This window comes from Panicum virgatum, chromosome 5K (assembly GCF_016808335.1).
Source record: "Panicum virgatum strain AP13 chromosome 5K, P.virgatum_v5, whole genome shotgun sequence".
Lineage (NCBI taxonomy): Eukaryota > Viridiplantae > Streptophyta > Magnoliopsida > Poales > Poaceae > Panicum > Panicum virgatum.
The window spans coordinates 51,344,611-51,598,912 of record NC_053140.1 but is presented as its reverse complement, the minus strand read 5'-3'; the positions used below and the strand labels follow the sequence as shown (position 1 = coordinate 51,598,912).

The window sequence follows — 254,302 nt, the reverse complement described above, 5'->3', positions numbered from 1 at the left end:
CGGTACTAGCCCTAGGGAGGTAGAGCATGCAGGCTTAGGGTACGGAACCAGGCTAAGCGGCTACACGGCTCCGAACCTCCCCGGAGGGTGAGTACGCTTCCCTGAACCTGGTTCGCAGAGGTCCGGACCCCTCCACGGGGGAGGCTCACCGGACTGGACCACACGGAAGTACTACCAAGTTACAAAGGAAAATGTTTTATTCCCTGCTTGGCCTCTAAGGGTAGGACTTACAGAGATGTAGAGTCGGGGGTGCGACCGGAGTCGGCTTTCCGCCGAAAAGAGCCACCAGAGTCGGCTTAGTGCGACCGGAGTGGGCTTTCCGCCGAAGCGGGCTCGGTGCGACCGGAGTCGGCTTTCCGCCGGAGCGGGCTCGGTGCGACCGGAGTCGGCTTTCCGCCGGAGCGGGCTCGGTGCGACCGGAGTCGGCTTTTCGCCGGAGCGGGCTCGGTGCGACCGGAGTCGGCTTTCCGCCGGAGCGGGCTCGGTGCGACCGGAGTCGGCTTTCCGCCGGAGCGGGCTCGGTGCGACCGGAGTCGGCTTTCCGCCGGAGCGGGCTCGGTGCGACCGGAGTCGGCTTTCCGCCAGAGCTGGCTTCCTCACATGAGTGAGGTATGCTGCGAGCTGGAATTTGTCACTCTGCCGCTCGCAGCTTGTGAGGGGGCCCTTGACGGGCGCCCTGACTCTTGCTGAAGGGCAACGCGCGCCGCTGCCGACGGTGGCTGCTCCACGGGCACGGTTGCCCCTGGCGTAGGAAGGCGAGAGGCGTGTGGCGCGGATGACGTCACACCCTCCGTCATATCCACATCGTCGTCGTGGTGGGAGTGCTCAACCACCCGAGCCATGGAGATGGGCAAGAGATGAGCTAAAACTAGCTAAAACCGGCCCCTACCTGGCACGGCAAATGTCGTGGTGTGCAAACCCACAGCCGGGTGGCGTAGTGCACCCGCCTAAACCCAGAGGGTGAGTACTCGGGGGTTAGCTAGGATTAGCCCAATCTCAGAGGAAGAACACGATGAACACAACTGGTTTAGAGTGGTTCGGGCCGCCGGAGCATAATACCCTACGTCCACTGTGTGTTGTGTTGCTTGCGCTCTCCAGCTGAGTCACGAGAGAGTCTCAGGATCCGTGTTCTAGCGAGCGTGCTCTCCCTTTTATATGTCCAAGGGGAGCACGTACACTGAGCGGGGCCCCGACATGTGGACCCGGTGATGTATTCTAAACTACACTTTGGCCTTCAATGACTCAGATCCGGAGATCTTGTCGTCGGCTTCCGTGCGTAACTTCTGACCAGGGATGGTCTTGAGCTGTCCTGTCAGAGTAGAGTCTAGCCTCTGCAGCTGCGTGTCGAGGTCATGATGAAGCGCCGAACTACTGACTCAGTCCACTGTAGCAGCGTGCACTGTTGCTCCAATCAGTAGCTGGTCATCATGACTCGTCACCCATGCGCACGGCGCTGAGTCTTTAATGCTTGTCTTGGTAACTGACGAGCCGCCTCGGTAACTGGCGATCCACAGTGTGAACTGACATAAGCTGCCCCGTGCCCAGAGGCAGCAGAGCCCGCCTCAACCACTCGCACTTAATGCGGGTGGGTGAGGGAGCTTCGAGCGGAAGGCTTGCGCTCGCGCCCGCGTCTGTGTGACATGTGGCGGCTCCGGACCCCTCCCGAGCAGCTAGCTGAGCCAAGAGCTCACGGGGGTCCGGATAGGCACGTGGAGGTCCCGCACCCATCTGCGGGAGTCCGGATGGCACGTGGAGATCCCGGACCCACCTGCGGGGGTCCGGGTCCGCGGTCACAGGTGCTGAGCATTTCCACCTCTGGGACACGTGGTGACGCCGGACCCGTCCCCGAGCGGGAAGCGGGTCCGGGACCGTTGGCCTGGTGAGATGGAGTCGGACCCCAGGGGTCCGGCTGCTCTGCTCCTTAGGGCGTAGTTACGGACAACTACGCGAGTCTTGGCACAGTAGGAGTGGGTACCCCAGCTGCAGGTACCGACAATTTATATTCCGTAGCAATACACGGGCAATATACAAGTATATTAAAAATATAACATTTGATGAGATTATAAAATATCATTAAAGGCATATTTACACATTAATTTTTCCACATTTTGCAACCGAGTAAATTGTTATCAGCAGGACTACTGTTATCCCCACGGACCACGGTTTGAATGAGTGTGTTTTTACTCACGGTTTGAATGGTTGCGTTTTCACTCACGTTTTGTATGCGTTTGGCTTTGGATCATAGGAATGAGAGAGAGAGAGAGAGAGAGAGAGAGAGAGAGAGAGAGAGAGAGAGAGAGAGAGAGAGAGAGAGAGAGAGTTGATGTGGGCCAAAGTAGATGGGCCTCATGCTCAGCCCAGGCCTACCCGATCGTTCACCCCGGCCGGACAGGCTCTCTCCCTCTCCATTGAAACGTGGAAGAGCAACAGCCCACTCAAACCAGCGGAAGCCCGAAAATGCTCACCCTTCGCAAAACCCTCCTCCATGGCCGCCTCCCTGCGCCGCCGGCCGCCGCCGGGGCCGCCCCGTCTCGAATCTCCTCCATCCTCCGCTTCTTCTCCTCCTCCTCTACCGGGGGCAGCGGAGGTGGGGACGAATGGGGCGCCTCCTCCTTGCCCAGCGGGGGCGGGGGTGGGGACGATTGGGGCTCCACCTGGTCCACCGGCCTCACCAAGGACCACTTCGACGGGTCCTCGCCCTCCGTCGGCCATCCGGTCCCGCCCCCCTCCGCCCCCGTCTCCCGTGAGCTGGCGGCCGTCCGCGCCATGGACGAGGAGGACAAAATGATCCGGGACCTGGAGCGGGACAACCGCGAGTCCAAGGCGTACGTGGATTCGTGGGGCGACCGGATGCGGGAGACCTGCGCGCTCCTGAAGCAGGTGCGGGAGCCGGGCGCCCGGGGCTCGTACCTCAAGGACTCGGAGAAGCAGGAGATGTACCGGCTGCACAAGGAGGATCCCGCGACGTACACCGTGGAGCGGCTCGCCAAGGACTTCCGCGTCATGCGGCAGCGCGTGCACGCCATCCTGTGGCTCAAGGAGATGGAGGAAGAGGAGGAGCGGAAGAGGGGCCAGCCACTCGACGACTCCATCGAGATCCTGCTGGACAGCTGCCCAGAGTATGTGAAAGTACTCGTTTGCTCCTTTTTAATGTTGATGATATGCATAGATCAGGTTCCCATAGTTTAGGCATGTTCAACTTCAGGAACAACTGAAAGTTTCAAATAAGCGAGAAACAGAGACTGCTGAGTAGATAGCATCAATTTGTTAGAAATACCAGCTGAATAAGGACCCTCGGTCGTTGCTCCAAGCAAACTCAACCTGGATAGAATTGTCAGGTGCTCCGACCCACAACCGCGCTTCCAACGTGTATACATGCTCTGGAAACAGAAACCTGAAACCTGTGCCTTTGTCTAAGTGGGTGTGGTGTAGTTCGGATTTCATGTTTTGACTGTGATTAGATATATCAGGAGTGATCTACAATTTCTTGTTCAGGATATGAGGACGCGCTGATTAGATACTTGACATAAGAAAAACTTGATGAGTTCAATCCTGTCAGACTAATTCTTGAACATGTCTCCATATATCTTTATTGATTAGCTCAACTGCTAAAATGTTACATGTCTAATTGTCTTGCAGAATGATTAGTGGATATACATTTCAACACATTATAGACATCGACATCTCTGGTGCAATTTTTTTCTATATTTCTCTCACTAGAAGGGTCAGCACATCCTTGTAAGATAATATCTGTATTTTTTTAACCCATAGTAATTTGAAATACTAATAATGTGTCGAACTGCATGCAATTGATGTGTCCTGCATCTTCTTTGTAATATTTTTTTTCTTTCAAAATGATAAACAATCTGCAACATCTGCAATTGCAGTGCCATGCACTTGTCATTATAACATTTTTTGTCAGTAATCAATGGTATGCACTTCTGTCTCGCAGATTCTTCCATTCCCATGACAGGGAATTTCATGTAGCATCCCTTCCATATAAACCTGACTTCAAAGTGATGCCTGAGGGCTGGGATGGCACAACAAGAGATCCTGACGAGGTTCTATATGAAATTTCAATGAAGGAAGATAAGATGTTGTATGAAGAATTTGTTCAGCGCTTGGAATTCAACAAGAAGAAGGTAAGGGCTTTCATTGGTCATCATCTACTGGACCTGCCTTACATTTCCATTGAGCAATCCGATGACTTCAGTGCTTATACGTGTGTTATTTTTATACTTTTAAAAACCTGTCTTTTGTCTATGGCATGGCTACAAAAATATTACAGCTGAAACTGTATAACTGTTCCTGTTAATTGCGTGTATGATGTGCTGCATAATTTTTAATGGTAAACTGAGACCGATGGTATATTGGACTGCAGGTGGCAGGGGAGGTTAAGTGCCACAAGTACAGCAGACGTAGACCAGATGATGGATGGACCTACATGGTCGAGAAGCTTGGGCCGCAGGGAAAGCGCGGTGCAGGAGGGGGCTGGAAGTTCATAAGCTTACCAGATGGATCTAGCCGTGCACTAAATGATATGGAGAAGATGTATGTGAAGAGGGAGACTCCAAAACGGCGAAGGAGGATAATTGCGCCATACAAGTGATGGGGACAACTGTTTGTTCAGCGCAAATTTTTTCTCAACTGTCTTTAGACATTCCTCCAGGGTGGCTGATGAAGCAGAAACTGTGAAGTAGACCGGAGCTGCCAGTATCTGTCCTGTGTTTTCGCAGCACAGTAGGTGGTTTGATGTATTTGTCTTTTGTAACGAAGATTCATTTCCCACATCTAGGCAGCTGAATAATCATATTGCAATCCATCGGCGTGCCTCCATCTTGAATTGTTCATACAATTGCCTAGCAACTCATTTCCTAGGCACATTTTTAGGATCCTGGATTGTGAGGCTACACATTTTGTAGTTAATAGCCATCCTACCTTTTACATCTTGGCACTTGTCATTCGTGGAGACTTGAATTCTTTTTAATATTTAATGTGCACTCGTTACTCAGCTCGTGTTAAATTGATATGTTGTGTTGTTTCAGCTCTGAAGCGCGTTCTCATGTGGAAACCAACTTTATGATTCGGTTAGCCCAACTGTTCAATATTGTGATTCAGTTAGCATATTCTCAAACTGGAAACCAGCTTTGTGATTCAGTTAGCATAACTGTTAACCAACTTTGTGATTCATTTAGCGTAACTGTTAACAACCTTTGGACTACCCTTTGTGATCCAATGCCTCTAGTGATCAGTTGCAGATTTGCGTGCATCTCTCGTGTACTGGCTTGCACTATCGACTAGACGACTACCCTTGGAACTCGGCGGTGGCGGCTCTCAGCAAATTTGTTTTCTTTTTATTGAAAGAAGCTCTGCAAGTTTGTCGCTCTCAGAAAATCTGTCCTGTCAAACACGGTTGGTGGATAAGCATTGGCCATGGTTACTGACATTTTTAAGTTCATGGGCCCTGACCATATCATCCCCAAACTCCTACCGGTACCTTCCCAGGCTGAAAGTTGTGTGTGAAAAGGGGTGCTTGATTCCGTGCAAGTTTCACCTTTTGTTGGAGCATTGTTTACACTTTACACTCGTGAATTTTGTACAGTGAAAAACCTTTTCTGTTGAATTAGGGAAAAATGGACTAAACACTTGCAGAAGCATCCGTTTCCTTTTTCCTTTTTTCTTTTTTTTGCGGGTAGAAGCACCCGTTTCCTGTGACTGTGAGGTTGTGACGTGATGGCCACACGCCCGCCGAGCGCGCCCGTGCGTGCCCGCGGGCGCGCCTTCGGACTGCGCCGATCTGCCGCCGGTGCCACGCCACCGCACCAGCGGCCGCCGTCACCATCCACGATCGATCCCTCCAAACCCTCGAGCCGGTCTACTCCACCCGCCCCCATCCGTCCGGCCGGCCGCCCACCAACTTTACCTGCCACCTCGCCCCCGTACCGGCGCCGTAAACGCAAATCACATCACCACCGCGCCTCGCTTTCGCCCCGGCCTACCGGCCAGGGTCACTGTTCGGCCTCGTGCGTGCGAGAGCCGACGACCGACGTGTACCCGCGCACCAACCCAACTGGCAGTGGCAGCCGCGCTCCAGCTCCAGCTCCAGCTCCAGAGGCGCGGCCGGGCCGGCACCCGCCTCGGACTCTCCGGCCGGCAGCGCTTTGTTTCCGCCACCTCGCCGCGATCCGGCGGCCAAACCCACCCGGATTCGCGCCGGCCCGCCGAGGGGGTTGCTGTCCGAAAGGTAAGCCGTCCGTTTCCTTCTCCCCCCCCCCCCCCCCCCCCCCCCCCCGGTTAGTTATAGCTTGCGTCGCGTCGCGTCGCGAAATCCAGCCCCGCCCGTCTCTCCTCTCTTCCCCACGAACGAGCCGAGCCGGCGGGCGGGCTATGTAGCTTGCGCACCTGCGCTTGCCCTCGTTGTTGCCCGCGGCGAGACGCGAGAGGAGGAGGAGGCAAAGGCAATGGGGGGAGCGGAGGGGCCGGGCCACCCGAACGGCCACGCGAGCGGGGCCGTGGTGGCGGAGAAGCTGGACGAGCTGCGGCGGCAGCTGGGGAAGGCGGACGGGGACCCGCTCCGGATCGTCGGCGTCGGGGCGGGGGCCTGGGGCAGCGTCTTCTGCGCGCTGCTGCAGGACGCGTACGGCCACCTCCGCGACAGGGCGCAGGTCCGCATCTGGCGCCGCCCCGGCCGCGCCGTCGACCGCGCCACCGCCGAGCACCTCTTCGAGGTCATCAACGCGCGCGAGGACGTCCTGCGCCGCCTCATCCGCCGCTGCGCCTACCTCAAGTACGTCGAGGCGCGCCTGGGGGACCGCACGCTCTACGCCGACGAGATACTCAGGGACGGCTTCTGCCTCAACATGATCGACACGCCGCTCTGCCCGCTCAAGGTCGTCACCAACCTGCAGGAGGCCGTCTGGGACGCCGACATTGTCGTCAACGGCCTGCCCTCCACCGACACCAGGGAGGTCTTCGGGGAGATTGGGAGGTACTGGAAGGAGAGGATTACTGCCCCTATCATCATCTCGCTGGCCAAGGGGATAGAGGCCTCCCTGGATCCACTGCCACGGATCATAACTCCCACGCAGATGATTAGCAATGCAAGTGAGGTTCCCCTCTTCCTTAATAATCCATTCAATTGTGCTATTTCCTTATTATTGTATTCAAGCTGCGCTCTGTTTTTAGTGCTGGCTCTCCTCGGTTATATCGAACTTGGAGCTCTGGCCTCGAACTTGATCTTCAGGTTTCATACCTGTAATAGCGATTGCTATTGTCCATCTTTGTTAGGATTTCTTTTCGTGAATTCAAGATGAGATTTCTTAGTCCAGCTCTGTTGTAGAAGATACTTAGTTCACATTTGAATGAATGTCATGCCTCTTTAATCAGAGTTCCCGATAATACAACTTCAGATAATCAGATATGGTTTTGCTAGAACTTGCAGTGTGCCTCTATTACCTTAGAATAATCTAGACAGCTGTAGTCATGTATGTCTAGACTTCGTATGACCATTCAATAGGTCTATTTAAGTAATTACTCATGTTTCTAGTATGGCTTAGCAATCCTTCAATCATCACAGAGTTTATATTTATATCTCTTAGACTTGTGCTTGTGATTTATGGACTATATTAATGCAGCTGGGGTTCCTCTGGAGAACATTCTATATCTTGGTGGCCCAAATATCGCCTCTGAAATTTACAACAAAGAATATGCAAATGCGCGTATTTGTGGAGCTGACAAATGGAGGAAACCTCTTGCGAAGTTCCTGAGACAACCTCATTTTATTGTGTGGGATAATAGTGACCTCATCACTCACGAGGTTATGGGAGGCTTAAAAAATGTATATGCTATTGGTGCTGGTAATCACTTTCTGCTTGTCTCACTGGTTTTCTTATGTTCTGTTTCCACTTAAGCATACGATTTTGTGTGCACATGCCCCATTATTCGAAATTCAGAAATTTAGAACTGCCATCCAACATGAATTAATGTCAGCACCTTGCTTGCCCTCCTTTAGCATTTTCTCACGCTCTTATTCCTACAAAATTTGATGTCTTAAAATAAAATCAAACAAATAAGCTATAGTATATTTAATGCTGCTATTATCCGCAAGAACGATTCAATTGTCAAGATGTGATGACAAATGCATGCTTCAGTGAACTTTTAATTCAAAGATGCTCGACTATCTTTTCAGAACATTCTGTTATCTTGCAGGTATGGTAGCAGCACTAACCAATGAGAGTGCAACGAGCAAATCTGTTTACTTTGCACTTTGCACATCTGAGATGATCTACATCACGCACCTCCTGGAAGAAGAACCTGAAAAACTTGCCGGACCATTATTAGCAGACACTTATGTCACATTGTTGAAAGGTCGTAATGCCTGGTATGGGCAGAAGTTAGCTAAAGGGGAATTGACATTAGAAATGGGTGACAGCATAAAAGGCAAAGGGACCATTCAGGTATGGCCTTTTATTTTAATTGCCATCTAAACTGCCAATAACTGCAAGAATATGCCTAGATGGTTCGTGTAATGAATTGTCATGTTGCTGTCATTTCATTTCAGGGTGTCTCTGCAGTTGATGCATTTTATGAGCTTCTTAGTCAGGATAGCTTAAGTGTGATGCATCCAGAAGCCAACAGATCTGTTGCGCCGGTTGAGATGTGCCCAATTTTAAAAGCGCTACATAGAATTTTGATCAAGAGGTTAGACTACTTCTTCTTTTTTTCCTAATTCAACAAACACCGTTTTTAAAAACTGTATTTCGGCCGAGGCCACTGGCCACATGCTCTTCACCAAATTTTTTTTTACTGAATTACCTGTGTATGGTGTTGGGTGCTAGTATTCTACTTTTTAAAAGTTTGGAGATACTTCAGTGAATTAAACTTTTGCTAAATTCAACTGAGTTGACCTGTTCATATATGTACAGGGACCGTCCTGCTGACTCGATTCTTCAGGCTATAAGAGATGAGACAATGTATGATCCACGTGAAAGAATTGAGATGGCACAAGGTCACTCACTTTACCGACCATCTCTTCTTGGTCAACCAAAAGGAGATGTAAAAGCCTAGAATTATTTTCCCCACTTTGTCTTATTGGTTAGAATTTAGATGATCTTCTAAGATATCTATGTGGCTATGTGCTCTTACGCACGCCGTACCTGTTGTTGTAACATTAGTGAAAATCTGAGAGGATATTTATTGAGCTCGTTAAGTACTCGGATTGATGTGTTCCAAGCCTCCCTCGTGTATATAACATGTCTGGTGATTCAATGGCAATAAGATTTGTGTTTCACAAGGGGACACGGACGCATTTTACTTCTGCTTGGTCCAAGATGTCTCTATTGTAGCTGTTGTGAGTGATGATTCATTGATTTGTACTCCCAAGTTTTTTAGTTTCAACACGGTTGGTATGTACTCGAACTAAATATCATAATGCTGCATTTTAAATTTTAGCAATGCCGAAATTCACTTCAAGTTACTTTTTTTTTTTGGAGACCTGACGAGTTCGTCGTCGCAGTCGTGTCGGAGCTCGTCCTTTGACGGGCCGCGCTTACTGGGCCAGACGGAACGAGCCATTTTGTGTGCGAGCGAAATTGGGGTTCTCATACTTTCACGCACATCCTGTGGGATACAATAAGGACGAGAATAAGGTACTACGCTTTCTAAACTCATACTAGGAGCAGCAGTATTTTTTTTCCCAAACTTAGCCTAATTTTTTTAGAAAGAAAACTTAGCCTAAATTGGAAGGTTCCTTTCAGCAGATCGCATCCCAAATCATTGCCCATGAGCCATGGCCATAAATGGAGCAAGTTTTCCTTCGAAGCAAGCAAGCAAGCAACCGAACCTGCTGAATGTGGAGGCAGGGCACACGCACGGAAAGTCTACGCGGTAGCCGAGCACTTTCCCCGCCGGCGGACGTGCAGTTTCCATCGAGGCCATCATCCGCAGCGCGCGGCTCCCGTGAGGCCGTGACTCGTGCCGCTGCGACTGCGAGCTTCAGGGGTAATCGTCTGGGTCGAGATGATGAGTGCTCTGTGGATTGCTGCCTGCGGCTTCCTGCTCCTGTCGTCGTCCCCAGGTGAGCTAATCTTCGGTGTTCTTTTACTGATCGCTGCTAGCTAATGGTGAAATTCCTACACTATGTATCTTCTGTTTATCTTGTTGCCATGATGATCGGTGTGATTGTACCTACTGTTTGCGCTGCGTGGCGTCTTCGAGATCGTTAGTCTGCTGACAATCCTTCAGAGAAACCTGAGCAGGACAATGGTTGTTACTTAGTAGGCTAGATCTTTTCCAAGTTTACTGATTGATAGATGTCCAGTGTGCCAGGTATTCTTATTGTTTCCTTTTTTTTGCCCCCCTATGAACCGAAGGAGCAAGAGTTCTGCCGATGCATTGAAAATTACTGTTTGCTTTATCTAGACTTTTTGTTTCACGGGAGCTGCGGCTCTGTCGTTATACTTTTCCTGTCTATTTCCGTTCTGCATATCTCTCTGTTTCATCTTCAAGTTAATGCATAGTGGGCTGTCTTCTTGACAATGGTCTTCACGGGCCATGTCAGCTGGACATGATTGGTTTCTTGTTGCCATCTCCGTTTATTTCTTGGTCAGTCTGCAGGTGGAGTTCGGTACTGTTTCAAATTTGATGATAGTGAAGCTTCATCCAAGTATAGTACCTCTCATGAAGAGGCAACCTAATGTTAGGTTATATAACACAGTGCACGCCTTAAGTGGCGATAGTTACTTAAAAGCGACCAAAATCTTAACACAGTAGAATTTTATCCCCCTTTCAACGGCAAATTGAAAGAAATCTCTCTCTCCCTCTCTCTCGTCAGGTCGGTATTAGCTGGTCCAACGAGGTAAAAACACGATCAGAGCTAGAGTACTATGAATCTCTATTGCTTTTTTTTGGGTCTTTTTAGTTAACCTTTGAGAATCACAATCGCAACTATCCATTATCCAACACTGATTACTGCATGCGTTACCCAAGATGACCCTCTGCTTACTGTTGGAACGTGGCTGGTCTTTCTACTTGCAGGAGTCGAAGGCATCGGCGTGAACTATGGCATGATCGCCGACAACCTCCCGTCCCCGGACAAAGTGATCGCGCTGTGCAGGGCCAGGAACATCACGGACGTGCGCCTCTTCCACCCGGACACCGCCGTCCTCGCCGCGCTGCGGGGCTCGGGCCTCGGCGTCGTCCTCGGCACGCTGAACGAGGACCTCGCCCGCCTGGCCTCCGACGCCTCGTTCGCCGCGTCGTGGGTCCAGTCCTAAGTGCAGCCCTTCGCCGGCGGCGGCGCCGTCCGCTTCCGCTACGTGACCGCGGGCAACGAGGTCATCCCGGGCGACCTCGCCGCGCTCGTGCTCCCCGCGATTCGGAACCTCGAGTCGGCGCTCCGCGGCGCGGGGCTCGGCGGCGTGGCCGTCACGACGGCCGTGTCGACGGCCGTGCTGGGTTCCTCGTACCCGCCGTCGCAGGGCGCCTTCTCCGAGGCGGCGCTGCCGTGGGTCGGGCCGATCGCGTCGTTCCTGGCGTCGAGGTCCACGCCACTGCTCGTGAACGTGTACCCCTACTTCGCCTACGCGGCCGACCCGTCGTCGGTGCTGCTCGACTACGCGCTGCTGCGGTCGGCCTCCGCGGCGTCGGTGACGGACGGCGGCGTGGCGTACACGAACATGTTCGACGCCATCGTGGACGCCGTGCACGCGGCGCTGGGGAGGGTGGCGGCGTCAGGCGGCGGTGCGGTGGACGTGGTGGTGTCGGAGACCGGGTGGCCGTCGGGCGGCGCCGGCGCCGGCGCCAGCGTGGAGAACGCGGCGGCGTACGTGAACAACGTGGTGCGGCACGTCGGGAGCGGGCGCGGCACGCCGCGGCGGCCCGGCAAGGCCGTGGAGGCGTTCGTGTTCGCCATGTTCAACGAGAACCAGAAGCCCGAGGGCGTGGAGCGGCACTTCGGGCTGTTCGAGCCGGACATGACCGAGGTGTACCACGTCGACTTCACGGCGGCGGGATCGCCTGCGTAGACTTGATCGCGACGGCCGAAGCAGCGTGGTCTAAGGATGGGTCGTCATTACAGTATTTTGCGTGAGTTATTAGGCGGAGAGGTTAATTTTGTGGCAGTTACTACCATTAGACAATAGTGCATGGAATGATTGGTACCAGTCACTATGCATCTCCAATTCTTTTTAATTTAAATATTATATAGTAACTTTTTTAAAATTAAGACTTTATTTCTAAAAAATAGCATAAAATTTTATGATCTTCAGGTTACCAAATCGCACTCTACGTTTGAGCATCTGGCCGCGGGCGCATGTCCCAAGCGCTCTGAGGGGTTGTTTGTTTCCTTGAACTTTTTTAAAGTCTTTGTCACATCGAAAAGAAATTTACTATTTTGAAGTATCAAATAAAATTTATTTATAATTTTTTTTAATAGCTAAGTGCTAATTCGCGAGACGACTCTAATGAGTCTAATTAATTCATAATTTGTCAAGTGATGCTACAGTAATCATCTGTTAATCATGAATTAATATATCTCATTAGATTCATCTCGCAGTTTAACACCAGAATTCTGCAGTTAGTTTTATAAGTAATTTTTATTTAATATTTTTAAATACTAATATAGACTAAAGTTTAAGTTTAGTCCCTAAAACTAAACAACCTCTAAATCGCGTGATTCTCCGCGTGCCAGCGTGTAATGCCTTTGCACGACCGGCCTTCGCCGATCCATGAATTCCTCCGTGGAGCTTCACCGTTGCGTTGCTCGCTTCGCCTCATCCTTGCGTTGCTCGCTTCGTATTGTTATTTGTGCTGCATGCTGCCTACTGACGTCGGACGGGTCCAGTCCACTGCCATGGATAGGCCACTTTCCGGTCTTGGGCAGGAGTAGGGCGAAACGGGCAAAAGCATCGGCGGCGAATGGGCGGCGGACAACGTCGCCGGCTTTATCGGGAGTCGCGCACGCGAGCGAGCACGGCAGTAGGCCCCGAGTCCGGTCGGGATCAGGGACTCGGGCCCTGCTTTTCCTTCTCTGATCAAGCCTCAAGGCCTCGGGTCACGACTCGCTACAGCAGCGCAGGCCTATTACGGGCTTTGGGTTGGGTCATTGGGTGACTACTACTACGAGTGTGTTTAGATCCATAAAATAGTGGTAAAAAAGGCAACATCGAACACTGTGACACACTGTAGCATTTTTTGTTTATTTGTGCTAATTGTTGTCCTACCATGACCTAACTAGGCTTAAAAGATTCGTCTCGTCGTGTACATCAAAACTATACGATTAGTTTTTTTATTTATCTATATTTAATGATTCATACATGAGGTAAAAGATTTGATGTGATAGGTGAATAGTAAAGTTTGGCGGGAGAAATTTTGGAAGTGAACACAGTGTACTACTGGAGGTCTGCAGCGTCCAGTTTCATGTCATGTCGTCACACACCAGTTTGGAACGTGAGAATTTCAGCGTCCAGTTTCATGTCATGTCACGCTGGCCGGTGCTCAAGCCCTGCGGGCTGCGGCCATTTGTTTTGGAGGGGCTAATTGATGACACTGTGCTCCAGATGGTTCTGAACCAAGAGTCAAGAGAGATCTCTTTCCAGACCTGCAGACGGCTATACGATGTGTACAGTAGTTCTCAACAGGTCAACAAACCTGTTCCTGAGAGCAAGATTTATAAGATTTATAAGCGCATCGGCAGAGTGGCGGGCCCGCTGCAGCAACACTGCTCAACCAATTATAGTCCGCGCAGCGCGTCTTCGCTGAAGCCGGCGTTTTGTGAGCAGCCCGCTGCCTTCTCTCTATCTCCCACGTCGGACGGCCACTATACCTGCTCTTCACTGTGTTCAGCAGGCGTTCAGCAGGCTGGAGGCTGGAGCTGAAATAGTGTGAGATAAAAATACTGTTGGGGTGGCTGGAGCTGGAGCTGGTGGCTGGAGTGGTATGAGAGAAAAATATTATTAGACTAAAGTTAGAACTGGAGCTGGCTGCCGAATGGAGCTGGCTGCCGAACGGAAGAAAATACCCCAGGAGTACTAGTACACTGCACTGGACACGGAGCTGGGACCCAACCTATGATGCAGACCCACACACACGGACCGGGTAGAAATGTTGGCTGGACAACACACACGGAACAGCGAACCCATAGCCACTGTATATTTGTGGCGCCTCTGATGCTTACATACGTGCGTGTGTGGTAGGAAACATGCCCAACCTATAGCTCGGCTTCGGCTGGTCCAACCGCCATCCGGGAGGAAAAGAAGCAGAGCCAACCAGCTAGGTAGACACAGGTTTTCAAAAAAAAAAGGAAAGTAGACACAGGGCACCCGAGATAGCAGGAGAGCACAGGACACCCGAGATAGCAGGAGATGTATTACTGTCGCGTCATATCTAGTCTGTCAGAAATGACATTAGAGCAAGTATTATAATACCAACGAGACGGGCGAAAGGAGGAACACGTCAATTCCATCCTACATGGAAGACAGAGAAAGCTGGAGAGAGAAAACAGCGGGCGACTCGCTCGTCGCCGACTGGAAGCGGGCGTATGCACTGTTCGGCAGCTCCAGCCTCTTCTCCGCCTCCACGTTGCTTCTAAATTCTGGAGAATATTGATTGCTGCGTGGGCTCCGCCACCACCACTCTGTGCTTGCGTGTGACCTGGCATCCTCTCAGCCAACAGCCGGCGTTTCTATAATTCTTGTTCTTAGGGCACCGCCGAGAGAGCACGAGATTGGAGAAAATTGTGGACTTTATTTTTTCCTTTCTACATTCATAATTAAGGAAATTGTTTGATTGTTATACTAATGAGTTTGAATTCAGCCAATGAAATTAGTTGCATTTGACCGCCAAACGATACTAGCTCCTTTCCCCAAAAAAATACGGTTCTTTTAGAAGTTTTCAAATACATTACTGATTGTGAGAAATAACCTTATTTGTCTCGAAGTAGTTAAATAGTTGCGATTGAACCTCGGTATATATTTGATTCTCAAAAATATTAATAAATGTATATATATTAGAACTAGAAAAATAACGTCTATTAAGCATTTAATTGGTTTTACATGCTTCTCTGTATAATTCTTTTAGTATTTTCAGCGTGAGAGGAACCCTCTGTTACAGTACGTACTGTATGTCATAAGCAACCTCCACAGAAAACTCTGGATTTTTTTTGAACAAGGGAAACTCTGGATTTTCAGCGTGTGAAAAACAACAGGCGACAAGGTCAAAGGCCCAAACAATAAACGGAGGCGGACAGAAGGAGCACACAGAGTCGGAGACGCCTGGGGACTGCCTGCTCCCGGGCGCGTCTGGGCATCGCTTCAGGCGATGAAATCGGCACCCATCGCCTGAAGCAAATCTGCCGGCGCCTATCGTCTTCCTCCCAGCGCCTGGCACCCACCGTCCGCCACCCGCCGTCGCCCAGCCCCTCCCCCACCCCACCGGCGCGGCGGGCTAGGGTCCGGCAGGAGCTCCGCACCGGCCGGCCGGCGCAAAGCTCCGGCCAGACCCTAGTCCGCCCGCCCGTGCCGGCCGCCCTCCTACCACTGCTGCCGCCGCTGTCGTCGCCGTCGACTACCCCGCCCTGGCGCCGGCCCAACCGCCGTCTCCCATCGCCCGGCCGGCGGCGCCCCCGCCACTGGCCTCGCCGCCCCGCGCCCGCCTCCTCCGCCGGGCAGGCCTGCCGCCGCCGGCCCTCCCTCTATGGCCAGTGGTGAGCAGCAGCCCCAAAACCCTAACCTAGCACAGCGAGACGGCATCACCTCCAGACCCTACCATGGCGGACGACAGCTCAAGGAGGAAGAACAGGGGCGAAGCTGCGCTTTGACGTTGGGGTCGCCGGACCCCGACGAAATCCGTCAAATCAAAGGGAAAAATACTGTTTAGCACTGTTCATACACGTGTTTGACCCCCGGTATTTAACAGAGCCGACCCCGGTGGTTCCAGGTTCTGGCTTTGCCCCTGAGGAAGAAGGTGAGTGTTGGGCCGTCGTGGGCCGCGAGAGGAAGTGGAAGGAGAAAACAGCCCAATTATCTTCGGGCGATGGATCCATCAAATGTAACGCGCGTGATATATAATCTCCCCGCCTGCTCCCGCAGAAACGTGCCAACGCACGATAAAAAAAAATCCCTGCTTTTTCCGGGCCTTTTTTTAATCCCCACTCTTCCGCTCCTCGGCGCCGGCCGCGCGGGCGAAACCAACGGCGCCACCGAAACCGGCGAACCGCCTCCTCCTCTCCTCTCCTCTCCCCGGCCCCCGCCCGCCTCGCCGCCTCCCTCTCTCCTCCGCGTAGGCCGTGCCGTGCTCGCGTCCCTTTCGCCGCTCGCCCCCGACTCGTTCCCGCTCCCGCTTCCCGCCGCTTCTGCCGCCGACTCAGCCGGGCGCGCCGTTTCGGGGGTGCGGCAACCCGCGCCTTTCGGGGCCCTCCGCGGGTCCCGTTCGCGCCCCGGCCCCTCTCGTCGTGGAGCGCGAGTCCTGTTGCGGGGAGCGGGCGCCCGTGTTCCCGCGCGTTCCGGAGGTGGGGGCTGAGGGGTGGGGAGAGGCCCCCGGCGGCCCGTCCATGGCGGAGAGGCGGCCGATCTGCAGGGAGCCCGGCAAGCCCCGGAGGCCGCCGCGCTCTCACGGCGGTGCGTTCCTCGATCGCTCTCCGTCCTGTTTACAGCCTTGGTATCCACGCGTTGCCTGCTTGTTTGGTTGGTTGGTTTTGGTTGGGTCGCGGCTGCTTCTCGGGTCCGGATTTCCTGGAGTGGATTCCTGTGTTGGAATTTCACGGTAATATAAATTGTGTCCCGAATTCCGAACTCGGCAGTGAATCCCCCGTCTTTACCTGATCTGTGTGTCCCTGGCAATGCTGGCACTCGGCAGCACTTCGTGCAAATTTGGCTCTCGTGGCAGTAAGTCATGCCGTTTCTAGTGTTGGGCGTGCCAGTGCGGGGTAGGTACATTCTCTATTTCTCAAAGGAGGATGCAGCTCTGCTACGAAAATGACGTGCGATGGTAAAAATCATTCTCAGGGCACTCGGCATTGAATTGATAGAGACAGTTGGAGAAATTTCACGGGAGTCATTTATGTGTGCCACCACCTCTACTGCATTCCATTCAGAAAATCTAACCTGTGGTGGTTTATTTGCATGAGGGTTTATTATCTTTTTTTTAAAGCTCTGGTAGTAATTTTATCAGCTAGTTGATGAGTTTATTTTATATCCTTGATCATTACATCTTATAGGCCATACCCTTATGGTAAAGCTACTCCATTTTTGCGAGAATGTCAACATAGTAATGCATTTGCTGAATTAGTATACTATTTGGTACAAATATTATATGGCATTAGGGCATTTTGGTGACCATCTTATCTGAACAGTTGTCAACGTTCATCTTCTGATGTGCACTGCTGGCATAGCTTGAATAGGATTCAAATCTGAGGTGACGGTTTCATCTTTAGAAAGCTGGGAACTTGTTAGTTACTGCTTTCACGCTAAAACATAATGGGACTTGGCACTTTTCAAGCCAAATCAATCGGTGAAAAATTCTCCACTTACTTTGATCTCTCTGACTGACCAAGCTGAACCTGTACTATGTTTTTCGTGGAACCTCTGATCCCTACTCAGTTTTGGAGATGCTTTACAGTTTTATAGGCACTATATATTTGTTTTATGATCTAGTTTTATTATTTGGTATCTTATATTTTTATGCACTCTCGATATGTTGTTAGTAATGGAAGAAAGTAACCCCCCCCCACCCACCCCACCCCGTGTAATTACCTCCAGCTCATTTGCTGGCTACCTGCCTATTCTGTTCGGTTATCCGTTGCTGCCCTATTTCCACTGTAGCTTTTCTTCTGATCAGTATTCTCAATGCAGTGTTTGGTCTGATTAGTATCCTTATATTTTTCTGTGCTCTTGATATGTTTCTAGTAATGGAAGAAAGTACCCCCAGGTTGGTTTCTGTTTATCTGCATAATTACCGCCAGCCCTTTGGCTGACCACCTGCTTATTCTGTTCGGTTATTTGTTGCTGCCCTATTTCCATTGTAGCATTTCTTCTGATCAGTATTCTTGATGCAGTGTTTGGTCTGATTATTATTCTTATTTAGCAAGCCTAGTACCAGGGCGCTGTAACTCTAGGAACAAAATGAGGTTTTGTTTCCTCTGCATAGATTAAGCACGGTTTATGTGTGTTTTCAGGTGGGGGAAATTTCTCAGTTCCACTGTGGGAGAAGAAATTTTGCACTGATGCATGTGCCATCCCCTGGGGTAAACTGTGTGAGACCAAGAGATTGATGTCTCTGTACAAAAATGTTGTGGATTGGGAAGACTCAGCTGCATTAGAAGCCTTCAATGATGCAAAGGCGCGCTTCTGTGCTGTATATCATGGTCAACATTGTGATATCCCTTTGCCTGACCCAGACATGTATATTGATATAGTTAACCCAGATGAACATGTTGATCCTGAATTGGTGGCTGATCTGGAGAAGTCGCGCCGTCGTGTGCCCAGAAAAGATAACGGTATTCCTGATGTCTGGGACTCCTTTATTTTCTCAGACAAGCCAGTTCCGGTTACAGGATGGGGTGACACGGAGACAAGCAATACTGCTGGCCAGCAACATTCTGTAAACTGGGACAGTCATTATGAACAGCCTGAGGAAGCAAATTGTAAGCAAATCTCGGGAAATTGGGACTCTTATGTTGAGCAGCCCGCTCAAACATTTCTTCAGCAAAGCACCGGCAATTGGGATGTGTATGAGGAACAGCAAGATCAAACCAGCAGCTGGAGGGAGCAGACCAATCCCTGCATCGCCAACTGGAACATGAGAGAGGACTCCCAGGATACATGGAAACACGGCTGGGGTTCTGCAGCCACTCAGACCGATCCATGGGACAACCATCAAGACAGCTATGGTGTACCTGACAGCCAGGGTGTGTCATATGGACACTGGACTCACTGGAGAAGGCGGAATAATGAGTCAGGCAGAAGGACCAGCAAGAATAGAGATAGAGGAGGGCCCATCAGTGCTAAGCCAATGAAATCAAAGTACCAGGCGGATGAGCACAGTGGTGTGAATAATAGCTGGAGGCACTGCCGAGTAAGAAATGACATGCATTATTACTCCTATGAGCAAGCTGGTTATGCTAAGCAGTCACTAGCTATGTAATTAAGAAGCTACTGTGGGCTGTAGCTGTTGAGAGAAGATACACTGATTTCCTCTCTGCCGGGCACTTCTGTCTTTGGAGGTGTCATTTGTTTTGCACCAGCAGTAGTAATTGTGGTCATCTTTGGATAAGGTAGAGTAGAGATAGCAGATCATCCTGTAGGTTACGTCCCCTCCTTGAAGCTGCCGTAGATAGTACTGACTACGAGCCTAGTGACAATTTTGTCGAGCCATTCATTGGCGTCCGTCGTGTGTGTATATGTCGACTGTCGAGCTCCCTAGCTTATGTTTACTAGCTGTATTGCAGCTTCAGCGTTACTGTAATAAGAAATGAGGATGGTTCCTGTTTAATTTATGTCTTCCGAGGAGGTATGAACAAATGTCTTGACTGATTTGTAAGCCGGGATGCTCTGTTCCTAATGGCAGGAATAAAAGCTTAATATCCTGTCATGCGCTACTGTGATTTCCCTAGTTATTCTCATTTACTCATTTCCTGTGCTCAGCTGTCGTAAAAAGGAACAGACATTTTTCTGGGTCAGGAACAACGCCTGCAGCTCTTCAGCTTTAGGGTGCTAGGAACAACGCCTGCAGCTCGTAATTCAGCTCTAGGGTGCTAGTCCTATGTGGTGATATTGTAGCAAATGATTCAGGCATTGTTTCCTTCCAAAAAAAAAAGCGTTTTTAGATGATGCTATATTCCTTAGGTGCAGCTCCCAGGATAGATGGAAACATGTATTCGTGCTATGCTTGCTTTTGATGCCCATTGCTTTGCAAGAGCAGAGTTGTACATCGTGTCAGGTTTCGAAACTTCTCCTGAACCTACATTACCAGATTCGTGCTCTGTTTGACCAGCCGTTCAATTCGTAATACGAAAAGGCAAGTCTCGAATAGGAATAGCAACGTCACAGGATGCTAGGAGGGCTAAGCATGCGCATAGCCTGATCATGAATTTCGCGATCAATGCATGCATGGGTAACCAGCACGTAGAAATACCATGTGTAGCAAGGATACTCAAGACAAGTAAAACATGTATATCAATGAAGATCCATTAAGTAATAAAGCTGCAGACACGTAAACGCCATTTGCGTTCGGTGGAATGCTCCACGAGGTATCGCGAAAAGATAGGCAAATCGCTATGTATGTAGACAATCAAAATTTAGGAACACGGAGCGAACCAGAACGTCCACAGGTGACCGCGCAAAGTACCATCACCTGGCGTCGACTAGTTTCCAGCCTGAACAAGCAAATTTTGTACAAGTCTTCTATCGAGGACGACGCTATGTTATTTAGTCTTCAAAGTTGAAAGACGCATCAGTGCCTATAGCTTCAGAACAAGGCCAATTGGACTATGATCGCTGAACGATACATCAGGTAGAATGTACGAATCATGGACCTTGTCGGCGATAGATTCTGACGCAAGAAAGTAGTCCAGTCTCCAGCCTGTTAAATGAAGAACAAAAAGATGAGTACAGGTCATTCTACACTTCCAACAATGAATAAAACAAACATAGGTTGCTCGCCGCTCGCCAATCACCAATACAGCACCGTACCTTTGTTGCTAATGCGCTGGTTTTCACCCCAGAAGGTGTAGGCCACAGCATTAGGGTGTTGTTTCCGGAAAGTATCAATAAAGCCTTTGCTAGAGAAGTTCTTCTCAAATGACTCCCTCTCTTCAATTGTGAAACCTGCAGCCTCAGTTTTTGCCTGAAAAAACAGCATTCAAATAAGTTATCATCCACCTAAAGGCTGCAGCGTGTAACAAGAAAGCAAACCGAAGTCGAAGGGAACTCTGAAATAATATTAACAGTTTGGGCTCAGATATTATCCTAATGGCAAATACTTTTTTTTTAAAAAAATGGTGGTAGTGCATATTTAATATTAAGCGGTGGAGAACTGACAGTTCAAGGCTATGTTTTAATCTCAGGTTGCTGACACAACAAAGCAAATGTGAGCATTCAAAAAAAGTATTTCAGCGCTTTCTGTTATGTTTCTCTTGCTCAGGGACTATCTCAAAGCATTTTAGAGTACATATAGAATTAATGGTCTCATCTGATTCCAAACAAGGTGAGATATATGTTTTATTTTCTCCATAATTTTCTCATTAATGTCGAAAATGATCAAAAGGGCTTCATGAGGTATTCATTTCGTATCTAACTGCAGTGCTAGTGCTAGTCTGCTAGAGAACCACAAGTAGGCAGGGTAGAACAGCCTAAACAAAAACTTGCTTCTGACTTAACAGCATATAGCTGCCTATATATATATATATCCGAATTTTCTCTGGAGGGTAGAACAATTGTTATGCGAAAATGCGTACTAAAGACAGGTGGCATTTCCTCTCAAAAAAGAAAAAAAAGGTATATGTAGCAAAAAGATGGCATTATTTTTTCTTAAAAAGGAAAAATATAGGTGGCATCTAACAATGCACATATATCCTGTCATTAATAAGGACCACATAACAAGAACAGTAGTGTGCTCAAAAGATTTGGAATATGACCTTAATGAAAGGTTGTGCAAACAAACTTACTGGATTGTGAATGTCAATACTTTGGCGAGCACAGTTGAGATCACCAGCAACAATTACTGGTTTGGAACATTCCAGTTTCTGCAGACCAAAAGACATACCTCAGTTGCACATTGCAAAGTAATATTTTGACAAACATATTTTAAGTTCAAACATGAGAAGTGAACAACAGGCCATACTAGTGTGGATCTCTACACATGTTTCTAGGAGTCAAATGGACAATGTCGAAAGCTAAGTGGATGCACCTTTATGAAGTCACTGAAGCATAAATCCCAATCATTAACCCTGTAATTCTGAAGGCCAAGAAGCAAGAAAAAATTAGATATGCTGTAGCATTAGCATCAGTACCCAGTACAGCATAAACCAACAACAATAATATAAAAGAAGACCGGTTTTTCGATTTTTACCAATCTCTTTAAACCACGGCCAGAATTTGGCACGTAAGCATTGACCAAGTAAAAATCATCAAATTCCAAAGTAATAACCCTGCCTTCCTGATCATGTTCTGGTATGCCAAGTTCATATTGGACAGAGATTGGTTTTACCTGTTAATGCAACAGAAGAAGAAAAGTGATGTTAGGCTATTGAGATGCAGAGCATATATAAAAGGAGGTGATGAGCATTAAACGCATCAAGAATATACCCGTGAAATCACTGCAGTTCCTGAGTAATTAAGCCTTGCGACACTGCATGACCAATAGCTGTTACTGAAGTCTTGTATTTGCATCAGATTCTTAAAGACATTGACATTGCGCTCCTGAAAATAGAATGAAAACATGGTCATGACACTGACATGTGCATCATAATGAAAACCCACTGTATCATGATATATTGGATCACAAAGAAATCCTGTGTTCACAATGAAGCAACCCACAACCCATTAGAAAAAACAGGAAGTTGTACATATGAAGGGAATAGAAGCAACAAAACTTGCCTGCAAGTGTCTCTTGAAGACATAGAACGTCAAAGTTCTCCCTACCAGCCAGTTGTTCAGCAGAAAATCCTGAATCTACAGCAGCTTGCAGTCCATTAACATTCCAGGACAGAATCTTCATAGAATTGGCATCACTGCTAAGTGGTGGAGGCCTCATAGTCCTTGGATTATACGCAAACCATCCCGGCTTCCTCTCTTTATGGGTAAGGCGAGTCCAGGGCTCATTGCTCCGGGCATGATATCCACGCTGAGAACCTGCCTTGCTCATGTTCTCCACGATGCGCTTGATTCCAGGAGTCAGGCAGTCGCGACTGCAGAAACAAGAGTTCAGGAGCTAAATATTTAGCTAAATTGTCATACGAAGTTAACTTGTTTGCCAAATCCACAAACAGATAATAAAAATAACCTGACCTTAATGACTAGAGAGCTGTTTCTAAGGAGTTGACAAGGGAAGTTTGAGTTAAAATTGTTGCTAGGACCTAAATCCACCAGTTCAACTACCAGTGTGATGTACGCAAGGAGGTTCTCAGAAGAAAATTCCATCGATGCAAACAGCAAACATAATGATAGCTCATGGCAAAGATGCATTGTGTATTTGTGTATCTTGAAGTGACAAACGTTAACGTGCAGATAAACTAAAAATCCATGTGAGAGGGATCAGAGAACATTGCTATTGATCCGAAACCAAGCAATTCTACGCAGAAGAATCCTGTGGCTAAGGGCAAATTCATACTCAGAACATCTTACGCAGGTCTCGGAGAATTTTGAATGACAGCAGCATTGATGATCGAATAAAACAACTACTCAGAGACACTTCGACAAAAGGTGCGCATCCGCTACCAGTCCCTAAACAAGAGCACGACCTCCGATCGGCATCAAGCGGCGGAGGGGTTTCATCACAATACCCTGCCCCAATCCAAAATCCGCAGGGTCTCAAAAGCTCGCGGACGAACGAAACCACTTCTACTTCAGAGGGAAGGCGCTCAAGACTGGCTACGTGAGGCTACCAACAAAATCCGCCAGCATCGTTTTCCCTTCCAGAATTCACGGAGAAGTCTGATCACAAAACCCTTTCCTAATCCAAAATTCACACGGTTTCCCACCCTCACGCAGCGAGAAAGTAAGAAATCAATTCCACTTTTAGGTAGGCAGTCAAGACAGATTCAGAGAAAATCCAGCGCCGTCGTTTCCCATCCAGCATTCACGGAATATCCAAAAACAAGGCAAGCAATCAGAGAGAGAGAGAGAGAGAGAGAGAGAGACGCACAGCCGGAGATTGGCGCGCACCCCCGCCGTCTTGCCGATGATACCGCCGCCGACGCCGCGCAAGTGATTTTAACCTAGTTCTGGTTAAACCCGCAGGGCTTAACCTGTCGATATTTGTAGGCCTCGAACCGACTCTGAGATCGATGAGCTGTTGAGGTGTTCTCGCCTTCCTGGCTACGTCACACTGCAATGTCGGTTGCCGTGTTTTTCTTCTCACTGCTAGGTGGACCCGTGTTACCAAAAATACATGAAAACAGCCAGGTTATTACTTGTATTTTTGGTAAGGGATCCCTTTTGGTAAATAACAGCATACTTTCAGTTATAAGTATGGTGCTCAGGCAAAACGTGCACGATTTTGTAGGGTCCATCGGCTAAACCACCAATACACAATGATTGTGAGATTGAGCAAGTTTTTACCCACTGCATATTTTCAGTTATATAAGTTTCATAACAGGACAAATAAGCTCCCGGTACCGACCAAAAGAACTGAGACCGAAGATGCAATCTATCCATCGGCCAACATATTTACATCAGAAAATGCAGCATCAGTATCAGCTGGTGTCTTTTCACTAGTGGCCGGATGCAAAATCGCCGACTCTGCCACAGGTCCACGCAAACCAAAACCCTGAAGAATAAGCATTGCTGTGGAAACTTAAGGCCCCAGTTTCAGACCGAGTGCTTGGCATGGCCAGTGATGCATCCTAGAGCTTTAGTACGAGGCCAAGGGGGCTGTGATCACTAGCAGAGATGTCCGGAAGAATATATGAATCGTGCACCTTTTCCGCGATAGACTCCGACACAAGAAAGTAATCCAGGCGCCAACCTTCGATCCAACAAGCAGACAGAAAAAAAAAGTGAAATAGTGAGCATCATCTTCAGTTATGTTGAAACAACGAATGAATATACAATTTTTGACATAGAGATTGTGCATGAAGGATGTAAGAGAATGCCCAACAACCATGCAAAACAGTATGATAACAAATAACAATAACTATGGTAAATTACAGAAGCCTCCAGGCATCGTGGCATAAAATGCGTAAGTTTGTAAGCGGCAGTTGCTTACACATTTCATAAACACACAATGCCTGGTGGCAAAGCCCATGTCAACGAGTACATGGTACATACCTTTATTTGTTTTACGGCCATTATGCCTGTAACCCCAATAACTATATGCAACAACGTTGGGATGCTGTTTCCGAAACGTGTCAACAAATCCTTTGGACAAAAAGTTAGTCTCGAATGATTCTCTTTCTTCGTTTGTGAAACCAGCACTTCTACGATTGCCCTGGACAAAAATGTGTTAAACATCAGTGAAGACCACCTAGAGAGAGTTTGAAGAAGCTTAAGACGAACTGATATTGTCTCTACACAACCTGATTTTGCTCACCAGGCACATATGTATGTATGAGCACCAGGGTGTACAACTACAGGTAGCTCAAATACAACTGATAATGCAATATTGCAATGTAGGTTTAACTACCTCACAACTTGGGCAAACTTTACTCTTCAAACTTTCTACAAATTTGAGTGGATGAAAACTCTCTTGTCTAACAAAGATAATCTAAAAATCTAAAATAACAGTTCTTTCTATATTTTAAAATAAGCATTTCTCCATAATTCTACTTCGACTTTCTTATAAGGATGGTAATGTTTGTAGCATAAAACAAATAGCCAAGTATAGCATACAGTTAACTGTAAGATTGCCAAAATCTAAATTCATTCCAAATAAAACAATTCAATCTGATGGTTACTCACAGCAGGGTCATGGATATCAATCTCCTGATGGGCACAGTTAAGATCACCGGTAAGTATGACAGGCTTCGATTTTTCCAACTCCTTAACGATCATAAGATATACTTAGGGTTATGTAAGAACATAGAAGCATGCCTTTTTAAAAAAAGAATGTATTAGCAGCTGCTTGCTACTGAAACCTATAGATTCAGGACGTGGAATTATGTTTGAAAAAACATGCATATCAGACTAGCTGTGGAGAAAGTAAAGGAAGCCTAAGGTTTAGAAACATAGATGGTTATTCCACTGGAAAAAAAAATCATGTTCAAGATATGCTAGCTTGATTGGTAAAGAAATAGGAAGAGATTCAGAGATGATAGCCAACAAAAGAAAGAGGATGAGAACTAAATGATGCCCAAAATTATTGTATTAATTTTTTTATATCCGACACTCTAATTAAATTTGGACATTTTGATGCATATTTTTATGGACCTGCCCAGTAATTGCAGCCTAGTTCACATATGCCCTAAATCCTATATGTTTGGAATTTTTTAATCCAATTTCCCTTATCAAAATTGGCACTAAGTAGCACAAAGAAACATATATTCCTTGGAGGAACATGTCCTGTGAACAGTAAGGACTGAAGAATAGGAAGGAAAAGAAAAGAATCAATGCAGTGAGAAAATGACATAAAGGTAAACGGGACAGATAGTTTTGTTTCAGTAAAGGTGTACTTTAAAAAAGAAAAGGATAAGTAGCATAAGAAAATACTTCGAAATAATCAGAATAAAAAAAGACATACTTTCATGTAGTTACCAAGGGATGGATCCCATTCTGTGACCCTGTAAGTCTGCACAAATAACTCATGGATTTCAGATTTTAACCTCAAGTGGCTTATACTATAAAGGAAAATACCAATGATTTACCAATCTTCTTAGACCATCACCCGAATTTGGCACATAAGCAGTTAGCAAGTAGAAGTCATCAAATTCCACAGTCACAACCCTCCCTTCAGTATCATGGTCTGGTACACCAAGCCCATACTTGATTGAGAGGGGTTTCACCTATAGGAAACCCAGGAAAAATGATTAATAGAAAATAAAATGAATATAACAATAGTCTTGGCATTGTATTTGTTGAGGCAGAAGTTTATGCTTAAGGAGACTTTGTAATCAATTGGAGCATAAACAAGTTAACTAATGATCATGCCAGTATCAGAATACGAGATATCTATTTGTCTAGTTTTAACCTAAAAAACAGATACATTGACCCATGACTAAACGGGAAAAACCATACCAGTATAACCCACAAGGGAAGAAGAAACCATCAACTCTGAAGGTATTTTGAGCTAGATATTTCAGACATTTTATTCCTATTAAAGTAAATCTCTAGCTGACTTATGTTTCAGAAATGGAGACATCCTCAAGGCTGAGGATTGAAGAGAAATAAGTGTGATTATCCCCAAGTTAGGGAGCATATCCTGGCTGTTCCTTCTTTCCATTTTTTTGTAAAGATTCTGTGAAGTTGGTTCAAAGGCAGTAAAACAGAACAAACAAATAGGTCTCCAAGGGGTGCTCTATTTCTACTAGTTATATGCATGAAGCGTTAGGCAGGTGATGCATACTCGTGAAATTATTGCTGTTCCTGAATAGCCAAGCTTTGACACACTGCATGTCCAGAAACTATTTGTGTAGCCATCAAGCAGAGTATCCTTAATAACTTCAACATCCTTCTCCTGCACAACAAAAGCAAAGATAGTGAATGTATCACCAGGAAACAATTCAGAGAGTATAAAAGGTGCCATGTCAAAAAACTATCTTGTTATTACTACTTTTGCAGCATAACTACAAGTGAACATTACGAACATAACTCAAATCTTGCCTGCATTTTTGTCTCTTGTAGGCATAGCACATCAAAGTCCTCCCTCTCTGCTAACTGCTGCACAGAGAAGCCTCTTGATTTGAGCAATGCTTTTAATCCATTGACATTCCATGACAGAATCTTCAGAGCCCGTGTATCCTTAGTTAGAGGTGGAGGCCTCATAGTCTTAGGGTTGTAAGGAATCCACCCGGCTTGTGGTTTCTTATGTACAAGTACAGTCCAAGGTTCTGAATTATCATTATGACTTAATCCTGCCTTAGGAACGGCCCCTTTGACTGTAGTAGCATAATCAGCAGTTGGCCAAGAGGAAAAAATAATTTTCCAACAAAAAGGAAGTTCAAGTAAAGACAAGTGAAAAAAAAATGTGCTGTGTACCAACAAGTGTTTCCTTCTGGACTGAAGTCTTATTAATCTTGACATTACTCACAGAATTCTCCTCGAGAGTGGTGGCCTTGATTGATTTCTGTTTTGTTCTACTTCTTTTCTTGCTAGGAGTTTCAGATATAACCTCAGAACTTTCTAGTTTTTGTTCAACCACGACTGAAGCATCACTTTTTCTTTTTAAAGATTCTTCCGAGAGGCTAACCAGCTCAGAAGATGACTTCCCCCCTTTACCTGTGGAGAGGAAACACACTTCCAGCTAAAATGCTTCATAATAATATTGTACTTAAAAAGGACAGCATATGAAAGCATGGCTGTTAAAGATGCATTCATGCCCCTGCCTTTCCTCCGTCATAATACCTTGCGGTGCTGATATTGCAAAGCCACAAGAGTTTCAAAAGAACTCATGAAAGAAACAGACATGTTTGGTTCACTATTTCACTTGCTACCTACAGTGTAATTTCAAGCAGCCAATCTGACCATTATACTATCTTATTGGTGAGAGAGTATAACTGAAACTAACGAGTTCTAATGAAGAAAACAATGACTTAGTTCAAATCTACTGCTACAAATCTGAAGTATCCATACCATTTACTTCCACCCCCAGAGAATCCATCAGTGCTGATACTAAATCTTTCTTGGTGCCTTTCCCAGAAACACCCATCCTCCTTCAAGATTTAGTTCACAAAAAGATAGGACAAATCAACTATCAACAATAGGAAATAAGGGCAGAATTGGGAGAATTTGAACCTTGTAAGCTCCCTTAGCTCTTTCACTGTCATTAATTGGAGCTGGCTAGGGTCACTCCTCACTCGCTCCATCTCCAAATCACTTCCAGCAGCATCTTCCTAGAGTCCAAACAGAAAGGTATAAAATGGCAGTAGGAGAATGTCAGCACGAAGTGGAAAAGACCAACCTCCTCTACGACTGACTTCTCATCATTCTTGATATCAGTTTTCTTAGAGACAGCTCTGCGGGAATATGTAGCCCGCATTCCGTCCCTTGTGAAGTTCAGATTTGTCAGAACGGGCTTTCTGGAACTAAAATTCGCACCTCGGAGCCCACAGCTACACCAGTGAAAAAGAAAAGTCAAGTCTCACCATCTACTGATGAACCCTTCCAAGTTCCAAGTTAAAAGTGATTCTTATGACAATGAATTCAGGTAAGAGATAACTGTGGGCAAACATCCTCAAAGCATTGTTGGAGATTTCTAGATCGATGTAGGGTTTCACGCTATCTGCAGATGAGGTTGAGGCCAAGCAATTTCATAAAATAAAACCTGAAGCCCACCAGCCCCATGACCGGAGCCACATGTTTCATAATCATATTTCTTGACTAAATTTCGTAATCAACCTCAAGGACGCTGTTGACATTTGAAAGCATACGAGAAAATCAAATAGGGATTTCCACTGGCGGCCAAACCCTCGCCCCCCAATTGAGCTGCTGCTCCTCAGATGGCCGAAGAACCGAATCGACTGAGACCGCACGGGCTATACCGACCCGAAGGTAGCCAATGCGCCATAGGAGAGGAGAAGGGGAGAAGGAGGGGGGGATAGGCACCGTACTGGTAGATGCGGAGGAGGGAGGCGCCGCGCAGCAGCAGTGGCATCGGTCGGCGAGCGAGTGCGCGGAGGCGCCGCGACGTAAAGCCGTCAAGGAAGGAAGTGGGGGTGCGCTCGGCTCGGCTCGGCGTGGCGAAGTGGGCTGTGGGCGGCGCGTTTTGGCATATTATGCCCGTTCTGGTGGGCTGCACACTCTGCACTCTAATCCCGGCCTGCCTGGCAAAACCAGCGGGATCTTTTCCTCCCTAGTTACAGTTAGGCCCTAGTTACAGTCATTGTGCCATTGGCATATGATTAAGGATGCAATTCGTAAATATCATCATCGTAATTGATCACGTGATCGAGAAAACTTCATTAGATATCCACCTGGATCCCTCAGTATACGTAATACGAAACTAACACGTGACAGTCAGCAGACATTGGATCAGTCGAAATTGCTGGATCCTCGAACTTTTTTTTTCCCTTGGCGATTGGATTTGCATTGGAATTTGAAATGCGTTATCCAAAACACAAGCGAAGAAACTTGCTCATATGCACAATCACCACAGGAGCATATGTACAATCCACAAGATTATTCCATTGAACGGGAAAAAAACCAACAGATGAAAGCAACTCCAGTGGTGTGGCTAAATGGACTTCCATATGAAAATTTAGTCGGTGGACATTAAAAATAAATCTCCAACAGAAGGAGCAAATGAGCTTCTATTTTTGGTAGGCTTTCCAAATTTTTTCCCTCACTCCAATTTAGTTGTTTTCTATTTGGACTGCCAACTATGAGACCCACCTATTTCTCTTTTTTTTTTCATTTTTTCAACCCGATCCCCCTTCGGCCCCCGCCCCCGCCTCGAGCCTCGCCAACCTCGACGCACTCCTCATCGCGCTCGCCGAGCTCCTCCTCCTCCCCGAGCAGCGTGCCGCGTTCCGAGCCGGCGTCGCCACCGCCGACTGCCTCCTCGACGGCTTCCTCCTCCTCGCCGACGCGCACGGCGACTTCCAGGAGGCCGTCCTCGACCTCCGCCGCCACGCCGCCGACGCCCAGGCCGCGCTCCGCAGGCGCGACCACATCAAACGCCTTCTGTGATCGCCGTGGAGGCGGGCCTGTGCGTGGACACCGAGTAGCTCTCCGGCGCCGGCACCCAGTCGGAGAAGACGAAGTTCTTGGGCTGCTGCTGCGCCTGGTGATGGAACGGCTGCTGGGCCAGGGGCGCAGGGCCTGACAGGCCGTTGCTGTTGATGTTGGCGTCTTGGTCGTGCGACGTCGTGGTGCTGCCGCTGCTGTTCTTGGCGTGGTGGTGGTGGTGCATGGACATGGACATGGCCGGCTCGGTGGTGCTCATGGAGGTGAGCTCGGCTGGGCTCTTGGGGTTGGAGCCGCCCTGGGCCTGCATCACCCTCTTCTTCAGGTACGAGTTCCAGTAGTTCTTCACCTCGTTGTCCGTCATCCCGGGCAGATGCATCGCAATCTGCGACCACATGAGATCCCAATTCATCAGCAATATGTGCATGGTATGAAATGTGAATTGTTGTTGTTTTTCTTCAACAGTAAAATTTCTATGGTGATGCAGGAATTTGAACAAAGCAAAATTTGCGCTTGCTGATTGCAGTCTTGCAGACGAGGTTAGAATTCAGCGTCAGCGGCAGCCTGCTGGAGTGCATGAATGCAGCAATATGTGCATGGTATGAAGGTCTGGAGTTTGCCTTTTTGTTGGTGATCATCCTCATCAAGTTTTGAACCTGAGAAGCATAGCTCAGTAGATTAGCGAACAGCTTAGTAGATTACTGTTTGTTGCTATGGGTCGTTGCATTGTAATAATGATAGCTTTCATTAAGCAGATATGGTACTCCACTAGCAAAAAAATATTTTTGTAATATGGAGCACTAGTTTGGTTGTTTTTTCTTGATCATTATTAACTGTTGTTTTTTCTTCCAATTTATTAAATGTTTTTTTCTGTTACACTCTAGGCAAAATAGCATTTCTAGCACAACCATAGGCCGGTTTAACTTATACATTCTTTTATTTAGCAGTGAGGATGAATTGAAGTGAAGGGGGGCATGCTCAAAGGCATCAAGCCAAGGGTTGTGCATCTTCTACTGTTTCTGAACCTCATGTTTCAAGTGCCAAAGCATGGGTCGGGGCACTGAACCTTATTTGTACTTGTTTCTGAACCTCATGTGGTTGTGAGACATGACTGTACCTGCTTACTTGATGACTTGTAATCGGTGCTGCAACGAACATAACCTCATGTTTTTGATGACTTGTAATCGTTTTCAGAGGATGTTTCAGAGCAAATCTACTGCCACCATAAATAAATTTCTGTTGCCTTTTATTTTGACAACTACTGTTGATCGTACAATGTTGGAGAACTCTTAGCAATTCTGTCGCTTCAACTGCTTAGCTCAACTGTCGCTTCAGCTAGCAGAATTGCAGTGAACTAGCTGTCATTTGGAGAAAAGGTGCACCCAACCTGTCATTTTGTAGTGATCGTGTGGCTTTCATGAGGTGGCTTTCATGCCCAATCTCCAACAGCATTGCGCACAGGTGAAAGTGAAAGTGATTTTTTTAAACAAAAATGCAAATATAATGATGCAAATTTGGTCATGATTAAGCTTCCAGTCAGTAATTTTTTAACCATCATGAACTGAAGTAGCTGGACTGAACTAGCCACAAGCTAGCAGAATATAAACTAGCCACAAGCTAGCGTGACCATGTTCTGTAGCACTGAATGAACACATTTGCCAAAATGAACACATCAGCTGGGCGCCTGGCAGCAGCAGCTGCATCTTTCAGGTTCAGAGTTGGCCATTATATCCTTGTTTCATAAAAGGAATGGTTCATACAGAGTTGGCCATTATATGGCCATTATATTTTGTAGGATAATAATTATTTACAACATAATTCAAAATTCACTGAAATAGATGTCTTCATGTGGGGGCACAGCAAGCCATTTGATATCTTCATCTGACTTCATGTGCCTGAAACAGATGTCTTCGATGAGCACACTTGCAGATGTGCCTGAAACAGAACAGTAACACTTTAAGACCAAAATTCCAAAACCATACATACAACTGGGCTAAGAATGTTAAGGTAATCAAATGTCAGTCTGTCATCAATGCTGGTATATTGCTGGTAACATAAGTCAGCTACAGAAATAAATATATAGTCAACTCAGTGAGTTTGCAAATTCCAGCAGTGAGTTTGCAAATAAGTCAAAAACAGATTGACAGTAGTAAATGGCTTATATAGCTCCCTCTCAGATTTTCTTAGTTCTAATGACAGATAGATGTAATATCTTATCGCTCAAATTAAGTATGTAATACGCAGATGATACAAAAATTAATTAACTTACCACAGCTCCAATGCACAGAATGGCATCAAATTTTCCACACTTCCCAAGCTTTTGTGCCGTGATGGGAACTTCAAAGCTTCCAGGAACACTAACAACCTAACAAGTATTTGAATCAGAGTACAACTTGTGAGTTTCAAAAGTTTCTGGGGCCTTTTGGATTCATACACAACTACACAGATCAGTACAAAGGTTGTTTCAAACCATGGTGCATACAAGTCTAAATTTATACATCATGCAGTTTTATACATGCCATTTCTAATAGCAGGCAAAGGCTTTATATGAAAAGCAGAATTCCTATTCAAATGCATACCTATGCTCTACATTTCAAGAGCATTCTTTATACAGAAATTTCAAGAGCAGAATTCCTATTCAAATGCATACCTCTGAATCACATGCTAAAGAATCAATATAATTTGTATCGCAAATTAACAAGAATTTCAGGTAGTAAAGCATGCTATAATACAGGAGGCATTGCATTGGACAGATCAAAAAATCAATTTTTGTGCTAATGAGGGTCGCTGGAACAGGAATGTGAGTGTGCGCGTGTGTACCTGGAAGATGGCGGGCTTGAGCGGGAGGAAGCACACGCCGCCGGTACCTCCGCCTGCGGCCGTGCCAGGGAGGCAGAGGCAGCGACGGCGGCAGGTCGCCCCTGCTGGCGGCGGCCGCTGCGTGCGCCGCCAAGAGGCACCAGCACCAGCAGCAGTTCATGGCGGGGGCGCGCGACGACGAGTACGCCTCCTCGCCGCGGATGCTGACGTGGGGGCAGTCGCTGGCGCGGCGGATGAGGCTTCTGCGGCGGGGCGGCGGCGGGAGGGAGGACCGGTTGCTGGAGGACGCGGCGGCGGAGGCCACCACGCCCAAGGGGCAGGTGGGAACGGCGACGTCGGCGGTGGACGGAGCGTGGCCGGGAAGGAGCGGCGGCGCGGATGGCGGCCGGGGGCAAAGCGATGTCGGGGACGGGGAGGGAGCAGATCGGGGATGACGACGGGGGCGGAGCGGCGGCGGGGACGGGGGCGGAGCAGATCGAACGAGATGTGAGGGGGGGCGGGGACGGAGAATGACAGGTGGAGGCCAGCGGTCAGTTGAAAAAAAATGAGAGTCCAATTTACTCAGCCTACTGGGGGTGAAGGTCATATATCTGAGTGAGCTTACTCACTCAATTTAGCAAAATTTAGCAGGAGTTGCTCTGAGAGTTCAGTTTGCTGCACTACATATTGTACTCGGGATCGGATCATCGGAGCTCGGTTTCGACCGTGCACGAGATCACCGAAGGAAGACGTGCATTTTTACAGGAGGAAATGCTGCAGATATCTGAGCCCCTCGTCGGCGCTCACGTACCGGCAGTCGCACATCACTCCGAGCCTCACCTTCTCGACCACCCTCTCCTCCCCGGCCAGCTCCACGACCACCTCCGCCTCCAGCCTCTCGCCGCCGCAGCCCGGCGCGGGCAGCCTCGCCGCGACCCCGGCCTCCCCTCTGCCGCCGAAGCCGACGGCGCCCGCCGCCCTCGCCGCCGGCACCTTGGCGTCCATCATCAAGACCGCCGCGGGCGCGCCGCCGCCCCAACGGCTACCCGTCCGCACCGCCGTCCACCGGACGCGCCACTCGCCCGGCCCGATCGCCGCGTTCCGGTCGCTCACGTCGACCCCGAACAGGAACAGCCCCGCGGCGTTCTTGACGCCACCGGCCTCGGCGGCGGCGACCGCGAAGGAGACGATGCTCTCGCCCCCGGCCGCGGAGACGTCGACGGCGAAGGCGACGTCGGCGAGGGCGAGGCGCGGGGCCGGGAGCGCGCGGCAGCGGTCGGACGCGAACCGGAACAGAGCGAAGAGGCGGCGGTGCGGGGAGGAGGAGCGCTGCTGCCGGCCGCCGGCCTCGGGGAGGTGGCGGAGGAGGGCGAGCGCGGAGGGGTAGTGCTGCGCGCAGAGCTGCGCCCAGAGGTAGTCGGCCGCGAAGGCGGCGTGCCACGACGTGGAGACGCAGGAGGCCGCCGCGAGCGACGCGGCGTCGAGGAACGGCGCGACGAGGGGCAGCGCCTCCCATGGGGGAGGGGGCGGCGGCGCCCGCCGCGCCGTCGGCACTGCCGGCGCCTCGCCCTCACGCATCTCAGGTTGTTGCTTGCCGGGCTCGTAGCAGCTTGATTGGTGGTGTGACTGGTAGGAGTCTCGGGCGTGCGCGTCGGCCGGCGGGTGCCGTGCGCTTATATCACCGGTGGCGCGTACGCTCGTCGAAGTACGGCCGGCAAGGGTTGCGGGGAAGGAACGGCTAGCGGTGGGAGGAGGCTGGGCAGTGGGCTGGTGTGGGCGCGCGGGTGGCGCACGCGTGGTCTGGGAGGATGGCGTTGGCGCGGCGCGCGCACGGCGCGTGGCGCGCGGGGAGACGCCGTCGAAGGGAGCGTGCCGAGATGGTGGGCCACGGTGCCATGCCAGCTTCCAGACGGGACGGGCACGAGACCTTCCTTCAACATCCATGTTCGTTCGTCGGGACCGATCCGGGCTCGAGAGTGGGTGTGTGGTCATGCACAACACACGGACATGCGCACAGCGCGTCAGCACTTTAGGCTTCTCACATACAGATACAGAGGTGACGAAAATTGCTTGATACTTTGTATAAGTTTATTCTCTATACAGGGCCTCACATATTGCAGATAGTAAGATGCAAATTTAGTAAAAAAAATAATATAGATCTCAATCAGGCTCGGCACTGGATCCAACAATCCCCCTGCTGCTAGTTGCAGAACATCTTCCATCCAGTCATTGGACCTTGGGAGGAACGGTGTAGCCTGCAAAACAATCCAAAAATCAATCGAAAGCGTGCCTCCAGAAACAATCGATTCATATACATACATAAACCGCACACAAACAAACACATCGTGGATGCATTGCTGAAAGCCGCGAAGAAATTAAACCCAAACAAGCATCACGCCGCTCACTTCCGCACTTGGTGCCCGGCGCGAACGGCCTCTTGCAGTAGCCGGCGACGTACGCGACCTTGGGCATGATCTCCTCGGTTCGCCCTTGCCGTGTGTCTACTTCGCCGGGCTCTTGTCAGTGTTTTGAGTGGAATTGGACGGATGGTTGGTTGAGTTTAAGCTTTGTTGTGGGGAAGAAATATTAGGTATTAGAATTCAAAGAAATGAGTTTCTGAACTCCTAATTAGTAAGATATACAAATATCTTTGAGCACGGATTCGGTTAGGACTATTTATTGTTATGGATATGCATATGCCTTAGTATAAATATTTTTACAGAAATTAATTGGTGTGTTTTTACCATCTCCTAACCTCCCACCGCCACCAACCTCATAACCATTCACAGGTTGCCTCATCCGACGTCAGATTTTAAGGAGGGGAACGTATCTAGTGCAAACCACAACCTCCGTGAAAACTCGTACAAACCACGGCAAAAAATTTATCTAAATTCATCAAAAAAATCACACATGTAGATGATATGATGATATACAACCTTGTAAAATATCTTATCCAAACTCGACTTCGTCTGTGAGATATAAAAATAACAAATTTCTAACAAATTATCTGGACAGCTTTCTGGCTTGAAATTTGTTATTTTTATATCTCACAAACGAAGTCAAATTTCGACAAGATATTTTACAAGATTGTGCATCATCATATCATCTACATGTGTGATTTTTTGGTGAATTTAGACAATTTTTTTGCTATAGTTTGCACGGGTTTTCACAAAATTGTGGTTTCCACCAGATATATTCCCTTTAAGGAGGGGGGGGGGGCGTTGAGAAGGGGACTGACCAAGCAAAAAAAAAATGAAAGAGACAAAAATACATATGCAACCACTCTTAACTAATTATAATCTCCACATTATAATAATATGGTGTCTTTGGACAAATCTTGCTAAGCCACCTCTTTTTCTCTCGTTTAATGAGGCAATTCATAAAATTTCCTTTTTCTTCCTCGTACGTTTTAACTTTAGTTATTGCAATACCCAGAACATACTTATGTCTCTCTATTTTTTCGTTCCTATTTCGAGAAATATGGATCACAAATAAATTCACGATGAACACAATCAGGAAATTTGAGAAGCCTTTATTAGCCCACAATATTTTCGATCACGAATGGATCTGTCTCAAGCCTTACAGTAGTCTCAACACAACCTCATATTGCACATTTATCAGAAGGTAGATTGGCTAGGCAGTTGAGATCTAAGGACTACATCCAGCACTTCCCATCTTGTGGTCTGTTCATTTTGCTGGAACTGTGTAGCCTGAAAAAAAATTAACTCAGGTCAGAACAATTACATACCATGGATACTTCAAAATTAGTGCATATTTGTAGTTCAAAGTCTACAAAATATTTGTGAAAAGATCCACATGGAACACTTACTTCCGCACTTGAAGCCATGGGTAAATGGCCTCTTGCATTTGTCGGCAACATACACAACCTTCTCCATGCACACCACCTTCTCAATCTCCTTGGTCACCTTGGAGCACAGGCATGGAACATTCACCTTTTGGACCACAGCACAGCAGCCATCTGAAGGAGGCATCTTTGGGTTTGCGGGGAACATCACATATTGTTTGCATTGGCTCACCAGGCTTGAGAGGTCTTGTTCGCAGTCCTCAGCCTGGCTGCCCACTATGGACATGGCTACTACAAAAGCAAGGATTGAGAACAAACTCACGAGTTTCGCCATGGCTATTATATCTACCAGTAGTGGGGCTTCTCTTGGATGCTAACACAAGAACTATGTGATTTTGTTGTGTTTGAGAAGAGTACTCGGGTTTATATAGAAGCCTTGAGGGAAGGTCCACTACATCTGTCCATGTTAGCCACCGGATACACAATGAATGGCTAGGATCGATGTTGAGGCAAGCTATATGGGCAAGTGTCATTATTAGTGTTGCATGTTAGACAAGTGTCAAATATTAGTGTTGCATGCTAGACAAGTGTCAAACATTAGTGTTGCATGCTAGACAGATGTAAAAAAAAATGATGCCAATACACACACAAGTGGCACAATTGATTCTAATAGATATACAAGTGACAAATGTCCAAATTGATGTTACCATACCAAGAGGTGTCAAAATTGGTACCGACTATACTAACGTGTGTCAAGATCGGTGCTACTGCATTTATGACAATTAGTAGCACTGCATGGGCAACTTTCCCCAGTCTTATTAATAGCATCTTGGTTGGCATATCATATAAGGATACGCATACCGCGGTATTTATACCGGAGATAATATAATCAAATATATATTCGTTATGAGGGTATATCTATCCTACAATATAAATTTAGCTTTCATTCAGACAAGATATTTTTAGTATATAATTTCGAAAAAAAATATTTTTTTAGGAAAAGCAAAACAAATAAAGCCAGGAATATTCGAACATATAGACCACATCAGCAATAGAGTAGATGGTGGGATCACCCGTAAAAACGTTCAGTACATGTCATGAAAACAAACTTATTCAGGGGAGCTGGGCTGCTGGGGAGGGGACAATCTGACGGCATCTATCGTCGCGGACAGACGAACAGAACAGAAGGGTGTATACACAGTACATAAGGTAGGGAGGAAATGGCATCTCGTTCATTCTTCGTCACACGTGCATCAAGGGAGCGAGCCACCAGGAACGTGATAGCCTGCAAAAAGGGCATTCAAACACGACAGTTGATAAGTCATGGCTGCCATCCGATCCAGCATAAGTTTCTGGTTGTGCATACGGTATACTTGTGGTAGTGAATCGAACTTACTTCCACAGTTGGAGCCTGGGCGGAGGGGCCTCTTGCAGTAGCTGGCGACGTAGACGACCTTGTCCATGCAGATGAGTGTCTCCACGGTCGGGGTGACCTTGGAGCAGAGGCACGGTATGTTGGCCCTCTGGATCACGCCGCAGCAGGCCGACGACGGCGGGATCTTGGGGTCGGCCGGGAACTTGACGTAGTCCTGGCAGTTGGCGATCAGGTTCTGCAGGTCCTGGTCGCAGTTTCCCGTCGGCGCGTCGACGTCGGCGGTCGTCGTCGCCGGCCTCGCCGCCACCGCGGCCACTGCTACGCTGAGCAGAACCATGCACGCGAGGAACAGCTTTGTCGCCATGGTACCTGGTCGCTACGGGGCCAAGTACAGCTGCTGCTGCTAGTCTACGCAACTGTGGTGGCCTGCTACTTTTCTAGCTTGGGAGTGTGGTTTGCTGAATGGGATGTCTGGGTTTATGTAGGATCATGGTCCCTATAACAAGACAAAGTACAGTAGGTGTGCATGGCAGATACCTTGGTTTCGCCGTACGTTTTCTTCAGCCGTCCAGCCACGGCAAAACACAGCAGACCGGAGTCACCGGAGCATTTTATTACAAGAATCGTCACAATCGACGTCGATCAATCTGGACGCAGATGTCTCATCGGCGCTTTGATATCTCCGATCCCCCCATGGTAGTACCATGCACGCATGAACAAATCAATTTCAGATTTCAGTAGTAATAGAATATAGCGGTTCTTCTATTTGATTTCTCAGGAAGTGAAGAGCACCGTCGTCTGCCAAATCAAATTTCTGAAGTTGACACTAACGTGTCGTTGCAACTACTAACTCTGTACTTAAAACACTAATCAAGGGCGAGGCTGAAAAATGTGCCGTCCAAATGACGGAGGCGTCATCTGCTATATTTACAAGGCGTCCATACATTCATGATTCATCATGCCATCATGGGATTATTTAGTTAACCAGGAGACAGGATGTCGCTTTCGCTTTTTCCTTTTCTTTTTTGTTCTCTCAGCTGGCCGATCCAGCTGCATTTTTGTAAAACTTGCAGTTCTTAGATGTTCCCGTACTCGTTTACCATTCCTCATGTCGAAACAAACTTCAGTCCACTAATTTCAATGACTTGACTCTGCTGTAAGTGTGGCAGGGTGACGATTCATTCATGAATTGTGTCCCCTAACATGACAGAGGGTCTGTCGGCCGGCTGGTCTAAACCCACCCTTTACCTACCCCAACCCAATGCTTATAGAAATCAAATGGCCACCCCAACTCAAAAGCTCAACTAAATAACTCACCCCATCCTGCTCCATTTGATGCTTAAACCCATAGATTGGCTAGACCTACTAATTAAAACCCTCCAACCCATATTTAACTATACGTAAAAATTTAGTGGCTTTGGCGTGAGGCCCACGTGTTCTAGCCACACTACTTTACATAAATTAGATGCTAGTCATACTAAGTCATCTCCAATAAATTTCAGTCAATTTCGATAAAATTTTATAGTTTGAATGGGATATTTTATTTGCAATGTCCGACTTTTGACGTGAGTCTACGTGTAGTTCTAACCATATTACTTTTCAGAGGGTAGCTGCCAGTCATGCTAAATCATCTCCAACAAAATCTCAATCAATTTCGATAAAATTTTATGGTGTGAATGTGAGATTTTATTTCTAGAGTCCGTCTCTTGACATGGGGCCGCCCATGTATAGGTCTATAGCCATACTATATCTCAATCAATTTCGATAAAATTTTATGGTGTGAATGTGAGATTTTATTTTTAGAGTCCGTCTCTTGACATGGGGCCGCCCATGTATAGGTCTATAGCCATACTGTTTTGTAGGTCTATAGCCATACTGTTTTGTACAGAGTAATCGCTAGTCATGCTGAATCATCTCCAACAAATTTCAGACAATTTCGATAAAATTTTATGGTGTTAACACATGGTTTTTAATTTCGAGGTCTGACTCTTAATGCAGAATCCAAATTTATATATAGTCATACTGTTTTGCACAAAGTATCCATTACACCCACCCCAACCCGTCCCAACCTACATTTACGTACAACCCGCTCCGCCCCACCCCATCACCTAATACAAGCCATTTTGATAGTTTGATACATATAAACACACGCCATATCAAAATCCACCCCATAAAACCTATTTGAACCCACTCCCCTAGGATCGGTTAGTTAGTTGATCATTCTGTTTAACTTGTGGTACCTCTGCTTGGTTTCGTGGACGATATATCCAGAGGGTTAGCCTCGTGACCAGGGCAACTCTGTAGCGGCATACGGCAGAGACAAGGAAGGTTTTGGCTGTAGTATTGAAATTCAGAACTAGCAAAAGTGTCCATGAGACTTTCAGAGTTCAGAAGCTTGCTGGTGGTGCTACAGAATGCCACGGAAGGCAACAAGAAAATGGAGTCAAAACATTTCGCACAAATACGTGTACTATTGATGTATAGATTTATAATACAAGCAACTGTTGAATACAGGCTGTGCGCTGATGTATAATGCAGCGCCAACTTATGTCATATCAAAAATAAAAAAGAAGTTACTCCTCAGCTTCGTAGCTCTCCGCTTCCTTGCTGGAGCTCACTTCACAATTCTAAAATGGTCCCGTACTTCCATTGTACCTGAGTTTACAAACTGAAGAAAACAGAGTAACAGTTGTTCAGACAAACACCATATATATGGTGGATACTTTTTTTGTCACATATTTGGAATTAGTTATGTTACAAGTCGTTTTGGTAATGTAGTTTTCCACTTCCAATCTCTGAATTCAGACACGTTTTTTTTTTAACGGATGGCAAGAGATTTGCCGAATTTTTATTAGAAGAGGAAAAAAACGAGAGAGCGAAAAGCCCCCCATACAAAACAACAATCAACAACCCAAAGAAGAAAACAGAGAAGAACTTAGGTGGGGGTGGGGTGAAGGAAAGACAGAACTCACCTGAACCAAAACATCAGTTCTTGTAGCATGCACCCTGGCATACCCAAACTCCGAAACCCTTGATAAGCTCCACTTGTTCAACTGAATATTTGGAAATCAAGGTAAGATTGTTATCAGAGAGTGTATCGTACATCAGTTGCCCCACTACTTCAAGACTGTACACTGCCTGCTTTGGAGAGCATAGAAAAGATTTGTTACTACTCTTACCACAATCTTAGGGAACTTGTCCAAGTTGAACCCTCCTGCTCCAACAATGGCATGAACTGGCGCGGTATAGTTGCTGTTGTCATAAGTATCAATTCCATTTGAATCCTTCTTTGGCATGCCTTTGCAATTGTTCTTATATAATGCACAAGTCCTCTCGTAGTTGTGTACATGGCCGAAGAAAACCAAATCCACCTGCGCACCGCAAAACCGAAACATGTTAGTACGGTCAGAGTATTCCGATCCCATTTCTTTTCACAGCAGTGTGGCTCAGTCAACTTCAGTTTTGAACTTTTGATGTGTGATTTCTTACCTGGTACTTCAGCAATAGTGGCTCGACAGAGGTTACAAAAATCAGATCCACATTGACTGGTATGCCGATATGGGAGGAATACATCGGTCTGTGCCTGCAATTTTCATTGAAGTAGCTGCTCATTTCATTTCTTGTATCTGAACGGCGCATATTTCAGAATCAAGAGAAACATAGTAATGGAAAATCCCGGGTAGCAACTTTTTTCGATCCACACAAACTGTCTGTAACCAAGGTATTTTCATAACAAACATGAGTATGTAATGTAACTCACCCAATGAAAATTACCCATGGTGTCCTCGATCTATTTACTGACGACAGATCTTGATTCATCCACTTGTACTACTCAAACAACACACTTTTCAGATAAACAATACATAGATTTCAAAGACTGAAAAGCAAAATGAAAGGTTGCAGTTGATTATATACGTGCTCCGACTTCTCTGACCAGTCATGCTCAGTCGACATCACAACAAAGTGAACACTCCCTTGCTCAATTGAATACCATGGTTTATCCTTACTGACAACAGGCATGCGGAAGTAGGATTCATACGCGACTCCGCATTCTCCACCTGAATCTGGGGTCACATACACAGATCCAGATTGTGCATAATCCCTGAGGAAGACACCACAAGTTCATGGCCAATGATTGGGCATTTTCGCAATGCAAACCCACTATTCAGATTGCACTGGCAGGTATAAGATTCTGAAAGCAGCAGTTACCTTTCATGATTACCAATAGCGGTCATGTATGAGATTTGAGAAGCTAGTGGCTTGATGAGGTGAAGGAAGAAGTCCCATTCAACCAGGAAGCCTGTAGCATAGCTGATGTCGCCTATATGGAAGATCGAATCGACCTTTCCTATTTTGATTTCTTTAGCAACAGCCTTGGCCACAGAAATCGATCCAGGCTGCAAATGTGTGCCGTGACCAGAACCATGAGCATTACTATTGACATCGGTATGTAATTTTCAGAATTAATGCATCAGAGCATCTCATATGGAAAGATACAAATTTCATACAAAGGATCTGGCACTATGCAATTTTTGCACTACCTGAATGTAGTGTTCCACCGATGGATCCAGCGGTGCCTTCCCCATATCACCATAGATCACGAAAGATGTCTCGTCTGAACCTGCGGTTGGTGGAGTTCTGAATTTGTTTGTGTCACTCCAACCCACGGAATCACTGCACAAGCACAAACTCAAAAGCTGTGAGCACTTAGTCGTTAGAATGTTTCTAACATCCATGGTATTTTATAATCCTCTGCTGATCAAATGTTTGCAAGGAAACTAGTCACAGGAGAACTTTACCTTCCGTAACGGTAGGTGTAGGATTGAGAAGGCTGGAGGCCGGTCATGATGGCCGAGTGGATGTAGCCAGGGTCATGCCACCCGAAATCCTTGGCAGGGCTTGGTAAACCGGGGACACCTGCTCGAGGACAAGTAATAAGTTTGCCGAACGAATCCCCAGAATCAAATATGCTCACATTTCGGCCAACAGCGTCCTCCCAGTGATGAACATCAGCAGAAGATCAGTACTCACCGCACATATCCTTCTACGTGAACGTTGCGACCTGAGAAGCAGCGGACTTGCCGGCACCGTACTGAACCTGCTGCGGCCTCCCGTCGCCGCTCACCCACGTAAGCCTCATCTGACACCACCACACACCCATCGCTCAGGCACGAACTGAGCTAGCGCCGTACAGTTCTGCGCCTGAAGGAAGGAAGCAAGGAAGGCGCGGCGGAAACGGCAGGATCGCTCACCGATGTGGCCGTGGAGTCGGTGCTGGAGAGGTGGCCGTAGAGCGGGCTGGCCGGGTTCGCGAACCGGAGCGCGCCGGAGCGCTTGAGGACGCAGGGCGTCCCGAAGCCGCCGGAGAAGAGCACGAACTCGACATCGGAGCGGAAGTTGACGACGTGGAAGGCGAGCGTGGCGGCGCAGGTGCGGACGCGGCAGGCGCCCGACGCGCCGCCGCGCTTCTGGCACGCCGCGTTATTGCAGCCCAGGTAGCCGGGGTCGGTCGTCAGGTACTGGGCCTGCGCAACCACGTGTGGGCCCGCGTCAAATAGCCCAAGCTGAGATGGGCCCGGAACAAGATGGGCCGTGTGTTGGCCCAAAAAGCCCTAGCGATCATGCTGTGCGATTCGTGTCATTAAGCTAACAGAGAGGATACACCAAACTTTCTAAGCTGTGCCTACACAGCTTGCCCGCTTAAAACATGCAGCGCACGCCACGCATGTGATGGTCATAAGTGTGGTCGACGTTTGCACGCTAGCTTGGGCTTGCTTCATTCATGGATGGCCATTCTTGCGAGCGAGGCTGCGCGAGCAATGAGCTAGACATGTGGCATTGGGTACCAGACTATGTCGTTACGAGATGCTTCAACGAGCAGTGCCTTTTCGTAAACTCAGCAAACTCTTAATGAAAGCAAAATCTTGAACATGACAGAAACAAGTTCACGTAGCACAATTCATGGCAACTACCGTTATTACGCACTAGGCATTAGGCAAATGATAAACCAGCGAAAAGAAGAAAAAAAAGGTTATTAGTTATTACCTTCACCATTTTTTTTAAAAAAAAAGAGAAAATGGTTACCTTCACAGGGTAGTGGCACAGGAGCGGGAGACGCGCTAGATCACCAGTCTGGGCGTAGTTCGAACCGCCGAAAGGGCACCCGGAGACACTGCATGCGCATGCGGCCGCCGTTCACGGGAGATCACCACCGTCGTCAAGCCGGCCGATCGATCGAAACAGCCATTAGATCAAGTAATGCATGGATTGCTACCCGCTCTCATTTCTGAATTTACCTGGAGTTGGAAGGCGTGATCATGGCGACCCAGTCGCCGCGGTCGGGCCTGAGGACGCCAGCGACGGTCACCTTGACGAACGCCTCGTCGGGGAGCGCCGCCGCCGCCCCGCCGGTGCTGACGCTGATAGCCAGGTACGGACCCGGGTTCAGGCACGGCCCCAGCAACTTCCGGTTCACCGTCCTGAACTCCGACTTCCCCGCGAAGCTCTCGCGCAGCATCTCCGGCGGCGGCAAGGGCGGCGCCGTCGTCGAGCACAACACGGCGGCGCAGAGGCCGAGGAGCACGAGCAGCGCGACGCCGGAACCGGAGAGACCCATGGCAACTGCCCCCGCGCGCGCGTGTGGCTACGTGCGGCCGCGAACAAAATGTGCCCAAGCTAAGCTTTTATAAGCAGCGAGATGAGGCGCGCGCGTAGAGATGACAGCAGATCGGCTTCGGTGTGGGTATCCGCGGGTTTCGGTTTTTCGGGTTTCGGGTTTGGTGTTGGTTTTTCGCCCACGGTTTTCAAGTTCGAGTTTGGGTTCGGTTTCGGGTTTTGGTTTCCACCCGTGGATATCCAATGGATATCCGAAATAAATTATTTGGAATTAAAACTCATGTTTTATAATATGTTAATGATAATTTGTTTACTTAGACTATTAAATTTATTGAAAGTTGAGTCATGAAAATATTTATTATTTGTTGCCTCTTGTTTATACATGTGAATATGTGTATATTTATCCGCGAGTTTCGGGTATCCATTCGGGTTTCGGGTATCCGCGGGTTTGGTTTTGGTGATGGATTTCCACCCGAATCGGTTTCGGGTTTCAGTTTTGGGTGCACGGAGACTCCACACGATCCGAACCCGACCCGTTGCCATTCTTACGCGCGCGCGGGGCTCTGTCGCCCGTTCTTACGCGCGCGCGGGGCTCTGTCGCCCGTTTGGGGACTATATCGACACATAACCTTTTTTCAAAAACTAGATTCGTGCCCGTGCGTTGCTACGGGAGCAAAAGATTTTGAGTCCAATTACAATTAGAATCATCAACTTTTTTTATGTAACCAGAATTTTATTCAAGCAATATAAATAGAAAAAATCACAGTTTATCCGAATACATTATTAAAGAAGGTTAATTTGACAACCTAATTGAACTTCATCCAAACACCACCACCATGCTTCATATTGTTTTCAGATGTTTCGTGGTGTCTTGTACCTCCTCAGCCCGCCTGAAATAAGATAAATGACCAAAATAAATTACAATTGAACACATGATATATTAATGTCATAGACTTCTAATAAAATCAAAATAATATGCTATCTTTGAAGGAAATAATAAGAGGCAAGCTGAATTGTGTTCTGGAAAGCAACGTGATTTAGATGCGTGAGTGCTTTCCTCATGTATTACGATCCATCATCAACTTATCTAAGCATATTTACACAAGGTGGGGAAAAAAAGAGAATGGATCCAACCTTGGTTTAATCCAGTATCCTGTATTCATGTCCGACATGCTAACAATCACATGGAAAAAATAGAGGACATCAAATCCGGAGCACAAGTCTCGTGATTCTGACAATAATATCACAGGGGGAAAAATAGCGGATACTCCAGGTTCTAATTTGTGTCATATAAAATAATAGGATAGGCTAGAATAAACATTGAGGTTGATTGCAATAATATTGTTTGCTCAATCAGCTTTTTAAAATAACGGATCACAAATTACAGACCAGTCAGTAGTATAACTATATTTGTAAATTAATTGTTTGACAAAGTACATATTCTTTTCTCAGATTGTGATTGTGGTTCTGTAGCTCTGCTTTGCCATGATAACTCAGAATATTGCCTTCACTTGTAAGGACTCACCTTAAAACAGCCGTTACAACAGAAAACATGCGGAGCGATTCAGAATAAATTATACGAGACAAGAAGGATTGCAAATAAATGAAACATTTCAGAGTAGTACCAAAAGGGCCAAATTGATGGAAACTCTTTCACCCGCATATCTCATAATCAGGTGAACTGCAAGAGGTGGTCTCTCCCAACATGTCTCCCAGCCTCACCATTGATTTAGCAATGGCAAGTTCACGCCGTTACTTAAGTCTGAACCCAACAGCTTCATGTAAATGCTCAATGCATTCTTAGGCTGTCACCTGAATCAGAATATTTGTCTAAAAATTGAAGACATGAACCCAAATTCTGCAATCCTTTGGAAGCATCAATTTTCTTTTGCGGTCACCACAGAAATAGATTGTAAATGCTTTTTTTTTATGTTAACGCGCTATAAAAAGATATAATAAGTTACTCGAATTTTAAAACCTTCATTTAAGCAGTGATACATACCTTCAGAATCAACAGACCAGCACTTCATATGGGACTATGGGCCCTTCAGATCTTGTATATCTTGATATTGTAATAAACAGAGAAATAAACACAGAACTATAGATTCATGAGATCCTGAAGGCATTGTTTTGCTACTGAACTTCCAAATGAATCGTAGGGAGCAGTGTGACATCCACAGTTGACAAGACACAAAATAGTATTGTCCTAATTGTTTATTCATTCATCTGCTTATATTTGTACCTAAGATAAAAAAAGCATTATCATATATATTGAGTGAAAACAGCCTGAAGGCAACTGGAAGATGCATGTTAAAAGCTTTTGTACCTTACTGACTGATGCTAAAGCAAGCATTATTGTTTGCAGTTCATTTAGAGAGGCTGCAGCTGTTGGCATTATCTACAAAATGGGTCATGGAAACAAACTTTTCTCAAACTCTGACCAACCTGCTCACAAAAAACAGTAGTGGTCATCTCAAAAACATCAGAGTTAAGGCAAACTGAAAATGTCCATACTATTCCTAAGAAGAAGTGGCCAAGATAGTGTCAGGTAGAACCACAATTTAAGAACTCTAAATCCGTCCTTGTATTCATGAACGCTCTGGTGATATTCATGAATCAAGATGATGAGTAGCATCCAACAACATTTCCTCTCTTCTCTATTCATGAACGCTCTGCCATATTCTTAGTCCCCACCAACTGAAGCATAGCAAGGACATCAGAGAGAGTGCATGTTCAGTTATTCCAGTGAACTGAGCAGCTAGACAAAAGAGAGGAAAGATGTATCGCCTAATGTTTTGTGGAGGCTGAGGGTTGCTTGCGGCTAGGCAGCTAGCAACTAACTCTACCTGATTGGTGATGACCCATCTATGCTATTTTCAGAGCCTCCATGATCCCATCCGAGGTCAAGACTGCACAAGCGATCAACACATGTAAGCATTTTAACAAACACATGGTGCCCAGACCAATGGTCGGTAAAACAATTTGCATTAGATATCAGAGCCACCTTATGGGGAAGCTTGGGGGCGTGAATGATCCGCCGCCGGGACGGATAGGGCGCCGAGATGGGGGCATCAACAGGATGACGGCCGCCATGTCCTCTTCGTAAGACTGTCCAGCCCTATCCTCTCCGTGCCGCTGCGTTGCGCTGCGAGGAGCTGCTGCAGCACACCAATAGTGAGGCTTGGACGTTCTGGTGGAGGAGGGGCACCGGCGCGGATGGGTGGGCGTGGAGGAAATCGCCACCGGTCGTATGGCCGCCGCTTGAACCGGAGGAAGAGGCCGGAGAGGGTGACGGACGGTTCCTCGTGCTTGCGACCAACGAGGTGGAGGAGGTCGGGTCACGGGCAATGTGGCATGGCGGCGCCGCCTGGAGCGCAAGTGGTGGTGGTGGTGCCGGCGCCTGCGTCTGGATCTGGGGCGCGGGGGCGGAGGAGGCTAGGGAGCGAGCGGCTGCAGCGCTTGGAGTTGGAGCGCGGCGGCGGTGGAGGCAGAGGTGCAAGCATCGTGAGGAAGCGGAGGAGGAGGGGCCGTGGAGGCAGGGGCGCGAACCGGACGACGAGATGGGGTGCTCGCGCTCCTCCGGCAGTCGTCACGTGGGATGGGGGAGTCGCGACGGGGCGGCGGCACCGCGGGAATCGCCGGGGAGGGAGGAGTTGCGGCGCGCGCTCGGGGACGGATGATCCGTAGCGGGGAGGCAAGGTGGACGGCAGCAACGCGGCGGGCAGCGGCACGGGCCGCGGGAGTCGCGGCGAGGAAAGGGGGAGTTGCGGCGCGTGGGGGCTGGAGTCGCGAGGCGTAGCGGCGAGAGTGCCGGGGGCCGGGGCTGCGGGGGGTGGGAGACGTGGATCGTAGGGGGACATGATCGGACGGCTGAAGTTTGTTGTTGGCAGAGCCACGCCAGGGTCGCACGAAGATTCTTTCTGTCAATCGTTCTTTTTAGCAGTATAGAATTGATAGAATAGATAGATATAAATATAGATATAGATAGATATAGAAAAATAGATAGATAGATAGACATAGATATAAATATAGATATAGATATAGATATAGATATAGAAGATAAAATAAAAAATATCAACCTTCCGTGTATATAATGGCATCTCCAGCACCCCATCGGTCATAAATGTTAGTGGTATCGAGATGGATAGGATAGATAATCTGCTGGGACTTTGGGGTTCATTTTGGTCACTGAAGCGTGAGGCCGGACCCACGTGTTAGCGACCCGAACCCAAGTCAGAGAGGACACGTGCTCTCCGGCCCTTGAATTAGCACGATATCCCGCGCAAATAGCATGGCAGCTAGTTTTATTATTTATATTTTTTAAAAAATAATATTATTGCTGTTGTTTTGTCTAAATTGTTCAGATTGAGGTGTGGTCTTTTTTTCTTGTCGCCACATTATGTGTTGTGCAATATGAATTCATGCTAAAAGAGAAAACAAAGAAACATCTTGTAATTTTAATTTTAATCAGATAGTCTTAGTCGTGGTGTTAAATTATGCTTAGATCTTAAGAAGAAGATATGGCCGAATTAACAATTTTTATATTACATGTTTTATTGCTGAGAGGAGTTGGCATATCAAAGCATTTAGTGAAAATAATTAAATTATTTATAAATAGAAGATACAATGGTTGCAATTTGAATTACTAACTAAAATTTATAGTCTTATTGTGGAAAGATGGACCTGGCCATCGAAATTCCAAGTCCATAAGCCGTTAGCTTCCATTGTAATGACCACTCCATATCTAAAGTCTTGCTTCTTCCGAATCTTATACTTACGACCTCTTTAATTTACCCTATGGCCGCAACAGGAAACTATATCCAATCATATATAATGATCAGCAGGGTGTTCTCTCTCCTCTAATGCGCAGTTTCTTTTTGAAGCGTGAAGGACAACAATTGTGTCCCTGTTGCCTTCATGCATATTTTTGCACGATATATTCCCCTAGGTGGCTGGTGGCATGAATTGATATGGCGTCTACGCAAACTCCGTTTTCATGGCAACAACCACGGTTGCCCAGCCACACTATCTTTTTGTTTTTACTGGTCAGCTGATGTTCTAATAGGCGTCTAGACAGCATGTATGAACCCCACGAAGCCACCTGCCAGGGTCTGCAGTGAGATCTTCATAAACGTGAGATGAAAACAAATCAAAGTTACAACGAAGCCTTTTTTTTTCTGGTCAGATGAGATTTGAGACTTCTACTTAGTTTATCACAAATCTATTCTTGTCCTTACTCACTGATTAATTTATTTGCTCTTGACCTTCCAAAGTCTGCTTTGATCTACTCAGAATGTCAAATGGATCGTTCCTGTTGCTTGCTCTCGCTCTGGCCACAAAATATGTCCCTGAATTACTTGTGGACATTCCTATGTCTAGGATGCCAAAATTAAAGCTACCAGTATGACGACGGCCGCAAAGATGCCATCCTAGCTTGTCAAAGCACCGAGCAAGTAACCATTCGAGTTTTCTGTTGCAAGCTTGACGATGATCAAAATAAAAGGCGTGTCACTAATATCTGAGCGTGAGTGCTATCACCACCAGTCAAGCACCATACATGCTGCAGCAGTCGTGTACATCTCTTGTTCTAGCATGTCAGTTTGGTATTGGCATAGTACATTTATCACAAAATATTGACCGACGCATATGACCAGCTCGGATGCGTTGAACTCCACCAGCTCAATCTGACAATCTCGCTCCCTCTCCTTGTATCTTATCCCGTTATAATTTTATAATTTTTAAATTCTGAAATTAGATATTTATTAATTATACTTGATATGAACTTTTTGGCCAACTATTAATTACCTTATTTTTTATTCTGAATTTAACTATTTAGTAATTGTATTGAGCATGGACTCTTCGATCATGTTATAATTTCCTTATTTTAAATTTTGAAATTAGCTATTTATTAATTATATTTGATAAGGACTCTTTGCCCGACTATTAATTTCCTTAGTTTTTCTATTTTCGAATTTAACTATTTAGTAATTGCATTGTGCATGGACTCTTCTGTCATGTTCTAATTTCCTTATTTTTAAATTCCGAAATTAGCTATTTATTAATTATATTTGATAAGAACTCTTGAGTTTTTTAGACCAGATCTTCATAAAATCTAATAGTGCAAACCCTTCTCTTTTTTAGATTAATGTGGGAATTTCTAGGTCCTCTCGGCGAACGTGGTGACTTCTTTTAACACTATTGTATATTAAGATAATAGATAGATGGCAGTTTCTTGGGTATTAGAGTAGAGATTAGTAATTCGTTGGTGATGCTCTAAACATCGAGAGGGCTTTTGAGAACTAAGTCGAAGTCGTAGGACTGCATCATGTTGGCTGCAAAGGTTTGAGTAAAAGGGGCTTGTTGAGCGCCGGTCCGCGGTCCGGATGCTATGCTAATGGACTGGAGCAAGTCCCTTGAATTCTAAAAACCAATCGATAGGAAAATTGATGTGGGAATAATATGTTTTCAGAGATTTTAACAGAAAAATCTGTGACGGGCCAAATGGTAGTTTCTTCTTTTGTGCGTTGTACCAATGCAAATAAATATGGTTGTCCAACCGTATGCTTCTGTATATATGGACTAGAGGATCTGATTTTTTTTTAATACAGAGCTGAGCTTATTGCATTTTGTACACCTATATCTTTAACTATATATATATAGGCGCAGTTCTGTTTAGTATAGAAAAAATATCAGATCCTCTTGTCCAAGATATACTGCAGCACAATTTGTGCAAGGCTATTGACTGTTTCAACATAACAATAAGGAACTAATATGAAAAGGGACGTCTATTGTCATTGTACACGTGTATATGTAGAATAATATACACTAGCGTAGTAATGTGTGATTCAGCAACTATTTACAGTATAAAAAAAAATAAACAAGTTTTCTTTGCTGCAGCTATTGTTGAATTATCAGGCTCGGGGTCTTCTTTGCTGAAGATCCCTTCACAATCCTAAATTGGTCCCGGACTTCCATCGTACTTGAGTTTACAAACTGAATAAAACATGGTAGCAGTTGTTCAGACTTCAATGGCAAATGCAAAACAAGTTAGAAGCAGGAGGCTTTCCCACATTTTCTGGGAGTTTGTTGCATCAACCACTTTAAACTTTTGATGAAATGTTTTGAACATTAAGGGAAAGATAACACACCTGAACAAGCATGTCGGCTCTTGTGGCATGAACCCTGGCATAGCCGAACTCTGAAACCCTCGATAAGCTCCAGGTCTCCCCCTAAATATTTGAACATTGAGGGGGGGGGGGATGTTAACAACCGTATATCAACCTTAGTTCAGGATTATCAATTCCTAAAGCTAATTGGATCATTGTTAATGACCAATAACTTAAAGATTAAGTGTTGACTGCTTTGAAGAACGTATATGACTTGTCATGATAACTCTTACATTGTTAGGGAAGTTATCCAAGCTGAACCCTCCTGCTCCAACAATAGCATGAACTGGTGCGGTATAGTTGCTGTTGTCATAGACGTCAATTCCGTTTGCATCCTTTGTTGGAATGCCATTGCAGTTTCCCTGGTATACTGCACAGGTCCTCTCATAGTTGTGTACATGTCCGAAGAAAACCAAATCCACCTACTCCCCACATAACCAAAACATGTCACCATAGATAGCACATTGTGATCAGACAACTATTATTTCAGGAATAATGTGGTGCAATGTATTCTGTACTTCGTGATTCTTTACCTGGTAGTTGAGCAGGAGTGGCTCAACAGACGCAACAAAGTTGGAATCCACATTGGGCAGTATACCGCCATGGGAGGAATACATCGGTCTATGCCTGCAATGGCCAGTGAAATGCCAGATGTTATTTATTGTATCTCACAAGCACAGGACAGATTCCAGATTCCAGAATACAAAATAAATCAAGAAAAAAAGGCCAATATGATGCTGCAGCCTTGTTTCCCTGCCCGATCAATCTTTAGCTAGGCTATTGCCAGAAGAAAATTTAAGCACTCACCCAATGAAGATTACCCATGGTGTTCTTGATCTATCAATCGATGACAAATCTTCGTCCATCCAATTGTACTAATCATTAATCAAACAATGAAGTTGTCAGAGGAGATTCTATGTTTCCAAGACTTGAAACAGAAGAAGATAAGGTACAGAATTATATACCTGCTCTGACTTCTCTGACCACTCATGCTCGGTAGACATCACAATGAAGTGAACGCTCCCTTGTTTGATCGAATACCATGGCTTGTCCTTACTGACAGCAGGCATGGGGAAGTATGACTCGTAGGCGACTCCACATTCACCACCTGAATCAGGAGTCACATACACAGATGCAGAGTTCGCGTAATCCCTGAATCATGATAACAATTGCTCATTATATCACCATGTAAACCCACTATTACTCAAATTTCAGTATTTCATTGAAGGTGCAAGAATGCAAATCTGCAGAAGTCACCTTTCGTGATTGCCAATGGCGGTCATGTAGGAAACTTGAGAAGCAAGTGGCGTGATTAGGTGAAGGAAGAAGTCCCATTCCACCAGGAAACCCGTAGCATAGCTGATGTCTCCTATATGGAAGATGGAGTCGACCTTTCCTGTTTGGATCTCTTTAGCCACTGCCTTGGCCACAGAAATCGATCCAGGCTGCAAATGTGTGGCATATAAATAAACAGTGCAAAAAAAAATTCAGACTGAAGCATCTCTTGCTTCGAGGCAACAATTTCACCTACCTGAATGTAGTGTTCCACAGATGGATCCAGCGGAGCCTTTCCCATATCACCATAGATCACAAAGGATAGCTCATCTGAACCTGCAGCTGGTGGAGTTCTGAATTTGATCGTGTCACTCCAACCCACAGAATCACTGCACAAACAAGAAGCCACAAATTGCTGATCAATTTTTTTCCCTTTTGTAAAGATCTGGCTGCAGGAGAACTCAAACTCTACTACCTTCCATAGCGGTAGGTGTAGGATTGAGAGGGCTGGAGCCCAGTCATGATGACCGAATGGATGTAGCCGGGGTCATGCCACCCGAAATCCTTGGCAGGGCTCGGCAACACGGAGATACCTGAACGCGGCCGAATTTCCCCCCAAAAAACTCGAAAATCAAACACGGTGGCATATCCTTTTACAGTATAATTCTCCATTTTGCAAAATCCCCAATAATATGTGGATTACTCACTGCACATATCATCCTGCGTGAAGGTTGCAACTTCAGAAGTAGAGGACTTCCCGTCTCCGTACTGAACTTGCTGCGGATTCCCGTCTCCGCTCACCCATGTAAGCCTCATCTGATACAGACCGAGTCTCCAGCGCTCAGATTATCCGAGTCAGAAGATACGAGCGCCGCCCGCGCCTGCATTTGCAGAGAGGGCGAGGTGGGACAGGAAGGAATAATGACTGTTGCTCACCGAGGTGGCCTTGGAGTCGGTGCTGGAGAGGTGGCCGTAGAGCGGGCTGGCGGGGTTGGCGAACCGGAGCGCGCCGGAGCGCTTGAGGAGGCACGGCGTCTTGAAGCCGCCGGAGAAGAGCACGAACTCGACGTCGGTGCGGAAGTTGACGACGTGGAAGGTGAGCGTGGCGGCGCAGGTCCGGGCCTTGCAGGCGCCGGCCACGCTGCGCTTCCCGCAGCCGGCGTTCTTGCAGCCCATGTAGCCGGGGTCGCTTGTCAGGTACTGGGCCTGCATGTGCTAGTTCTGCTGGATCAGAGATGGGCTTGTTAAGCCCATGTATGCTCGGCCCATTATAGGGGAACGGCCCTAACTAGATCTTGATTCCTCTAAAAAAACTAGATCTTGATTAGCCTTGCTCATTAAAGGGAGGCAAATGCATGGACATGCTGCACTGGATAGAGGACTACTATGTCTTTGTCAATACTTAATTAAGCCAGTTTGAAAAAAAAATAATCCAGCACTGTCTTGTGTCTTCTCATAAATTCAGCAACCTCTCTCTCAATTCAGGAAAACTCGACACATGACAGCAACAATCCCAACAAGTCCATAGAGCAGCAATTCTACTAGTAGCTTGTTAAGGAACAGCCAGCGCGTACAAAAACTGAAAGCTGGAGAACAAGCTGACCTTGACAGGGTAGTGGCACAGAAGCGGGAGATTCGCCAGGTCACCGGTCTCCACGTAGTTCACGCCACTCAGAGGACACCCAGAGACGCTGCGCGTGCACGCATCAGTGAACCTTCTTCGCGGTGAGATGAGATGAGAACGACCGGAAACGAGACTCGGATTGAAGCGGTGTTAGTGTACGCATGCACCTGGAGTTGGAAGGCGTGATCATGGCGACCCAGTCGGAGGCGTCGGGCCTGAGGACACCGGCGACGGTGACCTTGACGAAGGCCTCGTCGGGGAGCGGCGCCCCGCCGGTGCTGACATTGATCGCCAGGTACGGGCTCGGGTTGAGGCACGACTGGAGCTCCTTCCGGTTCACCGTCCTGAACTCCGACTTGCCCGCGTAGCTCCCGTGCAGCATCTCCGGCGGCGGCGAGGACGAGACCGCGCCGCCGCACAGCAGGCCGAGGAGCACGAGCAGCGGCGGGACGACGCTGGAGCTGAAGAAACCCATCGCAGCTACGCGTGCGGCTGTATCGCGCGCGCGAACTGTGTGCCTGGAGGGGCAGCCTAACTAAGGTTATTATATGCGGGGCCCCGACCCCGACGGCCGCAGCAACGCCAACGGCACGCCTCCCCCGCCGCGCCCGTGTGGACGGCGATTAGCGAGGCGTCGCCGCGACGGACGCATCTCGCAGTCGCAGTCGCGGTCGCAGGCAGAGGGCAGCGGAGGCACTGAGAGACGGAGAGGGAAGCGTCCAGCTGCCTCCTGCGTCCACGAGAGGAGCGGCCGCGCGGCGCTGTGCGCTGTACGTGGCGCCGAGCGAGCGCGGTGGGAACGGGCGGAGCTGCCGATCTGCCGATCCCCTCTCGCTTGTCTGTGCGACCGTCGCCATCACCATCCGAGAGGCCTTAATGAACCCAGCCGATTAATTACCGCCAGCCTTGCGGCTCCCCCGTACGTTGCCAGTTGATGGATCATCCGTCCATCGTACGGCGACGGCGAGCGACATAAATGGCGGCCGGTGAGGCGACGGGAAAGAGGGGATCGCGCACGGCCAGCGTTAACTGTGTCGTTTGATCAGAGCTAGCTGCTGCAACCGTGCGGCTCCGGCCGGCTTTGCGATGCCTCAACCGAACGCGTGGGCGGAACACGTGCACGCCCGGTGCGCCGCCACAGCCAGCGTCCGGCGAGACGGGCCGGGAGGGGCGCATTGATGGGTCGTCGCGACGGGCGGCAGTTTTCAGACGGGTGGAGACGGTTACTGGAGGCGGAGTTTTCATTGGCTGGTGAGGCTGCTGCCCCGCGTCCGCACGGCTTCGCCGATCCCCGCGGAATATGCCTCCGCTTCTCCATCGGAGCAGCAGGAGCCGCACAATTTGTTGGATATATATGCTTGGATGTTTATTACTTATTAGTACAATCTCAAGCATGACGCTGAAAACAACCTGCAGATAATTGCCTTTCTGGACCGGAATTGAAAACATGACTTGCCGTGGACGCTGCTCCGCCGGTACAAGCCTAGCACAGCACCAGGGCGTCACGCCATCGCGCACGGCGAGCCAGCCACTATGGTTATTTAGCCAGAGATAGTGTGTGACTGAAAGGTCAGATCGGTATCAATATGAACGAGATCAGAGAGAACTGGCCAGGCCGCGTTCCCGTGGTGAACGAGATCATTAGAGGGCTGCCGCTGCACGGTATCCTGTTGGGTAGACGTCCAGTTTCAGGTTTAGGGCATGGGGGTGAACTCTCATAACATTTCTACCGGTATCCGCGCCCTACTAGCAGCCTCTTCGAAGTTTGAACATTACGCACAGAAGCTAGCTATGATTCTGAACGAACAAAAAAAAAAGAAATCCTGAGATTTATATCTGCAGCAATATTGACGTTTCACATGCAAACGCTTTTGATACAGATACAGCAACTAAAATATACAAAAGAGAGCTTGAGGTCATCCGTCAGTAATTTCCGATAGGCACATATGAGTATCTTCAAACGTAGCGCACAAAAAATAAATATAGTAACCTACCCCTATTGTTCAGAAGACAGAGTAGCAGATATGGCACTTGGATGGACAGTTATTGACACCGGAGCTGGAAACTGTTAGCAACAAAATCACCTGAAACCCAAATAGTGGGAGCTGAAACCCAAATGTTAACTTCCTTTCAGACTCTTTGAAAGGCCATATCAGCAAAAGTTCATGAAAATCACAAGCAGCAACTAAATGAAATTTCCTCATCTAACATCTGCAGTCTAGTAAGAAGAGTAAAGCCCAGGATCACATAACTACGAGTGCAGAAATGCATTCACATTCATCCAAAAGCCAAGGAATTCAGCAATGAGTATGGCTTGCTTAAATAAACTCTTGATCTTGTATTCATATATGCACACAAATCGTCTATATAACCTACAGTAGATACTTCTTCCAATGTTTCAGTGTGCCATGCCATCCCACTGGACCATACCAACTACAATCCATTACCTCAAAGATGTGAGTGGCAATTTGTATTTATCTGGTGATTTTCTCTTTTGGATTACATCAGACAACAAGTAAACCTATCCTCTAAATACTTCCACGATGAGACGAACCAAAGAATCTAGCGTCCACCATTCCGCCAAAAAATTTGGAGGCACAAAACCAAGCCAAGAATCAACTGACAGCAGCAGATGGTAAATCGTCCGCCTTAATAGAACTCAAACCTCTGTCCTTCCGCACATTACGCTCATCCATCAACCTCCTAACCTTCATCATATCATCCCACCGCCCACCCATAGCATAAAGGTCAGATATCAACATATATAATCCAGCGTTTTCATCAGATATCTCCAGGGCTAATGCTTTCTCCATTCCCTCGATGGCAATCTCAACATTCTTTAACTTCTTGCATGCTGCCAGAAATGATGTCCAGATGACGACATTTGGTTCAACTTTCATGGTTTTTATAACATCATAAGCATCCTCCAATAGCCCCGCCTTCCCATAGAGATCAACCATGCACCCATAGTGATGTATATTTGGCTCAAGGCAATACCTGTCAACCATAAGCTTAAAGAACTCCCTCCCTTTCTCCACCAGCCCAGCATTCACACATGCGCTGAGCACAGCTGTAAATGTCATCTCATTTGGTTGCACTCTTCTTTGACACATTTCCTCAAATAGCTGAACAGCCTCCTTGTTGCGCAAATGTGAAGCCATACCACAGATCATAGCTGTCCAGTGCATAATATTCCTATTAGGCACCTGATAAAACACACGGGTGGCATAGTCAAGGCGGCCGGCCTTGGCATAGCAATCAATGAGCGCTGTCCCGAGGTGCATACTGGCAGGCAGCGCGCAGCGTACAACATAACCGTGAATGGATCTGCAGAACGGCGGCAGCAAGCCAGCTGAAGTGCAGGCTGTGAGGAGGGTAGTGAGCATGATACAATCCACCACAGCAGTATCGGTGCTAAATGCCACCGAATGGAAGAGAGCAAACCCGTCGGCGAGGCGACCACGCGAGAAATAGCAAGCGAGCATGGTCGAGCAAGACACGGCGTCCTTGTCGGGGATATCATCGAAGAATGCGCGCGCGGAATCGAGGTCGGAGGAGCGGCACAGTGACGCGAGCATGATGTTGTGGACGTAGATGTTGCATGTGGCGGGGGGTATTTGATCGAACAGTTGGTGGGCGGCGGACGGGGAGAGGAGCGAGTAGGAGCGGAGGAGCGAGGAGGCGACGTGGGGGTAGGCAACGAGGTTGGACCTGAGTAGGTGCCCATGGAAGTGGGAGAGGAGCGGGAGTGAGGAGGCGGCGGAGAGCGGCTTGAGAGTGAGCACGGCGGCGCGCCAGGCGAAGTAGGATGGGTCCGAGGGGCGGAGACGGAGGCGGAGGAGGGAGTAGAGATGGAGCGCCGAGGACGGGCAGGCGGCCCTGCGGAGGGCGTTGAGGTCGCCGGCGAGCAGGTGATGAGTAAGGGACATGGGGCTGGGAGCAGGGTGTGCGACAGCGGCGACACGGTGCCGGCGCCGGCGCCGCCGCGGCGGGTTCGGATGAATCAGGGGGCGGGGAGCGATGGGCCGTGGCGCGCGGTGGGCCGGTGGCCTGGCCTAGCGTTGGCATTGTTTTGGGTCGGGCAGGTTGAGCCTCGTTGTGGGCCGTTTAGTCCTCCGGATGCTGATTTGATATCGATCGAATTCCGGTCTCCGAGTCGAGTAGAAATACGGGTCCTTGCTGTACAAGTTTGACAAATTCAGATAGATGCATTTGAATTAGAACTGTAATCTGTTATGATCTGTTACTGTATGTGGGATTGTGGATAGGTCATGAACTCAGGATCTGCACAACATAACCTGGTCCCCATGTATGGGGGAGAAAGAAATATATGGTGGTTGACATCAGAATATCAGATCCAAACAAAAAGGGCCATGTCAAAGGAAACTAACTTTCTTGGTCAAGTTTTCATCATGTGCTGGACTTGGACTCTGCTTGGCCCATCAGATTCTTGAAGATAGGCTTCTATATTTAGGCTTCAATCAAAGATACTAATTACTCTTGGTATAGGACTCTCATTGGTCCAACAAATCTACAAGAGGTAGTTCCCTATAAAAAAGCAAATCTTGGGATGGTTTCCAGGCCTATAAATATGCAAGTTTGGATTTCATGATACCTTCCTTAAAATTATAGATAGATTTGGAGGTGCTAGGGTTTTGCAATTGTTATCAAGGTGATCAAGGGTCAAAAGGAATTGGCATTGAAGGATCTTGAACTGATCATATCAAGTGTTTGATCTGATCCATATCAAAATTGAGGCCTGCAGTTGAAAGGCAACAAGGGAAAAGATCTGATCACATCAAGAAGCCTTCAAAGACTTGGAGGTGTTTTGATCTGATCTATATCAACCTGCAGTTGGAAGCCAACAAGGAAAAAAAACAAGACTGAATTGCTATTCATGAGGTAAGTTAATAGAGTTCATTGCCGTTTTAATCTCTATTATCCTTGAGACATAGTATGGTCTGGATGTGTTCCTTCTTCACGGGTGATATCTGTTTTCTTTCTATCTCTCTGTTTCGTTTTGTTTTCTACAAATCGACTCTGTCTTTCCTCTTGCCCAATCATCTTTTTTTTTTTGAAGCAAATGCCCAATCATCTTTTCAAGTAGACTCATCCCACGTGAGCAGAAAGCACGTATGCATTGACCGTCTGTCCCCTCCCGTGCACAATGGCTTGCAAAACAGAATGGTATAGCCAGATGGGTATTAGTCCTTCATTTCTAGATTAGATGCGGGAACTAGTTCTCAAATGGGGACACCGGCTAGCTAGTATATACTCCTTCCGTTCAAAATTGTAGGTCATTATAACTTTTTTGGAAAGTCAAAACATTTCAAGTTTAACCAATTTTATATAATAAAGTACTAACATTTATGATACCAAATAAGTATATTAGATTCTTCATTGAATATACTTTCAAAGTATATCTTTTTGGTGCTATAAATCTTTGTAATCTTTTCTATAATTTTAATCAAACATAAAAATAGTTTGACTCTCCAAGAAAGTTGGAATGACATACAGTTTGAAATGGAGGGAGTATCATATACTAGTTCTTTTGATAGAACTTGACACACTTTATTGATCTCTTAGCCCATAATTCTTATTGGTGATACATGTAATGAACTACTTTGATTCTAGATTAGATGCGGGTATACTTAATAAACTATCTCTTAAATTATAGCTTAGGTCTTGGCTTATCAGCAGCCATTTGTTTCATTTGATTACAACCACATACCTCTTATATAGTATATTTATAAGAACTAACAAAACACTACAAAGTTTAGTAATTACAATTTTTATCTTTGGTCGTGCTAGGTTGGGTGAACTGAGTATGTAAAAATTCTCAAATTATTTGGTTGGCAAATCTCAATCTAATCCAATCTAACCGATGAGATAAAAGTAGTGTTTTAAAGGCGCCGCCTAGACATCCAGGCGGATCCAGCTCGCCTTGGATTACAGTGCCGCCTTGTCGCCTAGGCGTCGCCTAGGTGTCCAGGTGAACCCAGCTCGCTTTGCCTTGCCTTACCGCCTTTAAAAATATTGTAAAATGCATTACCGAGTTGTCTCCTCTAAACCTCCTTCCCAACCCTTTTCCACTCTTCCCTCCCTCCACGCCGCCCCACTATCAGCCCCTCCTTATTAGATCCTCCTTATTAGATCCCCCACGCCTGTTTGTTTTATTCCCCGACTTGAGCGAGATGTGATTTCGTGTTCCATCTTTGGCTACTTCCGAGTCCATCTTCGATCGCTTTCTGTCCACTTCTTCGACTCTGGTGAGATTCAATCCCATCTTCGATCGTTGTTGACTCCATCTTCGGGCTCCAAAAGGTTAGTGTTCAAAGTTAGGGTTTGTTATTAGGTTTAGAGCTCAGGTTTACCTTACCTCTAGGTTTAAAGAGAATAGCGTCGAAGTAAGTCCATCTAACAGTGGTATGGCAATGGGCAAGGCGGTGCCACGACAGGGGGCTCGTGGGGTAGGTTGGAAAGGACATCCATAGGTGGTTGAGCCCGATGCTGGTTCTGCGGTCGACCGTGAGCAGCCTTCCTCACGGTCGACGACCGCACGTGGGTGACCCCAATAATTCACCAGTCTTCCTCATTCATTCCTCCCGTGCTCTTTGCCTTCTTTCTCCTCATATGTTTCTTCCTCCCGGTCCCTTTCCATTTCCTCTCTTCTGAGCGCCGCCGCCTCCCCGCCGCCACAGCCGCGCGCCGTCGCCTCCCCGCCGCCGCAGCCGCGCGCCGCCGCCTCTCCCTTCCTCCTTTGAAGCCGCGCTCCCTCCCCTACTGAGCGCCGCCGCCACCGGATCCGACCTCCCCGCCGCCGCGCGCCGCTGGATCTGCCGCTGCCGCCGGATCCGCGCTCCACCGCCGCGCGTGCCGCCGGATCCGCGCTCCACCGCCGCGCGTGCCGCCGGATCCGCGCTCCGGCACCGCCTCCCTGGATGCGGCGGCCGCCGCTTCCCTGGGCCGCGCGCTCCCCTACCGGTGAGGAGGACGACGGGACGACTTTTTTTTTCATTTTTTACCTGAGATTTTTTATTTTTTATGTAATTTTTTTCTCTTTTGTAATTTTTTCTCTTGATTTTTTTGAATTTATTTCGTACAATTTTTTTGAATTTTTTTTCTGCTCTTCATTTTTTCTTTGATTTTCTTCTAAATTTTTTTTCTCTCTCCATTTTTTTTTGAAAATTTTGCTGCTGCTCCAAATTTTTTCTTTAATTTTTTCCCTAAAATTTTTCGTTAGAAAATGACAAAAAACTTACTATAAATGTCAAAAACAATAATGTCTGAAAATCGATCGACCGTACGGAGTACGGAGAGGCTCCGTACGGTCGACCGTAAATTAGCGACCCCCGTGGTTGAGCCTGTGGATGACTAGTGAATTTGGCGGCCGGAAAACATATAGTAGAGAGTTTGATAACGGAAGCAAATTCTACACTTGGAACGACATATAGTAGTAAATTCGATGATGGAAATGAAGAGATTGAGAAGAAGTTCGACTTGTTGGATCCTGATCTGGAGGCTAAAACAATGTCAATTTGCAACAAACCAATTTACAAATTTCTGGCAAGCTGTTATAAAATTGGTATTCATTTGGTCGGTAGCTAATGATTTCTAGAACTTTGCAAGCCGTAAGTCTATTCCTATATACGATTTCTTGTTAAAATTTTAGTCGTACACCCGAATTTTGGGTAGCCAAACAAAACGCGCCCCGGCAAGTCGGCTCCTCACCACGCCTAGGGGTGGTAATGGTCTATGACCCTGCTGGCCCCTTCATAGTCCAATAAAGCTCTTAAAATTTTTAGTTTAAAATTATATAAAATTAGAGTCCGACTCTTTTAGAATCCGACTCTTAAATTTTCTAATTCAAAATCTTGTGCCCTTTACCACCCTAGCCACGCCGCGCCGCTCCTTCCCCGCCGCCGCCGGCGATACACTTTGTGTTCGCCTCCACCCGCCGCCACTTGCATTCGCTCCGCCTCCACCTGTAGGTGCGTTTGCTCGAGAGCGCCGCCGCTTGCAATTCACCTGTGCTGACCCGGCTGTATACATAGCCGCCACCTGAAGTGGTAGACGATGTCGGGCACGCTGTCACTGGTGAGGCCGTCTTCCCAAGCTCAGGATCACGCGTCGGGTGCCTGTGCCTTAGGACTTGTTTAGTTAGAGGATTTTTTTAAGCCACTGTCACATCAAAAAGAATATAACCATTTTATAGTATTAAATAAAATCTATTTATAAATATTTTTTAACAGCTGAGTGTTAATTCGCGAGACGAATCTAATAAGTCTAATTAATTCATAATTTGCTACAGTGATACTACCGTAACCATCCGCTAATCATAAATTAATATATCTCATTAGATTCGTCTCGCAGTTTAGCTCTAGAGTTCTATAATTAATTTTATTAATTAATTTTATTTAATACTTTTAAATACTAAAATTTTACATGGTCTAAACTTTAGTTCTTGAAACCAAACAACTGCTTAGCCTGCCAACACCATGTCTGAGTTGCCATCGACAACTACTGCTTCACGAGTCGCTGACACCGAGCAGGCCTCAGAACATCCTGGCATCGCACCGTGGCTCTGGTCGCGGTGACAGCGCGGTTGCCGCCGGGAAGTTCGTGCCGCGTTGCGAGCCCACACAAGGGTCGTCGTGGCAGTGTTCGAGTTGACGGGCAAACCAAGAAAGTCACGCACACAACCTGTTCGACGAGAGGCTTGAGCGGCGAGGCGTTTTCCGTTTTCGTGATTTGCTTCAATTCTTTTTCTTCACTTCCAGCGAATTTTCCTTTGACAAAATACTCTTGTAAATGTTTTCATTCAGTTCATTGAAATTTTTGTTTTTAAAGAAAAAGAAAAAGCTTGCTGTTGTCTTTTTCGAAGCGTCGATGTTGTGTCCCATGTGTCGGCATTCTCACCATCGTCCCCACTAACCGCTCCCTCCGCTCTGGAATATGAACAGCAACCGCCCCACCGACGTGACGACGGACGCCATGGACGCGGAGAGGGACATCAAGCCCTTCTTGTCCCCGACAACCGCCACCCCTATCCAGCGGGGCGTCCACGGGCCTGGCACCTTTCAGGCGGCGGCGCGGCAATTGGAGAGCGGCGGCGCTCGAGTGCTAACCGGGGTGCAACCGCAAACTCTGGCGGAAGCGGCGTGCGCCCTCAACCGGGCAGCTTCGGAGCTGTCGGGTGGCACCGGCGATCGGACCAGCTGCGCCAACGAGGCATTCGAGGGCACATCGGTTCGTCGTCCTTGCCCTGCACCACGGTTCAGCAGGAAGTTCTGGGGCGCCGGCGATTACGATGCGGGGGCCGGGAGCTCTGCGCCACAGCCGAGTATGCCGCAATGCTGAAGTATTTCGTGCAAAATTTGGAACTTCTTCGTACTGTGCCTAACGCTCGACGTTGCCCACTTTGCTCTGTTGCAGGTGTGCAGAATCGCATGTGTGTTCACCCTGAATTTCTCCACTCCAACGCGACTTCGCATAAATGGCCATTTGGGGGTAATATTTTGTGTGCATGCTTTTTTCCAGACTACAATCTTACAGTTACTTTTCCTCAAATAAACAAAAAAAAACAATCTTAGAGTTACATTGTGTATTTACACTCGGTTTGCCTTGTTACAGCCGTGGCAGAGTTATTGGACAACGCGGTAGATGAGGTAATAAAACAGCTTCATTGTTCCGTTTCATGCTTCGATTATTCATGGTTGAATATGTGATTGGATTATGTTCTGTTAAACAGGTTGAAACTGGTGGTGCTACAAAAGTAATAGTGGACAAAGTCATCAACAACCGGAACGGATCACCAGCTTTGCTAGTTCAAGGTTCTGATAATTACCATGTTATATTCTTGTTTGCTTCACTTAATCTTACAACATTTCGAAGTACTGAGTTGCATGCAGCAACTAATCAACTCAAAAGCTTAAGCTGATGGGAAAATATGGGCAATTCACTTATACTCCCTCCATGTTGGTAAAGAATGTCATTTAGGACATCAACACGGTCTTCAAAATGCAACTTTGACTACTACTTTTTGCTATAAAGTATTTTTAAAATACAACCAAAGTATACTTTTTATGAAAACAATGTTTGGAGATGAATCCACTTGTACCATTTTCACATCTCACAACTCCACACACAAAAATTTATTTGTAGTCAAAGTTTGAAATGATTGACTTAGGACAAACTCAAAACGGCTTTCTTTACCAACCTGGAGGGAGTACTTCAACACTCCCTCTGACATGCAGGCTTCCTCAGGCCACAAACGTGGAAAATAGGAGTCGGCAACAATTATTTTATTTAATTGTGCTTGTCAGGATTCGAACTCGAGACCTCTGGCCCTGATACCATATTGAGTTGCATACACCTATCAATTCAACCCAAAAGCTATAACTTCAACATGAAGTGGCATTTGATCTGGATAATAAAGAACTAAAACATGAACTAGCAAAGTCACCTGATCCTGTTTTTATGGAATTTGTATGAACTAGAGAGTATGGTCAATGCTAGCACCGTAGTGAAATTGCATTTGAAAATCTCGGTACGAATGCCATGTGTCTAATTTGAAACTGATGGAATGCATATTTTCTGGTTAGAATACAGATGATGGTGGAGGCATGGATCCTGATTCCTTGAGGCGTTGCATGAGCTTTGGATTTTCAGAGAAACAATCAGGATCTTCGATTGGACAATGTATGCCTACCAACTCCGTTTTATAATCGGCTAGTTATCTCCCAAAAACTAGATGTCTAACATTTTGGCACTTGCCACTCTGATCAGATGGAAATGGATTTAAGACTAGCACAATGCGGCTCGGGGAAGATGTTATTGTTTTCAGCCGTTGCACAAAGAGCGGGTACAAATTTCACTCATATTTCTTTCCTTCTGCAAACTACTTTTCTTTCTCAGTTGAAATAATGCCAAGTTATTGGTTGGTTTCAGTGGGCCTACTCAATCCATTGGTCTCCTCTCTTACACTTTCTTGGTGGAAACTGGCCAGACAGATGTTATAGTTCCTGTGGTATGCTGTGTGATTTTGTTTTTATTCGCACAAGGCAATGCGTAGGCACCACTTTCTTTGTTTCTGATATATGTCTTCTCTTTTTAGGTGGATTACAAATGCAATCTACTAAGAGGACAAACTACACGATTGGAGCGACATGGTTCAGAGCACTTCTCCTCAAATTTGTCAGTGTTGTTGAAATGGTCCCCTTTTGCAACAGAAGAAGAGTTATTGCAGAATGTATGATCATTCATTCCATGTCTAGAGATACAATATTTAATTTGCTCCAAGAAAACATGACGTTGTTAAATTGACTAACTTAGACCTTAATGAAGCCACAAGTTGGACACATTCCTTTCTATTTGGAAATGCATTTTAGCTGCAACTAGTACAATCTCATCTAGTATTTATTAGTAATGCAGACCCTATCCAAAATGCTAATGGTTTTTTTAATTTGTGGTTGATGAACAGTTCAGCAACATTGGCCCACATGGCACCAAGATTATAGTGTTCAATTTGTGGTCCAACGATGATGGTAATTTGGAGCTTGACTTTGACACAAATCCAGAGGTAACCATCAGTTATCTCACTTGAATGATTTATCATAATTATTGTGTTAAAGTAACATCCTTAACTCTGAATTTATAATTGACTTCTGTTGGACAGCTGTTAACATTAGTCTAAAACTAGCCTTAAACTTTGCTTGGTGTTACATTGCTTTCTTCTTGGTGTTCATTTGTATTTCAGGATATTATGATTAGCGGTGCGCCAAAACCAGAAGAGATTAGTAACGCTGTGAAAAGGACTAATGAGAATCATTTGGCTAATCGACTGCGCTATTCTCTTAGGGTGAGTGTCATATGGTTGGCCAATCCTGCAGTCCTGCACAATACACGTGAGTTGGGTTGCTGATATATCATTCTACAGGTGTACACTTCTGTCTTGTATCTGGAGCTACCAGATTATTTCAGGATCATACTTCGAGGGCAAGAAGTTAAGCGTCATTACATTGCTACCGACATTATATATCCTGAATGCATCAGTTATAAACCCCAAATTTGCGGAAAACAAGAGGTTTGTCCGGAAATAAGAACAACCTTTTGTTATCTTCACAACATTGCTCGCTCGCTTACTCATACATATGTAGTTTTAATACTCTTGTTCTCATTTCTCCTTTTTGCACTTGCTTTGGTTGATTCAGGCTGAGGTTATTACGACCATTGGATTCCTAAATGGCGCTCCAACAATTAGCGTGCATGGATTTAATATTTATCATAAGAATCGCCTTATTTTGGTGAGCTTCTGATTGATTACATTCATTCACTTTGGCCGATGATGCATAAACATAAAAATAATGTTCACATAATCTGACAATTTTTTCCAAAAAAAAAAACTCTGTATTGCAGCCGTTTCATCGAGCTCTGAGTTCTGCAAGCAGTAAAGGTAGAGGCGTCGCTGGAGTACTTGAGGTAGACTTCATCAAGCCGACTCACGACAAACAGGACTTTGAGAAGACACAGCTGTTTCAGAGGCTGATGAACCGCTTGAGAGACATGACTACCGAGTACTGGTACGTTACAGGTTCTGTCTCCATGCATGATAGTTGTTTCTTCCAAATCTAGTGTGCACCAAAGCTTGCTTCGGCCCAATGATCACCATGCAATGTTTCGGTTCCTCAGGGATATTTATTGTCACAAGATTGGATATGGGAAAACGCCACGCGTGCGTGCGGCTCCAATCCCTCCTCCTCCAGCAATGCTCCCAATGGAGAATGGTGCTGCTGAACCATTAGAGGGGACTGCACCTGCACCTGCAGTTTCAGTGCCACCCTTGAGAGCCCAGGGTACCTACGTGAATGCAGTTCCAATTGCTTTTGCACCCCCTAGTTTTGGCTCAGCCCCTGCCGGAACAGCTGGTGTTGCACCAAGAGCTCCTACTGGTTACTCCCCGTCAGACACAGAGATCATGCAAGTCAACCAGAGGACCTCATCTTCCTCGGCTCCTGGTTCTGATTTGGCAGGAAATAGAAAACGGAGGGATGACGAGATCACGCACTTCAACCAGAGGATCTCATCTTCCCTGGCTCCTGGCACTGATGTGGTAGGCAAAAGAAAACGGAGCGATGACGATGCTGCTCTGACGGTTTCATCTAGAAAGCACGCCACGCATGATTTGGTCGGCAGCAGCTCCGCTGGTGACCAGGTTAGTAAGTACAGAGAATCATGCTGTTCGTCCATGCTGCTCTGTTTCTGCACTCTGCCACCCTAATCAAACTATGCAATGCAATGTCCGTTTTATGGAAAGCTAATGCCTCCAGATGGCACAGGTATGCCACTACACGAGAGATCGAGAGCTGAGGGAATTCTCCTTCTTGAAGATGGAGAATCGGATGCTCTGTGAAGAGTGAGTCCGACATCGGTCTTTCTTCCATTTCACCCTACAGTGATCTTAGCAAAGATGTAATCGTTTTTTTTTTTGCATTATGTGGTGTAGGTGCTCACATTTTGAGATGCAAGAGAAGGAGCTACTGCTCAAGGTAATTTCTTCTCCGCCCACCCTGCGTGGTTGTCACTCGTTAGCAGTTACGAGCGCAGAACTGGGCGTCCGAACCGCGATTTGCACCGTGCTGACGAACCTGACGAACTTTGATCTGATGTGCTTGTGCCGAACAGGAACAGGAGCTGCAGATCCAGATTGAGCAGGCGAAGGAGCAGTACACCAGCCTGCTGAACGAGTACGTCTCGGCGGCGGAGGCTCCGGCACCGAAACGAACCGATCGATAGGCGTCCTCGTTTTCTGAAGCCACCCACCCCGCCGCGCGATTTGGTCGTGCTCGAGCTCTCCTGGACATCTTCAGCGTGCCAGAGAACAACCCAGCGCGCAAGCAAGCAGCCAAACACCGTGCTCGAAGCGGGCGGTGCTTTTGGAATTGGGCTGCCAGTGTTGGCATATAGTACTAGCTCGAACGGCGCGCACCCGTCAGGCCTGGTGTTTCTTCTCCGTGGTTGCAAACTTGCAATGCGTCGAGGAACTTTGAGTACTTAGGCCGTGTTTAGTTGTTTAAGTGTAGAAATTTTGCAAAGGAATTTTGCTAATTTGAAGTACTAAATGAAGTCTATTTATAAAACTTTTTGCATAGATGGATTGTAAATCGCGAGACGAATCTAATGATGCTAATTAATTCATAATTAGTGGATGGATACTGTAGCATCACTGTTGTAAATCATGAATTAAGTAGGCTCATTAGATTCGTCTCGCGATTTACAGCCCAAGTTTTGTAAATAGACTTCATTTACTACTCTATGCATGTGTCAAAACATTCGATGTGATGTTTTTTTTTTTGTGTTTACGAGGTTTACAGATAAAAATCTAAACAAGCCTTAAAAAAGCTGGTTGTCCTGTGTGTAGACGGTTTCTCCATGAGATGTGCTCAACTGCTGATGCTTTTTTGTGAAATTGAGAAACTGGATTGAAAATTGGCACCAAAAAAAATTTGAGAAACTGCAACTTCCCTCCCAGATTGGCTTGGTTGCTGAGCCTGTAGAAATGGTTGTGGTGACCCACGAAGCGCTCGTGGACCGTGGTTGACTCCGCTAGATGTACTTCGTGTTGAAGTCACACCCGTTGCCACTTTAAAGGCAAACCGCATCCGAATAGCGACGACGACCCTGATCCGAGCACCGCCCCGCCCGCCGGCTGGCCGCGCACGCTCGACACGCGGTCCGCCACGGCCATTCCACGGCGGATCTCCACCCAACTCCTCCATCCCCTTCCACCAACAATTCCACCGCCCGTGTGTTCCTCCCCCTACCACTACTACCGGGCCGTACCGGCACGCCGCCGCCCCTCGCGCCTGGAACCCCGCCGGATTTCCCCAAACCCCAGCCGGAACACCGCCAAATCTCTCCCCCACCAAATCAGCCGGCGCCGACGCGACGCTAGCCGCGGCCGCCGCGATGGAGCTGGCGTCGAGCGACCTCGCGGCGCTGGGCGCGGCGGAGCTGGTCCGCGCCTCGGCCTCGATCCTGCGCGCGGCGCCGCGCACCTTCGCGCTGCTCACGGCCTGCCTCGCCTTCCCGCTCTCCTTCGCCGTGCTCGCGCACTCCCTCTTCACCCACCCCGTCGTGCGCCGCATCCAGAGCGCCGGCTCCGGCGCCCGCCCCGCGGAGTGGCTCGAGCTCTTCGCCTACCAGTTCCTCTACCTCATCGTCCTCTTCACCTTCTCCCTCCTCTCCACCGCCGCCGCCGTCTTCACCGTCGCCTCGCTCTACGCCAGCAAGCCCGCCTCCATATCCGCCTCGCTGTCCGCGCTGCCCCCGATCCTGCCCCGCCTCCTCCGCACCTTCCTCTGGGTCTCCCTCCTCATGCTCGCCTACCACCTCGTCTTCGCCCTCGCCGTCCTCCTCATCGTCGTCTTCATCCCCAACGGCGCCTCCGAGTCCACCCCGCCCTCCCTCTCCTTCGTCCTCTTCCTCGTCGTCGTCGTCTTCGTCTTCCTCGGGATCCACGTCTACATCTCCGCGCTCTGGCACCTCGCCAGCGTCATCTCCGTGCTCGAGCCGGTCTGCGGGCTCGCCGCCATGGCCAAGAGCAAGCAGCTGCTCCAGGGCCGCACCGGCATCGCCGCCACGCTCGTCGTCTCCTACTTCGCGGTCTGCGGCGTCACCTCGTTGCTCTTCCGTGCCGCCGTCGTGAAGGGGCGCGGCGAGGAGGGGAGCTTCGGCCTCGCCTTGCCGGGGCGGCTGCTCGTCGGCGCCGTGCTCGTGTGCGTCCTTGTCTGTGTCAATTTGCTGGGATTGCTGGTGCAGAGCGTGTTCTACTACGCTTGCAAGGCCTTCCACAACCAGCAGATTGACAGGTCTGCACTGTACGAGCACCTCGGAGGGTACCTTGGGGAGTACGTCCCGCTCAAGAGCAATATCCAGATGGAGAACCTTGAGATTGGAGCTTAGAGGAAGGGTAAGCTGCTCACCTCTTAGCTTCATACCAGCGGTGCCTGGTGAATCCTGCTCAAAAGAAGAGTGGTTTTCTAGGAGCTACTTATTATTTCTTCTGTTGCTCGTTTAGTGTAGTAGTTGTGTAGCTTGTAATCTGTAAGTGATAGTGCACAGTATGGAACCACTGTGCGGAATGGAACAGAGATGTATGAACAAGGTTATCTTTTGTCTGGCAAAACCGTGTCCTTGTTTACCTAGCTTTCCTGCGAGTCACGCAATTGCTATTGATGTTGATTGTGATTACTGATTCGTGGTTCTAAGGTTGAAGAGCAGAGGTTGGCAGTGTATAGCTGGTTTTTCTTTGCTAATGTCTGCCAGACTGCCGGTGCTCGTGATTTACTTGTGGAATACCTTCCTTTCCAGTGGCCAGTAACACTTCAGTAAGAAATTGTGTGGAATTGATGCTGATTAAGTGATTATATTGATACTCTAGACAAACTAAAGTTCAGGCTTTCTGTAAATGTTGTGTCTGAATATGTTCCTGAAACATTCGTGTGAAATCTACGTTCTATTGATTCTTATTATGTATATTAATATCTTTGATCGTGTTCTGCGTATACTTCATTTGAATATTATAAGAACCAGCATCATGATTTCCATTGTTACATCAGGAAGCAAGACCTTGCTGAAATTGAGAGCTTTACTCTAAAAGAATTTCAGAGATGCTAGGTTCTTGGTTAAATCGTATATTTGTCCTCTTTTTGTACTGCAGGATTTATTTGTCCGCGATTTCCAACCTTCCTGATATTGCAAACTTTGTAGTTAGTGTTAGGCCTTTCTTGTTGGTAAGCAACATCTGGACTCGGATGAATGGTGTTGTTATGAGACAAACGATACAGCCATTCACATGGAGCTTGTAAGTGAAAAGCACAGATCACTGCTATATCCGATGGCATCCTTCAGGAAAGAGATTGCCAGTTGATGAATCATTTGATGCGGAATTTGTTGGAACTGCTTAACTCTTAAAGATGATATAACTTTTTTGCTTCCTGCAATGTGCTAGTCACATTCATAGTGGGAACATGGTGTATTACCATTGTGCTGTTTTTGCTATAGTTTGGAGTATGTGTTTGTCTGCTGTATTTTGTTGCTGCCGTGTCAGAATGCATTACTCATGTGAAGGGGCCTGAAATACCCTCTTGTTTTGCTCACGGAAGTAAAATGTCCATGTGTGTTGGAATGAAATAATTAGATGTATTCCTTCAAATTCTAGAAGGGTGGGATATATAGTTTCTATACATGGATCTTTAGATGGGTCCCTATACATGGGCTCAATATACACCAACACCCTCCCCCCACCCAGTTTGAAGAACCGGCGCAGCGGTGTTCAAGACTGGATAACAAGAAAGCCAACACCCCCCGTAGTCAGAACTACCGTCGCAACGGTATTTCAAGACTGGATAAGAAGAAAGTACAAAGGGCAAGTACCCCCGCAGCCACAACTAGCAACTGGCTACATTGAGGCTGGAGTGAAACTCCAAGAACGTCGAGGAGGAAAGACTCTTGGTGAAGATGTCGGCAAACTGGGAGGTGGTCGGGACATGGAGAACCCGAACATCGCCGACGGTGACCCTGTCGTGCACGAAGTGCAAGTCGATCTCCACATGCTTCGTCCGCTGATGTTGCACGGGGTTAGTGGAGAGATACACGGCGCTGACGTTGTCGCAGTATACGAGCGTGCTCTTGGCGAGCGGATGTAGAGCTCCGCCAAGAGCTGTCGGAGCCAGAACGCCTCCGCCACGCTGTTAGCGACAGCCCGGTACTCCGCCTCAGCACTGGAGCGGGAGACAACCGGCTGTCGCTTGGACGACCAGGAGACAAGGTTGCCGCCCAGGAAGACGGCGTAGCCGGAAGTGGAGCGGCGAGTGTCCGGACAGCCAGCCCATTCAGCGTCGGTGTAGACCACTAGCTCGGAGGTGGGAGAGCGGTGAAGAACCAAGCCGAAGCCAACAGTGCCACGGACGTAGCGGAGGAGATGCTTCAGTGCAGTAAGGTGAGACTCTCGGGGATCATGCATGTGAAGACAGACCTGCTGAACGGCTTAGGTGAGTTCCGGTCAGGTGAAGGTGAGGTACTGCAAGGCACCGACGAGGCTCCGGTAGGCAGTAGGATCAGCCACGGGATCACCCAGATCAGCAGACAGCTTCACCTGAGTATCGATAGGAGTGGAGCATGGCTTGCAATCAGTCATCCCAGCCCACTCCACAATATCGAGTGCATACTGCCGCTGGTGAAGGAACAGGCCAGACGGGCGAGTCTCAACAGTAACGCCTAAGAAGTGGTGGAGCTGACCAAGATCCTTCATAGCAAACTCCTGCTGCAGAGAGGAGATAATGCGCTCAAGCGACTGCTGACTGGAGGCGGTGAGCACAATATCATCAACATAGAGCAGCAGGTAGGCAGTCTCATCCCCTCGGCGGTAGATGAATATAGAAGTGTCAGCCTTGGCCTCGGTGAAGCCCAAAGTCAGCAAGAACGTGGCGAACCGAGAGTACCAAGCTCGAGGAGCCTGCTTCAGATCATAGAGGGACTTGTTGAGCCAGCAGACCATATACAGACGACTCGAATCCACAAATCCCGCTGCCTGAGAGCAGTAGACAGTCTCTGATAGAGTGTCATGAAGAAACGCATTCTTCACATCCAGCTGGTGCACAGGCCAAGGGCGAGATAGCACAAGCGAGAGGATTGTGCGCACAGTAGCAGCCTTCACCACTGGACTGAAGGTCTCATCATAGTCCACACCAGGCCGCTGAGTGAAACCCTGGAGAACCCAACGAGCCTTGTAGCGCTCCAGTGTGCCATCAGCCCGACGCTTATGCGTCCAGATCCACTTGCCGGTGACCACATTGCAACCAGACGGACGCGGCACGAGGTCCCACGTCTGGTTGGCAAGCAGAGCCGCGTACTCCTCTTCCATCGCGCAACGCCAGTGAGGATCCGCCAAGGCGTCGCGGACAGAGAAGGGTATCGGAGAGACCCGTGGCTCTCCCTCGGTGGCAGAGAGATTCGCGGCCAGAGACGCCATCCGCCGATTCACCATGGGATGGATATGCCGAGGATCCCGATGGATGACTGGCGGGTGGTACACAGCCGGCTCGACTCGAGAGCGAGTCGGCGGAGGCGGCGGCGGCTCCGGTGTAGATGGTGGCGGCGGCGACTCCGGTGTAGGCACCGCAGGAGCCTCCGGGGCCGGAGGCGGCGCCGGTGCCGGCGCCGAATGACACCGGTACACCTGCACCGGCTGAGCGTACCGCACAAGTGCAGGGGGAGGCACCGGGGCCGCGTGTGGCGCAGCAGGGATCACCGGAAGTGGTGTCGGTGTGCCAGGAAAACCTACAGGTAAAGGACAGACAGGAAAAGGTGGCTGAACCACCGGGTCAGTCAAAAATAGAGACTCCAGCTCGGGGTCAGGAGAAGGTGTGGAGGAGGTGGAGTAGGGGAAATCCGACTCGTTAAACACGACGTGTCGGGAGATCAGGACGCGGCAAGAGGTGAGGTCAAAGCATCGGTACCACTTGTGGTCAGAGGAGTAACCAAGGAACACACAACGAGTCGAGCGTGGCGCCAGGTTGTGAGAAGCAGTGGCGGAGATGTTAGGGTAATATGCACACCCGAAAACCCGAAGGTGGTCATAGCGAGGAGGGGTACCGAAAAGAGCGTGGTGTGGAGTGGGAGCAGGAGAAGCAGTGGATGGAAAACGGTTGAGCAAGTAGGTGGCGGTGTGGAGGCTCTCAGCCCAGAAGCGCGGGGGCAGAGAGGCCTGGATCAGAAGAGTGCGCACGACGTCGTTCATCGTGTGAATCATCCGCTCAGCCTTGCCGTTCTGAGGAGAGGTATACAGACAAGACATATGAAGCTGAACACCCCGAGAGAGGAAGAAGGAATGGGAGGTGGAGTTATCGAACTCACGCCCGTTGTCACACTGGATGGCCTTAATGGTGAGGCCGACCTGAGTGGACACCCAGGCAAAGAAGCGGAGGAGGGTGGGGAAGGTCTTAGACTTGGCGCGCAAAAGAAAAGTCCAAGAGTAATGAGAAAAATCATCAGCCACGACAGATAGTATTTATAGCCAGACATGCTGAGTACAGGAGATGTCCACAGGTCACAGTGAACAAGATCAAAGGCATGTGCAGCATGCGAAGAAGAAGAAGAAAAATAAAGTCGGACATGATGATCTAACTGGCACGTATGACAGAGGTGCTCAGCAGGAGCCCTAGTACATAGAACATCGGTACTACGACTGAGCTGAGCCAAAACGTCGTGGCCGGGGTGACCAAGCCGGTGGTGCCAGGTGGTGGAAGAAGGCGTCACGCCAAAAGCAGCAGACGAAGAAGAAGTCGAAGGTGGAGCAGCGGAAGCAGGAAGTCGAAGAGTGTAAAGGGGCCCCGAGCTGTCACATTAGAGGAGCGGACGCCCACAGTAAGACCAGAAGAGTCAAATTCAATGGAACAAGAATTATCAGCAGTAAACTGGCGAATGGAAAGAAGGTTGTGAACCATCTGAGGAGCAACAAGGACATTGGGAAGACGAAAAGAACCAGGAGCAGAACCCACGACGGTGACAGGAAGGCAAGACCCATCACCAACCATGATGGAAGAAGGACAAGAGGGGTGTGGGGCCGGACAGAAGAGATGATACTGGCATCTGGGGTGGTGTGGAAGGAGACACCCGAGTCGGCGATCCACTCAGTGCTGACCGGCGGCGTCAGCCCCATGGTGCTGAAGGACTGCGCCAGTGCGGCCTGGCCCCACCCCCAGGCCAGGTCGGCTGCTGGCTGGGCTGAGTGGACGGGGTCTAGGACGGCGCGAATATGGGGGCAGCACCGGTGAACATGGCCGCCGGCTGGAGCTGAGGACGAGCCCCCCCCCCCCCGCGCCCGCCCGGAACCCTGGAACAGCCACATCGAGATGCGCCCTGACCATGGGTTGCTGAAAGATGGCCAGGGCGTACCTCCAGGGGCAGGGGCAGGAGCCGGAGTCGGCGCACCCTGACGGCCCCCACCAGTACCGGTACCCCTAGAAGCAGGGCCACTAGTACCACCACCACCCCGTCCTCCCCCCCCCCCCCGTCGACGTCCACGCCCCCCAACATCGGGTCTGCCCGGTGGGAGCAGCACCAAGGAGGGAGGTGGCAGGAGCGGCGGAGGAAGCCGGTGGAGCAGCAATGAGCGCGGTGGGGTGGACGAGGACGATCTAGGCACGAGACCCCTGGTGATCTCCTCGAGGACGAGGTCGTCCCGGACCTGTATGAAGGAGGGAAAGGGCCTCTGGCAGGTGATCCATGTCTTCAGGTGGTCATAGGTGCTGCTCAGGCCCCACATGACATTGAGCACCAAGACCCGATCGGACACCAGACACCCAAGGTCGTGAAGAGCATCAGCCATGCCCTTCATCCGCCGGCAGAACTCACCAATGGAGAGGTCACCCTGCTCGAAGGTGCGGAAGGTGGCGTCGAGCTGGAGAGCGTGGAACTCGGTATTGCCGAGGAACTGCCCCTCGAGCGCCAGCCAGACCTGTCGCGCGGTGCCACCGTGGGTCATGATGAGGTCCTGAAGATCTAGGGAGATGGTCCCAAAGATCTAGGATATGGTGATGCTGTCGCGGTGCAGCCACACCACATCCCGCGCCTCGATCGTCGTGTCGAGGAGGACGTGGTCGTCGAGGGCATAACAGCGGAGGACGAGCAGAACCTGGTCTCGCCAGCGTCCGTAAGAGGAGGATGTGGGGTCGAGGAGGACGGTAACCAGGGCCCTGATGTTCTGGACGCCGGTGGCCTGGAGGTGGAGCTAGGCGACCATGGGGTCTGTCGGGTCGTGCCGAGGTCCAGATCCAGGGGGCGGGGCCTGGTGGGAAGAGGAGGCGCCGTGCTCGGGGTCGACGGGCTGCTGGCCGTAGGAGACACGGAAGTAGTGCTCCGCCACGGCAACTCGGAGGGTGAGAGCATCGGCCGTGGCGCGCTCGCGCTCCCAAGCGAGGGCAGCCACGCAGACCCGCTCCTGGGCCGCCAAAGCCTCTGACTTGGCGGCGACGAGGGCCGCGACGAGAGCGGCGTCGGCCTGCTGCCCTCGGAGAGCGGCGGCGACGAGCGGCACATCCGCGGGCGCCATCCCGAGTCCAGACCACGTGGGAGTGGGCACGGTTGGCGCGGGGAGGATCTCAGGAAGGGCGGCATCGGCAGCAGGCTGCTTGCCGGCAGCGACGGCAGCGCGGTGGGCGGCGGCGGCTTGGGCGGCCTGGACGGCAGTAGCAGCCCCGGCACCAGCGCCCCCCGCGCCTTGGGCGGCCTGCGCGGCGGCCACAGCAGCACCATCAGCCACAGGCCCCTGCGGCATGGCCGGTTGTTGCAGCGGCCCCTGCGGCGGCGCCTGCAGGGCGGCGGCTGCACTCCCCGCGCCCGCGCCCGTGCCCGCGGCGGCGGCGGGGGCTGCACGACCAGGGCCACGGCGGCGGGATCCGGCGGCGGCCTGGTCCAGGCAGGGGCACGAGCAAGGGAGGAGGTGGGAAGGGGAGGGAAGGAGGAGAGAGGAGGAGGGCCGGCGGCGGCTGTTGGGGTAGGGAGGAGAGAGGAAACTAGGCTGATACCATGTAGGAAGGAAATAATTAGATATATTCCTCCAAACCCTAGAAGGTTGAGGTATATAGTTCCTATACATAGGCTTTTAGATGAGCCTCTATATATGGGCTCAATATACACCAACATTGTGGTCGTCCTGCATTTGCAGTTTCTTCTTGTATGGGGCTTCTCTGCTAAAACGAGTGATTTCTTTGTTTCCTTCTGCGTATGCTAATGATGAATCCTGTATACTGTTTTAAGGAGTACTCAGAGTAAGATATTTGGATATGTTAAATTTCTTAAAGGATTTCTGCAGTCCAGTTACCTCTCCTTAAAAAACTAAAAATTTGTTAACTTACCGTTCTGAAGATGTGAGGACCCTGCAAGCGTCTGCCTGAAACTGCACTCCACAGGAGGCAGCAACTGTGCGTACGAGAATGCGGTGGACTACGCCGCCGGCAAGTTCACGTCCGTGGGCATAGCCTCTAACCCCACACTGCCCCGCACCAAGCTCATACGCTGCGCCGGCGAGGCCGTCTTCTTCCATCACGGCGGGCATCTCAGGATTCGTAATCTGTGGGCAGCTCAGGATTCGTAATCTACAAATCAACCAATGAAGAAGAGATGCATTTTATTCAAAAAAACGAAGAGATGCATTTCTTGTAAGAGCAGGTTTAATGATGGGCAGGAAGCGGGCTGTATCCGACGTGGAGGATAAAGAAACAAGGAGAGAGAAGTGCGCGGGCGTTTGGTGACGCTCCCGCTCGATGCTGGTGCAGACGTGCTCGCGCGGTCGTTATTGGCTGAAGAAGATGTGGTGCATTAAATTTTGGTGGGGCCCATCACAAATGTGTGTCACCTCATCGCGTGTCTCAGCCGGCTGCTGGCGAAATTAGTAAACCTGCTCTAATCTTGTCAGCCGAAATTCTCACCGTCTCTTGGGGCTCTGACCATCCTCGGTCCAGGGGAGCTGGACGGCCATGAGGTCCCAAGGAGGAGGACATGCGGCGAGCTGGTGGCAGACCGCAAATGTCAAAGATCACACCCACGGTATAACGCCTCCTCCATCGGTCGGCGACGTTGCCGGCTAAATCAATTATTTAATCGATGAACAGTTCGGGAACATCCGCGCTAGCCGCGCCCACCGCCCAGCGATAGCACTCTCCTCCTTACCACGCATGCATTCCCAGGTGCTGCTGCTACTGTGCTGGCTGGTGAGGTCGCCGGTACCAGCTGCAACCGCTGGAGGAGGCCTAAAGCGACCGCGCACGCTTTATAACATTTGCGCGGTCGCCGGAGTTTGGGGAGGGAGTTGTCGAGGTTTTTTGCGGCCTCCGGGATTAAAATGTGGAGGGAGGGGGTGGTAGGGACTAGGGAGGCTCAGTAGTGGTAGCAGATTGAGGGGGCAGCGCGGCGAGGCAACAGGAGCCGCCAGTCGCAGATGGTTGGGAAGACAACTGCTGGACCAGGCACTAGGCGGGAGAGCGCAAGAAGTCGTCGGAGACGGGAGCCGCCTGAGACGAAGGTAGCAATGGCAGGGCAGAGCTGGGCATGGCCCATGCCTAGAGTCACTCAGTGGACAATATTTGCTAGTTGGGCTGAACCACTTATGCTATAGTAGCTACAGCATGGGGAAATTGGCCCAACGCCTAGGACCATGGCCCTAGTTGCCCTAGGCTTATATCCGCCACTGGCAGGTGGTGGCGGCGAGCTGCTCATGAGCAGCGGGTGGGCCTTCTGCGACGCACTCCCACTCTCACAGTCGCGAGTCGCGATTCCGAGCAGTGATAGTGCTCCGGGGATTTTTTTTTAGAAATATGCCTTTATATTTGCATATAACTACTACATTGGACCTCGGTCTAATCTTTATAAAATATTCTCTAATATTTATATATAACACCTTAATTTGGATCGCGATTATAGAAAGTCCGCCAGTGGGCACGTGGCCGAATGTCACGGTGGCGATTGGACAAGCCAAGAAGAAAGAGGCCGGCGTGGCCGCCGGCGCCATTGTCAAGGAGAGAGGCTAGGAGCTAGAGGGAGGAGTGCGGAGGCCGCCGTGTCTATTTATCACGCGCGCGGGTGGGAGCCGTCGCGTCGCAGAAGGCGCCGGCGCCCCCTGCTCATCTTCTTCCTCGAGCAGGGGGTTGGGGGACGGCCGCTGGCGGGGTTGCAAGCTAGGGAAGGGGGAGGGTTGGTCGGGGAGGGGTGGTAGGTGGGCGGAGCGGCCGCCGGTGAGGTCGCCGGCGGCCGGGGTGGGGGAGGGCGACGGCGGCCTTTAGGTTCCGGGTTGCCGGGGCTCCAATGGCCACCGGACCTAGAGGAAGGGGCCGGGGGTGGCGGCGGCCCGGCGGCGAAGGCGGTTCGGCCGGCGGAGGGCGCGGCGACGCGGGAGCGCCGCCGGCCGGGCGGGGGCGGACCTCCGGTGGGCGGTGCCGGCGGCAGGGGTGAAGAGAAGACGACGCGGCGGTGGCTAAGCGGCACGGTGGCGGGCTCGGTTAGCGTGGCGGCGGTGGAGGGCGGCGGCAGGGGAGGCGGGGGCGGCGCTCGATTCTGCGATTGGACGCCTTTCAATTGCAGATGGCGATGAATAGACGCCCCCGTGCGGAGGCCGGGCAAAGCCCGGCGGGGACCTTCGCCGACGCATGCGACTGGACGCGATTCCGTCGCAGAAGCCGCCCGGCTGCCTTCCACCGCCATCCCCGGCGCGTCGGTAGGAAATCGGCGTGTGAACGTTAACGAATGGTGAAGGGAAAAGGCAGCCAAGTCCGAGCCGCAGAGGGACAGGGGAGCTGGTCTGGGATTTTATTTAGAAAATAAATCCTTGGTTGTTCACGATGATGAAAGTTTCTATAAATTAAAATTGGAGTAGTAGATGTCCTTGCCGTCCGGCCCACTGGCCCGCTACGAAACCGAACGCTGATCTGGCTCGGCCCAGGTAGCATCGTCATCGACTCATTGCGCGGAAGGTTGAATACGAGTCGGTGGCTCGGTGCACAACACACCGTGCCACGGTCGGAGACGGTCTCACGGTCACGGAGCATAAATCATCGTTGATCAAAAGGTTCTTGACGTGATTCGCCGGCGTTTGCATCTCCATCCCCATCGACGGAGTAGACATCTCCGCCGGCATCTGCACGCAACCGGCGGCGCGCGGCATGGCGGATCACCACCCTCTGCGGCGGTGGAAGCGCTTCCTCCCGGCCTTCGGCGCGATCGAGGCCGCGATCGAGGCCGCCGGGCCGGGCGCCTCCTCCCGCGACGAGTTCCGGCGCGCGAGGTGCGGCGTCGTGGAGAGGCTCTGCGACACGTCGGACGAGGCCGAGCGGGACGAGCTGTGCCGGGACCTCGACCGCGCCATGGTCCAGTCGCTCCTGGCGCTGCAGGCGGTCCCGGTCGCGCCGGCGGCGCTGGCGAGGACGGAGCTCGTCCCGGCCGTTCGCGCCCTGAGGAGCCACGAGTGCGAGCGTGTCCGTGCCCTAGCGAGCGACATCGTGTGCGGGTGGAGGGCGGCGGCGGAGGGCGACCTCGTGAAGGTCAGAGCGGCCTCGGACAAGCTAGCCCAAATCGTAGTTCCGCCATCAGCGGAGAGGAAGACGACCCCTCCGGCCGCCACCGGCGGTGCCAGCTCCGGACGCGGCGCGCCGCGCTCGCCTGTTGGCGCGAACGCGAAGGCAGCAGGGAAAAAGGAGGTGGCGGCGCTCGCTGTCGGCACCAGACGCGGCGAGCGTGTCGAGTCGATAAGGAACACGTCGCGAGCAGTCACCGCCAGCGCGGGCAGCAACGCTAACCGCTCGCCAACAAGGGTTCCGGAACCGGCGCCGGCGAGCAAGAAGACGGCGCTTGCCGTTGCCACCACCGCGCGCAGCGTCCGTCTCGAGGCGAACAAGGTTTCGGCCACGACGTCGCGCGACAGCTCCGGCAGCGGCGACCGTGACGTGTCCTGCATCGACGACGACAGGATCCAAGCGTCCAAGCGCCGGCTCCGGGAGGGCTACCGGGAGGAAGCCGACGCGAAGCGGCAGCGCAAGGTCCAGGTCCTCAAGGTGCCGGAGACGGCGGCGGCGAGGCAGGGAGAGCGGAAGCAGCATCCTGTCATGAGAGAGCGGAGCCGGGTGAGGTACGCGAGCTCGGTCACGGCGAAAAGAGGCGTTGCTAGATAGGTTGTACCTTGTACACTACACGGTGTCAATCAGGTATCAGCCCATGGGAAAGATCTGGCAACCAACAACGATCCGAACTCAAGTTTCTATAAGTAAACAAGAGATGTGATGGGTTATCACTGTGTGCAGACTTTACAAGGTTGAAACGGAAATGAAGAAAAAGTTTGAAACTTAGTCTTCTGGCTTTTCTTTGTTTTATAACTTCTTTTCTTGTTCTGTGAAATCTCTTATTTGAAGTTTAGAGTTTAAAAACTCTTGTAACGTTGTGAATGTTCAAAGCTGGAATTTTTCTATATCTAAAAAAAATCAGCCCATGGGCCCTCACTTCTGTTCAGCAGCCCGGACACGACGGGCCAGCCGAGCTCACGCTGGTGCATGCCCGATTGCCCGCAACGAGTAACGTCCTCGCCGCACCCAGCTCATCTGTGGTTAAACGCGACAGCTCACTTCCCTTGTCGTCTTAGCGCGTCACCAGGATCTGCCTCTTACCGTGGCCGTAGAAAAGGTAACCGTGGGAGACTGGGAGGCGTAGGGTCGGCACATCCTCGACGGCACTAGCTAGCTCCCTTGCAGATCGAGGCCATGGCGGGCGACAGCCTCCGCGTGCTCCTGGTCCTCCTCGTCGTGCAGGTCTGCCTGCTCGTGGCGATGGCGGCGTCGGCGGTGCACGGCAGGCCGGGGCCCGGGCCGGGGCCTGTGGCCGTGGACACGACGCCGGCGTGCTGCCTCTACAACCCCGACTGCTGCCAGGTCGACGCCGGCGACAAGCCCTGACCCGTGGGTTGCCGCCGTCTCTCCTCCCGGTGTTCTAGCGTGATCGGTAGCAGTAGGGTGATAGAGATTGTTGTTTGGATGCACGGATGCAGTGCTGAACTGTTGATGTTTTAGCTCCGTCATTGTACTGATCGCTTGCCTAATAAAATGGGATGGATGAGTTCGGTTTCAGATCAGGTTTTTCTTTCTGCAGCTCGTTTCTGTTATCTGAACAAAGTTATGTGACCGAGCGAGGCTGATTCTGAAGGTTTAGTTTAGAAAGATAAGTTCTGACACATGCTGCGTGGATTCTACACTTGCAGATTGCAATTCTGATGATTTTGCTAATCATGCTATGCTTCTCTGTTATGCTGCTGTTACATCACGATTTCCTTTCCTCATCCTTATGATTTTAGCCGACGATGGCGAACGTGGTTCTGATCCAAGTGGAAAGTTGTATTTTTCTATTGCTGTAGGTAGAAAAGTTGTTTTATTTACTTTCTTGCTTGGCTATCTTTTTTCTATTTTTTTTCCTGCTATAACAACAAAACATGCAGAGTCCCCGTGATCTCCATAACAGCAATTTGCAATCTGTGACTTTGAGTAATCTAGTGCGTGAGTAACTCTTTCGATAAGAACGTGTAATCTCTAATTTTGCAGACTTGATGTCAATAGAGGAGCTTCTTTGTTCATTTCTGCAAACAGGGAGAAGACTAAATTACAGGGAAATAGTGACGATTGACGTGTTTTACAGGCAAAACTAAAAAAACAAACAAACTAAAGTTGGTAAGCAAACAAGAACCAGCATCAGGTGTATAAGAAAAGTATAGGACATGACAAATAGTAATCGTAAATAACCTATATATGAACAAAAGCTGGAACACAACTTAAAAGTTTAAAAAAAATCAGAAATCAGGCTAGAACCATATCAGAATTGTTGCGAACTAACTTCACTGGGATAGCAGGAACGTAGGAAAACTGATATATATTAGTGAAGTTTACAGTTTGAACGCCTCATGATACGGAGTATATATACATATCATTCTTATTCTTATATATATAATAGGGCCTTTCTCATAGTTATTTCAGTATCGACATAGTCCAAAACACTGAAGCATATCCACGAGCAACATTAACACCAGCACATAACTTTTGACATACCAAGACAAACAAGGGAAATTTCAACCTCATGCACAGCTCAACTCAAAAGGTGGGAAGAAAAATACTGTAACAACATGTTTTAGCATATGAAAGCCACATGAACATTCTCATCACTGCAGTAAAGCCCAGGCTGCTGAGTGTAACCTTGCTTAGACAGCATCTCACGTGCTTTCATCACTAGATCCTTATTTGTCACCTTCCCGTGCTTGCCTGCAAGAATAGTTTGTATAGCATTGCTGAGAGCACCAAATGAGACACCCTGCGGTGTGGTTGCATCGGCAGATGTTTGGTTGGTTTGGCACCCACTGATCAGAATTCCATTGTTGGGTGCCCAGGACTTAGTCCCAGCATACACCTCATCAACACTGTGAACCTCTTGCTCTAAGGCTGGCTTGAAAGCTTCCTCCTCATTGCCTTCAAGCTTAGCCTTCAGGAACTCCTGAGCAAGGGCACCAACCATGCCCATGACACCACCACTACCACCATGCTCACCTGACTGGCCCTGATGGAACTTTCCGAGCATGACTTTCATGAACTTCTTTATCTTTGGGCTTGCATCATCACCAAAGATGTTGAACAGTGTCATCCGGATTGAACCTACATCAATGTCATCCTTTCCAGTTTGTTCCTTGAGCATTTCTATCAGTGTTGATAGTGGTAGCGAGCGGTTTTTGATACGGCCATCCCCACTCGGCTGTTCAGAAGCCTCATCCTGGTCGTCACCTCCATGGTGGCTATGGCTATGGCGGCTATGAGGGATGTGGATTCCCTCTGACTCGAACACATCGCGGACAGTCTCCTTGAGGAATGACCGGAAGCCGCTGCCAGAACCAAAATCAGGTCGCTCTTCAGGTTCACAGGACTGGGTCTTATTCTGCCTGGTGCTATTACCTATCTGCTCCTTAGCACTGTCCAGTAGGCCACCACTGTGGCAAGAGTCAGAAACTATGGTAAATAGGCAGCCATCAGGGACCTTCTGCACGAGGTCTCTAAAATCCTGATCTGCAGAACGCATGAATGTTAGGAACTTTGGTAGGTGACAGTCTTTGTTTGGACTGATCATCACAAGAATTCTATTTTCCAAATGATACAAAAATTAACATTGAAGAGATGGTTCAGGGATGAGAGTGAAATTAATGAAGTAAAAAAGATGCAAGGCATCCTAGCAAATTGACAGCAGGGATTCATCATCTAAAGTGCAATATGAAAACCCCATTTGCAACAGAAAAAGAAATAATGACAGATATAGCCCATGCTAAAAACTGGGTACCTAAAATCAGGCAAAAGCACTCCACTATCTGTAAGTAAAAACATATGGTATTTGTGGCAAGAGTTCACTTAGAATTGCATAGAACTCATTATATTTCACTGACCCTAAATGTCCAACTACTTATCACCATGTTTCAAGATTATTTGAACAACAGAGACGGCTTTCGCTCAATTGAAACCAAAAAAAAAATCCAAGACAAAAAGTTGATTAAAAGCTGATATTGCCTCCGAATTGTAACCTCATGCACCGAATCCTTGCAGCATAATATGTGCACAATGAAACAACAAAAAGGGTAACAGTTTCATCTGTTTAACTGAGTCCTGGTTTGTCTTAGTCTAAGGTCTTTGTTCAGAACTATTGTGGTTCTAGATTCAGTCAGATCATTCTAATCGGTACACATTAACATTATTAAAACAAGATGCATTTTGACTTGCCACAGCGCAAAGAGACCAATGGAAGCCTAACAAATCTTTAGCAAGTTTTCATTCAAATCACAAAGTAGCAACCAGCAATATGATGTGATGCAATTTTCAGACTGCTGACAGTCCAATCCTAGAACAGATCCACATCACATAGGCCTTGAACAATCTCTTCCACGATTGGATTCACATCTCAAGGCAGTAATAAGGCGCCAGATTAGTTACTGATCCTACCATTTCCTGATCACTTCAATAATAAGACAAGAAAAGAGGGGGGAAACGAAGCACGCAGGGGAAGAAGGTTAACGGATCACCGGTCGCACCTGTGATGAGGTTCATGTCGCATGGCACGATGCACTCGTCGTAGCCGGTGTCGTCTTGCTGGCCTGTCTCGGCGGGCAGCCGCGTGCCGTGCCCGCTGTAGTGGAAGAAGAGGAAGTCCCCAGGGCGGGCGTCGGCGACGAGGCGGGCGAGGGCGCGGCGGATGTTGGCCCCCGTGGGCTGCGGCCCCGCGCGGTCCTTGTCGGAGAGGACCCGGATGTCGTCCTCGTCGAAGCCGAAGCGGTCGACGAGGCTGCGGCGCATGCGGTCGACGTCGTTGTGGCAGCCCTTGAGCTCGGCCTTGGTGCCCGGGTAGTTGATCCCCACCAGGAGCGCGCGCTTGCGGCCGCCCATCGCGCGCCTTCACGCCGGCCGGCCGGCCTGGATCTGTCGTCGCCGGTGCGGGAGGGGGGTGGTGGGAGCAGGCGAGCAGCCGGGCGCGGGATTCGTCGGTCGGTGGTGGTCGGGGAAATGGCGTGGCCTCTTCTGGGTGGCGCGTCGCGTCAGCGTCAATCGACTGGCCTCTTGCGTTCCGATCTGACTCGTGGCGGCTCGGGATTGGTGCAGGGGCGGGGGTGGCAAAATATTTCGCCCGCCGCGTCCACTGGGTTGCCGGCTACCTTTTTTTTTTTGAGAAAACCGGGGATATTTTCATTAATTTTTCCGGTGATTTACAACCCACTTACAAAGACACCCTTGAAGGAAATAAAAATTACACACAGGTCCTTATGGTCGGCTGCCGTCAGCGCGTCGATGCGGGTTCTTTTGGGCCTGGCATTGGCATGGTGTAGATCACTGGCTGATGGCAACCTGCTTGTGTGTCGGCAGCAGGTTTACTGCGCGCAAATCGTAGAGAACTAGAAGTAGGTCTACCAAATCAAATTTTGATCTTATCTCAAAAAATCAAATTCTGATCACACCAGCTCATCTGTTTTAACCATCGAAGCTGTACCAATCATAGTCATAGGATTCGGGGTTTGAGAGTACCGTTTCTCGACCTCGAAACACTGATCCCGTCCCGAAAATACGGAGGCGTTTTCGTCCCCGTCTTATAAAAATCTCTCACGAGAATCCCGTTTCTCGACCCCGTCCCTCGATCCCATCGCCCCCGAATTTTTGTGACTATGGTACCAATAGAGGGCGTTAACAATGACTAAATTGTGGAGATTCTGAGATGCGGAATGGCAAATAAGGTCTCTCTCCCTGTAGTCTGTAGATTGGTTGTGGTGGTTATGGTCTCCTGGAGAAGACGCAGAACTTCTGGAGAATTCATGACCGATGAGTTGTTTACTTCCCACAGAAAGTTGATGTGGATAGCATGTAGTATCTGAATTTTCAACTGAAGCACGGGCCTGATTTTCCGGGGAATACCCTATCTATCTTGACAGCATGTACTAGTACTCCGTAGTTGCCATGGTTGCTACTTGAGGCATGAAATGAAAACTGCGGACACAGGTATCGGCAAGCAAGACAAAACTAGGACTGGATCCTGCTCCTCTGAATACACCTGTGAATGAGAATCATTGGTTCAGTTTCCCCCTGCATCCCGCTCTAACATTTCGACTTGCATTGTGCCTTTTCTTCTATCGCTATTGCAGTGGCGGAGAGCCGGAGAACATATCTCCTAGATGTGAGGAAGCTTGCAGGTAGGATTGATCAACCGGACTGGAACTGCACGTCATCTTTTTTTTTTAGAGAGATTGGAACTGCACGTCATCTTTTAGTTGTGTGTGAGATGGATGTGGATACTTTGTGGCTTTGTTCTTTCTTTTTCAAGGCTTTTGTTCTTATTTAAAGGACCGCTTGCCCCCTCTGCCAGCTGCATCCTGCAGGCGCTGCGTGAGCAGAGGAACCTTCCACGGGAATTCAGAAATTCTACTAGACATCAGCTAACTCATTTTGCGCGTGATCCTGAAATATCCCAAAGCAGAGGGACACCTTGGTTCCGTCCTCATTGCTGATAGGACACAAGTAACACACACGCACACAAGGATGAGGAATGATTTGTTTAGATTCAAGATTCATCACAGTCCCAATTCCAGCAACCAGAGCTCGCATCCTGCACCCATTTCCTGTTTTAGAGGCGCCGACTACAAGGTAGAAGCGAATCGGTCCTGTGCAGACCTGTGAAAGAAGAAATTTGAAGGTAGGATGAATGGATGAGTGCGGCCACACCCGCCGCCCATCACCCCATACGGCCTGACACTGCAAATACCGTGGCCTGATACTGAAAGCAGGTCATAAAAACTGCAGCCACACATACCAAGCATGCGTGGCGCGCCAGGCCATGGCATCATCACGACTCACCAAAGGCCAATCCATGCATGGAGTAAGAATCGAAACCAAACGTTCGTTCAAAAAGAATCGAAACCAAACCACTGGGCCGGTGGTGGTCCTCGTCGTTCTCCCATGGTGAGATCTCGATCCTGGGAGCAGCAGGAAGAAAAACAATGGCACTGCAGTTGCAGCTCAATCATGGAGTTTGCAGCTTGTGACCGACCAGTTCAGTCGCATCACGAGAAACCGGAGGCGGTAGCTTAACCGACCTCATAAAAACATGCAAACCACCAACCTAACAGAGAGCCACAGACCCCACGGCACAAACGATGAGAAGGAAAGCGCTGGAGAAGAAGCGCACAAACTTAACAAAGCCGCAACTGGCCGGATACGGGTGGGGGCGGCAGGCACGCGAGAAAGAACCAAGGCAGCGAGCGACGCCGCGGCGCCCCGCGCACATGCGAAGATCCCCGCGGAGGCGCGCGGAACCAAACGGATCCGAGTAAGGCCCCACCCCATAAACACAAACACATAAACGCAAAAAAATATCACATCGAATATTTTGACACATGCATGGAGTACTAAATTAAGTCTATTTACAAAAACTTTTTTGCATGGATGGGCTGTAAATCGCGAGACGAATCTAATGAGCCTACCTAATCCATAATTTGCAACAATGATGCTACAGTAACCATCTGTTAATTATTGATTAATCATGAATTAATCAACATCATTAGATTCATCTCGTGATTTACAGCCCATATATACAAAAAGTTTTGTAAATAGACTTCATTTAGTACTTCAAATTAGTAAAATTACATCGCAAAATTTTTCTGCAAAACATCGCCTAAGATGCTCAGCGACTCCATCAAGCATCAACCGACCAAGCGGGAGGGAGGGGGGAGGGGCGGGGAGACATGTCGCAACAGGAAGGAAGCATCGCACATCCGCACCAGACGAGAGAGAGCACGTACAGAGGACAGGCACAGCCTTGTTTGTAGGATCGTAGCTAGCGTTACTGTGTTATCTGTTTGTTCATCGCTGTCAGCCTGCCGATACAGTGGAGCAGGACGCGTCCAAGAAGTCGTCACACGAATCATCATCATGCATTCATGCTACGGAGATTTGGGTGCGAAATGGTAGGTGCATCATCAGAGCGTCACCACTTTTTAAAGTGCCATTTCCTCCCGCCGGCGAGCGGCCGGTCATGGCCACGGTACACGCGACGGCCTAGGCGCAGCGCAGTGCAGTGGCGGCCATCACTGGCACGCGACCGTCCGTCCTCCCATTTTGCGCGCAGCAGCACAGCACGACCACGACGAGGATGGAAGAGTGCGCGAGGCGCAGGGGTCCGTCACATGCGCCGGCAAAGCGGGCCTCCTCGTCCCCTCACCCTCGACCCTCCTGCCCTCCGTCTCTCTCCTGCACATGCGCTTGCCTGCGGCACCACATGGGCTGCCGTGAGTGCGCTGTTACCTCGCTTTAATCAGGCCAGCCCACATGCCCGGTAGCCCACACGGCCGGGTTTCTTCCCCCTCCCTAATCATCATCCCTCCCTATCCGGCCGGCTAGCTCGTCGAGAGCACAGAGGCCGCGGCGTGCAGCTCAAAGCGAGCTATAGCCTATAGCCAAGCTAGCACGCCACATGCACATGCGAGGAGCACAAGCTGCTGTAGCGCTGGTACTCACATCATCAGTAGCTGTAATCACCAAGTGGTGGTAATTGAGGGGCAATAGTTAACAGCAAGCAAGCTCCTTCATTGGCTAATTAGGATGGAGGCAGCGGTAATTAATCTACACAAGCACACTCATGACTCATCATCATACACACACACTCATGACTCATCATCATATACTACTTGAAGCTATCTTCCTTTTTTTTCTGTCCCTCTCTCATCTTGTCCTTACTCGGAGAAGTCTCGTCGTCCTCGTGTCCTGCCTGCCGGCGGCGGCTGGCTGGAGGCTGGTGGCGCGCGGCCGCCGTGGCCCGTGGTCAGAAGTAGGAATCAGTTAGCGCGGCCGGCGGCAGCGGCGGCGGAGCAGGCGCGGTGGCGCGGGCACGAGACGAGGTGGTCGTTGGTGAGGCCGACGGCCTCCATGAAGGAGTGGATGACGGTGGGGCCGACGAAGCGGTAGCCCCGGCGGACCATGTCCTTGCTGATGGACTCCGACTTGGACGTCTTCACCGGGATCTTCCGGCTGTACTTGTACCCCGGCGACAGCGGCTTGTTGTTCACGAACGCCCACACGTACTTGTCCAGCGACCCGAAGTCCCTCCGCACCTGCAATGCAACGAATCCGGAAAACACCATCTCCATCAGATTTTTGTATTGTATCCCCCTGCCGTGTAAGCTACTACCATTCGAGTATACTAGTACACGCAATTGAATACTACTAAGTACTTGGCCGATAGATTAGTTGGAGGTAGTTGCTCGGTGGTTAGTGGGAGCCGGCTGACAGTCCCGTTTTGGAAAATTGGAACCTTGTCAGCAACAGATTAACGTGCAAAGCACTGTGTGGATAGTATTGTTTTGTGAGAATGTGAAGCGAGCTTAAACTAAAAGGCGTGCCAAACAAGTGGGATTAGCATCTTTTCGTTCGTTTTCCTGCCACCAGAACGCCGCCCATTCGGAAAGGCGCCCACTCACTCTTTTTGGCTGTGTCCAGTCCAACGGCGCACTTGCCCTCTGCATCGGCAAAGTACGTGGCCACCTCCAAAGCGCGGCGCTAGCTAGCCGCTTCTTCACCGAGCTGTCTGCCAATCAGGAGCGCCAAGGATTCTGTTAGGCATCGCTTTCACTCGCTTTAACAGGTTTCGTTTCGTAGGCCTCCTCCATTCATTGACCGCCGCCTACCGTCTTTCGGTTAAGCTTCGGTTGTGAGATGGCACCGGAACCCGAACTACTACCTTGTCAGGAGGCCCAGGCGATCGAAATGCGCTACCGATTAGTACCAAAACCAACACAAGTTTTGGATTCTGATAGTGAAAAGCTCAGGTTTAGGACATTCTAATCTCGAACTCTCTGCCTCGGCGACGTAGATTTCTGACTGCGATTACCGAACGAGAGCACTGGAAGTCTGGAAGTGAGAACATGTCGATGAATTGTGCTGAATTGACTGACGGTACCTCGAGGATCCGGCAGGCGTTGTTGACGGTCCCTCTGACGGTGCCCAGGTCCAGGCCGAAGTCGGCGCTCAGCGACGCCATCTGCTTCTCGGTGTACTTGGCGACGGCGTCCACGTCGAAGCCGGAGAACGCCTCCCTGTTTGCGACCAGGCGAACACAGATTCATGAAATCAGCTCAAATGTTTCAGGAATCTAAAGCATCTGTTGACATCTACAGTTGGTGCTGCGGCTGTTCCGAACCTGTAGACGTGTCTCTTCTTCAGGATGGAAGTCCAGTCTGCCCCGACTTGCACGCCGGACAGGGTAAGCATCTCGAACAGCAACCTGCCAGCGCCAGCGCCGCGCAAACATGAGGAGACTGTTACAAAGAGCATGCGAGGAGCAGCAATGCGGAGGAGGAATGGCAACTCACTCGTCGTCGTGCACGGGCACTCCCCACTCCTCGTCATGGTACGCCACATACAGGGGGTCTGCACGCCACGGACACAGAGGAGCTGACGTTAGCGGATGGTGTCGAGCAGCAGCGTGTGGCTATGGCTTGTTGACACGACACACGAGCAGCCTGTGCAGCCTACCTGAGTAGGGCGTGATGAAGCTGCAGCGCTTCTCGTCGAGCCCGGCGGGGGAGGCGGGGACGGCCGGCTCGGCGGCGGCCGTGGCGGCGGCGGTGGCGCCGACCCTCCCCTCGACACGGGAGAAGGACGCGGTGCGGCCGTAGTGCGCGATCCGCAGCTTGCGCTGCGCCTGCGCCAGCGCGGCGTGCTCCCGCTGCGCCGCCGCGATGCTCCCCGCGGGCTCGAACGCCTCCAGCGCCGCGAACGTCACCACCGGCAGCACCGCCCCGGGCTTCCTGCTGCCCTTGGCCCTGCTCTTCTCCGCGGCCGCCGCCGCCGCCTTCGTCGCCCTCGCGGTGACCGAGGCCGGCGTCGCGGGAGGCAGCAGCGGAGCCGCCGGCGCGGCGCGGGTGGTGTTCTCGGGCGCGGGGCGCGCGGCGGCGGCATTGTTGTCGAAGGAGGCCGGCATGGAGAGCGACTTGTGCAGGGACTTCTTGAGCGGGCGCGCCCCGTCCGGCGGCGCCACGCGGTTGCCCGCCGGCTGCAGCACCGGGCGGCCGTCGATCTGGGCGACGCCCACGGTCTTGACGTTGGAGTTGCACATCCTGCCTGGACCCTGGAGGCGGCGATCGAGAGCCTTCCTTCCTTCCTCCTCGGCCCCCGGTTGGTTGGCTGGCCGGCCGGCCGGTTCTCAATCTCAAGTGGCTCTGCTTGGCAGGTGCGGTGAGCTGTGCGTTGTCCGTCTGATGAGTGAGGGTGGGATGACGAAGCGTGGGAGGCGCGAGGGCGGTATATATAAGCGAGACACGGGAGGCGGGGTGGCCGGGAAAGGAAGAGGAAGGTGGTGGGTCATGTAGGTAGGGCCGCCAGGTCACAGGTCGAGGAGACTGGCTACCTCTCCTGCGTTCTAGTACGCGCGCGCGCGCCATTGGAGGCAGGCTCCCCCCCCCCCCCCCCCCCCCCCCGGGTCCTGCAGCGAGTGCACTGCGGTGAGGCCGTCACTCTCTCACGTTCCCCGTCGGATCGAACGGGCGGGCGAGCGATGGTCGCCGGGTCGGTAGGGGACGGACGCTCGGCTGGGCTGTCAAGGCCGGGCACGTTAACGGGGCGGTAGGAAACGCGGCACACGAACCAACGGACGGACAGCGAGCGGCCGGTGAAAATGCCGCTCGCTCGTGGCTCACTGTCCCTTGAAAGTGGGCAGCGCGGCAGGAAAAATAGCCCGAGAGCCCGAGTCGTGGCCCGTCTTCTAAGGACAGCGACTTTCGCCGGTGGCAAAGAGTTATCGCGAGGAGCAGTGGCAGTAGAACTCTGAAGCCACCCGGGCGTCCGTGCGTTCTGTCAGTCGTGCGCGAGATGATTGATTGGGGGGGGGGGGGGGGGGGGGGGGCTTTTCGGTGGTTAGCGCGGTGCTCGCAACTAACTCACCTCAGGCTAATCTCAAAAAAAAAACTCACCTCAGCCTGTGGGTGTGCATGTACAGTACTTGATACCCTAAACAAGCAGGGAAGAGATAAAAATCCCGTCATGGCCGACAAAATTAAGCAGATGCGAGCCCGCTGTAATCAGGCAGGACCCAACCTCAGACAGCCGACCACCGGAGATACCTCGCTCGGTTGCTAACGAATCGAGCCCAAACAACTACGAGTTGACGGAACGTTGTGCCGCCGCCCGGCGCGCCCTGATGGCAAATAATTGTCCAGTTTGATTTGTGCTATACTAGGAACTGTAGCAATTTTAATCAACAATTAGGGATACTAAATAATAATAGTTTACAAAACTAATTTCAGAATCTCTGCGCTAGGAACTCTGAAGAATCTAATGAGATCTTTGACCGCGTGATTTGAGGATGGTTACTATCATTACTATAGTCAATTATCGATTAATTATTGTCATTAGATTCGTCGCGAAAAGTTGTATCCATCCCTTAGAAAATTTTACAAATAAATTTTATTTAGTACTCCATACATATAAAAGAAATCTGTGCTAGATAGAAATCAAACCAGCCGATGCTCTCCCGGCCGCGGCGGATCTCCGTACCTGGGCTTTCACATGCCGAGGAGCGCGTACGCGTACGGTGCACCGCGCGCGACGTGACAAGAGACGCCCTGTACCCACGCGCGCGCGGGGTCGCGCTCGCGTCGCGCACGGTTGGGCGGCCTCGGGGAAGGATCCTACTGGCAGCCGGCGCCACGCCCCCACGGACACGCCCCGTCCGTACGTATGAATGTATGATTGTGGCGGTGATCGGCCCGTGCCGGGTCCGACAAGGAAGCCATCATACACCGGCAGCCGTGGCGCGCGCCTGGCTGTCCAGTAGAGTGGGGGAGAAGGAAAGGACGGCGACCGGCGACGGCGAGCCTGGCCAGGCCGGCCGGCTGCCCACGTTCTCGCGCGCCTCTTTCGAGCTGGCAAGCGGCAGGGAATCTTGTGCTCATTCCCTCCCTGCCCCCGCCGTGCTCCGGCCAATCCACCCGCTTTCCAGTCCGTTTCCGTCGAGCCGCTCCTGCTGCTCATCACGCGGGGCCTGCTCGTTAACGCCCGGCGCCCACCCCCCCCCCCCCCCCCCCCCCCCCCCCTCGCATCATTGAAGCGATGAGCCCCGTCCCATCTAATCTGATCTACTAGTTTAATCTGATCTCCCCCGTGCCGTTGCAACTGGTCGCGATCCCAGCGGTTGTGATGGGGACGGATCATTGAGCGCGAGAAGGTAACCGACGGGCGGGGCGGCGCATCGCCCCGGAAGAATCCGCTCTGCTCTCCTCTCGCCCGTGCAGGGCAAGGGTTGGGCGTGGGGGGGATCGGACGCATCGCCGTGCTTGTCATGATACCACGCGCACATGCGTGGGGCTTCGCCGCCGGATAAAGCCCGTGACGTCGTCGTCGTCGGCTACCTCCTCCTCGTCGGTGCTCGTGTCGCGGCGAGGGAACGGGATGCGTACGGCCAGAATGCCGTGGCGGTTTCCGGATCCCGGGGCGAGCTGGCACGCGATGCGCCAAATCTGGTGGTTGGAAAACAAAGTTCTTTCTACACGCGGATGCCGCTCGCTATCCGATCTCGGTTGCTGCCAAGATGTTCGGTTCATTTCTTCCAATGGGATACATTTACTGTTTGGCGCAGCGCGATTCGGTTCTCTGAACTGGCACCTCTCTCGAACGGCAACCGGAGAAAAGGATGCCATGTTCTGGGCAGGTGCTCCGGCACTGTTGTAACAGGGCGTTAATGCGTGGCGTGTCAGCAGCGTGCGCGGTGATCTGCAGCGCCAGCGCCGTTGGTCTGGTCTTGGGGTGTCGGAGCTCTGCCTGGACCTGGAACGACGACATGGGCATCCCATTCCCATCCAACAGGGGGTGCATGCATGGAGCCACGGACACGGACCTTATGGCGCGGCAGGGACGCCATGCGCCGCCTTGCCCCTACCGCAATAAGGGAGGGCGCGGCCATCTGAATCTGATGGATGCCGCTGTGCACATCCGCAGCTAGCAGTAGCCACTAGCAGCGATGGCCGGGCCTATCTCCCCGGTGTCTGGTCATGGGTTAGCATTCCATTGCATTGCATGAACCTGATCCGACCTGGATGCGCAGGTTCGCGAGCGTCGTGCCGACTAGTCCCTACAGGTTATGTTTATGAGATTCATGCCCTTCTTGTACTGTATGATTCATACGGAGATCATGCATGCACGCAGCTCGTTCGTGACCGACTGCCCCGGGGGCCGGGGCAATTGCGAGCGGCCATGCACCAGGCAGGCCGTTCCGATACCGTCAGTGCACCGGTCGCTTTCTGAGGCACTGTTCCATGTCCTCTTCGATGGGGTTGCGATTTAACGCCGGCCGGCTGCAGGTGACAAACTAACTGGTCTGACAGATGAAAAAACTTGGGCGCTCGCCTTTTGTTTGTCACGCTGCTGTTGGATCCGTCTGCTCCATGTTGCCTGACGTTTTGCGCGGGGGAACGGGCCCTCTGTCTCACGGCTGGATCGACGGCGTTCCGGCATGCCTGCAGTGAAGTGCTGTCAGAGTTACTGCACAGGCGTGGCTGCGGCACGCCTGCACATGTAAAACGGCACGAGCAGGCGCGCGGCCAAAAACAGCACAGCACTTGGCCCGGCGACCCGGGCAAATCGTACGCGAGCTTCGCGCAACCGCCGAATCGCACGGGGTCCATCAGTCCATGACCACGAGTGGCGCGGGGGACACAGGAACAAGAGGGACCGATTGGCCTTTACCAATCATTTTAGCCTGTACCACAAAGCTGAGCTCGGATGCAACGAAGCAGCAATCATGGCTGGACGCACTGAAGAACGGCCGTGAACAAGAGCTGGCTGGGCTCGCCTGCGCAGGCACCGGATCGGAGTAACCCACCGGAGACCGGACGACGGACCATCGCCGCGCCCGTCCTGCGCCGCACTAAAACCCGGCTCGGTTTCTCCACCCAGATCATTCAATCGATCCGCAACTAACCAACTCGATTCGGGCGGGCGGGCGGGCGGGCGCGCCCCGGTGGTGGCCGCGCCGGTGGGGGACATGGCATGTGCGGCGGCCGCCCATTATTCGGATGCCAATCTCGCGGGAAAGGAGAGGGGAGGAAAGCGCCGGGAGCCCCACGGGGGCGCTCGCGCGCGCCCACCCCCGCCCGTGCCTGCCGATGGATATGGCTGCTAGGTGCCGGCCGCGTGAGAGAGGTCGCGGTCGCGGTCGCGGCCGGGCACATGAGGCGTCCCGCGTCCAGGCCCGGGTGCATCGATGGCTTGGCCGTGCTGGCCGGATGTTGGGTTGGCGAGGGTGCGGAGGTGATGCGGCGTCAATTCGCGCAGGGGTTGGGTTGGGACGGGTGGCCCGTCCGGCGCGCCACGCGGCCCGTGGGGGTGGAAATGGATGGACCCGATGGGTCACGGACGGGGGCGCCAGGTTGGTGGATGGCACAGCCAGCCCCTTGAAGAGCGGCTGGTGCGGGGCGACGGCGAGGCAGCAGCGCGCTGTACTACCTAGCCTGGTCCATGCCTCACTCGCATGTCTGTCCGTGTTGCTGCTTCATGGTAGATCAGGGGCTCGGTTCTGCACTTCGGATTCACCGAGATGATGTCACTGCGAAGAGTAACTTTGGGAACTGGGGCACTGGGGCCTGGGACGAATGCCAGGTCTCATACTTGCATTGGTGGCTTGCGCAACTTCTCGAATAGCCAGTGCAGGAAGACGGGCGGCTGCAAGGTGTCCACATAATGTGTCTAGGCTGATCACTGATGCATGAGCTTTGTGGCGGATATGTACAGTAGTATCCTGCAAAACTGCAGCGGTTCGGTTTTTAGTTTCCTCAGAGGTGATGAATTCAGCAAATAAGCTGTCCCTTTAGCATAGGTCCATCATTCCATATTTTCGTTTTGTATTGAATGTTACTTTCATTAGCAATCAATAACAGTATCATGATTTTCCTAAAAGAAAGGAACTTCTCAGCACTCGCCAATTCAAGCAGAAGGTGGGCACCAAAAACCTCGACAAGTGCAGAAGACCTGAATTCAACCGGAGTCTGACGTAACCTGAGAACCCCTGCCGCGGCGCGCGCCGCGAAGACGCCGCGCCAACAGAGTGGGCGATGTGCTAGTCCACCACGCATTCAGATCTCAAGTAACTACAAAGTACGAAACAAGTGAACGACCCTGATCACGAGGACAAGCCGCGATTATTTGCAGAAAAATTCGCTTCCTGTATCTACGATATAAAAGCATCCTTCTGGGTACGGAGCAAATACGTAGCAGAAAATTGCTAAACTTGTTCAATTACTAGCGCGCGCCGAGCCAAACACTGTTTGCTTCGTGTCGTTATTGTTACAGACTTTAATTAAGGTACAACAGATAGCAGCTTTTCAATACAAGATCAATTCAGAAAATTGTACAAGCCGTGTACCTTTTTTTCTCGAATATGCAGGAGAGCTGCGTATCTTTGTATTAAGAGAGAATACGAGCCGTGTACCGACCATGACATATAGCAAGGTTAAGCCAAAAAAAAATTGTTGGTCTGAGAAACCGTAGAATGACTGACAAGTGCTTCTGAAACACATGAATATGTACATATATATCTTCATCCTTCAGTTGCAAGATGAGGTAGCAAGGGCCCCCAATTTCTGAACAGCAACCAACGCTTGATGGTCTCGTCATCCCATAATAAACTGTCCCACCACAACTGCTCCCCGGTAGTAGTTACAAACGGGCTATTTTCATTCACACCAACAGGAACTTTCCTCAGTTTTGCGCAGCCTCTCACCTTGAGGTTCTTCAGAGATGGTAAGACTCCACCGCACACACAGGTTAGCTCAGGGAGCTCCCACAGCTGCAGCGACTGCAACCTTGGAAGAGTGTCCTCTCCCATGACCGAGCTGTCAAACACCCTCTCCAAAACGTCGCAAAATCTTATATGCAATGTTTCAAGGTTTGGAAGGCATAGCGCTGAAGGGAATAGGCATAGTAGTTTCGGACAGCAATCGAGGAGCAAGTGCTTCAGACAACTGAAACTAGTCACATCTTCTACCCCTTTGCATAAGGATGATAAATTGCCTACCGTAGACAATGCCTGCACTTCGTCTGCGGACAGAAGACTCTCCACGTGGTCACAATTTTCTAGCCAGAGTTCTCTTACTGCTTCCATACTTCTAACAATCAGATCAGAGAATCTGGTGGTCATAACTAATCTCTTTAGCAATATCAGCTCAGCATGACACAGAATACCATCAAGATCAGATGGAACACCAACAGTACCATTTATTTCCAGATATCTCGTGGGATCAGTGGAATGTGTGAATCGCTTTGCCCTGAAGTACGAATTCTCAAAGATGGAATCTGTATTTCTTACTTGGCCATCAGTGTCCATGGGTTCGCTATCCATCGAAGGGGAGATGACAATTTGAAACTTCTGAAAACAGTTATACCACAGTGGAGAATCTTTTCCCAAGCATTTAAAAAAATAGGTGTCACTGGCATAAACATATGAATTACTATCCCTGTTGGCATCAAGTGATACTTTCATGCCAAACCTATCAGAAAGCTGGAAAGTCAGTCCACAAGGTAACCACAGCATGCCCATCCAAGCCGCTAGATCTTCAATACTGCCAAGCTGCAGGTTCTGTACAGCACCGCCTTTTGACACTCCATAAGGGGACTCAGACCCCAGAAATGGGCAATCCTGTAGATTGATGTGGCGAAGCTCCATAGATACTGGAATTGAACTCAAGAAAGTGATGGAAGTGGCAGAGAGGTCAAGGACCTTGAGAAACACCATACGGTCAAATGACCCAGACTCTACACTCTTCAGAGAACTACAACCTGAAGCATCCAGCACCTCCAACCGTGCCAGTGAAGCTATGTATCGAATTTCTTGCAAATGATCACAACCAATCAGTAACAACATTCTCAGCTTAATCAAATAGGAGATGGAAGGCGGAAACACTTCAATTCGAGTAAATGACATGTCTAGTATCTGTAGTGTTCCTGCCATTTGGTTAAAGAATTCTTCTGACATAGCTTTCAAAAGAAAGTTTCCTCTTAAAAGTAATGATGAAATAAGTAAGCAATTTGGACTTCCGCGGAGACATTCCATTTCAGTGTCCATTAACGAAACTCTACTGCTATACTTTGAAAGATGCTCTAATTTGATAATAGGATTGCCGAAACACCGGTAATCTTGCTCTTTGTAACCCATATCCTTTCCAAATCTTGATACAGTCTCCCTAACCATATTATGCATGTGTACGTGATCATTGTCATCCAAATATACCATACCATGCTTTATGAGGACATCAAGAATTTCCTTACCAATATGGTTAGCCTCATCAAAACTAACATCTTCTTGGAGTAGACCATCCATTATCCAGTACCAAATTAACTCCTTGACTGAAATTCCTTGATCGTCGGGGAAGATTAAGCAGTAGAGCAAGCAGCGTCGCACATTATCACTAGGAAGCTGATAATACCCAAATTTCACCATGTGCTCCATTGTGTTGAAAACTGTTATCTTGGTTGATAGAGCATCACGCGCATTTGTGACCAACTCACTAAATGTCTCTCCCATAGGTGCATCATACAGTGCCCCAGCCAATAGGATGATTATGAGTGGGATACCATAGCAATAGCTGATTAAGTCATACGCAAAACTGATATCTTTTCCAATCTTCTCGCGCAGTAAGTCGTATGACTCCTCATAAGTGAGGGTTTGTGGCGTTATCTCTACTATATTTGGCAGCATGACACTCAATGCATTCACTGCTCTCATAGTTCTTGTAGTCACAATGATTTTTGAGCCAAGCCTTTGCTGTTGTGGATTAGGAACTCCCAGGTACTCTAAGATTCCTTCTTCAGTGAAATAAGCATTATCAAGAACTAGCAGGAACTTCCGTGGCGTGAGATATTCCTTTATTTTAGTCCTAGTGCTTTCTACGGACAAGCTGTCTCTGATCTTACATGATAAATATGCTGCAATCTTGTTGAAACACTTTCTCATGCTACAATTTATTGACAATGAAACCCAGATATATTCATCGAAGAGATTTGAGGCCTTTGCCTCTCGGTATAGAGCCTTTGCAGCCCATGTCTTCCCAGAACCACCAATACCTTGGATTTCAACTACTCCAACACCTGGACGACGAAGCAGCCCGAGCATATTTGGCAATGAAATCAACTCGCCGTGATTAATCGGCAGCACTGGCATATTCGTTGGTTGCCTTGGCTTCCGGAAGCAACAATAGGATGCCATTATACCGTTTCTCCTGTATTGTCAACTACAGTTCCTGAGTTAGTTTGGTCAAGTTTACCAAGTGCCAATTCATGCGCTTGGATGGAGGACAAATGTAACACCTCAGGTGTTAATCACCTATAATTAAATCTAATCATGACCATTAGTTTTAAACTTACGCAATAAACTACTAGAATAAAATTTTTGTGTCATCTCAGGCCGGACCGGTCCGACCGGTGTGAGTAACCGGTCAGACCAGTTGAACCTATACGGCCTGTTTGACCCCCACAATCATTAAACTAGTCTTTCTCTCTCCCTCACCGGTCACTCTCACTCTCTCCCCGTTAACTCTCACTCCCTCTCACTCCCTCACGAGCTCTCCCTCTCCCTAAGCCCTAGAATCCAAATCTTCCATTTCAACTCAAGCTCAAGGCCAAGGGAGCTTCAAGTTTGCGTGGAGGACCATCTTCCCCACGTGCTCCTCCCCGGGGTGCCTTGGTTTCCAAGTTCTTCGTGGGGGAAAGGCTCATTCAAGGTATTCAAGCTTGTGTTGATCCAATCTAACTTTCTAGGATGTTTTAAGTGATTTCCTCTGGTCAAACCTCTCTATATGCACCTCTGAATTAGGCTCAAAGAGGGTTTTGAGTTGGTGGGCTAGTTTTTGCGCGGCAAGAATTTCTACTCTGGTGGTGTTAGGGCTCGATAGGATCGGTCTGACCGGTCGGATGACCGGTCTGACCGGTAAGGGTCCAGAGACTCCGGCCATTGGTCCGGATACTCCGGGGCTGTAGTGGTTTAGATGCTCCGGATAGGGGTCCGGATACTGCGGATTTTTGGTCTCGAGTCTCACACAAGCTAGACCGGTCTAACCAGTCTGGTAGGCCAGTCTGACAAATAGTAGGAGCAAGGTAGGGGCCGATAAGAGATAGTTAGTGCAAATTGTTAGCGTTTATTCTCGGATTTTTGGGTTGTTTTGTAATTGTATAAATCCTATGTGCATCTCTCGTATCATATGCATACGTGTAGCAGCAACAACGGAGGAGGTTGTATTCGAGGTGGTCACGGAACCACAGGAGCAGTTAGAACCAGCCCAGGAGGAAAGGCGTGAGAACCCGGCCCAAGGCCCAGTTGACCCTATCTAGGAGCAGCAGCCCGAAGGCAAGCCCCGGTGCATGACATACTAATTTAAATTATAAAACATTATATATCTATTATTTGTGCATTACGTTTGAGGAAATTTGGTTGGAACTTTAGTTGCATGATCCCTAGATCCCCTTGGGTTGAATATTACTAGCATGTGTAGGTCGATAGTACTGCTATGCTTAATAGGTCTCGGTAGAAGTCGAGTGATTTTCTGTTACTCGCAAGCTATAGGATGTTTTAGAAGTCGAATAATTTTTGGTTACTCACGAGATATAGGATGCATTTATATTTACTTATATGAGTTATTGTATTCATGATGGAATGAATGAAAATTGGAGACTGGATGGGGAAAGAATGATGAGATGTAGGTATGACAGCAGGATAGGGTTCCTGGTGTCTAGCCCTGTCTGTGTCGATTGAGGACCGTACCGTTGTTGGCCTTACTGATCGAGTTTGAACTGTACTAACCGCATACTGGAAGTAGGAGGTAGTCGAAATTGGTAAGCTTAGTACTGTCTTACTTCGAAAATACAGGAACCTGCACCCAACTTCTAGGGTGATTGAGTGGTCGCGGAGAAATGGATTGCATGTATTTACTTTTGGTGGTCTCTCGTAGGACTCGGCTGACTATATGTCGTTGGGCTGGTTCCTGTAGTTCGAGGCGGGAAGGAGAATAGTTGGCATGTATAGTCCGACGGGGCAAATGTGTGTCGTGTTGGTTAGGTCCACCTTACAAGGTTAAATCAAATCGATTCGCCGTCGCTCTCAGTTAAGAATATCTTGATCACTGCGCCACATCGTAGTAATGTGATATGGAACAAGGAATATAATTATATCGGTGACTACTTTGCATTGTCGTTTAATACTCTACCATGTTTGCTCTAGAATTGCAAATATTAGGTGATGGTTAAGCCATATCATATAGAATCTGGAGCTAAAACATTGAAAATAAGAATCCACTTTTAGATACTTTTCCCCACAAAACAAACTACTAGTCAAAATCCATGCATGTCTAGATAAAGGGCTAAGTATACCCATAGTCGGATAAGTCTTGTTGAGTATTAGTTGCTCAGGGTTTGTTGCCCAAACTTTATTTTAGGATCCACAGACATCGACTTTTGTCCCTGCTGTGTCAAGTTCGTCCGCCGTGACGCAGAGGGCTGGGAGGTGATCGGACCAGACACTTAGCTTAGGAGTGCTTTGAGGGCCACACTTGTGGGCAGAGTGTGATCCCTCCTCACTTTTGGCAGGACCGGTCTGATCGGTAGTAGCTGAGTGGCTCAGTGGCAACCGGTCGGATCGGTTATGTTAAGGCTGTACAAGGAGGGTTAAGATAGTGTAGGCACTTTGTGTTTGAACTTTGGTTTCAACTGTTATTAAAGTTGTAAATTATGTATATATATCTTCTAACTCAGGTTGTAAAACTTAATGCTTGATAATATGAGTTGTATTTGTATTTTCAAGTATTTGTCATATTTGTATCATCTGCACCCACCTTCGCGTGGGACTACCGGCGTTGTTTCGATCGAGCCATGGGTTGAGAAAGAACTGTCAAATTAAACCATTAAACTAATGCGTCTGATGTGTTCAAATGATGTCCATTACGCTTAATTTAGAGTTTTAATTAGGTGGTTCCGTCACAACAAAACATGTAACAGAACCGAAAACTATATCTGCATTGTTAATACAAGTTTATTATTATTATGGTGTTTCCTTAATTTGGTTAAGTAAAAGTATGTATCCTATACAACGTGTCTCTCTAATCGAAGGGTAGAAAACTCAGAAAAGTGATGCGGTAAATTTGAGGGGAAGAGGAAAATTGATTCCTACAGTATATGTTTGTGTAAAAAAAAAGAATATCACAAATAGTATGGCAGAAATCAGGAACTAAAAACTAGAAAAGAGGAAGCACTCACCTGGCTGCAGAGAGGCCGGTTTCAGCGCCCCTAGGGCGTGCCAGCAGCTGTGGAGTGTGAGAGACGCAGGAGGAAGGAGGAAGGAGAACAAAACCCGCCAAAACCTAGCCCCATCCGCTGAACAGGGGGCGAGGGAGCTCGTCGGTCGCCCGAAGAAAAGCGTGCAGCGTGCTGCTGCGAGGGGAGAAAACCTGGTGCGGAACGCCCAGCCGCAAAAGCCAAAGACCCATCCGGTCCAGTCGATTCGCATCCCACTGCGTCACCGTCCACTCGTCATCAAGTTGGCCGCCCCGACGACTTCGTCCGAGTCCTTCAACTGCGCCGGCGGCTTCAACGGTGGCAAAATCACTGAGCTTGGTTGTGAAATGTGAATGGCGGCGACTGCCATCTTTAGGCGTTTGGACGAGATATAGGAGAGTCTTTTTTGTAGCCCGCCGCCCGCCGCCTAATCCGGCCCAACCCGTGCTACAGTCGCCGCGGGCTGCTGCTATTGCTGGGGGGCACTGCAGAGATCCGTACCCCAACCCGAAGCACCCTGAACTACCCCGAGCGCACCAAATCTTACAGAGCTGTGCTCATCTCTCCATCTACAACGACCTGTCCAAGTGCGAGGCCCGGCGCGGGGGAGGGAGTTAGGCGACGGGAAGAGGGGCAGATGGCTGGGTAGGCCTGGCGGCTGCCGCAGAGAAGGCTGTGCCCGGTATCGCGGCAACCCTCCTGTGAAGTACTTCGGTGAGTTCGTTCGTTCTTTCTTTCTGTCCTAGTTCCCTGAAGCTCCTTTCCTTACCTGAGGAAACTCTTTTCATGGATCATGACAGTAATTAGGTAGAAGCGTTTCGTGGCTTAAAAAAAGTTATCAACTAATATCAGGATCATCAAAGTATTGCCTTACTACTAACTACTAGTACTCTTGGAGCAATGCAACTCCGTCGAATTCGATCTCCGCTGACTCTTTCCACATCAAATTTGGAGCTCCATAGTGATGTTGTTAGGTGTATGTATGGATATTGTGAGTTTATATAAGGTGCTACTTTGGTGGGAGTTTTCCCTCGCCAGATTGGCCAATTTCAAATCCAACCGTGAATGAATGTGCTTAAATTTTAGGAAGACTAGTGGAATTGCCTGGCAATTGTGTGACTAGAATCAAAATACAATTGTGCGCACTAGCCTACTCTAATATGCAATACATTTGTAATTCCAGTATCTAAATCTGGTAACACTACTAAAAAAACTGGTAACAAAATAAGCATTCAGCATGATACATAGTTTGGATTGATGTTGCAGTTGTCAAGAATTCTAAAGCCAAATTTTTACAGTATGATTTAACTAAATCGTTTAATTTAGATCCACCAACGAAACTTTGCATGTATTGTTCTGGTGTAATTACCATAGTAATTTCTGGCCGACACAGTTAACTTACATTTTCTCTCAACCGATGCAAATTTTGGTAAGTTTGTATTTTATTTTAATAGAACTCACAGCGCTCTCACCTTTGCAAAACACCAGGATTTCTGCTTCAAGTCTGTGTAGTGTAAAGAAACATAAGCTAGACAACTAGGATTTGATGGCTTGACACTCAACAAGGCCCACCCTTCTCTTTATAAATGCACAGGTGTATAAGATCCAAATGATCACATTCTATAAACATGAAGATGTGATTTGGTTGGTTTGCATACACATGATGATCTCTATATATACAAGACATGCTTCCTAGCATATGGGAGGAACCTATCCTGTGCTGTTTTCGACTTTGTGTATGGCAAATCACGTTCTCGCAGGTACACAAACTGACAGTAATCAAAGATAGTCTCGTTTGTAAGGACAGAGTAACCATGAATGACCCACCTTTAATCTGATCATAACAATCATATATGCCAATGCATTCGTGACCATGACAAATGCCACTCTTGACTTTGACTTGGTTTTGCAAAACCTGCTGCTGACATATGGCATGCATCATGTACATGGGTAGACAACGGCTGCAATTTGTTACCTCATTAATATTTGTACGACATAATGCAAAGAATCTACTTGCAATACAAATAATAGGTTTCTAATTATTTTGATTTTGTGCAATTCCTTCCAGTGATAGTAGAATTGGTATACAATGTATAACTTCTAACTTGATGTCCCTACTCTTGTCTATAAACTCCCTCTGTAACTTGGCCGATTGGATTTCAATTAAGCAGTGGTATCTCCTAATATTGTTTGCTAAAATAACACAACGATACACCATGAAACATCTCAATTCAAGTTAATAGGCTAAGAAGGTTGCAGGGGTAAAAAATAGAAGTAGCTAGATCCAGAACAATGCATCATAAAAAGGAAATTTTCTGCATAGTTTTTAAACCAGCACATCAGTCTTTCATTTCCAGCTGGTTCCTTGCAGGTGATTGCTAAAACTAGCATGGCGCAGGAGCGGACATTGGAGGAAGTCGTTTCTCCATTTTTAATGCAATTGGAAAAGGCAAGAGCTGTTCCTTTGGTTCCAGATGAGGATAGTTCATATTCAGATGTTACATTTCTGTTTGAAAATATCAAGAAAGAAGCCTGTGAGGTCAAGAATATACTACAGAGAGTATCTAAATGGGAAAATGAGATTATAAATGATTTTGGAGGAATAGCTCGGCATTTGGATGAAATCATAGAAGAAGACAGCCAGCTCAATTCAATACGTTCTAAGCTCCAAATTGTCAACACTGAATTGTCCAAGTTAAAAAATCGTATGCAAATTCCTCTCCATGTTCCTGTGATTGAGGCAGCAGCTCCCACAACCTTGCCTTCATTAGTACCATCTAAATGGGTTCATGCAAAAGTTTCAGAGCAGTGGAAAAGGCTTGAGATTGAGAGGAAAATCCTTGAGAGCTCAACCATGTCTAATTTGCAGCTTAGCTATGATAATCTTGATTTACAGCTGAAGCTGTGCTTGTTATGCTTCTCTATCTTCCCAGAAAATTCAATCATCAGCAAGAGGGCCATGATCCATTGGTGGATTGGTGAGGGTTTAGTAGCAGCCACAAGAAACCAGACAGCTGAAGATGTCGGGAAGGAGTGCTTTGAGAAGCTGATTGCTCGAGAGATGGTTGAACCAGTGTATCACAAGCGCAGATATGCTGTCAACCAATGCAAGTTGCACCCTTGGATCCGGCGTATGCTGATTACTGTTGCAAGGCAAGCACGGTTTTTTGAATTTGATTCAAATGGCAATGCAACATGGGACTTTTCAGCTACGTACCATGCCTGTCTAGTTGAAGAGCACCAACTGGAAATAGATGTGGCATCACTCAGAAACATTCTAACAATATTTAATGTGAGTGAGCGATACCTCCAATTTGAGAAGAGCTGGTTCTTGGATTTGAGGAAGATTTCAGTTCTCCAACTAGGAAGATGGCACAACTTTTACCGACACCATATTGAGGTCGACAGTACTGAATTTTTGGAAGGACTGCCGTCATCTAATCAATTGAAATATCTTTGTCTGAGGGGCATCTCTAGAATCATCGAACTTCCTTCTTCCATTGGCAGACTCTCAAATCTGAGGATCTTGGATCTTCATGCTTGTCATAACCTTGAGAGGCTGACTGAGAGCATCACGTCTCTTCAGATGCTCACTCACCTTGATGTATCAGAGTGTTACTTGCTGGAAGGCATGCCAAGGGGTATTAGCTTCCTTACAGAACTCCAAGTCCTTAAAGGGTTTGTCATTGGTGGTTCCACTGGCAACTACAATTGTCGAGTAGCAGAGTTGGCCAGGCTTGACAAACTGAAGAAGCTGAGCATATATATTGGAAGCAAAGTTACAGTGACAGAAGACGAATTGGATGAGCTTCAGAATATCAAAGGCCTTTGCATCCTGAAAATTACATGGGCTGTATCACTTTCAAAGAAGGAACGAGTCCATCAAACTTCTGATTCAACATCGCTGCTAGCTTCACTCTCACTACCTCTAAATCTCGAGAAGCTAGACCTGCGCTGCTTCCCTGGGGAGAAGATACCAGATTGGTTAAGTCCGAGTAAGCTGTTGAAACTGAAGAGACTCTACTTCACTGGAGGCATGCTAAATACTTTTGGCGACAAAAACGAGTCAGAGGTGTGGAACATTGAGGTATTGCGCCTGAAATTCTTGAATGATTTATCAGTGCAATGGACCCAGGTGCATGACATGTTTCCAAAACTGACCTTTCTGGAGGTCTTTAGATGTATGAAGCTAAAATCTTTCCCTTGTGACAAGGATGGGGTATGGATGAACAATGACATGCAACAAGTCAATAGGTAGGAGAGAGGGTTGAATCAATTGAGCTTTTATTATTACTCTTGCAGTCATACAGTATCACTATATTTGCATCTCATTATCAGTAACAGTTTTCCATGAGAAAGAATGTGGACCAAGCAATAATCCCAGTAATATTTCAGTATGTAAGCACATTGGCGGAGCATATTGACAAATTTGAGCAGTTCTTACTGTGCACATACACTCCCCTTTTTCTCCAATGTTTACTGCAAGAACAGCTATGAACATTGTTTCATCCTGAAGGAACTCTTCAAGTCACTAGTACCAGACAGTACCATTTTTTTCCACCATGGGCAAAGCCCGAATTTCATCACTAAAAGCAACGAAATTACAGAGTTTCAAGGTTCAGAATAGAAAAGAAGAAAGTACCATTGGATCTACACTATACAGATGTGTTGCCTATTTCAGACTTCCACTGTTACCAGTGATGATGTGGCCACTCTTACTAATTTCCTGGCTGGTAGATGTTGATGCTGGCGAGGGGATGCTGCTTCTTGCAAAAATGTCTCCCATTGTCTTGGCCGCTGCTGGGAGCCCGCCGCAGGTCTCAAGGATCTCCTGTTTCATGCTGTCAACGGTGGCGAGATCGACCGTCCCTTTCGCCTGGGAGAGGGCGTCCATGAAAATTGCCCAGCAGCTCTCGCTGTCGCACAATGGCTGCACATGGTGCAGGCAGCTCTCCCCCACCATCGTCTCGGCAGCCTGCTTCAGCCGGCTGGTGACGACCACCAGGCCGCCTCTCTCTTTGGGAAGCCCGAACGTGAGGCGTTCCGACCAGTCGTCAGCTCTCCGCGGCGCGTTCTGGCCGCCAGCGGCAACGACGTCGGCGTACCAGTCGTCGACGTGCCACACGTCGTCGAACACGATGAGATACCTCTTCCCCTTGAGCTGCTCGTGGACGGCGATCACCAGCTCCACCAGGCTATCGCCGCCATCCATGGACAGGATGGCATCCTCCTCGTGTCCAAGAGCCATGAGGATGCCCTGCAAAACTTCCCTGCGCCTGTCTGCTCCAGCGCAGGCGGTGTGCGACATGCACGTCCAGATCCTGGGGAAGAAGCGCCCTCTAGCGCCCGGGCTGCTGAACAGGAGCTGCGCGAGCGCGGTCTTCCCGATGCCGCCCATGCCGACGATGCCGACGCCGGCAAGCCTCCCCGCGCCGCAGTCCCTGAACGCCATGGACTCGAGCTCCGTGAGCTGCTGGTCGAATCCGTGGATCCTGCTGCGGTCGAGCCAAGCCGTCGTCCAGCGGTCCAACCCCACGGCGGCGGCGCCGTCCTCCTGCGACGCCGCAGCGTCGCCACCGGAGTTGTTCCCCACGCACTGGAGGACCCTGCGCCTGACCGCGGCCACCCTCTTGCTGGTCTTGGAGAACCGCCATGCGTCGGGCTGCGCGAAGAACCGCCGCCGTCGGTTCGGGCGGTTGGTGAGCATGCGGCACTCAACGAGCAAGTCGTTGAGTTCGTAGAGGCACTCCCGGAGCTCATCTGCGTTATCGGGAGAAATCGCCGCCTTCTCCAGCTCGGCCCGCATGTCGTTGAACTGGGCGATGAAAGGGAGCTCCGCCACCGCCGCCTCCTCCGCGAGGCTATCCACAAACTTCCGCACCAGGAACTGGATGACTTCCACAGCCATGGACGGCGTCGGCCTCCCACCGGAATATGTGGATTGCAGTGATGATTTCTCGGCTGATTCGGTAACGAGAAGCACGGAGCGTGTAGCGACTGGCGAGTAAACGGAGACTGACTCAGAACAAAGGACAAGCGATGCTCACATCGGCGGTCACGGTCAGTCACCAGTGGCCCCAAGTGAGTGTTGACCCCCAGAGAAGACTTAATCCTTTGGACACACAGGCAAAGGCACGCAAGGTGGAAGGGGAGGCAGACATGGATGCCAACGGGAGGTACATGGAAAGCATGCTGGCAGTGTGGAACGAATGGGAGATCCGCATGCTCGTGCTCACCAGCCTCGCCCTCCAGGTGTTCCTCCTCTTCTTCGCCGGCATCCGCAAGCGCAACGTCTCCGCTGCGCTGAGCCTGCTGCTGTGGCTCGCCTACCTGCTCGCGGACTCCATCGCCATCTACGCGCTCGGGTACCTCTCCCAGACGCGCGTGCCCAAGGCCTTCAAGCGCACCCACCGCATCCAGGCCCTGTGGGCGCCGTTCCTCCTCCTCCACCTCGGCGGCCAGGACACCATCACCGCCTTCTCCATCGAGGACAACGAGCTCTGGAAGCGCCACCTGCTCAGCCTGCTCACCCAGGTACGCGAAGAATCTTAATTGTGCGCCGCCTGCTGCAGATTCGAGCTAACGACGCCTCCATTTCTTACAGGTTGGCCTCGCCGTGTATGTCTTCACCAAGTCGCACCCCGGAGCCGACATCCTAGCCCCCGCCGTGTTCATGTTCGTGAGTGGTATCGTCGAGTACGGCGAGAGGACGTGGGCGCTCAGGTGCGCGAGCATGGACAACCTGCGGAGCGGCATGGTCACGACGCCGGACCCGGGCCCCAACTACGCCAAGTTCATGGAGGAGTACCGGTTCACGCGTGAGGCCGGGCTCCAGGCGGAGATCGTCATCGAGCAGGAGCGCCGGGCGGAGGCCGCCGCCGTGGCCGCGGGCGTCGCCGAGGAGACCGTGCCGTACACGGAGGTCATCGCCGACGCGAGCCGCTTCTTCGTCATCTTCAAGCGGCTCTTCGCCAACCTCATCCTCAGCTTCCAGGAGCGCACCCGGAGCCAGGCCACGTTCCTGCGGCTCACGCCGGAGCAGGCGTACAAGGTCATCGAGATCGAGCTCTCGCTCATGTACGACACCCTGCACTCCAAGGCGGCGGTGATCCACACCTGGTACGGCCGCCTCCTCCGATGCCTGACGCTCCTCTCGACATCCACAGCGTGCCTCCTCTTCAACGTGCTGCTGCGCCACCGCAAGGGTAAGCAGCACCAGTCGTCATACAGCCACGTCGATGTCTGCATCACTAACATCTTGTTCGGAGGAGCTCTTTGCTTGGAGGTGTACGCCATAGGAATGATGCTCATATCCTACTGGACACACGCCGCTCTTCGAAGCTGTAATTTCAGCTTCCTGAGCAATCTGATCTTCCGGAGCATTCAGTACTTCCGTCCGGAAAGCCGGTCCAAGTGGTCCAATCTGATGGCCCAGCACAACCTCATCAGCTTCTGCCTCCTGGACAAACCAACAGTGCTCACCAAGGTCCTGAGCGTCCTCGGGCTCAAAGGGCACTGGGACAGTTGGCTGCACATACGCCACATCGACGTGTCGCACGAGCTGAAGATCGTGGTGTTCAGGGAGCTCAAGGATAAGACGGCGAGCATCGTGGACGCCGAGAGCTACCGCAAGTTCAGCAACCACAGGGGCCGGTGGGCTCTCCAGTGCAAGGGCTACTACAAGGAGCTCGGCTGGAGCGTGGAGGTGGAGTTCGACGAGAGCATCCTCCTCTGGCACATAGCCACGGACCTCTGCTTCCACTCCGGCGACGACGCCGGCGACGTCAAGGTCGCGCCGTTCGTCGAGGTCAGCCGGGCGATGTCGAACTACATGCTCTTCCTCCTCGTCGCTCGGCCCTTCATGCTGACGGCGGGCATCGGGCAGATCCGGTTCGGGGACACCTGCGCGGAGGCCAGGAACTTCTTCGGGACGGCGGCGCACCCGGACGCGGGGGCCGCGGCGAGGACGGTGCTCGGCCTGAGCGCCGAGATCGCGCCGAGGGACGTGAAGGGGGACCGGAGCAAGTCGGTGCTGTTCGACGCGTGCCGGCTGGCCAAGTCGCTGCTTGAGCTGCCGCCGCGCAAGCGGTGGCGCGTAATCCGCGCGGTGTGGGTGCGGGTGGAGATGCTCTGCTACGCGGCGAGCAAGTGCCGGAGCAACTTCCACGCCAAGCAGCTGAGCGGCGGCGGCGAGCTGCTCACGGTCGTCTGGTTCTTGATGGCGCACCTGGGGGTCGGCGAGCAGTATAGGATAGAGGCAGGGCATGCCAGGGCCAAACTCATCGTAGAAAAGAATTGAGATCACCACCAAAAGGTTGTTAAAAAAAACACAGATTTGCTGCCTCGAAAATTCTTGCAAATTTTGTGCACATATCTTGGACCACCACTGTCCTCATTTGCGGAAGTGAAGATTTTTTAATAAGAATGAAGAAGGCCATGCATTTTAGTAGACCAATAATACTAGCTTTGTTCGTAATAAGCCTACCAATTTATTTTTGCCTCATTTCAGACTCGAATTGGTAACTACTACTATCTGGTTATGAAATCCAACCGTCCACTTATTTTCTCCTGCTTAATACTCTTGACATCTATGGATGGGTACTAAAGGGGGTTTCTGGATACAAGTGCTAAAATATAACACTAGTTCATTCAAATAGGATTGTTAATGGAGTTGGCTAAATTTTAGATAAGATTAAAAACTGTAGTAAAGATACAAGTGCTAATATGTGCTAAAATTTAGCATCCAACTTTAGCACATCCACGTACCCTAAATCTCAATCAAAATAGATGGGTTGACTCTTAGAATCAGCAAATCCAGAAGCAGCATGTAGATGGAAATCGAGTCAACGATCGAAACGCCCAAATCTAAGCTAAATGCGCTTATCTGGGTGGCAACTCCCACCCACGAACTTACTCCCTCCTTCCCTGTTTATAAGGCATACACGTATATCAAGATTCAAACATTGTCATCTTTGACCAATAATTTGACTATTAAATTTTTATTTTTATAATGCAAATTTCATATGATTGGATTCATAATCAAATATATTTTACAATGATTATAAGTTTATAATCAAAAGTGATATAATATATGATAAATAAATGGTCAAAGTGTTGTTTAGAAGACCGTGTCATGTTCCACCATGCCTTATAAACGGGGAAGGAGGGAGTAAATCGGAACGACATGAAGCACACCATCCCCCCACCCACTGGCCACCAGCGGGCGGCGGTATGGTCCTCCACCACCACCGCGAGTCCGCGATCAATATAGGCGCACGTCCTCCGTGCCCATCAAAGGCGCTGGCGGGATCGAACCGGCGAGCACGCAGGGCCATGTCCGGGACGCCCGACGCCGGCTCCGACAGCCAGGGCTTCACATGCAGCGCGCTGCTCATGTGCCTCTACCTGCCGGGCCTCTCCAAGAAGAAGCCGGGGGAGGCGGAGGCGGCACCCAAGGAGCCGACGCCGGCCGAGCATGCAGTGCCCCCGGACGCCGCGCCGCGCCGGGCCGCGTCCCTGGAGTGCGCGTCGCTCAACTCCGGCAACAACATCGTCTTCGACTTCGCGGTGGGGGACGACCAGCGTCCGGAGGAGCAGGGTGGCGCGCGGGCGACCCACGAGTACTGCCCGTCGCCGTGCTTCGACCTGCCTGCGGAGCTGATCAGGGCCGGCGAGCGGTTCGCCGCCGGCAGCGACGCCCCCGTCACGGCCGCGTTCGTGTTCGGCGACGGCGGCCAGCGAGGGGGCGCCGCTCTGCAGCGGATGGCGTCGTGCCTGGCGCCCGGGGTCGTCGAGGGCGGCGGCGAGCCGCGGCCGCCGCACCTCGTGAGGTTCTTGTCGGCGTCGGGACGTTCCACCGTGGCGCGGCCTCCTGTCATGGTGATGCCTCCCCGCGCCGCGCCGCAGGGTAAGGCGGTTGACGGTGACCGCGAGCTCGGCGATGGTGCCTGCGTGCAACGGCTGACGGCAGGCTGCCGGGAGAGCGTCGTGTGATGGCTGCCTGCCTGACGCTGCACGCATGATCAGTTCATTTTGCTTTTGCCCGTGTATTGCTGTACGAAACAGACCTCGCCATTTTTCCTTTTCTAATGTGCCCTGTAATTTTCTCGTTATATGTAGTTATTGAATCGAGCTATGGAGAAAGGATAGCAGAATCCAGAACACAAGAAAGCACACTCACATTTCGCAAAAAAGAAAAAAAGAAGAAAACGAAATCACATTCATAGTAGACACTACCTCATGTCCTCATTGGCCTGATTCTGCTGAGAAGGAGCGAACCATGTCCTGGCCGCAATAGATGGCGGTCGCCGCGGCACCGGGACGACGGCACGGCTATGGAACTGTGGCCACGGGCCACGTGGCGGCGGCGCGGGCGGCAGAGGAAGACCTGAGAGGGCCCGCGATGATGCAGGCCTGCAATGCGCTTGTTTGGCCCTGTTTGGTTTTGGTTAGCACAAGTAGCAAAAAAATTTCGATCAATAATTAGGGATACTAAATAAAGGTAATTTACAAAACTAACTCCACAGCCGTGTTCTACTTCGCGAGACGAATCTAATGAGATCTTTGACCGCACGATTAGAGGATGGTTACTGTAACATCACTGTAGTCAATCATCGATTAATTACTATCATTAGATTCGTCGTGAAAAGTTACACCCATCCGTGAAAAAGTTTTGCAAATAAACTTCGTTTAGTACTCCATGGCATTGAGGTGATTGAAATAAAATTTTAGTGGTAATGAAGAGATTGTTTAAATTTTGATGGCATTTAAGAAATTGTCTTAAATTTTGATGGCATTGAGGGAATTAACTCTTTCTTGTTCTCTCCGGAGGGCTGCGGCCCCCTCCCCCTCCCCCACGCCGCGGGATCCCCTTCCCTGGCGGCGGCGCCCATCTGTTTTCCTTCCAATCCCACCAGCGGCACCCTCTCTCCGGTGTCCCTCTCCTTCACACGGCGCCTCCCTCCGCACGGCTTGGAGCCGACGTGGGACCGGAGCAGCTCGGGCACGCGCGCGTGGCGGGGCTGCGAGCGGGCGGGCCATGGCGCGGCGCGGCGGGGCTGGGCTGCGCCCGCGGGTGGAGGCCGAGGCGCGCCGTGCGGGAGGAGGAGCGGCGCTTGGCACGGGGCGGCCTCCGAGCGAGTGTCGCGCGGCCCCTCGCGAGGCGCCACGGGCGTGCGGCCGAGTGTCGCTCCCTCGTGCAGCTTCTCGGCGGAGGTGGCCCTCGGTGCGGCTATTCGGTCTGCCTTTCGTTTCGTCCCTCGTCTCGAGGCCGCCTTTCCCGCCGCGCCACGACTGCAGCCCGGCCGCACCAGCCAACTGCTCGGGACGCGTTGCGGCCAGGGGGTGGTGGTGAAGTCCGGCGGCCTGCCTTTCCAGCACGCGGCGCAGCCACTTCTGCTCTTTCTGATGCATGCGTTGCGACCGCACCGGACGATCAAGGCGTGGAACCCTACTCCAAGTCCGCCAGCAACTAATGACGATGGCCCATCGGACGCATCACGTTGCAGCGAGAGGCCGGGTCAACTCCGGCGGCCTGCCCCTTCAGCACGGCGGATAGGTAAATTTGTTGTTGAATTCAACTCGTGGGATGCGAGGAGGTGCAGAATTTTTTAATTGATCCCTATCAATTAGAGAAATTGAATTTGCATGTACGTCAATCAGGGACGCGAGGAGGTGGAACTTTGCTAGCTTGTGCGATGGCCCGGCCGGCTGTTGAGGTTGTCCAAGTCCGGCGGACTGCCGATTGGTATGGTATTGCGTTGCTGTGGTGAAGCGGTGGAGCCCAGCGGCCTAAAACCCTACGAATCCCAGTGTGCGCTTACATCTTGAACACACCCCCTTTGTATTCAGGTTTTAGTTCTATCAGGAGGTCAGTGCATATGCGTATGTAGCAATGTCATATGCTTAACAGTACATTTGGGCAAGAAGCTAAGTTCGTTCATGCCGTTTTGATGAGCACATGCTATCAAATGCAGGTAACAGCTATTCTCTCATTTACCGTCGAGCTCAGCTCATCGTGCTGTAGTTTTTCCTTTTCTTTTCCAAAGGAACTTACTCAGTCAGTTGGTCAAAACATCAGATTGTGAATAAAGTGTGTTAGTTTAGTATATTTTTTCGGATTAATGTACCAAGTTAACTATGCTGGTGTTTTTTCTACCCTAATTACTAACGTTGAGTTGTTATATGGTAATTGTCCATTTGTTTTTCCATACCAGCGTTAAGTTTAATAATGGTATAATATACCTGGGTTGCGATCACTATGATTGTTTATTTCCAGGGCCACCAGATTCTACCTACAACATATAGTGTTTTTTCCTTTGCACCGCATATCATGTTTGGTCCATTCAGTTAAACCAGTTCAGTGCTACATGTATGTTAAAGCATTAAGAAACAGCTACTTTCTTATACACCTCTATTGATAATCAATGTTTGAGCCTCATGGTGCTTTTGCTAATCAGCTTGGCTAATCAGTTAAAGAAAAATGCAATGAAGGCTAAGATCCCCATTTACGTGGGCTGTTGTAACTCTCAACTTCAGTTATTTGTTAATTCTATTTTTATATCTGTTCTAACTGTCATTTGGCAGCTATATGGAGCCTCATCCAGTGAAAACTGCTGTTGAGGGTTTGAAGAGGTACGGGGAAAAAAATTGTGATGTCATATTTGAGGGTACAAGTGGAAGGCACATACAAGAAGTGCAGCACTCTTTGAAGAAATGTGATAACCTTCTGAAGCAACAGTATGTACAATTGAAATTTACAAATAAGTGTGAGCCGCTGCCTCTTCTTGGTTCATAGTTAGGATCTGGTTCAGATTTGGGTTTTTTCTGTTTGTCTTTCTGTTTTTTGGTGATTGAGTTCCCAGTGCTATTCATGTTGTAGCATTAGGTTTGAGACCAATTTTCAACTTGAGTATTGCAAGAATGTTCCATAGTAATAATACATTAGCAACCCTAAGATACAATATTTTACAAATTGAGTTAGACATCTGATTTAGGGACAAAATTCAGAGATGGTTATAAAAGTTTAGAGCAGAATTGCTCTAAAAATCAAGACAATGTCAATATGTAAGAAACTTCTTCATTGTCATTTCTCTGAAACTTCATTGATTTCAGATCCACCATGTATCTCCATAAATGATGAAAAATGTGCTGAACAAGATATCAGAAAAGGTTGATTGATGCCTTGCACATGCATATTTAGGTGGATTTTCATCGGTATATTTAGCTTCAAATCTTGTCTTGATTTTAGAGCAATGTTGCTGACTGTTTAAACTTCATGGCTGTTTTCTAATGGTTAATTGGGTCTGTTTTGAATAAATGTGACCCATCCACATAGCAAATCGAATTTCGAATAAAACTTTCCATAACTTTATTTCTTAGCATTTCATAGTACTTTTGCCCTTCTTTCAGTTTCGAACACTATAGTGGTTCCTGAAATCATGGTGCATTGTGTGAAGCAAGTGCAATCTGAATGTTGTTACTGTTAGCAATATAACCTCTGATGTATCAGCTTCAAATCCCTTAGGATGCCCAGTTAAATCAACGCTTCTAAATTTTGAAATGATAGCATGTGAAATTAGATGTCTCCTGACAATGCCAGAATTTGGGGCTGAGAAGAATGTCAGCTAACCAATCATTCATGTAATAATCCTTATGTTTCTAACACACGCCATTTTATTGGGATGGTTGCTCATAGTAATTTATAATGTATGTTCTATGGTTCATGATGGATTGGTTGCTGTTCTATCTATATTTACTTGGTGTTCTGGCTACGAACATTTGGTCCATTTCCAAAGATAAGATCTGGGTTGTAAGCCCATGCTTGCAAATGCGATGCAACATGTTTTTTTAAAAAAAGATTGTTGCTGATTAATAAGGATGCATATTGTTCTTGATCTGCTGATGCTGATACCTTTGTTTGCCAATGATTCTTTCTACAGATGTATCTAGCTCCAACCTTATTGTTGCTTTTGTGTCTGCAGATACCCAGCATCTATTTAATCCTCGTGAGAGTGATTGGGGTTTCTCATCTTTTATGCCTTTGAGCTAGGGGAAGCACCTGTCTCCTCAATATTTCCATTCATTGTTTCAATTAACTGATATTTGATCAGATTGGAGCAATTGAATTAGAGTAGGCATATAGGAGGTTGATCAGCTAGCAAGGAATACCTTATCAGATCCACATTTCAAGGTACATTGTCCTGCTTATGGTTTTGAATTTGTTCCGAATATCCTACTTATGGTTCTGAATTTTAGTACAGAAAATGCAGATGGAACTTCTGTTAAATACCTAGGGTAGCAATTACTGGGATGTAACAGTCCTAGCTTAGTGCTTAGCTAAAGATAAAAAAATGCCATTGTTGATGCTTAGTAAATATCAAGTAAAAGTCGTTGCCACCGTTAATGCTTGCTCTTATTAAGGAAAGAAAATATGGCACAGTTCACAGTTTGCATATCTTTAGGGGACTGACTGAAGGGTTCTATCTGAATGGGTATTAAGCTATTGATGATCATCTGGAAGTGTTACCTGTTCTTTGTTGATTTTATCTTGTTGACGCATTTGATTTGGCTTCTGTAAATATGCAATCTTCGATGCCTGCTATTTGATCTTGTGTATACGATTCAGAGAAACAGAACAAAGATTCAGAAACAGAAGAGTAGAAGAAAGGGGAAGTCTGAGCTTTGGAGGTGAAACAAACAAGAAAAATCAAATTTCAGAGATTTGAGCATCTTTGCTGAATTTTAGAGACAAGATTTAGTGTATTTGAATTAACATATGTTCAGCTGTAATTTATCAGAGCTAACTTAGTTATGTAAATATAAGTAAAGGTTTGAGCAATCCATGTTGAACGTAGTGTGTATGAATGTGTTCTGTCAGTAGAGTAGTAGACTGGTATAATACAAAGGGATTATGATATTGTGATTCAAGTTTATTTCATCAAGATATTTTGTATGGTTTAGTAATATTTTCTGGCTATATTAACATTTTTTAATTTTGTTTGAACGTCCTTGGATACAAAATGTTGAAGTTGTGATATAATTTTTTATTATTCAATTGATTCTTATTTATTTGTGCTACTAACTAATTTTTCATAACTCAAAGCGGTGGTATGAATTCGTTTATTAGTTTATATTAGAATTAGATTTGATTGCTATGTAGTTAATAAATATTTCTAAATTTTTAGTTGGTGTTTGATACAATCCAATTATATTTTAAAATAATTGTTTTTTAAAACACGTGCTTGTGGCACGTGCAACCTATTAGTATAACAGAAACAGAACAATCTACTATCCTGCATTCTCTGCTCTGTGCTCAGCGATCCTGCCCTGACTTCGCCGTGCTCGCGAACGAGGGCGAGGACGCGGACGCCGGCGACGACGGGAAGGAGAAGGACGACGAGGACGACGGCACCCGCGGCGCCGCCAGCTGAGACCGGCGGCTCTGGGGCTGGCCCCAGTGCTTGAACGAGGCCGACCCGTCGTCGTCGTCGTGCGGCGTCAGCGCCCCGGCCGCGGCAGCATCGCCGGAACCGGAAGCGGCATGATGAGACGGTGACCACGGCCACCACGAGGCGACGCGGCGAGCGCTCGCGGACCTCCTGCCCGGCCGCTTCTTCTTTGAGAGCCGCGGGAAGTAGAGGCACATGGCCGTGCAGGCGACTCCGTCGTCGGCCTCGACGCCGGTGCCCGCGCTCAGCCGTCGCGGCGGCGGAGACGGTGGGCCGCCGGTGGTCTCGTGAGGGAGCGCAGACATGGGAGCATCGATTTGCAAGTGCCGCGTGGAGAGGTTGGGATTTCGCGGTGTATGCGCTCAACGGCGACAAGAAAAAGGCTGCGAAAACTGTTTTTTTGTTGTGATAGTCTTTCCTATTTTTGGGGTTGTGGAGAGAAAAGGCACGGTATGCATCTTGACAAGTCTAGCGAATCGCGAGTCGTCTTGGTTTATCACAAAGAAATATATCTGGTGGAAATTACAATTTTTATAAAAGCTTGTGCAAATCATGACAAAAAAAGGCGTCTAAATTTACTAAAAAAATCACATATGTAGATGATATGATGATACACAGTCTTATAAAATATTTTGTCCAAATTCGACTTCGTTTGTGAGATATAAAAATAACAAATTTCAAACCAACATATATCCATGTGAGTCTTGCTCAAGTGGAGAGAGATTAGATCAAGTCTCCATAGATTGAGAGAGAAAATGAACTAGTCCGTGCCTTCATGGGCTAGCTAAATAAGTCTCGAGGCAATTGTTTTCTTTTTGACAGGAATAACCAGTCGGTTGAAACTGGGACAAAAAGCTGTGCCGCTGTGGTTGGTTATTAATTCAGTTCAGGTTAATTCTGTTTGGTATAATTAATTTTGCATGAGAAATGGCATATGTTGACTTTTGAAAAGCCCTTGGGCGTTTGTAATTAAAATTCTCTACGTGACCTTTTCTTTTTCGAAATTCTTTATGTAGCTTGCAGCAGTTAAGCGCTAAAAACAGCTCTAGCTAATAACAATGAAGAAAAAAAATATAATACATTAATTAAATAGATTACACAGCACAACTCAACAAAACAAATGAACCGAAAACTAGCCTTAGGACAACCCCTTGTCATTTTATCTTTCCTTCTGGTAATTTGATTTGATTATTGTCAATTGAGGTGTCTGTGAAGGTATTTATTCGTCTGAAGTCTGAACTATTGTTTAGTGATTGAAATATTGTTACTCTTTTATATAGTGTTGGAGGTGTTATCTGCTCGACTCTGGATAAAAGTAGCTTAATTAAAAGAATGATAATTGTATAACAAGTCCTTAATTATTTTGTTGGCCTTACACTTTTGTGGCAATGAGCTGGAAAGTGGCCTCATAAGACCTGGATAATAACGTGAAAGTGATCGGGTGCTCTAGTATAAGAGGGAGAGGGAGTGAATTATGCACTCTAAAATCTTAACCTATGGCTCCAACTAATTTACACAAAAACTTAAATTAAAACAATCTATCTAGATGTGCAACTATGATTTTTCTAGTGTGAAACCCCTCATCCCAAAAAGAGTTTTGCAACCTATAACCAATTCTAGCAAGATACTACACTAAGAAAGTAAAAGCACATAAGTTGCAATATAAAATACGGAAGCTTAAAGAGGAGAGATGAGAGGAAGCAAACTCTCGACACGAGGATTTATCCCGTGGTTCGGATTGCCACAAAGGCGCCCCTACATCCACGTTGTTGAAGCACTCACGAAAAGTATCGCTTCCCGGTAATCGAGTCTCTTCCGTGAACATAATCACGGTCACCTTGATCCCGTTTTCCACTAAGGGAGCTTACCCACGAAGGAGGGGTCTCCGTCCCCCGCATAATGTTGTCGATACCGCTCCACACCAAGCCGAAGGGTCGTTGACGTGCCGGCGAGCCACCAATGCTCCAAGGGGCCAGTTCACCGTAATACAAGTATGGTTCACTTTAGAACTAGCCACAAGGCACAACACCTTGCTCTCACACTCTCTAAAAAGCTAATCCTAACACTAACACTTACAAAGCTTGTGTTAAGCCTAAGGATTTGACCTATTTGCTCTTGGTTGGCTTGGAGGTGTTCTTGAATGTGTATGAGGCTTCTAGGAACTCTAGCAAGCTTCAAATGGCCGGAGTGAGGCATATATATAGCCCTCCAACTTGAACTAGCTGTTGAGAACCGTTGGCCAGTTTTCTGCGCAGGCATCGGAACTTCCGGTGTTAGAGCATCGGTTCTTCCGGTCACACTAAGCTCTGAAGTAGCCATTGGTTTATCTGACACAGCTGCATCAATCCCTGGGACCATCAGTTAAACCGATGCTAGGGCGTCGGTTAAACCGGTGACACTTGATCTTCACGTAGCCGTTGCACTTGATCATTTCTTGCTGACGTCATTGCACCGATGCTTGCTCTGATGGGGCATCGGTTCATCCGGTGCTGAAGGCTTGTCTGCTGCGCATTCGACATCGTCTCTGGATAATAGTACGTTGATTGCACCGATGCCTCTGAGTGACCCGTCAGTTAAACCGGTGCCTGAAAGCTATCTTGACTTGATCCCATTTGGCACCAAAAAGTACACCGATGCAAGAGCGTCGGTTCTTCCGACAACCATCAGATGCACCGATGGTGCAATGTCGGTTTATCCAGTGCTGCAGATTCTGCATCTTTTTCATCCAATTCGTCGCGGCGACCATTTGGATCCTTGACGGCGGTTTGGACTTGTCATCTTGACGGTGGATTGGACTTGGCGTCTTGACGGTAAATTGATCATGACGTCTTGACGATGAATTAGACATGTTGAATTATATCCATAGGATCTAAGAATTCCTACAAGTGTGATCTCATAAACTTGTTAGTACCATTGATTATGTTGTCACTCAATCACTAAAAACACAAACAATTGCCTAAATGGGGCCATGTTCCTTACGTAAGGGTGGAGCAAGTTGCAAACCAATATGTTCAGGGGGGAAAAAGACCTGGAAATTTGCAAATTCCAAGTCGCATGGGAGCTAGAAACACCCGTTCTGTTATTCAGTAATCAAGGAAACGAGTTGAAAAATCAACATCAGAAGATGACAAATGCTGGGTCGCACGACATGCTTAACAATGCACAATATACCTCATTTTGATTTGCTTACAATACAACCATTTGAAGCGAGGTTGTTGTAACACTACTAGTTCTTGAAAAGTACAGTATGTTATGTCTAGCAAATGCTACTGCACTCTTCAGACTCCAACTTAAGCTGGTTTCTCTATGTTTCTCGTGATTGGACATAGAATTACTGCATCAGTTGATGTTGAGCTAATCACCACCCCCCATCACCATCACCATCACAATTGCAACCTTGTTAGCCTATGTGCATCTCAGATGCATGCAGAGCAATATGGAAAACGACGAAATGTGTACGGACACCAAATACACAAGCACAACACATCATGGGTAGGAAACCAGCGTAAAACCTGACGCGTGATCCGCGCTCAAAAATAGTCGATGTCGTCTGAGATACTGATGAGCGCCTCCCCTCGCGTAGTTTCAGGATCTTGGCGACGAGGGATTCGAGAAATCCGGCGGCGCGGGGAAGCTGAAATCGAGGTTGTCCTGCATCTCGGGGACGATCTTCTTGGCGCCCCGGCCCCGGTTGCCGTCGAAGACGAACGCCGCCGTGACCGGCGACTCCGTGTCGACGCTGCTGATCCTCAGCAGCTCCAGCGGCAGGTCGAAGTACGCCGACACCTCCTCCTCCTGTTCGTCCTCTTTGTCCGCCGCGCGCTCGAACACGATGCCGGAGGACGACGAGCTGTACTTGAACCTCTCCATGGACGCCGTGCTCGCCCGGGCCCCGCCGGGCCCGGCGGCCACGCTCGCCCGGGTGTCCGCCTCGCTCAGGCTCATGGACTGCTGCTGCTGCATCGACCGCCTCCGGGACAGGCCCGGCAGGTGCATGCACAGGCCGCCGTCGCCGCCGATCCTGTCCCGCCGCGCCTTGCGGTAGTTGATCGACGACGCGTTGCTCGAGAGGTCGGTGGCCGACGAACCGGAACGGAGTGGCCGGCCGGCGGGGGCTCTCGCCGTCGTCGCATGTCCCTCCTCTCCATCGTCGGCCACTCGGGCTTCAGCATTTCCCTCAAGCGACGAAGCTTCTTCTAGACTCATGACACAGGGAAAAGTGGGCTTGCCGGAGATCCCAATTGTGCGTCCATGAGGAGAAAAGCGCACGGAATGGGCTTGACGAAATGGTGGAGAGCACATCAGAGATCGTGCCGTCGTGCACCCGGGCAAGCTTTGAGCCATGCTACGGAGTATGTCGGTGGCTGATCGGTTGACCTCTCAGGCTCTCACACATAGTCATGTCTGGAAGCTTGCCGCCTGCATTTCTCTCTACACTGAACTGTGGTCAGCTGACAGCTGTTGCCTTGGACGGGTAGGTGTATCCCATTATCAGCTACCTGAAATCATTGATTCGTTGTTCGTGCCTGCTACTAAGTTACATGATTATGTTCCTTTAGTTCACAGCTTGTCATATCTTCGCAGAATTGTGGTTACTATTTTATATCTTTCAAATGTGAAAGTAAGCTGGGAAAAAAATGAGACAAAAAAACTGATTAACTATCCTTGAAACTCAGATTTACAAAAGGGCTACATCTCGCTCAAGAACGGAAGGAGCACAGAGGTTCACTACTGCAGAGAATTGTAGAAAAGAATTAGAACAACTGATATTCCAATAATAACGGGAAAGGCCGTTAACAAATATAGAGCACCATATCCCTGCAGAACAAAACAAAAGAAAATGTTGTTCAAATACGTGGTCGAAGACCATTAAGGTATGAACATTTAGTTGAAAGTTGTTCAATTTATAAGTATAACAAATAAGTATAACAAAATTCATTGGAGTATTTCAAAGACAATAACTTACCACTGCAGATGGCACTTCAGTTTCATCATCATCATCCTCTTCGCCATCTATATCAGCAGCAGAGTCCCAGTCAAGGTTAAGTCTTTTAGCAGCTGTCTCAGGATCGATGCCAGTATCTGTGGCCTTTGCATAGACAGATTTCCCAGGTTTGTTCTTCCCTTTTGGAGCTTCTACCTGCACGATGGATTTCAAAATGAAATTCAAAGTAATATACAGTTCTACTAAAAATGTTCAGTAAAGAGAGAAAAATGATCCAGCAAATTAAGAAAATGTTGAAAGCTGGAAAAAAACCTACATAAAAGGAGGGCAATAATCAAGTATTGGTGAAAGGTCTGAAACTATCCTGCACTTAGCTAAAACGACAGTGGTGGACCCGTAGTGGCAATTTAGTGGGGAGGGAGGAGAAGGATTGAGTTTTTGTTATTACCTCAAGGTCGGGCCATTCTGCCATCTCCTTGGCAAGCAACTGAAGTGCAACACGGTTTTCTGGAATCCGTCCTTCATTAACCTATATATGCAGGTGACGTATTAGTGGCTCAGGTTTTTGCAAGAAATTTACATCTTCATCATTATGTGATTTGATCAGTTAGCAACCAACAACCAACACAGGCGCAATTAATGGGAAGTGCCACATTGGTACTTGGCACTTGAAAGTGAAGAGCTTGTCAAATACAAATTTGACATGATCAGCAGGTATTTATGAAAAAACTTAGGAAACTAAAATAGAAAGGGGATAGCCCATCCATGCAGTGGCGGGCCCAAGGCCCGGCGACCCTGGGCCTGTGCCCGGGCTCCTCTATGTTTGTTCCATTAGACCCATATAGTTAGTAGGCATCATAGTATAAAAGTTTGCCATCATTTATTGCTTAATCTACTAGATGGCCCAGGCTTCTAAACTTTTCTGGGTCCGCCGCTGCATCCATGGTACATAATTATAAATATGGATACAGGTATTTTATTGCAAATTAATTGATGATATAGTGCTATAGAATATCAATTCAAAATTATATGTGGAAAGGAAGACAATATGGCTTGCATAACACAAGGAAAGGGCATACTTAAGCTTTCCACTTAGCATGATCGTTTAAACATCAACTACACTAGATTATGCATGTACTCACATTTTTAGTTCAATTTTATGGAGCATGACATGGAGAGTAGAATGCATAAAATATTTCATAGAGATGGATAAGGAAGCCAGTAACCAAGCCACAATATTCACTCTCAAGAGTCCACAAGTAGTGCATTGCAGGGAAACGGTGATGTACCTCAACCAAAGCGTCAGCTAAATCATCCCTAGTAATTTCATCAGGATCCTCTATCCCGAGTGTCCTCTTCCTTTCTATATCTCTAGGGTCCTCAATCATGATGGTTAGCTTAACCTGTGATGCAGCAACAAAGGTAGCAAAATAGTGTCAGCAACAAGGAAGATGCATTACTCGTAAGTTTCAAAGAGTAACCGCAGGGAGTGGATGGCAACACTTTTTTTTTGCACATATAATCCCAGTAGGAAAGCTTCATACACGACTTAGTTCCAATGAGTGAGCACGCAAACCAAATAATAGGGCAATTTGCTTACCTCGCCAAAGGTCATGTCCCTGTTCTTCTTCAGCAGTTCCAGTACCTAGCAACAGTGAATCAAATCCAAATCAATAAGCACTAATTCCAGTGACGCAAAACAAGCCAATGAAGGTTGCAATTGCAAGCGACAGACCCTTTTGACTTCGCGAATATTCTCCAGGTCCTCCGGGGTGGCCTCGGCCTGCTCGGCGAAAGCCGCGACGCCATCCTCAGCAGCCGCATCAGAGGAAACCAGTGGTCCTGGGTCTTCCTCCGCCGCGAAGGTGGTTTCAGAGCCGCCAGACTCCTCCTGGTCTAGGGAGGCACCTACGCCCCTGCGGCGGCGGCGGCGGCGGAGCGGCCGGTCGACGGGGCAGAGTGCGTCGTGGTGGCGGTGGCTGCGGGGGAAGAGAGAAATGAGACGGCGAGGAGTTGTCGCGGCGGCAAGGAGCGGGGGGGACGCGGCACGGTGGCGAGCCGGCGAGAGAAGGGGAGCGAGTGGTGGCGGGAGCAGCGCCATTCGGCTCCGGCCAGCGGCGGTGGCAGCTTATCTTTTCGGGTCGCGGCATCCCCTCCCGGCGCTCACGGCCGCACGGTGGAGTGATGGCCTCACGGTGGGTCCCGGCGACAGAGACAGAACGGCACGGAAGCCGTTTTTTTTTTTTTTTGAGATTAGCACGGAAGCCGTTTTCTGTTTTAGATATGGGCCTTTTAATGGGCTTGTGTCTCGACTCGGCGGCCTTGCAAACTCAATAAAAAAATGCGCGACGTTGGTGGAAGAAAACAACTTGGGAGGTCATTGGGCCGTTTTTTTCTGAAAGAAGGGCCCATTAAAATTCTAGCCAGAATTTTGTGTTCTTCGAAGTTGCACGGTTCATTTTATAAGTTTTGAGAATATATATTGATAAAAATAGATTGAGACATTTCCGAGTCCTACTCCGTGCTCCGAGCGTAGTATAGTGATTATTGACAATAGATTGTATTCTTCATATGTACGTAGTAGTAACACCGTTTACCAGTATGAACACATTACACATGAGAATAGCTGTAAATTACTCCATCCAAACTAAATTATGACCATTTTGTCTTTTCTAAATACGTAATTTTTCTATATATCTAGATATAAAGTATCTAGATGCATAGCAAATTCTATGCATTTAGAAAACTTTAAAAAAATCTATAATTTGAAGTGGAGGGATTAGTAAATTTGTGGGCGTAAAGGGATGCGAGTTATATATATTTTGGGTCATTGGGTTGACCTAAAAATTTGATAAAATGAATTAAAATGACATTTTGCGTAAATAATTTGGGAGAAGAAATGAACTAAAGTGGCATGCCATTGTAGTTATTAGCTGATCCAAAAAATACTATTGATGAGTACCCACTTGCGTCTATGCATCCTTAGACGTAAACTCTACTTTATGCACGCTTAGGTTTAAAATTCATTTTTCATGAAAAAACTGAATCATACTAACTATGTACACATGAACAGTCAAAGTTCTTAATGTAGTAGGTATATCCACAGACAAAAGGGAATACAAAATGTTTTTATTTGTCATCGGGCAACATAGGTGATTTTGGTGGTTGACCTACACAGACCTAAACTAATGGCATCCAGATCCCATCCGCTCCCTTTTACTCAGCATTTGCTCGAGCAACTACCACTAGAAGCGTATCCCTCTGGCGACATTGTGCTTACTGCCTTACTGGGCGCTAGTCAAATCCCAAGTTACCCGTGCCGATGTGTTCTCCGTGATCCGCCTGCCAGGAAATCTGCACGCAGCCGAGCCAACTCGACTGCCATGCATACAGCCACATAGCGCGAGGCAATCGAGTGTCTTGGGCGCTCTCGCTCACTCCCTGTCGCGTGCAGAGGGCAGGCAGGCATGCAAGCACACCTCCAAACTTTCTCATCATTTCATGGAAGCTCGAAAGGCCCCCAAAGTATACCACTTGCATTGTAGCTAGGCTCCGTCGTACACCGCTCGCCGTACCTAAGGTCATGATAAGTAGCCGGGCCAATTGTGAATTTGTGATCGATCACTGGCCAGTACTGTTAATCCATGCAAAACGGAAACTTTGCCACGTAGTACTGCTACTGCAGTTGGATACCGTACGTACCCCGTACCGTACCGCACCGTACGTGGTTTGACTGCGGATCGTTCCGTTCCGTCCTTGCAACTCCGATGATCCTGTGCATGGACCATGGAGCTACTCCCTTCGTCCTAAAGAGAATGTAAATCTCGCTTTTCGAGATATTTTTAATTTTGACTAAATTTATATAAAAAATTACAAACATTTATGTCTTCGAATTGATGTAGTATAGAAATATATTATATGATCAATCTAAAAATACTTATATTGTAATATATATATATTAGTATTATTCTGTATAAATTCGGTTAAAGTTGAAATTGTTTGACTCTTCGAAAAACGAGATTTATATTATTTTTTTGGACGGAGAGAGTAGCTGCTGCCTGCTGGTACGACAGGAATACGGGTGCAGAATGGATTGGAGCCTGCCGGCCCGGGCAACAGTGTTGTGACCAAGATGGCTTCTGGTCCCAAAAAAAGCGCCTATTATTAGGCGTTGCGAATCATTGTACCTCGCCATCATTGCGTCGCTTTGCATGCCTCCTCCTTTGCATGCATGCATGGATGATATCCATCAAGGGTTCTTCTTCTTCTTTCTTTTTGGCATTACGATCGGGCTGCTAGACAGTACTACTACGACTACTAGAACGAGGAAACACGACGTACACAAGGAAAGGAAAGGGAGGAGGAATCTAATTAAACACATGCGATTAAAACTCAAAACCTTAAACATACCTTGGGAGCTAGCAGGAGGGAGCGAAAGAAGAAAAAAAGAAAGAGAATGAAACAAAACGTGCGCTTCTCGTGGCGAGGCGACCTTGAAGTTGAACCGTTCCGATCGACCATGCATGCATGCCACGGACGAGAGCTACTCCAGGAACGTCTCCATCAGGTCCGAGTAGACGCCGCCCTCGTGCGGGCCTCGGTACTCCATCCCTTGCTGCTGCGGCGCCGTCGAGGCCGACACGGACGGGGACGTCGACGCCGACGAGCTCATCCGCGCGGGCAACGTGAAGCTCCTCTTGAACTTGCTGCTCTGGGCGGCGGCGGTCTCCACCCTCCTCGCCTTGTTCGAGTGGCTCTCCAGGCTGAGGTACTCCTCCACGTTCTCGGCCCCGCCGTGCCCGCTCTGCGCGGCGTCCGCTGCCGCCGCCTTCTCGTCGTCCGCGCCCCCGCCGCCGCCGCCGGGCCCGCCGAACAGCAGTTTCGCGTCGTCCGCGCGCCCGGTGAGCGCGGTGAAGAAGGACAGCCCGTTGGGCCACCGGAGGTCGCCGTCGGGCGCCTCCCCGCCGCCCGGCCCCATCGCCTGCTGCTGCTGCTGCTGCTCGTCCATGTGCGGCGGCTTGCCTCCATGGTGCCCGTGCCCCGGCGGGAGGTGGAACATGTGGGCCTCGTCCTTGCCGCTGCCCGGGAACGGCGGCATCGTGCGCGCCGCGGACTGGTGGAACGCGGCGGCCGGGCCCGGCGGGAAGAGCGGCGACGCGCCCGCGCCCGGCGGGAGCTGCGGCGGCTGGTGGCCCGGCCAGTTGAAGAGCTGCGGCGGGGGCCGCGCGGCCGGCGGCGCGGGCTGCTTGAGCGGGAACGGCGGCGTCGGCGAGGCCCCCCGCGAGGAGGAGAAGAGCTGGGAGAGGAAGAAACCCGACTGGTAGCCCAGCGACTCGAACATGTGTCGCATCCGCAGCACGAAGTGCAGGTCCTCGGGTATCTGCACGCGCGTTCACAGAGGTCACGTCGATGTTAGCTTCGCCTACGCATCCGCCAGAGGCCGCTGAGACGTCCACGTCCGCGGGGTCCTCGGCGACCGAGCGAAACGACAAACGAAAAGTCACGCGAAAAGAAACAAACGGGTGGAGGAAGAAGGGGGGGCGGCCTTCAATTGGCACTCACAATCTTGCAGGAGCCCAGCTGCAGGAGGCCATGCCCGGCTTGGATCACAGCTATGGTCTGCAGACAAACCAAAACGAAAGGAAAAAGATCATCGCCATGTTTAGTTAGTTAGAGCTCTGATTATTAGCAAGCTAAGATAAAATTGGGCAGATGATCTGATGATCAGCTGGGATTGGGGGTGACGCTTGCCTGGATGCCTGATGCGAACTGATCGGTCCATTCGGGAGGAAGCTGCAAAAGCAAAAAAGCCGGGAGGGAAATAAGGTAAGATAGGGCACCACCGCAGTGCAGGAATAAAGGTTACTGCGATCGTGGCGTTAATTCTAGGTGACAGGGGGATGGCTACTCGGATGGAGCATGAGCATCCCATTCTTCTCTTCTTTTCGCGGGAGCAGATCTGATGCAAAGCCTGAGACCTCCCCCAGGGATATGTTTGTGCATGCCTGGTGTCCGTGTCTCTATCCTATTGCTTGCAGCTTGTTCCCGGTTGCCAAATAGGTAAAACCTCGAAACCTATCACACAGTGCGGTCCGGCAAAGCCATGGTCCTTGACTCCACACCTCCATGGCCATGCCAAGAGGTCCAAGACGTCCCCATTTATGCCAAGACGGCACCACTATTTCATGAGCAGGGATGGGGAGCTGCTCGTTGGAAGTGGTTTCAGTGTACTGTGGCGTGCTAGTGAGCCGAGCAGTGAAGTCTGGCTCTCACCCCAGCCCAAAGCAGGGGGGCAGGCAGAGACCGCAGAAAGAGAAAGGGGACGGGGTGGAGAGGGGGCACAGTGCCACAGTATGTGATGGTACGTACTGCATCGAAAGAGCTCTGCCAGTAGTTGGAGATGTTGGGCTCGCATTCAGAAGGTTCCTTGAAGACCCATTTGTGACATTTATCAGAGGCCACCTTTCCCATCAGCCTGCAGGAGAGAGGAGAGGGTGAGGGTCCAACTCCAAATCAGGATCAAACAGACAAACCCATCGGCTTAGCACATCATTTCATGGTTTCATGCATGCATGCCCCAAAAGCTCGTCAGAGCAGCAAGCAAAGAGATCAATGGAGGGAGACCCAAACAAAACACGCAGAGAGACACAGGTGATGCCGTGACACGCATGTCTGACGCGCTCTCTCTCTCTCTCTCTCTCTCTCTCTCTCTCTCTCTCTCTCTCTCTCTCTGTGGTGCCCGGCGCTGTGTAGCATTTGTCTGTGAGCGTAGCGCAGCGTAATCCGCGATTTTGTTAATCTCGATTTGATCGGGCAATTAACCCCACTGACGCGCGGGGATTTGTTTATGCTTCACGAGGCACCGCCCCACCCCAGCCAACGTGCCCCGCACGTGACAGCGCCCCGCCCGTAGTCTTCTCCAAAAGCGGCTAGGATATCAGCAGTAGCAGCAGCCACGACTTCAGAAAAATGGCCGTGTTTAAGCTCAGCTCACCTACACCACTAACATAATTACTACCTCCTACTCCACGCGTGCTAGGCTAGGCACTACCCTAAGCTAGCCCTAGATAATTACCACGGGAGATCATTTGTACTAATTACCGCACAGACACAGGTTGATACTGAAACTAAAAAAAAGAAAGCTCTCTGCGGCGTGGTAAGAATGAGACAGAACAAAGTGAAAAGATGAAAGCACACGCACCCATCCCATCCCGATTCCTCTTTTCTCCCTCTGGCTCTCTCTCCTCCGTCCAAATCAAGCTGCTCCTGCGGCACTAATGAAGGAGCTGGAGCATTTGCGTCAATCGCACTCGGCGCGCAGGGTTTTGGGTCCTAATCGGAGAACAGGGGACAGCAGGGGCACGGCTGCGCGCGAAGTTGCCGGGCTAATTACAGGAGGCCGGCCGGCCGACCGCGGCCGGTGTCCTGTCACCCAGCTAGCTGCTTACGGTGGTCGTCGTCGTCGAGCCTAGAAGCTAGTAATAGCCATAGCTAATAAGCTAAGCTACGGCGGGGCGTGGGGGAAAAAATTGGACACGCACGACGACTGCCGGCACTGCACTGCACTGCACCTACCCAGTACCCACCCTTCTCCGTAGTTGTAGAGCTGGATGGACATCTTGATGAAGGCCTTGCGCACCGGGTCCTCGCCGTCGATGTCCTCCAGGCACTCCGCCACCCGCGGCCGGCAGAAACCGTCCTCCCACATCAGCATCCTGCGCGCGGCGCCCGTCGGAGCAGACAGCGGATTGTTACTGGTGGTGACGACTGATATAGGCAAAGCTAATAAGCAGGTGATGAATTGGTCATCAGGAGTGATTGTGATACTCACAGGCTGCCGTTGTCGTCGCCGACCTTGCACCCGTTGCCGCCGCGGCAGCGCCTGCAGAGGCACGGCAAGCAATCAGCTCAGGAAATCACCCGCCGTAAGGTAACTTGTCGCTTCTTCGATGGTAAAACCCGGAGCAAGCAATAATAGGAGAAGCAAAGAGAGGGGGAGGAGGAGGATTGGTTGGTGCACGGAGGAGAGGAGAAGAGAAGGGAAGGAAGGACAAGAGGGGGCGCATACGGGCGAGGACGGATGGTCCAGAAGACGGAGTACGTCCAGTCCGAGCTGAGGCAGACGTTGCGGAGGGCCTCGTGGAGCGCCATCATCCCCGCGGCCTCTTTGCTCCGCGCGTGATCCCCGCCGCCCCCAGCCGCGCCCGAGCCCACCATTTCCCTCCCCCACGCTCGCCCTCCCTTGCTCCCGCTCGCCCTCCCTTGCTCCCGCTCGCCGCCTGCTATTTCCACCACTCCCTCTCTTGTCTCTCCCTCGGACGGACGCTAGCTCGAGCTAGGCGTCCAAGGTAAAAGCTCTTCTACCCTCTGGTGGACGCGGAGCTCTCGGCGGCTACAGCAGCTAGGCGTTTCTAGCTGCTACCCGGCCGGCCGGTCTCCTTTTGATCGCCCCCTGCCTGGTCGACTCTTTAATTTCCTCCCCCAGCCGAGAGACCGGGGGTGTGTTTAGATACCACAAAAAAACCCCTAATATCCAAATTTTCCATCACATCAAAATCACATCGAAACATTAAATATAGCAAATAATCCATGCATGGAGTACTAAATGTAGGTAAATAAAAAAATTAATTACATAGTTTTGATGTACGTTGCGAGACGAATCTTTTGAGCCTAGTTAGGTCATGTTAGAACAATATTTACCACAAACAAACGAAAAATGCTCAATCTCGGCCCGGGCTGTGTTTAGATTGAGCTATAGCCTAGCTTGGCTCTCTCTCTCCGCCCCCTCCCTCCCTCTTCAGTCTCTCTCCACCCCTCTTGCTCGGTTTGCTGGCCGTCTCTCTCTGATTGCTGTTTTTAACCGAAAGGCGACGGGCTCGACTGCCTGCTCAGGGCCAAGGTTTTAAAAACCGACCGGACCGGCCTAACCGCCGCCCTCCGGTACCGGTTTACCGGACCGGTTAGGCCGGTAACTGGTGGAAACCGGTTGAATTCAAATCCAAATTCAAATAAATTCAAAAACTCCCAAGCAACCGGTTCCGACCGGTTTACCGGCCGGTTTGATCGGTTTACCGGCCGGTTTTACCGGTTTACCGGTCGGTTTGACCGGTTTGAAATTCAAAAGCTCCCGTGCAACCGGTTTACCGGCCGGTTTGACCGGTTTACCGACCGGTTTGACCGGTTTACCGGCCGGTTTGATCGGTGGGCCTTCATGGGCCGGCCCATTTTTTCCTTTTTTCTTTTTGATTTAACTTTAAATTCCCACAAACTATACTAAATGAATGAATTTTTGAGAAAATTTGACACCATTAGATTCATCACACCTTGAAGTATTTTTAGAAATTTTTCATTTTTTGAATTCAAATTTAAAATTTGAATTTTGGCCGGTTGGGTACCGGCCGAAACCGGAACCGGACCGGTTCCCACCGGTTAGATTAACCTTGCTCAGGGCAGGCTCAGCTCAGCTCTCCCTCCACAGCGGTGGGCGACGGAAGAGGTGAGGGCGAGGAGGCCAGGCCAGTCACTGCGGTCGCTCACGGCACCCCATGCGTGGTTTTTTTTTTCTTCTCCGCTCTGGAGAATTGGCGGCCCAGAAGTTGGCAGCGCCAAAAGTAAAAGCGGCCCGGCCGGGTCCCCCATCCCCTTCTACGCCCAGCTTTATTTCCTCTCTGCCGCTTCCCACCCATGCCGCGCTGCAGCAGCGCCCCAGCCAGGGCCAGGCTCTCTCGCTCGCAGACCCCTCGGTATTGCAGTGCGGCGACGGCGAAGCGAGAGAGGAGAGACCCCCTCCTCCGGCCCGGTGGTTTCAGCCAGGAGGCCCCGGACGCCGCAGCGCCAGCGCGGGAATTTCTAGGAATTCATTCATGTTGTACTAGCTGTTTTTAGTTTTTTTCCATTACTCAAAGTCTCAGAGTGTTTGTTAAGAGTGGGGAATTGCTTCCCTTCCGTGAGCATTGCGAAGAACAACAGTCCACCAAGTGTGTTTTGCTTCGATGCCATTGTTAAGGGTGTGTTTAGTTGGTGAAAATATTTGGATTTTAGTATTGTACATATTTTGTTGTTACTTAATAAATAATATTCAATTAAAGATTAATTAGACTTAAAAGATTCATCTCTTACTAATCAGTTAGACTGTGTAATCAGTTATTTTTTCAACTGCATTTAATGTTCCATGCATATATCTGAAGATTCGATGTGACGGGTAATATTGAATTTTTTTTTAAACTAAACCGGCCCTAAAATGTTTTATCGTTGCCTGTGGGTGACAAATTTGTGTTTATGCTCCGGAAAGCGACGGCTTTGTCTGCGTACTATCAATGACTTTTTGTACTTGATGCTGTACCACACGCATAAATGGCAAAACTGACGGGTGGGTGTGAACTCAAAACGAAAAAAAAAATCCTGGCGCTATACCACACACACGTATGCTAGCTCGAGCTCCTTCATCAGTGCCGCTGTATCAGCTTGATTTTCCTAGTGCCATCCATACTACACCCCACAAGTGCACTCGAGCGCCGACCCCGTAAGCGTGTACGGCCACACTGGCCAAGGGCGAGGTTTTGCTGGTTTGGGTTAGATTTAGGGCTTTAAGGGTTCGAGGTTTTCAGGGCAAATGGAAGTGCCATAGGATTACCGATTACACGCGCTATGAACTCTCCATTGCAGCCTTGCTTGAGAAATGAACAAGTGTGCAAGCGTGTCATGCATACTCATGTACTATATGCTACGCATACAAGAAAAATGTTGATGTTGCAAGCAAGGCTGCCTATATGTACCAGTTTGATCTTGAGAGCAGAGAACACGGCAGAATGGACCGTGCATACTCTCTTCAGTAACCAAAAGCTTGTGTGTCATGGAGCCGCAAGGGACTAGCTAGGGTCAAAAGTGGCACACATAATGCCTGCGCATCTAAAGTCGTAGCTTTTCCATCGGCACACACCAGCAGCTTTTCTCTTCCGAGCTCTGACCATGGTCAAGAAGCTGCTTGCATAGATATAGGGCGTCCATGTAGCGATGGAGAGAAACTATCTCTATATATATGCATAGCCCTTTCAACAAATTAAGGAAGATTTCCCTTCTACTTCTACACACCACGGAGAACTGGCCGTGAAAATCTGAAGGATTAGTTCAAACTGCCATGGCCCATGGATAACAGTTAAAGTAATAGGACGGTGCGGTAGGCGTTGGAGTCTCGTCCTGCCCATTCCGTTAAACCGAACGCGATGTCTAGAGAAGGGTGCGAGAGCGTGGATTTGGAGGCGCTAGATGTCTAGGATGAACTCTCGGGGCACGAGTATAAAAATGAGAGCAGAGATACCTTGTCGCTCAAGTGGCAGGGGCAATCCGGATGCCTTTCTTTTTTTCCCTATAAACGGGTGATTGCAAGATCAGTAACCGTATGGTAGTAATCGTCCGGTCATTTAGCTGTCTAGCTTCAACCTCTAGCAAGACAGCAACCCAGCACCAGCAACAAGTTCTTCTCAATTTCATAAGTGCTCGCTGCTTTCCCACGTACTATCTCCTCCTGTCCTTAATGGCATTGCTTGCCTTATATACTCCAGATGTGTAGGAGATGCGGAGTATACATGATTGAACTGTTCCGAGGTAACTTTGTTTCTCTATTTGGTTCCAAATAAGTCACCTACTTATAAGTCAGGTGATAGTGACTTATCAGTGACTTATAAGTCAAGGGTGTTTAGTTGTTAAATGACTTAAAAGGTGTTGTAACATCCCAAGTTTTAGAAAAATTGAAATTCCGGAAGCTCCGGGTTCAAAAACCGGAACCTCCGGTTTTACTCTGCTTCGGTGGGCAAAACACGAATCACGGCGCACCGCACGTCGCCACCGCCGCCGGCCATCCTCATTCCGTGCACGTCCTTATCCCTTGAGGAGCTGTCGTGTTCTTCTTTTCATTCTCTTCTTCCTCGAGCTCAAGCCGAGCTGAGCCGCTCCGTCGAACCCGTGGAGCCCACCGAGTTCGTTGAGCCTGAACCCGAAGTCCAGTTCGCGGTCGAGCCCGAAGCTAGCCGAGGCAAGCAGCTAAGCATGATTCCTTACTCCTATTTAATCTGAGTTAGTTAATTATCTCATCGGGTAATGTTGGGTTATATAGTATATATATATTGCATTCTTGTACCTATCTGCGTGCATTATCCTTCCTTGATTTGTCATCCTTGTTCTTGGCACTAGTTAGTTAGTTAATTACTTAACTTGACTAGATGCTTAGCCCTGCTTAGAGTACTTCTTTTGCTCGATAGACAGGAATAATTTGGAGGATCACACCTACCGGTTACCCTTGATCGCACTGGTCCGGCTTGGTTGTATGGTCTGGTAGTATCGAGTTTCGAGCGGAATGGTAGGGCCTAGAGAATGAAGTCACATGGGCATAGTCCGCTTGGATCGATTAAGGACCGAGTTGATGTCATCGGCCTTGAGCACCTTTCCGTGCTACCACATATCCAATATAATGGTATGGATGAGCCAATTACCTTTTTTGACTTGATCATTGATGTGCAGTCCTAGATACGTGGCTACGGGCTATGCAGAGAGGCTTAGTGTGTCCCCAGGTGGACCTATGTGTAGAAAAGTTTAGAGATGTCCCTGGTGGAACTAAGTCTCTACTCGTAAACTAGGTGTGAGGTTCAATGATCGAGCCATGTTGGGAACGGTTGACGCGAGTGCCCCCTTATCCAATTTTGGCCGGTTGGGTGAGTCGCATGCTCCTTGCGGCGTATGGGTAAAGTAGTACACCATTGCAAAGTTTTAATCAATTCAAATTGCCGCGCTCTCGGATATGAGCAATGTCTTGGTTCGTCGAATTCTTCATAGAGAGTTTCGGTATTGTTGGCTTTGGATTCATATCATATCGAGGATCTATTATAGATTATGTTACTCTCTTAATCAACTAAAATTGTTTGGGGGTTGGGCAAGATTAATTAAGTTTGCTAGGTGATAGTCTAGACGGCTCATGCCTAAGCAATAATTACTTAATCCTAAAGCCTTTACTTGAGCCTTTGCATGATCCCTGTTTATTTAATTGCGTAAGTCTTGCGAGTACCTTTGTACTCAGGGTGCTTCTAACACTAGTTGCAGGTGAACCGGAAGTGGTGTTCGGCCACTTCTACCTCGCCGATTCAGGCGCGGGGGAGTAGGTCGTTGAGGCTGGGATGGTGTCTTTGAGCAAGACATCATCATCGTAGTATGTTTTTATCGTAATCGAACTCTGTGAGAGCATGTAAATATAATAATCTTTAAGTTTCTGTTTAATATGGTTTTCGTGAGCCCAAAGCTTGTAATGGAAGTTAGTTGAACCCTCCTATATTGAATTTGTAATTTTAAGTGTGTAAAGTTGCTCTTTGTGGATCATCGGCAATGTACGTGCTTGTGTAACGGTACGTGTGCTTAATCCTAGGCATGTGGCAAACACGTATCAGGACTACCGGGTTTGCTCTCGTTCTAGGTGAATTATGTTGATTAAGTGCTTCTAAGGTGTGGATTAGCACGTGGCGTGTCGAGAGACGGACACGTGCTAGCCCTCATTTTAAAGGATTAATCAATAATTTCACCTAAACCGAGTGAAAATTGGACGGTTCTCACAGGTGTGGACCACACGCGGAAAAGGGGGACTTATAAGTTTTAAGTTGGGGTGGAGCTGCTTAAAACTTATAAGTTGATGTGACTTATAAGTTAGAGTTGTTTGGCAAATTAAATCACTTTTTTCACTTTTTAGTTTATAAGTAGGTGATTTATTTAGAACCAAACAGGGCCTTATGTTCCAATTTTTCCCATAATTTTTTCACTGAAGAAACGGAGAGAATGAGGGGTAATACTACACTGATTCCGCACTTTACATGAGAATATTTGTGCACATACAATTCGGACATATATATATAGGGCATTTTCACGTATCATTCTATTCCCTTGGCGGGAGTACATGTGAAATGATTGGCCTATGGCATTCATGTGTTTCAAACATAAACGCTCATCTTCTTTCTTCTATGGTTCTACCTACAACTTTTTTTTTAGATTAAGAAATGTTCCGGCCTTGATCATCCACATGCGAATGACTACGGCTAATTCTACCTACAACTGAATGGAGTAAAACTATGTTACAAATTTGAGAATGAATTTGGCTGGGAAAGTTTAGATTGGAATATGAAACCATCTAGACTTAGAAGCGATGTACTAGAAAATACAGATGGTCAAAGTTGCTAACTTGCTATAGTAATTTATTGGCGGCGAGTAAACGAAATTAGATGTTACTATTTATCTTAGCTAGCACGTCAGGTTAAAACAACCGTAGTAAATTTATTGGAGTACTTTTTTTAACTTAAAAGAACTTTGAATTTTAGCCTAGGGTCAGGCCCTAAAAGAGTTGAACTCTTATTTTATTCAATTTTAAATTAAAAATATATAAAAATTAAATCGGATTGTGAGAAGAGCACTACAGCTGCCATGCTTGTTGATTATTAGCACACCATGGTGAACTTTTTTTTTCTTCCAGCGGCTATTTTTACAACGTTACTACACTTCTCAGCTTCGCGTGGAGTTTCGTAATTATGAAGTGTGCTTGTAAAAAGCCTGATTAGGACACTGCTCTGGCAATGGCTTTAGCTACGACAGGGGTGCTACGTCCGCACGTGCGTGGCAGCTGAGAGCAGGTGACTCGTCAGTCGGCACCAGTAGACAATTGCTAGCCATACTAATGGTGGGCTTAATGAAAGTCGCTTTGACATTAGCAGCAAGGAACGATCTTGCACAACTGGAAAGATGTACATCATCATTTCAAAATTCCTCGTCTGTACATTTTTCCTTGATGTTCTAAGTCACGCATTCCTCCATGGTATCTTTGTCACTTTTTATTCTGAAAGTTTCCGTGCAGCCTAACACATACTCTACCTATTCTACTCCCTCCGTACTAAATTATAAAACATTCCAACAATCTTGGAGAGTCAAAATTTTTATATTTAATCAAATTTATATAATAAAATAATAACATTTATTATATAAATTAAGTACCATTAAATTTTTTATTAGTTATATTTTCATAGTATATTAATTTAATATTATAATTTTTTATACTTTTCTCTATAATCTTGATTAAATTTGAGATTGATTTGACTCTCCAGGATTTTTGGGATGTCTTTAATTTTAGAACGGAGGGAGTAGTTTTTTGACGAGTCAATAATCTTTTTATTATTTTTTTGTATCATGTTGCACTGTGTCTTTTAAAAGAAACAAGCTGAATTATTTTGATCCTACTAGATGGACAATCAATGAGGTGACAAAAGCGCCGCGAAAAGACTGTAAACTACGTGTTTAGTCCTGGATTTGGCCTGGGTAAGCTACGTAAAAGCAAAAAAACCGTAAACACAAAATTTTGTGAAGGAATCTTACTAATTTGAAGTAATAAATGAAGTCTATTTATAAAAATTTTTGCATGGTTGGGCTGTAAATCGCGAGACGAATCTAATGAGCCTACTTAATCCATGATTTGTAATAGTGAAACTATAGTAACCATCCGCTAATTATTGATTAATTATGGATTAATTAGCATCATTAGATTCGTCTCGCGATTTACAACCCATCTGTGTAAAAAGTTTTGTAAATAGATTTCATTTAGTATTTTAAATTGGAAAGATTCTCAGGGGAAAAAAACAGGGCCTAAAATTGTACAACCCACAAGTTGCCGGCTGCGAGTTGCAGCGAAGCGAATCATCATGACTAGAGAGAATCAGAGATGTAAACGTTGGCGCACGGATCGCGGGGAAGGTGTCCCCTTCTGTCCGTGACACACGCTGCTTAGGCCCCGTTTAGTTCCCAAAATTTTTCCTCTAGTACCCGTCACATCGAATCTTTCGACACATGCATGAAGTATTAAATATAGTTGGAAAAAATAACTAATTACACAGTCTAACTGATTAGCACGAGATGAATCTTTTAAGCCTAATTAGTTTATAATTGGACATTATTTGTCAAATAACAACGAAACGTGCTACAGTGACTTTTCACCCACCTTTTCGTGAACTAAACGCGGCCTTAAACTAATCGTCCCACCGCCTCCACTTTGACCGGCTGCCTGCAGCCCTCTGACCAAGGTAGGATTCTCTGTGGCCACCCTCCTCACGTTTCCTCCCTCCCCCTTCTCTTTTCTGGCATTCACTGATTTTCTGAGCTATTCGAGCTTGCACCAATACAAAAATAAACCATAATATAAATAGGAATTTCCTTAGAACTAAAATCGTAGATAACTCTGTGGGCAGCAATCAACGTTTTGATTTGCATTGTTTTTTTTTGAAGTTATAAAGTTGCTTTGTCAAATGAAGCGCCAACGTCGTCAACGAATGCACTGGAGGTCTGGAGCGTAGGCGAAGGTGCCGGACTCGGCCACACGTCCCTCCAAAACAAGCCCCCATTCGAACTGCCCCTCTCAAGTTTATTGTCATCCAGCAATTCTTCACGTGGAAAACAGCATTTATTTATTGTCATCCAGCAATTCTTCACGTGGAAAAACAACATCTATTATCTTATTATTTGGCCAACAAATAGAGTCTTCACATTCACTTTCAAGGTCTAAAAATTCCCACGTTAATCGGAAAAAATAAAAGAATCTAAATTACCCACCACTGTCATTATAATAAAATTAGTCAAAAATACCCCTTATGAGAAAATAAGAGAAATTTAAATTACCCACAACTGCCATTATAATAAAGTTAGTCAAAAATACCCTTTATCTTATTAGCCAGGCTCACTGCAACATTGTATGTAACATGCGGCACATGAATACGTTAATCACATATCTAAACAAAATTTATATGAGGAAAACAAGTTGATGTCATCATCACGTTTTCATAAATAAGACAGATTTACTTTCTTAAAAATCTAAACAGAACTCATTTGAGGAGAACATGTTGACTTCATAAAAACAATCTGTAGGACTTGCCGCCAGAGTTCCACAACGTGGTTCGCCTCTGCGCAAATGTAACCTTATATAATATCTAGCTGCGCAAATGCGCGGGTAGCCCACCTAGTTTATTTTACATACGGCGATAACATGATTATCACAACATGTGAGCTAAACAGAGCAAGAACGTTAATTAGTTCGTGCACTGATAAACTCCTCGCAACCATGATGATCAAGCATATATCCAGCCAGCGGCACTTAACTAAATTAGAGAGTTGGACGATATCACCATATACCCATATGCTTCAAGTGTTAACACTGACCCGCATGCGATGCGTTCAAACTTAAACATTTTATGAAAATTCAAGTTAAAAAACGAACATTCCCCGTTACTATTTGGGGGAAAATTAGCAATTATATTATATTGTATCATGTCCAACTTGATTAAATTCTGAAAGAAAATTATCCCACGAACATAGACTGGCATGCTTTTTCTTCAATGTACTTATATAAAATAAACATAACATGGACTATAGACCAACTTCTTATTTAAGTTGGATCCACGAGACCTCTGCTCAGGGGAAGGTAGTCCGGCGTAGCTTGACTGGCAAAATAATACGAATGTGACGAGAGGGGACATTGTTGGTCTGTGTCCCTCCTATGACACGCATCAGTGCCCGTGATGGACTAAAACTAACCACCCCCGATTGGATTGCATTTGTTCCATCAACTTCTGATCTTCGATGATCAATGTGGTCCATGTACTCATCATCTCTCGCATGTTTCTGTGGTGGTCATTTTCGCCAGGTCTCTAATTTAGGAGAAACCGTTGATCGCCTGATCGAAATTCAAAATAATTTAAATACTCCGCCCAGTGATCTTCAACATAAAACTTTCATATTTGATCACATAACTTATTCTCGCACTCCAGGTTGTGTTTATTAGAGTATTGATCCGGGATACCCTACGGTAAAAGTCTAGATCCGCCACTACCTGTGCTACCATGGTGGCTCCACATAAAGAAATTTCCCTTCATTTTTCAAGGTTGAACGGTGTTTTTGGAGTACTTGGAATTATTAATGGGCAAGGCCCATATGACTCAACACAATTGTGGCCTTTTAAAAATAGTAAAAATTATTAATGGGCTAGGCCCATATGACTCAACACTATTGTGGCCTTTAAAATAGTAAAATATTAGGCCCAAGTTAAATGGTGTGTCAATGCAAAACGTCCTCGTAAAAAAAGTGTGTCAATGCACCCTCAAAAAAAAAAAGTGTGTCAATGCAAAAGGCCCCATCCATTGTCGATGGCCGCGACTCGGTGGTAATTCAGAGTTCGAATTCTGGCCTGTACACAAAAACTATCGAAGCCAGTTCAACTGAGTGCATCAATGGTTGCAACAACTTGGCCCATCCCAGATTATTAGCTTAAAAGGCCTCTATAGTCCAGCCCATTCACTTGCTGCACTTCTGGTTCCTCTACATTTTCTCGATCTCCTCCGTTCGCCGGAGCAATGTGGTGCTGTTAGTGTTGGGTGATCCATGGGCGGTGGCACCGAGTAAAGCGTTATGGGCCCTGGTTGATGTCTATCGAGAAGATTCGGAGCCTCGGAGGTCGATGATCATCTGGGCCAAGTTTTGAACCAAGTATGCCTAGGTTGTTCCAACAGAAACTGTCGTCAAAAACAAAAACAAAAAAAACGCCGAGGACACTGACCGTGAACCTATCTGAAATCGTAAATTAGACAGGACACCTCTAAGTATGGCAGAGACACGTCAAATGAAGGGAAATTTCCCATTGATGTTCCACAGATAGAGTATTAATAAAATGCTAGTAGTACGAAGTGGGGACCTTCGTTTTTAACGCACACTGTCACTCTGCTCCACGATTTTAGCTGAGTTCCTGATCCACCAATTAATATCCATATAATCGATCGTGTCACTTCATCCTGAGTGAAACGTATCATGTCGCGTCGATCGCGGCAGCGTAGCGGCATCCGCCCCCACGTGCACGAAGTAACACTTCGCTGTCGCCGCGGATGAGCGGATCATGCCGGGGGAAGGCGCATGTGCAAGTGGTAATACTGGGGCGAGCCGTCTGCCCGAAAAAAGTACAGCAGCGGCCTGGGCGGTGGGCGCGCACGACGACCGCACGAGAGCGCCCTCCTCGCGGCGCCGTCAGTGCCTGCGAATCGAGCTTCCCTCCAGGCACCCACCCGAACCCACTGCCGCTTTCGTTCCCCGCGCCAAACACCACCATCCTGCTGCGGTGAAATTAGCATCCGCTCTCTAGCCTCTCCACCCACCATTGTTGCCGAGCCACCATTGTTGCCGACACAGAATGGCAACGCTTAAACGAGAACAGGTGAGCGAGCCGTACAAAGACAGGGCTCATCCTTCCTTAAATAGCTATGTACAGCTAGCCGGACCAGTGCTCCCCGCCCGGCCCTCACCTGTCACCTCACCTGCTCACCACATCTGCAGCTGCCGCGCCACGATCCGGGTCGTCAGCACGACGGCGCCTCGTTGAGGTCGAACGGCAGGCCGCCGCGGCTTTGGCCCGTGCCGAGCTCCAGCGCGGTCGACGGCGGCGGCGCGGCCACCGGCGGCGTCGTGGCCACGGCTGCTGGGGGCAGCAAGTAGACGAAATGCCACGGCGAAGGGCAGTCGAGGCCGACGGCGCCGAACGTGACGGCGGCCTGCGGCGGGGGTTGGCGCGGGAGTGGCGCCATGTGGTGCGGGCTGCGGTGGTGGTTGGCGCCGGCGCTGTCGGGGAAGTTGGTCCTGGCCTTGGCGCCGCGGAAGGTGCGCGCGGCGCGGTCGTACGCGAGGGCGGCCTCCACGGGGGTGTCGAACGTGCCCAGCCACACCCGCGTCTTCTTCCACGGGTTGCGGATCTCGGCCGCGTACCTGCCCCACGGCCGCTTCCTCACGCCCCTGTAGTGCGCGTCGCCGCCTCCTCCTCCCCTCGCCCCGCCACCGCCTGCACCCCCATGGCTCAGCACTGCCCTTAACCTGGGATCCATCCGTGCTCCCGAGAGCAGAGAGGCCGTAGCTTTTTGTTGGGGGGCGGGCGGACCGTGCGCGGCGGGTGTTTGGTGCGCAGTCTGCTTGGGGTGTCGTTGCCACAACGCCAAGGCCGAAGGGAGAGGCAGAGATCAGGTCGGGTGGTGGACCTTTCGTGGGCGACGGTTACTCGCAACCCGGCTGTGATCCGGCCTCGTGAAGACGTGAAATGGGGCGGGGCGTAACCCCGTAGTGAGGGGTCGGGGCGCTGGGCATGGCAGTAGGGAGCACGGCGCAGCCGCCGCGAGATTTGACGCGCCACCGGGGACCACTGGTCCCGCGTCACACTCACACCGGCAGCGGCAGGAAACGCTGTGCACACACCGCCTCCATTCCCATGTGAACTCGCGCGTCCAGGATGACGCCAGCTCTGCACGAGTAGTCTGTGCACGACCACGCTCTCCAGTCTCCGCCGCCTCCACTCTCCTGCCAGTTTCGCATCCACACAGACAGCCGCTGGTGCCTCTGCCACCCGTCGTGCGGCGGCGAGCGGAGCCGAACGCAGCAGCAACTTTTCCACGGCGCCGCCTCCGGGACCCACAGGTCAGCGAAATGCATGAATGCCCATCCCAGTCCCCCGGCAGCTCTGTCGTCTACTCGCCGCGAGCAATAAAGGGAGGTGGAGACAGACCCGATACGAGTCCCCCGCGCGCGCACATACTGACGATGACACGTGGGGACAGTAAAGAACCGGCCCACCCTGTCACCTACGCGGTGATGGGTCAGGGATTCAGGAGGGGACGAGCGCGTGAACACGACGCCGCCGGCGCCCGGCGCGACGTGTCAGGGGTCCGTTGGCCGCGGTTCACGGGGGAGGAGGCGTGTCGTGGGGTGGGGGACAGCACGGGCGGGTGCGGCGCGTCGCCGCTCATCAAGGAGAACGGGGCCTAGCTACAGGCGGCGATGGGCGGGAGAGGGGCTGAGGTCCCGGCCCGCAGCCCCAGAGGCGTGGGTCCGTGCGCCCGCTTCGCTATCTGCTTTGACGTCTTGTTCCTTGTCATGGCCGCAGCAATGGATTTGCCGCGAGAACCAGGGCAAACGAGCTCACACTACTGTTAGCACAAAACATGCCCGGTAAACGGGGGCAAGACTAGTCAAAAATCCACCGGGGGCAGGAGGTTTTTCTTTAAACGCACTGGGACAGTATGCATAGTCAATGAAATGGCAAACAGACGGAGACCGCCGATGGACCTTTATTCCACTACTTACAAAGTGCGATCATACATTCTTCAAACAAGGTGAAAGCAAAAGGAAAAAATGATAAGAATTATATAGGGCTCGTTAGTAGTGCGGCACTGCGACAACGTTTGTTCCAGGATAAACCTGAAAGTTAGACCTTTCGATGTTACATCAATCTACGAGGACACAAGTTGTTGAGGTGTGCAAATCCACAGCCGGGTGGCGGAATGCACCCGCCTAATCCTAATTGTAGGATGTGCTTGGGGGCAGTCAAGAAGTGCTCGATCTAGAGGCGTAAGAACACGATGAACACAGTAGGTTTAGAGTGGTTCGGGCCGCTGGAGCGTAATACCCTATGTCCACTGTGTGTCGTATTGCTTGCCCTCTCAAGAGGTTGAGAGTCTTGGCGTGTCTAGTGCTGAGTCCAGAGTGAGTCCCGACCTGTGTGTATATCCTGTTTGAACCTCTGTTCTAGAGGGCGTGCTCTCCCTTTTATATGTCCAAGGGGAGCACGTACACTGAGCGGGGCCCCGACATGTGGACCCGCTGATGTATTATAAACTACATTTTGGTCTTCAATGCCTCAGATCCGGAGATCTTGTCGTCGGCTTCCGTGCGTAGCTTCTAACCAGGGATGGTCTTGAGCCGTCCTGTCAGGGTATAGTCTAGCCTCTGCAGCCGCGCGGCGAGGTCATGGTGAAGCGCCGAACTACTGACTCAGTCCACTGTAGCAGGCTAGCAGCGTGCACTGTTGCTCCAGTCAGTAGCTGGTCATCATGACTCATCACCCACGCACGCGGCGCTGAGTCTTTAATGCTTGCCTTGGTAACTGACGAGCCGCCTCGATAACTGGCGATCCACAGTGTGGACTGACAAAAGCTGTCCCGTGCCCAACGGCAGCAGAGCCTGCCTCAACACTCGCATTTTATGCGAGTGGGTGAGGGAATTTCCAGTGGAAGGCTTGCGCCTGCGCCCGCGTATGCGTGGCACGTGGCGGCTCCGGACCCCTCCCTAGCAGCTAGCTGAGCCGAGATCTCACGGGGGTCCGGATAGGCACGTGGACGACCCGGACCCATCTGCGGGAGTCCGGATGGCACGTGGAGGTTCCGGACCCACCTGCGGGGGTCCGGGTCCGCGGCCATAGGTGCTGAGCATTTTCACCTCTGGGACACGTGGTGACACCGGACCCGTCCCCGAGCGGGAAGCGGGTCTGAGACCGTTGGTCCGGTGAGATGGAGTCGGACCCCAAGGGTCCGGCTGCTCAGCTCCTTAGGTCGTAGTTACGGATAACTACGCGAGTCTTGGCACAGTAGGAGTGGGTACCCCAGTTGCAGGGTACCGACACAAGTGGAAGTGGAGTGGCAGCCTAGCACGTTAAGGCGTGACGTGAGACACTGACAACCACTAATTTGCTAGCAGAGATCGATATCCGAATGTGTGTGTTGGAGAGGGAGGCTAACGGTCTCCGCCCACTGCTCGCTGCAAGATGCTAGATCACCAAGCACATTATGGTGGATCCACTAGCATTTATTGTGCAGCAGTGAGAGCAGCAGTCTTTTGCGCCAACGAGCGGTTCGCGAGCCGCCCACTCCATTCTCTCTTTCGCTTTCTCTCTCTTCCACACAGGATTGTTTGGAATGAAGAAAGGTTTGGGCGTTGGAGATGAAACTGGAGCCATCTGATGGAAATCAAACCGGTGGCCATTCTTTTTGAAAGAAAATGAAAAATTCAGTTTTTACACAAATGGGAGGTTTGCACATGCACCCGAACACATGCATGTCCAAAAAATGAAGAAATAGTTCTTACCCACCCACAAACTGTGGGTATCTGCTACTATTGCATCTTTCGTTGTGAGTTCTGGAGAAAACATTGCTGGAGAGCGACGCCGTCGGCAGGAGGGTCCAAATCACTGCCCGTGGCGCCGTGCGCACGGTATGGGCGAAGCCGAGGACGATACCGTCCGCATCTCCTCGCCTCCCGGTGCGGCTGTGCCCGCAACCATCCGTCCATCCAGCGGTCACCCGACATGACCCCGCGCCGCTGGCACAGCCTGACGGCCTGACCTACCTCCGCCGTAGCCTCGGCACTCCGGCAGGCCTGGGCAATGGGCACCGCGTCACGTGCCGCGCCGTGCGCGCCATGAGGTCACCTGGTCCCCTGCCCGCCCCTGCTGCGGCACGCATCCGCCCGCACCGTTTGAAAAGCCGCCACCGCCGCATTCTGTGCCAAGCGGCGCATGCCAGGACCTGCCACCTACCATGCGGCCCTTGCCTGTCCTTGGTCTGCGCCGCAGGACCAAAGGCACCGCGGCGCCGGCACGGAGAGCCAAAAGTAAAGGCGATCGCGGCGGGGGCTGGCGGGGGAGCGTGCGACTGTGCGAGGAGCAGGAGCGTTATCCACCAGCCGTCCAGGAGCCCGGCGCCGCAGGCCGCAGCGGCGCGGTGCGGCGGAGCAGTGGAGCGCGGACCGAATCGAAGTCCGCCGAGCGAGCGCTGTCCCGCAAAGCGCGGATGGGGACGGGTGAGGGGACGTCCGCCTTTGGGGCCGCGAGAGAGTCAGTCGTCGCTGTGGTGGGACCGCGGCGGCGGGAGGGCGCGGGCGGAGGTGCCGTGTGTCGCGGTGGTGGGAGCAGCTCGGCCCGTGCCGCACGTGGTGGGAAAACGTTCATGGGCCGCCGACGTGGCGACGTGCGCGCCGGCGCCGACGGTTTTTGACCGGATGCGTGGCCGAGGCTTCGTCTCGGCGTCAGGCTCCTCTGGCTGGTTGGGACGCGTCTCTCTCCGCTCCCACCGCTCCTCCCCAGGTCTGCGTCGTCCCCAACTCCCCGTGGGCCCTGCAGTAGACCCAGATGCTTCGCACTCGTCCCGTCGTGCGGTGGCGCCGTTGCTGTCTTCGTCACCCGACAGCAGCGGTGAGGAAGGAGTTGGTAAGCTCAGAGTCGGAGCTTTCACCTGAGCAGGCGGAATGGAGGAATAGTACCAATGGAGTTTTCGGTTCTCTCTTTCACCTCATAGCGATATTTCTCAACAACTTGCATAACCCGTTGTATTGTGGATAAGAAGAGCAGCCGGAGACAGGCACTGCAAGTGCAGAGCTTGTACGAGTGTTGTGCGAGTGTACGACCAACATGTAGGGTGGCCGGATTCAGCGCTGACCGGATAAGGCGAGGTGGCTGCCTTGGAAGCGCTGGCTTCCGATCCCAGATCCCCATAGCTTGATCGAACAGCTAAGAAGCGTGACGTGCGTCACTGCCGCGCCTCAGCCCCAACCGAGGCGCCATCATCGGGGATGTTCTGCTGAGCTGCGTCGAAGCATGCTACTGTGACGATACGGACGTCAAACTTGCGACATGGCATCCTCACTATAGATGGACCCGAATCCCCATGCATCCATGTCGCATCGCCGTCTACACTGATGATTTAATTTAATCCGGCGACCCTACTTGCTCCTTGTAGTGTTTGACCTATATAATCTGCACCGTGCCAATGACCCGAGGCTACCTCGACAATCATATTTGCACCTCAAAATTCGTTCAGGAATACGGAGTACTACGAGTAAACAACAGCTCGTTACATCTTTTTACTGGCTCAGAGTAAACAGCTCGCCCAACAAAAAAACTTTTTATACTCCTAAGCATCGCCTATGCCAGCAAGCGATGCCACAAGGCCCCAGCAACAAGGGATCGCAGCATGAATGCCGCGCCCATAAAGCGGTGTCGGTAGGAGCCGCTCGCCTCGCCTGATCCTGCCCTGCGTGCGCGGCCGCCAATAAATTCTCTCCCCCGGGCACCAGCCAGCCTCGACGAATCCTCGAGGGAGCCGCGCCCGCGCAGAGAGCGACAGGGCGGTCCGCGGGCCCCGCCACCCAATTACCGAGTCGTACGTTTCCCGCCCGGCGCGCGGCGGCAGCGGCAGCGGCAGGCGCGCCATCGGCGCCGCCGTCCCCACGCAAAAGGAGGCGTTGTCTACATGCATGCACAGCCATTACTTTATGGCGCCGCGCCGCGCAGCGCCAAACATGGCGTAGCGGCGGGGAAGACTCGCGAGGACGCCGCCCGCCAGTGTCCCCACCTACACAACCACTCACGCCCACGCCCACCGCGACCTGCGGCCTGTCCTCGCCTTACCCGGTTCCTCTGCGCCCGCCCCTCGCGTGGCACCCCGTGCGGTTCCCTCGCCTTTGCTTGGATCCAAAGCTAAGCTTGGCAAGCTGGGGAGGGAAGAGAGCAAAGCCGCAGGTGGCGCCGCACCAGAGCTCGGCGCAGGGGACTAGGGGAGAGCGCGCGCCCTTTTCCGTGTCCGCGCTGCTCCGCCACGCCATCCGCCGCTACTCCGCCTGCCCAACTGGTACGAGCACTTGCATGCTCATGGTCCCGCCCTGCCATCAACGCCGATCGGTGCCCCCCTCCGTGCACGCACGTCCCAGTCAATGCCCCCACACTCCCCACCGCACCGCACCTCCGGCTCCGCCCTCCCTGAGGATTCCAACCTTACGTGCACCATTGCTTTTCTCCGGCCGCCCCCGTCGCCGATGGATTCCAACCTTGCCCTCTGCCGTGGGTTCCATGCCGTGTGCCGTCCAGCAAGGAAAATGGTACAGAGCCGGTGGCTCTGCTGAAAAGCTAGACGAAGTACTACTAGTGATTTTTACATACTATATGCACTTTGTTTTCTTCTTAAAAGTCAAATCCAAAGAAATTATTTACTGATTTACTGTACGTGTATATTTGAAAATTAACTTAGATAAGAATTTGAATTTCAAAAGTTCAAACGAACGGGACCTGATACAGTCGCATGTTTTATCATATTAACACACTTATTAAAGAACTGTGACGAGAACCTGTAACACATCAGCTGTGTGAGTGACGTGTTCAAGGATGGAGTCGTGTAGCCGTAGCCCACAGCATGCGCCGCATAAAGAATTCAGTGCACCAAGAATAAAACCAGGCCGTGTTGAGTTGGAACGCAAAAATTTTTTGAATCGCCCTGTTTAGTTCCCAAAAATTTTTAAGATTCCCCGTCGCATCAAAATTTTGAACACATGCATGAAGCATTAAATGTAGTTTAAAAAATAATTAATTGCACAGTTTAGTTGAAAATGGCGAGATGAATCTTTTGAGCCTAATTAGTACATAATTGGATACTAATTATTAAATAAAAATAAAAGTGTTACAGTAGTCAAACCTAAAAAATTTCACCAACTAAACACGCCCTAATTTGAAGTACTAAATGAAGTCTATTTATAAATTTTTTTGAACAGATAGGTTGTAAATCGTGAGACGAATCTAATGATACTAATTAATCAATGATTAATTAATAATTAGCGGATGGTTATTGTATCATCACTGTTGCAAATCATGAATTAAGTAGACTCATTAGATTCGTCTCGCGATTTACAACCCAAACATGTAAAAAGTTTTGTAAATATACTTTATTTAGTACTCCATATATGTTTCAAAATATTTGATATGATTTTTTTTTGTTTTCGGGGGTTATGGGGTGGGAATTAAACTGGGCCAAACCATGCAGGCGGGGAAGGAGTAGTAAAACGACGGAAAGCGGCAACCTTCCGGAGGAGCGGCGCGCGGCGGACCCCACGGCGAGGAGAAGCTGCCGCCGCGCGAATCACTGCCCCCTGATGCCGGCCCTCGCGCTGCGCCAGGCCCACAGCTGTCGGCCGAGACCACGCCCGGTCCTCGCGCCGCATCCGGACGCGGCCGCCCAGAACACGGAACACGCTCCGCGCCCCAGCCGCGGATCCGGCACGCGCGCGCCCACAGGCCACACAGGCCCACAGGTAGGGATGGATTCGGATGTCGATTCGAATGTCAAATTTTTTGTCATTTTTCTTCGATTATGGACAAATAAGATATAGAATTTACTATATAAATTCATAGCCTTGTATTTAACATTGATCTTGTAAAGATTCATAAAAACTAAACCTCAAATTTATCATATATATTCTCAAATAATAGATATAAAAATTCGAATACGGATCGGATACGGATACGAATCTTTTTTCAACTTTTTAATTGTAGGGAGCAAATAATACATATAAAAATTTATACAAAATTTTATTCTTATGTGTAATAATATGCTTGATAATATAAAAAAAAGATTAGGATAAAATTTTAAACATATTTATTTTAAAATATCAAATTTGTTCCAAAAATTCGGATGTTTAGATCCATCCTTACCCACAGGCCCCGCGCGACGCGAGCGCGCCCACGCGCCGTGGGGGGCCGCAGGGCCGGGCGCGCGCAGGGGATCCCGCGGCCGGCAACGACGGGGCCAGCCGCCGCGCACACGTGTCGCGCGGGCCCCCGCCCACACGCACACGTTATTCTCAAGGTCACGAGTAGCACAACGCAGCCGCGATTCCGTCGTACGAGCAGATCGTCGCCGGTGCGGAAAGATCCAGCCACCCCCCAAAGCTCGAGTCGTCCCGTCCACACCTGCCTCCCTGCCCGAGGCCCACGACTCTCCGCCCGCTCCTCCATCGCATCTTCCTTTTCTTTCTTTTTTTTTCCTTCGCTTCCCAAAGATCTGCGCCCGACCTGCCGACCTGCCGTCTCCTCGACGCTGCCAGAGCACCCACGGATTAAAAAAAGAGAAATTGGTGTGCGGCACATTCCCAAATAGCAATTTTATGCACAGCACACTCTATTATTTAATTTTGTGCACAGTACACTGCGATTTTGTGTTTTTATCTCAAACACACCGCAGCACATAAAATGACTTCTTTGCCCTTGCATGAATTGGGCCCACCCGTCAACTCTCTCCCTCTCCTTCCTCCTTCCGCTCCGCCGCTCTGCCCAATGCTGCTGCTATTTCGCCGCCGGAGAGAAGAGGAGGCCACCGCTTGAGCCGTGCCCCGCGCGCTGTTGTCTCGCCGGCCTTCCTAAGTGCGCGGCTGCGGTGCTTGCCCCCGGCCCCGGCCTCTCCACGACGTGGTGGAGCTCGAGGCCGCCGGAGAGAGGTGCAGAGGAGGGACCCCTGCCGCGGCGGCCTCCGAACCCGGGAGAGGGAGGTGGGAGGGCCGCCGGCGGAGGCCTCCCCGCCATGGCCACCACGTGGGTGCGCGCGCGGGCAGTTCCGCGGTGCCGCCCTGGTGCCCTCGACGCCTCCTCCGGCGCGCGGTGGAGAGGGCCGTTGCGCCGCCATGGTCTCCGCCGTCGTCATGCTCGAGCTCCGCCGGGGACCTGAGGTGTCGCCGCCGCCGGGATTCTCGAGCTCCGCCGGGGACGGCGCGTGCGCAGCTTGTCCCTCTTCAGTGTCGTGGCCATCGGCACGAGGAGTGCAGGGCGCCGCGCTCGGGATGCGTCCGTCGCCATGCGCGGAGCTCGCCACTGGTCTCGCCGGAGGGGAAGGAGGGAGGAGAGGGAGAGAGCTGACGGGTGGGCTCGATTTTTGCAAGAGTAAAAAAGTCCTTTTATCTGCTGTGGTGTGTTGGAGACAAAAATACAAAATCGCAGTATGTTGTGCACAAAATTAAAAATAGAATGTGCTATACACAAAATCACTATTTGGTTATGTGCCACAGATCAATTTCCCTTAAAAAAAAGACCATTCCGGCGCCGCAAATTGGCCACGGTGAGAACAATAATTACCGTCGTTATGCACCGGGGAAAGGCCAGGAAACACGTAGAGTAGCTTGGATAACGACGCTTCTCTTCTCCCTCGGCCAGCCCAGCAGCGGAGGCGCACGTCGCTCGCTTCCAAATCAGCTTCATCATCAAGGAGGATCCGAGCTTTGTCGAGTCATTAGATCAGGGCATGCAAATGAGATGCGTCACTGATGGAAGGACAATAAATTGTCGTGTCGCGGTGACGGCAACAAACGGTGAGGGGGCTGTGTTTAGATGAGGTGAAAACAGGGAGAAAAAGTCACATCACTCACTGTAGTTCGCTGTAGTACTTTTCGTTTGTTTGTGGTAAATATTATCCTACCATGACCTAACTAGGCTCAAAAGATTCGTCTCGCAATGTACATCAAAATTATGCAATTAATTTTTTTATTTAACTATATTTAGTACTCCATGCATGGGTTATTTGTTATATTTAATGTTTTGATGTGATAGGAGATGTGATGAAAAGTTTGGAGGAGATGTGATGAAAAGTTTGGAGGAGATGTGATGAAAAGTTTGGAAATTTGGTGGAGACTAAACACACCCGGGGTTGCAAACGCACAGGGCGGCGCCCAATAAATGGTGACCTGCGTTTTCCCAACCATGGGAGGAGACACCTTTTCTTGAATGGAAAGATCGATAGGAAACGTCTCGAGCTCTTGTGCACGAATTTACTCGGTGTTTTCTTTTCTCTGAATAGTAATATCCTCATAGTACTAATGGAATGAAATACTAGTAGTACATAATTTACTCCATATCAGCGCCGGTTTGATCTGTCTAGACAGACGAACAGATCTCAAATCAATTCCGTCCTCGGCGGAAAAACTATTTACACAGGCTCCTCCGTCTCTCGCCGGCTACTGAACAAAAACTACAGGCTAGAGGACCAAAAAAACAACAGAAGTAATATTACTCGAGGCAAAAAGGAAAGAGAAACTACGAAGTCGTCAGCTAAAAACTCTGGTGTGGCTAGTTCTCCGCCGGCGGCGGCCAGTTCAGATCCAGATCGAAGGATACCTCCTTCTTCGCGGTAACCGCGGGCGGCGAAGGGGTGTGATCGACCACCGACGAGGAGTCGGAGTCGCTCTGCGCGACGGCGGCCACGGTGACCGGCGGCGGGGCGACCTTGAGCATCCGGTAGCCGGACGCCTGTTCGTAGAAGAAGTAGGGGTTCGGGGTCGGGCGCGCGACAGGGAACCCTTTGAAGGGAAACCGCATGCCGCCGGGGGAGACCGCGGTCACGGCCGCCGCCCGGTGGAAGAGATCGAGATCGAGGGCCGGGGGCAGCGGCATGGCCTGCATAGGCGCCTGGACGCCGCAGCCGCCGCCGCCTCCGCCCGACTCCACGGTGCTGTTGCTGCTGGGGCTGCCGGCGCCGGCGGCGACGGGGCACTTGGACGCGAACGGGAAGTTGGTCTTGGCCTTGGCGCCGCGGAACTCGCGCGCGGCGGCGTCGTAGGCGCGGGCGGCCTCCTCGGCCGTGTCGTACGTGCCAAGCCAGACGCGGCTCTTCTTGGCCGGGTCGCGGATCTCCGCGGCGTACCGCCCCCACGGGCGCTTCCGCACGCCCCTGAAGTGGGGGCCCATGCCCACGCCTCCGACGCCACCGACGACGCCGAGACCGAGGCCGGTGGCCGGCGGCACCGGCGACTTGTGCGCCGACCGGGGCGCCATGGGTACAAGTGGCGTGGGTGTGCGGGTGTTCCGGTTCGGCGAGGAGCTGAGGGCAGAGATGGTGTGTGTGTGGCGTCTAGAATAAGGCGAGGGGGCGGGGGCGGGGGCGGGGGCGGGATTTATAGGCGGGCGGCAGGGTTAAAAAAGGGGAGCAGGCAGGGGGGAAGACGAGCGCGAGTGGTGGAGCGGAGAGCGGTTTGACTGTCCTCTCCTCGCCGCCGCCCCTCGTCTTTAGCGAGGCGGCCATTAAAATTAGGCGGCCGTTTTTCCGCTTCCGCCACCTGCCGGCCTGCCAAATTACGTAACGTATGGCAGGTGTTGTGGGTGGCGTTTTCCTTTCAGCCCCCGGGAGTCTGGTGTGTCTTTGCGCGAAAGCTGCCAGGTCTTCATGCTAAAGATACCCCTGGCTTCTATTGCCCCAAAAAACAGAGTTCAATGGATGAGGACTTGCTGGTACTGAAAGTGTCGATACCCTTCAATTTTCAGCAGTTATAGTTTGTTGTAAAATTCACCCCCTGCTGACATCTTTGGTTGATGAAACCATTTATTGCAAATTTGTGTACCATTGGAGTTGCAATAATTTGATCATTAAAAGGAGTATCAAGAATCACGGTCTCCTTCCAATATAGTGATCTTTTCTATGAGAGATAAATTTTAACATGGGTAGGCATTTTTAATTGTTACATACTGAGTTGCAACATATGAAGCTTATACAAGCCATTTGAATTGGAGATCAAACCGATGGCTTTGCTTAGAATAATAAGGTTTTGTGCCTTCATGGTGAATTCAAACATAACTTCTTATTAGTTTTGTAACAAAAAAACACATTGTCATAAGTGGTAGGGTAAAATAGCTTAAACCAAGCTAGTTTTCTAATATTCACAATATTTTTTTCTGGTTCTAACATTCATGGTCTCCAATATATCTATTAAGATGCTCAGCTCTAAATATGTTTTAAATTTTGGGTTTTCCAATTTATTCTGGTTGATCTCAAATTACCTAAAGCTTGACTTGCTAGCAACGTTATGCTTGACTTCGAGGTTGTACGTGCACACCGCAGAAGTCAGATCCTGAATGCTTCTGATGACATTTTGGTTGCCTAAGGATTATGAGCACGACACATGAACGTATTCATATCATTCATTTTGTGTTCACTTAAATTGATGGTTGTCAAATTTAGTTCAAGCTGGGGGAGATGCGCTGCTCTCAAGTTAATTGGTGAGATGATGCTGTTCAAACCGAGGGACGAGAAATGCGCGGCCGGCAGTTGAGCAAGGGCACGGAACAAAATCCCACACGCGCCAGGGCTAGAACGGAAATTCGTCAGATATCCGAAAAGCGAAGCGAGCGCGGAGACACGGACGCAAAGGCAAAGCCGCCGCTCGCGGGCCCCACCGGGAGCGGGGCGGAGGGAGCGGCACGCCACGCCAGTGACGCCACGCAGCGCGAGGGAGGCAGGGAGCACGTCGCGGCCGCGCGGCGCGGGCCCCGCTGGGCGAGGAAGACGACGCATCACGATCCGTGCGTCCCGAGCTGGGGCCGGGGCAGGGCGCGCTCGGGGCGGCGTCGGCATCGGCCGCGCACGCAGCAGGCGGAAAGACACGTGGGGCCGCGGCGGCCTCCACCACCGAGCTGTCGTCGCGGTGCGTCCATCCTGATCCCGCTCCCGCGCACGGCGCACGCCTCCCTCTCTAGTCTCCACCAACGCCACGCCGCGCCGCTAACGGATCGTCAACTTGAGCGAACCGCGCGGGGGGGGGGGGGGGGGGGGGGGGGGGGACCTCTCGCGGTCGCGGGGAAGCTTGGAGCCGGAAGATACGACGCTCGCGGACAAGACTGGCTCTCGATTGGAGGGCCGGAGCTCATGGTTCTTTTCTTTCCCTGCTACCTGGTGGGGGAATGGTGCGTGTTGATGGCAGGAAAGGTGGACCGAATTTCTTGCCTTTCTATCGGATAGCCGAACGCCACACGCCATGATTATTCGTCAGCGATTCATCGTCTGATGGCATGATCTGAGCAAAATTTTCTTGAGTTCTAGTCACAAAGGATCGCCACGCTGCGGCACGCAGACTCTATAGTTCGTGCGGAACATGATGAATTTGACCACAAAACCTGATCTTAAACCATTGCAGTTTTTCCTTCTCGTCGTTTCCAGAAGAGCTCTGCCGCGAGCAGCAGCTACGGAACATTTGCGCTTGTTAGCATGTGGACCTGAGCTCTTCCAAGGCGATCCCTGACCCTCTAGAATCCATCAGAGTCTTCCCCGAACCTGATCGTTTACTCCTAATCCTCTTTCTAGCTCAGCCTGTTGAGTGTCGAATTATCCTGACTCGACAGAATAAGAAACGGCCGATCCGGCGATCCACTGCGAATGCGACGGAGGAGCCGCTACTTTTCAGCGCAACTACTACTCGCACAGTTGTACGTGCGCGGTGCTCATCTCCAAGCTCGTCCAGTGAGGTCATGTCCAAGGAAAACAGCAGGCCGAAGACGAAGGAGACGCGCCCGCGGAAGCGCGGAGGAGGTCTTCCAGGGAAAGCAACCGGACCCCGCCCGATGCGCGCGCGGCAGATCACATGAGGGCGCGTGGACGGACGGCCGCGCGCGCGCGCCCTAGCGGCGAGGGCGCGGATCCGCGTGCGGCGCAAAAGGGGCCGCGCCGTGGCCCGTGGCCGTGGGTGGGCGCCACGGAAATGTCGGCATCCGCCGGCTCCGCGGGCGTGTTGCTTGGATCGCGGGGGCGTGGGGCACCCACCGAGGCGCGCAGGCGCCCCCCCCCCCCCCCCCCCCACCCGCCACCGGCCGCCGGTCCCTTTTTATTTTTCGAGGCGCTGGGCCTGGACCGACAGGTAGTACAGCCGCACCCCCACCACGGCAGGCACCGGCACGCGCCGGTTGCCCGCGGATCGCGTGATGCTCAGCCGGCTGCGGCGGCACGGCCACTTTGCTGGCGGGCCGGCGAATTGCTGGGCGTACGCCCGACCGTGTACCAGGCGCCGCTGCCGTCCATTTGATGCGCAGGAGAGGACCACGGACGGTTGGCTGGCAGCTCCTTGCCGACGCGGATACCCGGAGCGGTGCTCCTTCACGATCGCGATGGACTGTCAGAACCGGAGAGTGAGGCACGGAAGAGTACCTGTTTGGACAAGCAGAGGTTCCTTGCTTCCGTTACCTCCACGGCCAGGAATTTCGTTTGGTTGGGCGGCCGGGGCGTGCGCCCCGCTCCGGGGACGCAATTATTGGGCGACGAAATCATGGCGCCGAGCCGCCGCCGGGCGTGGTGGGTTGGCGTCTCGTGGGCTGCGCCTGCTCCACGCCATATGGTGCGGCGCGGATGGGACGTTGATTAATCCCTGCCCGGCGGGCACATCTGCGTAACCCAAATCCGATCCCACGCTCCACCCCCTGCGCTGGTACCCGACAGCGCCCACAAATAGCGCACGCACCTGACAACTACGTGCGGCGCGGGCCCCACCGCCCAGCCGCACCCCAGCTGGCGGGTGCCGCCGGTGCGCGGCGCCCGCTCGTGGACCTGTTGGCGGAAAAGGGGTTCTGAATTCCTAAAGGAGGACGAGCCGGGGGGAGGTGGGGGCCTGGCCGCTGGCGCGGCGCCTTCTACGTGCCGCCCCTCGAAATCAGTCGTGGGGCGTCGCGTGGGCCCCGGGCACGCGAGCGGCGCGGCGCCAAGTGGAGATACGGACGGATCGCGGCGGGGACGGGGATTGCCCCGCGACGCCGGCGCCCGCCGCCTTGTTTGTTTTGCTTTGGGCGGGTGATGGCGACAGGCGGCGGGGGCGGGCGGGACGGCTGGTGGGCGGCGGGGGCGGGCGTCGCTGGTGGGCGGCGTGGAGCGCGCTGCGCGGAGTGGGGCGGGCGGGACACGTCTCCGCCTGCCGCCGGGTCGAAGTCGCTGTCCCCGCAGCTGCGCGCGGCCGCCCCCCCCCCCCCCCCCCCCTGACGACGTCTCCCTCCACCGGCTGCTGCTGGCGTACGTGGACGCGGTTTGGCTAGCGTAACGATCTCGGCATCGCGCCGGATCCGTCGTTCCCGGAATTCGACGGCGGCGGGTGGTGGAGGAGCGGTTGGGTTTACCTAGTTGACTCGTTCCCACAGGGCACGGCTGGCAAACACAGCCGCCGTAGCCAAGTGAACCTTGAGTACTTATTTTTCCACAAGATCAACCTCAGCTGTAGTTTGGAGGCCAGAACAAGTCCGTGGACTTTATCCAACTGTTAACTGTCGGTAGAACTTTTTTTACTATAGACTAAAGAGATGTGACAACCAGGTCGAAACTGAAAACGTACCATCCGAAGAAATAGGCCCCATAGGCTTATACTTGTAAATTTCAAACGGATCGGGGTACACATGAGTGTTACCTTTTATGTCACATCGCTCACCATATTACATGATCGTTGTAGTTGTAGCACCGAGTTAGACAAAGCTGAAAGATCACTGAACCAACAAACTTCAGTGACACCAATCTTTTGTTGAAGTCATCGCTTCTAGTTGCTCCAAGGCCTCCAATGCCTCCACATCATCGAAGTGAAAGCAAGAAAGCTAAAGTTTCTTGAATGATGGTGGCATCGGTGGATAATCATATTTTTCTTAGAGGTACTAGTACTAAATACAACTCCATGAATGAGCAAAATAAAGGTTGCGTCAATGAGAAAGATCTCTGGGGAACCAGGGCTGTCGGGGGGGGTAAAAGAAGGGGTTGGGAATTGATCGTACCCTTGCAAACAACAGCTCCTGTAGACCTTGCTAAGAGGTTGTTGCATCGGGTAATCATATCATCAGAATACTAATGCGAGCAATTTCGTAAACGCAGTAAAATTAGGTTAATCATGTCAGAATACTAATAAGAGCAATTTCGTAAACGCAGGAAAATTAGTCAAGCCCATAAAACCATTCGGTAAGTTAACCTCAGGACGATTTACATAGGACCAAGAGGATCGGAGGTGCTCATCTCCCCACACACACTGTTCGCAATTTGCTGTAGAGAGTCCGGACCTAAATCATGGCCCAGCGCAAATCAGATCATGGTAAATCAGTTGAGTGATGAAGATATGCACTCTGGTGATAGGCGCTTTTTTTTCAAAATCGTTTTTTACAGAAATATATTTTCGGTTTCATAATTTACAGTTTTGTACCCCTACTGCCCGGCTGCGGGGCGGCCGGCCCCCTACTGCCCTCCTGCGGGGCGGTAGGGACCTGAATATAAATAAAATTTGTTTTAATCGCATTTTGGCCCATGGGGGGAGGCCACCTCCCGGCCGCCCGGAGGCGGGGCGGTAGGCCAGGCAGCCGGCCGGCAGGGGGCGGCAGGCCCCTCCTCCCAAGTTAAACCTTGAACGTCAGTGCGGTAGTGCGGCATTAGATGTGGTTTTAGATATTTTGGATATAAATAAAAACTGTTAGTAAAGTAGATGAATATGAAAAGTATAACTTAGCAATTCATACACATACGCAACTGAGAATGAAATAAGTGATGCATAAGAACGAAATAAGTATAACATGACGACATGTTCATAACAAAAATAAAGAAACAACTAGAAGCACCTCCTAACCACCCCGGCCATGTCGACCTCTTTTACGCTGTGCGTGGACGTGGTCTGTAGGGTATGTGTGTCGGTCTGGAGGGCCTACATCTCTACCTGGACGTCCGGTGGCCACATGTGTCTGGAAGGTAGGATCGGCCTGCTGGTTAGGTGTAGAAAATAACCGACTCCAGTCTTCGAAGTTCGCCTCCAAGATATCTTGTGTGGCCCCTATGTAGTAGCAATTAAGATATCTTAATCATCGTCTTATAAGTCATCTATTTGGGTACATATTCATCATACGTACCTGTTGGTGGTGGATACGAAGAAGGACCCATATCAGAAAGCTAGTGGTGCGATCCTGTAAACCGTTCAAATTATTTAAAATATTCATAGAAATAAGAAGAACATGATAAATTCGGGTTACGGATTAGGTATTTACCTTGCGTTTCTTCTGCTGTCGTCATAGGGTAATACGAAGAAGGTCCTGCATCATATAAGTGGTGTGATCCTATATGTAAATGCAAAAAGAATTAGACTTCATACCAAAATTAATTGAAATTAAGATATGGACTATATGTTTACCGAAATGTCGTGGTGGTGCCTGTGTTGGTTGAAATGACATCCCTGCAGCTGGTGCCACGGTACTAAACTGGGTCCCTCCGTGAGGTTGATAAGGTGGGTGTCCATCACCTGTATGGACTGAGAATTAATTGTTGTAATCAAAGTAGAAAGTCAGTAAGTATCCTCACGTACCTGGATAATGTTGCTGAGACCAATAATGTGTTGGGGAAGGCTGCTGCTGTGTGGGACCACAAGGAAACGAGGTCGAGGCTTGAGATGAACCGTAGGAGTCCTCGTACGATGTCCGGCTACCAAAGGCTTCAAGCATGGAATGAGCTCTTTGTGAAACTCGGGTCCAGGCCGACTCTTGCTCATTCCTATCCATCATAGATCCCGCCCGAATCCTCATCAAATTCGCCCTGTCATCTACGTCCATCAACCTGCACATTTCAAACTGCATGCAAGAAAAAGAAAGACATCAACCTGCGGGACGACTGCCTGGCCTACCGCCCCGCCACCGGGTGGCGGGTACCGACCGCCCGGCTGCCGGGCGGCGGCCTCCCCCAAGGGCCAAAATGCGATTAAAAATAAATTTTATTTACATTTAGGTCCCTACCGCCCGGCAGCAGGGGCCGGCCGGCCCGCAGCCGGGCGGTAGGGTACAAAACTATAAATTATGAAACCGAAAATATATTTCTGTAAAAAACGATTTTGAAAAATATAAAAATAAAAAACGCCTGGTGATAGGTTATTGCATTTAAGATGGTGTCTAGAAATCAATTATAGTGTCTTACTTACAGTGGTGTGCTAGTGGCAGCAGCGCCTTTTGCAGTTGGCACTGAGAAGACAAGGGCCGAAGGACAAAAGGCCCAACAGGGAACTAAGGCCTACAGAAATGATTAGGAATCCCAACAAGACAAAAAGCCCAACAGAAAAAACAAAAAAGCCCAATGGCGAAAACAAAAAAGCCCAAGTATTATCAGGGGCAGCATATATAACAGCATATCAAAGAGATCTTAATATTTTTCTCTCTCGAAATTTGTTGTTTGCCAACTTACCAAAAAAGTATGGAGAGACAAAAAAGAGTCCATCTCCAATAATTTTATATTTTTACTCAAAAAATTAGAAGTTGTGGTCCGACAAAGATAATTTCACGAGAAAGTTCCATGACTGGCGGACATGGATGGCAGGCAGAAGCTTCTTGCAAATTAGATTGCCAGTGATTTAGGCTCGAGAGGGCTTGAAATTTGAAAGAAAAGAAAGAGGACGACGAGATAGTTCCGTTTTACCACTTACTTGTGCCGGTGATGCACCGTGGCGACCGGAATCAGAGCGGGAAGAAGAGCGGCGGGCGCAGTCCATGGCGGATAGGCCAACGGTGGCGGCGGTGGCCACAGAAACTAAACCCTAAATCCTAGAACGTGGGAAAAAACCTAAAAGAATGGATTGGATCGAGCGGGGAAGAAGACGACGTGACAAAGAAAGTCGTGGGGGAGGGGCAATGTGGAACGACGGAGGCGTGCGCAAGGAAATCCAATTTACCAATTGTTAGGAGATGGGAAACTAGGAGAAGGGAAGAGTGTTCTTTTTGCTTTTTTTCTAAAAAATAAGGATGGGAAGAGAAATAGAGTATTTTTGCAGATGCTTTGAAATCTGATTAATGGCCATAGAAAATTTGGGAATTCTACTCGAGTAATTAATTATTAGAATTTAGAAATCAACTGAAACACACAGTGGGCTTGCATGCGCGTCGGCCGGTGTTGGTCGCGTGTGCCAGAATCTATACTATAAAAGTTGAAACAATTGAAAACCTTTCTCACAAAGATTAGGCTCACCATACCCCTCACGGAGGTCTCACTAGTCAAGTTCAGAGGTTTGACGAAAGTGGGTGGAGTCTCATTTTTTGATAGAAGAAAAATGTTTCCACCCAAAAGCCATATTATTTTTCACCAAAAGTTTTACCCACCTCTTCTGCCCGGGGTTTAATTTCCTTTGATACCACACGCTCATGCATGGCAAAAATTTCAGCCGAACCACCCTGCATGGCCGACCAATCAACACATAAATGTGAGGAAGAAAAAATAAATTTGGAAGGAAAATATTCCTTTGTTTCTTTTCTTTTCTTATTTCCTTATGCACACCCACACGGTTTATTATTTCCTTCCTTATCCACACGCACAAGGTTTGTTTTTGGAAGGAAAAAATATTCTTTTCTTTCTTTTGTTATGCCCACGCACACGATTCTTTTCTTTCCTTATTATACACATGCATAGGGTTTCTTTGCAGTGCAGCATTTGTTTGGAATGACACACACACATCTTTTTCCTCTATTGTCCATGGCATCGGCGTCCTTTGTCCCTGCAACTAGCGTTTAGGCCTCTCCACCGGCACCCTAGGCCATCGGAACCCCTATCCACCGCCGACACACACGTCTTCCTGTGTCTGTTCTCCCTGCCACTTGCGTCTAGGCCTTTCCACCGGCGTCCGTACGTTTTTGTTCTAGCCACCGATGCCCTTGTCCACCGGCGTCCGTCCATCTGCTGACCACCGACGACATCCCGTATCATTTTGTTGCTGATAAAGGTAACATTTTTCATTCCATTCGAACGTTGTGTTTCCCTTATCGTGGTCGCCGGCATCCCCATGCGTTCTCCCAGCCCGCCCTAACATCGCACATTTCATGGTCGTCGTCATCGGTCAGGGCCCATTCTGTTCGTAGCCTAGGTCACCCTGTGTGCCCCTGATGTGCTTCTCGCTACCGTATCAATGAAAGGTCGAGCTCTTTGCTGAGATTGCTAGATGTAAGATATTGTTCTCATCATCTTTTGATACATTTTTTGTTTGAATATGATGGTTATAGGGAACCATGTATTTTAAATGTCTGTGTTAATAAAGATCCGTGATCCATGATCAGTTGAATATTTATCTTAGCAATGGAGGGCCGCCGACCATCTGGAGATATCACAAACACGTTGAATCATCGTAAAAGACAATTATGTGACGCGCCAGTTACCCATGATGTGGCCGTAGGTGTTTTTTTTTCATATCTTCTTAGCAATTTATAAACTTTGTGCTTCAAGGTTATTTCATGATTCTTTTACAATTACATATGCTTCCAGTAATCAAAGGGAGGCTAAGCGGCAAAGGGAAAGAGAGAAGTACGCATATGCTTCCACTAATCAAAGGGAGGCTAAGCGGCAAAGGGAAGGAGAGAAGTACGCAAGCATGTGGAAAATTTATTACCAGCAGAAAAAGACTGAGAAAGAAGGTGCTCGGAATAATACAAAGAACATCGGTATAATCTTTTTCCAAAACTGACCCATGTGTGGTCTGCTAACTCAAAATGCATTGTCTATACGTAGGTGTTGCGTCTTTGATTAATTAAGGAAATATGTCCAATGACGTTGTTTAGCAGCCGACTTCTGAGTTAAACGGGAGAACCATAGATGATTTTAATGATTCATGGTTGCATCGTAATAATTCTTTTCAAAGAATTCCATTGAAAGATACGACATACGAAGAATACTGTATATAGAGATGTCTTGGAATCACGAGGTGTGTTTGTGCTACAGTTTTCTATAATGGTGATGTGTAAGAACATGCATTTATATTGATATATTTTTAGATGTTAGAATTCATAATGATTGGATATATGTTTAGTGTATACGTTTAAACATACATGCTGCGCTTTAGATTAAATAGTTTACTGTAGTGGTATGTTACTGGATTTCTGAATTACCGGAATTTCCAGGTTCATGTGAGTCTTTGGATTAGTTTATATTAGATGAGATTTGATTGCTATGAGATATTAATAAGTAAACTTAAATTTTAATAATCATTTGATGCAATCTCCACTATTAATATTTTTTAATAGTTCTTTAAATATTAGATCATTTGATGAATCTAATTATTTTTAAATATTATTCTTTAAACACGTGACACCACTATTAATAAATAAATTTAAAATTAATAATTATTTAAAGCAATCTAATTATTTTTTAAATGTTGTTCTTTAAACACGTGCCATCTCCACTAGTTCCGTTAAAGAAAAAGACATCGGATACAACGAGAGAAACGAGGGCATTGGGCTGCCCAATCTCTCCTTCCTAGTGAACCCACTATAATCCCCAGTTGGGCCAGACATACACATTCGGCCCACAGGCTGATTATGTGCAAGACATAGACGGCCGCGCGGTTGAGCGTACCCTCAAGGCCTTAACTGATTTCAGATGGCCCAGCCAGAATCCATTCTGTCGACAAGGCCCATTTAGAATCCATTCTGTTGAGATAGAAACAAAATTAGAAAGAGGGTAGAATCGGAGCTATATAACAGAATTGGTCTGAGTCATGGACTTTAACGTCTTGAGACGGCCTCATTATATTACTGGAGTTATTATGCACGCTAGATACATTGACATACGATAGGAGCAGTGCTATATCTTTTTAGCTGCGACGTTGAAGATTTTCCATATCAGATCTCGCATTTCAAAAAGAGAAAGGGGAACTACCCCTGCGCCGCCGCACACGTGGTTAATCACGGTCCACTTCCACACACGTGGTTAATCACGGTCGCAGGCCGCCGCGCCGGACAGGATTCGCCGACGCCGCCGCTGAGTCACCACCCTGCCCTGCCCCTGATCGCCGCCGGCCCTGCACGTCCCGTACGTCCCTCGCTTTCCCTGTCCCTCCCCTGGCGTGACTGGCGTCTGTCTGTCGCGTCGAGCGCTCGTCGAATCCGGCCAGACGCCCAGACCGCAACGCAAGAGCGAGCGCCCCCTCACTCACACAACGCACTCACACAACGCGAACGCGTCGCATCCCTTCTCTCTTTCCTCCCCGTCCTTTTTCTGCCCTCTGCCCTGCGCCGCGCCGCAGTTCCCACACCCACCCTTCCTCCCTCACGCTCTCCTCTTCCTCCACGAAACCACCGCCACCGCCACCGCCCCCGCCCCCAGCGCCTAGCGAGGGAACGCCGCCGCAGCCGCCGGGGGGAGTCCGTGGGCGCGTGGGCCCTGACGCGAAATGCCCGCGCAGAAGCGCCCGCTTCCGTCGCCTGCGGCCCCCGATGTTTCCGACGGCCGCGGCGCGGCGCGGCGCGCCGCCGCTGGCGGCGACGGAGGCCGGGGCGGAGGCTCGCATGGGATGGATGGGTCCACCTCCGCGCGTCGGGAGAGCGCGCCACGCCAGGAGCCTCGCGACGGCGGTGAGACGAACGACGCCGCCGCGGCGCCTCTGCCTCTCTCTCTCCCCACGCACGCGTCGCGTTCGGTGCCCTGGGCTCCGTGGATGTGCCTGAGGGGTTTCGCCTTTGTCTCTGGGTGGTTTCGCAGATCCCGAAGACGACGAGGACGGCGGCGGCGGCGGAGGAGACGGGAGCGACACCGGCAGCGAGTCGTCCCTGAGCGCCGGCAGCATGGATGGGTAAGCTCCACTCTCCTGCCATCCCCCACCCACCCTCTCCGACCTCCCCCAGCTCGTCTCGCGTGGCCGCCAAGGCGATCCGACGACCTTGTGGCCGCCTCGTGTCTAGCGCGCTGGCCGCTAGCTCCAGCTTGCAATTGCTGCACGCTGGCATCCGGCGAGGCATGTGCGGCACGATTGCTTCGTTCGTATTGCTCGTGTTTGCTCTCTGCTCGTGCCGTCGGGCGAGCTGATCATGGCCGGCTAGCAGCAAGGGACATGGATCCCTGCTAGAAGCATTGCTCACTGTTCGATGGTGTGCATGCTTCCGCCACGGTGACTGTTTTTGTTGGGACGCACGGCTGTTACTGTGATCCTTCCATGGTTACTGTTACTGTGATCCTTCCGCCATTAGTATTGATCCTTACTTCATTGGCCATTGTTACTGTGATCCTTCCTTGGCGTAGCCGCCGAGGTCGGGTCACATCTCCTGCTTGTCCCTCGAGCTCACGACCACTCCAGGTTCTATTTGTAGAGTAGACAGACAGGCAGGCGGCAGTGAAACGCAAGAGCTCTGGTCTTACCTCGCCATTGATATGTGGCTTGCTCCATCAAATTGGTTTCTAGTTTATGACTCGCGTTGTTCTAGAGTTTGGATTCTTGCTCAGAGCCTCGAGCGTTTTCTTCTCTCTCGAATAGCTAGCTACTCCTATCCTTTCCTCCTGCAACCGTGGACTAAAAGTTCGTTCAGTGTTCTTATTTTAAGTCGAAAGCATGAGGGATACACGTTTACAGATATACAGCTTGCAGCGTTGTACCAGTCACAACAAGCAGCGAGCGGAAACAAATAAAACTAGCATATCGTTATCAGCCAGCCTGACAGTTTTGTAACCTAATGAACTGAAGAGTTGCTACGAGCCCTTGTAACCTCTACATCAGTAGTGGAGTTGTGTGAATATAACTGAACATATCTTACCTGGTGCAGTAGTGCCGCATCTGCTGAAACATTCTTTTGCATGCATATAGCTTCTTCAGGAAACGAAAATATTTTATGGTTGTTCCAGTGCAATTGTCTTCTGCATTTTTTCCCCTTCTCCGATATAATAGTGTGGTTTGCCATTGCATCGTGGGGACACTTGGTTTGATTGGACTGAATTAGGGGTCCTGTTTTCAGTTTCTTACCTTGCTAGTGCGGCAATTAGCCATTACCAGTCTACTCTACCCTGTTGTAAGCTATGCAAACTGAAGTCTATGCTGAGTTTTCGTCTTGTATGGTTTCCTCTATTCAACGTGCTCCAAATTGACGAACAGAGGCCAAGGCATGGCCATGGGAGATTTCCCGAACTGATCCTCGCCTGTCCGCCGGTCGCTGGAGACTGGAAAGGTTTCCAGACTGCCGGCAGCATGAACAACGAAGATTGATTACACCCTGTTTGTCGCGCGTGGTGAGAGAGGTGGACCCAAGCCTTTCAAGTGGGTTCTGATAAGCAGCTTACAGACGTCTGCGCAGCCGGCCGGCGGCGGTCCGCGGGCCGCCGGAGACTGGAAAGGTTGGCAGCTGGCAGCCGCGCGCGGTTAGAGAGGCGGAGCAGCTTAGGGCCGCCGGCGGAGGTCGGGCTCGGGGTGCTCGCCGCAGAGGGGAGGGGAGCCGGCCAGCCGGGGACGTCGACGACGCTTCGGCGGTAAACAACACGCACCAAGCCGGCGGCGCAGCAGCGATTTGAGTGACGCGTGTTCTGCAATCTCAGCCTCAATCTGAAACAAGAGCACCGCGTGTTCGGACGTATGGATCGAGCGCCGATCGGTATGCTTTCTTCCTAGGCAGAATCGGAGTCGCCGCTGCGTGCCAAGGAACGCGGCCGGCGAGGCGAGGCGGCCTTGACGCCTGCATGCCCCGGCCGTCGTCGCTTTGCTGTTGCGGCCTCGCCCTGGTCTCTCGCGCGACTTCCTAAGCCAGTCAGAGCGGAAGCATCAGGCGCCGGCCCCCACCGGCAGGCAGTCAGATAGACCCAAACCACAAGACGAACACCTCCGGCCTCGCGAGAGCCCCTGCTTTATTTTCCTCTTTCTCTCCGCCTCCCTTCGCAGAGAGGCAGGCTCCCGCACCCACCTGGCCACCTCCCACCTCTCCATATACTGCCCTCCTCCCCATCCTCCCCGTCGACCCACACCGCCTCCCCTCCCAAGCCCCGGACGCCTCGCGGGGGTGGCGAACCACCGCCCCGCGCCCTCGCTGCAATCCCGGAGCCGAGATCCTAGGGGCAGGAAGCCCAGAATGCCCGCGCAGAAGCGCCGGCTCCCGTCGCCGTCCTCCAAACCCCGCGACCACGTCGCGGCTCCCGGCTCTGATGCCGCCACCACCGCCGGCGGGGGCGCAGGGGAAGGAAGGGGAGGACGCCCGCCGCTGCCGAGCGGGGGCGCCGCCAAGCGGAGGTTGACCGAGCCAAAGCCGCAGCGCGGACTCGAAGACGGTGAGCTTGACGACGGCATCGAGGCCGCCCTCCCGCGTCCCTCGCTCTCGCGATGTGCATGTCGCCTTCTGTATCTCCCCGCGGATATGGCTAAGAGGCTTGGGTGTACTTCGATGGGTTTGGCAGATTCGGACGCGGAGGATGGCGGCGGCGCGGACGGCGACAGCGATTCCTCGCAGAGCGACGGCGGCGGCTACGACGAGTGAGCTTTCCTTCCCTCCCGCCGTGCTTGTTCTCTCCCTCTCACCCCGTCTGGTCTCGTGGATCCCCTGCGGTTGTCTATGCGATATGGCTTGCGGCCGCCTCGCGGTGCCCATGCCTCCTGCACCTCGCCCTCGGGTTCCTCGTGTACCGAGTCCCGACCCGTCGGTGACTCGTCCGAGGCGGTCTCTGCCGGAGCCTGTGGGCTTGGTGCTTGATGAGCTGTCAGTTTCCGGCGTGGTTGTTTAGTTCCTGTGATCGGGTGACGTCTATGCAAGCGCACCGCACCGCACCGATCGCCGAGCGGACATGGATGATTTACATCATGTGTGTTGGAGCTAGCATGCGACGTCCTCTACGTATGGGGTGCATGCTTCCATCGAAGCAGGGCAGCAGGTCATGGCCGCAATGGAGATTGACCGCCTGCCGGCGAGCAGCCGGGGACTAGGCACGCGCTACCAATTTCAGTGGCACAGCTACCTGTTTGAGTTGTGCGCTTGTACTGTAATGCTTGAACCACTGCTTTCATCTGAAGTTCTGAACTGCTACGTCTGTCATAGGCTCATAGCTCATCTTGGCAGAGCTGCCAGTTCCGACTGTAATGTTGATAATCTGTAGCAGCTTCTGAGTTTCTATTTTCAAATTGTTGGTTACCTGGCGTAGACGATCCTGATTATGCTGCCTTAGGTGCTCTAACTCTGTCCAGCGTAGAGGATTTCTTTTTCCCTGTGATTCCACCTTCCTCCCCATACATGATGCTTTTGAGAAATGCAAATCATGTTCTCCAGTCAGTCAGCAATGCCCATACTTCGGAAATTCATAAGATGCGAGATATACTACAGATCGGTTTCAGTGTCCAGACCAATTTTGGTATTCCTTTTTTTTGGTCAGATGACTCCAGTCAATAGAGTCATCACAGATTGTATGGTAGTCTTTACTATGACTATTACAGTACTCGTACCTCCTGGGTAGTTGAATGCTCAAGTATGCTCAAATGTTCAGCTTTCATTTAGATACTGACCCTCACGCGGTTACGCCTACTATATGTGATCTTTATGTGTAGTATCATATACAATAGCTATATCTTTTTTGTTTTAATCCATTTATTTTACCTGCATCTTACTGCACTGCATACTTCAAAAGATTTGATGTTTACATGGTCTGAAGCTTATCTGAAATATTTCTTCTCTCAGGTTTATGCTAGTGAAATTAGCAGAGATACGGAAGGAGGTCCAGTGCCCTATCTGTTTAGGTGAGTATCTTTTTGAATTTTCTCAGAGTTTTTTGTATCACATGGTATGATGCATCCCTTATGCTTGTATACATATCTGAAGTTTTTTTATATCACTGCATTATTTAACCTAGCATATTACCCAGCCTGATTGTTTCATTAATGCAATTATGCATATTTTGTGTCACTAGTAAAATCTGCGCACTATTGTTGATAAGACTATGCTCTTTATTGGCATCAACTAGTTCCATTTGTTTTCAGTCAACTGGATGCATCTCGATAAATAAATAAAGGCAGCGAATGCCTGTCATTTGAAATCGCCTGATGATCTCTCAGCACCCTTCCTATCAGCAACTTGCAGCACTTTGAAGGATACCTGTGCACTTGAATTAGTTTTCTTTCATTTGGTGTAGTATATAGCATTGCTACATTCCTCATCCATAGGATTTTTTCATTGAAGCATTTACATTTGTAGGAACTGTGTTTCTACATAGAATTGTCAGCACTAGCTATCTTTTATGAGAAATTCATCCTCTAATTATTTTTCCAGTTATAGGCCAAATAATGCTGTCTATCGCTTTGTCATTTTACAAAACTTGCTAATTGGTTGTATTAATCTAAGCCAATTAATTTGTTGGATGAAACCCTAGCAAATGCAAGTAGAAAATCTGTTACTAGATACAATAATTTACACGTTTGAAGTTTGAGAATTTATTGGTTGATTCGCGTAATTTTGTCAGATAATGATATACCATGGTGTCTAATCCTTCTAATTTGTAGGAATTATTCGGAAGACAAGGACAGTTATGGAATGTTTGCACCGATTCTGTAGAGACTGCATTGATAAATCTATGCGACTAGGGTATGGTGCCAAACATCATATTTCTTTTTGTTTTTTTGAAGGAAATGACTACATATTTCTGAAATCATGTCACAGTATCAATCTTAAAACGTGGAATTTACAGCCTGATTATGCCTCCAGGTCATAATTGAGTATTATTTATTTATAATATAATAATGCTCTGACTTTGCAGAAATAATGAATGCCCAGCGTGTCGCACTCATTGTGCAAGCAGACGTTCTTTGAGGGATGATCCTAATTATGATGCACTGATTGCAGCCTTATATCCAGATATTGACAAGTACGAGGAAGAGGTGATGCCTATGAGCCCCATCATCATTAGTTGTTTGTTCCATTGGCCTCATTTAGCTTTTCTGTGGTGTCCTTCTAATATACTTGACACTTCAGGAACTTGCTTTCAGTGAACAGGAGAGGACTCGGAATAAAAAGGTGTGATCATATGATTTTGCAGTACCAGCACTGCATATGCTTATGCATATTTCATTTTCTTATAATCTTATATTTAACCATGAATAACAACACACTATTGCTTTTTCATCAAAGATTCAAGAAACCATTGAGGAAACATTTCGAAGACAGACCGAGGCAATTGGTAAGAAGCGTTCCACAGCAAAAGCAACTGATGCTGCCTTTGCAAGGAAGTACCGGAGAAATATGCGAACACGGGGAAGAGGCAGAACCATAACCCCTGATATTGCCCCTACTGGATCTGACGATGAGGATAGAGAAGAAGAAAATGCCAATGAGGTCACCAAAGAGCCATCTTCTGCTGATGATCATTCTCCAGATTTAAGACAAAAAAAATGTAGGAAGAGGTCTGCATCACAAGCTTCACCTGCTAGAACCATTGGCAGTAGTGACCACAGCTTTGAGGAGAACGATGAAGTAGTTGGTGGAAAAGAAATTTTGGCCACCTCCCCATTGCGGGGAGAGATGCTTGCATGGGGGAAAAATGGTACACGGAGCCAGAATCGACATAGCAGTGCTAGTTCAAATGGCAGAATGGGGAGGAGCGCACGCATTGCGAAATTGGTTGATCACCTCCGTACTACTGATGAAATGGATAAAGAGGTATTTTAAAATTGCATGCAATCAGATCGTGAATTCCATTTTGTATTTATGATCTTCTGGACATGGTCATTTCTCATAGTTATACTCTTTAGAATTTAGGAATTAATTATGAACTGAATCCTGTTTGGAAAACCATGTTTGAAAGTGTGACAAAATTACGAGTTTTGGACTCATGGCATGTTTCCACAGTGTTGCTGACCTTTTACTCTTCTTCCCCTTCTCTTGTAACAGTAAGAAAGGGTTGCCAACCTTTTTGTCACAGTAGATGCCTCTACTGTGTGCTGAATTGTATTTCTGTTTTGCAGTTCCACTTGTATCTTGTTCTCCTTCCAATCGATGGACAAAGCATACCTAACTTGGAAAAGCCACATCTAAGTTGTCGACCAACCTTGTCCATTCAACATCTTGTAAAGGTGATTGCTTGTCTCAATAAATATGTTCTTGGCTTTTGAACGATCCAAGTTTACTCAGTTGGACCTAAATAAAAACCAAGGACTCAAATTTGCATTCTTTCAGTTTATTGCTCATCAATTGTCTCGGAAAGTCGAGGAACTGGAGATGTACATAAGGATGGACCGCTACAATGGTGGTGTTGGCTCAAAGGCTTCCAGTACAGTTGAGTCAAAACCACATTCATTTGATGACTTGGAAAGACTGAGGGGAGATAAACTTCTTTCGGACCTTCACCCTTCGTTTGCCTCTAGCAACGGTGATCTGGTAAGACCCAGTCTTGAAATAAATTTACTGCAATTATGCTTACTCATTGTTGCACTTCTGATGAAACTGCGTTCATGTCTTTAATTACCAGGAATTGCTGTATGCTTTGAAAACTCAAGACTAGATCGACTTTGGTCGTCAGTTATCAATTTGTGAGGTCACTGTGCATATGGTGGTGCTGCAAATGGGATCAGCATCCGGCAAACGGATGCATGCAAAAAAGCGCCGGATGCATGTAAAAAAGGATTCAATGTGCAAAAATGGTGAAAAGCTATTTCTTTCATCATGTTTTCTTAGGTTAATTAACCATCCTTGTAATATATGACGAACTGTTTCCCGAATGTCCTCAGTAGGTGAATCAATCTGTCTTCTATTTACTGGTCATTTATATCAGTTGATGTGATAATGGGAAGCTGGAAGCTGATTAATATCAACTCAAGTTTCTGCCAACTCGACCCAGTAGTTTGTTCCGGTTCAGAAAGCAATGGATTTTTGAGTTGATTGCTAGTCTTGGTAGTCATTGAGAATTTTGGCCAAATATGATGAAAGTAATCTGTTCTACGGAGTACATGAATTCCTTGATTCTGCGGCCTGCGGCATGAGTTAGTTTTTGTTCTCTTGCCGCCCCGCTCCGACAACTCTGCACGACCTAGCGACATCAACACTTACTAAATACATTGCAAATTCATTTTATTTGGCACACTGTTGTGCTACGCAAATTTCGATTAGGATCAGGGACCATGAACAATCAATTGCCCAATCAGCAGATGAACCATGAATATGTGAAGATCTCAAGATAGCTAGGAGCCTAGGACGAAGATGCAAAAAAAAAGATTGCATCATTAATATCCCCTCCAGCAACGATGGTTATAGAGACTAGGGAGAGGAGGAAGAGGGCCGCTCCAGGATGCCGGCGTGGATGAGCAGCGCCCACAGATGGGTCATGAACTCCCCGCCGGTCGCAAGCTTCTCGGCATGGACGTCTGCGTCGCTTGATGGCGCGAGGAAGAGGACGAGCTCCGCCCAGAAGTCAGCCAGCACTTTCCACCGCCGCGCCCTGTCGTGAACTCTGTACCTGAGCTCACTCCCAAGCTTTGCCCCCATCCCCAGTATAGTCAGCTCGCTGCACTGCAGCTCCAGCAGCTTGACGCACCTGGCTCTCATGGTGCCACACCCGGCGAGGTACTCCCGGGCCTCCATGACCACCGCGTTGAAGATCCGCCTCGTGTCGTAGCCGTGCCCCGGCAGCATGTCCGGCACGAACGCCACCAGGTAGGCGCAGTAGTCCGACAGGCACTTGGCCACCAGGCGGTCGCCCGTGAGCGGCGCCTGCTGCTGTGGCGTCGTGACCTCGCAGATGGTCGTCCCGATGTGCCACGCCAGGACCGTGTGGATGTGCGTGGGCAGCTCGCACGCCCACGACAGCCGCGCCGCGTCGTTCGCGGCGAGCGCCGCCCGCCCGTCGGCGAGGTGGCCGTCGTTCGCCCTGAACCGCGACAGGACGCGCACCACGACTTCCTCCGGCAGCTCGACCTTCTTCGACGCCTTCTGCCCGTCCCTGGTCGGCTCGATCAAGCCGAGCGACAGGATGGACGCTAAATTCCTCGGGTGGTAGCCGAATCTGTGCAGCAGCGAGTACTGCCCCAGCTTCCTGTCCCAGTTCCTGCCCATCAGCTTCCGATGCTTCCTTTTCTTGACCAGTTTCAGCGCCTGCTTCCTGCTGCCGTCATCGAACGGGACGGCTTCTCCCTTCCAGGTGATTCTGCTCGAGCCGGTCAAGGTGTGGAGATCGTCGACCACCCTCCACTTCTGATCGTTGATGCGCGACTCCACGGCCAGCACGACGACGACGATCACCATCAGCACGATGGTGATGCAGTGAATGACATCGACCCCATTGACCGTCTGCTCCAAGCTGGTACGGTGGTAGTGCCTGCTGAACGCTCCGGAGACAGCGTTCCAAACGATCACGGGGAGCACGAAGACCACCGTCATCCCGACGTACTGGGTGTGCGATTGGTGCCTCGTGTAGAAGAAATCGTAGAGGAAGGCGAGCTCCATCTCGACGACTCTGAAGGCACGGGTGTAGTCGGCCTCGTCGCGGAGGAGCCCGGACACGACGAGCCGCCGCGTCTTGGGGCGGCCGGCCTCCCCGTGCTCGTACTTGCAGAACCTCCGCTTGAGCAGCTTGAAGAGCGTGAAGGACAGGGCGATGTCCTTGAGGATGCCGCCGTGCTCCCGGCTGAAGACGCTCGCGCTCTGGCCGTCGATCCACTGCCAGACGGTGTCGACCGTGGTGAAGGCGCAGGCGGCGATGGCCGTCCGGTAGTCCGGCTTGGAGAAGTAGGGGAGGGTGAGGTCCTCGCCGTGGAAGATGTACCTGTACCCCTGCATGGTGGCGGCGTCGGAGACATGGCCGGACTCGTGCTCGGCCATCATGTAGTCGGCGACCACCTTGGTGTGCTTCATGAGGCCGTCCGCCTTGCTGGCCTCCCGCAGCGCCTGGAACTTGGCGTGGGCCTTGGCGATGCTCAGGATCCAGAAGATCCAGATGGTGGCGCTGTAGCTCTTGTTCCGGCCCTCGCAGCGGACCATGAGCCACAGCACCATCAGGATCTGCAGGCCCTGCTGCAGCAGCGCCCGCTTCCACTGCTCGACGTCGCGGAGGTTGTAGGCGGAGAGGGAGTCGGCGCCCGCCTGCACCAGGAGGACGGCGCCCCACAGCACGAAGGTCTGGTCGTGGAACGGGCCGGCCTCCAGCAGACCGATCGTGTAGGGGACGAGGACGGTGGCGAGCGTGTAGACCGCCCACACCAGGAAGCGGAAGGACTTGTCGCCGCGCTGGTGCCGGTACGGGCTCAGGACGACGAGGACGACCAGGAGGAGGCTGCTGAGGAGGACCAGGACCTCCAAGCGCACCAGCTGCCCTTCCACCGTCCTGATGCTCTCCACGATGGTCGCCGTGGTATTCTTCAGCCCCATAGGCAGCTGCTTCGTTCAGTGCTCTTCCCGTCTTCCGTAAGCGGCTGCTTCAGTGGAGGCGTGGAGCTGCAATGGTCGTCGTTCATTGCATTGGCAGCAGTATAATACACGCATGCCAGACCTTTTGCCACGCAAATTTTTTGAACCAAGGGCCAATCACGTCCGCTGTGGCTCACAGCCCGGGGTTTGACTTGAAGGTTACCAAACGAGATAACCGGGTCAACGGTCAACAAAGAGAAGCACGGCACGGTGGCTAGATCTTGCTCGTTTCTTGAACAATAGGGTTACCATTCCTGCTATATGTCAACTGTCAACTCTTCTCATTGCAAGATAGGTTATTTAGTTTTGTTCTATACATAAGTCAAACTTTTCCTAATTTGATCCACTATAGAAAAATATCAACATCTGGAATGTCAAATAAATATACTAATAAGATATATTTTATGGTGAATTTAACAGAACTAATTTGATGTTGTAGGTGTTGGTGTATTTTCTACAAATTTTATCATAACTCTAACTTAAGATAAAACTAAAATGGTTCGTATTTTGCAATATTGGGAACAGTGGGGGAGCAAGGCTCAGCTCGGTAGAGTGCGGGACGGACTGGCCGGAATTTAAATCTCGCCCGTTCCTCGAGGTGGTTGGAGGTTAATCTACTCTCTGACCTCTTTTCTTTTATACTGGGAGTAGTGGGACACAGAAAAATTTAGTATTTTGAAAGACAATGTTGCACATAAATAATTTGTTCTTTTTCTCTCTATCAATCAATTTATTTGGACCGTAGATACAACCTCCATTGGTTTATAGTTTCCTTTTTCTTCCTTTGTATTTTTTTTAAACTTTCATGTCTTTTCCTCACCACTGGTATTATGTAATCTTATACCTAATATACATATGTGAAGCTATGTGTGTATGACGTTATTTGAAAAGAAACTGTATACTCCCTCCATACTCAAAATAAATGACATTTAGGACAACGACACGGTCTCCAAAACACAACTTTGACTTCTTATTTTTCTAAAAATATTTATTAAAAAATAATATATGTATATTTTCATAAAAATATTTTTCAAGACAAATCTATTCATATAATTTTTACATTTTCAAACTCAATAACTTGAGAGTTATTCATAATTTATATTCTCAAGATTTGACTCAAACTTTATCCAAAATATCAATTATTTTAGGTATGGAGGGTGTACCTAGTTTTAAATTGTAATTTTCTGAAAAACCAATGCCTGGCCGTGCCCAAATTCCCATTTCCGTATCGTGTGCCTTGCCCACAGATGACAGAACACCTCCAGCACAGTTGACGAATATCCTATCGGTTTCTTCCACACCTATACCCTGTCGCCGGCGACAAGCCACAGTGCCCGGCTCTGATGCTACGGCCGCCGCCGTCGGTGCCACTACGCCCTTCCGCTCCCCGCGCCTCCCCTCTTCCGCCCCCCAGAGCGGCGAACCCTAACACCGACTCGACAACAACGGCAACCACCAGCGCCGCCGCCGCGGGCACAGCGGCCAACATGGGCGCGGCGGCGTGGTGGCGGCGCGCGCTCGGGCAGCGGCTCAACCCGGCCGGCGTGGCCGCGGTGGCGGCCGTCGCGGCGTCCGAGCCGCGCCTGGCGCTGCCGCACGTGTCGGTGCAGGACATCCGGTGGCTCGACTGGGCCGAGCTCCGCCGCGCCGGATTCCGCGGCGTCGTCTTCGACAAGGACAACACGCTCACGGCCCCCTACGCGCCGGCGCTCTGGCCGCCGCTCGCCGCCGCGTTCGACCAGTGCCGCGCGGCGTTCCCGCCCGGCGCCCTCGCCATCTACAGCAACTCCACAGGTTTGGCTGCTCCCACGAGCCGTTGAATTGGGGGAAAACCTACGTGTTGATGTAATTCAACTGTTGGTGGGCGGGCGCAGGGTTGAAGGAGTACGATCCGGATGGTGTGGATGCGAGGGCAATCGAGGCGGCCATCGAGGGTGTTCATGTGATCAGGCATGGCAAGTGCAGACTTACTGTCACCCGACACAATAGTCTCAATAGTTCATACCTGATCATACTTTTGGTCAATTCATTGGATAATCCACATTAATTCTGGTATTGTGTGGAAATGGGCTTGTTCATAATGGCTTAATGGGTATATTGCAAACTGTACGAGTCTTATGTCTGCATTATTTATGGAACTTATTAAAATCTTCTGCAATATCCCTTAGTTGCTGGAAGAAAACTCATTACATGGAGCTAATTTGTTCCTGATGGTCCATATGCATTTTGTTTTTGAACAATGCCGATACACATTTCATCATTAACCCACTGTTTAGCATCATGACTTTGTTTGCTAGTTTCATTTTTATTGAGATATTGGGCACTGAAATTCACCACACAATTTGTTTACACATGTGTACGTTTCTTATTTTCCTATAGATAGTGAATATAACACATCTATGCATTCTTTCTGTTGAGTGCAGATACAAAGAAACCTGGTGGAGCAGCTAAGGAAATAGAGAGCTACTTTGGTTGTTCATCTTCAAATCTTGTGATGGTAGGAGTATAGTTATGAGCTATATACTGATAACATGTATAAGTTTTCTAATTTTATTTTGTCACTGCTCCAGGTTGGTGACCGATACTTCACTGATGTGGTCTATGGGAACAGGAATGGCTTTCTTACAGTGTTGACAGAACCATTAAGTTTCGCTAATGAATCGTACATTGTCAAAAGGGTATATTTCCTATTTCTCCTGCGAAACTGAGATAGGAAAAAGGAAGTTGAGTAGTATTATTGTTATAATTCTAATGCTGAAACTTTATTCTCCTAAGGCACTAATTAGCAGCTTTGCTCATGGATTTTGTGGCCTAGTATGCAGCTGCATGATAATGTACGATAATGTCACACATTAGTGAATGGAAGCTTCTGAGGGAAATACACCATACCTTGGTTATATTTTAGCATAATATATAGTTAGTCTGGCATCATGGAAATTGTTTCAACAAGTACTGTACTAAATGCCTATCTCACAAACTAAACCCAAGGTTCCATGCATTTAGAAATGATGTTTGCCACTAGCTGGAAGTTTCTAATAACGATTCAATGTTATGTTCCATAGAAGTTGAAGTTAACAGGCTTGTTCATGTTCTTAGACCATGGTTTCCAATCATATTCTTTATCCTGTCACACCAGATTTGGCAAATAGGTATAGGGCCCTCAACATTAGCCTGTGGATTACCAGTCTAGACAATTTAAAAATATTTGATTTGCTTATTATTTTTTAAATATGATGCTTCAAGCATTCGGTGTGTTTCTCACAATTTATTCTATGCATGTTGACCACCTGTAACATAGTACTTACTGGTTTCTGACATATTCTCAGGTTAGGAAACTAGAGGCATACATCATCAGTTATTGGTACAAGAAAGGGCACAAACCCATTGAGCATCCTTTGATCCCGGACGCAAGGAAAATCGTGAAATTTGACCCGTATGATGACTCAGTTACAACCAGAGCATAGCGTGATGATCTTTGCTACTCCTGCAGTCCTGCTGATACTTCAAATTCATTGGGTTCTATTCTCCAGATCAGCGTGTATAGAGATGTTTGTTGCTGAGAAGATTACAAGGGGAGAATTATGGTGTGTAGAGATTTTCTTTTCTTTCTATCTTTTAGCAGAAGGGAATTCAGGGAAATATACTTTCGATAGACCTGTGCGTGAACATTACTTTGTTTTGTTAGTCCTTGGTTCCTTGCTGCATGATAATACCAACGTGTGTTTCCCTATGAAATATAGTACGTGACATGGTTCACATTCAGTAATAGTATATACAGTTAAGTACCCATTTGCATCACTTCGTTGTCACCCATGGCCCTTGCCGTGCGGCACTAGCCACAAGCCCACACTTCCGCACTCAATGGTGTTCGTGTCGTGCGTGATGTGAGGTTTTGCTGGAATGCTGACTTCTGAATATCTGAAAAAATTCATAATATGTAGGAAATTCAGCCTAGGAGATAGCATCAGCGCAGGGCTTGAATTGCCAGATCTCTTGAGACTGTGTTCGGCTGGCTGGTGCTGATTTTTTACAACAACAACATCATAGCCTTTTTTCCCAAGCAAGTTGGGGTAGGCTAGAGATGAAACCCGAAAGAAATAAGTTCAAGGTTCAGACACATTGATAGCTAGTCTCCAAGCGCTCCTATCCAAAGCTATCTCTTTAGAGATATTCCAATTCTTAAGGTCTCTCTTAACCGATTCATCCCACGTCAGTTTAGGTCTACCTCTACCCCTCTTTACATTATCGACCCGCTCAAGAACCCCATTACGCACCGGCGCCTCAGGAGGCCTTCGTTGGACATGTCCAAACCATCTCAGCCGATGCTGGGTAAGTTTCTCCTCAATTGGTGCCACTCCGACCCTATCCCGAATAACTTCGTTCCGGACTCTATCCCTCCTTGTGTGCCCGCAAAACCACCGCAACATCCGCATCTCTGCTACACTCAGTTGCTGGACATGTCGCCATTTTGTAGGCCAACATTCAGCACCGTATAGCATCGCCGGACGAATTGTTGTCCTATAGAATTTGCTTTTTAGCTTTTGTGGCACCCTTTTGTCACAAAGGATGCCAGAAGCTTGTCACCATTTCAACCAGCTAGCTGAAATTCTATGCCTAACATCTTCATCAATGTCGCCATCCTTTTGTAGCACCGATCCTAAATACCGAAAAGTATCCTTCTGGACCACCACTTGTCCATCTAGACTAACGTCTCCCCCCTCATGCCTAATCGCGCTGAAATCGCACATCATGTACTCAGTCTTGGTCCTACTAAGTCTGAACCCTTTCGACTCTAACGTGCGTCTCCACAGCTCTAACTTCCTATTAACCCCTGCCCTACTCTCGTCAACTAGCACCACATCATCAGCAAAGAGCATACACCAAGAGATCTCACCTTGTATATCCCTTGTGACCTCATCCATCACTAAAGCAAATAAATAAGAGCTCAATGCTGACCCCTGGTGTAGGCCTATGTTAATAGGAAAGTCAGTGGTGTTGCCATCACATGTCCGGACAAACGTCGTCGCATCCTTGTACATATCCTTAATGAGGGTAATATACTTAGTTGGGACTTTGTGCTTCTCCAAGGCCCACCACATGACATTTCTCGGTACTTTGTCATATGACTTCTCAAGGTCAATGAAGACCATGTGCAAGTCCTTCTTCTGCTCCCTATATCTCTCCATCAATTGTCGTATTAAGAAAATCGCCTCCATGGTTGACCTTTCAGGCATGAACCCAAATTGTTTTTGGGTCACACTTGTCACTCTTCTTAGGCGATGCTCGATAACCCTCTCCCAAAGCTTCATCGTATGGCTCATCAGCTTAATCCCACGGTAGTTAGTACAATTTTGAATATCGCCCTTGTTTTTGAAGATAGGTACTAATATACTTCTCCTCCATTCTTCCGGCATCTGGTGCTGATTTTTTGTGAGAGAAAAATACTGCTGGCTGGCTGGTGCTAGTGGCTGGTGCTGGTTTTGTGTGAGAGAGAAATACTGTTGGCTGTATGCAGCGAACAGAGTGTGCAAATTTCACGAGTTCCACATAATAGTTTGAACCACAGAGAACCATTTTTCTATATAAAGCAGCAAAAGCCTGCATAAGCCTATCACTGTGATTTGGACGACTTGGAAATGCTCTAGTGTGTAATTTTTTTTCCCTGGACATACAAAATAACATACGTATGCTCTTATTTGCTCAAACATGTTTCTCAACAGTTGCTCTGATGTTTACAGAGATGACTTTGGTTTGAGGGATGAAGATTTCTGTCCATACGAATATACACCTACTCCACGCTTCTTCCCAAGCCGGCCAGCATCAACATATTGAACGAGAAGAGGGCATGGGCTGTACTTGTTATCACCCAGGCCATTGTGAAGTACCCGAAGTACTGAAAGGCAGACGTCCAACCCAATGAAATCTGCGAGCTGCAGCGGACCCATTGGATGATTGGTGCCCAGCTTCATCCCTGTGTCAATGTCCTCTTTGGTGGCCACTCCGGTGTACAGCGCCCAGAATGCCTCATTGATCATCGGCATGAGAATGCGGTTCACAATGAATCCTGGGTAATCTTGTGAGCATATGACAGTCTTCTCGAGCCTGCAAATTTTGAAATCGTCAAGCAAGTTCAAGAGTAACAAAGTCCAGTAACATCGACAATACAGATTCAACAGGTGTTGTCAGCATCCAAGATAGGCAAGTTCTGTGCTGAGACAGGCGCGTGACTGTGTGTTGCTTTAAAGCATGTGTGCCATTTGTGTGGGCAAAATTGGTGGAGTGGCACAATCGTGTGGCCATTCAAAGATTTGTGTTGAAGGGAAACCCACTATGTTAACAGCTACAACTGCCAGAAATTTCGACCAGGTAAATACTGCTGGTAGTGTCAATTCAGGTCCTACAAATTACCAGAACTTTGAAACGAAGCAAAGTCAAAGTCTTCTAGACCAATTCACTTAATCACTTGTTTAGTGCCACAGTGCCACCAGCTATGAACAAAACTGATTCAGGTGAAAGCACATAGAGCTAAGCTTTACCTCTCGGAAAAAGATTTGACTGCAGCAAACACCTCATCTGAGGTATCAGCTCCTCGGATAATCTCGATCAATTTCATGATCGGAGGAGGGTTAAAGAAGTGCATGCCTATCACCTGCAGCATGGAAATCACTCACTTCACAATCTTGAAGCGCATGTACAGACAGGTGCGGGATTGGTCATCACCTGAGAGGGGCGTTTGGTAGCTGAAGCCAGGCGGGTTATGGAGATGGAGCTAGTGTTGGACGCAAGAATGGCGGATGGTTTCGTGATCTTATCCAGCTCCACAAACAGCTTCTTCTTGACATCTTCGTTCTCAACGATGGCCTCAATCACAAGATCCGCATCCCTGAGATCTTGCACGGTGGAGACGCACCTTATCCGCTTGATGGAGCCTTCGCACGCTGCCTGAAAGACCAACCGAACCCCAAAATTTGTCAGGGAGAAAGCTGAAAGCAGCTTCTTTTACCGAGGGACCGAGCCCCGATGTGGGGAGGGTGCTTTGGGAGGTCAACGCGCTCACCTGGGAGAGCTGGCCCTTGGCGGCGAGGCGGCGGAGCGAGGCGGAGATGGAGGCGACGGCGCGGGAGAGGGCGGCGGAGTCGGCGTCGAGGAGGAGGACGGCGCAACCGGCGGCGGCTGCGAGCTGGGCGATCCCCGAGCCCATCTGCCCCGCGCCGATCACGCCCACCGCCGCGATCTCACTCGCTGTCGCCATGATTCCGTCTCCGAGGAAGCGGTCGGGCTTATCGTCTTCGGATCCTTCTGAGTTCTGACCACTACGCTCCAGAGTTCAGTTCAGCAAATCAGCAAACAAATACACTTTCCGTGACGTCTCGTGCTTTTCCACTAGCATGCCAGCTTATGTGGCTTCTTTCTCTGACGAAAAAACGCAATAGATTGTTCGAAATTACAACAATTGAAAGCCGTTTTCGCTTTTTTGAAACACCTTTTTTCCGCTATGTGATCATAGGCTGGTAAGATTCCTACTTGCTGGAATGCAGCATTAGCAGTTTAGCTGGGAGTTTGCGTGTGGGCAAAGCACGCCGTGGTTCACCTAATGTTTGTTGAAGGCAATTCGGTAAGGGACAATACTGCACATGGACTAGAAATCAATAGTATTCATACACAAACAGAAATTTATATCCGAAATCAATCTGAATTCATAATACAAGCACTCTTACAGTTTCTCCATTCCAACTCTTACCCATTCTTTCTTCTTAATATATTTGCCCCGTTTGGTTCACGCTACGCTACGGGAGAATCTTCTATGCATGAAGTAGTAAATGAAGTCAATTTGCAAAACCTTTTCAGGGATGGGTGTAACTTTTCACGACGAATCTAATGACGGTAATTAATAGATAATTGACTACAATGATGCTACAGTGGCTATTTTCTAATCGCGCGGTCAACGTCCTCGTTACATTCTTCAGGGTTCCTAGCGCGGGGTTCTGAAGTTAGTTTTGTCAACTGACTTTATTTGACATTGTAATTAACGGGCAAAGTGTCACTATTCACTAGCACAGCGCAAACCAAACGAGGCCATTGATATTGACGCGCAGCTCTCCTGCGCTTTTGAGAAAAACAAAAAACAGTTTCTCCATTCCAAATATTACCACAAACTATATGCATTCCAATTCTCAGTATTCATGTACAACACTCATGAAAGAACACGAGGATTACTTTGTGAACCATATACTTACATATGGATTTGCTAGAGAGCCCACTTGCATCCCTACACAGGTCACCCAATTCGTAAAATAGCGCTCATTTCCAATCTAAAGAAGAAGAAGAAGAAATCTATACGGACAAATCACCCATCCGCCTAGCCCATAGACGTTCCTAGATGCAGCGCAAGAAGACTGTACCATAGTCACCAGAGGAATGGAGAACAGGAACAACATTTGGAATGTATTTTTACATTACGGGATGAAAATATTCCCATGTTCCGGTCCCCGAAACAGCGTTCCGGCAATGTGGAACGCAACTTCCCATTGATCAGTACACGAGCAGACCGCCGCGGCCAGGCCAGTAGCGTGAGAAGAGCCTACAAGAGCACGACCGCCGCGGCCAGCAGCGAGGAGCCGACGCACGCCGTCCAGGTGCCGCCGCTGAGGCCGCGGGAGCCACCGTTGCGGCCTCCGCCTCCGCCGCCACCGACGACGCGGCCCCCTCTGCCCCCGCGCCTCGCTTCCGCGACCTCCGCGAGGCTCGCCGCCGCGCAGACGACGAGCAGGAGCGCGTACAGTGGCAGGACACCCCGTCTCATCATCTTCTTCTTCTTCTTCTGATCTCCCAGGCTATTGCTACCCTGACGGAACGAGGCAACGAGCTGTTGTGGCGAATGGCTTCTTCCCTCAGTTCGCTAGTTCAGGTCAGGTTGTCCTGGGCAGCTGCTCGATCGCCCACCTGCCGGTATTTATGCGCCGATCACAGGAGTTGACCGGCACTCCGTGTTGCTCGCTACCACTACGAAGCAGGCGACGGCACAGCACGGTACATGTATTTGAAAAAGTCTGCAGGGACACGCACACGCCATTGTTGCCATCTTCGACATTCTGTTGGATTTTGCAAGTAGTTTCGCCTCTGTTCTGCAGAGACACGTAGCACCTCATCATGGCTGTTATCTTCATTCAACTTCCTGTTGGGTTTTGTGGGTCCTTCGCCTTTAAATAATTGGACAGAAGGATAAAGCATAGTAGGCGTGTTACCCAACCGAATTGACTTGATTAGAAATTTTCCGACACTCTTGATACCGAAGCTCCCTGATAGGTTCCCTCTGCGGCTTGGTCTACGGTTTTCCCGGTATTGTTGCCAATTGAGCTAATTCTAAGTGTTGTTACCAATTGAGAGGGGGAAAGGTCCTCCGAATTTCCAATCCATTATGCCACTAATCGCGCCTGGCCCGCACTCAGCTCCGCTAATTCGGGGGGGGGGGGGGGGGGGGTTACAGATTTTGGTTTGACAAGTTTGAAGGAACACGGTTGCATTGCACCTACTGCATTGGCTGTCTTCAATTGAAACTTGAAAGGGGACGTAGATCATTGTATACGAATTCTGTAGCAACTCGTTTAATCACCCTTCCAGTGGAGACAAGGATTTATTTTGTCAATGTGCAGTAGTAATTGCGGTTCGATAGGCCATACACAGCCATGTGGCTGGCATAATTCAAACTTGCCATAAACGTAAAGCCCCTGTTTTTGTCCTCAAGATTGACTTCAGCAAGGCTTTGGATTCTATAAGGGTGTGTTTAGATCTTGTAAAAATTTAAACGAAATTTACTGTAACAATTTTCAACCGAAGATTAAAAGAACTAAACATTATTTAATTATAAAATTAATTACACATATGGACCAAAAATCACGAGACTAATCTATTAAACCTAATTAATTGGTTGGTTTAATAGATTCATCTCGTGAAGCTCTACGGTGGAATGGATTTTGCCACTTAATCCTAATTTACCATCATTGAATGCTTTCCTTCTACTAAATAAAGGTTCAGGCTGTTCCTGAGGGGTCCATCGTAGTTCATGTAAAAAAAATACACAGCCGTGTATTATCAGATGAATTGAAGGATTGCTATATAAAAGCTCCGACTCTGTCTCTCTCTTTCCCCCTCTCTCTCCGAAACACCAACTGTAGCAGCCCAGCTCGTGTGGCTGTTGGGCCCAACATGCATGCTAGTGTTGGTGCACTAGCAGTAGCCAGGGACATTAGTCCCATATTGAAAGCCAAGAGTGAGCTAAATTAGCTTAAATAGGTGGCTTGAGGAAGCTATTAGCTTTGGTTGTAATCTTTTGCGCGAAGTAAGGATGAAAGCGCAAGAGAGCTAATTAGTATGTGTGGTTCATTTAGCGTGCAGAGTGAATTTTAATTAGCTATTTTCTAGACCATATTGTTACACCAACGCTCCATCATTCTTGATAGCGGGGTCTTATATATAATTTGATTGACCTAGATAATCTAAGGGCCGGCCTCTAATTTTATATAATTTTAAAATAAAATATTTAAAAACTAAGTTGAATTGTGAAGAGACAACTAGAGCCATGATCCGTTACCACCCCAGTCCGGACTTTACAACGCGGCCTAGGCTATCAGGCTAATCGGTACTCCCTGGAATGGAATGCAGCATTAGCATTAGCCTTACCACAGCATACTGTTCGCAGTTCACCTAATGTCCTAATGTTGGTGGCAATTAGAGAACATGGTGCATGTTCTATAAGTAAACTGAAGTTTGGCAACCTGATTACGATTGCAATGTTTGCCTCGAGTTATCGAATTGCGGCATACATGTACTCGATCGGAAATCAATTGCCCCCGCAGTCCGTACAATGCTCGAAGTTTACCAAAAAAAAAAATGCTCGAAGTTTACAATCACTGATCGCAGTTTCTCCATGCCAAACACGGCAAACAGGACCATATGCGTCCCGAGATCCATGCGCTCTACACATCATCACCCCCCAGTTCATGAGAACAAAGAAAAAAGGAAACCTTTACCTGCTCCTAACCCAAAGAAGGAAAGAAAAAAGATAGAAATCGTCGATGTAGCATGAGATGGGACAGTCTACAGGAGCACGGCCGCCGCAGCCAGCAGCGAGGAGCCGGCGCACGCCGTCCAGGTGCCGCCGCTGAGGCCGCGGGGCCCGCCGCTGTGGCTTCCTCTTACTCCGCCGGCGCCACCGATGGAGCGGCCGCCCTGGCCGCCCCTCCCGCCGCCTCCGCCGCGCCTGGCTTCCCCGACGTCCGCGAGGCTCGCCGCGCAGAGGAGCACGACGAGCAGGAGCGCGCACAGCCGCAGGGCACGGGCACCCCGTCTCATCATCACCGTCTTCTTCTTCTGATCTCCCAGGCTATCGCTACGCTACCTTCACGGCTTCACGGAACGCCGCCCCTGCCGGCTGCTGCGGTGAACAGTTTCCTCCCTCAAGTTCAGGCTGTCGTGGACAGCTGCCTGCTCGCCCGTCTGGTCTGGGTGTATTTATGCGCGACCATGCCCGCCCGCGCGTACGAAGCAGGACACCAACTCCTGATGCGTTTGACATGTACTCGGCATGTACGAAGCAGGACACCAGAAACCACGGCAGGGGGGCAGCTGGCATGGCCTGAAAAGTCTGCAGGAACGCGTTGCAGCACCTGATCCTTGTTGCTACCTTGCAGTCTTCAGATTCCTGTTGAAATTCGCAAGTCGTTTTCGCCTCCGTGTTGAAGAGAAGGATTTTTTAGGATACGTTTTGCTGATTGCCACGGAGTACTAAGGTATACATGCGTGTTATCTGATCCGATTGACTTGGATGGAAATTCTCCAGCACTCTTTCTACCGAAGCTCCCTGACAGGTTCCCTCTCCGATTGGTCTCGATCAGATCGTTCTAACTTCTATATAAGATGTATTTTAAATTACACAGTACAACTCAGACACTTACGACGCACGCATACTCACACCCCTATAAACTTCTATATAAGATGTATTGATGTACGCAGTCAAACCTCAAAAACTTTTAGCACTGAAACTGTTCACAAAATGGTTACGGTTTGGCACTTGAAAAATGATACGAGATTACGAGTAGACCTGGCATGAAAAAGTCTTTCACACGATCAACTTGATCTCTTAACAACGTATATATAGCTTCGAATTCAAATTTCGCGCGCGCGTACATGTACACGGCAACAGAATCAAGCACCCTGTTCATACGCAGCAGCGGCTGCACACTCCACGAAACGGGGAGCCTACTACAGGAGCACGGCCGCGGCGGCCAGCAGCGACGAGCCGACGCACGCCGTCCAGGTGCCGCCGCGGGGGCCGCCGCTGGCGCTGCTGCTGGTGTGGTTCCCCCTGGCTCCGACGCCGCTGCCGAGGTAGGTGTTGCGGTACCCCCTGCCGCCGCCTGCGCGCCTCGCCTCCGCGCCGCCCACCATACTCGCCGCCGCGCAGAGGAGCACGACGAGGACCGCGCACAGGGGCAGGAGCCGCCTCATCTTCCTGTGATCTCCGGGCTGGTGCGCTAGATGACACTCTGGACGGATTGCTGATCGGTGAGTGCCTGCTGAATAAATTGTTTTGGCACGATACCGGGTCTATTTATGCAGGATCAGGAGCTGATGACGGGTCATGACTTGTTGACCAGTGGGAAGCCACAGGTTCTGAGCACGTACAGGAAAACACGGTAGTTGGACATCCAAATCACTCGCTTGTTTGACGAGTTATTATTCATTTTTTTCTGATAATTTTTGGCTCGAAAAAGTTTTCGGGAACACGGTTGGGCCTGATGAATTGGGCTGCAGATGGCCACGTACGTAGCTCCCTGCTTGGTACGGCCGACTCGGTCTACGCGCACGTGGCCAAGCAGATCCATCGTTATTAGCTCACACCGGAAGGGACCTGCCGACTTTTCTACGGCGCGGTCCAGGTTAGGCCACCGGTGCAGATTGGATTGCTGCTAGCTAGCCTGAACGCAACGCTCTTTACGACAGGAAATAGAAATCCGGCGAGTCGCTTTCTGCCACGATAGATAACTCATCTGTGCTCTGCCTAAGATGAGGTCAAAGCCAAAAGAGAGGACATCGTCGATCACCATTAATGTCCGGCTCCGTATATGGTTGTATAAAAAAGGGCGCACGCTTGGCCATTTTTACCTTATATCCTTTTAAGGGAATAAAATAATGGCCATGTCTGATTTTCTTTGAGGGGTGGGCCCATGTCTGATAAGACCCGATAGGTTTCGGTGGCAGTGAGGCAGGCCTACTAACGAAACGGCCCACGGGCTAACTTGCAGGCGAAATAAGTGACATGGGCCGTATCGCGTCAACCGCGCGCGCGCTGCAGTTCCGCGGCCCAACAGCCAGCGACCGACACCGAACTCGTGGCCTCCCCCACCCCCGGCCCCGACGGCGGCGGAAGAACTAGCTAGCGCCGCCCGCCACGGCCAAGCCGGCGAGCCCCTCGGCGTCCTGCGCCGCCAGGTGCGTCCCATCTTCTTCACCCACCTCGCAAGGAACCCGTTCTTTGATTAAACCAGTATATAAAACAAAGATTTGGATCAAACCAGTAGCCCAGTTCACCTAATCGTAACACCCCAAAAGTCTCCTTATTGCCAATACTTTCTCAAGTCCCAGTTACAAGTAATAATCTTCTTATTTATGATGCCCATGACATCTATTGTATATGGACCGCCGATCTTTATTCTCCGCCCACCTGCTTCAGATCATGCAACATCGGCATAGAAATCTTGTATTGTGATCCGGACTGCTATTGGGATCCTTACTGTATGCTGCTCGTTGTACCAAGTCAGGCTGCCAAATGTGTAGTCCCCTTGCACCTTCCACAGTGGTTTTATGCTAACCTTGAAGGTGTGCACTTTCTTTGTGGCATTGAAGGCCAACGTTGCTGGTTCGACTCTGATCTTGACTCCTAAGGGGGCCTGAATGTCTGATCGATAAACCGCGTCGACCTTGCCCACATTTGTCACTGTTCTCTCCACCATAGTTGGATGCCTTAGTTCAGGAATAGATATAGATGGCAGGTTTAGGTGATAGGCTGGCTTCGTCGTGATGTTGCAAATCTCGTATTTCTTGATCTGGCATTCGAAGAACTTGTTGTACTCCCTTGGATCGATGTCGTAAATAAGGCCAGGATCGGCAGCCCCATTAGGATTTATGTTCCCCCCTCCGTAGTCAAATGGGTCAGCAACCTTCCGAGGTAGCGCTTCTGCTAAAATCGGCGTGCCATGTTCATCCTTGGTTGATGCTTTTTCCATGCAATAGGTAAGTTAAGTCATTGGTAAGATAGCGCATATGAGTTCGCCAAGATAGCATTTGATGAGGATGAGATAATTACCAGAGGTAACAATTGCAGATTTTAGGGCAGCATGAGACCATTGGGGATGTAGAGCCTTTATCAGTGCCACAACACCTGCTACATGTGGTGTTGCCATCGATGTTCCTGAGTTAAATACATATGCATCTTTTGTGGCTGCTAAAATGTTGACTCCTGGTGCTGCTATGTCAGGCTGTTAAAAGTAGTTATGCCAAGATCAGGAAAGTGATGGTGCAGTAAATCATAGCTAACCTATGAAATTGATTAAATATTAATCTAGATCCTTATGTTCTGTATTTTGTCATAAGATGCATGCACAGGTAAAATGTAGATGACTTCCCCAAAAACATTTATATTGTCTATACCAAATGGAGTCACTGTGTTCAGCTTGCGTACCTTAAGAATTGTAGGGTATTTGATGGATGGGCCTCTTGAGGAGAACATTGCAACCTTTGGTGCCAGAACTTGCTGTCCTATAATGCTGCTTGTTGGCTCAATCTTTGCAATGGGTGATCTATGCAATTACATTGCTGAAGCATTAAGACTTTTATGGTTGTGGAGAAAACACAACTGCTAAGTACGGTAGACCACAAAATAAGTCTTACCGTTGACTGCCAATGTATGTTAGAACTTGGAACCCAATGTCAATGTCAATTAAAACACAGGGTATGCCTTGGCATTGCTCCGTGCTCGCAAGAACGTCTGTGGTATATAGAGCGAGAATAAGGCCAGATGCACCACCACTATGAACATTTGCAAAGGCATCTTCGAAAATTTGTATTACTGGGCCAAAAGTTATTTCAATGCAGAGAACAATTTTTCCCTTGACATTTGTGCCATTTAGCGCTTCCCTTGAACAACTGTAAACAGAAAAAAAATGAAAATGATCACTTGAAATTGTTTCCAACACCTCAACTTAGATCCAGCATGTATTGACAAATGTAATCAATTAAGAAACTGAACAGCACTCAAACATACTTGCCACCGTTTACAAGTGTATGGAATCTGCTGTTGGATTCGTTCTTCAACATGTAATATAGTGATTGACCCTGCAAATATAATAGACAATTTGACATTAGTGGAATAGAATCCTAGAAGGTGCCTTTCAGCATTCCAAAAGAATAATGTCCTTCTAGTATATACAATTAATGTCTGCTTGTTTCCCAGGGTGATGGTGGTTGGAAAAGATCGATCAATCTTGCTTGCTGCGACTGTAATGACCCAAGGAGCTGTGTTAAAGAGAACTTGTGATCTTGGGCCACTGTTTCCCCCAGCATAAACAACAGTAATCCCATTCTGGACAGCATGGAGTGCACCAAAAGAATCATCATCGGCGACTATTGAGAGAGACAGGATGTCAACTCCATCATGTATTGCATCGTCCATTGCTGCTAGCACTGCGGCAGTAGCAAGGTATACCCCATTTTCCTCCTCCCACCCAACCTTATACACTGCAAGGCGTGCTCCGGGTGCACCACCACGTGCCACCCCCTCCCCCAGGCCATGGAGGCTGACTCCCTCTACCACTGATCCAGCTGCTGTGGATGCCGTGTGTGTTCCATGCCCATTCATGTCTCGAGCAGACATGTAATTCAGCTTGAGTTTGGCTTTGTCAAGACCTGCAGCATAATACCTTGCACCAATGATTTTCCTGCTGCAATTGGTGCCCCCCCATGCTTCTCCTAGCTGACACACACCCTTCCATTGTGGCGGTATTACTCCATATCCATGATCGCTGAAACTTCTTGATTCAGGCCAGATTCCTGCATCAATTGCCTTACTTAACTACATCCATGACACCATTCATTAAGCTACTTAAATAATTTATTGCCAAAAGTTTTACAACTGAGAGCCGTCTTTCTAAATTGAGGGACAGACCTGTGTCAATTATCCCAATAATTATGTCTTCTCCATAATTGCTCCTCTGCAGAAGTTCACTAGGTTGTTGGTAATTCAGCCCTATGAAATCCCAGCTTCGGGTGGTCATAAGTTCATGCTTCTGATTTGGAGTAACACTGATTACTTCAGGTAACTCTGAACATAAAAAATATGTAAATTCAATCTTCTATTGAAGAAAACAGAGAGAAGAACTTTACAAGTTTCTCTCTGGAAAAGTATTCACAGTTAGAGATATCAAATAAAACACATCAGAACACACTCATCTTTCCTCATGTGGGGTCAGTGCATTACTTAATGGAAGTAAGTGAATTACTCAAAGATCGAAGACATTCTTTTAACCACTAAAACGCAATATATGTGTGTAAGTGTACTCTGCTCAGTCAGAAAATAGGATCACATATGTTCACTTTGGCCATCTCAACTGGCAGTAGCAGACTTAACAGTGAATTAGCTGCGAGCTGAATTTCTTAGCCAATGCCAGCATACCTGCAAGTTTTTCAGCCTGATCTTCAGTTAACATTGCTGCAAATCCTGAGAAGCCATGCTTGTAGCTGTAAGCAACGGAGTCTATTGCCTCTTCCTTGCTGAAATTCAGCTAGCAAGCAATGATGAGAACCAAATACACAGATATTTCGAGGTCAAGCAATACACAATATATACAAACTGTAGGTTTTTTGATGGTATGGACTGGAACTCAAAAAGCAAGACAAATTATATGGTTACCTTCCAAGAATGGTGCTGAGCATTTCATGATGTGAAGCAGTGACAAGAGTATGGTCATCATGTTTCTTGTCACCCAGGTAGGCGATGTATAACTATGCATATAGAGGTACACAAACATGTTTTAATAGATAATAGGGCTAACTTGTGCATAAACCTCCAGTCTCAAAACTATTTTGAAATTAAAACTCTAGATATACCACCCTTTAAAATTGAAGAGCGAACTCAGAGTATGATAGAAGAAATTAAAGGGATGAATTTGCTTTGAACTGTGAGCAATGGTCTTTTTCTTTCCTCCTTTAGTTCAGTATTCAGTACTTTAGACCAGTTGGTCTGCCGTGCGCTTGGCACCCCGCCGGCCCAGGTTCGATCCCCTGCCAGGGCGAATTTGTTGGTCGGGGGTGGCGCAGTTTATCTGCGCGTTGAAAAAAAAACCCTCGCCTGTCCCACTTCAAAGCACAGGTCTAAGGCTGGTCCCGTCTCACAAGGGTTGCAGTGCTGCCGTGTATGGGTGGGGTGAGGGTTTGGGGGTTTTCTCAACTTGTGTGAGGATGTCTTCGTCCTACAACACAATGTCGTGAGGGTGGTCTTGCCCCCGCAGGTCGAGTTTTTTTAGTTCAATACTTTAGTTTATAATTGCTATTTTTTTTCTTACTCTCAATATAAATTGTATTTAAACCTGAATACATGTAAATAGAGCACCTTTATCGTAAAAAATATTTTCGTATATTTTTAAAACTACCCCCTCCGTTTCAAATTGTAGGTCATTTTGAATTTTCTTGATACATAGTTTTTACGATGTATTTAGACATGATGCTTATCTAGATACATAGCAAAAGCTATGAATCTAGAAAAACCAAAACAACCTATAATTTGGAACGGAGAGAGTATAATTTGATACACAAAATAGAAGTTTATGCACCATGGTTCTTGTGTACTAAATATCTTCGAATCGAATAGAACTATGAAAAGAAACATAGTTTAACACTTTATTCATACCTTGCGAGATCCATCTGCTCTGATCATCATGAAACTAAAGCAAATCAGGAGGCAAGCTGATAGACGCTGGGAGGGCAAGTGAAGAGCCATGTTGCCAGTACACACTAATTCGATCCAGTGGGTTATGCTATTTGTAGGCTATGGGGTCTTCAGTCCTTGTAGGTGGCTATGTACCCAGGGAAAAAGGTTGGAAATTTTGCAATCTTTTGAAAGAAACACTAGAGATAGGCTCTGTTTGACCAGTCAACCTTTGAAAATTCATCTCTCATTGTCACTGTGTCATATCTCTTGTTATCACTTACGAAATGGCATATGTTTTGCTTTGTAAGCTTCTTGACAGTTCTGTTTTCTCCATGGAGCTTATGATAAAATTACTTAATTTGATGGGATTGTCATTTCTCCCTGATCCAGCTTAGTAGCTACAACCTCTAGCTTATTATGCACGTTTGCTATATTAATATTCATTAATTGGGATACACATAGCTTCTATAACTTTTCAGCTTTGCAACACGCGTGTTAAACTAAGAAATTAAAAATGTGTACAGAATTACAGAATCCAAGCAAGGCTTGCACTACAAAACGCAGGGCAATGTGCCAAAGACCCTCCTGATATTTAGTAAATGTAGTTTCTCTGAATTTATACAATCTTGTGTTTCTCGATCATTGCAGAATGTTGACAACCCACGGCCATGATTTTGTCCCCATTTTCCATGCCACTGCATATCATTCCATGGTCTCACTAACGTACTAACGGATGACTATGAGTTGATGCTGATTCTTCTGATGTGATCTCATATATCTCATCACTCGTCAGAGTCTTCAGTCTACCTTTGTTTTCTTTGAGAAGAAGTAGAAGAAGAAATATCAGCCTCGTGCTGTAATCTTCTGTTCCCTTCGAGTTGAAGTAAGAAAAGCGCGCAGTCTGCTGCAGTACTTTTTGATAAGATTAAAAAAAGCATCTTGTGTCCTTGAGCCCAGACATCTTGCTTTTTGGTGGGTAATTACACATCAATCACCCGTACTGTTTTCTTTTCTTTTTCTTTTTAAAATACGTATGAGAGCTGCGTATCGTTGCATTAAGAAGAAGAGAATTAAGAGTTTACAACACAGGTATGAGGGGAAACTCGCAAATCCAAGAGCATTAGAGGCTTCTTATTCAAATAACAGAACAACCTGTTCAAGGCAAGTATCCTAGGCTAGCCTAGTAAATGCCACTGGTGGCCTTGGCCAACCAAGAGCTGCAAGCTGATTGGCTCCTGCCTGCGTCCAGAGTTTCCCTCCCTGGCTTGCTCCACGATGGATATGGCAACCTGTGTAGCTGTGGCTTATTCTTGTTCGAAGACCCTTGAATTGCACTCTGTATGCTGACTGAGCCGAGTAAGTTTGGTTGAAAGTCCAGCACTAAATTACTGTATCTTCTGTGCCTGATAGCAGCTGCACCGACTGAATTCGGTGCCAGAGTTCAAGATACTGAGCGATTGCTTGCACCGTGAGCAAGTCATTGATGTCTTTGATCCGAAGCTTGTTTGGATAGGCCCTCACCTACCGTTGTTGACAAGAACTTCTTGTCTTCAAAGTATGTGGCCGAATGAGACCAGCTTTGTCTTTGGCTAAGGATGGTCAAATGTGGACCATTCTGTCTGTTTTGTCTCATTTACTGTACTTTGTGCATCATGAATGTGGCCGAAATAGAGTTCATATTCCATCTGACAACTGCAGTCCTGTCTAATGCTATTAAGTCTTCATTGCCAAGTAAGCATCAGTACATCTATTTGTATCAAAACATCTTTTGGAATTGAGGTGTTTTGGTGCCCAAATGTAGCAAATTCGAAGAAAAACAAACCTTTTAAATCCTAACTGCTCAAGAGGAAATAAAAATATGGGCGCTGCTTATTTTCATTGTTCTATGACTATGTTATCATAATATTTAATACATGGTTTTTTATAACAAATACAAGTATATCTTAATTAAAAACACTAGAATTATATGCCAATAAAACTGTATTTTCAATCATAAATGTTGCGGTTGTACAACAACAGCTTTCAAGTTAGCTATAGAACTGTGCGGACAGTTCAGTTGGTCATGTTCATACTGTTGCTAAGAACATGGCATTTTCTGCATGTTTCACCAACTTATGCAACATCGGCATATAAACCATGGATATCCGGACAGCAATTGGGATCCACACTGCCTTTAGAGTTTAGACCATTGTGTCAAGTTGAAAGTGCATCTAACAGGACCAACCACTTGGCCAGCTTTTCCTCTCTCTCATTTTTTTTCCAGAAGTTCAAAACATTGATAAGCCATCAATTCTGAGGAAGATTTTTCAGGGAATTAGTCATTACTTATTTTTCTCTCTACAAAAGATATAGATTATCAAATGCTATGAGATTTGTGGAGGGGCCTAAAGACAGCACTGCTGACTTCATCTCTGCGCAGGACAGTTGTATATCTGGGATATGTAACCAATAGCTTATCGAAAGGAAAATGACCGTGTGCAATGCCATTCTTTTCACCTTACCATTTTCTAAAATTTGCATTATTTCTGAAAATAGTTCGTGTGCTTCAATTGCCAGGCCTGGTAATCTTCGTGGACAAAGCTTCAGTTTGGATACTCAATGTTGAGGTGGCCTATATGGCCCAGGTGTTAAGGCCCATCTAGAGGTTCATGTACAGCTACTATATACCCACCCTTCTAGAGTTTGGAGAAATACACACTGAATTATTCATTTCTGCATGGTATCATTTGCCTAGGCTTCTCTCTCCTCTTCCCACCCTCCAGCCGCCGGCGCCGCCTCCCCTCTCCTCCTTCCCTCCCCTCTCCTCTGTTGCCGGAGGATCCGCCTCCAAAGCTCCCCGCGCGCCGCGTGCGTGGCCCCAGGGCTCTGTCGCCCGGCTGCCCACCTCCGCCGCCGCCGCGTTTGCCACCGCCGCGGGCAGTCCTCCTCCTCATCCGGCCCTTGCCGCCCCGCCCCCGGCTCCTGACGCCCAGCCCCCCCCCCCCCCCCCGCCGCCGCCGGCCCCTGGCGCGCCGGCTCCGTCCGCCCTGGCCCCGCTGGCCGTGGGCGCGGGCGTGGGGGGCGCGGGCGCGGGCGCGGATGCGGGTGGCGTGGGCACGGCCGATGCCGCCGTCGCTGCCGCCGCCGCTATGGGCGCGGGCGCGGGGGGCTGACGTCGCAGCCGCCACCGCCGCGAGCGCGATGGTGTGGGCGCGGCCGCCGTCCCTGCCGCTGCCATGTGCCCTGCTCCTTCTTGGCGTGGGCTTGGTATGCCCCTCGCGGGCGCGCCGTTCGCCACCGCCGCCTTCCGCGGGAAGGAGCCCCTCGTCGCCGAAGCTGCTACGGCCGGCGCTGCTCTCGCCGTAGCCCTCCTCGCCGCCAAGTCCGAGGCTGCAGCAGCCCAAGAGCGGGTCCGCGCGGCTGCCCTCGCTTGGGAGCGCGAGCGCTCCGCGGCCGACGCTCTCACTCGCCGGGTCGCCGAGGCAGAGCACTACTTCCGTGTCTCCTCCGGCCAGCAGCCGTCATCCTCTTCACCGAGCACGGCGCCTCTTCTTCCCACCAGGCTCCGCCCTCTGGTTCTAGACCCCGACTCGACCCGACCGATCCCATGGTCGCCCAGCTCCACCTTCAGGCTGCCGGAGTCCAGAACATCAAGGCCTTGGTCTCCGTCCTCCTCGTCCCCACGTCCTCCACCTACGGGCACTGGCGGGACCAGATCCTCCTCGCCCTCCGCCGCTACGCCCTCGACGACCATGTCCTCCTCGACACGCCAGTCGAGGCGAGGGACGTGGTGTGGTTGTGCCTCGACAGCGTCGTCATGTCCTGGATCTTTGGGACCATCTCCCTAGATCTACAGGACATCGTCAGGACTCACGGCGGCACCGCTCGACAGGCCTAGCTGGCGCTCGAGGAGCAGTTCCTCAGCAACGCCGAGTTCCGCGCCCTCCAGCTCGACGCCTCCTTCCGAACCTTTGAGCAGGGGGACCTCTCTGTTGGTGAGTTCTGCAGGAGGATGAAGGGCATGGCTAATGCTCTTCACGACCTCGGGTGTCCGGTGCCCGATCGGGCCTTGATGCTCAATGTCCTACGTAGTCTCAACAGCACCTATGACCACCTGCGGACATGGATCACCCGAGACCATTCCCCTCCATCCTGCAGGTTCGGGACGACCTCGTTCTTGAGGAGATCACCAGGGGTCCTGCGACCGGCTCATCCTCGTCCTCCTCCACCGCACTCGTGGCTGCTCCACCGGCTTCCTCCGCCTCGCCAGCCACCTCCCTCCTTGGTGCTCCTCCCACCGGGCAGACCGGGGGTGGGGGGGGAGGGGGGAGGGCGTGGTGGACGTTGTCAGCGGGGGGCACGTAGTGGTGGTGGTGCTGGTGGCACTGGTGGGGGTCGCCGGGGCACGCCGACTCCTGCTCCGGCTCCTGCTTATGCCCCTGCCCCTGGAGGTACGCCCTGGCCATCTTTCAGCAACCCATGGTCACGACGCATCTCGATGTGCTGTTTCAGAGTCAGGGGGGCCCTCGTCCTCAGCTCTAGCCGGCGGCAATGTTCACCGATGCTGCTCCCCTGTTAGCGCCGTCCTAGCCCCCGCCTGCTCAGCCCAGCCAGCAGTCGACTTGGCCTGGGGGGTGGGACCAGGCCGCGCTGGCGCAGTCCTTCAGTACCATGGGGCTGACGCCGCGAGTGGATCGCCGACTCGGGTGCCTCCTTCCACACCACCCCAGATGCCGGTATCCTCTCTTCTGTCCGACCCCCACATCCCTCTTGTCCTTTTTCCATCATGGTTGGCGATGGGTCTTGTCTTCCTGTCGCCACCGTGGGTTCTGCTCCTGGTTCTTTCCGTCTTCCCAATGTTCTTGTTGCTCCTCAGATGATTCATAATCTTCTTTCCATTCGCTAGTTTACTGATGACAATTCTTGTTCAATCGAATTTGACTCCTCTGGTCTTACCGTGAAGGATTCAGCTTCCCGACGTCCGCTCCTTCGATGTGACAGCTCGGGCCCCCCTTTACACCATTCGTCTTCCTGCTTTTGCTGCTCCGTATTCGACTTCTTCTTCGTCTGCTGCCTTTGCCGTGACGCCGTCTTCCACCACCTGGCACCGTCGGCTTGGTCACCCCGGCCGCGACATTTTGGGTCAGCTCAGTCGTAGTACCGATGTTTCTTATACTAGGGCTCCTGCTGAGCACCTCTGTCATGCGTGCCAGTTAGGTCGTCATGTTAGACTTTCTTTTTCTTCTTCTCCTTCGCATGCGACACATGCTTTTGATCTTGTTCACTGTGACCTGTGGACCTCTCCTGTACTCAGCATTTCTGGCTATAAATACTATCTGGTGGTAGTTGATGATTTCTCTCATTACTCTTGGACTTTTCCTTTGTGCGCCAAGTCTAAGACCTTTCCCACCCTCTTCCACTTCTTTGCCTGGGTGTCCACTCAGTTCGGCCTCACCATTAAGGCCGTCCAGTGTGACAACGGCCGTGAGTTCGACAACTCCACCTCCCGCTCTTTCTTCCTCTCTCGGGGTGTTCAGCCGCGTATGTCTTGTCCGTATATTTCTCCCCAGAATGGCAAGGCTGAGCGGATGATTCGCACGACGAACAACGTCATGCGCACCCTTCTGATCCAGGCCTCTCTGCCTCACCGCTTCTGGGTTGAGAGTCTCCACACCACCACCTACTTGCTTAACCGCCTTCCGTCCACTGCTTCCCCTTCTCCTACTCCATACCACGCTCTTTTTGGTACCCTTCCTCGCTACGACCACATTCGTGTCTTCGGGTGTGCATGTTATCCTAACATCTCCGCCACTGCTCCTCACAAGCTGGCTCCCCGCTCGACACAGTGTGTGTTTCTTGGTTACTCCCCTGACCACAAGGGGTACCGCTGCTTTGACCTCACCTCTCGTCGGGTCCTCATCTCCCGACATGTTGTGTTTGATGAGTCGGATTTCCTCCACTCCACCTCCTCTACACCTTCCCCTGACCCCGAGTTGGAGTCCCTGTTTTTGCCTGACCCGGTGGTTCAGCCACCTTTGTCTGTCTGTCCTTTCTCTGCTGGTTTTTTTGGTACACTGGCACCGCTTTCGGTGATCCCTGCTGCACCACACGCGGCTCCGGTGCCTGCTGTCGCGCCACGCGCGGCCCCAGGACCTTCTGTCGTGCCACGCGTGGCCCCGGTGTCTCCTGCTGCGCCACGTGTGGCCCCGGTGCCTCCTACGGCGCCTGCGCGCTACGCTCAGCCGGTGCAAGTGTACCGGCGTCGTTCCGTGCCAACACCAGCATCGAACCTGCGGCCTCCGACTCCGGCACCGGAGTCTCCACCGCCACCTACACCGGAGCCATCGCCGCAGCTGCCTCCGCCGACTCGCTCTCGAGTCGAGCCTGCTGTGTATCACCCGCTAGTCATCCATCGAGACCCTCGCCATATTCATACCATGGTAACTCGGCGGATGGCTTCTCAGCCCACGACTCTCTCCGCCACCGAGGGAGAGCTGCGGATCTCTCTGGTTCCCTCCTCTGTCCGCGACGCCCTGGCGGATCCTCACTGGTGTCGCGCGATGGAAGAGGAGTACACTGCTCTTCTTGCCAACCAGACATGGGACCTCGTGCCACGTCCGTCTAGTTGCAATGTGGTCACTGGCAAGTGGACTGGACGCATAAGCATCGGGCTGATGGCACACTGGATCGCTACAAGACTCGTTGGATTCTCCGGAGCTTCACTCAGCGGCTTGGTGTGAACTACGATGAGACCTTCAGTCCAGTGGTGAAGCCTGCTATTGTGCGCACGGTCCTCTCGCTCGCTCTCTCTCGCTCTTGGCCTGTGCACCAGCTGGATGTGAAGAATGCGTTTCTCCATGGCACTTTGTCAGAGACAGTCTAATGCAGTCAGCCAGCGGGATTTGTGGACTCCAGTCATCCGGACATGGTCTGCCGGCTCAACAAGTCTCTCTATGGTCTGAAGCAGGCTCCTGGGGCTTGATATTCTCAGTTTGCCATGTTCTTGCTGACATTGGGGTTCACCGAGGCCAAGTCTGACATTTCTCTGTTCATCTACCGCCATAGGGATGAAACTGTCTACCTGCTACTCTATGTTGATGACATTGTGCTCACAACCTATGTAACACCCCTCAATTAGGAGTGTTAAACGAAATTTGAAGATTCAAATTGGATCAAAAATATCAAGCCCACGTGTAGCTCTCTCTCCTCTCTCCTCCTTGTGCGTGGTCACCATGGCCAAATTGGCCACGACGCCGTCTGTGCGCACGCCGAGCGCCGCGCGTCCCTCGCCATACCGTGCTGCTCCCCGCCACTGTCACACGGATAAGGCTGAGAGTGAGCTCCTGCACTGCTCCTCTCCCTCGCACGCAAGCTCTCCCTCCCTCTGCTTAGCTCGCCACGGCCATAGGCTGCCATGGCCGTCGCCGACGCCGCACCGGCCATTTGCCGCAGCTCCGCTCCGATTCGGCGCGCCCCAAACCTTCTCGCCGCACTCCGCACCTACGCCGCCCCTCCCTGAGCCCGGCCGAGCCCTACCTCGGCCGGGAATCGGCCCCTGTACCGCCGGCCTCCATTAAACTTCGACGAAACTCAGGCTGCACGGTGATCCGTCCTTCCGGCCCTTCTCCCTCCAACCTAGGTATAAGAATCGACTCCCCTCGACTCACTGATGCTCGTGCTCGCCTCGTTCCACTGCGTTCACATCGTTTCCGCGCTCGTTCCCGAGCCATGCCGCGCGCGGCATGCTGCTGCACGCTGACGAGCCGCCTCTGGCCGTCCCAACCCGCACCGAGCACACCACGAGGTAGCTCGCGACCTCCTCTATCTCCTCCCCCACTTCCCTCTCGCTGCCGGAATCCGGCCGGCCAGCGCCGCCCTCCCCTGTTTTCTCTGACCAGGGGCCTCGTGCAAGAATAGAAACAATTCCAGGGGGTTTTCTACAAAGTCTGTGACTCATATGAATAGTGCTGCGAAGGGTTCTTTTGCAATAAATTGGCTAAAACTTTGGAAAATCATAGTAAATCATAGAAAAATCAGAAAAATACAAACTAAAATTTGTTGGATTTATTGTTCTAAGATCTATAACTCTCCTTATAGGTTGATCTTCAGTTTCTAAATAGGTTTTTCTCTAGTTAAATGTTAGTTTAAGTAGTTGCAAGCTTTGAAAATGTATAGTAAATAGTAGAAAAATGGTAAAAATGTAAAACCAATTGGATTAGTTTTGTTTTGGCATGTAGAACTTAGGAAAAATATTTAACCTGCTGTTTGTTTAATATTTCTATGAAGTATTGATTAGTCATGGTTAATGCATGTTTTAGCTTGTTTATTTAATATCTGCAGTTCTGGAAGTCCAAAAATTATGAAATTTATGCACTAGCTCACTCTGTGCATGCTTGGTTCATGGTAAAAGTTTCAAGTCCAGAAGGTATGTGCATGTTTGTAAATCTATTTTTGTTCAGTTTGTCTTGTTGAGGCTAAAATAAATGTTTTCTATTGTCAATAAATGTTGGTAGATTTTTGTTGCATGCTTTATCAAAACCTTGCCATGATGGTAAAATTTAGTTACAAGTTTAAGGCTGCAAGTCATGTCTCTGCTTTTGTTTAGTAGTTGCTAGCCATAGCTTTCCTGTTATAATGGTTGCTAGGTAATTCTTTTCTGCAGGTTTAATTTCAGTAACTCATGTTGATCTGGTATAAATTTTGTTAACTCTTTTAAAGACTAGAATGTGGATTACTTTTATATCACTTGGTTCCATGTATCTTGTTAGTTAAATAAATTCTTCTACTTGCTCTTGATTGCCTTATATCTTTGCCAGTCTTTTCTTAAATAAGTTTAGTGACACTTTTGTGGGAAACACTTCAGGCTAAATTTAAGTTGAATGACCTATCATATTGCAACGGTGACTTATTTCCTTTTTGAACTTGTTGTATTGTTCAGTAAATGGTTGCCAGTTCTGTCTTTCTTTTTAGTCGCATTGCATTGCATCATCAGTGCCCATGCAATTGTGGCCTTATGCTTGCCTTGTATGCCTTTTATTTAAATGCATCATGTGGTGTTTTTCTTAAGTTCATGCACTTGCATCGTTGCATCTCATCTAGGTACGCTAGCTGCGACGCGTGGAACTAAAGGATAAAGTTGGAGCCGAGCCAGAAGATGGTGTATTGTGGACGCATCTAGAAGATGGATAGATGGATCCCGATATGCATGACCAAAGGAAGCTGCTCGCCAAGCGAGTATCATCTAATCAACAATGACTTAGTGTTACTCTCAGGCAAGTCCCGGAACATAACATCTAATTTTAGTATTCAATGTTTACTATATAAATATTGTGCATTTACATTTCTAAGAGTTGATTGGAACCTTAGATGCATGATCACTAGGTTTCCTCCGTCGCTCTACTAGTGTGCAGGTCGTTAGTATTGCAATGCTTAATTAGGACTCGGTAGAAGTCGAGTGATTCCTGTCACTCGCGAGTTATAGGTCCTTGTTACTTCTGGCAAAGTACTTGAGAATGAATCAATGAGGAAAGAGAAATGGAGACCAGGCGGAGATGATTTTGGTTATGGATATGGAATGGATGGAAAGTAAGCCTCCGCCTGTGTCGATTGAGGACCGTACCATTGTTGGCAGTGTTGATAGAGTTTGAACAGTACTAATCACATGGCAGAAGTAGGAGGTAGTCGAAACCGGTAAGCTAATTACCTAATTTGCAACAATACTTTGAACTGCGACCTGCTACTTTGGGAATGGGATGATGGCGGGTGATGGAATGTATGTCGCCTTCGGGTTCTCTGGGAGTTCGCTGCGAGGGGCCCATTCACCCGGGTTTTGGCAGGCGTGGTTCAGACGTCGGGGTAATGATGAGAACAGTTGACATATGTGGTCCGGTGTGGCTGCATATATCGTGTGAGTTAGGTTCACCTTGCAAGGTTAAATCGGATCGATTCGCCGTCTCTCTCGGTTAAGAGAACCTTGGTCACTTTGTCACATCGTAGTAAAGGTTTGAGATAAGAATGGAAAGGTGAGCATATGAGATGTCTGTGGTTTTCTGAAAAGATAATGTGATCAACCATGCGTACTCTAGATGTTCAGTCAAATCTAGTTGGTACTTGATAAACTTAAATTGAGCTAAAATATTGAAAGTAAGGATCCAATTTTTTGAGTAGTTTTTCAGTAAATAAACTCCAGAGCCAGATATCTTGCATGTCTAGATAGTGGGCTAAATATACCCATAGTCGGGTAAGTCTTGCTGAGTATTAGTATACTTAGGGTTTGTTGTCACCCTGTTTTCAGGTAACTGCTGCTGGTTGAAGCTAACCAGAATTCACATCGGTGGGCTCGATGTGATGTCCTCACGTCATCGTAGTATCGTTGTTTTTCTAAACTATTTAATTTTCGCTGCATTTTCAACTCTGATATTTTATGTAAACTGGTTTGTAAAACTCCGTGTTGTAAATTAACTTTGAGAACTGTTGTCTGCTTGTAATCATCTGTGCTCGTCTTCGTGCGAGACTTCCAGTGTTTTTCGATCATTAACCCGACAGACGACCGGATTACACCGTTTTAAGTGTGTGGTAACTTGATTAACCATTAAGATAATAGTTAGCGCACTTAAATTGGTTTAATTTGGACGGTTCTGCTACAGCCTCCAGTCAGCAGTTGCTTCAGCGCACCATCTCCTCTCTGCAGCAGGAGTTTGCTATGAAGGATCTTGGTCAGCTCTATCACTTCCTGGGTGTCACTGTTGAGCCTCGCTCGTCTGGCCTTCTTCTTCACCAGCGGCAGTATGCTCTTGATATTCTGGAGCGGGCTGAGATGACTGATTGCAAGCCATGCTCCACTCCTGTCGACACTCAGGCGAAGCTGTCTGCTAATCTGGGTGATCCCGTGGCTGATCCTACTGCCTACTGGAATCTTGCCGGTGCCTTGTAGTACCTCATTTTCACCAGGCCGGACCTCACATATGCCGTTCAGCAGGTCTGACTTCATATGCATGATCCTCGGGAGTCACATCTTGCTGCGCTGAATCGTCTACTCTGCTACGTCCGTGGCACTGTTGACTTCGGCCTGGTTCTTCACCGCTCTCCCTCTGCTGAGCTGGTTGTCTACACCGATGCTGACTGGGCTGGCTGTCCGGACATTCGCCGCTCCACTTTCGGCTATGCCATCTTCTTGGGCGGCAACCTTGTCTCCTGGTCGTCCAAGCGTCAGCCGGTTGTCTCCCGCTCCAGTGCCGAGGCGGAGTACCGTGCTGTTGCTAACAGCGTGGCGGAGACGTTCTGGCTCCGACAGCTCTTGGCGGAGTTCCATAGCCCGCTCGCCAAAAGCACGCTTGTCTACTGCGACAACGTCAGCGCCGTGTATCTCTCCACCAACCCCGTTCAGCATCAACGGACGAAGCATGTGAAGATCGACTTGCACTTCGTTCGCGACAGGGTCGCTATCGGCGATGTTCGGGTCCTCCATGTCCCGACCACCTCCCAGTTTGCTGACATCTTCACCAAGAGTCTCCCCTCCTCGACTTTCTCGGAGTTTCGCTCCAGCGTAGCAGGTGGCTAGTTGTGGCTGCGGAGGGGGGGGTGTTTGCCCTGTGTGTGCTTTCTTTATTGTCCAGTCTTGAACTCCGCTGCACCTGTAGTTTAGACTGCGGGGGTGGGGGGGGGTGAGTGGCCCATATGGCCCAGGTGTTAAGGGCTATCTAGAGGCCCATGTACAGCTACTATATACCCATCTTTTTAGTGTTTGGAGGAATACACACTGAATTATTCCTTCCTACACTCAATAATTGACATAAACAGGCCTGGTAATCTTGATTTTGAGCTGCAGTTACTTATAATATGTGCTTAACTGTAAACATTTTACTACAACAGTCAAGGCTTGATTTGGTCATCATCACTTGCTGGTCGATGCATCCTTACTTTCTAGAGGGTAAGTGCTGCATGACTGAGGAATCCAAATGGAAGAGGTCAACTTTGTTAGTCCTGGCAAAGCCATTCAGCCGAACCCACTTTTCAGTAACCCAGTTTTTATACTTGGCAGGGTTAAATAGATATTGATCAAAGACAATTTTAGAGGGTTATTCATAAAACGCCATGTTTCATGGTGGTAAAGTGGATTTTTTCCCAAACTAATTTAAGATGTTTCAGAGAAAGTTCAATTTGCTCCATTTTAGCCCATGAGACAAAACTAGTTAGAATACAAATTACAAATGAGTCCATTACAGGCATGAGATGGACCTGGATCTAGGAAAAGCTGCATTTATTTAAGCCCATGATGGGAAGATTACAAGTCTATGACAGTTCACACAAAGAAAAAAAAAATACATGTAAAGCCATATGACAACTTGGCATCTCATTTTTCCCCATTTCTGTTGCTAAGAGTACTACGATTACAAACTTCACCCTTGCTATGCAACATCAGCATAAAAATCATGAATTGTCATTCGGACTGCAATCGGAATCCGCACGGTCTTTTGGTCATTGTGCCAAGAAAGGCTGCCAAATGTGTAGTCCCCTTGTAAACTCCACAGGGGCGATAGCTTCACCTTAAACGTGATAACTTTGTTTGCAGCATTGAACACAAGAGCAGCGGGCTCAACATCCATCTTGACTCCAGGTGGGCTCTTGATCTCAGCGTGGTAAATGGTGTTGACCTCGCCTACATTTGTGACTGTTCTTGATACGGTAATCGGATGCCTCAGATCTGGAATTGCAATGGATGGCAAATTTAGGTGATACCCAGGTAACATTGTTGCATTGCACTGTACGGATTTCATGAAGTTGCAGCTGAAGAACTTGTTGTAATCAGATGGATCAATGTCATAAATCAGGCCCGGGTCAGCTGCCTTATTAGGGTTTATGTGCCCTCCTCCGTAGTCAAATGGGTCGGCGATCTTCTGAGGCATTCCTTGTGCGAGTATCGGCATGCCACGCCCGTCGCTTACAGATGCTTCAAACATGCAGAAATGTGACACTAGGTTAGACAGAAAGCTGAGGTATGTTCAATTTTTTTTTTTTTGAGGTGCCTCAACATGAATTAGAGGTTGGTGTTCTGAATTCTGGTTAGAATATTTGTACCGGTGGTCATGATGGCTGATTTCAGGGCAGCTGGGGACCAATTTGGGTGCAGGGCCTTCAGCAGCGCCACAACGCCTGACACGTGTGGTGTTGCCATAGATGTCCCTGAGCCAATTACATACGCATCTTTTATGGCCCCTAATATGCTTGCACCTGGTGCTGCGATGTCAGGCTGTTCAGGAGGCAACAACAATGACATCATTATATTTCAAGAATTATGTACTGTTTTTACCATGTTTTAAAGTAAATACACAGAACTACAGTTCCTTTGGGTTCAGCTATTACAAAGCTGAACTTTTTTTTCATCTCATGAAACAAACAATTATTCTCAAAGAAAAAAAAGCTAACACAGAACTAAGTAGTGCCTTGTGAAAAAGTATTTGTAAAACTACACTTTTATAAGGTAGAACAGCCTAGACCCACAAGACGTACACAAAACTTGTTGGAAGTGCAGTTGTCCTATGAAATGTTGAAAAAGGGTGTTTTCTGCTGATTGTTTACCCAAAGGAAGTGGAGGTTTGCGATGCTTACTTTACTTTTGTTTTTTTTTCATTTTTGTGTATGTCTTGGTACCTTGATAACTTCAGGGTAGTTGATCGATGGACCTCTTGAGGAGAAAGCTGCCACTTTCGGGGCAACTGCCTCTTCACCTGTGACGGTGCGTGCTGGTGCGATCTTTGCAACAGGAGATCTGCTCAAAACAGTCAGAAAGACAAGCTTGACCTCGTTGCAAAAGAATCCAACAATGAACTTAGGGATTCTAGTTTGCAATGTTACTTGACCACTGAAGATCAAGAGGCGAAGGCATTTTTACCTCGCATCGCCCATATATAAGGTGATAAGGTTGGCAGTGTCCAAGTCCACAAGAACACATGCAATGCCCTTGCAATCAGCGGTGGCATCTACAAGGTTGGTGGTATACTGAGCAAAGATGATGCCAACGCCTCCGCCATTCAAGACGTTTCTCAATGCGAGCGGGAAAGGCTCAAGCAGTGACGCCAGGAGCGATGCACACAGCACAATTTTACCCCTCACGTCCGTGGCGTTCAGAGCACTCGAAGAGCATCTAATGACAGAAAACAGGGGAGAGGAGATCTGATTAGCTAGCTTCGAAAATGCCTGACGTGTACGCACAAGTTTACCACCAAAATTCAGATAAGTTTTTTTTTATCGTACAAGCCTCCGAACGCGAGAAGTTTGAAGCCTCTGCGTGGTGGGCTGCTGTCCTCTTCGTAGTACAAGGACTGTCCCTGCAAATACATGAGCAGAGAGGTTCCCAAGATCAGTGCACGCATGTGAATCATGGCCGGGTTCTTGCCCAAACTTGTGTTCCGTATATATCGTACCACGATCTGTTGCTTGTTTCCTAGCGTGATCACGGTCGGAAACGACCGGTCGATCTTGCTCGCGGCGACGGTGATGACCCAAGGAGCAGTGTTACTGACCACCTGCCGTGCAGGCCCAAGGTTCCCCGCGGCGTACACGACGGCGATACCCTTCTGCACGGCGTGCAGGGCGCCGAAGGAGTTCTCCTCCGCGACGAGGGACAGCGACAGGACGTCCACCCCGTCGTGGATGGCGTCGTCGATGGCCGCGAGCACGGTGGCCGTGGTGCCGGCCCGCCAGCCGCCGGAGCTCGGCCACACCGATTTATACACGGCGATGCGAGCGCGGGGCGCGCCGCCGCGCGCGACGCCTGCGGCGAGGCCGTGGAAGCTGACCGCCTCCACGGGCGAGCCCGCGGCGGTGGAGGCCGTGTGCGTGCCGTGGCCGTCCTTGTCGCGCGGCGAGAGGAAGTCCATCTTGAGGTTCTCCTCGTCCACTCCGGCGGTGTAGAACCGCGCGCCGACGATCTTGCGGCTGCAGTTGTCGCTGCCCCAGCCCTCTCCGACTTGGCATACGCCTTTCCACCGTGACGGCACCGGCCCGTACCCTTCGTCGCTAAAGCTCCTCGACTCCGGCCAGATACCTGCAGCCAAAACACTGTTCCGTTGGATTGGAGATACACAAGAAGTGGTGCGCCAGAATAAAACATGTTTCAGAGCCAAACCACTTCGTCCAATTAATTTCTTAAAGTGTAAGGATTGGGTACCGTACCGGTGTCAATGACCCCAATGATTATATCTTCTCCGTATCTGCTTCTATGGAGCAGCTCACTGGGCATTTGGTAGCTCAGACCAAGGCCAAGGAAGTCCCAGCTTCGAGTGGTTGTCGTCGTGTAGCTTTTGCTTCGTTCAACACTAATGACTTCTGGAAGCTCTGGAGAGTTAACAAGGCCACAAAGGCATGGTGGTTTTACTGTGATGAATTGATAATTCTAGAGTAGAGTACAGATGGAGGAATTTAATTTGTTTAAGGGAATGAAGTGAAAAACCTAACCTGCAAGCTCCTCAGCTTGGTCTTGAGTAAGCATTGCTGCAAATCCTGAGAAGCCATGCTTGTAGTTGTGGGCCATGGAGGCCAGAGAATCGTCCTTGCTGAAAGTAAGAAAGCAAACTAAACATATTTACCTAGTATACTCCACATTCCACTGACTTTAGAAAGCTATGGCGGCAGTGAAACCATGAACAGCATATCATTTACTCAAGGAACTTTCAGATAAAACAGTCAGCAAAAGCATGCAGGAGGAAATGGCCTAGTAATTATTGGCAGAAACAACCATGTAGTACCTTCCAAGAACAGTGGCGAGTATATCATGGTGTGAAGCAACAACATCGTCCGGGTGCTCATGTTTCACATCACCTAGGTATACAATATAAAGCTACAAGCATAACGGAAAGTTTAGAAGCCTCCTCCAGTTAAGCAAGACAACAAGTCATATCCTACCACTATCTGGTGACAAATTGTTGGCAGACTTGTTTACCCTTGGAGATCCTCCGTTTACGCCGGATAATAACGCGCAAAAGCATAAAAGTATCGCCCATGTTCTATGGCCACGCTGAGAGGAATAGAAACCCATTGCCCGCATGCTTTTGTTCTTGTTCTCTAAGTCGGTGACACTAGCTGGTATTTATAGAAGAGTAATACATGAGGGAAAAGGACTACTCACCAATTCACTTTTATCCGCTTAACACCCCCACCCCAAATAAATTTATACTCAATTTACTCCCAAGAGCTATTTCACTTGCATGGTCCAATCTGCCCTCTAATTAATGAGAGTTGTCCTTTTGTTTCTCCTTGTGCAGGTTGAGTTTTATAAATTCAAATTCGACCAAGTGAGTTCCATGCAGTTTTGTATCTCTAGGACCAATTCCATATTAAATACTCCTAACCTACAAAAATAACCACATAAAATTATTAGTGCATTTTTCTAACATAATGCCCTATATCTGGTCATAATATTTGAACTTAAAACTCAACCCGTTCATGAAGAAATAAATAGGTCAACTTTCAATAGGGGGTAAAAGTGAAATAGTTTGAGGGAGTAAATCAAGCTAAAATTTTGTTCATGGGGTTAGAAGGATAAAGTAGATTGGTGAAGGTAGTAAAATACATTTTTTTCTTTAAGATTATATTTTAAATGTCAACATAGGAAGAGTTCAAAAGGAACCCTGAACCCATGGACCTCGTCGTGCCTGCCTTTTATTTTCACATCCTCATAGATGATATCATTTTGAGGGCACTTGTAAAGCAGACGTACCCTATATAAGTCAATTTATTGTCATGTCATTTTACTTTTGCAACAAGATTTTTTTTACTGGATAAAATAGAACCTTGTCCATGTCAGTTTGTCTGGTACTGATAGATTAATATGACGGTCCCTCATAGACTAATATAACGACATCGTACTGATAGACTAATATAAAGTTTAGTTGTTATAGCGGGCGCAAGACAACTTGGCTTGCTGGCATGTGGCGGAGGCTGTGAGCGTGGGTGATGCAAAGAGATGATGTCAACCAACGGGCGTGGTTTTGGTGGTTGATGGTGATGGGAATGGTGGGGAACAGGGCAACACCGTTCATTATCCTGATGGTGAGATACAATATACGCGACACAGAGGACTACAATGGACGTGGCTAGATCCTCGAGTGTGGTGTCTTCTGCGAGGCGACGAGAGCGGGGTGGAGTCCAACAGCGGATATGGCGGGGCCCGTGCATTGTGTTTTCGTAGTGATGACTACGAGGTAGCCCGCGAGAAGTTCAGATTAAACTCGGTGCAATGCAGTCTGTTTCTCTCGTCTACCTATCGGCGCGGAGCCGTGTCTTAACGGTGACTACATGAGCTCGAGAAGGTTGTTAGCCGCCATGACTAGGCTTCTTTCAGCCTCCGTAGTCCTGCGGCATGGTTTCGGTTTGTGTCGAGGTTTCGGTCCATCCAGGTGGAGTCTCTTTTGAGGTCCGTGTCAATGTCCCAATCCAACTAGACAGAGTTGTCTCGTGGAGAAAAGTTGTATGGCTTGTGTCGGTATTCCAATCCGGCCAACCCGAGTTGTGTTGAGTTGAGTTCCGTTTGGCGCATATTGATGCCCTAATCTAGCCCGTCGATGTTATCTTTGTAGTTTTTTTTTCTGATTATAACCTCCCAGAGACATAAACTTACTTTTTCTGCATATCAATAGAAAGAGTCACACTCGTCGAGTGTTGTTTGGTAAAACAAAAATGGGCGGCAAGTGAAGAAATAGATGATTTACAAGGATTTAATGTTTTCGCTTGTTTGGTGGATTACCTTAGCACATATTCTGAAGTGTTTGGACTTTGTACGGTGGTGAGGCCAGCCATTTTATTTGGAGCGCGGAAGCGCGCTGCAAAATGTCCGTGGACAAACCGTAAATTTGGGCATCACTGTCAGGCGAGAGTTGAGGACCAAGCCCAAGTTATCATGCCGGCTCCTTATGTTTTCTGGATTATCCCTTTGATAAATAAGAGATGTTGGGACATGTTCAACAGTTGAACTTCAACTGATAGCAACAGGCCTGCTGATCCTGAATGCGTGCTAGCTACAGCTGTAATTACCTTCAAATTACACTTCTCTGTAAATAAACATATTCCCTGCAGAAGTCAAGGCCTGATTTATATTAATCCTTCCATTTGAAAAGATTTGATTTAGTCATGCGATGATTCATCATCCAACAAGCATCATCACCACTTACGATTGACCTGGAGGCCAAATTCGGACGCTGAGGGCTTCACTCTCTCTGCAAGACTGCAACGTGTCGCCGTGGGGGCCATCAGGCCGAAATATTCGCTGCGCAAAATGGGCTCAGAGTGTTAATGGGCCTACATCTTCTAAAGCTGAATATGACCCAGTTGGCCCAGGTCCTTCTCCTCCCCAACGTCGTCGCCTTTCTCCGCCGCCGGCCGCCTCGCCGCGCGTCCGCGCAAAGGCACAACCGCGCCCAGCCGAGGTGCGTCACGTTCTCTCTCCCGCCCGGTTAGCTACAAGTTTCCGAGCTCTGAAGCCCGACGACGGGCTCCCGTCTCGCGATTGATTCGAGATCACGTTGTTGGGTCATCCGATCGTTGGTCTCGCTCGGAGCCAACCGGAACTTTCTGCGGAGGATTGCTGCGTTGGTTTGTTCATGTCTAGAATTTTGCCTCCAATACGGGAGCTGGACGGGTTAATTCGGCATTGGGGTTGATTTTACTCCTGGATGATTGGGTGTTGGGAATTTTGGGGAAAACTTTTGGCTAGGGACTAGGGTCGGGGCTATAAAGAAATTGCAAGCAAAGCCGTATAGAACTTTGATATTTTGTAACTTTTATGTATTGTTGCTAAGAACACCATGGTACCTTCATGAATTGTGATACGAGGCTCTATCCATGAAGGGACCTAAAGGCACCACTGCTGAGTTCATGTTCATCTCTGCGCAATGAGAGTTGTATTGTATACCTGAGATATTTGGCCAAAATATAGCTTCTCGAAAGGAAAATGACAATGTGTGATGCCATTCGTTGCCTTAATTATTTTCTACTAAAAAAATTGCATTAGTTCTGAAAATAGTTTGTGCGCATCAATTTTCAAACCTTTGGGCCGGACAAGCGCCCCACAAAGTCTCCTTGTAAATAGCTTCAGTTGAGATACTCAATCAACAGAAACAGGCCTGCTAATCTAGATTTCGTCCTGGGAGCTACAATTACCCATAGCCTGCACTTATCTGTGACTTTTTGCTTGCAAAAATCAAGCCTCAATTTGGTCATCCATCCTAGACATATGATTTAGTCATCTAATGGTCTGTCATCCTAACATCTCTTGGTGGTTGATGCTTCCTTACACCCTAGTGGGTAAGTGACGCATGAGTGCATGACTGGGGAAGCCAAACGGAAGAAGTCAGCCAAACTCAGTTTTCATTATCCCGGTTTTGATGCTTCGCTGGGTTGAATAGATCAAGGAAAATTTTAGAGGGCTATCCAGACAAACGCAATACTTCATGGTGGGTGCAGAAGAGTTCAGTTTATTGGGACAGTCATGGCACTGGGCCTTACCTTACTCATATGCTTGCAGCATTTTTGTCCATGAGAGTTCAAATTGTATATGTCATCAGCCTGTATCCATTTTTTTACATGCATCTTACCATATCTTTTTTTACATGCATCCATATCCTTTGTGGCCTAGATCTAGGAGATACATGTAAAGCCATATGACAACTTGGCACGCCTTCTTTTCTTTTGGCTTGGATCCGATGGTGCTAGGGTTGAGAGGTGGCTGGATGAATTGGCCCTCGCTATATTCTACTCCTGGATGGTGACTATTTTTGGGAACCTTTTGGAAAAGGGCGTGAATTTTATCTGATATGTTAGCTTTGAACTTATTAATCAAAGTAAATATATAGCACATACTTAGTACAGTTATATTTTACAAGAAGTGAATGGATTGACACACTTATTAGAGTGGTATAGCAAACACTCTAAAATAATGTATAACAAACACAGATTAGAGTTCATTCAGAAACAAGGAAATAGATGCAAGCAAAGCTTTCGTAGAATTTGGCATGTCTTATCTTTCTTCTGGACAGCTTTAGGAACATCATGATATTTCCTTTGAAAAGTGAACTAACACTCAGATGTAGCATGCATGTTTTATCCTAATTATGCAACGTCCGCAAAGAAATCATGAATTGTGATCCGGGCTGCAATCGGGATTCGCACTGTTTTTTGGCCATTTTGCCAAGTAAGGCTACCAAATGTGTAGTCCCCTTGTAACCTCCATAGAGGCGATAACTTAACCTGAAAGGTTATAACTTTGTTTGCAGCATTGAACGAAAGAACAGACGGCTCAACGTCCACCTTGACTCCAGGAGGGCTCTGGATTTCAGCTTGGTAAACTGCATTGACCTCACCTACGTTTGTGACCGTTCTCAATACAGTAATGGGATTCCTCAGATCTGGAATGGCGATGGATGGTAAGTTCAGATGATACCCTGGTAGCACTGTTTTGTTGCAGCTTAAAAACTTGTTGAACGTGCACCCAATGAACTTGTTGTAGCCACTTGGATCAATGTCATAAACCAAGCCAGGTTCAGCTGCCTTGTTAGGATTTATGTGCCCCCCTCCATAGTCAAATGGGTCAGCGATCTTCAGGGGCAATCCTTGTGCGAGGATCGGCATGCCGCGCTCATCAGTTACAGATGCTTCAATCATGCAAAATTCAATAAAGGTTGAAACAAAATGCTGAAGTGGGTCGACATGAATTTGAGGTAGTGTTGCGAAATCTGGTTAGAACATGAACATGTTACCAGAGGAGTTACCAGTTGTCATGATGGCTGATTTTAGTGCTGCTGGAGACCAATTCGGGTGCAGGGTTTTCAGCAGCGCAACGATGCCTGCAACGTGTGGCGTTGCCATAGATGTCCCTGAGCCGAATGCATATTCATCTTCTCTGGCTGCTAGGATGCTGACTCCTGGTGCTGCTATGTCAGGCTGTGAAAGAAACAGGGATGTAGTGAGCTGGCAGCATTATGGCTCAGACAGCAGGGGCATCATACGTTTTTATGTCTGGACACCTTGATAACTTCAGGGTAATTGATCGATGGACCTCTCGAGGAGAATGCTGCCACCGTTGGAGCCAGTGCTGCCGCACCTGTGACAGTGCGCGCTGGTTCGATCTTCGCCACAGGAGAGCTGCTTGAAATAGTCAGAATCATGGGAGAAAGGCTTGAACTCGTTGCAGAAGATTGAACCAACCCGGAGATTCTGAATTGCCAATTGGTCAATATATAGAGAATAATGCAATTCGATGATTTACCTTGCATCGCTCATGTAATTTCCAATCTGGTTCGCAGTATAGAAGTCCACGAGAATGCACGGAATGCCTTTGCAATCAGCTGTCACATCTACAATGTTCATGCTGTACTGAGCAAAGATGAGACCAGAGCCCCCACCATCCAGGACGCTCTTCAGTGCGAGTGGAAAAAGTGCAAGCGGCGATACTGGGAAAGCAACACACAACACAATTTTCCCCCTCACATCCGTGCCATTCAGAGCATCAGCAGTGCATCTAACCACATGGAGAGCACGAAAAAAAAAGACGAGGTGATCAACTTGAAATCAAGTTTGGAATATTCGCCAAAATTAAGCAGCAAAAATTCAGCAACTGATCTGTATATCGTACAGGCCTCCGTATGCAAGAAGCCTGAAGGTACTCCCTGACGAGTTCTTTCCTTCGTAGTACACAGATTGTCCCTGACAAATGCTCATAACAAGTCACGAATCACGGCTTCACGAATCATTAAGGTGTTTCCATGTGATCCTGTTACTTACCACGATGCGTTGCTTGTTTCCCAGCGTGATCGCGGTCGGAAATGACCGATCAATCTTGCTCGCCGCGACGGTGATTACCCAAGGAGCTGTATTCCCGACCACCTGCTGTGCGGGCCCAGAGTTGCCGGCGGCGTACACGACGGTGATCCCTTGCTGGACGGCGTGGAGGGCGCCGAACGAGTTCTCCTCCACGGTGAGCGACAGCGACAGCACGTCGACTCCGTCGTGTATCGCGTCATCGATGGCGGCGAGCACGGTGGCGGAGCTGCCGGCCCCAGCTCCGTGGCCGCTGCCCCAGACGGACTTGTACACCGCGATGCGGGCTCTGGGCGCGCCACCGCGTGCCGTGCCCGCGGCAAGGCCGTGGAAGCTTGCCGCCTCCACGATGGAGCCCGCCGCGGTGGACGCCGTGTGCGTGCCGTGGCCGTTGGCGTCCCGCGCCGAGAGGTATTCGTTCTTGAGTTCCTCCTCGGCCACGCCCGCGTGGTAGAACCGCGCGCCGATGATCTTGCGGCTGCAGTTGCTGCGGTCCCACCCCACCCCGACCTGGCACACGCCTTTCCACCGTGGCGGCACCGGCCCGTAGCCGTCGTCGCTGAAGCTTCTCGACTCCGGCCATATTCCTGTGATGGTAATGGTTTTCACGAGAAATGGCGCCAAACACAAGATTTTGAGCAAAGTCACTTGAGCAGTCAATTTGCTGTTGCAAGTAAGTACTTACCTGTGTCAATAATCCCAATGATGGTGTCTTCTCCATATCTGCTTCTGCGGAGAAGCTCTGAAGGCACTTTGTCGTTCAGGTTCAGCCCCAGGAAGTCCCAGCTTCGCGTGGTGGCCGTCTGGTACCTTCTGCTCGGCTGCACACTGATGACTTCAGGCAAGTCTAGATGGACCATGTGAACAAGCAAGCAGAGTTTCAGTAAGCTTTCAGGAAACTCAATTCATACAGCTCAACCAGACCTTATCTCACCGGCAAGTTGCTGTGCTTGCTCTTTTGTTAGCATGGCCGCGAAGCCCGAGAATCCATGCTTGTAGCTATATATGATGGAATCTAAAATATCTTGTTTACTGAATTTTCACAGGAAGGTGAAGCATGATTACAGTTCACAAAAAGGTCTTGGATGAAATCAGAGCTGGAAAAAACGAGTGTTCAATTGAAGTGACCAGACTGAATGGAGAGGTGAGGTCAGTCAGGTCACCTTTCAAGAACGCTTGCCAGTGTATCATGGTGCGATGCGACGACATCATCTGGGTGCCCATGCTTCCTTTCGCCTAGGTACGCTATGTACAGCTGCGGAAGGCAGATGGTATAGTCGAGAAACATCTTTGAGATGATTTGAATCACCTTGAAATTGAGAGAACAAAAACAGGGTGAGGCAGGCTTAACCTTCTTCTGCGATGCCTGCGCTTGGACTAGGAGCGTGCAAAAGCAGAGCAGCAGCAGTGGAGCCAAACGGCGGTGGTAAGAACAAGAGCGTGCTGCCATCTCCGTTCTCGCCGAATTGCAACGGTGCATGGGAGGGCCCATTTGTAGGTGTCAATGTTCCCTAGGTCAACAGAGGAAATAAATTTTCTATTGATTGCTTTTTCTTTTTCTGAACTTCGTTCAGAAATCTAAAATTTTCTTCATCTTGGAATGTTATCCGCGCGATGTTGCCCTGCCAATACAATAGTGATGACGTAGTTCAACTCTCATGGCTCATTCGTTCCTCAGTTACTAACTGAAGGAAACGGTCAAGCGATAGATACCTGTTTTTCGTACTTCTTACTTTTTTTTTTTTTGAAAATTAGTATTTCTTACTATATCGGGGCAGTCTCAGCCTCTCAGGCTACCTGCTCCTCCTGATTACGACAAAAAACTAGAATTTTTGCTGCAAATGGACGGTGGTGGATCTACATCACACGTCTAGCTGGGCCGCAAAAGCCCAACAACGTACTAGTTTCATAAAGAAATGAGCCCATACTGTTAGTGGGCCTAAGAATCTGGTAATCAGAAATTAGTATTGGCCGGAGATAGGATTCGAATTGGCACAAGGCCCTGCCTCTCCTCTCCCCACCCCAACCTCATCGCCTGCCTTCAGTCCGCCGCCGTCGGCCGTCGTTCAGCTGAGGTTGCCGTCCCGTCCGCGCCTGGCACCACCAATCGAGGTAACCTGCCCCATCCCTCTTCTCCACCGATTAGTTTCGTGTTGGTGAGCTCGGATTTCTCAAGCCTCGAACGATCATTAGATCCCATCTCGCGATCATTTTTTATCGCGTTGACGATCCTCCTGACATGGTCTCGCTCGAAGCCAAGCAGAACTCGGGGCTTCTCTGAGGAGGATTGCTGCGTCGGTATTTTCACGTATTGAAACATTAGCTCCGATCCTGTAGGTGCTGGGGTTGAGATGGGGGCGGCGGATGGCTTGATTGGCCCTGACTCAATCCGACTGCCTAGGCGGAAACTTTTTTTTTCCCCTAATGAGGGGAGCTGATTTTGCGAATTTCTTTTGCTAGGATCGCTTTATCTGATACCTTTTTTTAAGTTTATTTGATACTTTTTTTGCTTCAATTAGAGCAAATTTAACTGTATGAAAAAACCTATATATATATATATATATTTCATCTGGATTCTAACATGACTGTCACACCCGGTTTTAAGGACAAAACCGAATGCATAGCTATATGTATGCCAGGATCAAGTTTCATACATATAGAGACATCATAAGTGAATAATCAGTAACAGTATCACGAAAAAGAGAAATACAACAAATAAAAGACTATCAGAGTTTACAGCTTATTCTGGAAACGGAGGCTTCAAACTTCACAGGCAATCGACTGGGGGTTGCGTACGCCTAGAACTCAGCATCATCTTCAAAAGACTTCACAGCAACTTTCCCTTCTGAGCAGCAGTAAGCAAGGGTGAGTACACTTATGGTTGGTACTCAGCAAGGCCACAAGAAATAACCAGAATGTGATTTATATCCATCTTTAAGTTTATTAATCATGTGAGGGTCCAAGCCGCTCTTGACCGTGAGCACGGCTAACCGGTTAGTTTTAACTCTGCAGAGGTTGTACACTTTCACCACAATTCGCGTAAAAGTTCCGAAGAACTTTGAACCCAACCACGCAATGTGCTAGCTAGGCACAATACCACACTTCCGAGGTGTGATTGCATAGGGACGCTACGAGGCCTTTACAAAGAATTCCTATATGTATGTGTTGGTCCCTGCCGTGCGGTCCCTCAGAAGACGCAGCTTCCTTCACCCGCTCCACAACACAAACTCATAACCACCAAGCGGAACAACCCCAACACAACATATAGTTCATCTAATTACTCAGCCAAGACCAGAGCCCATTAGTATTGTGGTTGTACGGTTTTCTTAGGTGGTTCTCCATGTTCCAATTAAATCATAGTACTCTTGTAAATAAAGCATAGATAGAAGTATGGTTAGGGTCACTTGCCTTTCTCCAACGAAAAGCTACTCTTACTGCTCTTCAACTTTTGCTCACTTCGAACTCTTGATCTTCAATCTTTGAATGGCGATCCTTCTACTCGGAGCAACCAACGAGCAACCATACAAAACAAACAACAAGAGCATCTAAGAACAATACACCAAAACAAAAAAAAAGGCTTTAAAAGAGCATACTAAAGGATAGGGCTCGCTACTATGGTTACGAGAGCTCAAGAAACGCGGAAAACGGAACTAAAACGGTGATTCTATAGACTAAACGGTGCCTCAGGGATTTAGTCGCGATTAACTAAAAGGTTAAGGACTAACAGAAAAGATTCGTAAAACACAACAAAGTGTGCTCACAGGGGATAAAAAAAAGGTTATAAAGCTATTGCACACGTCACAAGGATCACGTGAGCGCGAGAATCGATGAAAACGGAGTTAAAACGTGAAAGATATGGCTAAAACAGTGCACCAGGGACTTGTTTGTGAGAGTTTTGAACTTCCAGGGGCTAGCTCTAAAGAAACTGGGGACTAAAACATAATTAACCATAGACTTCAAGGGCTAGCACGTAAAAACACCTAAGCAGGACTGCGGGTTCTATTTTGGAAAAGCAGAGGGGTTAAACCATAAAATAAAGGACTGGTTTGTAAATTCTTTTCACCAAGCATGGACTGCGGGTTGATTTGCATGAAACCGAGGGTCTCTTTTGCAAAGTGTACTAGGGTTGACCGGTATTCAGCTCGGTTGACTCAGGTTGAAACAGATCTGGGCCGTTGGATCAGATCTGGACGGTTTGGATTCGGTTTAGATGGGACCTAATCTGATCCATCCGATCTAGATCAGACGGCCAGGGTGAGAAGGGGACGGTGGACGGCGGCACCAAGCCGGCGAGCGGCGGCGCATGGCCGACGTAGACCGAACTCGGCCCCCGGGGCTCGATTCGAGCTGGGGTCGGGCCGGGGAGCTTGCGCACGAGCTAACAAACTCGATAGTGTGCTCGGGAGGGGTCTAGGCGGCCGGAGCAGGGCGCGCAACGGCAGCCGGCGGAGCTCAAACTCCGGTGAGCTTTTCCGAGCCCAAGAACGCGCGAGAGAGAGGGATTCCGGGGTGGGGGACGATCCTCACCACGCGGCGAACCTTCGGAGCGGCGAAGACGTCGAGGTTGGGCGGCGAAACGGCGGCGTGGCGCGGAGCTCCGAGCTTGGCAACAATGGCGGCTAGGGTTTGCGCAAGCTAGAGGCAGCGGCTTCCGATCGATAGGGTTCCAGGGGGGTCTAGGGGCGCTCGAGGGTGCTATTTATAGGGCGAGGCCGGGGATTCCTTGGCGTGCGGGCTAAGAGAGGCCGGGCGGCGCGCGCGGCAACGGAACTCGGCCTCAGCTCGAGTCCGGACCGGACACGGCGCGAGGTCGGGGGCGACCCCGACAGGCGGGCCCCGCCTGTCGGTGGCTGCGGGAGGGGAAGGCCGGGACGGGCTGGGCCGGAGGAAAGGGAAAAAAATAACGGGCCGGCGATTGAAGTTGGGCCGCGGGAGGGAAAAGGAAAAAAAAAGAAACTGGGCCGGGCGAAGGGGTTTGGGCTGAAAAGAGGGGTTTCGGGTTTTCTTTTTTTTCTTTTCTTTTGCAAAAGCCTTCAAACAACTTCAATTTGAATTCAAATTCAAAGAATTTAAATTCAAATTGAACAACAAACATTAAAACAATGCAAGGGTAGCATGAGTGCAACACACAACCAACTTCATTTTATTTTTTTATTTTTTTAATTCAAACAAACTTTATTTAATTTTACTAAATTTCCTGTGAAGGAAAAGAAAATGTTGCAAAATTTTAAAACTATGAGAAAATTGTTTATTTATTTTTAATTTTAATCACATCCTGAAATCCAAAAATTTCAGGGTGTGACAATTACTATAAATGTTGTTTTACAATACTGATTTAGCTCAGCTCAGTAGTGCAGCCTATTTGGTGAAGGGAAAAGAAATATATATCCAAGTAAAACCATAGTAGAACTGGGCAGTGCAAGGAACACCGTGGGATATATCCTTCAAAAGCAAAAGCACATGAAGATAACATATGCTACTTGCATATTTCACCTTGCTTATGCAACATCTGCGAAGAAATCATGAATTGTGATCCGAGCAGCAACCGGAATCCACACGGTCCTCTGGTCATTATACCAAGTCAGGTTGCCAAACATGTAGTCCCCTTGTAACATCCACATCGCAGCATTAAACACAAGAACAGACGGCTCAACTTCCATCTCGACTCCAGCTGGGCTCTCAGTTGCAACGTGGTAAACCACATCGACCTCGTCGACATTTGTGACAGTTCTTGATACAGTGACTGGGTACCTCAGATCTGGAACCGAGATGGATGGCAGGTTCAAGAGATGCCCTGGCACCACTGTTGTATTACAACTTCCGGATCTTTTGATGATGCAATTAAATACGTTGTTGTAATCGTTTGGATTGATGTCATAGATCAGTCCAGGATCTGCTGCTCTGTTAGGGTTGATGTGCCCACCTCCAAAGTCAAATGGGTCCGCAATCTTTCGAGGCAACCCATCAGCCAGTATTGGCATGCCATGTTCATCAGTTACAGATGCTTCACCATGCAAAATGAAATAGAGGTAAGACAAATGTAACATTCCTTAATCACAACTTCAAAATTAGAAGTTGTGCAAGTTATGGTTGATTACCTGTGGTGATGATGGCAGATTTCAGTGCAGCAGGAGACCATTGTGGATGTAGAACTTTCAGCAAGGCGATGATGCCAGCTACGTGCGGAGCAGACATTGATGTCCCCGACGCAAACTTATAGGAGTCTCGCATTGCTGCTAAGATGCCGACTCCAGGTGCTGCTATGTCAGGCTGTTGAGGAAGCAAGAGCGAAGTGAGACGGCTTGGTAATGCCTACTGCCTAGAAAGCATGGTAGTAACCTCTTTACACTAGGTACCTTAATAACATCAGCGTTGTAGATTGATGGACCTCTGGAGGAGAATGCTGCCACTTTGGGAGCCAATAGCTCTTTACTCGTAAAGCTACGCGCTGGTTCAATCTTTGCCACAGGAGAGCTGCTTGAGACAATCATAACTCATCAAAAAAAAAACCAGGAGTTCACCAAGACCGTATTGTAATTTGCAATTTTTGGGTCTATCCAGGAGTGTTGTACCTCGCGGATCCCATGTATACTAGAATCTGGTAGCCGGTGTCAAGGTCCACGAGGACACAGGCAATGCCTCCGCAACTACCGGTGCCCTCTAGAATGCTCGTCGTATGCTGAGCGAAAACAAGACCAGAGCCCCCGGCCTTCCGGACGTTTTGCAGCGCGCTTTGGAATTCCCAAAGCGGGGTTAGCGCTAGTTTTCGATTTACTGGAAAGCACATGACAGTTTTTCCTTTCAAATCCGTGCCATTCAGAGCTTCCTCCGTGCAGCTGCTACTCACAGAAAAAAAAAACTTCTGCTCAGTTTCAAGCAAATGTGTGTGACACGGTAGGAAAACTTCGAGAAGGGCAGAAGTTAAATTAGCGGTTTAACGTACAGGCCTCCAGCTCCAGTGGTAAGGTTTCTGAAACTGCTCCCGGCTGAGTTCTTGTCTTGGTAGTAGAGAGATTGTCCCTGCAAAATTGGTAGATTTTCTCTCAAATTCAGTTAACTTAATTTTACTAATTCGAGGCAGATAGAACTAGCATTTGTATTCTGTACATACCGCTATCTGTTGCTTGTTTCCCAGCGTGATCACGGTTGGAAACGAGCGGTCAATCGTACTCGCGGCTACGGTGATGACCCACGGGGCCGTATTCACAACGGTCTGCGGTCTTGGCCCGTCGTTCCCGGCCGCGTACACGACGGCGATCCCCTTCTGAACCGCGTGCAGGGTGCCGAACGAGTCTGCGTTGCCGAGGGCGCCCAGGGACAGCGAGAGCACGTCCACGCCGTCGTGGATGGCGTCGTCGATGGCCGCGAGCACATCGGCGTCGCTGCCAGTTCTTGTTGTGCCGTCGGGCCTCGCCCAGAGGGCTTTGTAGACGGCGATGCGGGCGTGGGGCGCGCCGCCTCGCGCGACGCCCGCGGCGAGGCCTTGGAAGCTGACCCCTTCCACGGCAGAGCCTGCTGCGGTGGAGGCCGTGTGCGTGCCGTGGCCGCTCATGCCGTCCCGGGGTGAGAGGTACTCGTCCTTGTTGATGTCCGCCTCGCCCAGTCCGGCGCTGTAGAACCGTGCGCCGATGATCTTGCGGCTGCAGTTGTTGAGGTCCCAGCCCTGACCGACTTGGCACACGCCTCTCCATCGGGACGGCACCGGCCCGTACCCTTGATCGCTGAAGCTCCTCGACTCCGGCCAGATACCTGAACCAATGCAAGTGCATACAGCATGAAGACGAGTTTCTTGATTCTGAACGAGGTCACATCGATCACTTTGGTAAAGTATGGGAAGATTGGGTACGGACCACTGTCGACGACGCCGATGATTATGTCCTCTCCATGTCTGCCTTCACGGAGCAGGTCGCCGGGCATTTGGGAGCCCAGACCAAGGAAGTCCCAGCTTCGTGTGGTTGTCGCCGTGTAGCTTCAGCTTGGTTCGACACTGATGACTTCTGGAGACTCTGTGGAGTTATTAACAAAGCCACACATCTTCAGGCGCGGTTAGCAGTTAATTTACTGATGATCACGACTACAAAGGCTTCGGAACAGAGCGATCAGCAGTGAACTGATTAGCAGTAAGCGAGCTGGCGAGGTCTGGCTTGTTGGAGCAGAAAAGAGCGAAAGGCCTGACCTGCCAGCTGTTTTGCTTGGCCTTCAGTGAGCATTGCTGCGAAGCCTGAGAATCCATGCTTGTAGTTGTGAACCATGGAGGCCACAGAATCTTCCTTGCTGAAAGTTTAGAAGTAGTACACATTGATAAGTAGCAGACTTACAGAACTAGTTATCGTGTTGATCTCGATCGTGGAATTAGAGCAGAGAGGAAGGAAATGGGCAGCTGGCTGAAAGAAGTTACATTTGTGTACCTTCCGAGAACATCGCTGAGAAGATCATGGTGAGAAGCGATGACATCGTTGGGGTGTTCATGTTTCACATCGCCTAGGTACACAATATATAGCTACAAACAAATATTGCAGAGATTAGAACTTGAGAGTTATTCATAATTTATATTTCAAAAATTTGACTCAAATCTTATCCTAAACGACTTCCTTTACGAGTACGGAGGGAGTACGTTGAAAACATTCTTTATCGTAGAGACGATTCAACTGTTAGCAGCAGGCATGCTTACCCTGCGAGATCCTCCATGGACACCCAATAACTGCACGCAGAAGCAAAGCAGTAGCACCGACACCAAAGATGCAGGGACACGCGACGAAGAATAGAATCCCATGCTTTTATGTGCTGTCTTGCTCGTAGGTGCGATTAAATTAAGGCCGGCCGGTCTTTATATAGGCGTCATATGCATGGAGAAGAAGACTTTGTTCTCTTGGTCAACATAAAAAGAGTACTGAAGGACTTCACAGACTGCAACCAATATGTACGTAGTTCAAGGGGAAGACACTTAAAAGGAAATCAAGAAGTCCGTTTTTCAACCTCCAACTACGAAACCGGGTAACATAGGCTCTCGAACTGGCAAAATCGTCCGAATCACCCCCTCGATCACTGCAGCAAGCTGTTTTGAGGGCGGTTTTGCTACAGTAACATTTCCGAATTTCTGGAATTTCACACCTCTCAATTAAATAATAAAGAAAGCATAGTTAATATTGTCTAAAAATCATGATATTTTTTTGGGAGGTAGATAAAAAGACAAGGAATATATTTTGGCTAGATGTGCTACAATAGACATAAAGAAATTTGAATTATAAAATTTTAAAAATAGGTAGAATTCAAAATTCCTTGAATTTTTAGGTCAGCTAAACCTATGATAAAAATGCATTAAAAATATGATAATTCATAATTTTTTATTTAGTTTAGTTAGGTACTTTTTATTGGCCCAAGTTCTATAGAATATTCATAAATTAAAATTTGAGGAATCAAATTTGATTCAAATTTGAGCATTGCGAAGGAATTCAAAAACTTTCATAAAAACTTGGGCCAATAAAAAATACCTTATTAAACTAAATAAAAAATTATGAATTATCATATTTTTATTTCATTTTTATCAAAGGTTTAGCTAACACAAAAATTCAAGGAATTTTGAATTCTACCCATTTTTAAATTTTTATAATTCAAATTTCATTTTGTTTAATGTATCACATCTAGCCAAAATAAATTCCTTGTCTTTTTATCTACCTCCCAAAAAAATATCATGATTTTTAGACAATATTAACTATGCTTTCTTTATTATTTAATTGAGAGGTGTGAAATTCTAGAAATTCGGAAATGCTACTGTAGCAAAACCGTCCTCAAAACAGCTTGCTACAGTGATCGAGGGGGTGATTCGGACGGTTTTGCCAGTTCGAGGGCCTATGTTACCCGGTTTCGTAGTTGGAGGTTGAAAAACAGACTTCTTCACTAATTCGAGGTTGTAAAATAGACTTATCCTAAAAGAAACTTACACGAGCTTTAACACTAATTTTTCTTAGACTTGTTCTCTTCCATTGAGACACACTGGGGTCTATCATAATTCCCAATCAATGGGTTTTTGCACTTCTGCTGCTAGTTGCTACAACCTTTTATTTACTTGTCGCATTTGGTATAATGGCCCACTTCATCCTGGAAAAGAGCAGGTTCTTAAATCAGGACCGTGCCGTGTGACCCATTCACCATCTAACAATAATTCCTCAGAATAAAGCACCTATTAAAGCACTAGATCGAGTCAAGCAAGACGATGTTGAGAGGGGGGAAATATCTATTAGCAGCAAGTGGCCTTGGATGGACATTCACGTTTGAGCGCGTTCTTCCACAAGAAAAGGTTTCAAACATTTCCGCATTGCAAATTGTAATCATGATTGGTAGTAAGTAAATCTTCTGCTTGCAATTGAGGATTGAATTAGGAGAAAGTGACAGCATATAACATCTTTTATCCAGCCTCTCTCAACTCCCAAGGCAAAGCAAGACTTCGTCAAGAACAGGGAGCCTACCAACCATTTCGTCACTGTTGTTCTTTTGGTGTGTTTGTGTGCTATGAACTTTCCGAGAACAGTGCCCTAACTATATCAAGACGAGGTCGTCCCTTCTTATCTTATTAGGAAAGTGATAGCCTATTCAATCGTTAGAGAGCATGCAAACGCTACTTGCTAATCTTGATTGCGTCCAACAACCAGAAATGCATTTATACTATTTCTAACTGCATTTTTCTGCTAATATTTTTGTTCAAAAAGTCGAGGCTTGATTTATTCCGTGCGACTTAAAACGTTGATTTAGTCATGTGTGCTGGTTCATCAACCAGTCCATTCCACTTCATGATTATCTCTACTAGCCTATCAACCCGTGCTCACGCACAGACTAATTAAAATGAATATAAACATAAGATTTATAGCTAATAATTATAATTATTTATCTCACACCCTCTTTCATCTATTAAATATTATAACACTTACTTTAAAATACTTATTTATTATTATTTAGGAGCAATAAATTTTATTTCGCATTACACCTCCATATGTGTTTGATATATATTTAATCGAATTATTTGTTTCCAAATTGGTATTCTTATCTCTTTCATAATACATGAACACATGGTCACACATATCGTGGGTAGCATTTCCATATAAACAATAAATTAATAATATTAATAATGATATAAATAGTAATATATAATTTTATATTGATTCACTTCAATATTTAGATTTAGGGGCTACTTTTACTTTTAATAATGATATAATTGAATAGTTTATATGCAAATTTAGGGGGTTATTTTAGGTGGGTAATTTACATGAAGATTAGGGGGTTACTTAAGGTTTTTTATAATGGCACATGTGAGTAATTTTGATACATATTTTGGGGGTTACTAATCTATTTTCATAATGCAGAGGTGGGTAATTTTGATACATGTTTTGGAATTACTTTAATCTATTTTTATAATGACAGAGATGGGTAATTTATTAGGAGAGATATCAAATCTAATGAATATTATGATTAGAGTTGTCGGATTGATGGCCGGATATTTTTTATTTTTGTGAGAATATCTAGGATTTCTCTATTTTTTAAAAGTGTCTACCTAGGATCCTAGATGGCTTTACGTAGAAGCTTAAAAGGAGCCTCCAATTAATATAGTAAGATGATTATATCGCCTACTCACATTGCTAGTTCTCCATTCGCCCTTCGCACTATCAAGCAAGGTGACCTCCTCCCACTTCGCTCTTCCCTTCTAGATTGAAGTCCATGCTTCCATCCTTGTAATGAAGCTCGATCTGGTGGTGATGGAGAAAATGGTGAGATAATTGTCCCAGGCTTGATCGAACTCGAGGATGATTGGACTATGTTGGGGATTTCTTTTTCGCTATGATCGAACTCCAGCCACCGAGAAGGCAGCGATTTCCTCACTGCTCACGAGAGCCAAGGCAGCTGCCTCCTTCGACAAGGGCAAGGAGATCCCGCTCTTGCCTCAAATCGATCTCCGGAGATCCCCTCATGCTCCCCCACCACTTCCCCTTTGCCGACAAGCTCTACCCTCACCAAAATTTCACCTCCACACCGCCGCAGCCATACCTGGGGACTATATTGTAGAATGCATAAGAGAGCCAAATAGCACATGTACTCGATTTCAAGCTACATTTGAGATATCAATGACATTTAGCTCATTTCTCAACTTGCAAAACCGATTTTCATCAAAGGCTTAGTGAATATATCCGCTAACTGATCTTCGGTGCCAATTCCTCAAGTTTTTTCTAGAGTGTTTAGTGTAAAATTCAGGGACCTCATTTGAATTTTACATTCTTAAGATTTACCTAGTCTGTTGGAGAGTACCACAAACTAGAGAGACAATCTTAGCTAAATGAATAGCTACTCCCTCCATTCCAAAATACAAGTTATTATAAAAACTTTAGGATAGATTAACAATAAGGTAAAATGACCATGTTTGCCCCTATTTATTACCCATATTTGGTAGTAACTAGTTTTTACATATATATGCATTTTCTAAATAGGGTAAAGTGACTTGTTTTTTGGGACAAATTTTGAATTCTAAAGTGACTTATTTTTTTGGGACGGTGGGAGTAAATAAGAATTTAGCTAGTTTTATTTACCTAGACTCTTGGAGATGCTCTAACCATGCATTGGTCAAATTATTTTTCTCCAAACTTCCTTGGTAGTGGAAAGCCACCACTAGCGGCCCCACCTACCACCTCCAACGGACAACGGGGATTGCTGTTGTGGAGGAGGAGGTTGTCCCTCATCACACCAAATAGGAGGGACGGAGTAGCTACTAGATCCATACCTCCTACATGAAGGGGACTAATCCAGGCAAAACCTCCATCCTCCATCCTCCAGAGAGGCTCCCCTGTCGTTGGCAACTCCAGAGAGAAGGTACATAATGGGATAGCTCATCCTGCTTTGATAGGTGAAGAAGGCAGCAAGAAGTTTGAGCAGCGATGACGCTAAGCAACCCAGAAGCAAGAGGGGGCAGCGAAGCTGCATGCCCTGCAGCCCTAACACCCATCTGTCCAACTTATTCCATCTTGATCCTAAAACTAATCTTCGTGAAGAAAAGGGGAGGGCCATCTCTGCCTCTCTCACCGGCGAGGCTGCCGGAGTAGGGGCAGGAAGCGGGAGACTTGTGCTACACTAAGGAACTAGGAGGAAGAAGTAAAATTCACCTTTTTTCCCCTCTCGAGTTGTGTCTACTTAGTCTCATTTCACCAGGCTCAAATTTCTAGCAATCATGATCCAAAGTACCTCAACAGTATAAAATCATGAAACAAGGAGTCTTAGAAATCCTTAGTCAATGAGATTTGAGGGAGAAATGAAAGATGTACACCATAATTTTATTGTGATTGATCATGAATACTTGACGTTTTCATTGCGATCCGGTTAAACTTCTAAAAACTTTGATTGACAATACTTTTAGAATTTTTAGTTCAGGAACATATAAAACCCATATGCATGTGTAGACATGTCATCTTAAAAGTATTTTTGTAATCTCATACTTATTTCTATGTGTAGTGTTCAAAATATTATTGTAAGCGATGGGAATGGAAGTGATCGCAACAACAACTTCTGTATCGATCATCTCTGAATATAAATACACATGCATAGCTGAAGAAGTCAGCAACTAACACAGCTATCCTAGCTACAAATAAGGAGAGCCACGAAACATGTACATTGATCGCTAACGATTATGATATCCTTAAAAAAGTACAAGAACAGTATGATGTCGCCTGCATATTTAAATATTTAATCCTATGCCACATCCGCAAAGGAATCATGAATTGTGATCCGGGCTGCTACCGGAATTCGTACTATTTTTTCACTATTGTACCAAGTAATGCTACCAAATGTGTAATCCCCTTGTAACCTCCACATAGGTGATATCTTGACCTGAAATGTATGAACTTTGTTTGCACCATTGAATACAAGAACAGACGGCTCAACTTCGATCTTGACTCTAGCCGGGCTCTCTATTGCAGCGTGGTAGACTGCATTGACTTCGCCAACATTTGTGACCGTTCTTGATACGCTGACTGGATACCTCAGGTTTGGAATCGAGATGGATGGAAGGTTCAGGAAATACCTAGGTACAGATGTTTCATTGCAGCTTGTAGAAGTTTTGGTGACAGTGCAACCAAAGAAGTGATTATAATCATTCGGATCTATGTCATAAATCAAGCCAGGATCAGCTCCTCTGTTAGGGTTGATGTGCCCACCTCCATAGTCAAATGGATCGGCGATCTTTCTAGGCAATCCTTCCGCTAGTATCGGCATTCCATGTTCATCAGTTACAGATGCTTCGCCGTGCAAAAAGAAACAGAGGTAAGACACTAGACACATGTAACATTGACAATTCAATTAGATGCTTCGCCGTGCAAAAATAAACAGAGGTAAGACACTAGACACATGTCACACTGACTAGTCAATTAGCTATGATTTCCAAATTATAACACTGCATAGTCAAATAGTCATAAGTACGAATTCCCTATCTAGCTAATATGAAAAGGCAATGCACCTGCCAAGAATTGCCCTTAAAACTCTTCAAAAGTGGTTGGTCTAATTACCTGTGGTGATGATGGCGGATTTCAGTGCAGCAGGAGACCAATTTGGATGCAGAGCTTTCATCAGCGCGATGATGCCAGTTACGTGAGGGGCAGCCATTGATGTCCCTGACATAATTTGATAGGAGTCTCCCACTGCTGCTGAGATGCCGGCTCCAGGTGCCGCTATGTCAGGCTGTCGAGGAAACAAGAGCGGAGTGAGATGGCAGGCCGTGGCTTACTAGTGCGCTGTGTCTAGCATTACATTGAACTCTAGGTACCTTAATGATATCATCGTGAGACTACAAATGATAAACTTGCAAACATGTTAGTCTCAAAATCACAAATCATAGAGTGAACTCTCCCTAAATATGTGCATTTAGTATTTGAATCACCAAGCAAAAGTATGCACAAAGTTTTTGACAGCAATGGAAAGTTCACCCTATAGTTTGTGTTCATGGTACATAAATGAAACACATACCTCATGAAGCCCATGTACTATGAAGGATAATCTTGTGTAGCTTTATACACACTTATCAAACCATGTAGGTTGCTCATGGGTTAGATTCATGACACAAGCAACTCACCATATATAGCACTAGGAGATGCAATACATGCAAACAACCTAGCAAAAGCAATGGAGCTACGTGATGCTTGAATTGAATTCTAGCTACCATTTTCTTTTGGGGGACTTGGGCAACAAATGTTCAAGTTGTGAGCTTAGCTTCATTGGCTTGAATATTCACTTCAACTTGTGAGCTAGGCCTCCAAATCCCCCGAAGCCATTCTTAGGCTTCAAGTATCCTTTGGAACCCACACCATTTGAGGCACCTTCATATTGGTGATGATATCCTTGGGCACCCAAATAGAGTGGTTCCAACTCCTTTCTTTCTTCCCAACCTTGTGAGCAACTACCTTGCCATTTGTCTTCTTTTTTATCACATAGGAGGTGCTATTACTTTTGTTCCTCTGGTTGGGCTTGGTGTAGATGAGAGAACTCTTGATTGTGAGCTTCTTCTTTTTCTTTTCATCCTGAAGCTTTTTCCTTGGTTGAGGTCACTTGTTGGACTTGTGGCCTCCTTTGTGGCACTTGGAGCAAGTCACGATGGACCCCTTCTAAAACTTCTTCAACATGTCTTCACGGTTATCTTGAGAAGGTTGAACACTGCTCTCTATGCCTTTGCCCTTCAATCGATACAAGTCCTTCATGAGTCTTTCCACTTCTTGCTTGAGCCCATCATTCTCCTTGGCAATGAGGTCATCACATGATTCTACAACAACATTCTCAATGCATTTCACATTGTAAGGGTTAGAGCAAGATTCATCAATTAAATCAATGCAAGAAGTTGAAGCATCTACCCTAGAGATAGGAATTGCACAAGGGATAGTTTGCTTCATTTCCAAAGAGTCATTTGTATCATTAATGCTCTCAAATTTTAATTTAAGCTCTTCATGCTCCTTGCTAAGAAATTTGAATTTGCACATCAAATCTTCAAAATTTGTAGCAAGAGAAGCATTTAGATCTTTGAGAGCACTAAGGTTTTTGATTTCCTTCGATTGCTTCTTAATGACTTTTTGGTGCTCATGAACAAGGTCAAGAAGTTCATCAATTAAAGGAGAGTCGGAGTCATCATCACTCACATCGCTATCCATACCTTTGGCCATGAAGCAAGTGTTGGATGATGATCCCATGCGGGTGATGAGTTGCTTGTTTGATTCATCACTTGAGCTTGTGCTTGATTCTTCACCACCACTTACCCATTCACCAAAAGTGGTAAATGATTCATGCTTGGGTTTCTTCTCCTTCTTTTTCTTGTTCTTCTTGAACTTCTTATCAACCTTCATGAGTTGATGGTGAGGCACATCTTTGAGGAAGACCATATACCCCATTGAGTTGATTTCCTTCAAGCATTTGTTCATCTTCTTCACTTGTTTGTAGAGGTTGGGGTTCATTGGCTCTTTTTCATCATTTGAGGAGCTTCTTGCATCCTCTTCTTCCTCATCACTTGAACTACCTTTGATGGCCATCTCCTTCAACTTTTTGAGTTGTTTGCATACAAGTGCACTATGCATTGGTGAAGAGGATGGCGTCTTTATCTTGATGTCATTGCGTAGCTCATGGGCGATCACCTTATTGAGAACTTGATTTGGTGTCATAGTGTTGAGCTCTTTCTCATATAGAATTGTGGTCACCAAATCATAGTCCGGCCTTCGGAGTGAATGAAGGATCTTGCGAATGAGTTTCGTATCTTCAATTTGCTTCACACCTAGGGAATTAATCTCATTCACAAGAGTATTCAATCGTGAGTACATAGATTCGGCATTTTCATCATCAAATTGTTTAAAGCTATTAAGCTTATCAATAAGAACATGATATCTTTCATTGGCAACATCCTTCGTGCCTTCATGGTTCTCAATGATAGTCTTCCATATCTCTTTAGCATTTTCACAAGAATAAACATGATTGAACACATTATCATTAAGAGAAGACAAAATTATGCATTTTGCGGTAACATCATGTTGATTCTCTTATTGACCATTATTTTTTATGCCTTCACTCACAACTCTCCAAATGTTTAAACTTGTCGTTTGGAGATGGGCTTGCATTAAAACCTTCCATCGTTGGAAGCCCGTGCCGTCGAACCGTGGAGCGGGTCTAAAAGGATCCATCCTTTTCCCCTAAGAGCTAACTCACTAGGCGGTGAAGCCTACCGATCTAATGAGCCGGTAAACACAAATTCCGATCTAATGAGCCGGTAAACACAAATTTGCCAATAAAATTGGCTTTCTTTGTGAGAGAAATGAGTCCCGGCTCTGATACCAATTAAAGTAGATCGGGTGCTCTAACCTAAGAGGGGGAGAGGGTGAATTAGGCAACTTAAAACCTTAACATATGGCTCCAACTAGTTTGCACAAAATTTAAACTAAATCAAGCTATCTAAATGTGCAACTACGGTTCATCTTAGTGTGAAACCCTCGTCCCAAAAGAGTTTTGCAACCTATAGCCAAACCTAGCAAGATACTATACTAAAAAAGTAAATGCACACAAGTTGCAATATGAAATGCGGAAGCTTAACGAGGAGGGATGAGAGGAAGCAAACTCTTGACACGAGGATTTATCCCGTGGTTCGGATTGCCACAAAGGCGCACCTACATCCACATTGTTGAAGCACTCAAGAAGAGTATTGCTTCCCGGCAATTAAGTCTTTTTCATGAACACAATCACGGTCACTTTGATCTCGATATCCACTAAGGGAGATTGCCCACGAAGGAGGGGTCTCCGTCCCACGCACAATGTTATCGACGCCGCTCCACATCAAGCCGGAGGGTCGTTGACGTGCCGGCGAGCCACCAATGCTCCAAGGGGCCGGCGCACTGTAATACAAGAGTGGTTCACTCTAGAACCAATGCACAAGGCTGCAACACCTTACTCTCTCACTCACTTAGGAGCTAACCTGGCACTAACACTTATAAAGCTTGTGTTAAGGACTAAGGATTTGATCTCTATGCTCTTGGGTGGCTTGGAGGTGTTCTTGGATGCGTGTGTGATGTCTTGGGACTCCAGCAAGCTTCAAATGGCCGGGGGAACACATATATATAGGCCTCCAACTTGAACTAGCCATTTAGAGCCGTTGGGCACATTTCTGCGTAGGCATCGGAACTTCCGGTGCTAGGGCATCAGTTTTTCCGGTCACTAATAGCTTGAACTAGCCGTTGGGCCTTCTGCAGCTGAAAAATGGTACCATCGAAATATCCGGTGGTAGCATCGGAACTTTTGGTGCTAAAGGAACTTTCTGAGGTAAAAAACATGCTCTCTGGACAATAGTACAGGCATTGCACCGATGCCCTTTTTTGTAGCATCGGAATTTCCGGTGCTTATAAAAATCAGCTTCAAGGTGCTTCGTATTTTGGCCATAACTTTTTACTCCGAACTCCGATTTGGATGATCTTGTACTCTTTGGAAAGCTTGTGAAATTCTCTACAAAATTCTGCTAAAGTCCATCTCATTTGACCAAATTTTGAGTATCGGAATAATCGGCCGGTGCCACATAGAAATCAGCTTCTCCGTATTTTGACCATAACTTTTTACTCCGAAGTCCGATTTCGATGATCTTGTACTCTTTGGAAAGCTTGTGAAATTTTCTACAAGATTCTGCTAAATTCCATATCATTTGAATAAGTTTTGAGTGTCAGTTAAACTGATGATTGTCGGAAGGTCCGGTGCAAGGTCATAAGAAGAACCGGTGCTACTGGTTTTTGCATAACTCATCCAATTCAGTATTTTTTTGAGTTCTTTCTTCATGTTTTGTTTTGCTTACCCTTTTTAATACATTTTTGGGACCTAGAAAGATCCACTTAACAAACTTGTTAGTTCCATTGATTGCGTTGTCATACGATCACCAAAATCACTCGAAATGACATAAATGGTGTCATGTTCGTTACAGATCAGGATTCTGGAAGTGAAGATATACCTGCCCGCTTTGATGTATTGTGTGATTTTTTTACCAGTGCAATGTCCACAAGGACACACGGCATGCCTACAAATTCTTGCAGAATATCAGTCGTATATTGAACGAAAATAAGACCAGAGCCCCCTCCATTTCGGACGTTTTGAAACGTTTGTCCGAGTACTGCAAATGGTCCATACTCCGTTGGTGAATTTGTTGTGGCACAAAGAACAATTTTCCCTTTCAAATCAGTACTGTTTAGAGTATCCGCCGTGATTCTGGCCACACAAAGGCAAAAAAATTCAATTGCAGGCCTGCTTCTGAATTTTTTATGGCACATTTACGGAAAATCAACTAAAAGTAATGGTTTTACATACAGGCCTCCGTACTCAAGACTTCTGAAAATGCTCCTGGATGAGTTCTTCCCTTGGTAGTAGAGAGATTGTCCCTGCGAAACGAATAGAATTTGGTCAAGCCAAGAAACCATTGCAGGTTTGTGGCTCTTCAGAGCTTGTTGTTCGTATCCCATACCACAATCTGTTGCTTGTTTCCCAGCGTGATCACGGTCAGAAATGACCGATCGATTTTGCTCGTCGCGATGGTGATGACCCACGGGGCGTTGTTCCCAACGGTCTGCGGTCGTGGCCCGTCTTTCCCGCCCGAGTACACGACGATGATCCCCTTCTGAACCGCGTGTAGGGCGCCGAACGAGTACTCCGTGAAACCACCGATTGACAGTGAGAGCACGTCCACTCCGTCGTGTATCGCATCATCCAGCGCCGCGAGCAGTACGGCGGCGGTGCCAAAAGTTCCGCCTCCGGCGGTCTTCCAGAGGGCTTTATAGACGGCAATGCAAGCGTGGGGCGCGCCGCCTCTCGCGATGCCCGCGACGAGGCCATGGAAGCTGGCCCCCGCCATGACAGAGCCTGCTGCGGTGGAGGCCGTGTGCGTGCCGTGGCCGTGTGCATCCCGGGGTGAGAGGTACTCGTTCTTCTTGATGTCCTCCTCGTCCAGTCCGCCACTGTACAACCGTGCCCCAATGATCTTGCGGCTGCAGTTGTTCTGGTCCCAGGCCTGACCCACTTCGCACTTGCCTCTCCACCGAGACGGCACAGGCCCGTAGCCTTCATCGCTGAAGCTTCTCGACTCCGGCCAGATACCTGAATCAACAACTCTGATGATTATGTCCTCTCCATATCTGCCTTTATTGAGTAGGTCATTGGGCATTTGGTAGTTCAGGTCCAGGAAGTCCCAGCTTCGAGTGGTCGCCGCCCTGAGCCTTCTGCTGGGTTGAACACTGATGACATCCGGGAAGTCTGCAGAGAACAAAGGCAGAAAAGGTTCACTGATTTTGCGTCATCTTCGTCGGATGGTGAAGTTGGACCTGAAACGGGAGGATTGCATGTCTTTCTCCTCGTCCTTTGATTAAAGCGCCTACTCGCATTGCTCGCTCTCCGTAACTCCAAGAATGGTGGTTTCCTCACGCGCCGTTCTTCCTTCCATCCTGGTGATGAAGCTCGATCTAGTGGTGGTGGAGAAAGCGGTGATATGGTTGTCCCTGGCTCGATCGAACTCTGGGATGATTGGACTACTTAGGGATTTCTTTTTGGCTATGCATCGTATTTGATTTGAATTTTGGGCTTATCGCTCAAGCCGTGGAGATTGACTATTTCCACTATTGCAGCAGCCCCTGTCGACACCTCCATGCTTCCGTGTGGTCATTCATGTCCATATCTTAATTATTAACCTCTATCTTCAAATACTCACTTCTTGCTCCACCTTTCATAAAAATATAAAACAAGTGGATGTGATCATTTCATACTTGACATTTCACATTTTCTAAAACATACTTTCCTTTTTTGCCCCTCCTAAAATACCATCAGAAGGTTCAGAAAACATTTGAACATTTGGTCAATTCCTTTTGCTCCATACTTCCTTGGCAGTGGAAAGCCACCACTAGCGGCCCCACCTACCACCTCCAACAGATGATGGGGATTGTTGCTTTTGAGGAGGCGGTTTCTCCCTCATCACGGTGAATAGAAGGGACGGAGGAGTAGCCATATCCATGCTCCTAAGAGCATCTCCAACAGTTCCCCATCCCTACTTGCTATCCTTGTTTTTTTGGCAAATCAAGAAAATTCAGGCTCCAATAGTTTGGCATCTAACTTGGCATTTTTAGCAAGTTGCCAAATTCCTCCGTCCCAGCGCGCATTTATCCGCGCGCGTATCCGCGTTGCCATCGCGACTCCCGTCGACGCCGTGAAACCTTCCCCGCGCGCGCAGCTTCTCCCCCGCCCGCTCCCCAGCCCGCGCAGCTTCTCCCGCGCCCGCGAAACCTTTGCCGTGCGCGCGCAGCTTCTCCCCCGCGTGGATATAGAGTACTTCGAGGACGCAGCTTCTGTCTCCCTTGCAGTTACACTTGCCCTAATCAAGATGTGTCGTGTCAATGAGATCCTTGGTTCAAAAAAAAAAACACAGCAACTGATCTAGAAAAGACAGAGGAGAAAAAAAAACAAAGCAAACGACGCGTGACGGCTGGACCCACAGTTTTGTGATTTGCCAAGTGAAATATGGGAAGCTGTTGGAGATGGCTTATTATTTCACTTGCCATAACTTTTGCCAAGTTGCCAAACATCAAGATTTGCCAAGTGAAATATGAGGAGCTCTTGGAGATGCTCTAAATGATCAAAGGGGATGAATCCAGGAAACCTACATCCTATAGAGAGTCTCCCCTGCCGTTGGCAACTGTATCTATAGGGAAAGAGAGAAGGTATTGAATGGCACAGCTCGTCCTGCTTCGACAGGTGAAGACATCGGCAAGAAGTTTGATGAGCGATGACGCTAAGCAACCTAGATGCAAGAGGCGGCGACGACCTTGCATGCTCGAGCACCAATATGTGCAACTTATTCCATCTTAATCCTAAAACTAATCTACGAGATGTGAAGGGGGGAATGCCATCTCTGCCCCTCTCACCGGCGAGGCTGGCAGAGTAGGGAAAGGATGGGGGAGACCTGGGCTACACTAAGAAACTAGGAGGAAGAAGCAAAATTCACCTTTTTTTACACCTGTCGAGTTATACCTACTTTATCTCATTTCACTAGGATAAAATTACCCCCACTCATGATACAAAGTACCTCAACAATTTAAAATTAGAGAAATCTTGAAACAAGGAATCTTAGAAATCCTTAGTCATTGAGATCTAAGGGAGAAGTAAAAGATGTACACCATATTTTTATTGTCTTAATACTTGACGCTTTGATTGAGATCTGGTTAAACTTCTAAAACTTTGATTGTCAATACATATTAAATTTTAGTCTGAGAACAGAAAACCCACATGTTGTGTAGACATGTCATCTTAAAAGTATTTTTGTAATCTCATACTTGTTAGATGCTATAACTATATTCAAATAAGAAAAAAAATCCAAAGTCAACTTGAAGACCATAGAAAGCCAATGCTGCCAAGTATTTATCTATAACTGATCCAATTCAAAAGTTGAAAGTATAGCTGAATAACAAATACAAGTACAGTATAAATGAAAAGCACTTGTAGGGGAACAACTGTGTTTTGACATATATATTACTTATTAGGACTGCATAGCACACATAACTTTATTCAAATTTAGCATGCACAATAATGATGGCTGTTTGTCTGATTCCAACAAGAAGGAAAGTTATACAAGTAAAGTCATAATGGAACTTGGTATCTCTTATTTTTGTTCTAAGTGCAGTGCTCAAAATTCAAAATATATGATAGTTCCTTCAAAAAGTACAAGAACAGTATGATGTCTTCTCTTAAAAAAACAGTATGATGTCGCCTGCATATTTAACCCTAGTTATGCCACATCCGCAAAGAAATCATGAATTATGATCCGGGCTGCTATTGGAATTCGCACTGTCTTTTCACCATTGTACCAAGTAATGCTGCCAAATGTGTAATCCCCTTGTAACCTCCACAAAGGTGATATCTTGACCAGAAATGTATGAACTTTGTTTGCAGCATTGAATACAAGAACAGACGGCTCAACTTCGATCTTGACTCCAGCTGGGCTCTCTATTGCAACGTGGTAGACTGCATCAACCTCGCCCACATTTGTGACCGTTCTCGATACGCTGACTGGATACCTCAGGTTTGGAACCGAGATGGATGGCAGGTTCAGGAAGTACCCTGGTACATATGTTTCGTTGCAGCTTGCAGAAGTCTTCGTGACAGTGCAACTAAAGAAGTGGTTGTAATCATTCGGATCGATGTCATAAATCAAGCCAGGATCAGCTGCTCTGTTCGGGTTGATGTGCCCACCTCCATAGTCAAATGGGTCGGCGATCTTTCGAGGCAATCCTTCCGCCAGTATAGGCATGCCGTGTTCATCAGTTACAGATGCTTTGCCGTGCAAAAAGAAACAGAGGTAAGACACATGTAACACTGACTAGTTAATTAGCCATGATTTTAGAAATTTTTTAATCGGTCGGCATTACTGCCCGGCAAGCATTAAAAATAGTCATAAGTACAAATTCTCTGTCTAGCTAATAAAGACAATGCACCTTCAATTGCCCTCAAAACTCTTCAAGAGTTGTGGATGGTCTAATTACCTGTGGTGACGATGGCGGATTTTAGTGCAGCAGGAGACCAACTTGGATGCAGAGCTTTCAGCAGCGCGATGATGCCAGTAACGTGAGGGGTAGCCATTGATGTCCCCGACGCAAGCCTATAGGAGTCTCCCATTGCTGCTAAGATGTTGGCTCCAGGGGCAGCTATGTCAGGCTGTTGAGGAAGCAAGAGCGGAGTGAGATGGCAGGCCGTGGCTTATTACTAGCGCGCAGTATCTACCATTACATTCAACTCTAGGTACCTTAATGATATCAGCGTAGTCGGGTGATGGACCTCTCGACGAGAATGATGCCACTTTTGGTGCCAGGATGTCTTTACCTGTAATGCTTCGGGCTGGTTCAATCTTTGCCACAGGAGAGCTGCTTGAAACAACCATAAATTCATCCGAGAAAACGTTCAGCCCATTACACAGAGCATGATCGGGAGCTTGTAACGTGCAGTATAAGGCCTGATCAGGATTCTGGAAGTGATATACCTGCCCGCGTTGATGTATTTTCTGATTTTTTTACCAGTGTCAATGTCCACAAGGACACATGGCATGCTTACAAATTCTTCGAGAATATCAGTCGTATATTGAACAAAAATTAGACCAGAGCCCCCTCCTTCTCGGACGTTTTGAAACGCTTCTCTGAGTACTGCACGCGGTCCTTCCTCCGTTGGTGAATTTGGTGTTGCACAAAGCACAATTTTCCCTTTCACAACGGTACCGTTTAGATCATCCGCCGTGCATCTAACCACACAAGGCAGAAAAAAAAGTTTAATTGCGGGCCAGCTTCTGAATCTTTTCTGTCACATACTCACATTTGCAGAAAAATCAACTAAAATTAATAATTTTACATACTGGCCTCCATCTACAAGACTTCTGAAAATGCTCCTGGATGAGTTCTTCCCTTGGTAGTAGAGAGATTGTCCCTGCAAAATGAATAGAATTTGGTCAGGGCAAGAAACCATTCAGGTTTGTGGCTCTTCAGAGCTTGTTGTTTGTATCCCATACCACAATCTGTTGCTTGTTACCCAGCGTGATCACGGTCGGAAACGACCGATCGATTTTGCTCGCCGCGACGGTGATGACCCACGGAGACGTGTTCCCAAGAGTCTGCGGACTAGGCCCGTCGTTCCCGGCCGCGTACACGACAGTGATCCCCTTCTGAACCATGTGTAGGGCGCCGAACGAGTTCTCCACCAATTGGAGTGAGAGGGAGAGGATGTCCACTCCATCGTGTATCGCATCGTCCATCGCCGCGAGCAGTGCGGCGTCGTTGCCAGTAGTTCCGCCGCTGGCAGTCCGCCAGGCGATTTTATAGACGGCGATGCGAGCGTGGGGCGCGCCGCCTCGCGCGACGCCCGCGGCGAGGCCATGGAAGCTGGCACCCTCCACGACAGAGCCTGCTGCGGTGGAGGCCGTGTGCGTGCCGTGGCTGTGCGCGTCCCTGGGTGAGAGGTAGTCGGACTTCTTGAGCTCCTCCTCGTCCTTCCCGCCGGTGTAGAACCGTGCGCCGATGATCTTGCGGCTACAGTTGTTGCGGTCCCAGCCCTGACCGACTTGGCACTTTCCTCTCCACCGGGACGGCACGGGCCCGTACCCTTCATCGCTGAAGCTTCTCGACTCCGGCCAGATACCTGTATCAACAACTCCGATGATTACGTCCTCTCCATATCTGCCTTTGTTGAGCAGGTCATTGGGCATTTGGTAGTTCAGGTCGAGGAAGTCCCAGCTTCGAGTGGTCGCCACCTTGAGCCTTCTGCTGGGTTGGACACTGATGACATCCGGGAAGTCTGCAGAGAACAAAGGCACAAAGGCGTCACAGATGTTGCTAGCCGTGGCGACAAGAGAACTGAGGAGCACGTGACATGGTCCTCGTTGTTTGAGCAGGAAGGCTGAGAGGCCTGACCTGCAAGCTGCTTAGCTTGGTCTTCAGTAAGCATGGCTGCGAAGCCTGAGAAGCCATGCTTGTAGTTGTGAATCATGGAAGCCATAGAATCCTCCATGCTGAAAAATTAAGAGTGTACACACGAAAACACAATTAATCTCTTGTGTGGGCATGTGGCTAGCATTGCCACAGCCACTGATCAGTTTGCATATCATTCTTTTCTCAAAGTTAATCTTAAGAAAAATCAGTAAGTAACAAGCACGGCCTAACTGGAAAGAGGCTACGTACCTTCCAAGAACATTGCTGAGAAGATCATGGTGCGAAGCGATGACATCATCCGGGTGTCCATGTTTCACATCTCCTAGGTAGACGATATAAAGCTGCAAATGCCAGAGCAGAATAGGATTTAAATTACAGAAACATCTCTTACAGCTACTCATACCATCTCTCTCTGTATCTGGCTAGTGATGAAAGAAGTGCTAACAGGCATGCTTACCCTGCGAGATCCTCCATGTACTCCCAGAAACAGCATGCAAAAGCAAAGCAGTAGTGCCGAGGCCAGAGGGCCACGTGATGAAGAATTGAGTCCCATGTTTTCTGTGATGTTTGTTGTTGATGTGTGCCATTAGGGCAGTTATTTATACACATGTTTGAAGGTCGTGTATTGTCTTGGTCAAATTAGAAAGAGTCAAGAGAATTTTTAACACTTTGCTGATCCTTTCCACTTACTTTGCAACAAATAGATAGTTTTGTTTTATTGGAAAGACACGTTAATCCCGTGGTTCCATTTCATCCTTGAAAGTGATACACCAACAAATGAAGAAACAGTCCATAACCGAAGCATAGCCAGCGGTTTCGTTTCAAAAAAAGCATAGCCAGCGGTAATTCCCAACCTGAAAGGAACACAGGTTCAGATAAGAATGCAAGTTGGTTTCTAGGTCACATTGTTAATTACGCTAGTATGTCATTCTTAACCATTTATCCTCCCATGTTAATTATGTGGAATATCATACTAATTTATTTTATCATCTTTGTCGACCCAGTAACTCAAAATGATTAAAACTTGCTGCCTTAGGTTCAAACAATATGTACTACGTTCAGTGTTAAGATTAGATGCATGGTCGATTCACCAATTAATTCCTCTGACCGAACATATTCCCTCCATCGCATGAAGAGTGCAATTCTGAGTTTAAAAAATCGCACAAAGAGTGCAATCCTAGGAACAACTACCAGTCTTATTTTTTCAAATACATTTTTAGAATTTAATTATTTGCATGCTGTAATAGCAATTGAACATCTTCCATGCCTAAATTACCGTATAGTTATTTGAATGCAATATGTTCAGTTGCTGTAGCATGACCATTTGTCAATAACATTAATCTGTCCGAAACAACTAGATTTGCATTTTTCATGGAACGGAGGGAGTATGCCCCCATTGAAGTACCAAGATCCAAATGATAAAGGGTTGAGGAAACGCAGGTATTTCCGGTTCTTGCTCAACAAAGTGGCCTGGCTAGGAACTTTCAGCCGATGTTATCTCAAGAGCCGCCAGTCCTCTTGTCGCAACAGCTGGTCTGCTGTGTTTTGTCATGTGTGTGAGCGCGTGCCACAAGAGAATGTTTCAAGGAGTAGGTGTGGCCTGCATTTTTCCAACTTCATCTAAGCTGTTTTATCCTCGTAATTGAGGTTTGAGTTGGAAGATCGTATCAACCGATAGAAAGTAGAAAGTAGAAACACGCATTCACTACATAATAAGTCCTACAACTTGACGTACACCTCTGCAGCGTCACCTTTTTGTAAATACTTTTCTTGGGAAAGCCGATGCTTTGTTTTGCTCATTGCAACCAACAGATTTGAATAAGGATGGAAATTCATCATCCTATAGCATCATTTGCTGATGCATAATTACTTGGTAAAGATAGTGACAGCACCGGAGACTGACCGTTACATCAAATTAAAATTTGGGTCTTCATTTAGTCAAAGAAACGGAGCTAAAAAGTCCAATGCTATTTTTTCCGGATATGCAGACAAGAAAAATGAGAAAAGAGAAAATCGATGGACCACTCCATTTCACGAACAGCAAACACACCCTTCGGCTTGTTAGAAAAGTCAGGTGGCGGAGCAAACCCTGCAGTAGAAACATGCACGAGTTGCTTTTTGACCTTAAACCTTGATTACTTCCGTCCTCTGCAACTGGACGTATAGATATATCTGCAAAGTGCACTTTTTGACAGGATCGTTTCTTGCAAATGCCATGGCTTGATTTAGTCCTTCCAACTAATAGATTTGATTCAGTCATACGAAGATTCATATTAATTCTTACTTTCTAGAGGGCAATTGATCGGGATTAAGACGTTGAAGGTCTTATTCTTATTGTTTTTTAACGCATCTTATTGTTTTGTTCTTCTAATTTATTTTAGCTAAGTAATTATGCATGTGCATTGCTACGGACAAAGTTGGTAAAAATATCGGATACATATTGGTGTCCCTGTGTTAATTTATAGGGATCTACGTGATCGAGTCGTGGACGGAGAGGGTTGGTCTGACTCGCATACAGGATGGACTAAGACTCACCTATCAATAACACAGTTGGACCAAACCAACGTACCAATCAAAAAATTGGGTGGAAGTCTTACTCGGTTTAGTAAGATGTATGTATAGATATAGATTTTTGGAGAGAGAGGAATATTTATGGCCCAATTACTCGGGCAAGTCACATATTTATCTCGTTAAATTCATCTTTCTTACTCGGCCGCCTTCATTATGGTCTCGTTTTGATCCACGTTTGATGGATCTGAGGCTTTTTAGTTCATGATGAGGCTCAATTACAGACTACGAGCCCACTCGAGTATTAGGGGGCCTGAAGTCTGGAGCACTAATTCAACGTAAGCCCACAAGGGTGGACTTCAGTGGGCCGAATCCTCCTCCATTGTCGGTTTGCGAGTTTTTTTTATTTTTATATTATTTTTTCGATTTATCAAAAAAAATTGTCGTTATATTTTTTTTTCAAAAATGTCACTCATCCGCCGGTTCATCCGGCGGAAGGTTGTTACCGCCGGATGAACCGGCGGTAGTCTCTTACTACTGTTTGAATCGGCGGTAACAAGCTGGGTTTGTGGGCCGGATCTTACCGCCGGTTATCCGGCGGTAAGTACCTAACGCCATTTCAACCGGCGGTAAGGTCCGGCGTATAAATCCCGCGCTCGCCCTCTCCTCCAGCGCCGCCGCCCGCCCGCTCCGCCCAGCGCCGCCGCCCGCCCGCTCCTCCACCGCCGCCGCCCAGCCGCTCCGCCGGCCGCGCGCCTCGTCTGGGCCGCCCCCGCACGCACGCCCGGCCTCCGCGCGCCGGGCTTTGGCCGGCGGCGCGGCTCGCAGGCGCTTCCCGGCCGCCGCACCGAGGCGGCGCTCGCCACTCGGATCGCAGGTAAATTTTAAATTTTAATTTTAGTAATAATAGTTGGTAGATTAGGATTAGAAATATTAGTGATTTGAATATAGTTTTAGGTGTAGAAATAGTTTTAATAAATATTAGTGATTTGAAAATAAGTTATTTTGATACAAAATCGTAGAACATGTAATTGAAAATATTAGTTTACATAAGAATATAATTGAAAATATTAATGAGTTGAAACAGACATATTAGTCTCATAAAAATATTATTAATTGATATTATATTATATAAAAACAGAAATTGTTGTCAGTAATAGAAATTGTAGAGAAATAATTAAGATAGATGTAAAAATAGCAGAAATATTTTTTAGCGTTGATTAAATTCTAAGGACGAGTAATTATTGTCGTAAATATTGGCAGGCATGTCAGATGATTTGTATTTTCAAGTATTTTATGGGTCAAAAGAAGTTAGATATGGTCCTGAAGGGGTAGATTTGTCAGAGTTTAGCTCGATCACAAAAAAAGTACCCCGAGCTAGAGAGAGGACTTGGATTTCAATATCCAATTGGCTATTTAAAGCTTTCGGCCTTAGTCGAGATGAACATGAGATCTCTGTCATGGCAGTGGTCAGTCGAAGGGAACCAATATTTTGGGAGCTATTGCCGCTTGAAGGGACGCAAAACTGGAGGAACTATGTCAATATAAGTAGTAGCCGAGGCTTACCGCTTGTGTTGTTTGTTCAAGCATTCGGGAAGATTAGTTTTAGAACTGAAGCGGGTGGAGATCATGAAGGGCAGGGAGATATAGTATCGGAAGAAACCGAAACGATGCATGAACCTCATGAAGAAGGTGGTGAACTCGAGATTTTAGAAGATGGTAGACATGCTGCACACGAACCTCGTCAAACAACTGGTCAGGCTGATGAAGGGGAAAACATTCCAGATATAGTTGAAGAGTTTCAGAGGGAGGGTGAACAACAGCACAATGCAATGAATGATGACTCCTTGGATGATGATGATGATGATGACGATGATTATCATGTCCCACACAACTGGTCCAGGTATGATTTTTCAAAATTAAGTGTAAATGAAGGTGAAGCGGTCCCTTGGGAGTACAGGCAAATTGAGGTATGCATCGGTTCGGTGTCTGCCAACAGTGACAATATGAAGGAAGCTATAAAACGTTGGTCGACTCTCTCTTTGCAAAGACAGTTCAAAGTTGTCAAGAGCAGTCTGAGAACATATGACGTGCGTTGTGTGAGAAGCGAATGTCCTTTCAGGGTGTACGCTTCTATGGGCAAGTGGCAGGATTTCTGGGAGGTCAAAAAAATTGTGGAGCACACATGCCTGCTTGAGCAATTAGAACCACAGCACCGCAATCTCAGTGTAGGTTTCATAGCTAACTACATGTACCCTTTGATCGTGGACAATCCTAGTTATGGACCTAAGTCAATCATTTGTGCTGTTGAGGAGGAATTTAAATATAAAATTAGCTACAACAAAGCTTACAGAGCGAAACAGAAAGCGCTACAGATGAGGTGGGGGACGTATGAAGCTTCGTATCACAATATGCCAGCATTGCTGCACACTATATGTCTTAGAAATCCTGGTAGCTACTATGACTTGAACACGTATCCATGTGCCCAGAAGCCTGGAAAGCAGGTACTCCAACGGTCGTTCTTGGCTTTGGGCGCTTGCATTGAGGCGTTTCCGCACTGCCGGCCAGTCATTTGTATAGATGGGACATTTTTGACAGGAAGGTATAGAGGCACAATCCTCACAGCTGTTGCAGCTGATGGTAACAGACAATTGTTGCCTTTGGCAATTGCCTTTGTGGAGAAAGAATCAGGGGATACTTGGTATTGGTTTTTGAAGAGGGTGAAGCAGATGATTGTCAAAGATGTAGAGAACGTGTGTTTGATTCATGATTGGCAAAAGGATATATTACAAGCAATTGATGACATACAGAATGGTTCTACTGAGCGTAGTAGGACTGCACTTTGGCCGGACCTAAAGAGTAGGTGATGCATGAGGCATATGGGGGCAAACTTTCATAGCCAGTTCAAGAACAAAACCCTTATGAAGCTATTCAAGCGGTTATGCAGCCAGAATCAGGAAAGGAAATTCAACTTCCTATGGAAAAAATTGGATGAGCTAACAAAAAAACAAACGGCGGAGCTATCGAAGAGATCTGTCAATACAGAGGAGGACGACCAGGTCTCACTTGAAGACGTGGGCTTGGACGGTCCGAATGTCAGGCGCAAAAGGAGAAGGGCAATTAAGACATTCTCGGAGTGGATTGAGCACGAACCAAAAGAGAAATGGGCTTTACTGTTTGATGAAGGAGGTGCTAGGTACGGTTTAATGACTACGAACCAAGCCGAGATATACAATTGGGTGCTGCGTGGTGTAAGATCATTGCCACTTGTTGGGATCGTGGAGTTCTTCTTGTATCGCACTTGCGAGTACTTTAGGGACCGTTATGCTGTTGCACAGAAAAATATGGTCGATAATCGCAAAGTTTACGGATACAAGGTTACAGAGTATATGGAGGAAGCTTTCAAAAAGGCCCATTTACATCGGGTGACTCCAGTTGGCTCTATGGAACGTCGGTACGAGGTGATGTGTAGAGACAAAGGCCGAATGAGGGGCCGGCGTGAGAAGCATGTGTAGGAGTGTGTTCTCCGTCCTGATGCTTGTATTTGCTCATGTCATAAGCCAAAGCTGCTGCACCTGCGTGCACACATGTCATTGCTACATGTTTTGAAGCTGGTGGACTACAGCCTCGTATGTATGTCTCAAATTACTTCATGAAGGAAACTATTTGGATGACTTGGAGGCACGAGTTTTATGGGTTCCGCATCCTGGGAGACTTCATAACTGATCCTGGACACAATGCAACTTACATTCCGGATCCAAATCCAGAAATGTTTCAAGGGGTGGGCCGACGCAAGAAGAAACACATTAGAAATAACATGGATCGATCAGAGGCTGGTCGAGACGTCCGCCTCTGCTCGAAGTGCCATGAGACGGGTCATACGTATAAGGATTGTACGGCATTGAGTTATGGTGGCTGCACAGATGGATCGGGCCCATCAGAAGCTGCTCAAAATCCGGCAACGCAGGCAACGGGTCGTCGTGGCCGCCGTCCGAACAACGATGGCCTTATGTGATCGATGACGATTGTCATCTGTGTCATTCGCTATTGAATCATGTTTGATGTTAAATTATGTAATATTAAGAACTAATATGTCCTAAAATGATTTCGTCTTGGCGTACGAATATTTGTTGTAATGTGTGGCGCAAACATATGTCCAACTTTGTTGCTGTAATTGGAAATTGAAGTTATATGATATGTAATTTGTTGTGCATCATTTATTAGTTTATTACGTTATATTTTATTTAGTATTTTATTAAGTATTTGTTGTATTACTTAATGTTATTATGCTTAATATTGTTATTTATGTTCTGAAATTTTTCCAATAAATCTTATTATACAGGTATGGCGCACGAGGAAGGAGCCACCCCTGAGTTGCTCGATGCTCTCGTCGACAAGCGCCACCGGTCGTACATGTCTGCGGTCCGTGGCATAAGCTTAGGGACGTTTCGGGCTCGTGTGCCCATGTCGACGATGCCGATACACCATCGTTGGGTTCCTAGGTACGGGTTACATTTGTCACATATTTTAATTGTTTCTGTAACCGTTTGTTCTAATTTGATGTTTCATTTTCGCGATGCAGGCTACGTGCTTCAGGTCTTCTCCCGATTGCGCGACTTGTGGAGGGAGATATGGCCGACCCTGCACGTCGACCTAGGGACAGGGCTCCACGGTTTCAGTTCCACATGTCCCTCCTCGCGGCACTTCTCGACCGTTGGCGTCCGGAGACGCACACGTTTCACTTCCCGGTCGGTGAGATGACCACTACTCTTCAGGACGTGGCGATGCTTCTAGGCTTGCCGTGTGCTAGACGAGCCGTGGGTGCAGAGGACGTGGGACTCTCGTGGCGCGACGACCTTTTGGCTCGGTTCGCCGGGGTTCAGCGCAACAAGCTAGCGTTGCCGTACCGGCCCTTGCCTGTGAACCATGCACGCGGACCGACAAAGAGGTGGCTCCTACAGTTCAGTGTGAGTACATAAATGTTGAATCTTTCCGTACTTATATTCGTACGTATTTGCATTGACGACTCGTACCATTTTGAAGGCGGACTACATGAGGGCAGATGCAAACGACTTTACGGTTGCCAGGCATTTCGAGGCCTACTTGCTGTGGCTGTTTGGCTGGGTCATGTTCTGCAGCTCCCAAGGTGACTCGTGCCCCAAACAGCTCATTCCTTTGGCGAGGTCGATAGCTGATACTCCACTTCACGAGGTCCCACAGTTCAGCTGGGGTTCTGCCATTTTGGCAGCGACTTACAGGGGTCTTTGCACGGGCGTGACGAAGGTCTCAGCAGAGGAGCCCATTTTTGTTGGTTGTCCTCTACTGTTACAACTCTGGTCGTACGAGCGCTTTCCCGTCGGTAGGCCAGAGATGGACTTCAAGCCGTACGTCCAGCTGTCCGCAGACCACGACGACGTCGACAGACCTACGATGGGTTCGTTGTGGTGCCTCAGGAGGGTACGTTACATCGTTTGTTTATCTTATTGTTACATGCCTTCACAATTGTACGATTTAGCGGTTAACATATTTTTTCGTTATGCAGCCTTCTTGGGTCGGCGTGCAGACGAGGAAGTCGTACCACGACTTCGTGGGACAGTTTGACGCTCTTGTGGACACGGACGTGAGGTGGACTCCGTACACTGCAGCCGACATTTACGCCCGGGCACCGAGCGGTCTTTCTTCCTTATGCCTGCGAGATGACGAGTACTGGATGACGAGAAAGCCAATCCTTTACGACATCCACGTCGAGGAGTACCACATGAACCGGGTCATGAGGCAGTTCGGTCTCTACCAGCAGACCCCGGTCCCGATTGTGCACTCAGTGGAGGCCCACGTCCACAGGTACCGAATAAATAGTTCTGTTAATAATTCATCTTTTTTTATAACCTACCATTTAGCATTGAATCGCTCAAGCTTTGTATTATAGGTGGACACGTCAGGGCCAGCCACCAGGCTCACGATGGGCCGACAAGGTCCGTCCTTACGTCGACTCATGGGCCGCGGCCCTCGACGACGTCATTTTCGAGGATCGGCCGCACAGCGACGAGGCGTTCGCGGACTACCTACGGTGGTACCTGACGAGGACGCTTACACGTGTCGTGCACGTTCCACCAGATGCTCGGATCGAGGCCGCAAGGGTGTCCGAGACGTACCCCCGTAGTTCGAGACCAGAACTTCGCCATAGCGGTACGTTTCTCTGATTGATTTTGCAGTCTACAAAACTGATTGCATATGATGTTATTACATTCTCGGTTCAGTACGATGTCATACGAGCGATTGAGTCCGAGGCTTCGTCGAGCATGGGCTAGTACCATGACATGACGCCCGCGCAGCACCAGAGCACACTGCAGAAGATCGTCGACATGTGCAAGCGGTTTCAACGAGCCGTGACCTGTCGTGAGGACGACACCTTCCTCCCACCTCGCAGTTCGGGGCCGGTGCCTGTACCCGGTCCATCGTCACAACGGTCTGCACCCGCAGCACAGTCAGGTCCACCGCCACCTGACACGATGGCGACACCTTCGGGTTCTGCAGTTCGACCCACGTACGTGCCGCGGCCGGCACATTTGTACTCGGCAGGTAAATCATACTCTAACCTCGTGTCACTTACAATACCGTATCATGTAAAACTTTATTCATTAACTTGTACTTCTTATTCGTGTAGCGCCCGGCTCGTCATTGTTTCCGTCGATAGATCCGTACGGCGCCGGATCTTCGTCTCTTCGTCGTCCAATACACGATTTAGGTACGTCTAAGATGAGTTGTTAATTTGCGATAACAAGTACATACTCAATCGAACATTGATGGATGGAGGTTTGTGAATCAGAGTACCGGCAGGTGGGAGGGATAGACGACGATGAGATTCAGGAGGTGGACGACCTCGCGCAGATGGAGTGGGTGAACACGTTCTTCTCTTCTGCACCGACGCAGGAGGTCGTCGGCACTTCACAGCTGGGGGTGCCCCACTCGCGACGCAGGACTACAGTCAGGTAGAGCAGACGCCTATTCCTGAGCAGGGTCGTCGGTCCACTCGCGAGACCATCCCACCGGATCCACTGACGTACTCGCAGCACCACACTAGGGCGGCCCAGGCTGCAGAGCGACGTGGCAGGAGGAGAGGGGGCAAGCGCGGACGCGTCTAGTTTACAAGTTGTAGCTTGTTAATTACTTTGTTCCGTCATACTATGTTTTGTAGGCCTGTGCAGACTATGATGGGATGTGTCCATTACGTACCATTATGATGAGTAGGCCGGTGTAGTGTTTTGGGCGATGGTATGTGTCGGTACCCTGTAGCAGGGATACCCACTCCTACTGCAGTAAGGCAGGACCCGCGTAGTTATCCGTAACAACGTTCAAAGGATGGAGCAGCCGGGCCCCACGGGTCAGGCCCTTACCTCACCAGGCCAACGGCCCCGGACCCATTCCCCGCTTGGGACGGGTCCGGGGGCGCCACGTGTCCTTGAGGAAGGGAAGCTCCGAGCTGACAGCCGAGGCCACGGAACCCCCATAGGGGTCCGGGACCTCCCGCGTCCATCCAGACCTCCCACGCGGTAGAATCAACATACCGCCGGGGGGTCCGGAGCCGCCGCGTGTCCCGAAGGAACGGGCGTGGGCTCGTGCGCATTCATTGTGGGTGGTTGAGGCGTGCTCTGCCGCCGCGGCACGCGGGGGCAGCCTTTGTCAGGCCTCATTGTGCACCGCGTATTACCAAGGTACACAGTGCAGCCGCCTGCGCCGCACCCGCGCAGAGCCCGTCTGCCGCATTAATTGGATACGACGGCACGGCACTTTTCCATCATGCCGCCTACACCGCAAGCTACACGGACCGTTCAGCTACGTGGCAGGCGATGCCGCTAGCTACGCCTGGCGCCGTTCCGACAAGACAGCGCCTGGACATGCTAAACGGGGGACTCTAGGAGCAGGCAAGGGAATCCAGGAGAGAGATCTCCTTCGCCTGCGACGCCATAATGTATGAATAGTACATTATTCTATACCGCACCAGTTGGGCCCACCTGACGGGGACCCAACGGCCATGTACGCGTCCCCTTGAGATATAAAAGGGAGGCGCTCGCTGTGCACTCCAAGCACTCTAGAGCACACTCAGACACAAGCTGGACTCAGCTCCGAGCTCTTTAGGACTCTCTCGAAGCAAGGCAATACAACACACAGTGGACGTAGGGTATTACGCTCCGGCGGCCCGAACCACTCTAATCCTGCTGTGTTCATCGTGTTCTTGAACGAGATCGAACTAGTCGCTAGCTAACCCCCGAGTACTCACCCTCTGGGCTTAGGCGGGTGCATTCCGCCACCCGGTTGTGGTTTGCCACACCACGACATTTGGCGCGCCAGGTAGGGGGAATAGCTGGTTTCAGTTCATCTCTAGCTCGTCTCCGTGGTTCGGGTGGACGATGTGGAGATGACAGAGGGTGTGGCGTCCTCCACGCCACACGCCTCTCGCGTTCCTGTTCCAGGGGCAACCGTGCCTGTGGAGCAGCCACCGTCGGCGGCGGCGCGCGCAGCTCGCCGGCAGGAGTCAGGGCGCCCGTCAAGGGCCCCCTCACAAGCTGCGAGTGGCGGAGCGCAAGCGGCAGCTAGGGAGTTACTTCGCAACCCTCTGGATGCTGCAGCCTCGCCAGACGCCCTGAGGCAGTAGCGGGACGACGTTGACCGTTTCCTCCATCTGGCTCAGGCCTCCCCCAGTTCTGCAAAGACTGGGCAACAACCTCCGCCTGGCAATGCGGTAGTACCCTACCACCGGCGCCAGGGCGGCGCGTCGGCATCTGTGCGCTCCCCCACAGTGAGGGGTGCACGGACAGAAGACCTGCGGGCGGAGCTCAACCGCAGGCGCGTGGGTGAGGACGCCCGCATCTCCGTGGAGAGGGCGCGCGAGCGCCGTCTCAACATTGAGGGTCGCAACCTTAACGCTGACTTGGACGTGGTGGCACCCAAGCCTCCGGTGAATGCCCGGATACAGTCGGGCGCCCCGGTGGCCGGGGTAGGATCACCTCCGCGCGGTGGCATGGCCGTCCAAGTTCCGCCCGCACCTGCCGGAGAAGTACGACGGTACCACTAACCCATCGGAATTCGCCGAGAGGACGAAGCAAGCTCGCCAGGGGGACACCAGGGTCTCCCCGGCCAAGGATGGTGAGCCAGACCCCAGACATGGGGGCCCGTCAGCCTCACCTCTGTCTGAAGGTCCGGACCCCGGACAAGGGGGTCCAGAGGAGCCTCGTCCCAGTGGAAATCCAGAACCACTGGGGGCCCCATGACCTGACGTGGTGGAAAAAGGCGAACCGGACCCGGCCGCCATGGTCCGGACCGTCCAAAAGCCAGTCTACTATGTCAGCGAAGTCCTTCATGAGGCAAAGGCCAGGTATCTGGAGACGCATAAGCTTATCTATGCTATACTTATTGCATCTAGGAAACTGCGCAACTACTTTCAGGCACACCGAGTTGTTGTAGTGACCTCTTACCCGCAAAGAGCGATCCTGCAAAACTATAACGCCACGGGCAATATCGCCAAGTGGGCAGCAGAGCTGGCTGAGTTCCAACTGGACTTCCAGCCTCGCCATGCAGTCAAGAGCCAGATCCTGGCTGATTTCATAGCGGAATGGACTCCTTCCCCAAGCAATTCTGGGGGTCCGGACTTCAACACCGGACCCCCGGAGCCGGAAGTCAGGACACCAGTCTTCACCGAGCCCCACTGGACACTCTTCTTCGACGGGTCCACCCGCGAGAAGTGGGTCGGGGCTGGTGTGGTCCTCATCGACCCAAGCGGGGATCAGCTGAAGTACATGGTGCACCTTGGATTCAAGGCCACCAACAACATGGCGGAGTATGAAGCTCTGATCTTTGGCCTGACTCAAGCCCTGTCTCTGGGGGTCCGGCAGCTTCTGGTGAAGGAGGACTCTTAGCTAATCATCAAGTAGGTCCGAGGGGATTGCAGCTGCAACAATCCCCAGCTCGCGGCATACCTCATCCACGTGAGGAAGCTCGAGAAGGACTTCAACGCCTTGGAACTGCAACATGTTCCCCGCGAACTCAACTCAGCAGCAGATGATCTCTCCGCGAGAGCATCTACCTAGGCATCCGTTCCTGAGGGCATCTTCGAAAGACGGCCGCTGAGACCAACCGCCCAGCCTGCCGAACTGGGTGAAGGGGATCAAGCTAGCACCTCGAAGCTAGCGGTCCCGGCGGCATACCACCTGTGGTGCCCGCTCTGGGTTGTGAGCTCTGTCGAGGATCCTGGAGACCTCGTGGAGCTGCTCCCACCTACTCAGGGAGCTCCTGTTGCATGGATCTCCGAGATCCGGGGCTACCTGAAAGACAATATCCTCCCTGATGACAATGTGTCTGCTGAGCGCATAGTATGATTGGCTAAACGCTACGCGGTGGTAGAAGGGGATCTCTACCGCCGTGGTTCCAATGGTGTCCTCATGCGGTGCATTTCCCATGGAGAGGGCCATGAGTTGCTCGCGGAGATCCATGGAGGCGAGTGCGGAAGTCATTCCTCATCTCGCACGCTTGTTGGCAAGGCCTTTAGGCATGGCTTCTACTGGCCGACAGCACTCCAGGATGCGGCTGAGCTGGTAAAGTCCTGCAAAGCATGCCAGTTCCATGCAAAGCAAATACACACACCGGCTCAAGCTCTGCAAATGATTCCGCCCTCGTGGCCTTTTGCCGTGTGGGGCGTGGATATCCTGGGGCCATTCCCCCGGGCTGTCGGCGGGTACCGGTTCCTCTACGTTGCCATTGACAAGTTCACAAAGTGGCCGGAGGTTACCCCGGTGGTGAACATCACCAAAAAGTCAGCAGTCGCATTCCTCAAGTCCATTGTGTGCAGATTTGGCGTCCCAAACCGCATCATTGCGGACAACGGGACCCAATTCAAAAGCAGACTCTTCCAAGAGTACTGCGAGGACATTGGCATCCAGCTATGCTTTGCGTCCGTGGCACATCCCCGCAGCAATGGACAGGTTGAGAGAGTGAATGCAGAGATCCTCAGGGGTCTCAAGACTCGCACCTACAACTACTTGAAAAAGCATGGTGCCAAATGGGTTGATGAGCTTCCATACGTGC

General features: G+C 48.8%; 33 protein-coding genes, 5 long non-coding RNA genes and 2 pseudogenes across 51 annotated transcripts; 15 read left to right on the top strand and 25 right to left on the bottom strand.

Moving 5' to 3' along the window:
• The first annotated feature begins 2,412 nt into the window (after positions 1-2,412).
• LOC120708373 (protein GAMETE CELL DEFECTIVE 1, mitochondrial-like) lies at positions 2,413-5,011 on the top strand. Its single transcript, XM_039993590.1, has 3 exons — positions 2,413-3,119; positions 3,953-4,142; positions 4,382-5,011. The coding sequence occupies exons 1-3, from the start codon at positions 2,458-2,460 to the stop codon at positions 4,607-4,609; spliced, it is 1,080 nt and encodes a 359-aa protein (XP_039849524.1). The 5' UTR covers positions 2,413-2,457; the 3' UTR covers positions 4,610-5,011.
• A 1,282-nt stretch (positions 5,012-6,293) lies between these two features.
• LOC120708372 (probable glycerol-3-phosphate dehydrogenase [NAD(+)] 2, cytosolic) lies at positions 6,294-9,312 on the top strand. The gene is made up of 5 exons (XM_039993589.1): positions 6,294-7,104; positions 7,635-7,856; positions 8,209-8,456; positions 8,561-8,700; positions 8,925-9,312. Exons 1-5 carry the CDS (start codon positions 6,462-6,464, stop codon positions 9,064-9,066), a joined length of 1,395 nt encoding a protein of 464 aa, XP_039849523.1. The 5' UTR covers positions 6,294-6,461; the 3' UTR covers positions 9,067-9,312.
• Positions 9,313-9,767: 455 nt separating this feature from the next.
• LOC120708370 lies at positions 9,768-12,209 on the top strand (annotated as a pseudogene).
• Positions 12,210-16,096: 3,887 nt separating this feature from the next.
• LOC120708369 lies at positions 16,097-19,591 on the top strand. The gene is made up of 2 exons (XM_039993588.1): positions 16,097-16,613; positions 18,170-19,591. Exons 1-2 carry the CDS (start codon positions 16,547-16,549, stop codon positions 19,135-19,137), a joined length of 1,035 nt encoding a protein of 344 aa, XP_039849522.1. The 5' UTR covers positions 16,097-16,546; the 3' UTR covers positions 19,138-19,591.
• Positions 19,592-20,187: 596 nt separating this feature from the next.
• On the bottom strand, positions 20,188-24,102 carry LOC120708368 (DNA-(apurinic or apyrimidinic site) endonuclease, chloroplastic-like). Its single transcript, XM_039993587.1, has 8 exons — positions 23,857-24,102; positions 22,596-22,900; positions 22,299-22,420; positions 22,063-22,200; positions 21,901-21,948; positions 21,659-21,736; positions 20,685-20,838; positions 20,188-20,574 (listed from the first exon to the last, which is right to left on the bottom strand). Exons 2-8 carry the CDS (start codon positions 22,855-22,857, stop codon positions 20,453-20,455), a joined length of 924 nt encoding a protein of 307 aa, XP_039849521.1. The 5' UTR covers positions 22,858-22,900; positions 23,857-24,102; the 3' UTR covers positions 20,188-20,452.
• Positions 24,103-24,248: 146 nt separating this feature from the next.
• Positions 24,249-34,934, bottom strand: LOC120708366 (DNA-(apurinic or apyrimidinic site) endonuclease, chloroplastic-like). The gene is made up of 12 exons (XM_039993585.1): positions 34,100-34,934; positions 28,765-28,922; positions 28,599-28,696; positions 28,437-28,516; positions 27,843-28,082; positions 27,468-27,742; positions 27,211-27,321; positions 26,513-26,650; positions 26,389-26,436; positions 25,611-25,691; positions 24,981-25,140; positions 24,249-24,678 (listed from the first exon to the last, which is right to left on the bottom strand). The coding sequence occupies exons 1-12, from the start codon at positions 34,863-34,865 to the stop codon at positions 24,557-24,559; spliced, it is 2,277 nt and encodes a 758-aa protein (XP_039849519.1). The 5' UTR covers positions 34,866-34,934; the 3' UTR covers positions 24,249-24,556.
• Positions 34,935-36,790: 1,856 nt separating this feature from the next.
• On the bottom strand, positions 36,791-37,494 carry LOC120708365. Its single transcript, XM_039993584.1, has 2 exons — positions 37,117-37,494; positions 36,791-36,997 (listed from the first exon to the last, which is right to left on the bottom strand). Exons 1-2 carry the CDS (start codon positions 37,424-37,426, stop codon positions 36,975-36,977), a joined length of 333 nt encoding a protein of 110 aa, XP_039849518.1. The 5' UTR covers positions 37,427-37,494; the 3' UTR covers positions 36,791-36,974.
• An 851-nt stretch (positions 37,495-38,345) lies between these two features.
• Positions 38,346-38,831, bottom strand: LOC120710211. Its single transcript, XM_039995863.1, has 2 exons — positions 38,489-38,831; positions 38,346-38,377 (listed from the first exon to the last, which is right to left on the bottom strand). The coding sequence occupies exons 1-2, from the start codon at positions 38,829-38,831 to the stop codon at positions 38,346-38,348; spliced, it is 375 nt and encodes a 124-aa protein (XP_039851797.1).
• Positions 38,832-40,905: 2,074 nt separating this feature from the next.
• LOC120708367 lies at positions 40,906-45,083 on the bottom strand (annotated as a pseudogene).
• Positions 45,084-51,781: 6,698 nt separating this feature from the next.
• LOC120708364 (probable inactive purple acid phosphatase 27) lies at positions 51,782-55,665 on the bottom strand. Of its 3 annotated transcripts, none has more exons than XM_039993581.1 (13): positions 55,315-55,665; positions 55,127-55,214; positions 54,460-54,729; positions 54,231-54,339; positions 53,999-54,116; positions 53,780-53,912; positions 53,506-53,693; positions 53,214-53,400; positions 53,056-53,123; positions 52,782-52,875; positions 52,482-52,670; positions 52,231-52,311; positions 51,782-52,075 (listed from the first exon to the last, which is right to left on the bottom strand). In XM_039993581.1, exons 1-13 carry the CDS (start codon positions 55,620-55,622, stop codon positions 51,980-51,982), a joined length of 1,929 nt encoding a protein of 642 aa, XP_039849515.1. In that variant the 5' UTR covers positions 55,623-55,665; the 3' UTR covers positions 51,782-51,979. The 3 variants fall into 3 exon arrangements, with proteins under 3 accessions (XP_039849515.1, XP_039849513.1, XP_039849514.1); XM_039993579.1 differs by having other exon boundaries at positions 55,127-55,241; positions 55,315-55,660; XM_039993580.1 differs by having other exon boundaries at positions 55,127-55,238; positions 55,315-55,660.
• A 1,725-nt stretch (positions 55,666-57,390) lies between these two features.
• LOC120708363 (pentatricopeptide repeat-containing protein At5g15300-like) lies at positions 57,391-59,198 on the bottom strand. The gene has a single exon (XM_039993578.1). It carries the CDS (start codon positions 59,074-59,076, stop codon positions 57,763-57,765), a length of 1,314 nt encoding a protein of 437 aa, XP_039849512.1. The 5' UTR covers positions 59,077-59,198; the 3' UTR covers positions 57,391-57,762.
• A 4,519-nt stretch (positions 59,199-63,717) lies between these two features.
• LOC120710769 (protein MICRORCHIDIA 6-like) lies at positions 63,718-69,163 on the top strand. The gene is made up of 17 exons (XM_039996357.1): positions 63,718-64,490; positions 64,583-64,657; positions 64,781-64,815; positions 64,899-64,980; positions 65,759-65,848; positions 65,936-66,011; positions 66,098-66,176; positions 66,264-66,398; positions 66,630-66,728; positions 66,906-67,007; positions 67,086-67,232; positions 67,360-67,452; positions 67,565-67,728; positions 67,838-68,360; positions 68,485-68,561; positions 68,652-68,694; positions 68,831-69,163. Exons 1-17 carry the CDS (start codon positions 64,103-64,105, stop codon positions 68,939-68,941), a joined length of 2,319 nt encoding a protein of 772 aa, XP_039852291.1. The 5' UTR covers positions 63,718-64,102; the 3' UTR covers positions 68,942-69,163.
• A 636-nt stretch (positions 69,164-69,799) lies between these two features.
• Positions 69,800-71,402, top strand: LOC120708362. The gene has a single exon (XM_039993577.1). It carries the CDS (start codon positions 70,115-70,117, stop codon positions 71,108-71,110), a length of 996 nt encoding a protein of 331 aa, XP_039849511.1. The 5' UTR covers positions 69,800-70,114; the 3' UTR covers positions 71,111-71,402.
• A 12,191-nt stretch (positions 71,403-83,593) lies between these two features.
• Positions 83,594-86,343, bottom strand: LOC120708361 (metacaspase-5-like). Its single transcript, XM_039993576.1, has 2 exons — positions 85,797-86,343; positions 83,594-84,786 (listed from the first exon to the last, which is right to left on the bottom strand). The coding sequence occupies exons 1-2, from the start codon at positions 86,146-86,148 to the stop codon at positions 83,864-83,866; spliced, it is 1,275 nt and encodes a 424-aa protein (XP_039849510.1). The 5' UTR covers positions 86,149-86,343; the 3' UTR covers positions 83,594-83,863.
• Positions 86,344-89,808: 3,465 nt separating this feature from the next.
• Positions 89,809-92,527, bottom strand: LOC120708360. Its single transcript, XM_039993574.1, has 5 exons — positions 91,774-92,527; positions 91,611-91,668; positions 91,439-91,522; positions 91,199-91,334; positions 89,809-90,353 (listed from the first exon to the last, which is right to left on the bottom strand). Exons 1-5 carry the CDS (start codon positions 92,354-92,356, stop codon positions 90,078-90,080), a joined length of 1,137 nt encoding a protein of 378 aa, XP_039849508.1. The 5' UTR covers positions 92,357-92,527; the 3' UTR covers positions 89,809-90,077.
• Positions 92,528-97,496: 4,969 nt separating this feature from the next.
• Positions 97,497-103,678, bottom strand: LOC120708356 (disease resistance protein At4g27190-like). Of its 2 annotated transcripts, none has more exons than XM_039993569.1 (2): positions 103,531-103,678; positions 97,497-100,517 (listed from the first exon to the last, which is right to left on the bottom strand). In XM_039993569.1, the coding sequence occupies exon 2, from the start codon at positions 100,490-100,492 to the stop codon at positions 97,829-97,831; it is 2,664 nt and encodes an 887-aa protein (XP_039849503.1). In that variant the 5' UTR covers positions 100,493-100,517; positions 103,531-103,678; the 3' UTR covers positions 97,497-97,828. The 2 variants fall into 2 exon arrangements, with proteins under 2 accessions (XP_039849503.1, XP_039849504.1); XM_039993570.1 differs by having other exon boundaries at positions 97,497-100,505; positions 103,531-103,668.
• On the top strand, positions 103,549-112,006 carry LOC120708357. 2 transcript variants are annotated; one of them, XM_039993572.1, is made up of 4 exons: positions 103,873-104,262; positions 105,143-105,308; positions 105,920-110,082; positions 110,153-112,006. In XM_039993572.1, exons 3-4 carry the CDS (start codon positions 109,588-109,590, stop codon positions 111,845-111,847), a joined length of 2,190 nt encoding a protein of 729 aa, XP_039849506.1. In that variant the 5' UTR covers positions 103,873-104,262; positions 105,143-105,308; positions 105,920-109,587; the 3' UTR covers positions 111,848-112,006. The 2 variants fall into 2 exon arrangements, with proteins under 2 accessions (XP_039849505.1, XP_039849506.1); XM_039993571.1 differs by lacking the exon at positions 105,143-105,308 and having other exon boundaries at positions 103,549-104,262.
• LOC120710209 (disease resistance RPP13-like protein 4) lies at positions 105,938-107,806 on the top strand. The gene has a single exon (XM_039995861.1). The coding sequence runs from the start codon at positions 105,938-105,940 to the stop codon at positions 107,804-107,806; it is 1,869 nt and encodes a 622-aa protein (XP_039851795.1).
• Positions 107,912-109,488, bottom strand: LOC120708359 (probable disease resistance protein At5g45440). The gene is made up of 2 exons (XM_039993573.1): positions 108,185-109,488; positions 107,912-108,092 (listed from the first exon to the last, which is right to left on the bottom strand). Exon 1 carries the CDS (start codon positions 109,454-109,456, stop codon positions 108,221-108,223), a length of 1,236 nt encoding a protein of 411 aa, XP_039849507.1. The 5' UTR covers positions 109,457-109,488; the 3' UTR covers positions 107,912-108,092; positions 108,185-108,220.
• Positions 112,007-112,724: 718 nt separating the features above from the next.
• On the top strand, positions 112,725-113,682 carry LOC120710768. The gene has a single exon (XM_039996356.1). The coding sequence runs from the start codon at positions 112,780-112,782 to the stop codon at positions 113,539-113,541; it is 762 nt and encodes a 253-aa protein (XP_039852290.1). The 5' UTR covers positions 112,725-112,779; the 3' UTR covers positions 113,542-113,682.
• Positions 113,683-114,393: 711 nt separating this feature from the next.
• LOC120708355 lies at positions 114,394-118,514 on the top strand. 3 transcript variants are annotated; one of them, XR_005689343.1, is made up of 5 exons: positions 114,396-115,105; positions 115,210-115,523; positions 116,134-116,315; positions 117,531-117,739; positions 118,175-118,514. It is a non-coding gene; the product is annotated as an uncharacterized LOC120708355 (long non-coding RNA). The 3 variants fall into 3 exon arrangements; XR_005689342.1 differs by having other exon boundaries at positions 114,394-115,105; positions 115,210-116,286; XR_005689341.1 differs by having other exon boundaries at positions 114,394-115,105; positions 115,210-116,315.
• A 3,622-nt stretch (positions 118,515-122,136) lies between these two features.
• LOC120708354 lies at positions 122,137-123,499 on the bottom strand. Its single transcript, XM_039993568.1, has one exon. It carries the CDS (start codon positions 123,339-123,341, stop codon positions 122,583-122,585), a length of 759 nt encoding a protein of 252 aa, XP_039849502.1. The 5' UTR covers positions 123,342-123,499; the 3' UTR covers positions 122,137-122,582.
• A 136-nt stretch (positions 123,500-123,635) lies between these two features.
• Positions 123,636-126,110, bottom strand: LOC120708353 (protein CHLOROPLAST ENHANCING STRESS TOLERANCE, chloroplastic-like). The gene is made up of 6 exons (XM_039993567.1): positions 125,678-126,110; positions 125,543-125,587; positions 125,232-125,345; positions 124,391-124,471; positions 123,964-124,137; positions 123,636-123,815 (listed from the first exon to the last, which is right to left on the bottom strand). Exons 1-6 carry the CDS (start codon positions 126,041-126,043, stop codon positions 123,726-123,728), a joined length of 870 nt encoding a protein of 289 aa, XP_039849501.1. The 5' UTR covers positions 126,044-126,110; the 3' UTR covers positions 123,636-123,725.
• Positions 126,111-128,187: 2,077 nt separating this feature from the next.
• LOC120708352 (protein RICE SALT SENSITIVE 3-like) lies at positions 128,188-132,434 on the bottom strand. 2 transcript variants are annotated; one of them, XM_039993565.1, is made up of 7 exons: positions 132,011-132,434; positions 131,774-131,824; positions 131,529-131,657; positions 130,312-130,417; positions 129,694-129,735; positions 129,505-129,561; positions 128,188-129,322 (listed from the first exon to the last, which is right to left on the bottom strand). In XM_039993565.1, the coding sequence occupies exons 1-7, from the start codon at positions 132,157-132,159 to the stop codon at positions 128,486-128,488; spliced, it is 1,371 nt and encodes a 456-aa protein (XP_039849499.1). In that variant the 5' UTR covers positions 132,160-132,434; the 3' UTR covers positions 128,188-128,485. The 2 variants fall into 2 exon arrangements, with proteins under 2 accessions (XP_039849499.1, XP_039849500.1); XM_039993566.1 differs by having other exon boundaries at positions 131,518-131,657; positions 132,011-132,187.
• A 10,478-nt stretch (positions 132,435-142,912) lies between these two features.
• LOC120708351 (ethylene-responsive transcription factor 4-like) lies at positions 142,913-144,112 on the bottom strand. The gene has a single exon (XM_039993563.1). It carries the CDS (start codon positions 143,868-143,870, stop codon positions 143,352-143,354), a length of 519 nt encoding a protein of 172 aa, XP_039849497.1. The 5' UTR covers positions 143,871-144,112; the 3' UTR covers positions 142,913-143,351.
• A 9,266-nt stretch (positions 144,113-153,378) lies between these two features.
• On the bottom strand, positions 153,379-154,493 carry LOC120708350 (ethylene-responsive transcription factor 4-like). The gene has a single exon (XM_039993562.1). The coding sequence runs from the start codon at positions 154,388-154,390 to the stop codon at positions 153,686-153,688; it is 705 nt and encodes a 234-aa protein (XP_039849496.1). The 5' UTR covers positions 154,391-154,493; the 3' UTR covers positions 153,379-153,685.
• Positions 154,494-159,792: 5,299 nt separating this feature from the next.
• Positions 159,793-160,557, bottom strand: LOC120710767. Its single transcript, XR_005690006.1, has 3 exons — positions 160,513-160,557; positions 160,370-160,381; positions 159,793-160,158 (listed from the first exon to the last, which is right to left on the bottom strand). It is a non-coding gene; the product is annotated as an uncharacterized LOC120710767 (long non-coding RNA).
• A 4,828-nt stretch (positions 160,558-165,385) lies between these two features.
• LOC120708349 (putative E3 ubiquitin-protein ligase RING1a) lies at positions 165,386-172,951 on the top strand. 2 transcript variants are annotated; one of them, XM_039993561.1, is made up of 10 exons: positions 165,386-165,694; positions 165,822-165,912; positions 169,757-169,815; positions 170,575-170,656; positions 170,829-170,949; positions 171,044-171,085; positions 171,200-171,727; positions 172,033-172,140; positions 172,244-172,444; positions 172,536-172,951. In XM_039993561.1, the coding sequence occupies exons 1-10, from the start codon at positions 165,514-165,516 to the stop codon at positions 172,566-172,568; spliced, it is 1,446 nt and encodes a 481-aa protein (XP_039849495.1). In that variant the 5' UTR covers positions 165,386-165,513; the 3' UTR covers positions 172,569-172,951. The 2 variants fall into 2 exon arrangements, with proteins under 2 accessions (XP_039849495.1, XP_039849494.1); XM_039993560.1 differs by lacking the exons at positions 165,386-165,694; positions 165,822-165,912 and adding exons at positions 167,982-168,362; positions 168,489-168,564.
• Positions 172,952-173,320: 369 nt separating this feature from the next.
• LOC120710208 lies at positions 173,321-175,426 on the bottom strand. The gene has a single exon (XM_039995860.1). The coding sequence runs from the start codon at positions 175,424-175,426 to the stop codon at positions 173,321-173,323; it is 2,106 nt and encodes a 701-aa protein (XP_039851794.1).
• Positions 175,427-176,693: 1,267 nt separating this feature from the next.
• On the top strand, positions 176,694-179,254 carry LOC120708348 (phosphatidylglycerophosphate phosphatase 1, chloroplastic/mitochondrial-like). The gene is made up of 5 exons (XM_039993559.1): positions 176,694-177,259; positions 177,340-177,420; positions 177,889-177,962; positions 178,036-178,143; positions 178,792-179,254. The coding sequence occupies exons 1-5, from the start codon at positions 176,809-176,811 to the stop codon at positions 178,927-178,929; spliced, it is 852 nt and encodes a 283-aa protein (XP_039849493.1). The 5' UTR covers positions 176,694-176,808; the 3' UTR covers positions 178,930-179,254.
• A 1,762-nt stretch (positions 179,255-181,016) lies between these two features.
• On the bottom strand, positions 181,017-182,867 carry LOC120708347 (3-hydroxybutyryl-CoA dehydrogenase-like). The gene is made up of 4 exons (XM_039993558.1): positions 182,523-182,867; positions 182,186-182,407; positions 182,002-182,114; positions 181,017-181,567 (listed from the first exon to the last, which is right to left on the bottom strand). The coding sequence occupies exons 1-4, from the start codon at positions 182,715-182,717 to the stop codon at positions 181,198-181,200; spliced, it is 900 nt and encodes a 299-aa protein (XP_039849492.1). The 5' UTR covers positions 182,718-182,867; the 3' UTR covers positions 181,017-181,197.
• Positions 182,868-186,244: 3,377 nt separating this feature from the next.
• On the bottom strand, positions 186,245-187,020 carry LOC120708345 (ctenidin-1-like). The gene has a single exon (XM_039993556.1). The coding sequence runs from the start codon at positions 186,818-186,820 to the stop codon at positions 186,563-186,565; it is 258 nt and encodes an 85-aa protein (XP_039849490.1). The 5' UTR covers positions 186,821-187,020; the 3' UTR covers positions 186,245-186,562.
• Positions 187,021-188,767: 1,747 nt separating this feature from the next.
• LOC120708346 lies at positions 188,768-194,394 on the top strand. Its single transcript, XR_005689340.1, has 2 exons — positions 188,768-188,956; positions 190,977-194,394. It is a non-coding gene; the product is annotated as an uncharacterized LOC120708346 (long non-coding RNA).
• Positions 189,057-193,561, bottom strand: LOC120708344 (subtilisin-like protease SBT3.5). Its single transcript, XM_039993555.1, has 10 exons — positions 193,428-193,561; positions 192,432-192,523; positions 192,195-192,292; positions 191,688-191,843; positions 190,953-191,572; positions 190,788-190,858; positions 190,415-190,669; positions 190,206-190,323; positions 189,831-190,002; positions 189,057-189,740 (listed from the first exon to the last, which is right to left on the bottom strand). The coding sequence occupies exons 1-10, from the start codon at positions 193,515-193,517 to the stop codon at positions 189,199-189,201; spliced, it is 2,214 nt and encodes a 737-aa protein (XP_039849489.1). The 5' UTR covers positions 193,518-193,561; the 3' UTR covers positions 189,057-189,198.
• Positions 194,395-205,671: 11,277 nt separating the features above from the next.
• On the bottom strand, positions 205,672-210,092 carry LOC120708343 (subtilisin-like protease SBT3.5). 2 transcript variants are annotated; one of them, XM_039993553.1, is made up of 10 exons: positions 209,368-210,092; positions 209,174-209,265; positions 208,884-208,981; positions 208,602-208,763; positions 207,851-208,473; positions 207,681-207,754; positions 207,319-207,570; positions 207,078-207,195; positions 206,505-206,676; positions 205,672-206,376 (listed from the first exon to the last, which is right to left on the bottom strand). In XM_039993553.1, exons 1-10 carry the CDS (start codon positions 209,470-209,472, stop codon positions 205,835-205,837), a joined length of 2,238 nt encoding a protein of 745 aa, XP_039849487.1. In that variant the 5' UTR covers positions 209,473-210,092; the 3' UTR covers positions 205,672-205,834. The 2 variants fall into 2 exon arrangements, with proteins under 2 accessions (XP_039849487.1, XP_039849488.1); XM_039993554.1 differs by having other exon boundaries at positions 209,331-209,808.
• Positions 210,093-211,449: 1,357 nt separating this feature from the next.
• LOC120708341 lies at positions 211,450-216,797 on the top strand. Its single transcript, XR_005689336.1, has 5 exons — positions 211,450-211,849; positions 213,695-215,079; positions 215,226-215,910; positions 216,002-216,120; positions 216,284-216,797. It is a non-coding gene; the product is annotated as an uncharacterized LOC120708341 (long non-coding RNA).
• On the bottom strand, positions 213,361-216,765 carry LOC120708339 (subtilisin-like protease SBT3.9). Its single transcript, XM_039993549.1, has 9 exons — positions 216,401-216,765; positions 216,172-216,269; positions 215,923-216,084; positions 215,202-215,824; positions 215,053-215,123; positions 214,687-214,938; positions 214,445-214,562; positions 214,190-214,361; positions 213,361-214,072 (listed from the first exon to the last, which is right to left on the bottom strand). Exons 1-9 carry the CDS (start codon positions 216,727-216,729, stop codon positions 213,531-213,533), a joined length of 2,367 nt encoding a protein of 788 aa, XP_039849483.1. The 5' UTR covers positions 216,730-216,765; the 3' UTR covers positions 213,361-213,530.
• Positions 216,798-217,220: 423 nt separating the features above from the next.
• Positions 217,221-221,761, top strand: LOC120708342. Of its 2 annotated transcripts, none has more exons than XR_005689338.1 (3): positions 217,221-217,349; positions 220,864-221,266; positions 221,361-221,761. It is a non-coding gene; the product is annotated as an uncharacterized LOC120708342 (long non-coding RNA). The 2 variants fall into 2 exon arrangements; XR_005689337.1 differs by having other exon boundaries at positions 221,354-221,761.
• Positions 220,599-224,038, bottom strand: LOC120708340 (subtilisin-like protease SBT3.5). 2 transcript variants are annotated; one of them, XM_039993551.1, is made up of 10 exons: positions 223,909-224,038; positions 223,646-223,737; positions 223,414-223,511; positions 223,088-223,243; positions 222,349-222,986; positions 222,181-222,257; positions 221,810-222,076; positions 221,594-221,711; positions 221,336-221,507; positions 220,599-221,241 (listed from the first exon to the last, which is right to left on the bottom strand). In XM_039993551.1, exons 4-10 carry the CDS (start codon positions 223,152-223,154, stop codon positions 220,736-220,738), a joined length of 1,845 nt encoding a protein of 614 aa, XP_039849485.1. In that variant the 5' UTR covers positions 223,155-223,243; positions 223,414-223,511; positions 223,646-223,737; positions 223,909-224,038; the 3' UTR covers positions 220,599-220,735. The 2 variants fall into 2 exon arrangements, with proteins under 2 accessions (XP_039849485.1, XP_039849486.1); XM_039993552.1 differs by having other exon boundaries at positions 221,810-222,073.
• Positions 224,039-228,776: 4,738 nt separating this feature from the next.
• LOC120708337 (subtilisin-like protease SBT3.7) lies at positions 228,777-242,530 on the bottom strand. Of its 3 annotated transcripts, none has more exons than XM_039993548.1 (9): positions 241,173-242,530; positions 240,965-241,056; positions 240,698-240,795; positions 239,800-240,581; positions 239,647-239,717; positions 239,281-239,535; positions 239,047-239,164; positions 229,775-229,946; positions 228,777-229,507 (listed from the first exon to the last, which is right to left on the bottom strand). In XM_039993548.1, the coding sequence occupies exons 1-9, from the start codon at positions 241,266-241,268 to the stop codon at positions 228,963-228,965; spliced, it is 2,229 nt and encodes a 742-aa protein (XP_039849482.1). In that variant the 5' UTR covers positions 241,269-242,530; the 3' UTR covers positions 228,777-228,962. The 3 variants fall into 3 exon arrangements, with proteins under 3 accessions (XP_039849482.1, XP_039849481.1, XP_039849480.1); XM_039993547.1 differs by lacking the exon at positions 229,775-229,946 and adding an exon at positions 238,787-238,958 and having other exon boundaries at positions 228,905-229,507; positions 241,173-242,506; XM_039993546.1 differs by lacking the exons at positions 228,777-229,507; positions 229,775-229,946 and adding exons at positions 237,744-238,577; positions 238,787-238,958 and having other exon boundaries at positions 241,173-242,462.
• Between the last annotated feature and the right edge of the window lie 11,772 nt (positions 242,531-254,302).

Coding starts and splice junctions, on each gene's coding strand:
- LOC120708373 (XM_039993590.1), top strand. CDS start 2,458: ATGCTCACCCTTCGCAAAACCCTCCTCCATGGCCGCCTCCCTGCGCCG. Junction 3,120..3,952: donor CTGCTGGACAGCTGCCCAGA/GTATGTGAAAGT, acceptor TCTGTCTCGCAG/ATTCTTCCATTCCCATGACA. Junction 4,143..4,381: donor TGGAATTCAACAAGAAGAAG/GTAAGGGCTTTC, acceptor ATTGGACTGCAG/GTGGCAGGGGAGGTTAAGTG.
- LOC120708372 (XM_039993589.1), top strand. CDS start 6,462: ATGGGGGGAGCGGAGGGGCCGGGCCACCCGAACGGCCACGCGAGCGGG. Junction 7,105..7,634: donor GCAGATGATTAGCAATGCAA/GTGAGGTTCCCC, acceptor ATATTAATGCAG/CTGGGGTTCCTCTGGAGAAC. Junction 7,857..8,208: donor TGTATATGCTATTGGTGCTG/GTAATCACTTTC, acceptor GTTATCTTGCAG/GTATGGTAGCAGCACTAACC.
- LOC120708369 (XM_039993588.1), top strand. CDS start 16,547: ATGGCGGAGAGGCGGCCGATCTGCAGGGAGCCCGGCAAGCCCCGGAGG. Junction 16,614..18,169: donor GCCGCCGCGCTCTCACGGCG/GTGCGTTCCTCG, acceptor GTGTGTTTTCAG/GTGGGGGAAATTTCTCAGTT.
- LOC120708368 (XM_039993587.1), bottom strand. CDS start 22,857: ATGAGCAAGGCAGGTTCTCAGCGTGGATATCATGCCCGGAGCAATGAG. Junction 22,201..22,298: donor GAACTGCAGTGATTTCACGG/GTATATTCTTGA, acceptor TTGCATTAACAG/GTAAAACCAATCTCTGTCCA. Junction 20,839..21,658: donor GTATTGACATTCACAATCCA/GTAAGTTTGTTT, acceptor CTGTTTTTTCAG/GCAAAAACTGAGGCTGCAGG.
- LOC120708366 (XM_039993585.1), bottom strand. CDS start 34,865: ATGCGTGAGGGCGAGGCGCCGGCAGTGCCGACGGCGCGGCGGGCGCCG. Junction 28,923..34,099: donor CGGAGTGATGTGCGACTGCC/GGTACGTGAGCG, acceptor TTCTTTTTCACT/GGTGTAGCTGTGGGCTCCGA. Junction 26,651..27,210: donor GAACAGCAATAATTTCACGA/GTATGCATCACC, acceptor GGTTTCCTATAG/GTGAAACCCCTCTCAATCAA.
- LOC120708365 (XM_039993584.1), bottom strand. CDS start 37,426: ATGGCGAAACTCGTGAGTTTGTTCTCAATCCTTGCTTTTGTAGTAGCC. Junction 36,998..37,116: donor CCATGGCTTCAAGTGCGGAA/GTAAGTGTTCCA, acceptor ATTTTTTTTCAG/GCTACACAGTTCCAGCAAAA.
- LOC120710211 (XM_039995863.1), bottom strand. CDS start 38,831: ATGGCGACAAAGCTGTTCCTCGCGTGCATGGTTCTGCTCAGCGTAGCA. Junction 38,378..38,488: donor CCCAGGCTCCAACTGTGGAA/GTAAGTTCGATT, acceptor CCCTTTTTGCAG/GCTATCACGTTCCTGGTGGC.
- LOC120708364 (XM_039993579.1), bottom strand. CDS start 55,622: ATGGGTTTCTTCAGCTCCAGCGTCGTCCCGCCGCTGCTCGTGCTCCTC. Junction 53,124..53,213: donor GGTCAGAGAAGTCAGAGCAG/GTATATAATTCT, acceptor ATTAATGATTAG/TACAATTGGATGGACGAAGA. Junction 52,076..52,230: donor GAGCCGACATGCTTGTTCAG/GTGTGTTATCTT, acceptor TGTTTTATTCAG/TTTGTAAACTCAAGTACGAT.
- LOC120708363 (XM_039993578.1), bottom strand. CDS start 59,076: ATGTCCCTTACTCATCACCTGCTCGCCGGCGACCTCAACGCCCTCCGC.
- LOC120710769 (XM_039996357.1), top strand. CDS start 64,103: ATGAACAGCAACCGCCCCACCGACGTGACGACGGACGCCATGGACGCG. Junction 68,361..68,484: donor GCAGCTCCGCTGGTGACCAG/GTTAGTAAGTAC, acceptor CAGATGGCACAG/GTATGCCACTACACGAGAGA. Junction 68,562..68,651: donor AATCGGATGCTCTGTGAAGA/GTGAGTCCGACA, acceptor TATGTGGTGTAG/GTGCTCACATTTTGAGATGC.
- LOC120708362 (XM_039993577.1), top strand. CDS start 70,115: ATGGAGCTGGCGTCGAGCGACCTCGCGGCGCTGGGCGCGGCGGAGCTG.
- LOC120708361 (XM_039993576.1), bottom strand. CDS start 86,148: ATGGGCGGCCGCAAGCGCGCGCTCCTGGTGGGGATCAACTACCCGGGC. Junction 84,787..85,796: donor CGACATGAACCTCATCACAG/GTGCGACCGGTG, acceptor TGCGTTCTGCAG/ATCAGGATTTTAGAGACCTC.
- LOC120708360 (XM_039993574.1), bottom strand. CDS start 92,356: ATGTGCAACTCCAACGTCAAGACCGTGGGCGTCGCCCAGATCGACGGC. Junction 91,669..91,773: donor CTTCATCACGCCCTACTCAG/GTAGGCTGCACA, acceptor CGTGGCGTGCAG/ACCCCCTGTATGTGGCGTAC. Junction 90,354..91,198: donor ACGCCTGCCGGATCCTCGAG/GTACCGTCAGTC, acceptor GTTGCATTGCAG/GTGCGGAGGGACTTCGGGTC.
- LOC120708356 (XM_039993569.1), bottom strand. CDS start 100,492: ATGGCATCCTATTGTTGCTTCCGGAAGCCAAGGCAACCAACGAATATG.
- LOC120710209 (XM_039995861.1), top strand. CDS start 105,938: ATGGCGCAGGAGCGGACATTGGAGGAAGTCGTTTCTCCATTTTTAATG.
- LOC120708359 (XM_039993573.1), bottom strand. CDS start 109,456: ATGGCTGTGGAAGTCATCCAGTTCCTGGTGCGGAAGTTTGTGGATAGC.
- LOC120708357 (XM_039993571.1), top strand. CDS start 109,588: ATGCTCACATCGGCGGTCACGGTCAGTCACCAGTGGCCCCAAGTGAGT. Junction 110,083..110,152: donor TGCTCAGCCTGCTCACCCAG/GTACGCGAAGAA, acceptor CATTTCTTACAG/GTTGGCCTCGCCGTGTATGT.
- LOC120710768 (XM_039996356.1), top strand. CDS start 112,780: ATGGTCCTCCACCACCACCGCGAGTCCGCGATCAATATAGGCGCACGT.
- LOC120708354 (XM_039993568.1), bottom strand. CDS start 123,341: ATGGCTCAAAGCTTGCCCGGGTGCACGACGGCACGATCTCTGATGTGC.
- LOC120708353 (XM_039993567.1), bottom strand. CDS start 126,043: ATGGCGCTGCTCCCGCCACCACTCGCTCCCCTTCTCTCGCCGGCTCGC. Junction 125,588..125,677: donor ATATTCGCGAAGTCAAAAGG/GTCTGTCGCTTG, acceptor CACTGTTGCTAG/GTACTGGAACTGCTGAAGAA. Junction 124,138..124,390: donor CAGAATGGCCCGACCTTGAG/GTAATAACAAAA, acceptor TCCATCGTGCAG/GTAGAAGCTCCAAAAGGGAA.
- LOC120708352 (XM_039993565.1), bottom strand. CDS start 132,159: ATGGTGGGCTCGGGCGCGGCTGGGGGCGGCGGGGATCACGCGCGGAGC. Junction 131,658..131,773: donor GGCGACGACAACGGCAGCCT/GTGAGTATCACA, acceptor CGCCGCGCGCAG/GATGCTGATGTGGGAGGACG. Junction 130,418..131,528: donor CTCTACAACTACGGAGAAGG/GTGGGTACTGGG, acceptor TCTCTCCTGCAG/GCTGATGGGAAAGGTGGCCT.
- LOC120708351 (XM_039993563.1), bottom strand. CDS start 143,870: ATGGATCCCAGGTTAAGGGCAGTGCTGAGCCATGGGGGTGCAGGCGGT.
- LOC120708350 (XM_039993562.1), bottom strand. CDS start 154,390: ATGGCGCCCCGGTCGGCGCACAAGTCGCCGGTGCCGCCGGCCACCGGC.
- LOC120708349 (XM_039993561.1), top strand. CDS start 165,514: ATGCCCGCGCAGAAGCGCCCGCTTCCGTCGCCTGCGGCCCCCGATGTT. Junction 165,913..169,756: donor AGCGCCGGCAGCATGGATGG/GTAAGCTCCACT, acceptor TTCTTCTCTCAG/GTTTATGCTAGTGAAATTAG. Junction 171,728..172,032: donor CTGATGAAATGGATAAAGAG/GTATTTTAAAAT, acceptor TCTGTTTTGCAG/TTCCACTTGTATCTTGTTCT.
- LOC120710208 (XM_039995860.1), bottom strand. CDS start 175,426: ATGGGGCTGAAGAATACCACGGCGACCATCGTGGAGAGCATCAGGACG.
- LOC120708348 (XM_039993559.1), top strand. CDS start 176,809: ATGCTACGGCCGCCGCCGTCGGTGCCACTACGCCCTTCCGCTCCCCGC. Junction 177,260..177,339: donor CATCTACAGCAACTCCACAG/GTTTGGCTGCTC, acceptor GGGCGGGCGCAG/GGTTGAAGGAGTACGATCCG. Junction 177,963..178,035: donor CATCTTCAAATCTTGTGATG/GTAGGAGTATAG, acceptor TCACTGCTCCAG/GTTGGTGACCGATACTTCAC.
- LOC120708347 (XM_039993558.1), bottom strand. CDS start 182,717: ATGGCGACAGCGAGTGAGATCGCGGCGGTGGGCGTGATCGGCGCGGGG. Junction 182,408..182,522: donor CCAAGGGCCAGCTCTCCCAG/GTGAGCGCGTTG, acceptor TTGGTCTTTCAG/GCAGCGTGCGAAGGCTCCAT. Junction 181,568..182,001: donor GTCAAATCTTTTTCCGAGAG/GTAAAGCTTAGC, acceptor CAAAATTTGCAG/GCTCGAGAAGACTGTCATAT.
- LOC120708345 (XM_039993556.1), bottom strand. CDS start 186,820: ATGATGAGACGGGGTGCCCGTGCCCTGCGGCTGTGCGCGCTCCTGCTC.
- LOC120708344 (XM_039993555.1), bottom strand. CDS start 193,517: ATGGCTCTTCACTTGCCCTCCCAGCGTCTATCAGCTTGCCTCCTGATT. Junction 192,524..193,427: donor GAGCAGATGGATCTCGCAAG/GTATGAATAAAG, acceptor CTATATGCATAG/TTATACATCGCCTACCTGGG. Junction 190,324..190,414: donor ACATACATTGGCAGTCAACG/GTAAGACTTATT, acceptor GTAATTGCATAG/ATCACCCATTGCAAAGATTG.
- LOC120708343 (XM_039993553.1), bottom strand. CDS start 209,472: ATGCGGGCAATGGGTTTCTATTCCTCTCAGCGTGGCCATAGAACATGG. Junction 208,982..209,173: donor CTCGCCACTGTTCTTGGAAG/GTACTACATGGT, acceptor TCTTACTTTCAG/CAAGGACGATTCTCTGGCCT. Junction 207,196..207,318: donor TTATATATGGGCGATGCGAG/GTAAAAATGCCT, acceptor TGTTTTGAGCAG/ATCTCCTGTTGCAAAGATCG.
- LOC120708339 (XM_039993549.1), bottom strand. CDS start 216,729: ATGGGCCCTCCCATGCACCGTTGCAATTCGGCGAGAACGGAGATGGCA. Junction 214,939..215,052: donor CTTCTTGCATACGGAGGCCT/GTACGATATACA, acceptor CCATGTGGTTAG/ATGCACTGCTGATGCTCTGA. Junction 214,563..214,686: donor AATTACATGAGCGATGCAAG/GTAAATCATCGA, acceptor TATTTCAAGCAG/CTCTCCTGTGGCGAAGATCG.
- LOC120708340 (XM_039993551.1), bottom strand. CDS start 223,154: ATGCCCGGCGACCTGCTCCGTGAAGGCAGACATGGAGAGGACATAATC. Junction 222,987..223,087: donor CATCGGCGTCGTCGACAGTG/GTCCGTACCCAA, acceptor GCATTGGTTCAG/GTATCTGGCCGGAGTCGAGG. Junction 221,242..221,335: donor ATCTGCCATCATCACCACAG/GTAATCAACCAT, acceptor TGCATGGTGAAG/CATCTGTAACTGATGAACAT.
- LOC120708337 (XM_039993548.1), bottom strand. CDS start 241,268: ATGGGACTCAATTCTTCATCACGTGGCCCTCTGGCCTCGGCACTACTG. Junction 240,796..240,964: donor CTCAGCAATGTTCTTGGAAG/GTACGTAGCCTC, acceptor TTAATTTTTCAG/CATGGAGGATTCTATGGCTT. Junction 239,165..239,280: donor AAATACATCAACGCGGGCAG/GTATATCACTTC, acceptor TGTTTCAAGCAG/CTCTCCTGTGGCAAAGATTG.